Source organism: Zalophus californianus, chromosome 16 (assembly GCF_009762305.2).
Source record: "Zalophus californianus isolate mZalCal1 chromosome 16, mZalCal1.pri.v2, whole genome shotgun sequence".
NCBI classification, from domain to species: Eukaryota; Metazoa; Chordata; class Mammalia; order Carnivora; family Otariidae; genus Zalophus; species Zalophus californianus.
The window spans coordinates 11136468-11363714 of record NC_045610.1 but is presented as its reverse complement, the minus strand read 5'-3'; the positions used below and the strand labels follow the sequence as shown (position 1 = coordinate 11363714).

The window sequence follows — 227247 nt, the reverse complement described above, 5'->3', positions numbered from 1 at the left end:
GTGCTCTCTCTGTCAAATAAAGAAAATCTTTTCTTTTTTATAAAGCCATTTTATTTCTATACACTTGCAACAAACAATTTGAAAGTGAAATTAAGAAAACAATTCAATTTACAATAGCATGAATTAAATACTTAAGAATAAATTTACCAAATAAAGTGCAAAACTTCTACTCTAAAAACCATAAAACATTGCTAAAAAAATTAAAGCAGATCAAAATAATTAGAAAAACATCCTATGGAATCACAGACTGGAAGATTTAACACTGTTGAAGATGACAATAATGGCAGCTGACTTCTTGTTGAGACTGTCGAGCTTATTCTAAAATTCATATGGAAAATAAAATGAAAATCATATGGAATTGCAAGTGGCCTGGAAGAGTCAAAACAATCTAGAAAAATAAGAATAGAAGAGGGGCGCCTGGGTGGCTCAGTGGGTTAAGCGACCGCCTTCGGCTCAGGTCATGATCCTGGAGTCCCAGGATCGAGTCCCACATCGGGCTCCCTGCTCAGCTGGGAGTCTGCTTCTCCCTCTAACCCTCCCCCCTCTCATGTGCTCTCTCTCTCTCTCTCTCTCCCCCTCTCATTCTCACTCTCTCAAATAAATAAATAAAATCTTAGAAAAAAAAGAATAGTTTAGAAAAAATATAGGGGAAGATGGTGGAGGAGAACCCTAAGTTCACATCATCCTATGGATGCAACTAGATAACACTCACATCAGTGTAGCTAAACTAGAAAATGACCCAAAGACTGGCATAACAAACTTCACAACTAAAGGCAGAGAAGAGGCCACATCAAAGAGAGTAGGAAGGATGGAGACATGGTGGGGAGCTAAATGGACCGGTGGGACCATCTGCAGGAGGGAGGGAACTGTGGGGTAGGGTGGAGAGGAAAGAAACAGACTATCACACTGAGCAGCCCACACAGGGAAGATAAATCCACATAACACTTGACCTTGAAAAACAGAGGGGCTAAATTTCTTGAGTTCTTCTAACAAGCAGGATTAAAACCAGAATTTTATTTTTTATTTGTTTAGTTTTTAATTTTTGAGAGAGCACACACAGAGTGGGGGAAGGGCAGAAGGAGAGGGAGAATCTTAAGCAGGTTCCACGCCCAGTGTGGAGCCCAGTATGGGGCTTGATCTCACAACCCTGAGATGATGACCTGAGCCAAAATCAAGAGTTGGATGCTTAATTGACTGAGCCACCCAGCCCTGGCTTATTTATTTATTTATTTAGAAAGACGGGGGAAAAAACCCTGAAATTTTAAAATTCAGTGTGCTGGGGCACTTGAGTGGCTCAATCAGGTAAGCATCTACCTTCAGCACAGGTCATGATCCCAGGATCCTGGGATGAAGCCCCACATTGGGATCCCTGATCAGTAGAGAGTCTGCTTCTCCTTCTTCTCCCCCACCCCAAGTGCTTTCTCTCTCTCTCAAATAAAAAAATAAATAAAATCCTTGAAACAAAACAAAACAAAATTTCAGTGGGCTGAGCTGTGGGAGAGCCCAGAGCATGGAGAGTAAGAGAAAGCTGAGTCCCAGCCCTTAAAGAGACAGCACAACAAATAGGCCATGCAGATACAGCATGGAAGCAACAGTTTGAAAAACACCTGGGTGTACAGGAGGGAGAGTTGCTAATCTCAGCTGTTTGAAGGGACAGAGATCCTTGGGAGACTTCCAGGAATAAAAGAGCTGGCAGGAGTCATTTCCCTCCCCTGCACTCCAGCATAAACACACAGACACCTGTGGGAACCAGTGTGGTGCCAACATTACTACCTAACTTGCTAATGTCATGCCCTGCCTCCCTCTCAATGATTTTCCCCCCTCCAGCCAGGCCTGCCTCAGCTCCAGTGTTGCAGGTCCCCTCCAACGCAGGACTGGCACAAATCTTGCTGGCACTGCGTGTCCTGACCCAGACATTTCGTGGGTCCACGCCCCCTGGCCTGGCTGCCTTTGGTTCCAACAGTGGTGGGTCCCCTCTCTTGGAAAACCAGCATGCAAACCTTGCAAACACCACATCTTTGACCCAAGCACTTTGCAGATCTGCCCCCTCCAATACACTCTTGGCCAGAGCCCATCCAAAATGGTTTCAAAGATCTGCAGTGTGCAAGCAGCCCGGAAAGGGGCCAACACTGCAACAAAGTGACCCTTGCCCAGGAAAGAGGGGAAGATAAACACACACACCAGTCACACTGTGGCCCCAGCAGTGGGCTGAGGGCAGATAGCTGGTCTATTTGCAGGCCTCACGCATCAGTGAAAGCTTCTCAGGGGACAATGCAGGGAAAGCACCCTGCAAGTTTAGTGATACCACACCTCTGTAAAATGCTTGGTCTGACTCAACTCAAGCCTAAGGTGGCCCCAGACTGGAACACTAACACCACAGGGACCAAACAGTGCCCACAAGAGGCATAGAGCCATGGCAGATAAGTAGACAGGAGGAAAGAGAGGCTCAGTCACAACAGCAGTGTGTGCACAACACACATAGGAGACAACCCTGAAATGCTAGGTGGTGGTGAACACTGAATGCATGGGGACACTGAACAGCAGTGTGTCATAAGACCACTACTTTCAAGGGCAGGCGATATAGCTGACTTTCCTAACACAGAGAAACAGTCAGAGAGTTGGACAAAATGAGGGGACAAAACAATATGTCCCCAGTGAAAGATAAGGAAAAAACCACAGCAACAGACCTAAGTGAAATGGAGATGAGTAATATGCCTGATAGAGAATTTAAAGTAATGATCATAAAGATACTCCCTGGGCTTGAGAAAAGAGTGGAGGACATCAGTGAGACCCTTAACAAAGAGATAAAAAAAAGAACCAATAAGAGATGAAGAACAGATTCGGAGCAAGATGGCGGAGGAGTAGGAGACCTGGATTTCGTCTGGTCTCAGGAATTCAGCGGAATAGGGATCAAACCATTCTGAACACCTACGAACTCAACAGGAGACCGAAGAAGAGAGTAGCAACAACTCTCTGAACAGAGAAGCGACCACTTTCTGGAAGGTAGGACGTGCGGAGAAGTGACTCCAAGGCCATAGTCGGGAGGATAGACGGCGGGGGAGGGGGCCTCCGTCGGCCGCTTCTGGCAAGTGCTAGAGCCGCGGAGCACAAAATCGGACCTTTTAGAAGTCGGCTCTGCGGAGGGACGTCGCTCCAGTGGCTAAGCAGGGGGTGGAACCCTCGCGGGACAGTGTGGTCTCAGGACCCTCGGGGTCACAGAAAGACCCGGGGTGCCTGAGTGTGGCAGAGCTCCCAGGTATCGGAGCGGGGAAGCCGTCTGCAGAGACGGAGCCGAGGCGCGGGCTCTCAGCTCGGGGTTGCCATAAACTGTGATCCGTGGCCCAGTCGGGCCACTGCTCCTCCAGCAGGGACCCAACAAACGGCAGATCTGGGGAGACTCCCCTTCCTCCCCCGGGAGGAGTGGCGCGGGAACGCACCGCGGGCATCTGCTGGGTTTGGGGACTCCATACGGGGTCGGGTGCCAGAGATAGAAACGCTCGGTCACAGGCCGGGTGAGCACGGAGTGCGGCCGGAGACCAGGGACACGGGAGTGACTGCTTTTCTCTGGGGGCGCACTGAGGAGCAGGGCCCGAGTTCTCAGCTCCTCCGGGGCGGAGATTGGGAGGCCACCATTTTCACCCTGGTCCTTCAAAGCTGTACCGAGAGCTTGCAGGGAACAAAAGCTCCTGAGAGCAAACCCAAGCAGCTTGCTTAGCCTGGACCGACAAGGGCGGAGCAATTCCGCCTCCGGCAAAGACATTTGGGAACCACGACAACAGGCCCTTCCCCCAGAAGATCAGCACGAACAGCCAGCAAGCCAAGACCAAGTTGACTGATGAAGGAGAACGGGAGAACTCCAGCGCTAGGGGAGTACTGCACATAGAATTTATGGCTTTTTTACCATGATTCATTAGTTTTTCAAAGTTAATTTTTTTAACTGTTTTTTTTTTGAATTTTTCTTTTTCCCTTTTTCAACCATCTTATCAATCCCTTTAAAAAAAAAACTTTTTATTTTTCATTTTTAGAATCATATTTTATCCCTTCATAGTAGTTACCCTTATTTTTGGCAGATATATATATAAGTTGTTCTCTTTTTAAAATTTTGAGATACAGTCTCTTCTAACAGATCAAAATATACCCTAAATCACTAGTGTATGGCTTTGTTCTATTCTCCTGCCTGATCACATTCTCTCCCTTTTTTTTTCTCTCTTTTTTTAATCTTCTTTCTTTTTTCAAACAACTTCTTATCTTATCAATTCCTTTTATAAAATCTTTTATAATTTTCATCTCTACAGTTATCTGCCATCCCTTCACTTTATTAACCCTTATTTTGTACATATATAAGTCTTTCTTCCTATAAAATTTTAGCAGGCACTTTCTTCTAACAGACCAAAATATGCCCAAAAGCTAGTGTGTGGCACTGATCTATGCACTAGCCTGATCATATCTGATCATATTCTGTTTTTTTTGTTCTGTTTTTGTTTGTTTTTATCTTTTTCTATTTCCTTTTTTTTCCCCTCTTCTTTCTTTCCCTTTCTTGTCCCCTGGTTTCAGGTCTTTTCTTATTTGTATAGAGTATATTTGCTGGAGACGTTGTTAACCTGTTAGCATTCTGTTCTCTCATTCATCTGTTCTCCTCTGGACAAAATGACAAGACAAAAAATATCACCTCAGCAAAAAGAATAAGAGGTAGTACCGTCTGCCAGGGACCTACTCAATACTGACATTAGTACGATGTCGAACCTAGAGTTCAGAATCATGACTTTAAAGATACTAGCTGGGCTTGAAAAAAGTGTGGAAGTTATTAGAGAAACCTTTCTGGAGAAATAAAAGAACTAAAATCTAACCAAGTCGAAATCAAAAAGGGTATTCATGAGGTGCAATCAAAAATGGGGGCAGTAACTGGTAGGATAAATGAGGCAGAAGAAAGAATCAGGGATATAGAAGACCAAATGATGGAAAATAAAGAGGCTGAGAAAAAGAGAGATAAACAACTACAGGATCACAAGGGCAGAATTCGAGAGATAAGCAATATGATAAGACGAAACAACATTAGAATAATTGGGATCCCAGAAGAAGAAGAAAGAGAGAGAGGGGCAGAAGGTATATTGGAGCAAATAATAGCAGAGAACTTCCCTAATGTGGGGAAGGAAACAGGCATCAAAATCCAGGAGGCACAGAGAACCCCTCTCAAAATCAATAAAAATAGGTCAACACCCCGACATCTAATAGTAAAACTTACGAGTCTAGAGACAAAGAGAAAATCCTGAAAGCAGCTCGGGAGAAGAGATATGTAACCTATAAGGGTAGAAACATTAGATTGGCAACAGACCTATCCACAGAGACCTGGTAGGCCAGAAAGGACTGGCATGATATCTTCAGAGCACTAAATGAGAAAAATATGCAGCCAAGAATACTATATCCAGCTAAGCTATCATTGAAAATAGAAGGAGAGATAAAAAGCTTCCAGAACAAACAAAAACTAAAGGAATTTGCAAACACAAAATCAGCCCTCTGAGAAACACTGAAAGAGGTCCTCTAAGCAAAAGAGAGCCTAAAAGCAGCATAGATCAGAAAGGAACACAGACAATATACAGACAAAAAAGTAACAGTCACCTTACAGGCAATACAATGGCACTAAATTCATACCTTTCAATAGTTACCCTGAATGTAAATGGGCTAAATGCCCCAATCAAAAGACACAGGCTATCAGATTGGATTAAAAAACAAGATCCATCAATATGCTGTCTGCAGGAGACTCAGTTTAAACCCAAAGACACCCCCAGATTCAAAGTGAGGGGGTGGAAAACCATTTACCATGCTAATGGACACCAAAAGAAAGCTGGGGTGGCAATCCTTATATCAGACAAATTAGATTTTAAAACAAAGACTGTAATAAGAGATGAAGACGGACACTATATCCTACTTAAAGGGTCTATCCAACAAGAAGATCTAACAATTGTAAATATCTATGCCCCTAACGTGGGAGCAGCCAATTATATAAGGCAATTAATAACAAAAGCAAAGAAACACATTGACAACAATACAATAATAGTGGGGGACTTTAACACCCCCCTGACTGAAATGGACAGATCATCTAAGCAAAAGATCAACAAGGAAATAAAGACTTTAAATGAAACACTGGACCAAATGGACTTTATAGACATATTCAGAACATTCCATCCCAAAGCAACGGAATACACATTCTTCTCTAGTGCCCACGGAACATTCTCCAGAATTGATCACATCCTAGGTCACAAATCAGGTCTCAACCGGTACCAAAAGATTGGGATCATTCCCTGCATATTTTCAGACCACAATGCTTTGAAACTAGAACTCAATCACAAGAGGAAAGTCGGAAAGAACTCAAATACATGGAGGCTAAAGAGCATCCTACTAAAGAATGAATGGGTCAACCAGGAAATTAAAGAAGAATTTAAAAAGTTCATGGAAACCAATGAAAATGAAAACACAACTGTTCAAAATCTTTGGGATACAGCAAAGGCAGTCGTAAGAGGAAAGTATATAGCAATACAAGCCTTTCTCAAGAAACAAGAAGGGTCTCAAATACACAACCTAACCCTACACCTAAAGGAGCTGGAGAAAAAACAGCAAATAAAGCCTAAACCCAGCAGGAGAAGAGAAATAATAAAGATCAGAGCAGAAATCAATGAACTAGAAACCAAAAGAACAGTAGAACAGATCAACGAAACAGGAGCTGGTTCTTTGAAAGAATTAACAAGATTGATAAACCCCTGGCCAGACTAATCAAAAAGAAAAGAGAAATGACCCAAATCCACAAAATCATGAATGAAAGAGGAGAGATCACAACCAACACCAAAGAAATACAAACAATTATAAGAACATATTATGAGCAACTCTATGCCAGCAAATTAGATAACCTGGAAGAAATGGGTGCATTCCTAGAGATGTATCAACTACCAAAATTGAACCAGGAAGAAATAGAAAACCTGAACAGACCTATAACCACTAAGGAAATTGAAGCAGTCATCAAAAATCTCCCAAGAAACAAAAGCCCAGGGCCAGATGGCTTCCCAGGGGAATTCTATCAGACATTTAAAGAAGAATTAATTCCTATTCTCCTGAAACTGTTCCAAAAAATAGAAATGGAAGGAAAACTTCCAAACTTGTTTTATGAGGCCACCATTACCTTGATCCCAAAACCAGACAAAGACCCCATCAAAAAGGAGAATTACAGACCAATATCCTTGATGAACATGGATGCCAAAATTCTCACCAAAATACTAGCCAATAGGATCCAACAGTACATTAAAAGGATTATTCACCACGACCAAGTGGGATTTATCCCTGGGCTGCAAGGCTGGTTCAACATCCGCAAATCAATCAACGTGATACAATACATTAACAAAAGAAAGAACAAGAATCATATGATCCTCTCAATAGATGCAGAAAAAGCATTTGACAAAGTACAGCATCCTTTCTTGATCAAAACTCTTCAGAGTATAGGGATAGAGGGTACATACCTCAATATCATAAAAGCCATCTACGAAAAACCTACAGCGAATATCATTCTCAATGGGGAAAAGCTGAGAGCTTTTCCCCTAAGGTCAGGAACGTGGCAGGGATGTCCACTCTCACCACTGCTATTCAACATAGTATTAGAAGTCCTAGCCACAGCAATCAGACAACCAAAAGAAATCAAAGGCATCCAAATCGGCAAAGAGGAAGTCAAACTCTCACTCTTTGCAGATGATAGGATACTGTATGTGGAAAACCCAAAAGACTCTACCCCAAAACTGCTAGAACTCATACAGGAATTCAGTCAAGTAGCAGGATATAAAATCAATGCACAGAAATCAGTGGCATTCCTATACACCAACAACAAGACAGAAGAGAGACAAATCAAGGAGTCGATCCCATTTACAATTGCACCCAACCATAAGATACCTAGGAATAAATTTAACCAAAGAGGCAAAGGTTCTCTACTCAGAAAACTATAAAATACTCATGAAAGAAACTGAAGAAGACACAAAGAAATGGAAAAACGTTCCATGCTCATGGATTGGAAGAACAAACATTATGAAGATGTCAGTGCTACCTAGAGCAATCTACACATTCAATGCAATCCCCATCAAAATACCATCCACCTTTTTCAAAGAAATGGAACAAATAATCCTAAAATTTGTATGGAACCAGAAGAGACCCCGAATAGCCAGAAGAATATTGAAAAAGAAAAGCAAAGCTGGCGGCATCACAATTCCGGACTTCCAGCTCTATTACAAAGCTGTCATCATCAAGACAGTATGGTACTGGCACAAAAACAGACACATAGATCAATGGAACAGAATAGAGAGCCCAGAAATGGACCCTCAACTCTATGGTCACCTCATCTTTGACAAAGCAGGAAAGAATGTCCAATGGAAAAAAGACAGTCTCTTCAACAAATGGTGTTGGGAAAAGTGGACAGCCACATGCAGAAGAATGAAACTGGACCATTTCCTTACACCACACACAAAAATAGATTCCAAATGGTTGAAAGACCTAAACGTGAGACAGGAGTCCATCAAAATCCTAAAGGATAACACAGGCAAGAACCTCTTAGACCTCAGCCGCAGCAACTTCTTCCTAGAACATCACCAAAGGTGAGGGAAGCCAGGGCAAAAATGAACTATTGGGATTTCATCAAGATAAAAAGCTTTTGCACAGCAAAAGAAACAGTCGACAAAACCAAAAGACAACCGACAGAATGGGAGAAAATATTTGCAAATGACATATCAGATAAAGGGCTAGTATCCAAAATCTATAAAGAACTTATCAAACTCAACACCAAACACCAAACACTCAAACTCAATTTATCAAACTCAAGAACAAATAATCCAATCAAGAAATGGGCAGAAGACATGAACAGACATTTTTCCAAAGAAGACATCCAAATGGCCAACAGACACATGAAAAAGTGCTCCACATCGCTCAGCATCAGGAAAATCCAAATCAAAACCTCAATGAGATACCACCTCACACCCGTCAGAATGACTAAAATTAACAAGTCGGGAAACGACAGATGTTGGCGGGGATGTGGAGAAAGGGGAACCCTCCTACACTGTTGGTGGGAATGCAAGCTGGTGCAACCACTCTGGAAAACAGTATGGAGGTTCCTCAAACAGTTAAAATAGAGCTACCATCCGATCCAGCAATTGCACTACTGGGTATTTACCACAAAGATACAAATGTAGGGATCCGAAGGGGTACGTGCACCCCAATGTTTCTAGCAGCAATGTCCACAATAGCCAAACTGTGGAAAGAGCCAAGATGTCCATCGACAGACGAATGGATAAAGAAGCAGTGGTATATATACACAATGGAATATTATGCAGCCATCAAAAGGAATGAGATCTTGCCATTTGCAACGACGTGGATGGAACTGGAGGGTGTTATGCTGAGTGAAATAAGTCAATCAGAGAAAGACATGTATCATATGACCTCACTGATATGAGGAATTCTTAATCTCAGGAAACAAACTGAGGGTTGCTGGAGTGGTGGGGGGTGGGAGGGATGGGGTGGCTGGGTGATAGACATTGGGGAGGGTATGTGCTGTGGTGAGCGCTGTGAATTGTGCAAGACTGGTGAATCACAGATCTGTACCTCTGAAACAAATAATGCAATATATGTTAAGAAAAAAGAAAAAGAAGAAGATAGCAGGAGGGGAAGAATGAAGTGGGGGAAACCGGATGGGGAGATGAACCATGAGAGATGATGGACTCTGAGAAACAAAGTGAGGGTTCTAGAGGGGAGGGGGGCAGGCGGATGGGTTAGCCTGGTGATGGGTATTAAAGAGGGCACGTTCTGCGTGGAGCACTAGGTGTTATGCACAAACAATGAATCATGGAACACTAAAAACTAATGATGTAATTATGGTGATTAACATAACAATAAATTTTTAAAAAAAGAAGATGTGGTGTATATACACAATGAAATATTATTCAGCTATTAGAAAGAATGAAATCTTGCCATTTGCAATGACATGGATGGAACTAGAGGGTATTATGCTAAGCTAAATAAGTCAGTCAGAGAAAGACAAATACCATAGGATTTCAGTCATATGTGGAATTTCAGAAACAAAACAGATGAACATAAGGGAAGGGAAAGAGAGGGAGATAAACCATTAGAGACTCAATTATAGGAAACAAACAGGGTTGCTAGAGGGGACGTGGGGGGGGATGGGATAACTGGGTGGTGGGCATTAAGGAGGGCACGTGATGTAATGAGCACTGGGTGTTGTATGCAACTGATGAATTACTAAATTTTACCTCTGAAACTAATAATACACTATACATTAATTTAAAATAATTAAAATTTTAGGGGCACCTGGGTGGCTCAGTCATTAAGCATCTGCCTTTGGCTCGGGTCATGATTCCAGGGTCCTGGGATTGAGCCCCACATCGGGCTCCCTGCCCAGCGGGAAGCCTGCTTCTCCCTCTCCCACTCCCCCTGCTTGTGTTCCCTCTCTCGCTGTGTCTCTTTAAACATTTTTAAAAGATTTTATTTATTTATCTGACAGAGAGAGAGACAGTGAGAGAGGGAACACATGCAGGGGGAGTGGGAGAGGGAGAAGCAGGCTTCCTCCTGAGCAGGGAGCCTGATGCGGGACTTGATCTCAGGACCCTGGGATCATGACCCGAGCCAAAGGCAGATGCTTAATGACTGAGCCACCCAGGCACACCTAAAATAATTAAAATTTTTAAAAAGTAATTCTTTAGAGAAAAGAAAAATTATATAGGTCAGAAACTCGAAGGAATCAATGAAAGTAAAATAAAATATTTTCTTTTTATTATTCTTAATTAACAATAATAGCAATAATATATTTGGTGATTATAGTTTGTGGATAAGTGGAATGAATGACAGCAGTGTTATAAGGAACAGGAGGGAGGAATTGAGAATATTCTGTTATAAGGTACTTACACTTCCAATGAAGTGATATAGTGTTGCTTGAAAGAAGACTTGGATTTGTTGTAAATGTATATTGCAACGACTACAAAAAGCTTAAAAAGAGCACCTGGGTGGCTCAGTCAGTTGAGTGTCTGACTTGACTGTGGCTCAGGTCATGATCTCAGGGTCATGAGATCAAGCCCCACATCGTTCTCCACACTGAGCATGGAGTCTGCTTAAGATTCTCTCTCCCTCTGCCTCTGCCCCTCCCCCCTATAAAAAATAAAAGTAATTTAAACACCAAAAAAAAAAAAATAGAAAGCTTGAAAAAGAAGTATAATTGATATACTGAGGAAAAATAGAGTCATGTAAAATGCTTAATTGGAAGACAGAAAGGGAACAGAGAAAAGGGTAACAAATAGAAAAAATAGGGTACCTGGGTGGCCCAGTTGGTTAAGCATCTGCCTTCAGCTCAGGTCATGATCCCAGGGTCCTGGATCGGGTCCCACATCGGGCTCCCTGCTCCGAGGGGAGTCTCCTTCTCCCTCTCCCTCTGCCCCTCCCCCTATGCTCGTGCTCTCTCTGTCAAATAAATAAATAAAATCTTAAGAAATACAAAAAATAACAAATATGGTAGATATGAATCCAACTATACCAATAATCACTTAAGAGGTGCCTGGGGGGCTCAGTCGGTTGGGCCTTTGAGTGATGATCTTGGGGTTGTGGGATTGGGCCCAGAGTTGGGCTTGTCCCTCTCCCTCTGCTCCTCTCACCTCTTGCGTGCTCTCTCTCTAAAATAAATAAATAAAATCTTTTTAAAAAATCACTTAAAACATCAATGGTCTAAATACACTAATTAAAAGACAGAAGCTTTCAAAGTGAATAAAAAACAAGACCCAATTTTATGTTGTTTACCAGAAACTCACTTTATTTTTTTTAATTACCAAATTATTTTACTTCATTTTCTTTACATTCTCTTAAGAGACTCACTTTAAATATAAAGATACAGAGAGATTAAAAGTTAAGGGATAGAAAGATATACATGCATTATCAAAAGAAAGCTACCATAAATATATACATTATTTCATTTATATTTATTTATATATATTTATGTATTTATATTATATATATTTTTTAAAGCAATCTCTACAATGTGGGGCTCAAATTCACAACCCTGAGATCAAGAGTCACATGCTCTACCATCTGAGCCTGCCATGTACCTGAGGAGTAGCTATATTAATGTCAGACAGATCAGACTCCAGAGCAAGGAAAATGATTGGGTATAAAGAGGGACATTACATAATGATAAAGGGATCAATTATCCAAGAAGACATAACACTCCTTAATGTGTATGCATCTAGCAACAGAGCATTAAAATACATGGGGCAAAAACTGATAGAACTTCAAGGGGAAATAGTTACATCCACTCTTACATGGGAGACCTTGACACCCCACTATAAGCAATTCATGGATCCAACAGACAGAAAACCAGTAAGGACATGGTTGAACTGAATAACACTATCAATCAACTGGTCTACCAACATCTGTAAAATACTTCATCCAACAGCAGCAGAATACACACTCCTCTCAAGCTCACATGGAGCACTTACCAAGATAGACAACATTCTGGGACATACCTTGACAAATTTAAAAGAATAGAAATCACACAAAGTTTGCTCTTGGACCACAGTGGAATTAAACTAGAAATCAATAACAAGAAATGGTTGGGAAGTCCCCCCAGATACTTGGAAATTGAACAATACCTTTTAAATAGCACATGGGTCAAAGAAGTCTCAAGAGAAAATTTTAAATACTTTGAATTAAAGGAAAATGAGAATACAACTCATCAAAACTTGTGGGAGGCAGTGAAAGGGAAATTTATAACATCGAAAGCATATATTAGAAAAGAAGAAAGATCTAAAATCGATAATGTAAGGGCGCCTGGGTGGCTCAGTTGGTTAAACGACTGCCTTCAGCTCAGGTCATGATCCTGGAGTCCCGGGATCGAGTCCCACATCGGGCTTCCTGCTCAGCAGGGAGTCTGCTTCTCCCTCTGACCCTCTTCCCTCTCGTGCTTTCTATCTCTCATTCTCTCTCTCTCTCAAATAAATAAATAAAATCTTTAAAAAAAAATAAAATCGATAATGTAAGCAAAATGAGAAATCTTAGGAAATGAGAAAAAGAAGAGCAATTTAAGCAAGAAGAAAAGAAATAATAAAAATTTGAGTGGAAATCAATAAAGTTTAAAATGGAATCAATAGAGACAACTGATGAAACTAAACGCTGATTCTTTGAAAAATGGATAAAATTGATAAACCTTTATTCAGGTTAATTAAGAAAAAAGAGAGAAGACACAAATTGCTAATATTAGAAACAAAAGAGGGGCCATCACTACTGATCCTATGGACATTAAAAGGATAATAAAGGAATACTATGAACAACTCTATGTCCATAAATATGATAGCCTAGATGAAATGGACCAATTCTGTGAGAGACACAACCTGCCAAAACACACACAAGAAGATATGGACAATCTGAATAGGCTTATATCTACTAAAGAAATTGCATCAATACTTAATAATCTTCCAAAACAGAAAGCATCAGGCCAGGTGGGTTCACTGGTGAACTCTGCCAACATTTAAGGACGAAATTATACCAATTCTCTACAATATTTTCTCGAAGATAGAAGTTGTGGGGTGCCTGGGTGGCTCAGTTGTTAAATGTCTGCCTTCGGCTCAGGTCATGATCCCAGGGTCCTGGGTTCAAGTCCCGCATTGGGCTCCCTGCTCGGTGGGAAGCCTGCTTCTTCCTCTCCCATTCCCCCTGCTTGTGTTCCCTCTCTTGCTGTGTCTTTCTCTGTCAAATAAATAAAATCTTTAAAAAAAAAAAGAAGATAGAAGTTGAGGTAATACTTCCCATATAATTCTATGAGGTCAGCATTACCCTCATCCCAAAACCAGACAAAGGCATTACAAGAAAAGAAAACTTCAGACCAATATCTCTCATGAACATAGATGTAAATATCCTTGGCAAAATATTAACAAATCAAATTCAACAATGTATAAAAAGAGTTATACACCATGACCAAGTGGGATTTATCCCAGGTATGCAATGCTGGTTCAACATTTTAAAAATTAATGTAACTCATCACATCAAGAGGCTAAAGCAGAAAAATCATATGATCATATCAATAGATGTAGAAAAAGCATATGACAAAATCCAACACTTATTTATAATTAAAAAAAAATCTTAGCACACTAGGAATAGAGGAGAACTTCCTCAACTTGATAAAGAACAGTTGCAAAAAACATAGCTAATGTCATTCTTTTTTTTTTTAAGATTTTATTTATTTATTTGACTGAGAGAGATAGCTAGAGAGGGAACACAAGCAGGGGGAGTGGGAGAGGGAGAAGCAGGCTTCCCGCAGAGCAGGGAGCCTGATGTGGGCTCAATCCCAGGATCCTGAGATCATGACCTGAGCTGAAGGCAGCCACTTAACGACTGAGCCACCCAGGCGTCCCAGCTAATGTCATTCTTTTTTGTTTTTTTTAAGAGTTTATTTATTTATTTGACAGAGACACAGCGAGAGAGGGAACAAAAGCAGGGGGAGTGGGAGAGGGAGAAGCAGGCTTCCCGCGGAGCAGGGAGTCTGATGTGGGGCTCGATCCCTCAACCCTGGGATCAGGACCTGAGCTGAAGGCAGATGCCCAACAACTGAGCCACCTAGGCGCCCCCAGCTAATGTCATTCTTAAGGGTGAGAAACTAGATGCTTTCCTTCTAAGATCAAGAACAAAGCAAGGACATCCTCTTTGAGTACTCATATTTAGCATTGTATTGGAAGTTCTAGATAATGCAATAAGACAAGAAAAAGAAACAAAATATATACCAATTATGAAGGAGAAATAAAATTGTCATTGTTCACAGATGGCATGATTGTCTATATAGAAAATCCCAAGAAAGAGGCACCTGGATAGCTCAGTCGGTTGAGTGACCAACTCTGGATTTTGGCGCAGGTCATGATCTCAGGGTCATGGGATCCAGCCCCAAGTCAGGCTCCATGCTTAGCATGGAGTCTGCTCAAGATTCTCTCCTTCTCCCTCTGCCCCTCGCCCTGCTCAAACGCTCTCTTTCTCACTCTTTCAAAAATAAATAAATAAATAAATAAGTAAATAAATAAATAAATAAATAAATTCTTTTTTTAAAAAAGAGAAAAAACCCCAAGAAATTCCCAAAGAATCAACAACAAAAATTCCTGGATCTAGTAAGCAATTAAAGCAAAGATGAAAGATACAAGGTTAATCTACAAAAATCACTTTTTTATATACCAGCAATAATCAATTGAAATTTGAAATTAGAAACATAATACCTTTTACATTGGCACCAAAAAAGATAAATACTTAGGTATAAATCTATCAAAATATGTATAAAATTTATGAGGAAGGCTATAAGACTCTAATGCAAGAAATTGTAGAAGATCTAAATAAATGGAGAGCTATTCCCTGTTCATGAATAAGCCTCAATAACTTCAAAATGGGGACGGCTGGGTGGCTCAGTTGGTTAAGTGGCTGCCTTCGGCCCGAGTCATGATCCCAGGGTCCTGGGATCGAGTCCCACATCGGGCTCCTTGCTCAGCAGGGAGCCTGCTTCTCCCTCTCTCTCCTTCTGCTTGTGCTCTCTCTGTCAAATAAATAAAATCTTAAAAAAAAAATAACTTCAAAATGTCAGTTCTTACCAACTTGATCTATAGATTCAATGCAATCCCAGTCAAAATCTCAGCAAGTTCTTTTGTGGATACAAAAAACTGGTACTAAAATTTATATGCAGAGGCAAAAGATCCAAAATAGCCAACATAACACTGAAAGAGAATAACAAAGTCAGAAAACTGACATTACCCAACCCAAAGAGTTACTATAAAGCTGCAGAAATCAAGACAGTGAGGGGCACCTGGCTGGCTCAGTCAGTGGAGCAAAGGACCCCTGATCTCGGGGTCATGAGTTTTAGCCCCACGATGGGTGTAGAGATTACTTGAAAATAAAATCTTTTTAAAAAGACAGTGTGGTATTGGTGAAGAATAGACAAATCAATGGAACAGAATAGAGAGCCCAGAAATAGACCCACACAAATATAGCCTTTTGATCTTTGACAACGGAGTACAAGTAATTCAATGGAGAAAGGATAGTCTTTTCAACAAATGGTGCTGAGACAACTGAATATTAATATGCCCAAAAAAGTCTAGATAAAGACTTCAGAACTTTCTGGAAAATAACTCAAAATGGATCATAGATGTACATGTAAAACACAAAATTATAAAACTTTTCGAGGATAGCATAGAAGAAATGACTAGATGACCATGTGGTTCCAAATCTAGGACATTCTGGAAAATTCTAAACTATGGAGACAAAAAAAAATCAATGGTTGCCAAGGGTTCAGAGGGAAAGAGGGATAAATAGGTAGTACACAGGGGGTTTAGGGCAGTGAAACTATTCTGTATGATATTTTAATGGTACATACATGTCATTATACATTTTTCAAAATCAACAGGATGTATAACACAAAGAGTGAAACTTAATGTAAACTCTAGACTTTAATAATTATATATTGGGGTGCCTGGCTGGCTTGGTTAGTGGAGCATGTGACTCATGTGACCTCAGGATTGTGAGCTGGAGCCCCATGTTGGGTGTAGAGATTACTTAAAAATAAAATCTTTTAAAAAATGACATATCAAGGGGCACCTGGGTGGCTCAGTTGGTTAAGCATCTGCTCAGGTCATGATCTCAGGGTTCTGCGATCGAGCCCCACATCAGGCTCCCTGCTCAGCGGGGGATCTGCTTCTCCCTCTCCCTCTGCTCTTGCCCTCTCCTCATTCTCTTTTTCTCTCTCTCTCAAATAAATAATCTTTTAAAAAATTACATATCAATATTGTCTCATCAATTATAACAAATGTACCACATTATAATGCAAGATGTGAATAATAGGAAAATGGGGGTGTGCAGGTGTATGTGAGGTGGTATGTGAGAGTTCTCTGTACTTTCTGCTCAACTTTTTTGTAAAACTAAAACTGGCTTCCCAACATCTATCAATTAATTTTAAACACACACCCACACACAAATAAGCAAGTCACAGGCTGTCCATAGAAAACAATAGCATGGATTATGATCTCATAATCATATCTGTCCATCTATGCTTTCATCCTGTAGAGACATGATGAAGCTGTGTAGGGAGAATTCTGTAATGATATTCATAAAATAGAAAATCCCACTTATGGGGGCACCTGGGTGGCTCTCTGCTGGTTAAGTGTTGGACTCTTGGTTTGGGCTCAGGTCATGATCTCAGGGTCCTGAGATGAGCTTCACACTGAGCATGGAGCCTGCTTAAGATTCTCTCTCTCTCTCTCTCCCTCTGCTCCTCTCCCCGCCACCTCCCCCCTGCTTGCTCCTGGGGGCTTGCACTCTCTAAAAAAAAAAGAAAAAAAAGAAAATCCCACTTATGATGTTGATTTATTGCTTGTTTTCTTTGTAGTTTCTGAATTGTTTGGATTGTTTTCTGTTGAGCATATATTCTTTTAATAAAACCAACTATCACCATTTAGGAGGTGCCTGGTTGGCTCAGTCCCTAGAGCATACAACTCTTGATCTCAGGGTCCTTCGTAGGACTCCACCTTGGGTGTGGAGCCTACTTAAACAAACAAACAAACCCCCTTTAAAAAAACTATCACTATTGAAAGTAAAAAAAAAAAAAAAGAAATTAATGAAGTAATGTGACATTTCTTGTACCCCTGAGTTCGTGGGCAAGTATTCATATATTTATATTCGTATGTATGTACTTGCAGTGAAAAAAATGACTACAAAGCTTTATACCAAGATGATAGGATAATAGGCAGCTTTTTTTAAAGTGCATTTTTCTTTTTCTTTTTTCCCGCAATTTTTAATCACGCCCTTTCTCGGCTCACAAGCTTTCCATATCACGCACAGCTAAATAAAAATGCCTTCAGTTCTTCTAGTTTATTAAATGGCCCACAGCCCTTGTGGGAGGTCCACAGTCCCCATCTGAGAAGTTAGGGAAAGACAGGTTCTTAGACTCGGTACATTATTTAACCCTCACAGTGACCCATCTTACTGGGGGAGGGAAGAAGAGACAGCCCCGGAAGTGGAGGGACACGGGTTCGAACTCGGGTCGTTGGGGCTCCAGGGTAAATGAGGTTCTTCCCAGGGCCCCATGGTTCATCTACATTCCGAGGCCGACGCCCACAGACAGCGCCTCAGTCCGTGGCCACCTCTGCCCCCTTGCTGCACTTTTCGGAACGACAGGCCGCCTTCCTGTCTAGAAATGAGGGGCCAGCCGTCTGGGCTGAGCTAGAAGAAGGGACTCCTCAGTGCCCAGGCCACACAGACACAGAACCCAAGAGAAGGACTGACCCTACCCACTCTCTGCTTCCCACAGATGCAGAGACCGAGGCAGAGGGAAGAAGGGATGTCCCTGTGCGGTGGGTTGGGGGGTGGGGGGGCGCAGGCTGCAAGCAGAGCCAAGCCTGGAATCTGGTCTCTAGAATCCAGCCTCACCGCTGAGCACCAGACGGGGGCTCCCAGACAGGGGCCTGAGCCAGGCCAGGCCTGCAGCCTTTCCCTCCCTTCATTCTCCTGCCACTCCGTGGACTTTCACCTCGCCTCCCTGAACTATTACTATAATAAGACTTATCATTGTTCTACAAGGACATCTTTGAAAAAAGTCAATAAATGCGTATTTTTTTAATAAAGAACTTTATTTTTTTAAAGGTTTTATTTATTTGACAGAGAGAGAGACAGCGAGAGAGGGAACACAAGCAGGGGGAGTGGGAGAGGGAGAGCCAGGCCTCCTGCGGAGCAGGGAGCCCGACACGGGGCTCGATCCCAGGACCCCAGGATCATGACCTGAGCCGAAGGCAGACGCCCAATGACTGAGCCACCCAGGTGCCCCAATAAATGTATTTTTTTTAAAGATTTTATTTACTTACTTGAGAGTGAGAGAGAGAGCATGAGCAGGGAGAGAGACAGATTCCCCACTGAGCAGGGGGCCAGACATGGGGCTCGATCCCACGACCCTGGGACCATGACCCCAGCCAAAGACACACGCCTAACCAACTGAGCCACCCAGGTGCCCCGGTCAATAAATGTATTTAAAGGGAGAACTTGCATGTTGCTACTCTTAAGTGGAAATTAGTGTCACTTTATACATAATAACAAGAAAAGTATGATAAAACAAGACAATGTTATTAAATGCTACTGGATACTGTTTCTCACAAAAGCTGTGCTTGGCCTGTTCTTTGTTCAACAGGAAGATTAGTCAAGTATCAGAGAAGGGATTTTCAAACACATCTTACATTCCAACCCAGGAGACAAATATGAAGATGAAACAAAAATTTCACAAAATAATACCCTTATTTTTCTGATATTTTCTATTCTCTTTTATTCAATCTTTTTTTTTTTTTAAGGCTCAAAGGCAGGTAGATAACGAAATATAAAAAACATGGGTGGGATTGAAGCTGTTTGATGGTACATGGGGGCTCCCACTTTCTGTTTTGGGGTATGCTCGAAATTGCAAATTAGGGCGCCTGGGTGGCTCAGTGGGTTAAGCACCTGCCTTCGGCTCAGGTCACAATCCCGGGGTCCTGGGATCAAGCCCTGCATTGGGCTCCCTGCTCAGCGGGGAGTCTGCTTCTCCCTCTGTCCCTCCCCCCTGCTCATGCACTGGTATGCTCTCTCTCGCTCAGATAAATAAATAAAATATTTTTAAAAATTGCAAATTAAAAAGATCAAAAATTTAAGAACTTCTGGTTTGTATTCAGTACACTGATTTTACAACTCACTAAGGGGTCATAACCCATAACTGGAACTCCTTTGAGAATATTTAAAAGCCCCCTAACACCATCCAGAAATATCACCTGAATATAATCAACAGATTGAAAGAGAATTAAGAAGGAAATGCTGTGGGGCTGCTGGGTGTCTCAGTCAGTTAAGCATCAGACTAGGTTTTGGCTCAGATCATGATCTCAGCGTCATGAGATCGAGCTCTGCATTGGGCTCTCTGCTCAGTGCAGAGTCTGTTTGAGATTCTCTCCCTTTCCCCCCTCTAAAATAAATAAATAAAATCTTTAAAAAAAAAGGAAGGAAATGCCTTCCCACTATACTTTTTTTTTTTTTTTTAAGATTTTATTTATTGGGTGCCTGGTGGCTCAGTCGTTAAGTGTCTGCCTTCGGCTCGGGTCATGATCCCAGGGTCCTGGGATCGAGCCCCACATCGGGCTCCCTGCTCAGCGGGGAGCATGCTTCTCCCTCTCCCACTCCCCTGCTTGTGTTCCCTCTCTCGCTGTGTCTCTCCCTGTAAAATAAATAAATAAAATCTTTAAAAAAAAAGATTTTATTTATTTATTTGGCAGAGAGAGCACAAGCAGGGGGAGTGGCAGGCAGAGGGAGAAGCAGGCTCCCCGATGAGCAGAGAACCTGACGTGGGGCTGAATCCCAGAACACTGGGATTATGACCTAAGCCGAGGCAGATGCTTAACTGACTCAGCCACCCAGGGTTCCCCAACTATGCTTAATTATCTCCCAAGATGGCCACCACCAATTTCTCCTCCCCGTATACGTGTGCCATTCCCACATCAAGAAGTGAAGCCTATTTCCTCTCCCTTGAATCTGAGCGAGCCCAAACCAAGCCCCTTGGCCTGGTCCTCTAGGCCTTTCCTGAGCTGGTCCCTGCCTGGCCTCATCCCGGCTGCTTGCACACTCTTCTCCAGCCAACTTGAACCATCTGCAGGAACCTGTGCCTTTCACCTCTGTTCCTTCCACGCTGAACACCCTTTCTCCTCGTGGTTGCTCCTTTTGAGTCTCCCTTCTGTATGCACCACCTCCTCCAGAAAGCTCTATCTGCACCCACCCCACGCTTGTGCAGGCCCCTCTGGGCTCCATGAGCTCCCACTTGCCCCCATGTGATCACACGGGCTGCTGCGTCTGTCTGAGGGTGGGGTCCCCTCTGCTGAGTCCCAGCACTGCCCGGCCCGGGGCTGGCATGAGGATGGGGACATACCAGGGATACAGCAAACAATCGGACATGTGGGTGGAGGAGCAGATGGCTGAGGGAGAGGCACCATCCTGCCCAGGCCTGGGACTGGCCCATGGCCAGCTCAGACATCCATAAACCAGCAATCACTGGGCACTTCCTGTCTAAAGGGGACCGCTCTAATGAAGGACACAGACTCCCTGCACTCACAGGACCACCTTCTCATGGGGCAGGTGGACAAAAACATGGTAAGTCAGATGCAGAGCTTAGCAAGCTCCAGTAAGTGTTGTAGAGCCAAGTAAAGCAGGGAGAGGACATGAGGAGGGAAGGGTATAATCTTAAGTAGGGCAGGGAGGCAAGGCCTCACTGAGCCTTCCTCTCTTCTTCCCAGTCCGCGTCTGCCTTCTGTCTTCTATCTCGAGGTGAGGGAGCCACAGCAAGATCTGGGGGAAGAGCATTCCCAATAACTGAAACAGCAGGTGCAAAGGCCCTGAGGTGGGAGAGTACCTGGGGGTTTGAGGAGCCCTGAGGAGGTCAGTGTGGCTGGAGCGGGCTGAGGGAGAGAGGGTGGAAGGTGACAGGGAGGCAGGATAGGGGCATATTCACTGAGAAGCCAATAAAGCTGAAGCGGCAGTCCCTTTCATCTACCAGGCCACGCACCTCACTGGTGGGTGCCTTGCAATGGGCTCGTGCTTTTTTTTTTTTTCTAAGTTTTCTTTATTTAAGTAATCTCTACACCTGACGTGGGGCTCGAACTTGCGACCCCGAGATCAAGAGTCGCACACGCTCCTCTGAGCCAGCCAGGTGCCCCGGTCAAAGGGTTTTGTAAAATCTGCGAAAGTAAGTTAAATGCCTTTTCTCACACTCTGTGTTACAAAAGCCACCTTAAACATTTCCCAAGAAACCTAGGTCGGTTATTGCGATGTAATGCGTGTCACTCCACTTCCTAATGTTCAGTTAATTTACTGTTTTTAATTCGTTTTATCCTCTTGGGAAACGTTCCTGTTGAAATGTAATGTGCATACAGGAAAGGACACACATCATAAGCGTACAGCTCAATGAATTTTCATAGAGGCGCCGACACCAGACCGAAAACCGGGTGACCAGCTCCCTGACACCTCGCAGGGGTATGACCACTTACCCCACCTTCTCGCCGCACAGATTAATTTGTCTGGTCTTGAACTTCACATGAGTGGGTATCACTCATTCCTGTTGTTGCATCGTTGTCTGGGGTATGAAAAGGTTACCATTCACCTCCTGTCCTCTGCTGATGGGCATTTAGTCTGTTTCCAGTGTGGAGCTGTGATGGATAGTGCCACGAACATTCTAGAACATGTCTCTTGGTGCACACACTTGCACATTTCTGTTGGTGCTGACACAGTGGAACCGCTGGCTCTGAGAGTGGCCATGGGTTCTACCTCACTAGGCACTGCCAAGCTGTTTCCCAAAGTGCTCAGACCAGACAAGCAACCAGTATTGATCACAGTGGTCAAGACCACTCACCACTCTCCTCCATTCTGACTCTTCATCCCAGAGTCTCTCATTTTGTACTTGTAAGATTATATTCTTTTTCTTTTCTTTATTTTTTAAAGATTTTATTTGAGAGAGAGAGAGAGAACAGAGAGAGAGCACGCGCGTGCGGGGGGGGGGGGGGAGGCCAGACGGAGAAGGAGAAGCAGGCTCCCCGCTAAGCAGGGATGCAGGGCTCAATCCCAGGACTCTGGGATCATGCACAACCTGAGCTGAAGGCAAACGCTTAACCGTCTGAGCCACCCAGCCGCCCCTATATTCTTTTCCTTAAAGAGGGCTTCCTACATTATGAAAACTTCAGGCCCCACAAAATCTTGCTCTACCCCAAGGGAGGGCTTTGTAGAAGATGGGAAGGTTCTGAGTGAGCTGGGAGCCCAGAGAGGGTCCTGAGCACAGGAGGGATGAGGTCTGAGTTAGGCGCGTGGATCAGATTGGGGGCACAGGGGGGAGGGAAGGAGGCAGGTGAGCGGGGCTGAGGATGGTATTTTAGGAATCATCAGGGCTTGGTTGGTGTTCAGAGTCTCTGGATTGAGGCCACCCTGGGAGTTAGTGCAGCCAGAAAAAAAGACCCAGGATGTGCCCAGGGGTACCCCAACATTAACAAAGAAAGAAGGAGGAACCAGCCGAGGACCCCCACCCCACCCCCCAGGGAACTGGGAGGAGAGACCGATGTGAGGAGGGACGGCGTGTCGCACACCCATGCCATCCCACTACCGCCCTTTGGCTGGCCACTGATGTCTTCCGCTCCCTGTGAGGTCAGCTCCTCCATGTCCCCCCCAAAGTATCACCTTCACCATGCTGGGTCCCCCTCCCAGATTACTTCTGTAGAGCAGTGTAACTACAGTTATGCTCTGCGTTTGTTTATTGCCTGTCCCCTCCGTGTCTGCTTCCTGAGGCAGTGACTTTCCTCCTCCCCGTCGCTGCTGTATTCCCAGTGTCCAGTTCGGGATCTAGACTATCACAGGAGATAGGAGATAGTTAGGGAATATATTTAGCAGAGGGGGAAACAGGTGGAGATGGGAAGGCGATTTGCCAGAGGTTACGCGGAGAAGGCAGGGCAGGGACTTGGGTAAAGCCTGGGGCGCCAAGGCCGAGATCCCCCTGGCCCCCTTGCCCCGCTGCGGGCCTCATTTGCTCCCTCTGGACTCCCGGGTCCGAACCCGAGCCCAGGGCAGGGCTGGGCTCCAGGCGGGCGGAGACCGCGGCGCCATCTGGGAATCGCCGCTAGAGGGCGCTGCCGACGCGCGTCCGCGCCCCGGGAGGAAGCCGGGTGGGCTGAACCCGCGGAGGACGAGAGAGCAGAGGGTCCGCACTGGGGGTGCGGGCGGGGACGCGATGGGCACAAGGAGGCCAGACGGAGGCTATGGGCACCCCTAGGAAGACCTTCACCAGCCTGGGGAGGGAAGCAGCATGAGGAGAGGCTTCCCACGAGATGAGTTTTTAATTCTGTCCTGAAAAGTAAGTGGGAGGTGGAGGTTGAGAAGAAGGGCATGGGGGTCCCGGTGGGGAGGGGACAGTAAAGACCCCAGCTGGTGTCTAGGACCGGTTAAGTACAACTTGGTCAGCGGGTCTTGATCCGGATGGGTCTTCCGGCGGAGGTGTTAGAAATACAGAGTAAGGGCTGGGCAGGCTCCCCCAGCCCTGTCCAGACCCAGGCCCCCTGGCACTTCCTGGGAGCATCAGCATTTAGACTTTTGCGGGTGCTCCTGGTCTCTGCCCTGAGTGTGGGGACATTGGTGCCTCCCACAGGGCCTGGCAGGGGGCAGACACCCCGGACTGCTTCACTGAGTGGCCAGGACCCAGGGGCTGCCTCTCTCCAGGCCTCAGTCTCATCATCTGTAAAATGGGGCTCCAGGGGATGGTCTGAGGCCCCCTCCAGGGCCCTGGGTCCAAAGTCAGCAGGAAGGATTGGCTCCTACGGGCCCACTCCCAGCAAACTGTCCCTCCCGCCTCCTATTGCAAGAGTTTCTGGGGGGAAATGTCGAGAATAATAATAATTATATAATAATAATGGCTTTGCTTTCTATATTCCAGGAACTTTTCTAAGTGATGTCTATATTTCCTAGATCAGTTAATCCCCCAACAATACAACGAGTAAGGAACAATTACCGATTCCCTTTAATAAATGAAGAAACAGACTCAGAGAGGGACATAGTTTGTCCAAAGCCACACAACTGGGAACGAGCCTTCTGGCTCCAGAGCCTCTGGGTCCCTAAGGTCTTTTGAGTACCCCAGCCCCAAAGCAGGGATAAAGAGACCCCCAAACCTCAGCCCTGCTCTGAGCATAGAGACATATGTGGCTCTGGAGGTCTCCTCCCAGGCTGGGGCCCCCTTCATCCTGGGGACTGCCGAGCCCCAGAGCTCAGCTGGACACGGGCAGTAAGCCCTGGGTTGGGGGATGGTGCCTGTCTGGCTGGTACTGGCACTGGAGTGGCTGCATGGGCTAAAATCCCAACTGACCACTCTCCGCTGTGTGATTCCAGGCAAGTCACTAGGTAGCTCCGTGCCTCAGTTTCCCCTTCTGTAGAATGAAGATAATAAGAGCACCTCTTTTAGAAGATTGTTGTGACGGCCGGCACCTGAGTGGCTCACTTGAAGCCTGCGACTCCTGATTTTTGGGGTCATGGATTCAAGTCCTACACTAGAGTTTACTCAAAACAAAGGGGAGAATGGGAGGATAGAAAATAGAGAGAGATTTTCCTGTATGTGCATAACATAGCTCTAAAGTTTCTATCAAGGGACCGATGGCGTTATTTAACCCTAGGGAGGGGAACTGGGAGCTTCGGGTTCGAGGTCAAAAGGAAATTTTTTGCTGCATGCGTATAAAATATCTAAAAGGGATATTTTGTGTGTTAACTCCCTGAATGAGGGCAGGGAGAGGGAAATAGAGGCGTGAATTCAGGGTTTCGAACTTCTACACCATAAGGGGCGAGGCAAGAAATGTGAATGAGTGAAGTGGTCAACTTTAGGAAGTGGTAAGAGACTGAGGCAGAGTCCTGTCTATCTAACCTGCCATTCCTAATCCCCCTCTCTGCTGCCTTCCACTTCACAGGATGGAAAAGACAAATGACTCACTTCCCCACTCTCCTTTGGAGTGGTCCTGTAACACATCTCTGGTCAATTAGATCTAAGGAGTCTTGTTCTTCAGGATAAAAAGGGACAAATGCTTCCAATTAACCCTAAACTTAACCATCCCTCTTCCTTCCTGTCTTAAATGTGAATGCAGATGAAATGCCAGGAGCCTTGGCAGCTATCTTGTAAACAAGAGGGAAAAGCCAAGCGAATTGCAGAGACACCAGCCCTGACACCATTGGCCTGGTAAAACAAAGCCAGCCAGAGCTGATCTCCAAGCTCACCGTGATTGGGGGGAAATTAACTGCTATTTGTCTAAATCATTGTGATCTGTTTTGTATTTTTTGTAGCCAAACACATTCTTAATTTTACCGAGGATGGTTATTTGATAGAATTCAGAAGAGTAGGGAAAGTGAGAGGCTGGACAGAAGTCAGTGGAGGGCAAAGGTCAAGGCCAGAGACTTTTTGTTTGAAGGGAGGGGAGGTCTGAGCGTGTTTTTATTATAATAACCAATGTTTGTTGAGCGCACACGATGTGTGGGGCACAGGGATTTACACAGATCAACTTACTTCTCACCACAATCTTCTGAGCCAGGACTGGCTTTATCTCCCTTCATCCTCAGAGAACCTTGGCCCAGAGATGCAAAGCAACTTGTCCAAAGGTCCTCGAGCTACTAGGCAGTGGAGGCAGGATCCGAACTCAAGTAGATGGGAGTCCAGCCAAAAGTGGAATCTTGGACCCCTCAGTCAATGAAGCCAGTGAATAAGCAGGCACCCCATAGAGCCTCAGTCTCCCACTGTGTGAAACGGGGCTGACCGTCTCACCTCCAGTGTTGGGGCACCAGGAGCCTGCCTTTCTAAGGGTGGCCCTTGGGAGGGCCGAGCCAAGAGCGGATGGCACTGGGGCGTGGGGCGGGTGCTGAGATGGGCCAGCAGGGTGAACTGGCATCAGCTGGCCCAGCGGGCCAGGGGTGGAAGGTGGCGCTGTCTGGAGCTTCGGGTCAGCGAGGTCAGCACCTCCCCTTCCGGCTGGCTCCATCTCTGAGTCCCTCTGCCCTGCCAGGAACCCTGCCACGAGCGGCGGCCACCCACTGGGGTGGAAGGAGTTTGTGGATGATGGCTACTGGGGGCAGGGGACCCGGAGGGATCAGCCCGGTCCTGGCTCCAGGGTCAGCTGAAATGCTGGAGGCTCTGCAACCCCGCCGGTCTTCCCTGGGCCTCAGTTTCCTCCTCTATAAAATGGGGCTTGAACAGCACCTCCATGGCCTGTTGAGCCGGTTCACGGAGATGACCGCAAGGCTGCAGGGCGGTGCGTGCGGGGAGGCGCGGGGAGCCCCAAAGCGGCCCGTGGGGAGGAGTGTGCGGGCTGTGCAGCGTGTGGGTCCCTCCCAGGCCGATCTCACTCCTGGTCCGCCCCAGTTCCCGCCCCGAGCATTTCCGGGCCGGCCTCAGGAAATACCAGACCCCCGCCCCACGCGGTCCCCGCGGAGCCCCCGGCCAGCCTCGCCCGCCGCTCCTCCCCCTCCTTCCGGCCGCCGGGCCTTTGCTCACATCTCCGCCCCAGGGGAGTGCCAGCTCTAATGGGCCGGTCCTCGAGACTCGCCCGCTGCTGCCATTGGAGCCTTCTAGATGGTCTGCATCTCCTCCCTCGTCCTCCTCCAATTCTTTACTCCCGCGCTGGGAGAAGGCAGGTTGAGGGCAGGGCTGGGGCGGGGCTGGGGCCTCAGGAACTGGGATGCTACACCCTCGAGGCAAGGGTGCTGTGATGTAGGAAAAAGTTGGGGACATTCTGGAAACCCAGAAGAGGAATCAGGGAAGTAATCCGGGAAGGCTGCCTGGAGAAGGTGACATTTAAGTCTGGCGTTAACCAAGGACAAGTGTTTCAGACAATAATTCATTTATTCAACAAGCATTTATTGAGCACCTACTTCGTGCCAGTCCCAGTGCGAGGCCAGATAGGTTTGTGCTCTCGTGGGTTTTACACTGGGGGAGTCCGAGGAGGAAGCAAACTGACAAACTGGGCACAGAGCTACTGAGAAAGAAAACGTGGGGGCAGGGGGAGGGCCTTGGGCTAGTCTGAGGTTGGTGGTCAGAAGGGCTTCCCTTCCCTGAGGAAAAGGCATCAGAATGACTGGAAGCATGCGCAAACAATGAATCATGGAACACTACATCAAGAACTAATGATGTAATGTACGGTGATTAACATAACAATACAAAATTTAAAAAGAAAATATAAAAAAAAAAGAATGACTGGAAGCGTGAGCAAAGCTTAGCTAGGCAAAGAGGGAGGGAGGGGAGGCTCCAGATTGGGGCGGGGGGAGGGGCAGGAAGTGCAAGTTGGAGGTTGGGCGGACACAGGGGACCCTGCTTCTGGAGCTGAGACTGCCAGCTGGCGCCCAGACTAGTAGCTCCAATGGGTCAACAAGGCCAGTGGATCCAGGCAGTGAAGTGACTTACCCAGGGTCACACGTGTTAGAGCCAGGACTTGAGCCTGGAGTGCAGGGACGGGAACTGCTAACCACAGGGGGCTCCGTGGCCCCTTGAGGCCAACCCACCGCCGCCGCCACCGCACACCCCTCTGGGAGCTGAGGCCAGCCTCCCCTGCGTGCCACACAGGGCCCCCAGGGGCAGGTACTGACGGAGGGGACAGCCAGCTGTTGATAGGAGACGCTGCCCTGGGACAGGCAGGAGCGGAAATTGCCGTGGGATGGTGGAGGCTGTGGTGGCCATGATGTGGTTTCTCCAGGGCCCCTGTGGTCACAGCCTGGGCCCTGTGCCTGCCTCCTGTGGCTTCTTCAGTCACGGGATGTCAGAGGAGTCCTCGCCGGGGCCTGTTCTGTTTCCCAGACTTGGGCTGGGAGTCTTGATGGGACCCTCTTCAGTCCCTGGAGACCTCCCTTCCTTTTTCTCCTGGGAGGCTGGGGTTGGTCTCCCTGTTTTGTAGAAAAGGAAACTCAGCTTCAGAGAGCGACAGCGGCCGGGCTGGGGTCACACAGCGGAAGAGCTGCGCCAGGAGCCTCCAGCTCTTGGCATCTCCCCTTCCTTGTCTCATCTTCCCATGCTCCTGAAGGTGAGTCCCGGGAATCTCATCCAAACAAAAGACTTGAACTTGCATCCTTGTTCTGCATGCTTCTGGGGGTTCCAAATGAAGACATTCCATCGGTCTTCAAACATGATTGAGCTCCTACCCTGAGCCCGGGGCCCCGTGCAGATAGGATGAGCTCTACGAATGTTATCTCTGGGGCGCCTGGGTGGCTCAGATGGTTAAGCGTCTGCCTTCAGCTCAGGTCATGATCCCAGGGTCCTGGGATCGAGTCCCGCATTGGGCTCCCTGCTCAGTAGGGAGTCTGCTTCTCCCTCTGCCTCTCTCTCTCTCTCTCTCTCTCTCTGTCTCTTATGAATAAATAAAATCTTAAAAAAAAAGAGTGTTATCTCTGGTCTCCATTCATAGAGGGAGCGGGTAAGGGCACAGACTCGGGGTTCACATACTCTCTACCATCTGCTTGCCGTGCCTCTTTCAACCTCCTGTGCCTCAGTTCCCTCGTTGGTGAAATGGTGCATTCCCCGTTGGGTTGGTACAAAGGTTAAATGAGATGATATAGGGAAGTGCTTAGGAGAGGGGCTGCCATGGTGTCTCTTTGTGGACTTTGCTGTTATTGTTAGGCACCTACTGCATGCTGTGGCCCTGCACAGACCCGCCCCATCCTTACAGTCACCAATGAGGCAGAGACTTTCACATCTCCACTTCACAGATGGGAGATGGAGATTCGACGGCAGCTGCCGGTTGCCCAGAGTCTCACAGCTAGTGAGATGTGGTGTCAGGACAGAAACCCAGGCCAGGCTGACTCAGACATCCCCGGGGCCCTCTGCCAACAGGGTGACTGTGACTCAAGTTTGCAGGAAGAGAGGGAGAAGGGTGGGGTAAGTGGGTGCTGAGGGGAATCCAAGGCCTCTGTTTTCTCAGAAATAGAAGTGCGTTTAGTGACGTCTGCACATGCTATGGTTGAGGCTGGCAGAGCCAAGGAGCAGCCAGTGAGGGGCCCGGGAGTCCCCTTGACACAGCCAGCTTGTCAAGGCTGCGGGGAAAGCTGTGGTGTCTGCAGGGGCAGCTGGATTTCAACCTGGGCCTCTGAGGCCATGACCTGAGCTCAGTCTCCAGCACTGCGGGAGACGTCCAAGTTGGCCCGGGAGTCCCCAGCCCTCTCTGGCTCTGCCCTAACCTGCCGTATGACTTCAGGCCCAGGCAAGACCTCTTAGGCTCCTGCTCCTCGAGTAGGGAGGGGGAGATGTGGGGGCGGAGGGAGGAGGGCACCATCTTGGGGGTCCGGGAATACTGATGGAGCACTGGACTGGAGGGAATGGAGGACAGGGCGTGTGGGTGGACATCTGGGGGGAGGGCGTTCCGGGCAGAGGCAACAGCGAGGGACAGTGTGGAGGAGGCTCCGTGTGCAGGGGGAGGGGTGGGGTGGGGCAGGATGGGCAGGGCCTTCTAGCCATGGAGGAGCTGGGAATTTGATTCTAAGGGTCCTGCCAAGTCCTTGGAGGATTTGAAGGGGGTGATGCAATCTCATTTGGTCTTCCCGGCCACCCCCCTGCCAGCAAGGAACAGCGCCCCCAAATGGCAGTGAGGAAGCTGAGCTCTGAGAGCATCCCTGAGCAAGTCTGAGGCCTTTGTCCCAGGCTCCTGAATCTGCCATTTGTTGGGGGGGGGGGGAGGGTGCAAGCTACAAGCCCCTCCCCAGGGGACCATAGTCCATTAACCCAGGTCTTACAGACTGGCTTCCACCACTCAACAGACATATTTAGACATTACGCCTGTGGCCAGAACCTTGCAGGGGCCAGTACCAGCCCTCCCTCAAAAAGCTGCCAGACCATGGCGTGACAGAAACTAAGCTGTCTCACCATCTGGGGGGCAGGTGCTAGAAGGGTCTGCAGCCGGAGAAGGCCCGGAGCAGGGCCCGTGGCCATCACGGAAGGCTTCTGAGGCAGGAGGCCTACTGAATCCTAAAAGCCTATCAGCACTCAGCCAGGTCAACTGTTAGAAGGGGTCTGAGGGCTGGAGAGGGAGCTCCAGGCTGAGGGAACAGCACACAGGGACGCTCAGAGGCAAGCATGCTCAGGAGGTCGTCTAAGGTACCCCAGATGATGGGTGGGCCTGTAATGTGGGATGGTGGGGGAGCAGTGATCACAGATAAGCCCAGAGAGGGCAATCGCTTCCCCTCCTGATCTATTCAATGGGTGTTAGAAGAAAGCAGGAGACCAAGGATGGCAAGGGGCCTCGGGCTGGCTGGGCAGGTCCCGACTGGCCTGCTTGTCCCTCCTGCTTTTGCCTCCGTGTTGGGGAGGCTCCGATCCAACAAGCCAGACCAAGAGAATGGGGATACAGTTTTGTTCTCATCCTTCTGCTTGGAGCCTCTCAGCTATAAGCACATTTACGAAAATTAATAACAATATTGCTTTACGTCCTTAAGTGGCATTTCCTTTGGATTAAAGAAAGAAATGGAGAGAAGAGGAGGGAGGGAGGGAGGAAATAAGAAAGAGAAGGAGGCAAGGGAAAAAAAAGATCTGGAGATTTGGCGGTCCCTGGGACAAACCTGTTTAAGCCCCAGTCACCAGCATCACACAGTCGGGGCTCGGAAAGGGAAGGTTGCCCCGGTGAGTGGAGGTAAGGCAGGGAGATCCGGTCTGGAGATGTGGTCTGTGGTGTCAGGATAGACTGGTAGATCCTGATATTCCTCTTGGCCCAAGGCCCCTTCCCACACTGAGGTCTGCCCTCTTGGCATTCTTCCAACAACACAGTTATGAGTTTATGAGTGCCTACTCGGTGCTGGGCCTTAGACTGCATGCTTTCCAACTGTCATCTGAGCATGAAGAAGTAGGCTTTATTGGCCCCATTTTATAGGTAAGGAAGCTCCAGACTCAGAGAGGAGCAATGAGTTGTCCAAGATTGCCTAGCTGGCAAGTGACCGAGTCTGGATTCAAACCCAGGCCTCTCTGTCCCCAGGACCTATATTTTCAACCACTGATACGGCCCCTATAAGGGATCAGATTAGGGGCATGTCTCTGCAAAGAGAAGAGCATCCACATGGAAAAGTGGGAGACCTTAAGCGGTTTCCCCAACATATCTCAAAAGGTTATTCCTCTCTGCTTCTAAAAAGTTCTGGATTCTCTTAGGGCTTCACTATGTTCATCTGTGAAGTGGGCCAGTAACCTTGCCTGGCTCCTCCCCATCTAATGTGAGAAGCCTGCGGGTGGGGTCCAGCCTCAGGAGAATGATGGTTGCTCCTGATTCCCTGGGGATCGGCCAGGTTTGGGGGTTCTGGGACCAGCTCTGCACAGCTCTGTGTAACCCGACACATGCATACATGCTTCCTTGCAGCTCAGCACTTTCTTTTTTTTTTTTTTTAAGATTTATTTATTCATTTTGGAGAGAGAGAGAGAGAGAATCTCCAGCAGATGCCCCGCTGAGCGCAGAGCCTGACACAAGGCTCGATCCCACCACCCTGAGATCACAACCTGAGCCGAAATCAAGAGTCAAGACATTCAACCAATGAAAGCCCCCGACACAGCACTTTCATATCTTAGGCACTCTGACACAGACAAGGCAGGAGTTATCACTACCCTGTCCACTTTGTAGTGAAGAAAACTGCAGCTCAGAGAGGCAGAGTGAGGTGCCTGAGGTCACACAGCTGCCAAGTCCCTTGCACCCCGGTCTTAGGCATTCCAAATCTCCGTGGCTTCACACAGCACTATCACATGCTCTTCTGCAGGCTTGTCCGCCAGCTCAGGTCTCTCTGGCCCCTCCCGAATCCTCCAAGCTGCAGGCTCTCCACTCAAGCCCCTCCATTTTTCTTCTGGGGAACAAGGAAGGGGATCGGGACTCTGAAAATGGAGTGGAAAGCAAGGACCAGAGCGACAGGGCAGTCTGAGCACCTGCCCGCTTATCCTCATGTGGCTCTGGCAGAGGTCTCATGATGGATGCAGGGTTGGGGTGACCAAATTCGTAGGACAGAAAAACTTAGATCTGCAAAAAGGTGAAATGGCTTAATGAATGGAGGAGCTAGGACTTGAACCCAGGCTTTCTGAATCTCAATGTCATGCCCTTGGCATTGGAGGGGGCCATACCCAGAGATTTGACTGTCATCTCAGTCTGGATTTGGACTTTTTGCCCAAAATGATTAGCTGATGCTGACAGAAGGGTGTGATGCAGGCCAAGAGTGAGCAAGGGCAGGGCATGGTCCCCAGCACGATGATGTCGTACATTTCTGCCTCTCTGTATTGAAGACAGCAGCTTTTTAGGAATATAAGCAGCAAGTGATTTGCTATTACACATAAAATATGGTTGGGAGGGCCCTAGGTGAATAAAACTCAGCTTTAAGCATGATTTTAACAAATATCTATTCAGATCTGAATTGATATCAAGAACTAAAGGAGAGATGCTCTGATCGGGTAAGTAAGTGTTGTCAAAGCTCTAAGAGGTTTGCTACCTTCCCTTATTAATGACTTGAATGGAGGCACAGGGTGGGGACAGCTGTTTATTCATCTGGGCTAGACAAGGCGTCACACAGGAGGTCTTTGGTCATGAGCAAAAGAAATGGATTCTGGTTAACTAAAGAAAAAAGTGGAAGGAAATTTAGTGGAAGGAGCTAGAGTAGCTCAGAGAGTCAAAGGCTAAGCTTGGAAAGGCCACCACCCCATGCAGCTCCAGGATCTTAGAAGGGAGAACTGATGGGCATTACACTGCTGTGGGGTGGTCCATGAAGGAAGGACAGATGCTGGGCAGTTAATCCAATGGAGGACCCCGCCAGGTGGATAGGATGTTGGCTAATATCATCCAAATTCCCAAAGACAGCACCTGTAGCTGGCAGGTGGGACCGAACTGAACCATACATCATTTTGCAAAGGTTAACTTCAAATTCTTCCTTCGCTCTGAGAACCCAAGATAGATTGGGGGTACCTGGCATCCCAGTAACCTGGAGACAAGACTGGAATTGCTCTTTCATAGGCTCTATAAGGAACCTGCAAATAAATTTGCACAGGAGTGCAAAGACATAGATGATCAAAGACACACACTGGCATTGTTTCTAGAAACAGAATGCAGGGGATGATATCCACCATTCACTGGGGACTGGTTAAATGCACTAAGCCATTATGAATGAGGCAGTTCTTTTTATGTTTACATGGAAGAGTCACTAGGAGATACGCTGTTCAGTGAAAGGTGCACAACGCAGTGCATAGAGGAAGTTGCCATATGTGTAGAGGTTGGGGGGTGGTGCAGATACATATGAGCTTGTAAGTACGGAGAGAATCCATATTACACTGTTACAGTAGTGGCCTCAAAGGAGGGAGACTGCAGGTCTGGGTATACAGCAGGAAGAAGACTTGTTTTTCACTGTATATCCTGACGTACTGCTTGAAAATTTTCGGTGCCTGTTTATTTATTTATTTATTTATTTTATTTTATTTTTTTTTAAAGGTTGGGGTTTCTTTTTTTTTTTAAAGATTTTATTTATTCATTTGAGACACAGAGACACACAGAGAGAGAGAGAAAGCATGAGCAGGGAGAGAGGCAGAGGGAGAAGCAGGCTCCTCGCTGAGCCAGGAGCCCGATGCGGGGCTCGATCCCAGGACCCTGGGATCATGACCTGAGCCGAAGACAGACGCTTAACCATCTGAGCCACCCAGACTCCCCTATTTATTTTTTAAATGTTTCGTTTATTTGTTCATGAGAGTCAGAGAGAGAGAGAGAGGCAGAGGCAGAGGGATAAGCAGGCTCCCCGCCCAGCAGGGAGCCCGATGCGGGACTCGATCCCAGGACCCTGGGATCATGACCTGAGCTGAAGGCAGATGCTCAACCATCTGAGCCACCCAGGCGCCCCTCGGTGCATGTTTAAAAAAAAAACAAAACACCTTTTATGGGGCACCTGGCTGACTCAGTCAGAGGTGCATGCGACTCTTGGTCTCGGGGTCCTGAGTTTGAGCCCCACATTGGGTGTAGAGATCACTTAAATAAATAAAAATTAAAATAAATAAATAAATAAATAAACAAACAAACCCTTTTACTTGGATGGGTTTAATTAATTAATTTATTTATTTATTTAAAGACTTTAATCTATTCACTTGACACAGAGAGAGATTGCACAAGCAGGGGGAGCAGCAGAGGGAGGGGGAGAAGCAGAGGGAGAGGGAGAAGCAGGTTCTCCCCTGAGCAGGGAGCCCGATGCGGGGCTTGATCCCAGGACCCTGGGATCATGACCTGAGCTGATAGCAGACGCCCAACCAACTGAGCCACCCAGGCAGCCCACTTGGACTGGTTTTAGATTTACAGAAAAGTTGCAGATATAGCCGAGAGGGTTCCCCTATACCCATCACTCAATTTCCCCCTAGTTACCATACATTACCCTCATCCATTTGTCAAAACTTGGAAATTAACATTGGTACAATACCATTAACTAAGTCACAGAAATTACTTGGATTTCACCACTTTTCCACCCATCCCCCTTTTCTGTACTAGAATTCCATCTGCGGTACCATGTTGCATTTAGTTGTCTTGTCTTCATAGTCTCCCTTTAGTTGGTGAGAGTTTACTGGTCTCTCTCGTGTTTCATGATCTTGACAGTACTTTCGAAGAGTAATGGGTAGGTATTTGTAGGATTTGTGCACATATTTTTAGGATTTTTTTCATTAAAAATTTTATTTATTTATTGAGAGAATGGGGGGGCAGAGGTAAAGGGAGAGCGACAATCTCAGGCAGAGTCCTCACTGAGCATGGAGCCTGATGTGGGGCTCGATCTCTTGACCCTGAGATCACCATAACCTGAGCTGAAATCAAGAGCCAGATGCTCAACCAACTGAGCCATCCCAGCCCTAGGATTATTATTGTTATTTTTTTAAGATTTATTTATTTGAGAGAGAGAGAGCGAGCTGGGGGAGAGGGAGAGAAGGAGAGAGAAACGTAAGCAGACTCTGTGCTGAGCACAGAGCCGATGCAAGGCTCCATCTCATGATCCTAAGATCATGACCTGAGGCAAACCAAGAGTTGGATGCCTAACCAACCGCACCACCCAGGCTCTTGCCCCCAGGATTATTTTTAAAGATATTTATTAAAGGGCGCCTGGGTGGCTCAGTCGTTAAGCGTCTGCCTTCGGCTCGGGTCGTGATCCCGGGGTCCTGGGATCGAGTCCTGCATCGGGCTCTCTGCTCGGCAGGAAGCCTGCTTCTCCCTCTCCCACTCCCCCTGCTTGTGTTCCCTCTCTCGCTGTGTCTGTCTGTCAAATAAATAAATAAAATCTTAAAAAAAAAAAGAATTGTCTCTGCAATACTGCTTGTGATCATAGATGCAAAAATCCTCAAAAAAATATTAGTAAATCAGGAACGCCTAGGTGGCTCAGTTGGTTAAGCGTCTACCTTCGGCTCAGGTCATGATCCCAGATGGGATCATATCCTGAGTCAGGATCTTTGCTCAGTGGGGAGCCTGCTTCTCCCTCTGCCTGCCACTCCCCCTGCTTGTGCTTGCGCACTCTCTGACAAATAAATAAAATCTTTAAAAAATATATTAGTAAGTCGAATTCACCAATACATTAAAAGGATCATACATCATGACCAAGTGAGACCCATCATTTCAGGGATGCAAGGATGGTTTAACAGCCGCAAATCAATCACCATGATACACCACATTAACAAAACAAAGGATGAAAATTATGTGATCATCTCAATAGTTGCAGAAAAAGCATTTGACAAAATTCAACAGCCATTTATGATAAAAACTCTCAACAAGGTGAGTATAGAGGGAATATATTTCAACATAATAGTGGCCATTTTAGGTAAAAATCCTGGAGAAAGCGTTTATTGGCCGAGCTTGGGTCACATGCTCATCCCTGAACCAATCATTGTGGCCAGCGAGATGCCAGCACTCTCATTGGCCCGCCAGGGATAGGCCTGCCCCTGCACTGATGGTGAGGGGGATTGCTCTCCAAAAGCTGCACCAGAAAACAGTTTTAAAATGCACTTTTGTTGCTTTCTCATGCAGGGGCAAGAGTCCCACGCCACCGGAAGCCAAGTAGCCAGGCTCTAGCGTCCCTAGCGTGAGCACCTAAGGGCTACTACCTTCTACGTGGGATCGCAGGTGGCTACAGTTATGGGTCGGCTGACCTGTGTGCCCGCCCTCATCGGGATCAGGCTCATCACACTCCATCCACGGAAAATCCCAGCCTCCACTCACCCCTTGTGTCTCCATCTCTTCTTTGCATCACACCGGCCCCCCCAGGCACCAAAATAAAAATTAAAAAAAAAATTTTAAAAAAGCGTGTTTTGTTTGAATCTTCACCACTATAGAGGAAAAAGCCTGAAGATTAATAGTCAATAAGGAACAGAAATGTTGTGTCATAAGATCAGAAACTATATTTAAATGGATTCTATGTTTTTATTGTTGCACATAATGCTCTAGGGAGGAAAACTGATGAAGGCCATTGAAACTTGTTTATGAAATGTGATGAGAGCTTTGGAAAAAAGGCATTGTGTAATCCCAAGCAGAATGATCAGTCTACTGATCGATTTAGTAAATAGTGGAAGCATAAAAACACGGAATTGTGAAAAATTTAAATGTAAACTGGAAATGAGATTGATGACCATTATTGTCGGGAATCTGGGTACCGAGCGATGAGAACCCTAGTCAACCAGCTGAAAGAGGAAATGGAGTTTATTAGAGTGGTGGGCATTGCTACATACCTCCCCAGCATCTGTTCCTCTCCCATAAGTCCCCCCCCAACCCAGCTCCAGGGGTGAATTCCTCACCTCACGTTCCCCACAGTGGGCTTGGGGATGAGCAGGCAATCCAAGTTCTTCTGATTACAGCAAGCATTGAGTATTGGTTTGCTGGTTGGGAGAAAGAGATTGTTTGCTTCTGGGTGGTGTGACTACAGATGAGAGACATGGATCGGCTACAGCCAATTTAGAGCCAGTCAAGACACCACCCAAGGAAAATAATGACATGCCTAGGGGGCATATGCCATATGTGAAAGAAATGGAGCCAGAACCTTGATCATACTGCACCTGAAGCTCTGGCTCTGGAGATTTTAGTTAAATGAGCTAATTGATTTCAATTATTATTTAAGCCACTTTGAATTTGGTTTTCTATCAAAATAGCTCCAACTGATGCATTGGCTTGTGTGCTAAAAAGTCCAGAGTAAAAGCTTCAGGTATGGCTGGTTCAAGGTGCTCAAATAATGTCAGTAGAAATCTATCTTTTCTCTCATCTCTGTGTTACTTTCATTCTCAGGCTGAAATCTCCTAGTGTGGAGCCGCTCCAGCCTTACATCCCACTAGCTCAGCAACCTAATGGGAAGAGAACCTTCCTGTCTTTCAGTGGTTTCTCCAAAAATCCTGGGCTTGAGTCTTATTGGCCTGTTTTGAGTCATGTGCCCATTTCTAAACCAATCGCTATGGCCAAGGAGGGATGATCTGATTGGCTCAGCCTTTGTTATACACCCACCTCTGGAGCTGGATAGTAGGGCCAGTCTCTCCCCTCAGCCTATTCAAATTCCTCTCAAGAGGTTAGCTTTGGAACCAGGAGAGCCTTCTAGTAGTGTTGCCTTTTAGCATTGTGATCATGGACAAATTGAATCTCATCCATAAAATGGGGATAAAGATGGTCTCAAACTCAAGGTTGTTATTAAGAGGAAGTGAGATGATCTATACAAAACATTTGCATAGTGCTCACTGCTTTGTTGTTATTATTATTGCTGTTTCCTAACTCCAGTATCTCCACTTCCAGGAAGTCTGCCCTGATTACTCCCTCCCCAGGAGCTAAAGGAAATTTTCTCCCTGTGAGCTCTCACAGCCCTTTCTCTTGTGATTTTCTATGTGGTGTTTCAGTTTCTGCTCCTGTTCATGATTCCTCTCTGCCCTTTTAGACTTCCAGCCCCTAGAGGGGCAGTAACTTCATCTCCATATTTTAATAAGAACTACTGCTAACACCCATCTAGAGCTGGTTAAAAAACAAAATTCAACCGAGGACATTTTGAAGATCTAATGGACTTTATTAAATGATTCATGAATTGAGCAGCACCCCATCTAGAAAGTAGAGGGATGCTCCAGAGGAGGTGTACAAAATAGAAGGTTTTCCTAGGAAGGAGGGTGGGGCAAGAAAGTTACAAACAAAAGAAAGGATTGCTTCAGGCGAGACCACCTTTCCTTAGGGGGAAAGACTGGGGGGTCTTACTATGCAGATTACTCCATCTTCCTTTGGGGGGGCGGGGTGGAGGGACCATGTGACAGATGACCTCATTGGTGCAACTCAGAAAATTCCCGATTGATAGGTTAAGACTTACATTTCTGGGGTACCTGGCTGGCTCAGTCGGGGTTGAGTTTGAGCCCCACACGGGGCACAAAGATTACTTTAAATCGTATATATATGATTTATATATTCATAGATATATATGAATAAGACTTACATTTCTGGAGGATGAGACTGCAATTAGGTTTGATATTAACCCCTGGCTTGGTGACTTGGCCTTGCCCAAATAAATGCCATCTGGAGTCTGGGTTTTTCTTTTTGACAGGCTTTTTACAGTTTCCAAAGCATTTCCTCCTCTGCTTTTTCATTCTGCACCAAAGTGCAATCCCATTAGGTGGGAAAGATGATTCCCACTTCACAGATCAGGAAACTGACGCCTCGGGGGAACAGTGACATGGCCAAGCTCAAGCAGCGAATCAGTGCATAAGAAGTTAGGTGTTTCTGGATTCCCAAGGCAGGGCTCTTTCTGCTGGCCAAAGGGTTTTGAATCACCTTCAGTGAAGATCCCTGGGACCTCCTTCTGCACCTTCACTAGTGATTCTGTTACAGGATTTCTTTTCCTTTAGTGCCCGCGTTCTTGGTCATGCCACTTCAAAGAATGAAGAGGTAGTCCAGATGAAAGCAAAGTTTATTGATCCATAGTTACTGAGCAAAAGTACAAATCTCCCAAAGAGGGAGGGGACCTGAGAGGGTTGCCACCGAAGTTTTGGGCTTGTTGATGGCCTATTTTAATCTGATTAACCCTCCCTGCTCCTGTCGTCCAATCAGGTTTTTGTCATCTACCTATCACAGGGGAAAGGGTGGAGGGTTCCTTCCAGGGTGGTGTAAAATCCTTTCAAAGGTGGTTTCCTCTTAGGGTGGGCAGGACAGGGAAGGGCTCTTGTCGTGCCTGCCTTTTTCCTCCCTGCCCCCGACTATCCTGCATTAATTATTTTCACTCAACATGCCCTCCTTCCCTAACCCAAGATATCCCTTGGCCTGCACGGCCATCTCGATGCGACCATCTTGATGCTTCCTGAAACACTGCTCTGACCAGCCCCAGTCACTGCCCCACTATGCATCTGGAACCAACCTTCAAATCCTAGTGAAAGAGGGCTTTACATCCATTTTGACCTCAAATGTTCCAATTGATTAAGTTCTTTCCAGTTTATCTCTTCCCTCTGGTAAAAGACCCTGTGGGGAAATCATCTGGTGCTGGGAACCGAACTAACTACCCAGTTAAGCAATCAGCAACTGCCCTGAGCCAGCAGGACCCCACCCGCAGGCGATCCACTCCAAGACAATGAGGCAGGCGATCCACTCCAAGACAATGATGGACGGATCTTTACTGCCCACCTGCGGGGACTAAAGACCTTTGTCCCACATTTTCCCGCGTAAACCTGGAAGTATTTTCAGCACTTTGGAGATAGTCTCTGAGAAGCTAGTCAACCTTCTTCTGGGTTTGGCCTCACTGACGTCAATTCCTTTCTTGTTTTACCCCTCCACTTGTCTCTCTGCCTTTGGATTTTGTCTGCAGCGGGACCCCCGGAGACAGGTGCTTGTGCACCCCTGCGCCCCGGCTACACCGGGGAGGGCAGATGGAGGTGTCTGCTCCAGCCCTGTGCTTCCACGCTCTGGACCAGAACCTGGGTTTGGATCCCAGCACGGCTGTCGGCTGCCTCCGTTTCCTCATCTGTAAAAGAGGAATAAGACTGCTGACCTTAAGGGCTCATTGTGAGGGTGAATTCAGAGAGGTTCCATGAAAGGTGGTAAGATGTTTCACAGTTCCACGCAGCGCGGAAGGAGAAGGGACTTGGAGGAATGCAGGAATGTCCCCTCTGACCTTGCACTTGGGTGGTGGTCTTTTGGCGTCAGGGGGCCCTCCTCCACTCCCCAGCCTGGCTCAATCTCCTGCTCTCCAGTTTCCTACCTGAGCTGTACTTAAGCTCATCATCATCTCTCTCTCTCTCTTTTAATCTATTTATGTATGTATGTATGTATGTATGTAATCTCTACACCCAACGTGGGGCTCGAACTCACAGCCCCGAGATCAAGCGTTGCATTGCTCCTCTAACTGAGCCAGCCAGGCACCCCCTCACTGTCTCTTTATCTGTATCCAGGTCTCTTTCCAAAGTTTGCATTTTATCTCTGTGGCTACGCAGACTTGCTAGCTGGGTGGGGAAGACAATGGGCTCTATACGCAGAAAAACTGGCCTGCATGACCAAGCCCTGGCATCTCTCCAAACCTCAAATTCTCATCTGTAAGATGTGGACAATAAGACTGCTCACCTTGTGGGGCCGTGGTGAGGTTTAGGCCAGCCGCTGTTCGGTGTGGTAGCATCTAGCCCCGTGTGGCTATTTAAATTCATTAATTAAAGTTAAGTAAGGTCTTAAAAATTCAGCTCCTTGGGTCACACTAGCCACATCCCAAGGGCTCGCATGTGGATGGTACAGCTAGAGAATATTTCTATCATTGCAGGGAGAACTATTGGGCAGCACTACCTAGGTAAAGCACTCGAGCCTGCACCGGGCACCCATGGTGCGTGGGCATAACTCATCTGAAGTTGCAAACTCTGAGGACAGGGGTCATGATTTCATGCAAAGTTCTCCTCTTCTAGAAGGCCCAGCAAAGAGTGAGTTGCAGTTTACAGGGAATGTTAGACCGGTTGAGAGCCTTCTCCAGGAGAGGGGCCAGCCAAGTTCAAAACAGGGAGCTCAGGTTCCTGCCATAAGGCTAAGTCACTCTCCTGGTGGAGAAGGGACATTGAGCAGTGGGAGGGGGTTGCAAACCATGGGGAGGAGTTTCTAGCATCTGGAACTACCAGCTCTGGACTTTATAGAGGAAAAATGGCCGGGTGGCTTTACAAATGTGTTAGTCTCTCTCTCCTCCCCTCCCTCTCCTTCCCCTCCCTCTCCTTTCTTTCCTCCCCTTCCCTCTGTTTCTCTCTCTCTTCTCCCTTTTCCTTTCGCTCTTATATTTGTCCCTGAGAAGGGAAGTCTAGATCCCAGCTTGCAAGAACAGAAGGGAGATCTTCATCCACCAGGCTTCTTCTTCATAGGGAGGAGGAATATAAGGCTCAGAGAAGTGCAATGACTTGTCTAAGGTCTCTTAGTAAGTGAGGGCAGAATGGGACTCACAGACACATCTTCCCTGAAACCAGAGCTTGGCAGAGTGTTGATGTCACCTGGACCTCCTTGGAACACAGGCAACAGAGATGGTGCTGTCTGCCAACCCAGCGAGCCCTGAACCATACCCCAGACTCTGCTATGAGGGGTTTCTGCTGACCCGACCCTGTCTGGAGTAGGTTAGTCAGCTGTGAGGTCCCAGGAACCTCTCCAAGGTCTACCTCTTGTCCAGCTTTGTCTTCGACTCCTTTTGAGCCTTGCACAGAGCCTGGCACATAGCAGGTGCCTCTTGGGCACTGGATGAACCAGGCGGAAGGGGCAGTTGCTGTTGCTCTTGTGAGTTTCAGGCTGTGTGAAGTGGTGAGTCTGTAAATTCCTCATGTGAGGATGACGGGTGAGCCAAGGGCTCCACATTTTTAGTGTAAGGATCCCTCTGGCAATCTAGCAAAGCCGATGCATCCCTTCTCAGAATAATTTTTGAGTGTGTTTTATTGAAGTATTAACACACATACGGAAAAGTGCCTACATCTAAAGTGTACATCAGTGAATTTTCACAAAGTGAACACACTTGTGACAATGGCACTCAGCTCAAGAAACCGAAGGTGACCAGCGCCCCAGTAGCCGCTGGCCCCTTCCAGGCTCTACTTCCTGAGAGAAGCCCCTTTTGGAATAATGTTTTCAAGTGCATACTGCAAGGTTAAGAACGGGGTTTCAGCGCTGATGGAGGGCTCTGTGCGCGTGCCTGAGGGTGGCGAGATGCGCGTAGAGTATGGGGTGGGTTTTTTTGGGGGGGATCTGAGTGAAGGCTGCCGAGTGCGTGGGTTCGGGTATGAATTTGCCAGGGTTTGCGGGTGGTTGGGGGGTCGTCGAGATGCGTGTGTGTGGAGTTTGGGGGGATGCTTGAGGGATTCCGGAGTAGGTCGTGGGGCGCCGCTGGAGTGCGGAGCGCTGTGTTTGGGGTCGAGGGTATGTGGGGGGAGGTCGCGGGGGCGGGGCCTCGACGCGGGGGCGGGGCCTCGGCGGGGTGGAGGGGCGGGGCCGGCGGGCGCGCGCACGCAGCCGGCGCGCCCCCTCCCGGCCGCCATGTTGGCTGGTGTGTGGGTGTCAAACGGAGCTAGACGCTGTGGCTGCGGCGGCGGCGGCGGCGGCGGCGGCGGCGGCGGCGGCGGCGGCGGCGGCGGCGGCGGCGGCGGCGGCGGCGGCGGCTCCGCAGGCTCCGGTCGCTCCCGCCTCCCCAGCGCTACCCGTGGCCGCAGCCGCGCACCCGGACAGGCTCGGAGGAGCGGAGGTGAGCCGGGGCCCACGAGCATCGGGGGGCGGGAGCGGGATCCCGGGGCGCGGACCCTCCCTTCCCCAGGGCGCGGACGCCCTCACGGCGCCGCTCCCCTCCAGCCAGCCCCCCAGAGCATGCACCCCAGCTGCCCCAGCTGGGTCCCCACCTCAGGTGGGACCCCTTTCTTTCCAACCAGGCCCCGCCCCACGGGTTGGAGCATGGCCCCCTCCCCATCAGGATCCCTCTTTCCGCTGCAAGGACCCCCCCATTTCCCTATCGGGGAGCTCTTCCTTTTACATCCTCGGAGTCAGGGGCTCGTCTTACTCCCACCCCAGATCCAGGAGCCCCCTCCAGGCCCTCATCCTTTACCTTTCAGCTTGGAACAACCCCGCCCCACCTCCCAGAGCACTTTCCTCCCCTCCTCGGGCCAGGCGCCCCTTTCCTCCGGAGCCGAGCCCGATCTCCCTCCCGCCCCCGTGCACTGCCGAGCCCCTGTTTCCTCCAGGAATCGGGGGAGGGGTCCTCTCTGTCCAGGATCCCGTCCCGTGCCCCCTCTCCTTCGTGCTGGAGCGGGGCCCTTTTCCCTCCCCAGGGACCAGGTTCTCCCTCCCCACCCCCGACCCCCACAGCACAGCGGGGACGGGGGCGGCAGAGCCTGGCTCCAGATGCCTTTTGTTCCGCGTGGGATGGCAGAGACCCCGCCCGGCGGTCCCGTTCGGCTAATCCGGGTGGGTGAATGGGTGCGTGGGGGCCGGCCTCTTCAAGGAGACCCTTCCTCTCCCTGCCGGTGGGGCGGCTCCCCCGGAGCAGAGCGCGTTGGGAGAGGCTGGCCCTTCCTCGAGGAGTCCGTGCCAACAGGTTTTTGTTTGCGACCTGAAGTTGGCCCAGTGGCTTTGCGGGGGGGTTGGGGAGGGTGGGGGCAGCTTGCTCTCCCCAGAAGCCCCAGCAGGGGCCTGTGAAAGTCCCTTCCACCGTCCAGGGGCACGGCCTGGGGTCCCTTCACTGTTTTGTCCTGGGGACGCATCTGAACTCTGTGCTTTTAAGAGAGGATGGGGTTTGACCGTATTGGGCCTCATATGGGGGAAACTGAGGTTCCAGAGATGCAGTGATTTGCCCAAGGTCATGCAGTGATCCTCTGTCACTGACAGAGCTAGAAGCTTGGTCTCTGGGGTGTTCCACACATTTTAGAATTTTTTTTTTAGAGAGATCTTCAGGATAACACCCCCTCCCCCCTTTTATTTTTAACATTCACACAAGATAATGGGCAGGAAAAGATGTGAAGTGTTGAGTTCTTCCTTCCTACCTCAGAAAAATGCCCTGTGAAAGAAAAGGTTGGAACAGGAGGTGAAAATGATTGAAAAAGGTGAATTTTAATTACTCCCCCTCCTCCCAATTACGTAAGATAATGAAGATTTGGCAGAAAACATGTACATCTTGTAGCTCTAGATACCAGATGATAGGTGCTGGCAAAATCATATACTGAATCCTGCACAGCAGTGATTGAGTTTGCACTGATAATTAAGTTTTTTCATCTGTATTTAAATGAACATCAGAGGGGACTTAACAGTTTTTTTTCCCTGACTCGTTCTTGTTCCATTGATTGTATTTGAGATCAGTGATGGTGTTGGAAGCCACCAAGATCTGCTCTTTACTCTGTCTGTATTTTTATTTTTATATTTTTAAAGCTTACTAGTTTCTTTAGTTTAAATATGGGCTTGGTCTTGTTACCACTGGGCTTTTCTTCTGTAAGCGTTGAAGGAGATAGATACTGGCTAGTAAAGAGTTGGGTAAAGTGCAAATTATGGTAAGACACGATACAGGATTGTATTCCACAGGGCCCTGGACCAGGAGCAAGTTTGGATGGTCCTGTGGGATGTACTGATCTCTCCTGGTTTACACAAGCTTTCTACCTCCTTGAACCTTGAGTTTGACAGATGGGAAGTTCGGTGGAGAACTCGCTCGCAGCAAGGTGTGTTATGTCAAACACGGTGGCCAGTGTGTGCGGAAATGTAACTTGCAAGTGATGAGACCTATGTTTGCAGCCTTGAAAATGACCCATCCCTTGTAAAAAAGCCCTTGTAGAAATATAATTGATGCCTGTTAATGTAACTGTCTTCCATGGTAACGTGCGGATTTCCTAAGAGTTGGGATTCTGGTAAGAGCCCTACAAAAGTAGTTTATTAGTTTAAAAGGGTTTTTAGGACTTGTTTTAATGGCTTGGCTCTTCCAGAACTTAAAGAGTGGGCTTTTTTTTTTTTCCTTAAAGATTTCATTCGGAAGAGGGTAACTTCCAGTTCTTTGTGGACTAAAGTGCCAAGAAATTTTCATGCATGGAATTGTCCCTTTCATACTCTTGGGAAGCGCATTAAAGTTTTTAAGGCTTTTTGGCAGTTGTTCCTTCCGTCCCCCAGAATCTTCCTGTCGGATTGGTGGGGCATGGATGACTGTGGTGGTTGGCATTTCGTGGCATGAGTACCTGGTGATCCTGAGCCTTGCTGAAATGAAAGGGCTTGCATTTGGGGAACTTGAGGTTGGTGGGAATATGAGGAATTTTCTAGTTCAAACCCTGTCCCCCATTTGTCTGCTGAACTTGCTATTCATGTGTCCAGTTTAAATGAACGTCTTCTTTCAAGCCTTTGCCAGCCAACTCCACCAGTGTTTGGGTCCCTCAGACCCTTCTCTCCAAGCCTCACTGCCCCCAGTCTTTTGGAGCACTTAATCACAGGATCTCTGTATCTGGGGCTCTTGTGGCACTGAGACATCTTCGATGCCACCTCAGTCTCTGACGCATGGGAGATGCTCAGTAAAATTTTGGGATGTGAATGAGTCGTCCTGGGGGCTGAGGAACAAACTTTTATTGATCCCTTACCACAGGCTCTACTGTTCTGTCTTGCTCTTGCAAAAACCACTACTGTTTGCCCGGCAGTCATACGTCGTACGGGTATGTCATGTTACGTGACACACGGGTATCATCAGCCACAGGCATATTAGCCCCCTTCTGCAGTTGAGGAAACTGAGACCCAGAGGCTTAAGCCATGTGCTCAAGGTCACACAGCTAGTAAGTGATGGGGCTGGGATTCAAACGGGTTTGTTGGATTCGAAAATACTCTTACACCTGCTACTTCATTTGAGAAACAGTCTCACAGAGATGAGGAGACTGGCTTCAAGGCCTACTGCAGGTTGACAACGGACGAATGCTGTGGGGTGATGTAACTAAGATTGTCGAGGGTGGGAGAGAGCACATTTTGTTTTTGTCAGCTGCATTGTGAAATGACTGTTTATGTCCATCTGTTGAGTTGTTGAAAATTGACAAGCCTTCTGATAACTTTGTCAATGGAATTTTCTTTGGTCTGATTTAGCTTGTTCAGGGTGTCTAAAAATAGAAACTTAGAAAAACAAATAGAGTGAAATAAGTGTTGGGGCCCTTAAGTGAGTATATTCAGTGTAACCCATCTATGGGCTTTTTGACTAGATCTGTTTTCCTGTCATGTGGTTAAGTTTTTTATGTCTTGAAATGCAGCAAAGTTGTGTCAGCAGACTTTATTATTTTTTTTTAATGTCATTTCATTTTGTCTTCACATCAACGTATAACATAGGAAAACAAAAACGGGCTGTCTGTTCAAAGTGTCCTATTCTTGATCTCAGCTCAGGTCTTTAGTGTCTTGTTTTGTTTTGTTTTAATAAAGATTTTTTATTTATTTATTTGTCAGAGAGAGAGGGCACAAGCAGGGGGAGCAGCAGAGGGAGAGGGAGAAGCAGGCTCCCCACCAAGCAGGGAGCCTGATGCGGGACTCGATCCCGGGACCCTGGGATCATGACCTGAGCCGAAGGCAGATGCTTAACCATCTGAGCCACCCAGGCGTCCCGTTTAGTGTCCTGTTCTTGATCTCAGCTCAGGTCTTGATCTCAGGGTCGTGAGTTCGAACCCCACGTTGGCCTCCACACTGGGCGTGCCGCCTACTTAAAAAACAAAACAAGAAACAATCAACCGTACAAGATGGGATTACCCCACCCATCTGCCAGTGGAAAAACGCGGCGGGCCCGGAGAGGGTAAGTAACCTGTGAGGAGCTAGCACAGCCAGAAGTCAAACCAAGGTCTGTATAATTCCCAAACCTGGCTTCCTACCCCACCAGCTCCTGTATAAAGCCCCTCAGTGTTAGGTGTACTCATTTAAATTATAGGATAAACTTGCAATCTTGAAAATCACCACACAAGTCTATGTAGAAGGCTGGGAATGGTGAATGAGATTTCTTTTTCCTAACCTGGGATCTGTGAAAGCACTGCGGGTTGAATGTCAAGAGTTTAATGAACCACTTGAACTGATAGACGCCAGATTTAGGGTTAGATTAAAAAAAAAAAAAAAAAAAAAAGGCCTGCCTCCTTTGAACCAGACCCGCAACATTGTTAAAATGCTCCGTGTACACGTGATGGATTCTTTCTGGTGACTCATTCCCAGCATCCCCAGGTACTGGAACCTTTGTGCCTGGGCACCGAAAAGCCTTCCTGTAAGGTCAGGGCTGCACTTTCAAGTGCTCTGGAGACAGAATAGGTAACTTCTCTTTCTATTCAAAGGAGTGCTAGGCAGCGGGTGCATAGAGGGCTGTAAATGAAGGGACTCCCCCACCCCCCCTTCTCTTCATGGCAACCCTGCTGATAAATGGAACAGGGAAAAGCAGGCTCGTCCTGAGGGATGGCCGACCGTCTAGGGCTGATGCATGATGTGGATTTAAAGGCATCTATAATTAATCACTTCTGAGAGCAGGCTTCATCCTTCTTCTCACTCCCAACCTTCTGAAGCTCATGTCATCATCACATCCCGGTGGCTCAGTAGCTGAGGGCACCAAATGGTACAGACAATTTGGCTACAAAGGCCATGTGAGAAATAGCTTTGGAATCAGATGTGGGTACAAATTGGTCTCCAGGCTGGGTGGCTTTGAGCACTCTAATCACCGAGCTACATTTTCCTCATCTCTGAAGTGGGGCTAATAATAACCATCTTGCAGGAGAGACCGGTGTTTCTCACACTCCAAGCGTGCATTGGAATCACCCAGCAGCCCTGTCAGACACATTGCCGGGCCCTGCCCCCAGAGAGTCTGATTCAGTAGGTCTGGGGTGAAGCCTGAGAATGTGCATTTTCAGCCAGTTCCCAGGTGCCACTGATGTTCCTGGCCCAGGAACCAGATCTGGGGACCCTGGCGCAGAGGACCGAATACGAAGGGGGTGCCTGACTATGCTGGGACACTCGAACACAGCAGTACTTTTCTGCCTCTGAAATGTACCCAAATTGCTCAGAAGATGAAGACATGACCCTTGGGAAGGGAGTTTGTTTGTCAAAGAGATGTTTTCACTTTTGTTCTTACGTGATCAGAACCGGGACTGTGGTCCCAGGCATCATCACTATGTGAGTTAGTCGGGGTGTGTTCCTTCATGAAAAGGAACGTCAGTGCCCTTCAGAGGGGCAGTAAGTCCAGGATTCCGTTAGAAAAGCCAGTTCATCATTCCCACACATCAACAAGATGTTCACTGTCAAGGCTTTTTAGAAATGCAGCTGAGAAAGGGCAGGGCACCAGGCACACTCCCACGGGGCCATTAGGGATGGCCACTGGTGTTAATGGAAGTCACTCCTCCTCCCTCCAACGGTTCAGATTGTTTTAATATTCTTTGGTGTTTAGAGTTTGGGGGAGAAAATTGTTTTCCACCAATAGTAATTATCAGCTTGTCCATCAAAACCAAACCTGTGTGTGTGTGTGCGCGCGCGCTCGACCGCATGCCCTGACAGTTTTTGAATGTCTTCTGTGTGCCAGGCCCTATGCTACTCCTTTTAGGCACGGTATTTAATTTAATTTTCATTATGATCCTTCAAGGTCACTATTTCGCTTTTTGCATATATGCAAAAACTAAGGCTCAGAGGGATTCAGCCACCTGCCTCAGGCCACACAGCCAGTAAGTTACCCTAGCAGGGATTTGCTGCCACCTGTGTCAGATTCAAAACCACATTATTTCCACTACCTCACTCTGCAGCCCTGCCAGGTGCTCCCATTGCCTTGCTGTACCCCACAACCCTGGGAGGTAATGCATTTCACACACACATGAGCAGACTGAGGCTCAGAGGGGTCAGGCTTGTTCCCGCGCCCCCAGCCAGTCCCATACCTGTCGGTTTTGGAGCCTCATGAAGCCATTTCTATGACAACCCCTCCCCTCCCTGTCTGGGGCCATGGAAGGAAATTCAAAGACCTCAATCTGCCTGGTAGCGTACAGCGGGGACCTGGGAGGACCCGGGCTGGGTTGGCTGGGAGGAAGTCTGTGTGGGCTGGTAAGGGTTTTTGTGTTTGCAGAACTGTGTTAAAATAATTGGCCAAATTGCTCTGAGGAAAGGGCTCATTTCTTTTGTACTCTGTAATCCTGAAGCTCTGCACATTGGCTCTGTAAACATGACACATGGGAATTAAGGACTAAAAAAAATCTCCTGGTTAATGTTGTTTGGTAAAACGTGATCAAGTTCCTACAGAAGAACGTGATAGTCTTAAAAAGTTCTATAAATAAAAATATAAAGTGTCTCCTTCCTCAGCAGGCAGTTAACATATGACTTACAGCAACTGGGTGCTTTTTCTGGTCTTAACAGTGTATGTGGAGGTTGGGGTGTGATCACTTTCCCAAGGTTTGAAAATGGCCTGCAGCTCCCAAGCCAAGGAATGGTAAACAGTTATGTGTCAGTACCTGCCCTGTGCTCTCTGGAGCCCCTGGAGGTTTGGACTCAAATTTGTTGTTTTGTAAACTCTTTAAGGCTGAGGTGAATAAACCGTGAGAGCTAGAGGTTGGCTGTTCAGAGTCTGCCCCCTCCCCCCCACCTCCCTCCCCTCGAAAGTCTTGGCAGTGGAGGAATGGTGACAGCCTGAAAAGTCACATTTTTACTTGCAAGCAAGCTCTCCATGAGCGCCTCTTTGATATCCATTGCTGTCCTGGGGTATAATGACTGTACTTTGGGTCCAAAAATTTGGGAAACACATGACAAGGGGAAGAATTTTGATACCACTTTATGAGAAGCAGTCCAGTTGATGTAGACGTATGGGCATCAAATCAAGGACAGTTTCATGACATTGGAGCAGAACATTTGAGGTCGGCATCGGCCTGGAAAATACGCAGCATGTGGTCTCTAGTCAAAATGATGGGTGTAAATGAAATGCCATGTTTCCTGCCACCGATTGAGAAGACATTTGTGAGACAATTAGAAGCTGGTGGTTTGCTGAGCTGTGATTTTGATTCTTTGTCAGGGCATCGAGAATGGAGAAAAATCTGGAAGGGTCAGGGAAGACCTCAGGGAGAAAGGCAGGATTTGAGGTGGACCCCAAAGGACAGGGAACAGGGTCCAGGTCCAGAAGACAGATGGAAGGCATTTCAGGTGGAGGGAACAGCAGGGGGCAAAGCTTGGGGTGGGCTGGGGCACGCCACATTCACAGAAGCAGCTCTGCCCAGTGTATATGCCCGCTGGGAACAGTGAAGATTAAGGCGGCCGGATGGCCGTTGGCTCTGATGAGGCAGGGCCCTGGGATTTGGTGGTGGTGGCGGTAGGGAGCTCAAGTGTGTGGGCAGGGGCCCTGTGGCAGGGCCTGACCGGGTAGGCTGGTGAGACTGGGTAGGTCCCAGTTCCAGAGACAGCACAAGGTACGTGTCAGCATGAAGGGAGGTCCTGGAGCCCGGGTCTGTTCAGGGAGAGGCAGGGACCCTGGAGGCCTCGGTGCTGGCTGGGAAGTGTGGATGGGACAGCCTGCGAGCCTGCACTTTTTATCCTTGGCTGCACCTGCAGATCACATGGCCTGGAAAGCTTTTTAAAAATGCCTGTGAGGGGGCCCCACCCCAGACCTCGGAGGGAGAGCCAGTAGCTTTTTTAGAAGTGCCCCAGATGATTTTCGTGGTTTGTGTGGGCTGACGAGATGAACTGTATGCTCAGGGGAGCCTCAGGGAGCGTCAGGGATTAGAAGGTGGGAGAAAATTGGAGGCAGAAGAGAGCCAGAAGCCTGTGCAGTGGTGAGATATGGGGTGCTGGGCCCTGAGCTCCTGTGGAGTAGCTGAGGACCGGCTAGGGGAAAGGGGGAGGGGGCGGCAGAGAAGGTGAAATTGTGCCAGGGAGAGATGACCCCACCCCCCACCCCCCACCCCCCAGGCTGCTGAAGTTTGCCTTTGAGCTCCTTTGCCAAAGGGGGCTGGTGTAGCCAAGAGTGTAAACCCTGTGAGGGCAGGAGAGAAGATGGTGCCCCACCCATTTGCTGATCCTCCTTCCGCAGCCAGGCCCATGGAGCAGGCACAGCGGGTTCTTAAACCTGGTCCTTCAAGCCTGCGAGCGAGCCAGATTCCTTCCTCCACCTCTAATTGTAATGACTGCGGCAAACACTACTTGTAAACCTTAAAGCTACATTTCTTCAAAGTAATTCTATTAAAGATAGTTGGGATTTAGGGTACCTGAGTCACTTGATTAGTCGAAGATCAGAAGGGAGGTTTTACCTGGTGCATTTAATGCATATCACCATATCATAATTTATGATATTGTCAGAAAAAAATTAGAGTCCAATTCATTCCATCTGCAGTGTTTATTGAGCACATATGTAGTGTGCCCTCTAGGTTGGGAATGCATGGGTGATGAGATATAAGTTTCTGCCCTCAAGTAGCTCATGATCTGCAGAGAGTGGCTCCTGACGGAGGGAAAAGTAATGGCAGCCTGGGGAGGGAGAAGTTGAAAAAGTGGTATCAGATACCGAGAGTGAATCTGGGTGTCAGAGAAGGCTTCAGGGGAGGTGATGGGTAGGTAAAGTCTTGAAGGAAAAGTGGGAGCTCTGGGGGACACCGATGAGAGGCCTTGGGGCCAGAGAACAGCACTGTGCCAAGGCCCGAAGGAGCAGGGGCAGGCTCGGGCTCTGGGTGAGCAGGGCGGGTGTAGAGGAGGGAGGGCTGGATATGCAGCAGAACTGGCCAAGTGCTTAGCGCGCTGTGAGTCGGGACGTGGCTTTCACACAACCTTTGGATGGTTGAGTGGGCAGTGCTCTGGGTCTTCCACTTTGCTTCTGATCAGAGCAGCTCTGCTCCGCTCTGAACGTGGGAAACTAAAAAGAGCTCCTTTGAAAAGTGTTCCTCTGCTGTTAAAAAAAAAAAAAACACCCAAAGTGATCTCATTGCTGTCGGTGCTGGGGAGTCACTGAGCAAGAGAGTGCCCTGTGGGTGGCTGGCAGGGAGGGCCTGGAGGCTTCCCCAGGGAGCTGAACAGCCTTCACTTCTCTGTGTTTGCAGAAGGCAGAGTTGAGAAGGGTTCTCACCCCTTCCACCCTCTACTGTAGGCCAGTTTCTCAGGTCCTAGGGTGAGGTCCGGCCCCATCTGCGTCTTTCTGCGTCTGTGGTGCTGTGGCTAACAGGTCCGTTGGGAATGGGGATCCTTGCACTTACACTCAAGCAGCTTTTATTTTTTTATTTTTTTGGTGAGTAAGCTTTACGCCCAAATGGGGCTTGAACTCATGATCCCGAGAGCAAGAGTTGTGTGCTCTGCCCACCGAGCCAGCTAGGTGCCCCAAGCAGCTCTGTTTCTCCAGAAATCCCTGGAGAATTCTATGAGTGGGTTGTGAAGGTAAGGGACCTAGTAGTTAACCCTGGGATGCATGCATGTCAGAGAGCTCCTGGGCCAGGCTCTGTGCTGAGTACCCGGGAGATGCCCAGCCCTCAACTCTCCTTGGAGTAGACCAGACAAAAGTGGTGCACGGGCCCCATTTAGCCCACAGATGTGTTTTGTTTGGGCTCTACTGTCCTTTTTTCTTTTCTTTTTAAGATTTTTTAAAAATTTATTTGACAGGGAGACAGAGAGAGAGGGAACACAGGCAGGAGGAGTGGGAGAGGGAGAAGCAGGCTTCCCGCGGAGCAGGGAGCCCGATGTGGGGCTCGATCCCAGGACCCTGGGATCATGACCTGAGTCGAAGGCGGACGCTTAATGACTGAGCCACCCAGGCGCCCCTCCTTTTTTCTTAAAAATTAAAGTTGGTTGCTGTATTAGTTTCCTATGGCTACTGTAAGAAATGATCACAAATGCAGGGGCCTCAAACAGTCGTCCAGGTTAGACTTCCAACACCGGTCTCAGGGGACTACAGTCATGGTGTAGCCAGGACTGTGTTCCTTCTCGGAGGCCTCAGGAGAAGATCTGTTTCCTGGGCTCTTCCAGCTTGTAGAGGCTGTCCACGTTCCTTGATCCGTGCCCTTTTTGTCTCCAAAGCCAGCAGTAGCCTCAGACCGCATCGCTCTGACACTGATTCCTCGGCCCCCCGCTTCCACTTTTGAGGATCCTTGCCGGTACATTGGGCCCACTGGATAATCCAGGCTCCTGTCCCTATTTTGAGGTCAGCTGATTAGAAACCTTAATCCCATCTGCTACCTTCATTCCCCTTTGCCGTGTAACTGGGATTAGGATGTGGACATCTTTGGGAGGCCATAATTCTGGCTACCAGAGTCGCCAACCTGAAAATCAGGAGATCTTATAGAGCAATGCGGACTTGGAGCTTCATTGACAAATCGGAACGCTTGGCAGCTGGGGGCCTGCACTGTTGCCTGGCAACAGTGGGTCAGCGCCAATGTCGGCACTGTCTCTGGATGGGGTTTCGGGCGCCAGTTCTCCGCAGCCCCCACCCCTCCCATGATGCCTCCTCATTTCCCTTCGTTGCCTGGGCCCTGCTCTGGAGCCCAGGGCCTCACATAGCGTTAGGCACAGCAGCGCCTCGGGTGCAGGGTGGTAGAGCTCGCCAGCCTCCCTGTTCGATGCCCTCCTCCTTGCCTGAGCTTTAGATGCTCGTCTCACGCCCTCCTGTGCCTGGCGCATACCCACACCTCCCCTCCGTGCCCCCTTCTCTCTGACCCCGGGCTTCACGTTCCAGAGCATCTCTGATGCTATTTTAGGTGGTAGTGTTTGTACCATAACTCCTCGTCTCTCGTCTTCTCCTCGTACATTCTGGTGCCTTCCATTTGATGTCTTGCATTGGCATTTGTGAGAAGCAAGTCTTTATGATGCACCTTTAGAGCGGTATCCATCAAAAGTCGGGACCACACAACAAACATTTAGTCAAACACCTCCTACAGGCCATGCACTTTGCTAGCTACTGGGAATACAACAGGGAAGGATACCGGCCTTACTTCCCACCCCTCATCTAGTTCCCAAAGAGGAAGGAGGAGGAGGAGAAACACGTGGATAGGCAATTGCAATTTTAACCTATTGCATCTAGTGAGAGCCTGGCAGCATCCTCCCTTCCTTGGATCTGGGAGGCGGGCTCTGTCTGCAGTGGCGGGGGTCCCATAGCTCTGTTAAAGGCATGTCAGTGAACAATTTCCTGGTTTCCTGCCCCTAGCTGATAGCTGAATTCTGGGCTGGCATGTTGGAGGCCTAGATAATGTATTGGTTTGCAGTGTGAAGGACTAGGTCAGACGACTCCATGTGTTGCTGCCTGGCAGTGTGACCTGGGGCTCCGGTTCTTTTCTGAGCCCCTTTGTGTGGTCTCTTGTGGACAGGCCTGCCCCTGTGACCCTAAACTGTGGGGCGCAGGTGGAGAGCACCAGGTAGAGCCACCAGAATTTAGAATTTGACAGCCTAAGGGCATCTGGTCTTTACCTCTGCAGAGCATTATCCAGTATATTAGATTTGGGAATTGCTTGAAAACAAAGCAAGACTTTCCATTATGGAGAATTTTAATTATGTAAATACAGTTCAGTGAACTCCCATGTAGGAGCTCCATCAACAGATGAACAGATCTACAAATCGTGGTCTATCTACACCCTCCCCGCTCTTCGATTACTTTCAAAGCAAATCCCAGACTTCATGGATAAGTGCCTCGATACACATCACTGGCAGAGGCAGATACGGACTCTTTGGAAACTTGTTTTTAAGAGAAGACTGGCCACCAGCCATCCTAATTTTGATTTTTTTTTTTTAAGATTTTATTTATTTGACACAGAGACATAGCAAGAGAGGGAACACAAGCAGGGGGAGTGGGAGAGGGAGAAGCGGGCTCCCCGCAGAGCAGGGAGCCCGATGCGGGGCTCGATCCCAGGACCCTGGGATCATGACCTGAGCTGAAGGCAGATGCTTAACGACTGAGCCACCCAGGCGCCCCCTAATTTTGATTTTTGAGTGCTCTGGGGTTGAAGCTGACTTTCTGCACGTGTGGAATAATGATCCATCTTTATACAAAATCTTAATGTGGGTTGAATTTTGTTAGTACTTCTATTAGGGCAAAACAGTGAGATTTATTTTTTAAAGATTTTATTAACTAATTTATTTATTTGAGAGAGCAAGTGAATGGGCATGCTCAGCACAGGGATGGGGCAGAGGGAGAGGGAGAGAGAATCCCAAGCAGACTCCGTGCTGAGCATGGAGCCCAACATGGGGCTCGATCCCATGACCCTGAGAACATGACCTGAGCCCAAATCACCGACTGAGCCACCCAGGCACCCCAAAACAATAAGAATTTTGCTATTTTAATTTTTGTATTGTAAAATACATGGGACACAAAATTTACCATGGTAACCATTTCAAAGCCTTAAGAATTCAGTAGCATTATAAGTATATTTACACTGTTGGGCAGTCATCGCCACAGCATAGTTAACAGACTTTTTTCATCACCCCAGAAGGAAACCTATACCCATTAAGCAGTTGCTCCTATTTCTCCCATCCTCCGGCCCCTGAAAAGGACGAATCTGCTTTCTGTCCCTAGGATTTGCTTGTGCTGGGCATTTCACGTGCATGGTATCATACATACGTGACCCTCTGTGTCTGGCTTCTTTCACTTAGCATAGTGTTTTCCATTTTCAGCCATGGGGTCATGTGTGTCATTCGTTTTTATGGCTGAATAGTATTCCATTGTGTAGATAGACCACGATTTGTAGATCTGTTCATCTGTTGATAGGAGATTTGGGTTGTTTCCACCTTGGGCGATGGGGAGTAGTTACCACTTTAACTTGTCAGTGCTTACTTTGAAATGTGCTGCGATGCATGGATCAAAAAGAAAATGTCACGAATAAGGGGGTACGAAGGTGGTTACTTATTGATTCCATTGATTTTAACACATTGACAAAGAACTTCTTCCGAAGTACATCATACATAACAGAAAAGTATACTATGCGTAAGGGACTCAGAGGCCTCTTCTGCTATTTTTTGGTTTTGGCGGCCGTGAGGCCTGCTTCCCGGGCTGCCAACCTTGGGGTGGGGGGACCCTGCTCTTAGACCTGAGACACCACAGCTATGGGTCTGAGGGTGGACAGTGGCCTTTCTCTGCATTAGCATTGAGGGAAATGCTTGACTTTGCCCCCTCCTGCGTTATGGGGACAGACTCAGTGTTCTTGGTGTTTTCATGAGTCACTTCCTTTATTTCTGTACCTCAGTAAACAGAGTCAGTGTCCTTGTGTTGTCATGACCAGGTGCTGGAGTTCAGGGTGGCAGGTTAGGTAACGTCGTGATCAGGAAAACGAAGTGGATTTGGTAGCATATTGTATATATAGACATTGATCACGGTTAGGCTCTTATTTCTAGCAAGGAGTTAGAAAACAGCCCTGGGTAAGTCCGTTGCTGACTGGTGGGTACCCTTCACAAGGGCTGCCCTGTGGGGTGAGAAGTGGCATATGCTCTCGTTGCATCATGCTGTGTGTTCTCCTTTTGAGGGTGTCAGGGAGATGTTCATCTCAGGTCCCAGGACAAGGAGGAACTTCTGTGAATCTGCTTTATCTCTCTCTTGTGGACAGTGTGAATCCTCTTTGCTTTGGCCGTCAGGAAGCTCAGCTCAAAGTCAGTCGCTCGTGCTAGCTCTAGTGTGGCCTGTACTTTGGGTTCTAACCCAGCCCCCCCCCCCCCCCCCCCCGCCTTTTCTTTCCTTATTGCTGGGATTTCTTTGTTTACTTGCTTTTCATTGTGCTCTGGGTTTCTCTAAGCCAGTGGTTCTCTGCTTGGCTCCTGTACTTTGTCAGGATCACTTGGGGAGTTTCTTTTTTTTAAAATGCCAATGCTCATGCCCCACCACCTTCTGTTTTAATTGTTCTGGGAGGGGGCCTGAGCCTAAGTATGTTTCCAAAGCTCCCCAAAGATTGACATGTGTGGGTTGGGAACCCGCTGCTTTAGGCCATTTCACATTTGTTTAGCAAGCAAGGCAGGGATAAATAGAGAAAAGGTGTAGTCTGGGAGGACAGCCTACCCCAAAGTAGGGTGGTTTCAGCTCAGAGAAGCTGAGTAAAAAGGATTATGTGGCTTCCAGTGGTTTTCCTGCCGGTGGAACCAGTGGGAAAGCTCCAAGGGACTTCTCTCTGTGGCCAGAACCGCAGAAGCCTTCACTCCTGGACCAGGGTTGGGGAGGAGCCACTGGGATTTTAAGATCTCAGGCCTGCCTAGGAGGAGTACAGCTTTGTAAGCAGATCTTTTGGGCCATTCAGGACCCACGTCCCATGCTTGGGGCCCAGTTTGTGCCTAATTCTTACTGTGTTTCCGTCTGCTCTACCAAAATAGATTATCTGTAACATAGTATTTCCAGGCTGATTTTCTTTTTTATCCTAAGTCTCGGAGAATGTTTAGGGTGCTTTTTTAAATGGTCATCAAGGAAAATTTGGAAGTAGGAAGAACCAAACTCAAACTTGGCCTATGGCCTTGTCACTGTGGTCGCAGTTAGTAGTTTGCTTTGTTTTCTCTAAGTTGTCGGTTTGTTTAGTACTAACTAGGGGTCTTGATGGTCTGTGTGACCATCACCGGGGTGGTGCAGAGCTTTCCCTTGAACGGCCACGGCCACGGCCATGGCCACGGTGGGAAGAGGTCAGCACTTCCTGTGATTTGTCCCCTCCTCCCTTGCTGGGAGTGGCGGGGTCTGCAGCCCCCAGAGGCGCCGGGAGGCCACGAGGGAACTCTCTGCTTTGCCGGATGGAGAGGGCTGATTAACCAGTTGGCTGTGGGTGAGGGCGGGGGAGGCTGTTGGTGCTGGTGCTGAGATGGGGAAGCGGTCAGTGGGGGGATGACTTCAGAGCTGGGCAGGGGAACCAAGGACCAGTAGCACTGCATGCGCTTCAGAGGCTTCCGGAGAGGGCCACACTGGCGTCTCTGGGCCTCAGTTTCCCCATCTGTGATGGACATGAGAGAGTAGGACTATGCGATACCTGATCTGCCGCCCCAGTCTGTCTTCCATTCTGAGGTAGGAGTGGCGGTTGAGCCGGCGGCTGTTTTGGTTGCTGAATGTGTCTTTTCCCTTTGGTGACACTGAACCTATGATGAGATGTTGGGGATGTGGGTGGCAGCCTGTTCTTACCACACACTTGATTGCTTCTCTCCCCAGAAATCCCCAAAAGAAGGCACAGGCCAATTCCCTTAGGAAACGTGCTTGCCTGAGGTTCCCCAGCTCACTCCGATCCAACCCAGAGAGCGGGGTCTGGGTCGTGGGTCAGCTGGCTCACTTCAGGGAGACCCGTGACCTGTCAGCGGCTGGTCCTTTCCTTCTGGGGCCCTCGGCACTGGCGCCGCATGGGGACAGGCAAAGGGGTTAGGTGAGCGGGTCTCCCATGCCGGGGGAGGGTCCCTGATTCTCTGCCCACCGGTGTTATGCACGCCTGGCCGGTTTAGTGAGCCTACCCCCCCCCCCCCCCCCGTGAAGAGAGGTCACTTTCCTTCCTTCCCGGGAGGAGGGCAGGCCCTGCTCTGTGCTGCGTTCCCTACCTGCCCACCCCATCCCGGGGCCTGGTGGTGGCGGGTGGCTTCGGACACACTTGTCACTCTGAGGTTTGCATTTGTGTGCTGCATCACACTACCAGCCGGTGGATATTTAAGGAATCTTTTTGATAGAAATTTAAAAGCTATTCTGAAGGGTTTTGGTGGTGTTTTTTCAAATTGGAAGAAGAAAATCCATTTAAAATTTGGAAAGGGGAAATGTTCCTTTTTAAGAGAAAAAACTCATTCTGTAACCCGCTGGCTTCTGAGTCGAGCTCTCGGAAATGAGATTTCTAAAAAAACTGCCCTGTGAGTCTTATGGAAATATCATTTAAATCGGGCCGCCTGAGGTTGCTCTCCTTCCGGGAGGTCGTGTGGAAATACGGTTTTGCCTGTTTTTGTTGAAGACGAGAGTGCACTACCTTGTTGATTTGGCATCTTTTGAGCCCTGAGTCGCTTCAGAGGGAAATTTCCAGACAAATGAGTATCACCCCTTTGGGGGCCAAAGCCTGTCCTCACCTGCAGCTTTTGTTTTCCTCTTTCCCCGGCTGGGCTGCGGGTGGGGGGGGCGGGCTGCCTGCGCGTGGGCTTGCTCTCTGATGGGGCCTGAGGTCGGGACTCCCCTCGCCCTGGAGTGCCTGGAGGAAGAGTCCCTGTCCTCGGCCATGGGCCCCCGGGGCCTGTCCTGCGTGGCCTGCGTGCGCTCTTCTGGCCTCACCTGTCACCCCTCTTCTCTCTCCACTTGCCACGCTGGGGACCGAGCCATTCGTTTGGCTTGGAGTGCACTCTGCCTGCCGCTCGCCCACCTTGACCACCCCCTTGCCCGGTCCACACCTGGTCTGTACCCTTTGGGCTTCCATGGTAGGGCATCAGCTGTGTTTCCCTGCTCCCCATGGGCGGTGTCGTGAGCTCTTGGCAGACGGCCTGTGTCGGATCGATCTGCATCCCCCAGCACTCTTGCTGCTGCCTGGCTGGTAGCCCGTGCTGAGGACTCACTTTGCTGCACAGTTTGGGGGGGGGGGGGGCTCCTAGCTTCTTGTTCTTCCCTCCCTTCCCTTCGCCCCTGGTGATCGAAGAGAGACCTGCTCAGGGCCCTGCACGGGGTGGTGTGGGGCTGAGGGGGTGGGGGAGGAGGGAGGGAGGGATGGGAAGGTGGGGATGGGGGTGCACGGATCTCTGGGCAGTGCAGGGGAGAGTTACAGACAGCTGGGAAAGGCCACCACGGGCCACTTGCAGCCTTCCAGGTGTGAAACCTGCGGAGCCTGGCAGAGACGGCTGCAGGGCTTAGCTGCTGGAGCCTGCCCTTCAGCTTTCCAGCTGTGGTGGGGGCTCTAACAGATGGCCAGGCGGAAGGACAGAGGGCCTGGCTCACACTTAACTCCTGTCCTGCTCAGGCCACTGGCGTCTGGGACCTTTCGGCCAACAGCTTTGATTTTTCTTTCTTCTTTTTTTTTTTTTTTTAAATGAGGATAGGGCTTACATTTTTTTTTTTTAAATGTTCTTTGGAATAGGCAACACATTGATAGGTCTAAAATAAAAAGATACTAAAGTATACTTTGAGGGATCTTGCCCTTCACCTCTGATCTCATCGGCGTTGTTCCCCACCTCCCTTCTCCTTAATAGATAACCCCTTTTAGGAGTTTGCATATCCTTTTAGTGTTTCTTTATGCAAATAAAACAAACACAAACTTACAAACTCATATCCTTCTTTCTCCCTTTCTGTTCGAGGAAAGGGCACACTACACACTACACACTACACCCACCACCGTAGCCTGGAGACTTTTCTATGTCAGTACTTGGAGAGAGTTGTCATTATCTTTCAGCTAGGTGGTATTCCTTTTTTTGGCGGAACAAAAGCCGTTTTTCTCGTTTTATTTTGTTTTCAGTCCCATCCCCTATGCAGAGGCATTCAGGTTGTTTCTGGCATCATGCGCCTGCATCCTTACCTGTGCATCCTTTCCGGCTCGTGCAGGTGGACGTGAGGGTCGCGTCCCCTGGGGACATTGCTGGGGCAGAGGGTAAACACGTTTGTGGTTTTGATTGATTTTGCCAACTTGCCCTCTGCAGGGGTGGTTCCATTTTGTACTTCCATCAGCAAGTGTGAGTGTCCCATTTCCCCACAGCCTCGCCAAGAGAAGGTATAGTCAGATGTTTGGATTTTTGCCAATCTGACAGGTGTCAAAAGTATCTCCATGTAGTTTTGTTTTTGTTTTTGTTTTTTTGTTTTTTGTTTGTTTTAACTGGCTGCTTGGAGTTTATTTTCCACTTCGTGCAAGGCACACGGTCACAGGGTGTCAGGAAGGCTTGCGTGTGGCTTGGATAGTAAAGAGTGGGGTTCTCTCAGCTTCCTTTTTGGTGTTTTGCTATTTTGATATAAAAGAACCCAACTGCTTCTGCTCACTGTACTTTTAATTTGCATTTTTCTGAAGTGTGAGCCGACTATGTCATGTGTTTAAGGACCATTTATAGTTTTGTGTGGACAGTTCTTTTCCCATTTGGGGGGGGTTATTGGTTGTTTATTTTTCAATTTCTGTGAGCTCTGTATGTTTTTGGAAGATAGTTCTTGTGTTGTGTTGTGAGTTGTAAAAATTTCTCAGGCTGGGAATTATTTCGATCTCGCCAGATTCTTCAAGTACCTCCCTCCCAACCCCATCTCCTGTGTTTAAAGATTCAGACTGTGGCCTTGGGACAGAGTCTAGTCTCTATTGGGACAGAACCACAACCCTGGCTTCCTTCCAGGATTTTAAGTTAATTGACCACAGACATGTTTTCAACATGAACATACAATAGTGTGGAAGCATTTTGAGTCTGTATGGGGACGGGCCACGGGATGCTGTGAAAACAACCAGCCCCTCATGTGTCTGTGGCCTGACAGCAAAGGCTTATTTCTCCTCATGCTGTGTGTCCCGTGTGTGTGGTTATTGTAGTCATTCACAGGCCCAGGCTGAGGGAAGCACCCTGTCTGTTTGTTTTGCTGCTGTTGTTGTTGTTGTTAACGGCTTTATTGATACATACCACGCAGTAAAGTTCACTTGTTTGAAATACACAGTTCAGTAGTTTTGCGTATATTCGGAGTTGTGCAACCATCAGCACGATCGTATTTTACAACATTTCACCCATTACTCCTCAAAACCTCTCATACCCATTAAGCAGGCATCCCCTTCCCCCCCTCCCGTCGGGCTCTGGCAACTGTCAGCCTCCTTTCTGTCTGTGGATTTGCCTGTTCTGGACATTTCGTATCAATGGACTCACACAGTACGCAACCTTTTGCGGCTGGCTCCTTTCCTTCAGCGTATTTTCAGAGTCTGTCGCATTGTAGCATGTATCTGTACTGCATTCCTTTTTAAGGCTGAATAATATTCCATTTTATGGCTACACCACATTTTATTTGCCCATTCGCCTGTCGACGGACAAAGCTGTTTCCACTTTTTGGCCATCATAAGCAATGCTGCTGTGAACATTGGCACACAGGTCTGAGTGTGGACACGTTTTCCTTTCCCTCGGGTAGATAAGGAGGCGCCATCTTGAAGGTCTCCGCCATCACCACCACCTCGGAAGGCAGTTTGGAGAATCACACACTGGCTTAAATTTAAAGTGTTTGACAGAAAAACACCACATGTCACTTCCAGCACATTTTATTGGCCGGTGCCATGACTGACCTTAGAGGGGGTGGGGAAACGCAGAAGGACCTGACCTGGAAGTCCTTGGCGAGTAGACTCATTAATACAGAGAAGAGCAATGGGCATTCGTGGGACCTAGGGGAGCGAGGCCGTGTGGACAGGTGAGGCCGGGAAGGGTTCCTTAGTAAGGCGGGGGCTCCAGGGTAGAAATCACCTGGAACAAAATGTGCCGGCCTTGAAAGCTGGTCGGTGAGAAGACCTCAGGTCCCCCAAGGAGCAGCTTAGGAGTGAGCATGTGATGGTGCTCTGGGAGAGAAGGCAGCCTCACTGGAGTAACCTTAAATCGGCCCAGGTTAAGGACTGGGCACGTCCCAAGTTTTCACAGGGGGTGTTGTGGCTCAGGCCTCACCCCAGCTCGTGGCTCTGTGTCACTCACCCCCTTGCTTCTTACCTGTAAAATGCCTCCCCTGCAGAATTCTGGCACATAGTAGGCACAGAGTAAGTTAGAGCTGCAGCCGAGCCTGCGGGTCCCCAAGCCGTCCCCAAGCCGTCCCCAGGCTTCTGGTTCACGTTTTCCCTGCGAGGCATAAATGTGCTGAGGGACTGCCCTGTTCTCACGGCCTGTTATCCCCAGGGTGGCCGAAGGGAGGAGGTTGGTGGTATTGACGTGGCCGATGAATATTCCGAGGCAAGTAAACAGTTCTTCCTCAGCCTCTGGCGCAACAAATTTCTCAACTGGGGTGTTTTCTGGGCCCAGGAGAAACTGGGCAGATTTGTGTATGCACCCAGCCAGCCCTCCGTGCTCGAAGCACCCCCTTTTATTATTTTTCTAAACAAATCAGGACAATGGCAATGTAAACGTTGTTTGAACAAAAGCGTTTGGCTAATGGAGATAAAACCAAAAGGAAAATAACAGCTTTAATTTCTTTTTGGCTTTTGTGTTTTGACATTTGGCAGCATACTTTAATCTTTTAAGAATTAAAAAAAATGACATGGTTTGCAGACTGCTGCTTGTTTTTGCTTGTTCAATTTAGTGTGAAATTGACTCAGAAATCCCCGCCCCCCCCCACCCCCCCACCCTGTCCGCTCGGTCCTATTTTACTCTTCTGAGTTGGGGGTGGGTGGCGAGGGGCCATGGGCCTGCCAAGCATGGACACCGGTAGAAGCAAAAGCTTTCACCTCAGTTCTCACAGCCTGTTCCTGTCCACTGTCTTGTGGTGTCTCACGGGCTGCCATTCCATTTTCCAGAGAAAACTGAGATTCAGTGGGGACCGAGCAGTGGCGGGGAGACCTTTCCACTTTGCCGAGCCGTGTCGTGTTTTATATTCTGTCAGAGCATCTTGGAGGGTGGGGAGGGGGGCTCGGAGAGGAGCACAGAGACTGGCGGGGGGAAGTGTATGAGCAGGTGCCCTGTGGAGTCATTCATTCCTGTGGCAGATGTATGCCAGGCGCCGTGCCAGGCCCTGTGAGGCGGGCAGCAGTGTGGAGACAGTTGGGGCCTCTGTGCCCCGAGAGCTGCAGGCCAGAGGCCGTGGGAGGAGGGAGGGAGAAGTGGAGGGAAAGCCGGAAGCCCAGGCGGGCAGCAGGTGGCAGATCGTCCAGCAGAGGATCCCTGGGGGGAAGGGGGGTCGGGGGTGATGGGTTCAGTTTTGCCACAGAGGTGTGGGCCATGATGCGGTAGGTCTGGAAGTTCCGTGTGGCCTCCCTCGCGAGGGTGTCTGAGCCACTCCTCGGTGTCATTAGGAGATGGCCTGGCCCTCCCAGTCGCCCACTGCTGCTCACGGCACCCAAAAGCATGCTTCTTCCCACATCCCCTGGACGCTCCTCTGTCCCTGTTGATTAGCGTCACTCCCTGAAGCTCTCCCCTCTCCTGCACCGGGGGCTTCTCCTGTGTCTCCTGCACTCACCTCCCCGACCCCCGGCACTTACTGGACTTGGCCCATTGACTGCTAGCCTCTTTCTGAGTGACATCCCAGCCCGTGATCTACCCTGTTCTCCCCAGGTCCTCTCAGGTGCCCCTCCCAGAGGAACATGTGGACCCCAGTACCCCCTCCCCAGCCCTAGGTGCCGGCTGTCACTCGCCACTGTGAATATACCCAATTGTAAGTGTGAATTGTACACGTGAAGATGGTGACTCTTACGGTCTAAGAATTCTCTCTCAAATACAGAACAACCCCCCCCCCCCCCCGCCCCATGCCTGTTTACCGGCACCTCCAGCTACATTTGGTTGTTTGAAATAAAACTGCCGGTTCTGCCTCTTTCCTTCTCCTGAAACCTCTAAAAACCCTTCCCACCTTTATATTCTGTTAAGGGTGCCTCTGTCCTCCTGGCTACTCCCACCCCCGCCTGTCGCACTGCACACCGACACGTGGCCATCGGGTTGATTCTCCTGCTCCGTGTTTATGTCCGAGGTCTCCTGCCCTTTCGTTCCCCTGCGGCACCCACATTCAGGCCCCAGTTCCGCTCATCGCCTCCCCTGGGGGCTCTAAGTGGTCTTCCGTCTGTACCACCCTCCCTTGTCCCCACCCTCGCCCTCTCACCCTGCGCTGCCTGGTCAGGGTTCCAGAAATACTCTCCTGACAGCGTCATCCCTCTGCTCCCAGACAGAACAAAAGCCAGCTTCCTTAGCTTCGCTCCAGCAGTAGTTCCTAAAATAATTTTAAGTGGTACGCAGTTGAACTTTACTCATTTTAATAGTTATCTTAGAAATGCCGTAGTACTATGGCAGTTGAGAAAGTTCAACATGGAGTTACCATGTGAACCAGCAAGTCCACTCCTCAGTGTATGCCCGGGAGAGCTGAGGGCATACGTCCGTGCGAACACTTGGACACAGATGTTCATAGCAACACTATTCATAATAGCCAAAAAAGGGGGGAAAACAACCCAGACGTCCTCCAGTGAAGTAGATAAATATAATGTATATCCATACAGTGGAAAATTATTCATCCATAAAAAGGAATGAAGTACTGATAATGTAATGCAACACGGATGAGCCTTTAAAGTATGTTAGCCGAAAGAACAAGACACAAAAGGCCAGAGGTTGGATGATTTCCGTTCATATGAAACATCTGGAATGGGCAGATCCCTAGAGACAGAACGTCTTAGAGGCCAGGGGAAGGGGGGCATGGGTAGTGACTGCTAACAGGTACAGGGTTCCTTCCGGGGGTGATGACCATGTTCTGGAATCAGCGGTGATGGTAGTTCAGCACCGTGAATATACCCAATTGTAAGTGTGAACTGGATGCTTGAAGCTGGTGACTCTTAGGCTCCGTGAGTTCTCTCTCAAAAGTGAAACAAAAAGGCCCCCCCTTCCAAAATGCCAGAGCAGTGATCCCTGATTTCATTATATTAAAGTGGGTATTTGAGTTTAAAAGTAAATGGATTTAAAGAAAAATAGTAAACGTATAAGGGTAATTCAATGAGACAGTTCCTAAGACGGTGCCTGCCACACAGTAAGTGCTCTGTGTTAGCCACTGTTATTATTATTATTACTATTATTATGATTGGGGGGATATGGCAAAATCTTGAAAGTGAATAACCACATTTGGCAAGTCCAGACCGCCCCCAGCCAATTCTGCACCCACACAGCCCGCTCTCTCCGTGCTCTGCCTAAACAGCCTTCTCCCCCCATACACTTGCTCACGCCTCTCATTCTTTAGCAGCACTGCCTCAGATGCGCCTGACGTATCCTGTAGCCGGCCCTGATCTTCTTGTTGGAGCATCCAGTTTGTAATCTGCCTTTGCTCTACCCCGAGCTCAGACCAGAAGGCATGTCTTGTGCTTCTCTAACAACACCCCGCCCCCCGCCCCCAGGCCTGTGGACATTGTTCTTTACACACTGAGTGTGTGAAGAGTACTTGTTGAACCTGGTATCAACTCAACCATTAATATGTCTGCTCTGTAACAATAAAATGATGTTATGAGTTAGGGCAGCACAAATATTTTTTTTTTTTAAGATTTTATTTATTTATTCACGAGAGACAGAGAGAGACAGGGAGAGAGAGAATGGCAGAGGGAGAAGCAGGCTCCCAAGGAGCAGGGAGCCTGATGCGGGACTTGATCCCAGGACCCTGGGATCATGACCTGAGCCGAAGGCAGACGCTTAACCATCTGAGCCACCCAGGCGCCCAGCACAAATATTTTTTAAGATGTGCAGAGAACTTTTGCACACCCTGTAAATGAGCTGAGCTGTTCTACTCTCAGGAACATACCCTGGAACAGCTGGGTCCCAGGAGACACAGGCCCAGGCCAGACTCCAGACGTATTCATGATGGCAACAACTTGGAAATAGTTTGGATGTCCATTGACGGGAAAGTGAGTGGGTAAATTGTTAAATACGAACATGAAATGGGTAGACCGCAGCTCACCATTACGGAGCAATGTGGATGAGTCTTAGAAACGCAGTATTGAATGACAAAAGCAAGTTGTGGAAGACTGTATGTTACTTGATTTTATAGCACTTGTGGTAAAATGATCTACTTTTGTAAAAAGCAAGGAGGAACCCAGAACCCAAGCTGTGTGCCTGGGGCAGAGGAAGTAGGGAGGGGAAGGACCCCTCTGGGTGGGCATTGCGGTCATGTTCTAGGCCTTGAGGAGAATGTGGGGGTCACAGGGGCTCCTTTGGTTTGTGCCTCACATGTGGTTTGCACTTGATTCTTTTATGTGCATCCAATAGTACATAATAAAAATTGAAGCAAACAAAAGGAACAGCAAGAAGACATTAGGGCTGGCTCATGCCTTTTCTGGGGCAGTCTCTGACATTTAAGAGTTAGAAGGAACATTTCCTCCTAATATATCCAGTCAGTATTGCAGAGTAAATAAAACACTGGGAATGTCTCCAGCAGAGGAGAGGGGAGGGAAATAATATTTTTATTCTGTACCAAAAAAGGAAGTTTACCTTTCAGCATTGTGACCCTGTCTTTTCTGAGTGGTATTTCAGATAGCGACGGCAATTTCAAAGGAATAATGCAGACTTCTTAGGTTGTTCAAGTTGATGTGACTCATTTAGTAGGAGACATGATTATAGCCAAAGAGACATCATTTCTTAAGGATGTGAGTTCTAAAGAATACATTTTCAAATTTGAATTTTATTTATTTTTTATTATCTTTTAAGTAGGCTCCATGTCCAGCGGGGAGCCCAACTCGGGGCTTGAACTCACAACCCTGAGATCAAGATCAGAGCTGAGACCAAGAGTCAAACTCAGCTGACGGAGCCACCCAGGTGCCCGCCCCTAAAAACATAGTTTTGGAGTTTCTGCGGTATTTCCTGGCTGATTTCATTGTATCGCCGGCCTGTAGAACCTTAACACGTTTCCAGGGGAAGCTTTCTTTGAAGAGCATTAAAATCCCTATCCTGGGCTGGCCGTGCTGGTAGGAGCTGGGAAGGCCAGGGTCTGATCCTGGTACAGTGTTGAACTGCTCTGGGCCTCGCTGAGTCCCGAGGCCCTTCCAGCGCCGGCATCTTCACCTCAGCTTGCTTGGCCCGGTGAGCTGGCTAGGGAGAGGACCTCCAGCTGAACGGGGTGTGTGTGGGGGCAGATAGGAAAAGAGTGGCTTCTCCACCATCTTCTGGCTTCTTCCGCACGTAGGCAAGGGGTGTCTTGCTAGACTTGCGGCTTCAGCAGGGACAAATTCATCGCTGTCATGACTGGGCGCTGGATGGGTGTGAAGCCAGAAGGAATCCCAGAATGGGACCAGATGCCAGAGGTCTGGGCTCAAATCCTGGTCCTAACCCCTGCCAGCAGTGTAGCTTGGGCCAGTTCCCGAGCCTCTCTGTGCCTCAGCTTCCCCCTCTGTAGAATGAGGGTGATGATAATTGCTCCCTTTAGGACCGTTAGGAAGATTTCATGAGGACACGTTTGGTCTTAGAACATGCGCGGCATATGGTCAGGCCTCAGTATTTGCTGGCTTCTCTTAAAGAGCCTCTTCTCTTTTCTGTTACTATTTTTTTTTTTTAAGATTTTATTTATTTATTTGAGAGAGAGAGAATGAGAGAGAAAGCACATGGGGGCGGGGAGGGTCAGAGGGAGAAGCAGACTCCCTGCAGGGAGCCCGATGCGGGACTCGATCCCGGGACTCCAGGATCATGACCTGAGCCGAAGGCAGTCGCTCAACCGACTGAGCCACCCAGGCGCCCCTTCTGTTGCTATCCTAAGGCTGTTCTAGGGCAATTACTAGTATCAAAGAATGAGCCCATCTGAGACCTTTCTTGGAAATGCCAGCTGCAGAGGGAGACAGTTGGAATGGTGATCGTGTTTAACGGCGTGTCTGTGTGGTCAGGAAAGAGGTGCCTGGACCTGCCACCCTGGCCGACCAGAGCCAGCCAGCCCATTTTCAACCCCTGGAGGCTTCTGCGGGCTTTCCTCTCCTGCTTTGGAGGTTCTCTTTGAGTTGGCCTCAGGGACAGACCAGGTAACGTCCTCACAGACGTCCTCCCCTTGGTGGTACCGGGGAGAGGAAGCAGATATTTTGGACGCCGATGATTTGCCAGTGTCTCCTTAGGCAGCCGCTTGCTGCCGCCGATGGGTGTAGACGTAGAGGCTGAGGAGAGCTCATCGATCTGCCTCAGGTCTTGCAGCCGGGAAAGGAAGGATGCAGATCCATATGGTCGGAATTCAGAAATCCCTGTTTTAGCCCTCGCATACTGTCCGGGGCTGGCCGGCTTGGCTCCTGAGCCCAGGCTGTCGGGGGGCATCGAGTGGTGTCTGCTCTGCAGCTCGCATGCAGCCCTGTGGGGTCCGGGCTCAGGCGACTCTCCGCTCTCGTGAGGTGAGCACCCACGAAGCTCCAGGCACGGCAAGTCCCTGTCCTCGGGCAGTTTATCGGTGGGCAGTGAGTAAAGTGGAGGAGAGCAGCTGTTTTGAACTCCTGTGATAGCACAAAGGGAAATGGGAACTGGGAGAATGGCCCCTGGGGTGTTAACTCCGGTGGTCTTGGAATAGACGCGATCAGGGATAATTTTTAAAATGTTCTTATTGGTTGCCCCTGGGCTGAGCCAGCGCTCACTGTGTGCCAGGCTCTGTTCCAGGCACAGAGGAGAGCGAGGTGAAGATAGGCGGGACCCTGCTCTCAACAAGGGTCAGGGGGGCACCAGGGCATAAGCAGGTGCACAAGCAAGAAAATGCCCAGTAGAGAGCGGGGCTCTGCTGAGAATCGAGGCTGGTGACGAGACAGGGCGGCTGGCAGTTCCGGGCAGGCGATGTTGAAAGTGGGCTCTGAGTGAGAAAGAAGAGGGTCCGGCACGTGGTGGCACGAAAGAGTTAACATCTCGTCCTACCCCCAGAGGAGCCCGGGCCCAACTTTAGGATAATTTGGCTTCTCCCTTTTCTCCTTTTGCTGAGGTGAGCCTGTCCTCTGGTCTCGGAGGCTCTGGCCTGACCCCCTGGCTGCTTGGGGTGGGGATGGGGCCCTGCGCGCAGCCTTGAGGGTCCGCGCACATCCGATGTCTGCGGAAGTAAGCCCCCAGCTGTCCACAGAAATCTGCCGCGTTCCTTCACAGCCGTGGCCAGGAGAGTCCCATACGACCTCCCGACAGCCCGACAGCCATCCGTGGGAGGGCAGAGGTGAGCAAACCAGTCGTTTTCCTCCATGGGTTTGCTTTTGTACTTAAAAGGGTGGAAATACCCGTTCCGTCCCGCACGGCTCCTCTTCGCAAGCGTCTTGAGCTCCTCTTGAGAGAAGTGTTAGGTCACCGCTGTGCCTGAAACCAAGTCTGTGGGGTCCTGGCTGAGGGGACTCCTAGCTCACCCTCGCTTTGCTTCCACTCTCTCGCTGGCTCCTGAGGAGATGGCGACAGCCCAGGACTTACTGCCACCACAGTGACCGGCCAGGGCTAAATTAAGCCCCAAATCATGGGAATTCTAAATTTTCCCATGCAGCTCTGCATTTTTTTCAAATGTCTCAAGCTGGAAAATTGTACTGATCAAAGTGTGTGATCCATAGCTGGGCCTGCCCTATGGTGTGGATAGCCGTCAGAAGCCCCCTTTCTGCGGTTCCCAGTCCCTGGGTGGCATTGCTGTCTGTTATTAGTGGGTATTTCTAGTAGCAGAGTCACAGCGTGTTAGCAATAGGGACTCTCTAGCCCAGGGGTCACATACAAGCTGCCTTCCTGGAAGGAGGGAAGGGTTCTGAGGGCGGCGTTTCACACTTCCAAAGGCCCAAGGGAAGCCCTATTGTTTTGCCCACCATTGAGCCCCCCCTAGACCAAGAGAAACATCTGCCACTAGGCTTGTGGCCAGAATTCTAGCCCTGCAGTCGGTGACCTTTGGCTGGGGCTGGCCAGAAGCTTGGGCTCCCCGTGACACCACGGAGTTGGCAGGGGATTGAGCCATTTGTCAGAAAGAGGGTCTTGGGAATTGAAGGGTTTGGGGAGAGCATCTGGTCTGCCCCATCATTTTAGAAGCAGGGAACCTGGTCACTGGCTTGCTTGGTGCCTCAGAGTGGTCACAGCTCTGGACTTAGGTCCCTGGTTTCCTGTCTCCTGGTTCTGTGTGTCTACAACACCACATTGTTTGCTTTTTGGCTTGATTTTTTAAGAACGCTGTCCATGATTGGTCATTTGCAAAACTACTTTGAAGACTAGAAGAGAGGTGGGGAGCAATGAAGAATTCTTTTTTCCTTTATGGCATGTGTATGCATCACCATGGTCCAACTGTCAAGGTGTTTGATCCTTCACCCTGCAAGAGAGGCACAGCCCGACACACCCTGTCCCTAAATCAGAGAGTGAAACTTAAGTGGCTGTGTTCAGATGGAGAGTGCAGGCGGAATGAGCAGAACAGGTCTCCTGACCCTGGTTCACGTAATGTATATGTATGTTTGTGTATTTATACCTATATATTTATATTTTTATTTCTTTCTTTCTTTATTTTTAAGATTTTATTTATTTATTCATGAGACACACACAGAGAGAGAGAGAGAGAGGGAGGGAGGCAGAGGGAGAAGCAGGGTCCCAGGGAGCAGGGAGCCCGATATGGGGCTCGATCCCATGACCCCGAGATCATGACCTGAGCCAAAACCAAGAGTCAGATGCTCAACCGACTGAGCCATGCAGGCGCCCCCGCCTGGTTCACATGATCTTTAAAAATGACCACATTTCAACACCTGTGTAATCTGTACCCACAGGCTGCTCTTCTCCGAGAGTCCATGCTCGGGGCACATTGGTAAAGAAAGATGAAATTCCTCGTGTGTGTATTCAGTACTTCTGCTTTTGGAAAAATTAACACAAGAACACGTAAAGTCACAGGAGGCTGACTTGTTCCAGGGACTGTCGGATCCTGGCAGAGGGTGCCCAGGAGGCTCTTTGTGGGAGGCCCTCCTGCCTCATGGGTGGCTGGCAGTGCCCAGCATGGGGGCGGGAGTCCTTCACCTCCTCCTGGTGGTAGGTTAACTGACCGCCGGCCCCCCCCCCCCCCCCCGGGGCTCTTCCTCCCCTAGAAGGGAGCGAGGAAAAGTGCAAGGGGCAGTTTAATTTGACCTGCTTTGTCATCTGGAAGTCAAGTCTAAAATGTTTTCCCTCCCAAATCCTTTGAATGCAACAGGCTTTGTTTTTTTTAAGTCCCACTTTTTGGATGGTGATGTAAAATTTAATTTCTCCATTCAGTTAGTGAAGAGAACATTCCTTTTTTTTTTTTTTTTTTTTTGGCTGAATCTCACCATTTTTCTGGTGAAGGTAAAGGGTGTTTTTTTGTTTTGTTTTTTCCTTTTCACTTCTCCCCTCTGCATGAGTGGTGGTTATTAGGCTCTGGGTTACTGCTAGCTTGGCTGATGCAGACTCATAATAGTCCTTTCTCTTTAGTCTGAAATGATTACTGTGGAGAAGAATGTGGCACTGTCCATATTGTCCTAACTGGACCGTTGTCTTCTGGGAAGCCGGCTCAGTTTGGTCATGTGAGCTGTGGTCTCATCCACCCCGACTAAGCCTCCTTGTAATGGTCATGGTACCCTTTTCCCCAGTAGGAAGGTGGAGATGTTTCCTCACTCATGGATTGCACACAGAGGAGGATGAAAGCCAACTAATCAAGGCTTGCAAAGTGTTGCACAAACTTACTACTGTTTATGTGTGTCATACGGTGACACCTGGGCACTCGCTCCAGGATACTTGGAGGTCACTATAGGAGCTTGGTCAGAGTGTCACATCCCCTCAGCGCTGCCCCCCAGGTGCCGTGTTGTCGGGAGTTCTGAGCAGTCTCCCCAGGAGCTTCTGGTAGGTGACCAGCAGTGGGCCACGCTGGCACGACACTGCAGGAGAGGCGGCCGTACCTACCTGTTCGCGTGGCTCTCCCTGTCATCTGCCCAGAGAAAAATGAAGTGCATATGAAGTCATGGAAGGCCTCGAGGCACAGAGAGTGTGAGCTGTCATCTGGGGTGATGATTTTCTCATCAGTGCACTCAGTGATACTTACTGATCTTGACTGGATTGTCACAGGCAGTATTGGTTGACCTGTGACTGGTTTTGGGGAGTAGGGAGAGACGATTGTTGCTATGGCCTCATAGCTGGTCTTGACCCCTGATGAGGGTCCCCAATCCCTGAAAAGCCACTGCCAAAACCTCCTTAGGGATGTGGCGGAGACCACAGTGGACAGGGTGAGTATCCTGCCTCCGTGTCACCGAAGCGCAGCGGCTGAGGGACCTACGGGCTTTGAGCAGGGACCCACCTGGGCTGCCCTGAAGCTGGAGAGAGCCTCCTCTTCCTGTCATGATTGGGAACTCTAGATTCGGAAGGAATTTCCCCACCCAATTCCAGAAACCCCTGGAGCACATTTTGATAGAATTCTTCTTGCCTCCAAGGGCCCCACTCTGGCCTTGGAAGTTTTTGTTTGTTTAGTTTTGCTCTGTTGGCTGTTTCATTCAGCCTATTTCCAGTCTCCAGTGTCTTTTGAAATCTGCTTGGGTTTTCAAACTTGCCAGAAATTTTCTTCCCTGGCTTGCCCCTTGCAAATATGATGATCCAGCTCTCCCTCTGTGGTCACCGTCGTAAGCCTCACTGAAAAAGTGATGGCCGGACATTGGCCATCTGCATTGCCAATGCCGTCTGCATTTTGAGGAGTGACGAGCCTCCCTGGGAAGGACGCAGCTCCTCGGTCAGCCTGAGGTGACAGGCTGGGTGTGACCCAGGAGAGTCTGGTTGGTATCCCTGCCCTTCTACCTGAGGCCCACTTGGAGGCCCAGGGCAGGCACCCTTGCAGTACATCTGGTGTTGGGCTGCTCTCAGGCTCCTTGCACAGCCCACGGTGCTGTAGGGGACAGATGACCACGTTGGCACCTGCTGCTGAGATGTGCAGAAATGGCTTCCGGCGCAAGCGGACCCAGAGGTTCCAGCCATGTTGACTCACTCCTTCGCCTTCCCTTTGCTCTTTGCTTTCTATGGCGTTGCCTTTAGACTTAGGGAAACCCTGGCCCTGTGGTGGCTTTTGGCAGCCCAGGCTGGACTGTCCGCCCGCCCCTGATCTAGCCACCATGGCTGGGGGCCTGCGGTACTCTGGTGGAGCCTGGGCTGGGCCTGCACCTGGCCACCTTCCCCCCCGATGGAAGACCAAGGATCTTTCTGAGACAAGGGGATATGGATGTTGCAAAGGCAGAGACAGCAGATTCTGTTTCCAGGACAGAAACAAAATTTCTTTGGCTTAAAGAACCTTTTCTAGTACTGGGGCCTGACTGTAGAAAAATGAGTGTTTCCTTCTATACCGAAGAGACTGTGGCTTTTGATGCGGAGTCTCCAGAGCTTCCAAGGGCTTTTGGGAGGCCTGATAGAAATGTGCATTGCCCATGGTGAGACTTCCCCAGGCCAGCCGAAATGTTCAGTTTCTTTGCCGTTTCTTGGCTTTATCAACTCAGTGAGGTTACTGGTGGTTATCACGTGCATCAGAAGCCTTGATTCTTAATAAAATGAATGATTAATACAGTTCCAGAACACGCTCTTCAGGGCTGGGGCTGGAGTGGGAAGGTGAGGTGGGGGGCCCCTGGGCATCCCATTCCAGGGGAATCATGGATGTCCTATGGCTTCTGTGCAGAAGAATGTGTTTGCTTTGAATAGAATCCCAACTTATCTCTATTCAGAAAATATTTAAAGTTGTAACAGAATCGTACAAACTTAATCGCTTATAATGAAATGGTTCTAAGTAATTCCTGATGATAGAATTCAATTTTTAATTTTTTAATTTTTTAAATTTCTTACTAGAGCGAGCACAGGTCGGGGTGGTGGTGGAGAGAGAGAGAATCTTAAGCGGGCTCCACACCCAGTGCAGAGCCTGGTGTGGGGCTCAATCCCACGACCCTGAAATCATGACCTGAGCTAAAATCCAGAGTTGGACGCTTAACCGACTGAACCACCCAGGCGTCCCTAGAACTCCCATTTCTGAAGGCATTTCTAGTTAGTAATGTTCTGATGGCATTTGTCCCAAGTTGTTGGTATGTAATTTATGAAAATGAGCCCCCCCTTTCTTTTTTGCTGTCTTGGTCTTAAACCTTAAACGAAGTTTATTTTTCCCTCCCGTTTTGGCGTCCCCCGCCACTCCCCTTCCTTCCACCGTCCCCATATCTGAGTGGAAGCTCCTTAATAAAAGACTGGGTGTTTGGGAGCTGACCACAACTTCCCCGGCTTGAGTGAAGAGCGCAGGACGTAACACGGGATCCTGTGCTGGTTAGTTCAGGCTCCCCAAGCTGGAAAGGGAAGAAAACTGGCAGATTGAGAGGGAAAGTCCGGAAGGCGGAGTATGCACACCATTGAGAAAAGCAAGACCAAAACAAAACTTAGGTTCTGGAAATAGCACAGGGTGGCTACTTGAGGATGGAGTGTGTTCAGGCCTGGCTTTTGGGAGGGAGTGCCCGACAGATGTTTGCTGGGGGTGGAGATGTTTAGGTGTTGACAGCCCAATCCTGACGCTCAGGGGGAGAAGTTTTAAAACGGGAAGAGCAAGGTCTGAGGTCCACAGGGACAAGTGCGACGGAGCCACCCACATCCCTGTCTTCAGTTGGAGCCGCCTGGGGGAGCCTCGTGCGCACGCAGCCGGGGCTGTGGTCCTGTGGTCCTGCCGCCCACTCACGTGTCGCCAGCTTCTCTCATGGACGGAATTGGAGGTGTCCGTCTCCACGGTCTCCGGTGAGGTGCATCACCCGGTTGGCCTTGCACGTGGTTTCATGGAGGCGCCTTTGGTGTCCTTTCTCCTATTGGGAATTTCCTCTCCCACGATCTCCCCATTCTCCCTGTGTGCCCATTCTGAAAGCCACTCTCATCTATAGCTTTAAGAAAATGGCAGGTAGCCATTCAAATTATATAGGCTTTATATATTTTTCTGACTGTAAGGAGCGTTTGGTTACCTTTTTCCTTCTTCTTAAGGCCTAAATATTTCAGAGAGACTACTGACAGATGTCTTTGCAAGTTGAGCCTGTTAGAGAAATCTCCTGCCTAGGTCTCCAGCCCCGGTTTCTCAGTTGTTTGGAGTTTTCCCCAGCCTCTGTCTGGCAGGGCAGAGGGCACTCTGGCGCTTGATCAGATGAATTGGTGCCTTTTCTTTGCCACCAAAGGCCTAGGAGGCTTGGTGGATGCCCTGGCTGGGCCTCATGGCCTCTCCCTGACCTCTCCTGAGGAGCACACTGGGTTCCCAGGTGGCTGGACTAGAAGAAGGGCAACAGAGCCTGGAGCATTGTTTCTCCCTCAGGAAATTGTTCTGGTTTTTTGTTTTTGTTTTTGTTTTCATTATATTTCTCACCCTTTGAGGTCTTTGTACCAGGAGGACCATTTGCTGTCATGCTTAGTCAGAGCTGCTTCCTGACCTGGAGGAGGGTGGCTGAGGACCTCTTCAGCGGTGGACCCCAGCTCCTCCTGCTTCTCGGAGGGTGGGACGGTCGTATCTGCCGTGCACCAGATGGAGTGACAAATGGAAGTGCCCGGGGATCCCTAGCACATCGGAGGGCCCCTAGGCATTAAGTACACCTGAATTTGATGAGCACTTGCACTTTAAGCTGGGCGATGCTCATTAAAAATCAAAGTGTTCTTTTTTGCTTTTTGAGGCCCACCCCATCTCTGCCAGCAGTGAATGTTGCTGTGAATGAAAAACCGAACTAAATCAAATGTGCAGGTCACCGTGAAAATTTTTATCCCTGGTCCTTTGACAGGCTTTAGAGGATTTATGAGAGCTGGCCAGATCCGTGGAGAGGCAGAATGTGCCTGCCTTCTGCCGAAGCCCCGTTCTGTGGCTTCAGATGGAGACGGAATTCTTGGCATATTTGAGGCTGGAGTGAAGGCCTTCTTAGCCGTAGCAGATGTATCGATTGTCACCAGGATGAAATTTTATGGGCTCTTATTTGTATGGTCGTATGTGATAAGTGATCATTGCGTTTCCTGTGGCTCTTCCCCCCCACCCCCAGCCCCAACAACTTAGGTTTACTTATTTTTTGATGTTCCTGTTGCCTGTCCGAGGCTTTAGATGAGGAAGGAGGGGGTCATCCATTGTTTCTCTGGCAGAAGCAGCCCAGCAGCTTGGTGGAACGTGAGGGCCACTGCAGGAGGAGGGAGGAGGTGCCACCCCCCCAGCACCCCCCACAGGGCTGCTTTGGAGGAGGTGACCTTAGTCAGCTTGACCTCATGACTTGAAGTCCTCGGGCTCCTCGTCTCTACCTTCCCTGGAGGGTTTTCATGAGCATTAAGTGAGGTAGAGCCTGGCCCAAGGCTGCCTTGGCTCCTCCAACAGCCGGAAGAGCCCAGAATGAGCCCAGCAGGTGGGAGTGGGGGATGGGCAAGGGGAGGGCGCTTGCTTTGTGTCCAGACTCTGTCTTGGGCAATCTCTGAGTCTTCTGGACCTCCATTTCCTCATTTTATAGATGAGGAATAATCTACATTACCACTTCCTCCCACCCCTCAGGTCTTCTCAGTTTGGAAGACATACTGGGAGTGATTTCTGGCAGAAACTCCTTCCCATGCCTGCCTTTGCAGCCTCCAACAGCCAGCGGAGTTGGTTGTTCGGGCTTTGCGTCTTCAGATCCTCTGGGCTCCCCTCCGTCCCCTCCCAGCCTGTGGCCTTCCTGGGGCCAGGGACGCTGTTTTTAATCTGTTTCGTAAATTTAGTCAACAGCATTTATATCCACGCCAGGCATGGTGTTGGGTGCTGGGTGGTCATTGGTGAACAAGACCCAAACCTGTGGACCAAAGCCGATTGTCAGAGATGTGGACCTCACTCTAGCTCAGTAAATGTTTCTTCTCTGGAGAGAGGGGATGTGGGTTTGTGGTGGAGGGCTAGGTGGACCCGTTAATGGGTAACCCTGGACCTCAATTTTTCCCCTCTGTGAAATGAGGGGAGTGGGCTAGACCAGATTATTTCTAAGTTGTATTAGCTCAGGCCAGGTGCTGGCAAGTTTGAAAGCCCAGTGGAGGGCCTGGGCTGTGCTCTGCAAGAGTAGTTGGAAACTGGGTGCCTGGGTGGCTCAGTTGGTTGAGCAACTGCCTTCGGCTCAGGTCATGATCCTGGAGTCCCGGGATCGAGTCCCGCATTGGGCTCCCTGCTCAGCGGGGGGTCTGCTTCTCCCTCTGACCCTCTCTCCCTCTCACGCTCTCTGTCTTTCATTCTCTCTCTTGCAAATAAATAAAATCTTTAAAAAAAAAAAAAGAGTAGTTGGAAACCTATAAAAAATCAGGAGAAAAGTGCTCACAGAAAACGTCCTGGGCAAGTATAGAAGCACAGTGGACCAAAGCCAGATGTCAAATGATTTTTAAAGACATAGTTAGGCATTTTAGGGGTGCCCGGCTGGCTCAGTCTGAAGAGTATGTGACTCTTGATCTCAGGGTCATGAGTTCGAGCCCCACGTTGGGTGCAGAGATTACTTTAAGGGGGGGGGAGCATAGATAGGCATTTTTTTTGGGTAAGATATACCTGAAATGAGAGGCTTTCTTGCTCCCACAGAATTTAAAATTTGTCAGGACTGTCTGCCCCCAGTGTTACGATTCTTCTGTCGCTGGCTTTTGCCACGCGTGAAAATACAACCCACAGAAGAGCCGTGCCAGGAGAAGTGTTTTGAAAATTAGAGCAACAGTTTCAGTGTTTACTTCTTGTTTGCCAAAGGCTTAACCTCGAGTTTAGATTTTATTCACTATTACCTTGTGATACTGATCTTGTTGTAATTTTGGAAAAGACGATGGATCTCTTTCCTCCTAGGGAGGCTGGAGCGCGTCCACTCATCCCTGCCCCCCCGAACCCCCGCCAGACCTCGGTACCTGCCTTTTTACAGAAGGGGCTGAGCCGGAGCCTCCTGCGGTCTCGGAGGAGCTCATGGTACAGGGAGTGTGTTTCTTTCTCTCTCTAGGTCATGGCTTCTGGCTTCTCGGACCTGAGGCTCCAGCGGAGGAAATGACTGGCAGGGATCTTGCTCCACGCCTGTTACGGAGACTGAACCTTCGCAGGGCACGAACTTGCCCAGCACAGGAACATCTCTCTCTTTGAAGGGCTTTACAGTTGCCACAAAGACCGTAAAGATGGCGACTTCATCTATCAGACGGCAAATGAAAAATATTGTGAACAATTACTCGGAAGCTGAAATAAAAGTGCGGGAAGCCACCTCCAATGACCCGTGGGGCCCGTCCAGCTCCCTGATGACCGAGATCGCCGACCTGACCTACAACGTGGTGGCCTTCTCGGAGATCATGAGCATGGTTTGGAAACGCCTCAACGACCACGGCAAGAACTGGCGGCACGTGTACAAGGCGCTCACGCTGCTGGACTACCTCATCAAGACGGGCTCCGAGCGCGTGGCCCAGCAGTGCCGGGAGAACATCTTTGCCATCCAGACGCTGAAGGACTTCCAGTACATCGACCGAGACGGCAAGGACCAGGGCATCAACGTGCGTGAGAAGTCCAAGCAGCTGGTGGCCCTTCTCAAGGACGAGGAGCGGCTGAAGGCTGAGAGGGCCCAGGCTCTCAAAACCAAAGAGCGCATGGCCCAGGTCGCCACGGGCATGGGCAGCAACCAGATCACCTTTGGCCGCGGCTCCAGCCAGCCCAACCTCTCCACCAGCTACTCGGAGCAGGAGTACGGCAAGGCCGGGGGGTCGCCAGCTTCCTACCACGGCTGTGAGTAGTGGAAGCGCTCCCCACCCCTTGCCGGAGGGTGCTGGGTACAGACACGGCAGCGCTGGGTGGCGGGTAGGGTGGCACGTGCCCTTGGGCTAAGCGAGAGCTCGCATCTGCCCTCCATTCTCCGCTTTGGGCAGCCCGGATAACAGTGTCAGTGGTCTGCACCCATTTACGGTTAATGGTTGGAGGGGGGGCATTTGGTCCCTTGGCTGCTCTGGCTCAGGGGTCTCGACCTTCTGCTGCTCCAGGGTCCGATTCAGTACCCCTGGGCAGGGCTGGAGCCAAGTGATTGGCCTGCTGCGAAAAACAGTGGGGAGTTGACTGCGTTTGGTAGGTAGGAGGAAATGAACGCTCCTTCTTGATAACCTCGTGTCTTTAATTTCCTGTTAAATGTTGTTCCGATGACTGGGCTTCGGGTCTCCCCACCGGCTCAGGGTGTCCCTGTCCTTTCAGCATCACACGGGAGGGAGATGGGAGGTCTCTCTCTCTCAGTGAAAGAGGAAAAGGCCGAAACCTCTGCAGGTGCTAGTGTGAGTGAGGCCTCTTCTTTCAGCATGAGGACGAGAGCTCTTGGGGAGCTGCTTGCATGGCTGGGTCTGCGCTGGGTGGGGCCACTTGGTTTTCTCATTTTTTGCATGCGGGATTCCTGCGGTGTCCTTGCCCCTCATTCGCACGAGATTTCAGGGAAGAGAAGTGGAGTTCAGGGCCTGACGGAAGCTGGTCTTGGAGAGCCGTGTGGGCGTCCTGGGCATTCACTAAAAGTGGTCCGGGGAACGGGCGCCCCTCTGCTGTCCCAGTGTGGTGTCGAGACTGGTGGCCCTGGTCGCCTGGGGGGGGGGGTGGGGGACGCACACATTGTATCTTCTGGCTGAAAGAAACAGAAGTGCAGGCCCCCCACACCCCCTTTCTTTTTGGAATCTGTAACACCGTGTCAGCATAACAGCACATTTTTTTCTTTTTTAAGGAAGTTGTTTGTCACCCGACAGACTCCCCTTGGTCCTCGTTTAGTCAGTGGCTCTGTTACCAGGCTGCCTGCTAACGTTTCCTGCGTGCAGGCTTCAGTTAGACACCGTACCGCCACCAGCAGCATTTTGAGAAATGTGTCAACCGGGAGATTTGCGTACCCGAGTCAGACTTCCTGCCTCTAGGAATTCCAAATTCTTATCAAAGGCTTGAAGAGGTTAGCATTTTTCTCGTCCCGTTTCTAGTTACTGTTGTTCCCCTCTTCGTTTGAACTGCTCTGGTGAGGCGGAGGTTGTGACCTTTATGAAAACGCCCAGAATGGACTGTGACCTGCAGCTCTGCCTGGGCCAGGTTGCCCCCTCCCCTCCAAAATGAAGATTGCCCTGGAAAGAGTGCAGTTGTTTCTCCATCCCCCAAGAAGGGCCGCTGTGGGTGGAGTTGGTCTCAGGCCGCTTCTGTGGAAGTGGCTGGGTCTGTGCTGCCCAGCTATGGGCCCCTGCTCTGCTCTCCACACACCTCCTGCGGTCATTTTTGTCAAGAAGCCAGAGGATACAAAGCCAGAGCTGAAACAGCGTCCCATTCATCGAGAGCTCGTGGGACCGTCCGGGTGCCCGAGCCCAGGGGTCTGGATGGGGCCCCAGTCCCAGGTCCTGGCGGCTTTCTGCTGGGCTGACGGCTGCTGCCATGGTCCCAGCTTGCACAGCTTCCGGTTCTCTCAGCCCTTGAGCTTGAGCTGCATGTGCAGGGTCAGAACGTGGTCAGCAGGCTGTTGGCCCCTCTGCGTGCGTCGGGCTTCGGCCCCGGCCCGCACTCTGCCGCTCCCGGTCCCTCTAATGGCGTGTCTCTCTCTGTGTGTATGTGTGTGTGTGTCCCTGCCCGACAGCGCCCGAGGCCTCGCTGTGTCCCCAGCACCGCGCAGGGGCCCCGCTGGGTCAGAGCGAGGAGCTGCAGCCGCTGAGCCAGCGCCACCCCTTCCTGCCGCACCTGGGGCTGGCCTCCCGCCCAAATGGCGACTGGTCCCAGCCCTGCCTCACTTGTGACCGCGCAGCCCGAGGTGGGACGGCGGTTTGCTTTTCTCCTTCCTAGAAATGCGGGGCAGCTTGCTGGGGGTGTGCTTGTTGGGTCCAGTACAGCCAACTCTCTCTCTCCCTGTCTCCTCCTGGGCCTCTCGGTCCAGCCTCCCGCGGACCCAGGGCCCCTGTCTTGCTCTCTCCCTGGGCGCTCCCCTCTAACCATCCTGTGCCCCTTGCTAGAAGTTCTGCTGCCATCTGGGTAAGGCATGGGGTGACTGCCCATGCTTTCCCTGTGTCCCCACGCCCTGAAAAATTGGAGGGTGCTCTGCAGTCGGCCAGACCCAGGGGTGGTGGGGGCCAGACACCACTTGGCTTGTTGAGCCAGAAAGGTGCGGTTTAAATCTCACAACGCCAGGCAAAGCCGGGGGCCTCGGTGGACAGTCGCTGGAAGCCATCGTCCTTGATGCAGTGATCCATGCCTTGATGAGGACAACATGGGATTGTTCTTGCTTCTCAATTAACTTCTGTCCTTCCAGAAATCCCCATGACCGTGCTAAACAGAGGGTTAGCTGTACTGTCAGTTCTGGGTCAGTGTTTAAAGATAACCTAATTCAATGGGGAGCTAAAAGTGGGGCTTCTCTTTTCACTAATTAATCATGTATCCTGGTCAGAGTTTACAACTGTTGCAGGTTAAGCTGAAAACCGATTTTTGTCCTGTTGCCTACCGGAAAATGTTCTCAGGGTAGTCCAACCCCCAAGTGGGGCCCCGCTATAGAGAAGAAAGCCTTCTGTTCTCTTCTGCTCTTACGAGAAGGGGCACCAATGAGGAGCCTTTGTGTGACTTCCCCGATAAGGTAGCCGGCCTTTATTCAGCCCTGGAAACCGTTCCCTTTGATTCGTGCCTCATTAATATTACGGCTTGTTTGACTTGGGTGTGTGTGTGATCACTGTAGTTCGCTCTGGGATATTTGACTTCATGCTCCTATGTTCTCCTCCCCGTTTTATACGGGATTTTGTAAGGAGGACCAGCTTTGCACTTCAGAGAATGCAAACGGCCACAAGTGTGTTCTGAACGATCATCCAGAGGCCCTCGGGCTACACACCCTTTCTTCCACCAGATCTTTGGGGGCTGTTCTCGGCAGGTTCCCAGTGTTCCCCAGGACTCCGGGGTCCATTCAGTAACTAGGAAGGTCTGTTTTGAGTCTTGGGTTCACTGGCGTGCAGGTCGGCTTTCCTGGGCCCTCTGCATATTAACCTCAGGCCCATGGCCTGCGCCAGCTGCGCTGCCTGCCCCCTCCCTCCCACCGTGGCCAGGAAGGACCATGCCCTGTGCCCCCAGGCTGGTCTCAGCCCCTCTGGTTCTTTTCCACCTGGGTGCCTCCCCTGCACACACACATTTGGCAGGTGGCTCCAGGTGCATAGCTCTCGTGGCTGTCTCCTCCTTCGGCTCTGGTAGAAATGAAGGATCAAAATGAGTGGGTCTTTTTTGACAGTTTCTCATGTCCCAGAGGAGTTTTGGGCAGAGCCTTACATGGTGTCAACGTTCCATCCTTTGACTGTTTAGCGCATGCATCCCTCTCCATATCTCACACCCTGCCTGTCCTGGAGGCAGTTGGCGGAGGGGGGGCCAGGGCGGGGGAAGGGCCCTGGCCCGTGATGGCTTTCTGTTCTTCCTTAGCACTTAGAACCAAGTGTTCCGTGTAAGGTAAGTGCCAAACCGTACGCACGTCAGCAGATTTCCTTCGAACACGCTGGCTCAGAATGCGGCAGTGGGGCAGTCTGATGGACGCTGGCCGTTCCGGAAGTGGTCTCATGAGATGCAGGCCGAGATGCCGGGGAGACGTATCGGAGACGCACCCTTAGGACCCCAGACCCTGCAGGGAGGCCGGTGGGATATGCATACTCGGCGGGGCGGGGGAGGGGAGGCCGACCGTGGAGAAGGCCCCTTCCTGGGAGAGCAGGCACTGCGGGGAGGCTCCTCACGCCTTAGCTGCTGTTCTGACCCAGGGAAATCATGATGGTGTTTGAGGGGACCTTCCTGTCATGTACCGTTAGCCGTCTGATCTTCCCTGTGCCTCCTCCCCCGCCCTTACCTCTCACATACGTCTGTAGATCTGACCTTGGAAACCTCTCGAATTCTGTGCCTTCATCTCTAGTTCCGTGACCTCAGTTCAGTGTCCGCTTAGCCTCCCCCATTTGTGTCCACCTTCCACCCTGACGGATGATACACTGAGCCCGGGTCTTGGAGAGCTCCTCTGGATTCCAGGGATCTCCCAGGATCCAGTTCAGAGCCTTAGACACGGCCGACAACGCCCCTGATGGTCCTTGGCTGGCCTCCGTCAGCTTAGGTGTGCTGAGGTCCACCTGGAGGGCCGCTTCCAGGCTCTGTCCGTGAAGCCCGCCCCGGCTGCACTCTGGCTCCCGCGTTCCCTCGCGTTCCCTCGTTCACTCAACACGTGTGTGTTGAGACACACAGCACAGAGCCGTCTGCCCTACTCAGGAGAAGAGAGACAATAAACCTAAGACATGATCCAGCATGTTACAGGATGAGTGCTCTGGGAAACAGCAGACAAAAACCAAACAACCCAGTCGAGCCTGAGGAGTAGGGAGGGTGGTCTGCAATGTTAAGGAGGGTGTCAGGATAAGCCTCCTTGAGAAAGTGATGTTGGAGCCAAGGTCGAAGGGGAATGAGAAGTGCGCTGTGTGAAGGTTTGGAAGAGCATTCTAGGCAGAGGATGGGAGCAGCCGTGCAAGGGGCCTGAGGTGGAGTGTGTTCAGGGGTGCTTGCAGACCAGGAAGGCCGCCCAGGTGACTAGAGCTGCGTGAGGCAGAGTGGCAGGTGAGATCAAGGGCAGGGGTATGGCAAAGGGCGGGCCGGGCAGAGGTGGAGGGCGGCTTCTCAAACTGCCTCTGGCGGGGAGCAGCTCTTCAATTCCTGATGGGCTCAGACTGATACTTTTGTATCGGTGTTTGGATGTTGTAGCAGTGTCAGATTGCTCTCAAGGTTTCTAACTCCTTTCCCTCACTGCTTTCTCCTCCGGCTGTATATTGGGAGGGGAAACCTTACCCTCCTTACCCAGGTGGGCACTGGTGGGGCTGTGGAGGTCTGGGGAGGTCTTAAAGGAGAGCCAGCAGGCTTGCTGAGGACTGCTAGCTGAGCCGCTGGGAGATTGGTGGCTGTGAGTGGAGCAGGTTTAAGCAGAGGCGGGGTGATGTTCTGGACATGTCAGAGTGTCTACTGGACATGCAGGTGCATGGAGAAGGTCTGAGAAGTCTAGGACCTCGGGGAGAATTCTGGGCTGGAGAGGCCTTCACCTCTTTGGCCTCACCTGGTGTTCATGGTTCCTTCACATTCTTGTAATCCCTGGTGACCTGGCTGCCTACATGATTTTGGCAGGCATTTGGTGCTCAGGACCGCTGTGTGCAGGGGAATCTGTGGGGCCCAGGGAAGGCCTTTTGGGCTGAGAGGTTGGGGTTTGCCAGAGACCACACAGACAGGGCAGCTGGCTTGGGTGGAGTGGGGTATGAGCCACCTGCCCGTTACCCACCCCACCCCCCACCGCCCACTCCCGGCTCTGTCTGTGGGGCTGGTCATGACATTTCAGCAGGCTATGGAGAAATAGCAGAAGTTCTTGGGATGGTGGGAACCCACATGAAAGGCAGCATGGGGCGATTAGGAGAACCGTCCCTGTGAGTCCAGGCGGAGGCCTGAGTAGAAGGTTGCCACTGTCCTCTGACATGCGTGCTCCAGAGTGAGGGCTGGGCCTCCCCCTCCCCTCATCTCTCTCCTGGGCTGGCCTCTGTGGACGGAGGCTGGCAAGGGAAGGAAGGAGCGCCCAGTCCGTCAGCCCCCAGAGCCAGAGCCGTGCTTGCCCTGCTGCAGCATGAGCATGCCCTGTGTTGTTCGGCGCCTTGGATTGCTGGGTGGGAGGCCAGATGTCAGCATTCCCGGTCTTAGAAAAAGAAAAGAAAAAGGAACAAGGAAGACAGAGAATAGAAATGCTCGTTGCCCTCATTCCCTCACATGAATCGGAACCGAGCTGACGTCCCAGAACCAGAGTGGGCAGTGGTGTGCTTTGTCTCAGGTGGCTGATGCCACCTGCGACCCGGTGTTGGGCTGTCCTGATGGATCCGCTGTCTCGGTGACACCTTTGGCCCTTTGGCCAGTGCAGAGCAGCTACCTGCGGTGTGGCTCAGCCCTGCTCCCGGGAGTGTGTCTGTGCCTCCTACAGGCCAGCCCTTCTTTTGGCCTGGGCGCCCCTCACGCAAGGCTGCACCCCCTCACCCGCTGTGGACAGTGATTCACCGAGTGATTACTAGAGATTACGAGCGTTTCATGTGTTTGTGCTGCTTCACTCTAGAGAGGATTGCAGTTGGCATCCAAAACACATGCAATACCGGAGGATTAAGTAGATACAAGGAACTGGGGCAAAAGGAAAATAAAGGTGAGAAAGTAGAAGGCCAGAGTCACGCATTAGGGCCGGAGATGGATCCAAATCTGGCTTTGAATTTCTCAGCCAGCAGCACCAAAGAGAACAATTGCTCTTGAGCGGCTGGGCAAGAGTCTAGGATCCAGATGAGGTGCAGGGAGGCCAGGCGCTCCCGGTGCAGGGGGAGGAGCGGGCCCAAGAGCAGCCTGCGCGGGCCTTCACGGGGAGCCCTCGGTCCTGACGGCGTCCTGAGCCCCACTCTGATGGCCTGGCCTCAGTCCAGGGGAACCTCATGTTCTCTCGGAGCTGGGGGATGGCACAGCTTTCTCACTCGCTCCACAGCGCCCAGCCATTCCTAAGCCCATCAGGGAGAGTCTGAAAGCTGCCGTGTGCATTGTTCCACATGCATGTTTGGGGAAGAGCCCGGAGGTGCAGGCCTTCCCGGAACTCTCCAGGGAAGCTGGTTCTCCATTGCAGGGAACCTCAGGGGGAAACCGGAGTCACTGCAGCCCCAGCCCTGGCAGCCAGACAATGGGAGTGCAGCTGGAGCATGTAAACACCTGTACGCGCACAAGAGGACATTTTAACATGGATTAGGCAGCCGAGAAAGGGAGGCCTATGTAGGTCTTTTTTTGTTTGTTTGTTTGTTTATTTAATTATTTATTTGACAGAGAGATAGCGACAGCAGAAACACAAGCACGGGGGAGTGGGAGAGGGAGAAGCAGGCTTCCCTCTGAGCAGGGAGCCCGATGCGGGGCTCGGTCCCAGGACCCTGGGATCATGACCTGAGCCGAAGGCAGACGCTTAACGACTGAGCCACCCAGGGGCCCCTGTAGGTCTGTTTTTGAAAACTCGAGGATATGGGGATATATAATAACAATATATTATTGTTAAAAAAAAAAAAATCAAAGCCAGCCAGCCTGTCCTTCCCAGGGTGTGGACTCGGAAGGAGCCTGGGTCAGCTGAGGCCTCTCCTGAGTGTGGGAGCCCGACGTGCAGGGCTGAGTGACACTGCCCAGGAACGGGGTGGCGGGACACGCCCAGGGCTGAGAGGTGGTTGCTGGCTGACAGCCAGGTGATGATTGCCCAGTTCCAGGAAAGGCCAGGGACAGCCACCCGGTGAAGAATGTTCCCAGCCCTCAGGGGCCTCTCACCTCGTGGCAGATTGTTTTTCAGGTGGGATGGACTAGGAATCTGGTGGCAGATGGGATCCATTTGACTTCCCTTTTGCTGGGGTGAATGTGTTCTGGAAGTCATGGGACCCCTGCGTGGCAGGCAGGCAGGCAGGTAGGCAGGTAGGCAGGCCCAGGGCAGAGGCGGGGGCCTGGCTGTCAGCATTGGCTTACTCCGGAGTTAATCTCTTCAAGTGCAGATGGAATCACGGAGGAGGCTGCTCAGTAACGCCAGTAGTCCTCGGAGGCGGCCGTGTTACTGACACCCTGTCTGAGGGTCAGACACTAATGATGGGTATTCTTGTCACGAGGGCTGCGTCCTGAGTGGGGTCTGAATGTGCCAGGTGAAGCTGCTGCTCAATTCTGGCTGTCTCATCCCCCGTCCTCTGCTTTCCCCGATGACGGGTCCGTCTTGCTGCTCCCACTTGCCCGAGGGGGCGGGTGGGGCACCTTGTTGATAAGGACAGGGAGATGAACTTACCCAAATCCTCTCTGTCATAGTGGTAAAGCTGGAATGTGAACCCAGATTTCCCAGAAGAACTCTGGTACTCCTACTTTCCAACAAAAAAGTAAAGTTTAAGTTGTTCTACAGAATAGATGAATATACAGCATACACCTAGTGCAGCTTTAAAATTGTATGGCCCATCTCACATAATGCTTTCCTTTATGGTTTTTAAAAGCAGGGAGACCTCTTTAAACTGTTCAGTAATGGGGACCCAGGTTTTAAGGTGCTCCTGTGATTGTCAGAGAGCGGAACATTGAAACACAGCTCTCCAGATTGCTGATTGGCGATAATCAATGAAGGATCAGTGTTGACTTGTGCCATAGAAAGTTGAATTATAATACGATACTTGTATCTGGCCATTTGTCTTCAAAGCCACCTTTGTAGTAGAGGTAAGGAGTGTTGTGGAGAAGCTCTCAGTACGCGGAGCATGAAACAGGGAAAAGGGGATTTAAGTCAGGGTTGGTAACAGTCGCACAGATGTGACAGTGTGAGCCACGCCTGCCCAGTGGCTAGTTTCAGATAGTCAACCTCAAGGGGGCATTTAAAAATTACATAAGTAAAAATAAGAAGGAAGGTCTAAGATAGATTTCTCTTGGTGTGGGAAAATAGACCGTATAATGTACTTTAATCTCTGTAGGTCATGTTTCTCTCTTATTTTGTCTTCACAGTATTTTTTACTATCTGAAATTATTCACTTTATTTTCTGTGTCCCTGCACTAGAACACACTCCAAGAGCAGGAGCCTTGTCTGTGCTCAGTGCCCGGTGCCTGACCCAGGAAAGGTGTTCAGTAAACAGTGAACATATGCTAAATAAGATTTTATTTATTTGAGAGAGAGAGAGAGCACAAGCAGGGGGAGGTACAGAGGGAGAAGCAGGCTCCCCGCCGAGCAGGGCGCCCGATGCGGTGCTCGATCCCAGCACCCTGGGATCATGACCTGAGCCGAAGGCTCAGCCTAATGACTGAGCCACCCAGGCGTCCCTGAACAGATGCTAAATAAACCTTAACTTTTCTTTCTTTCTTCCTTTCTTCCTTTCTTCCTTCCTTCCTTTCTTTCTTTCTTTCTTTTTTTTTTTTTGTGGTATTTCTGTGTGTCGTGCTCCTCTCTCTTGGTGTCTGCCCAAGCATGAGCCTTAGTCTCTTGGAAGTACATTTTTGGGGCTTTTCCAGGAATAAAGAAACACTTTACATACTTGTACAGTTTCTTGATGCTTTAAGGTTGAGTTTAGCAACAGTATAATTTATAGACGCTAGTTTTTGTTCGGTAATAAAATGCTGTTCCTCATTTTGCCAGGTGCCTTTTCTCTTTTCCCTCAGCCACCTGCCCTCAAGCTGGCTGCCTCGGAGCTTTTAAATGTCCCCAGATGTCCCAAAGGCTGGGCCGCACGTCTGACTAGTGACGTCGGAACCCCTGGGATGGGCCCAGACTTCACAGTGGGCGGTAAAGTTTCTGGCGACCACAGTGTGTGCCTGGGGCTGGGCACTGCTCCTCCAGTGGTCTGTTCCGTGTTGGCTTTTGTTGAGCTGAAGCCTTCTGTTCCTCCCCTCTCTCCATCTGATGCCCAGTAGCAGTGCCCTTTGAGAAAGTTGCAGGCAGCAGGCGATACTTGGGCTTTGAGCAGCTCGAAATTGATGTTGCCAGTTGAATCAGCCTGCCAGTGGGGAGCTCAGTCCAGCCATGGGGAGTAACCAACACCCTTGAGACCAGCTCACTCGGCCCACCTCTCCAGCACTACCTGGTAAGCCCAGTGTGGATGTCAACTAAGAAACGGCTGGGTTTTTTCATTATAAAAGTACTATGTAGAAAGTAGACAAAGAAGACAAATACCCTGTAATCTTATTCCACAAAGACAGCTGTCCTTTCCGTGTTGGTGTATGTCCTTTTGGACTTTTTTCCAACCATCTTCTTTTCCAGGATTGCATACTCATTAATGCAACTTTGCATCCCTGCTTTTTTGTCTCATGACGCTGTAATAGGAGCGTTGTCTCCCTTCCTCCACCACCCTGTAAACATTTTAACAGCTGCACTCGACATTCCACTGGGTGGGGCTTCCTAGCTCATCCCAGCCTGATGCTGGACAAGCATTCCCTCCTCTTGCTCCCACCAAACAGTTCGGCCATTTTCGGTGCCAGGGTCCCACTCCCTGGGCCATGAGCACGGGAGGTTTCGAGCCCCTGGTTGTGCGGTTTCGTTGTGGTCACCTTTCTGTGGGCAAAGCACACAGGTTTATAATCTGGAAAAGAACCGAAGGCCAGATCAGGACCCACATCCCCAGAGGGCAGTCGCCCTGACAGATCTGGATCACACGTCTGAGTATTGTTACATGAAAACAGAACAAATCTCATGTTTCATATCGTGCAGACAATATGACAAGATACAAGTGACATTTTCAAAAACATTAAGTTGTTTTGTTTTTTTTTAAAGATTTTGTTTATTTGTCAGAGAGCACAAGCAGGGGGAGTGGCAGGCAGAGGAAGAAGCAGACTCCCTGCTGAGCCAGAAGCCCGATGTGGGACTCGATCCCAGAACCCTGAGATCATGACCTGAGCCGAAGGCAGATGCTTAACCTACTGAGCCACCCAGGCGTCCCCAAACATTAAGTTTTTTCACTTGCTCATTTTGTAAGTCCATGAGGGCTGGGGGCAGCGCTGAGTAGTGAGGGGCTCACAGTCAGCCACTGAGGCCCTGCCCTCGGTGGGCTTCCAGTGTAGGAGAGGCAGACATATCTAGGCTGCACCAGGTGTGGTGCCTGGGAGGGGGCTGGCAGGTGGTTCAGGGCGTCTGGCCATCCTGGTGGGACGGGGCGGGCTATTGGAGGGGTGGGCGGTCACCGCAAGGGTCCCTGTGCAGTGGTGGCGACAGGTTGCCCTTTAGCTGACTCCTTACTCGGGATTCCCATGAGAAATAATACGGTTAGGCTGTCTCATCTTTTCACCCAGCTTTCTATGTGCATTTTCCATGTCGCTACGTAGTTAGCCTTGGTTTTACAGGTTAACTCTTGGGCAGATTTCTTAACTTCAGCAAGTTTTAAGTCTTTTAATTGGTAACGTAGGGATAAGGGTAGTCTCTCCTGGATTATTGTGTAAATGACCTGTGTTGACATATGCTTGCACATAATTGCCTTGCACAAAGCAAATGCTCCATGATTGGATCACTTGATTGTTATGATCAGAGTTGTTGTTTTCAGGTTCTCACCAGTTTAAATAATGCTGCGGTAAACTTCAGGCAGAAAGCTTGCTTTTAAAAGGAGTCCTTAGATCAGTGTAGATTCGATGTCGTCTCCAATGTAGAGCGCCAGCAGTGGGATTAATAGAAAAGTGTGTGACCATCCTTCTGTCTCCTGAAACATTACTAATGCTTTCCTAACAGATTGCGCCCATTTGCAGTGCCCCCAGCTGTGGGTGACCGTTGACGGCCGCAGAACTTAACATGGGTACTGTAATTTTTTTTAAAGATTGTCACAAATTTATTTATTTTTTAAGATTTATTTATTTTAGAGACAGCGTGCGCACACAAGTGCGGGGGAGGGACAGAGGGAGAGAATCTCAAGCAGACTCCCCACTGAGTGCGGAGCCCGTTGTAGGGCTTGATCTCACAACCCCAAGATCATGACCTGATCCAAAATCAAGAGTCAGACACAACCGCCTGCACCACTCAGGCGCCCCAGATCATCACTGATTTAATAGATGGAAGGCACTACGAGAATACTCGTTTTAAAAAGAGAGAAATTCCAACTTTGTTGATGTTCACGCCTCACCCTGGGCTTGCTCACAAGTTTGGGTGCCAGTGTTCACTGACCTCTACTGGGACCAAGCAGGCTTCAGAGCCCCCGCCCCTCCCTCCCGAGCTCCTGCCTGGAGAGCTGTGGGCACCTGCAGCGCTCTACCCAGAGAGTGACTTTCACCTCGACAGCATGACAGAGCAGGAACGCTGGGGACCCCTGGGAAAACAGTAATGAGAAAGGATTGCTCCCAGCCCCACCTCTCAAGCTGGTGATCCAGGAATGGAGAGCGTTTAATCTGTAGCCCAAAGAGAACAGCACATACTTGCTCTTTTATTTCCAGACAGAGGATGGGCTTTGAATCATGCAGACAAATAAAAGGACTGCCTTTTGTCTCTGCTCCGCCCTCCCCCAGCTCAGTCCCCAGCCCGGCCTGGGGAGGAACGTGGCCATTGTTCTGGCTCTACCTCCTTCCGCCCTGGGTTTCAGCTTCCACCTCTGAACTGAGGTTGGCAGCACCACTGTCTCAGGGTGCTGGTAAGGAGCGAATGAAGTGTGCCCTTGGAGGTTATAGCCATTGCTGGTTTTCACTGGAGACTCAACTTGAAAATGACTCAGCTGGTGTTTGAACTCCTGCTCTGTGCCTGTAACGAAGCCGACGTGGCCCCTGCCTACGTGGAGCCTTGGGCCAGTCAGGTCAGGGAGATGGCCACACTGCAAACAGGTCCACAGTGTAGAATGCATAATACTGATTACAGAGAGGCGGACGAAGGCCACCTGCTCTAGGTGCCAGGGGTGGGGGAAATCGAGCCAGCCAGAGTCCTAACGGCGTGATCGGGGAAGATGTGCTTGAGAAGGCGGCGTCAGAGCTCACACTTTGGATGAGGAGTTTCTTCTTTCCAATTTAGGGAACAGCAGGAGGGGAACAGAGGCAGGAAGGAGCTGGAGGCTTCTAGGAACAGAGCGGAGACTGGCCGGCTGCGGTACCTGGGAAGAGGTTGGGCTCGTGAGCAGCCTCGGGGAGTAAAGTCAGTCCTGGAGCTGAGGGGCCGTGATTCCTTGCCCTGCGTGACAAGGATACCCACGTCAGTGTGTGCAGGCAGGTGGTGGGAAGACCCGGAGGTTGCACGGGGAAAGGCTTTGACCAGGCAGCGTAGAACAACAGAAACAGGTTGTCTCCCCCGTCTGGAGGCCAGAGGTCCAAGATCAAAGCGTCTCCAGGCCCACATTCCCTCTGAAACCTGTAGGGGAGAATTCTTACTTGCCTTTTCCTAGCTTCTGTTGGTGGCTGCAGTCCTTGGTGTCCCTTGGCCTAGCAGCTGCAGCACCCCAGCCCCAGCCCCCCGCCCCCCATCATACGCGGTGTCCCCTTGCGCGCATGCGTGTGGGGTGTGTGTGTGTGTGTGTGTGTGTGCGCGCGCGTGTGTGTGCGTGTGCGTGCACGTGTGCGCATGCATGTGCACCTGTGGCTCTTCCCCTTCTTCTAAGGATACCAGCCATATTGGATTTAGGGCCCATCCTGCTTCAAGATGATCTCATCTTAGCTCGTTACATCTGCAGTGACCCTGTTTCCAAAGAAGGTCATGTTCTGAGCTACGGGTAGTCAGGACCTCACCAGGACATCCTGAGGGACACAGCTCTGCCCTCAGCACCTACACTGAGTACTGAGTCTGCCCCTTGGCGGCAGCCGCATCACACACTAAGGCCTGCTTCGGTTGTGAGCTGTGGGCCGGGCTGGGCAGCGTCACACGTACTCTCCTGCGGCCTCAGGCTGGATGGTCCGGAGCATTTTCAAGTATAAGAGAATCTCAGTGAAATGTATCCTGAGTCCAGCCACTGCTCACCTCCTGCAAAGCTACCATCCCGGCTGGCCCATGGTCCCACCATTGCTCCCTGGGACCAGCCAGATCGCATCAGGGCTCTGCTTAGACCCACACCTGCCAAAGCCCCTCCAAGGGCCCCCAGAACCACCTTGGTTCTTCCATCGTGGCCCTTTGGGCACCCTCGGCCTTTACCAGCCTCAGAGCCTCTGCCCCCTCCGCCCCCCCACCGAGTAAAGCTCCCACCCATCTCAGCCTGGCCTCCTTCTCCGACCCAGGCATCTGCTCCAGTAGCTCAGAATGGCCTGCCCTGACCTCTGAAAAGAGAGACCCAGCTCTCCTCTGCCCTGGGGCCCCCCTCCCCCTGCTTTCTTTATTCCCACATCGTCTCTCCTCAGACCTTGGGCAGGTCACTTTACCTCTGAGCCTCAGCCCTGGTCTGTAAGTTGGACTGAGGGGTTCATTGAGATACTAGTGAGAGTTGTAGGAGTATCACGTGCCAGGCGCTGGCCTAAGTGCTTTTCACAGGTTAGCCCATTGGGTGCCTCACCAACCCTAGGAGGCAGGTACTCTGTCTCCATTTTGCAGATGAGAAAACCGAGTCTCAGAGGATTCCCTGCCTAGGCTGAGGTCGCGTGTTGAGAAGTGGCAGAGCCCAGATCTGAGCACAGCCATCTAGATCGGCTTTCCGTGCTGGGCTGCGTCTCCTGTGGAAAACGCTCAGCCCAGGTCAGGCCACAGGAACGAGACACAGCACGTACAGCAGGGGATAGACGTGCTTCCCCCGGGGGTAAGTGTCGGAAGCGCGCGCCCACGCATATCCACACGGAGTAGGCATTCAGCGGTTTTCTGGGTAGAATCACAAGAAAATGTCAACAGCTGTTTCCTCTGGGGAGAGGAATGGGGGCAGGATGAGAGGTGTGGCTCCTACTTCCTTTTATGCTGTAGTGTTTTAAAAATAAGTTATGGGCATCATCACATTCCCCCCCCCAGATACTCAGTGTGTCTCTCTTCCTGAAGGGGAGTGTCGGTGCCTCTTACCCCACCTCTCAAAACCCACAGCACCAACATCATCCAGTACCCAGTCCATATTCAAGTCTCATCAGTTGTCCCCAACACGTGTTGTAGCTGATCTGTCTAAACCGAGACCCCCCCTGCCCCGAGGACCACAGGTTGCATCTGATCATCGTGTCCCTTTGGTCTGTCTGTAGCAGATGCTCTTTTTCTTGTGACCTTAAAATCCTAAGAGACTGGGCCGGTTGTCCCATAGAGCGTCCCTCGGTCTGGGTTTGTCTACTACATTGTGCAGTGTTCGGCTCAGTCCCCGCCCTATCATTCTGTGAACCGGGAATCAATCTAGAGTCTAGATTGGAATCAAATCAGAGATTTTGCCCAAACTGAACTGTCCTGGGAGGTGGGTGATGTCATGTGACAGGCAGAGGGTGGCCACAGCATGAGGGGCTATGGTTTGTCCCTCTGTTGTGAAGTCACACACACACACACACACACACACACACACACACACACACACACACACAGCCTTTGGCCTGAAAGTGATCTGACTGGTGGTACTGGATGCACTTCTCATCTTGTACCTTTTTGGCTTTTCCAACCATGTATTTATATTTTTTCTCTTTTAATGTTACCTGGGCTGATCTGAACTTACTGTGTCATAATTTACCTCCTTTGACTGAAAGCAGTCTTTCCTGCCCCTCCCTGTGAGGAGGTAAGATGAAGATCCTGGAGGGTCTTCTGTGGGAACAGGCTTCGGAGCCTCAGCTCTGGCCAGGCTGCTGGGTGGGGGTGGCCGAGGTTTCATTGCTGGCTCAGGAAGTGGCCCATGGAACCACAGGAAGATGTCACCGCATTGAGAAAGATCCAGTAAGCACTTCGCTGCAGTTCAGTAATGAGGAAGGAACTTAGCTGGCCGGGGAACCGGTCACTGGAGGGCGGAAGCTGGCCCTGGGGTTCAGTGTCCACTCCCTAGCTCCTCCCTCAAAGGACCGTGGCCCCGGTCCCGTTCTCATGGCGGCCTGGGAAGGGCCAGGGTACGACAGGATATGTATTTACGGCTTCTGCTGTGTGAGGTGGAGACTGGGAGTGCCAGCCAGCTCCAGCCCCTAGGTCGTCTGGTGGTCATGGAATGGAACAGAGAGCAGTGACCTGGGGAAAGGCACATTTTCCGGGGAGAGCCAACTGTGTGTTGGGCACCCCTGACCCCTGCCACAGACCCCATTTGTCTCCGTTTCACAGATGTGGATACAAAAGCCCGGAGAAGTCAGGCTATTTGCGCGTGGTCTCCCTGCTAGTAAGTGGCAGGGATGGGATTTGAACCCTGGCATGCCTGTACACCAACAGGCCCAGGGTTGTAAATGGTGGCAGCAGTGTTTAGAACCAGATGGGGTCTTCTCGGGCCCCCGAGGTGTCCACTGTGCCTTGTGCGCCCGGCATCGATTTGCCGGGGACCCGTGGAGACCAGGTGCTCACCTTGTGTGGGGCTCACGGACCAGAGAGCTTTAATAGAAGTCACGCTCGTCACCATGTAGAGCCCTTTGCCCGTCACGTTGTGTCCCACAGTGTCTCTTGCCTTTATTTATTTATTTTTTAAAGATTTTATTTATTTATTTGAGAGAGAGAATGAGAGACAGAGAGCATGAGAGGGAGGAGGGTCAGAGGGAGAAGCAGACTCCCCGCTGAGCAGGGAGCCCGATGTGGGACTCGATCCCGGGACTCCAGGATCATGACCTGAGCCGAAGGCAGTCGCTTAACCAACTGAGCCACCCAGGCGCCCTGTCTCTTCCCTTTAATCGATGTGATTGCAGATGCTGCATAAGTGCTTTCTAGGAAAATAGCGAAACAGCCTGAGAAGTGATTTCCTATTTTCCTCTTACCTTGACTGCTTTGATTTCTTCTTCCACAATGGCCGGAGGTTGGCCAACTGAAGCATCTTTGTTAGAAAATCTTTCAGCCTTTGCTTTAGGAGCACATTTGGGGAACAGGTCCTTCCCGAAGCCCGGGGTGTGGGCATGCCCACTCGGCCCGGCACTCTCCCGGTGGGGGGTGTGTGTGTGTGGCGTGAATGCCAGACTCTCTCATTTCTCTGCAGGGGGAGGTGTTTCTTGGTCTTCCTCTTAGCCTGTATTTGGAGGGAAAAGTTGGTTTTTATAGGCCTCCTCTTCAACCTTTCCCCTGGGCTTTCTCAGCCAGGTTGACAGGCCAGAAGGGTTAAAATTGAGGCCTTAGCCAATGTTTCCAATTCTCGGCCACAGCAAGCCAGAACTTTGAGTTCCTCCAGGTGGGATCTGTATACAAAAAGACATCTTAGTGGTAGGAAAAGGGTGATGGAGCATTTGCTGCTTCGCTGGTGATGAGCCTACACTAACGGTTCCTAGTCTTCCATCCAGAAGGTGGCGGGTGGGAAAGCTCTCTCTCGGGCACGTGGCGTTTTCCAGGGGTCCCTGTGAAACCTGGGGACCTGCAGCCTCTCCAAGCTGGGCCAGGCTCAGGTGGTCCCAAGGGTGCATTCAGGCCCGTCTGTGTTCACTGTCATGTACGTGGGCACAGGGGGCCCTTTGTGGGGCTGAGCTGCTGTCACTAAGTCAAGAATGTCTCTGCTGGACTCATCCCTCGCAGTGGAGACCGCTGTGTGCAACTCAGCTGATAGTCGGGGCCGGTGGCTGTGAATTCTGCCATCTGCGGAACTGACAGCTGTACATCCGTTGACAAAAACCACAGCATTTAGGGGAATACCCTTTGTCTTTAATTTCCACATTGATGTGGTAAGCTCTTTCTGTATGTGGTGGCTATGCATGATGCGACCAATGTCAGTATGGCAGACAGGGACATGTACATTTGCATCCGAAGCCAGTGTGGCCTTGCAGATGTGCCGAAAGGCTCACAGGACAAGGGAGGCTCCTTTCTCTAGAAGGTCCCTGTTCAGAGCCCTGTCACATTCATCCCCGGCCAGACTGAATCAGGCCTTGTGGCGGAGCCGCCAAGTGGCAGCTTCCCCTGCCAGGAGGAGCCAAGATGGGGCTCCTTTTTCAGAGCCCTTTCTCGGGGTGTGGGATGGGATATAGGTCTTCTTTATGTGCCCCCCAATTCCGTGTGGTAGTGAATGAAGGGTGCCGAGTGTGCTGTGTTCGTTATAAACAGAGGGTTCTGTGAAGCGAGCTTCCGAGATTATCGGGAAGGCGGCTGGGAACAGGCAGCCCGAGTGGCCAGGGATCTGTGTGGGAACCACAGTCAGCTGAGAAGAGGCCTCCAGAACCGTTCCCCGAATCTGTGCGGCTTCTTTAGTCTCCAGCAAATCTGGGTGGTGACACCTTTGCTTCTGGAGTACAAGAAAGCTCAGGCAGAGATCTAAGCACTGTCACTGGCGTAGGGGAGGCTTCGCACAAAACCAGCAATAACAAAAAATGTACTTTTGTCTTGGTATGTTGTTAATGAATCCCATTATTAAGGCAGACTTGACATTTTCTTACCTTCTAGCTGTATTTTTAAAACAAATACTCTGGGAAAGATAAATGTGATATAACTAGGCTGGGATTCAACTTGACCAACTGACCGACCTTCCTTCCTTCCTTTCTCTTTCCTTCTTTCTTTTCTATTTTTTATTTTATTTTATTTTATTTTATTTTATTTATTATTTTATTTTATTTTATTTTATTTCTTCCTTTCTTTTTTCTCTTTTTCTTCCTTTTTCTTTTTCTTTCTTCTCCTTCCTTCCTTCCTCCCTTCGATCTTTGTCTTGTTCGAGTAGATGTGAGGCAGTTGGTTGCTGGCTTTTTTTTCCCCTAGTCTTTTGAGATGACAGTAAATCACAGCATGACACAGGACTGTTCCAAATGAACTCTTAACAGCTGTGTGTTTTGTGTGTTTGTCAAAAAAATTGTGTGACAGAGCATTGCCTTTTAGTCTCTCCTGCCCTGCCCCGCCCTCGGCCTCTTGCAGCTTTGCCTGGTTCTTCTGTTACCCTAACTATATCTAGTCCTCTTACCATGTTTTGTTCACGGTAGCCAGAGCCTAGCCAACTAGAAATCTCATCTTTCAGGAATCATTCCTGACCTTATTTACTTTCTCCCAAAGAGGCAATCCTAAGAAGCAAGTTCAGATTGGAGTTTTAGGCGGGAACAGCATTTGCGTTGGTGAGGCTTGATGGTTGTTGGGTTTGCTGAAGTGGACATAATGAGAGAAGGAAGAAAACTGATACACAATTAGAGCATTTTCGAGCAACTGCCCATCCACCATGAAACTGAATTCTCCATCTGTCTGTCTGTCCATCCATCTGTGCATGCTTCCATGCATCTGTCTATCCAGTGGGTATTTGCCATCCACTCTGCCAAACTTTGAGGATTGATGTGATGGTGAGAAGACGGGCGTGGACCCTCCTCAAGGAGCGTACCTTCTGGCACGTTCTACCAAAGTGCAGGAAAGGGGGGAGTGCTGTGGCGGGGTGGGGTTGCTGACCCAGCCCCCCGCGAGGAGGGCAGTCAAGCAGGACCAGGGCAGGGGAGCTGAGCTCTGAGAACCGAGGAGGTTGGCTGGGTGAGCTGAGGGAATGGCTTTCCCGGGAGGCCCAGAGGGAGGATGGAGTGGGGAACCCCATCGAAGGCAGTGGGGCCTGGCTTTGAGAATCTCAGAAAGCTGGGCACCCTCTTCCGGGGTGGAGGCAGAGGTGGCCCCATGCTCCCAAAGTTTTATGTCCGGTGTCTGGAGACACCCACACTCTCTGATACGCAGAACATCCCGATGGCCTTTGTAAGTGCCCGCATTTTCCGTCTGGGGAGGCCCAGCCCTGCGTGTGAATGCGTAGAGGCCTTTCCTGGAGTTTTGTTTTATCAGCCAGGAGTCCACGTCTCATGCCATCGGTAAAACTGTCTTTCCAGGAGCTGCTTACAAGTGCTGGTACTAGCTAACTGCTTACAGCAAAAAAAAAAAAAAAAAAGTTTTTCCCAAGTCAATGCACAGTTTTACGTAGAAAACGAAAATTTTGGGGGTTGCTGCAGAACCATTTGGGCTTCGTTTTCTGTGATCTTTACCACCATGAGATACAAAGTGAGACTCTTAAATGCTGGCGGGTGTCCCTAGTGAAGTTTTTGGTCCATAGATGCCCTGTGCTTGTGTGAGTGACGCTCTTTGATCCAGCTGTTCAGGGAGCAATACTTTTGATTTTGTAAAAAAAATACATACATATATTAGTTTCTCTCTTTGAAGCAGTGCCGCTCTGAAGCGAAGACAGAGGTTCTAATCCTCGCGAGGCTGGGCCTGTGGCCTTGCCCCCGAAGGCCTCTTGCCTTGATTGTGGCCGGCCACATGGCTTATGTCCCTGAGGATCCACGTTTGGCGTTACTGATTTTAACCTGGACATGTTCGCAGGCCTCTCCTGTACGGCGCCCACGTTGTCAGGCTTTGTGGGTGTGAGATGGGGACGAGGTGTGGTCTGACCGGGTAACCGTGAGCGTGAGCCTGTCCTGTGCATGCGGTGACTCTGCCTCCCCCCCCCCCCCCCCCCCCGCAGCCACTTCCCCGAGGGTGTCCTCCGAGCTGGAGCAGGCCCGGCCGCAGACGAGCGGAGAGGAAGAGCTACAGCTTCAGTTGGCACTTGCCATGAGCCGAGAAGTAGCTGAGCAGGTTGGTGCCAGGCAGGTGTGATTGCTCGCTGGGGGCTGGGGACGGGGGGGGGGGGGGGGGGGGGCGTGGGTCACAGGGGGGACGGTGACACTGGCCTCAGTGTTTCCGATGTGTTTCTCGAGATGGGACTTGGCGTTGCCACAGCAGTGTTCTCGCCCCCCACTGCCCCCCCCACCCTGGTCAGGGAGGGGGTCCTACACAGTTCCATTTAGGGAAGCTTTTGGTGGGCCAGTGGGTGAACTGGTCAGAGTGCCCCCCAGAAACACTTCTGTTGACACAGCTGCGTGTCATGGTCCCTTCGAACGAGCCTGGGTGTCCACAGCCCCCTCCGTGCAAGGCGTGTTGGGCTCAGCCCCGGGGGAAGGCAGTTTGTTAACACGGCTCAGGAGTATCTGAATGCTGAAAAACAAGGCTAGGAGGAAAAGCTGCAGGTAATGAGAGCCTTTATTATGTTTCAGTGACGGAAGTGTAGTTTTAATTTGTTTTCAGTTCCTGTTTTTCTCTACTTATCACGCATTACTTTAACATGGACCAGGAGGGAAAGGCGTGTTGGAAATGACCTTTCAAAGCTGTGTCCCTTTGGTCCTGGCGATCAGGTCTGTTCCCGCTGACCTTGGGTTAGGGAGTGTAGATGGAGTCCGCGAGCACAAGGCGCTCTGTCTCCTAGAAGTGATGTGCAGAGACAGAGATTAGGGGTATAGTGCAACAGAAGTGCAAAGGCGATTTACAGTCACTGTAACTGGAGACCTCCTAAAGCTTGACCGCGGTGGACAGCTTCAGTTTCAGCTCCCCTGTTCACAGTGGGAGAAGCACAGCGATTAGATCCGTCCCTGTGGGTGCCTGGCTCTGTCACGGACAGCCTGGGGAGAAGGGGCAAGGATGCAGGGGCAGAGGGCAGTTGGAGCCCGTGTCCGCTCATAACTCATCTCTGTGATTTATCATATTTATAATAAATAAAATACAAGGAACTTATTTCTATTTTGTGATGCTGTAAACGCTAGGACAGCCCAGTCTCCTGCATGTGGTGACTGTGCCTTAAAATAAATAAAAATTAGATACAGGTGACCCTTGAACAACCTGAGTTTTGGGCTGTGCGGCTCCACTTAAGTGTGGATTCTTGTCAATAAAAACGGTGCTGTAAATCCATTGCCCTTTTCTTAATTTATTTTTTTTTAAGATTTTTTTATTTATCTATTTGAGAGAGAGAGAGAATGAGAGATAGCACGAGAGGGAAGAGGGTCAGAGGGAGAAGCAGACTCCCTGCTGAGCAGGGAGCCCGATGTGGCACTCGATCCCGGGACTCCAGGATCATGACCTGAGCCGAAGGCAGTCGCTTAACCAACTGAGCCACCCAGGCGCCCGCCCTTTTCTTAATTTATTAATAACATTTTCTTCTCTCTAGCTTACTCTATTGTAAGAACACAGCATAATACACAGAATATGCCTTAAGCGATTTACTTAGGGTCCAGTCAGCAGTTGGCTTTTAGTCGTTAAATTTTTGAGGAGTCAAATTTATATGTGGATTGTGGGGGGGCTTGGTGCCCTTAACGCGCGTGTTGTTGGAGGGTCAACTGTATAGTGAATCGTTTCTGTTTGAAATCCTAGACACAAACACACAGTGATCGGTGATTTTCACCCTCTCCCTGATTCCTTTCTGGGCTCTCAGGCTTTTGTATTTTAGAAGGAGACGTATTGCTTCTATAGTTAGAATTATAAAGCCATTTTCATTTTAAGGTAAAAGCATTTTAGATTAAGTGTTCCCTTTCCCCAGCTTGGCAGTGCCTGTGCCTCCCCCCCATCTCCCCGGTGGGACCCCAAAACCAGGGAACCCACACAAGGTAGCGGGGTGGGGCAGACGTGAGCCCTCTGGGCTACACTCGCAGGACAGAAGAATAACTGTTTTACAGGTTGTTTTCCCATCTTCCTTTGCAATAATGCGTACTCTGATTTGCGCGTCCTGTTCCTGGCGCGTTGCTTTGTTCTGCACAGTGATGTCATTACAGTCCCATTGTCCTTCAGGAAGAACGCCTCAGGCGGGGTGACGACCTCAGATTACAGATGGCCCTAGAAGAAAGCCGAAGAGACACGGTTAAGGTTCCAAAAAAGAAGGAGGTAAGCGCCTCACCGGGGAAGGTTAGCCTTAGGACCGCTCCCACACCATGGTTGCCGAGTGTCCAAGCCTGACCCGCAGAGCAGGGCGCCTTCTCCGCCTTCTCGTATACTCCTTTGTGATGAGCACGAGTGAGGGGAGGACCTGATTGAAAACACCCCCACCTGTGCCCTTACTCCCGAGGCTCTCCCGAGACCAGCCTGAGAAAAGATGGGCACGGGTGAGGGGCCTCTGGACCAGGGCCTCAGTTTCCTCCCCTGTAAACGAGCACGGTGGTAGCCATGCGGTCAGGTGACTGTTCCATGAGCCAAGTGTCCCGTGCTTTGGGACAGATGCCTGGCACGGGGTAAGGCTCAGTAGTGCTGGGTTTCACTGCTGTCATCAGCCTTACCCTGCGCCAGGCTCCCAGCCTGGGGCCCGAGGTGACCAGGACATGGTTCTGCTCCCAGCAAGCTCTTCCGGTCACAAGATAGGCCCCCCCCCTCCCCTCACAGGGCCCGGGGTTCTGGTGGTCTCCCATGTCACGGTGCCACAGGATCCCTGACTGCAGCTCTGGTGGCTGTGGGAGCAGGAGGGCCGGGCAGGGCAGGCCCCGGGAGAGGGGGCCCTGGATGATGGCTGCCAGCTGGGTGGGTGGGGACAGCATTCTGGAGGGACGCTGCAGCCCCGGGCAAAGCCTGTGTTACCCTAGAAAGCCCTGGGGGCTGTTTGCAAGTGGGTGGGGCATTGGGCCCGAAGCAAACAGCTCCATGTGGGTGGAGCCTGGGCTGGAGTGGGAAGTGGTTAGTGGGGTAGTGGGCCGGGTGGGGTCGGAGGTGGGACGACATGGGGCCGCTCAGTTTCCCTTGGCCCCGTCCAGAGGGCTTCTCGTCCCAAGAGGCGCGGACAGTATTTATGGCTAACAGCTAACTCGTGGATATTTGCTCTAACTGTAGCAAAGTAAAACGTGTCCCCTTCTCTTTGTCTCAAAAGCATGGCTCCCACCCACAGCAGACCACTCTGTTGGATTTAATGGACGCCCTCCCCAGCTCAGGCCCTGCTGCCCAGAAAGCAGAGCCCTGGGGCCGGTCAGCCTCAGCTAACCAGACAAACCCTTGGGGCGGGCCGGCGGCCCCAGCCAGCACTTCAGACCCCTGGCCACCGTTCGGTAAATACCCGCCTCATTTGTCTCCCGTGCCTGCCTGCTGGATAGGGCCGAGCTTCCTGCTCTCTCACCTGGTGGAGGTGGGAGCGGGGCAGGTCTTTGGTGGTGGGTGCCCAGGATTACCCAGTCCCCGGATGTAACGTCCAGTCGGGTCCTCCTGAGGACTATGGTACGGTGCTTTCCTGTTTTGAATGGTTTTCTGCTTTGGTAGAGGGAAAGCTGACTTCCTCTCTGCTTCCCACACGCATCAGAAATGCCTTGTCCCTCCTCTGGGACATGTGTCCAGTCTCTTGGCCTCAGAATTGTACCCAGCACCCCAGGTTAAGAAACCGTAATACACAGCATGAAACCTCTCAATCAAGTTGCTGTAATTAGGCGTACCTGGAAATTAGGATGTGCGTACTATGATTGCTGATGAAAGGGTACATTTGCTGTAATTCTTATTTGTTATTGAAAGCAACAGTAAGTCCGTTTACTAGGTTAAGTGGATATTTTAAAGTTTAATGCCAAACGTAAGAGAATCTGTGGGAGGAGGCTTGCAACATGAGTGTGGGTAGAAATCTTGGGCATAGGGGTTTCCTGATTGCTGGACACGGGGCTTGGCCTGCGGGCTTGGTGATGGCTTCCAACCCAGCCTGCTGCTCTGGGAGGCTCCCTCTGGGTGCTCTGAGCCCTGCCAGCCACGGCTGATCTGTCTGGGAACTTGTAGTTGTATATTTTTTGGCAGCTTGCCTGTATCTCTTTGGGGTCTCTGTTTCCCCAAACTGGAACCATCTTTTGTATTCAGCTCGGTTCCCTGGATGTTTGCCGAAGTGTACCAAATGCCAGGCTCTGTCCTGCTATCCAGGGACTCCGACACAAACAGGTAATGGTCCTGCCTTCAAGGTCCTGGGCAGATGTGGGCAAGATGGGGATACCGGCGTCCTGGACGGGGCTTAGTTCAGGAGCCTGGTAGGCATGAGGCAGGCGTCTCGGAGCAATCTGCAAAGAAGAGCAGGAGGTGACCAGGCCAAGAAGAGGCAAGGGTGTTCCCAGCAGAAGGCTGGCCTTGTGAGAGCCTTGGGGGCAGGCAGTGGTTTGGTGGGTGCGGAGACAGGCCGTGGGGAGCAGGGACGCGTGGGGTCAGGGCCCTGCCCACTCAGGGCTTGGCAGCTGTGTCCAGAAGGTCATGTCAGCCCCAGATGTCCTTTGGTGATGTGGTTGGCGTTGGGGACATGGGCAGATCCCCAGACTCCCTTTGGCAGGAGCCCTCTGGGCCTTGGGGCAAACTGCAGGCCAAATGGCGTACAGGTCTCCCTCACTGAAAGCCAGAGTCCCATGGCAGCCAGGAGCTTGGCGGTTCACGTGGTCCGTGGCCTCAGGGAGCTTGTGGGCTAAAGTCTTGCTGAGCGTACATGGGGATAGCGAAGGCAGTTCTGGAAATGCCCACCTGGGCCCCTTCCAGACAGTGGCTTTTGAGTTTTGTGTTAAGTCTGAAAAATAGTTGCTCTATAATATGATGACCACATCACATTGAGTTGTGGGTAGGATATTCTTCAGGAAAGACTCTCAAGCCCTTTCAAAGTTGTCATCATGGGTCATGATGCAGACGGGACGTTTTTCTAGTGGCCAGAAAAGAAAGCAGTCACCCTAGAGCCAGGTGAGTTTAAGATTATGCTGAGCCAGTGACTGATGGGAGGTGGTTGGGGCGGGGCCTGGGGGGAGGTGGGAGGGTGACTGACTTTCACTGTCTACCTTTTTTAACTGTTCGACTTAACTTTACTAGGGGTGTGCGTTACCTGGTCAGGAGAGACCAGATTTATGAGTTTTCAGTGAACCAGGTTGCTCCTCCCTTCCTTTGGCTGGTGGGCAGTGCTGTGCCCCGGAGCCGGTCTTGATGGAGCCAAACTTTAACCTCAAGGGGTGCTGGGGAGTCTCCTGGTGGGTGAAGCGGGGCCACCTCCAGCTGTTGGGGTTTTCACACACCTGCACGCAGCGGAAACCAGGAGCCAGCCGGAGACAGGACAGAGCCAAGGAGAGGTAGCCGGAGCCCAGTGACAGCTAACCATCACACCCCACGCGACGGCAGACATGTTCAGTAGTTCGTAGCCACTCACGGTGTCGTGCACCCCTCACTATTAATCCCAGGACGTTTCCGTCACCCCGGGGAGAAACCCCGTTCCCACTGAGCAGTCACTCCTTGTTACCGCTCCCTCCAGCCCCTGGCACTCAACGGTCTACGACGCTCTGTCTCTGGATCTGCCTGTATCTGGCTGTTTCAGATATGTAATGAAGTCAGACATGATGGTCTTTGTTCCTTTCACTTAGCTTAACGTTTTCAAAGTTCATCCATGTCCCTACCTTCCCTTTTTTGGCTGAAGAATATTCCATTTTATAGACAGGCGACATTGTGTTTAACCATTTAGCAGTTGATGGACATTTGGGTTGTTTCCACTTTTTGGCTACTATGAATCCAATTTTTTTTTTTTAAGATTTTATTTATTTATTTGACAGAGACACAACGAGAGAGGGAACACAAACAGGGGGAGCAGGAGAGGGAGAAGCAGGCTCCCCGCCGAGCAGGGAGCCCGATGCGGGGCTCGATCCCAGGACCCTGGGATCATGACTGAGCCGAAGGGGGACGCTTAACAACTGAGCCACCCAGGTGCCCCTGAATCCAGTTTTTTAAAGAGGAGATTGAAACTTAAATTTCTGAAATCTATTTTTAAATGTTGACCGTGATTTTTAAAAAATTGGGAACATTGTTGGGGCTGATGGAATCTATCTACAGGTCACCAGCGTGGTTCGTGGACCGCTAGTTTGCCATCTCTTACCTCTTGCCCAACCCAGGGCCCTCTTCTTGGTTCTGACACACTTGGCATTTTAACCAGCGACTTGGGGAGAAAACGGGGCACCAAAGCCCAGAGAGGCTGCCCATTCCTCTGGGGCCACACAGCAAGTTAGGGGCAGGTTCAGTGCTTATGGCACCTAATCCTGGAATCGTCATGCTATCTTGGACTGCTGCAGAAACCTTCTGTGGCCGTGCATGTCCTGGAAAAGTCACCTCAGAGTCTAGCATCGAGAGGTAACCAGTGCTAACATGTTAGCTTCTTTGCTTCCTGTATTTTCTGGGCAGTTGTTTGTACATGGTTGAGGTCATGCTGTGTATACAGTTTTGTAAGTAGATAGAGGTACTTCCGTTTGCACTACGTGATGAGCATTAGGGGCCCCAGTGGGACAGTGCTGGGCTGGAGCACCGTCACCCAGCCGCCCATGGCCGTCCCCAGAGGTGGTGGTGCAGGTCTGGCGCGCCGGCTCTCCACAGCTCTGCAGGAGATGGCCTCGCAGCAGCTCCTGGGTGCACGGGAGCCTGGTCCCAGTGCCTTCCCTTCCATCTTCGGAGCCCGCCCTGGAGCAAGACTTACCAACTAGTCTCTAGGAAAACCTGCTCGGTCGTGTTTTCTGGGCCACCCCAGTGCCCGGAAACACATTCATCGGTCTGAAAGATGAGAGTGCCTCCGCCCAGGCCCTGGTAGCTGCGCCCTCTGGATGAAAGGAACACTGTTTTTTGAAGGCTGCTGTTTGTAGCCAGCCCTGCCATTTCCAGTTCTTTCCAAGCGGCACTGGGGGCCTTGGGAGGAAGTGCCGAGGGCTGAGAGGGGGGCAGTCGGAGCCCCCCAGGTCAGCGGGGCACTTCCTCCTCTGTTCCAGATGCACAAAGCGGCCACCTGGTAAGAGAGGGGCCCACAGCCTGGGGGTTCAGAAGGCCTTGGCTGGCACGCGCCCGCTCACTGCCCGGGCTGGGACAGGGGCCGGCTTCCGCCCCAGTGGCAGCAGGTGGTGCTGCTGGTTTTTTGGTGACCCCCGCCACTCAGTTCTCTGACCCCACCGTGTGACGGCCCCCCTGTGCCCATGAATATTCATATGTGAGGCTTCGGGGGAGCCAGGCTGGCGGGTGAGGGGCTCCGGGACACGTGCTCCCTATGAATGGGCCCACAGAGGAGGAGGCCGGAAGCTGCTTGATCTTTCGGCCCTGGGTTCCATCCTCCTTTGCTCTCATTCACTCCTGCTTTCAACAAGCATTTATTTATTGGGTCTGTGGCGTGGCCCCGGGCCCTGTGGAGGCCGTGGAGGACAGAGCACAGAGAGGCCTTGCAGCAAAGCTACTGTCCATTCATGGGGGAGGAAAGCGGAGCGCTGGGCCCCACGGCCTGGCTGTCAGCAGGCATTCGCTGGGGGGGGAGGGGGGGGGATCTGCCGGGTCCGCCCCCATTGCAGCCCGCTTTCCCTCAGGCCGGCTTAGGTGGGCGGTCAGCACCCGTGGGAGAGTCCACGTAAGCCCACGTTACCTGTCTCCCCCGGGTAGGTTTGAGGAGAGCGGGGTGCCATGGTGTGTAGCCTCCCCTGACTCATGGCCCCCCCCATGGAGCAAAATGTCAACACGGTGGCCTGAACGCACGTAGGTCCCCAAGCACCACCCGTGGCCTGGAAGGCTCACCGAGGCTGAGCTGCTTATCCACGGCCGTCTGGAAGACTGGCCAGGGTTTGAACCAAGGGCATCTTTCATCCCACATCCAGAGCCCTCTGAGCCGGGACTGTGCTTTGTCCGTAAGCGTGGCGCCGCACGGGGGCGGGGGTGCTTTCTGGGCCCTTTCAGGCTTTAGGGTTCTTGGCCGGCCTGTGGGTTTTGTTGTTCTGGCGTATTCCAGAAGGGAAGCGGGGCCTGTGGGAAGTAACGGGAAGGGTCAGTAGAGGCTCCCGGACAATGTTGGGGCGCTGTCGCTCAGCAGCCGGGTGCCCTGGGTTGAAGCCCGGGACGATGGTGGCTCAGTGTGGCGCCGGCCCCCGGAGACGGCATGACAGTGCATGCCATATTTACAGCCTTGCGTGCCACAGCGTTCGTGCAAGAAGAGCGCTTCTAGAACGATGGCAGGATTTTGTGTTGACTCTTACTCTTCCATGTGTATCAGTTTGAGGGAAACCTAGTGTGTTTAGACCCCCATCGTCTGAGAGAGGGTCTGGATGCAGGAGCAAGCCCTGCTTTTGCACACGGCACGGCAGGTGTGTGGTTGCTGAGGGGCTGGCTGGGTTCCCGGGAGGGCCTGATCCTTACTTTGTACCTTGTGTCCTGTGGGCCACCTATAAACTCCTGTGTGCTCTTGAACACGTGGTTCAGATGTGCTTGGGAAGACACAGTCCCCCTGTCCACAGGATTGTCTCACCCGATCCCGTGGTCACCGGCTGCCCGGGACCCCCGTGCTGATTGCAGTAGATATATTCTTTTTTTTTTTTAAGATTTTATTTATTTGACAGAGAGAGACACAGCGAGAAAGGGATCACAAGCAGGGGGAGTGGGAGAGAGAGAAGCGGGCTTCTTGCCGAGCAGGGAGCCCGATGCGGGCGGGGCTCGATCCCAGGACGCCGGGATCCTGACCTGAGCCGAAGGCAGACGCTTAACGACCGAGCCACCCAGGTGCCCCTGCTGTAGATACATTCTTGTTTCTCTCTCAGAGGCAGGACTTTTGGGTCTGCTGAAGGCTGGCCAGGTGTCGCTCAGATAGAGCACGGTGACTCCAAGGACCACCTGTCTGTGTGAGGCAGGGCTGGTCCCTGCCAGGTGCCCGTGTGTCTGAGCTGGCCCTCCGATGGTGCCCCCCACTTCTGAGAAGACTTGGCCAGGCACGTGAGTGCTGCAGGAGCTCAGTCGCTCTCACACATCCCGGCTGCCCATTCTAGTCACTTGGGGAGCTTCTAAGAACCCAGATGCCCAGGCTCTCCCAGAGTCTGTGTGTGTGAAGGGAGGAGACGGTGTATTTTCCTAATATTCCTGCAGCAATTCCCAGGACAACCACAGCTGAAAACCACTTCTCTGGTGGCCTCTGAATGGCATGGTGAGTGAAGCACTGCCAAATCTAAGGTGTTGGAAAACTCTGTGCAGCGTCAGAGATTAGGGGCGGCTCTTATTTGTGTAGGTTTCTAACGCTTGAATTGGATGTTTACCCAGAATCGTCCAGAAGTGGTCACTGAACTCCACTGTTCAGAGATGCCTCACTGGAAGGAGTTGAGCGTAGAAAGTGCAAAGTCCCTTCCAGCCCTGGGGTTCAGGGCTTCCCCTCAGCCCCCACTTAGCGGTTGAGCATCTTTTGTGTGTGAGGCTCAGTTCTGAGCTCAGGGAGCAGGAGCAGTTGTGGGCCAAGCAGACCCGCCCCTGTTCTGTGAATGTTCGCTCTGGCTGGGGAGACAGATTCTCACGTGAGCGAGAGCAGGGGGAGAGTGCCTTGTGAGGGGCTTGGGGCTGGTGGGTGGCGGTGGGATGAGGTAACGTGGAGGCTGCAGGGTGGGGATCGTGCCCTCTCAACAAACACACCCTTCCCCACCCCTCCACACCCACAGCCACCTGGGGAGGCAGGTCTGTTCAGGAAACTACCCTGCAGACAGCTTTAGTAGAGATGGGGAGCACTGTCTTCAGGTCAGCTTCACCCATGGCTCAGAGATTATCACCAGGACCCCACCCGCTGGGCCCTTTTGCCCTCTCCCCTCTGGCCTCAGTAGCCCTTCTACCATCCAGGGATTTGGGTGTGGGGTTCGGTAGTGGCGGACTTGGCAGGTTGACAGTAGCTGGTGGAAACCCACCCTTGTTGCCAGAGCAAAGTCAGTTCCACTCGGCCTGGAACTGGGAGTAAGCGAGGGGGTAATTCTCCCAAGGAGAGTCAGGGTGTCTTTCAGGAGAAGCGGGGAGGGGTGCTGGAAGGTGACCCGGCTGTCCCCTGACAGTCGCTCTCCCACGGTGCCCAGGTGGTCAGGGCTGCACGGGAATGCGCTGAGATCCCCAGCCCATGTCCTCCGGGTGCAGGTGTGAGCGAGGGGGATGTCAACCAGGGAGTAGGCATCGCCTGACATGAGTTCCTTCAGTTCCCATGGTTGCTGGCGAGCAAGGGGAGGCTGTGGAATGTGTGTGAACACCCCTGTGCTCACAGGGAGCCAGAAGCAGCCTGGCCCAGGTCTTCCCGTGGACCCAATCCCGGGCAGCTCTGAGCGCACGACCCGTCTCTTCTCCTTACAGTCCTGCTCTCTCCCGGACATGGTTTCCACCACGTTGTTCGCTCTAGGCTTGATGCAGAACGGAGGCCCCGTGAGGCATTTCATGTTGGGGCAGAGCAAGGGCCTGTCCCCACTGTGTGATTCCAAGCCGGGACCAGCGTCCTGCTAGGCTCCTTGTCATGTCCGGCAGAGGTGGGCCTGGGGAGAGCGGTTGCCGTCACGGGGAGGTGGCTTTGTGTGCGATACTGAGAAGACCAGGAGGGAAAGGTCAGAGCAGCTTCTGGAGGGAGGCGGGTGTTTCTGGAGGCCCCTGGAGGGTTGTGGGTTTGAGGCGGCTGCAGCAGAAGTCCCCAGTCCACACAGCAGTTGACAGGCTTACGTGTCGCGGGGGTGGTGGGAGTGCACGCTGCATGGCAGAATCGGCCTTGGCCCGTGCCCAGCTCCCAGCGTTACTGCGGGTGCGGTGACAGGTCTGGGAAGTAGCAGAGGCAGCCCTGTCCTCCCCTTCCCTGTGCCCCTCCCACTCGCTGTCAGCCAGACGCGAAAAGACAGTCAGGGTGGCGGCTGATACGGGCTCGACAGGCCCGCTGCAAGGCCACTCAGCATCGCAGGGACCGGAAGAGATAAAGCCAGCACAGTGGTAGAACGCCTCGCAGAGGTTCTTGTTTCTGAAAGTCAAGGGCCGTCCTACCCGCGTGTCCGTCCCTGCGCACGGCTACTCGGGCTGCCGAGAGGGGCAGGCCTGGCAATGGTGCCCAGGGCTGTGGGTCCTCCTGGGGACCTGGGAGCATCCCCTGGTCTTCTCTGAGACGGGCAGTCACCTCCCTTCCTGCGGCCCTCTCTGAGCCGTGGAGCTCAGCCCGATTGTCCCAGGTGCTGCCCTTCCGCCCCCTGCCTACGCTCCCCTGCGCCCCGCTGCCAGGTCACAGCCCTGGGAGACACTGAGGCAAATGAGTGCTCTGAAAGAAGGCTGAGCGGCTCCAGGAGTCAGTGAAGGCAAGAAAAGCGGGAAAATGGAGGGACGTGGAGGCCCAGAGGCCTCAGGCGGTGGACGTGCCCTTTGGTACGTCTGGGGAGCTTTGGGGAGGTCAGTGTGGCTGGGGAGGCGCAGAGGCACAACGAGGACATCTAACACACATTCTCTTTGGAGTTTCAGAAGAGTTTAGATTTGAAAAGCGTGGTTGAGGGTTTTTAGGTTCACAGCAAGGAGCTACTTCTCAGATCCAGAAAGCCTAGTGAATTGTAAGCGGGATATGATAAAAGAACTTCCCACCTCGGTACATTGGCAGGAGACTGCAGAGCCCCACAGGAGAACATACTAGACCCACGGCGGGGGGGGGGGGGGGGGGGCGGACGGTCCATGGAAAAGGGGCGGCAGGCACGTTGGTAACTGACGTCTCAGCATGGATGGAAGGTGCCAGAGGCCCATGGGGTAAGGTCTTCAGGGGGCTGGAAGAAAAACCGTCTGCCTTGAATTCCCTTCCTAGTGAAATCCTCTTCCAAGAACGATGGTAAAATGCATTTTACATCTTGAAACACCAACAAAACAACCTGGATCCTCCAGAATTCTATATTCATTGAAGGTATTCCTTAAGAAGGAAGGTAAAACGCGACATTTCCAGGTAACAGAACGATCCCAGCTTCTAATCGAGGCTTGGGGGTTCTGGGTATTCTGGCTCCAGCCAGGAGCCGGCCAGGAACCCACGCAGGGTCACCTCAGTAAGCAGGAGATGCTCGTAGTGCCTGGTCACTTAAGAAATGAGAGGGGTTTCGGGCATTCTGTCCCAGGAACGGGGGTGTGGAGAACCAATATTTATATTTCTTATTTCACCAACAGTAGTGAGAACGTAACAACATTTGAGCAGCACGGTTCATGAGGTCGTGGATTTGTTGTTCTCAGTGACCTGAGCACACACGTTCCAAATACTGACAAAAACTTGATCGTGTGCTGGACATAATAAAGTCTAGCAGCCTCAACGCGTTTCTGGAAATTGGGAGCACCCCAGAACACATTTTGTGACCACAGTATCCTCAACAACAAAAAGAAAACTAGAAAAACTCCGTACACTGGACACTTGGAAAACACTCCTGAAATCTTGAGTCAAAGAAGAAATTATAAGGCGAACCAGAAACGTTGAGAACCAAAAATAATAAGGTAAATAGCCTTATTTCAGAATTCTTGGGGCACCTGAAACAGCAGTGTGAGGGGAAGTGACAGCTTCGTAGCATTGCCACCCAAATAAAGTGGAAGAAATGAAATACGGATAGGAACAAAAATTCACGCATTAGAACACAGACGTGTGGTAATATCCACAAAGACAGATGTTGGTAATTAAAAAGAGTAATAAATAAAACAGACAAATTCCCCGGCAAGATTAATTTTAAAAAATAAGGGGGGGAGCTAGCTGGGTGGCTCAGTCGGTTAAGCATCCGACTCTTGATCTCAGCTCAGGTCTCCATCTAAGGGTAATGAGTTCAAGCCCCACGTTGGGCATGGAGCCTGCTTAAAATAGAATAAAAGAGGTGCCGGCCGCCGCTGCTGTCGCGCCACAACCCAGCCACCGTCGCCGTCGCTCGTCGTCTCGCGCAGGGCAGCCCGGGTTCTGGTGTCTGGCGGCGAATTAAATAGCCACCATGTCAAGCAAAAAGGCAAAGACCAAGACCACCAAGAAGCGCCCCCAGCGCGCAACATCCAATGTATTCGCCATGTTTGACCAGTCGCAGATTCAGGAGTTCAAAGAGGCCTTCAACGTGATTGATCAGAACAGAGATGGTTTCATTGACAAGGGGGATTTGCATGATATGCTTGCTTCTCTAGGGAAGAATCCAACCGATGCATACCTTGAGGTCATGATGAATGAGGCTCCGGGGCCCATAAATTTCACCATGTTCCTCACAATGTTTGGTGAGAAGTTAAATGGCACAGATCCAGAAGATGTCATCAGAAACGCTTTTGCTTGCTTTGATGAAGAAGCACCTGGCACCATCCAGGAAGATTACTTGAGAGAGCTGCTGACAACCTTGGGAGATCGGTTTACAGACGAGGAAGTGGATGAGCTGAACAGAGAAGCGCCTGTCGACAAAAAGGGAAATTTCAATTATATTGAGTTCACGCGCATCCTTAAACATGGAGCAAAAGACAAAGATGATTGAAAGAACTTTAGCTAAAACCTTCCAATTGCTTTGCCTTACTCCGTTTTATTTCCCAGACACTTTCCCCCACCCTCATAGACCTGTTGCATGCAACTTAGTTTCACAGCTTGGCCTCTTTTTTTGATGTATTTATTCTAGACCTTTCTGCCACTTAGCACTTGTATAATCAAACTGCAAATGGGGTTGAGGTGGTAAATTGTGCTGAAAAAGAGATTGGGAATAAAAATCAACAAATGTGAAAGCCCAGGAAAATACATCCGGTATTTCTGGTTTTGCTGGATTTTTACACTTTTATATAATAAAAACACTATTTTGAAATAAAAAAATAGAATAAAATAAAACATAAAGAGGAAAGGCACAGACACTGTGAGAAATGAAACACAGTAACATAACTGCCAAGATTGCTGGTGGAGTAAGAGGCTGTGTTTGATCAACTCTGTGCTTACAAACCTGAAAACTTAAAGTAGATAAATTCAGAAAGAAAACTTAGCAGAGCCAACCAGAGAACAATAGAAAACCCCCAAATAGGGATAGTGCTATAATCATTAAAGGCATTGAGTCAGGACTTAAAAATCCTCCCCACCCCACAATCCACCCAGAGGGCTTTGCCGGCAAATTCTAACACCACTCAGGAAAACAATTCCACCTTTATACAGACTCCTTCAGAGGGCAGGAAAATGGGGAGTGTCCCTCCTGGTTTTATGAGACGGGCACAACCTTAACACCAAAACCAGACAGGATGTACAGTGTGAGAACAGACCTGCCAGGCCACCCCCACTTACAAGTACAAATGCAAAAAGCAAAGAAAGAATTGCAAATCCAAAATGAAGATTATACAAATGATATGGCACATCATGAGGAACTTGGTTCACAGGGAGCAGGTCCTTAGAAGACCTATTCGTGTACCATATTACAGACCGAAAGAGAAAAGTCATGCTGTCGTCTTAATAGAGACAGAAACTGTCTGTTTCTGGTTACAGCCATTCATTGCAAAAGTCTTAGCAAACTTGGAGTGCTGAGGAGCTTCCATGACCTGATAAAGGGCTTCTCGAAGGAAGAAAGCCTGAAAGTGGTAAATGCTAATGTTTTAATGTAAAATGTTGAAAACGGATCCTGAAGACAGAGACACTGACTATGCACACTCGTTCTTTACGTTGGGACTGGTGGTCCCACCCAGCACAGTGAGACAGGAAAAGGTATAAGGACTGGGACAAATTAGGCCATCATCATTTGCAAGTGTTATGATCACGTACAGAGACTATCCAAAAACTTACCCGAGTAACTCTCTTATAATTAAGAGGTATTAGAATTCTAAGAATAAATAATTTGCGTGAATTTTAATTATTAGACTTGAGAGTTTAATAAGATTGTGGGCTGCCAGAATCAGCGCATAAAATTAAATGTTTTCTGCATACAATAAACGAATAACAATGAAATTTTAGAAATATACCAGTCCCGGGGCCTGGGTGGCTCATTTGGTTAAGCGTCTGCCTTCGGCTCAGGTCATGATCCCAGGGTCCTGGGATCGAGCGCTGCGTCGGGCTCCCTGCTCAGCGGGGAGTCTGCTTCTCCCTCTGCTGCTCCCCCTGCTTGTGCTTTCTCTCTCTGTCAAAGAAATAAAATCTTAAAACACACCCACACACACATACACGTCAGTCCCTAGAAATAGATTTTACAGTTGTATGAATGAATCCCTTATGGAAATAAAGGATAAAATAAAAAAGATTTTCACTGAAACCTTTCGCTTAAATCTTCACTTAAATTTCCTCTCATTTCTTTTTCTTGCACTTAAATTTTCACTGAAATCTTTCACTTGAAATCACTCACTTAAAGAAGGACTTAAGTGAATGGAGAGATGTCCTGTGATTTTGGTTTTTTGGAAGACTGGCTGTTAACAGTGGTGTTAACTTCAAATTGATCTGAGATTTGGTGCAATTCTGATCAAAATACCAACCAAGTTTTTTTTTATTATTATTGGTTTTAAAGATTTTACTTATTTACCTGACAGCACAAGCAGGGGGAGCGGCCGGCAGAGGGAGAGGGAGAAGCAGGCTCCCCACTGTGCATGGACCCTGATGCAGAGCTCCATCCCAGGACCCTGAGATCATGACCTGAGCCAAAGGCAGATGCTTAACCGACCAAGCCACCCAGGCGCCCCCCAGCAAAGTTGTAAAATTTTTTTTTTAACTTGGCAAGATGATTTTAAAATGATTATGGAAGAGCAAGGGGCTGGAAATAGCCACAATACTCCCGAGGAACAAGACCAAGGTATCAGGTACCAGATAGTTCTTCTTAGTTCTAGTATCTGTGAGGATAATCCAGAAAGCACAGGGATGGAAACAAAGGGGTCAGTGGATCAGAACGGAGAGCCCAGGAATGAATCTGTGAAGCCGTGGCTTCTGGTGGAGGCGCCAGTGTGACTTGTTCGGGTAGGAAAGCCTGAGATCGAATCTGTATTTTATGCCATATGCAAAAATCAATTGCTAATGGAGCAAATATGTGACCACGCAGGGCAAACTGTAAACCTGTTAGATTTGCTAAAGAGGAAGACGGTTGAGGTGTCGGGAAGGCTTTCCTGAATGTCAGGAAAAGCACAAATTAGAAGGGAAAACACTGACAGGTTGCACCCCGTTCAGTTTAAGAACGTCTCTGCTCGTCCAAAGCTACTTTAAGGAGAGTGAAAAGAAAAGCCGCAAATTGGGAGGTAAATTCTTCTCTTTTGTAAGCTAAGTAAAACAGTATTCACAGCGGGGGTAAGAAACTCTCAAAGCAGGAAGAGAAAGATAAACACCCAAAGGAAGGCAGAGAAAGATTGGGACACGCACACGATAGGGGAGGAATCACGGGAGGGATCACGGAAGACCCACAAGCAAATGACAAGAGGCACAGCCTCATTAAGGAGCAACGAGATGCAAATCAAAACAGCCAGTGGGGGGCGCCTGGGTGGCTCAGTCGTTAGGCGTCTGCCTTCGGCTCAGGTCCTGATCCCAGGGTCCTGGGATGGAGCCCCGCATCGAGCTCCCTGCTCAGCACTCCCCCTGCTTGTGTTCCCTCTCTGTCAAATAAATAATAATCTTAAAAAAAAAAAAAAAAGCGGGTGACCTTGCACGCCCACCAGATTGGCACGCGCGGAAAAGTGAGCAGGAAGCATTAGTGAGGTGAGGGGGCAGTTGCTGGAGCCGGACTTGCGTGCTCGCAGCATACATAAGGCAAGACTGCGCCGAGACCACCCTGGGGTCACTCGGCGGAGGGGAGGGAGCCCCGAGCTGAGGTCCTCACGGGTACAAGTGCGCCCGGGCAGGAGAAGAAAGAGCAGCACCACAAAACGCCAAGCCAGTGCCTTCGGCAGACTGATCAGCTGTGGTTCCTCCCCAGCTAGAGTGGAAGGTTCTAGGGCGGTTAAAGGGAACAGGTTTCAGCTGCGCATCAACGCGGGTGAACTCTTCCCAAAGGTGGAGTGAACAAAGCCGGCCGCCCAGAACGTGTACGGTGTTTCCGTTTGTGTAACGTGATGAAAGTAGGCACAGCTGATGGATAGGGTGTCTCAAGGTACCTCTACAGGGTAAAACCCGAGGAAAGATAAAGGGAAGGGCGAACACAAAAGTCATGAAGATCGGGGTGACTGGTGCCATGGAGGGGGGAGGCACTTTTGCTCCCTGAAAGGCAGCAGTGGCTTTTAAACATCGGCTGTGACCGTCCTCAAAGAAAGGCGAGGCATGGCTCACTTGTGTACGCACTTAGCGGCAGTAACGCCCGCATCCACACGTGACAGATGAAAGGTCCACACAACGGGAGCGACACCTTCCGTTAGGTGCGCTCAGCTGTTTCTGTTTCACCCTTTTAAAAAAGGCCAGTTGTGACCCCCTAAACAATGATCATTTGTCACTCACTGTTTGAAAACGGCATTTGTCGATGGGTCCTCTTCACGTTGTCCTCTGTTCTGTTCGCCTTCTGTCAAAAGCAGAAACCACTCAAAGCAGGTGGGGCCAGGGCGCGGCCGGGGCAGCGGGTGCCTGCGCAGGGCTCGCTCTGCGGACGAGGCCAGTGGACTCTGGGGAGGCGGGCTTGAACGTAGCTCAGGGAGCTCCGTGCAAGACCATGTGTGGCAGGCACCTGGGAAAGTTCGCGGCTGCGTGCCGTCTGGTACCCTCCCAGCAGGCCGGGCCCTGTGCAGCCCCAGGGTGGGAATCCCAAAGGCCCCGGCCTTCAGCTCGGCCCAGCTTTGCTGGCCTGGGACAGCACCCTTAGGGTGGCCGCCTGTCCTGACGTGGGGCCGACCCGGGTGTGGCTCACGTGGCCCAGTGCCCTTTCCTTTCTCACCCCAGCTTTCCGGAACTTTCTGAGGACGTAGCTGAGCCTACCCTGCCTTCCTATAGGTGCCAAGCCAGCTGCCTCCGTGGACCCGTGGGGCGTGCCCACTGGCAGCAGCACACACTCCGGGCCCAAGGGCTCAGACCCCTGGGCGGCCCCGCAACAGGCTGCCCCCAGTGCCGGGAAAACAGCGGATGCCTGGGCCGCAGCCTCGGCCGCCAAGCCCGTCTCGTCCTCTGGTGAGACCTCGCTCTGCCCAGGCTCTGAGAGCCCCTTTGGCTGCACTGCTCTTCCTTCCCCTGGCTCCTCTGCATGGGACCTGTGGGTTTGTCTGCACTTGCCACCCTTGTCACCTGCAGCCTTTGTCCCCAGTCGTCCAGTGCCCCTCTCTGTGCCACAAGCCCACTGTGAATGCTGAGATCACAGGCCTTCTGGGCCCCTGCACCTCCGCCCAGAGGGAGCTTCCCAAGGGGGCCTGGGCAGGCTACGCTCTAGGCACTCCTTCCAGAAGCTTCCTACAGGCACTATCCAGGTCTCTAAACCCGGCTCAGAAGTCCGCCCCTCCCCCACCCCGCGTGAGCCCCTCCTTCAGTTTGGGGTGGGGCTGGTGGGAGCAGTGGCAGGCTCATGCCTCCACGCCAGGTTCGGGGAGGCCAGGATCCTTGACCCGGCCCCCTGCTAGACCACCAGGTGACCCCGAGCTGCCATCTGGCTCTCAGCTCTCCCCCAGGAGCAGGGGTAGAGATCCCTTCCCTGCCTTCGGCCAGCACCCCCCAAGGTTGTCGACCGGGAAGCAGAATCGAAGGCGTGATGCACCCGCAGTCACCAGCCTCTTGTGTTCCCCCAGGGGCCTTTGATCTCTTCAGTAATTTGAATGGTACAATTAAAGATGACTTTTCTGAATTTGACAACCTCCGGACTTCAAAAAAAACAGGTATGTGAATGTGGTCGTGGTTTCCATAACGTTCTGTGCATTTGACCAGTCCAGTTATGGCAGAAATAATCGGCTTTCAAAACCTCTCAACTTCATGCATTTTCTTTGTGTTTTGATCTTGGGAGCTTGTAAGTGGCTAGCTGCAGGAATTCACACATCAGCAGTGAAAAGTCATGGGGTTGAGATTTTCTTTCACCCTCTCCCGGTGTTGGGCGCATGCTTCCTGTCTCATTCACCTCTGTGTCTTGGCCCTGCCCCCAGGCCCCTCGTGGTTGCCGGCACAAGCCCCCCGCCCTGGCCTCCCCAGCCCAGCCTGGGCCCCCGCTGCACCATCTGAACCACTGTCTCCATATGCCTTCCTCCCCCACTCCCCACGGTGCCCCTTTTCCAGACAGTCCCAGCTGTGGGCCTGGACAGGGTGTCTCTGCCCCCACTTGATCACCCCAGGCTGTGGCTCCCACCCAGCTCCTGTCAGAGCCCTGGCCCAGTGCCCCCAAGATGGCAGGGCTTCAGGGTGGGGTATAGAGAGACTGGGCTGGGGGAGGGGGTGGAGGCCAGAGGCTGGGGACGGAGCCAGGGCCCCACACCCCCCACCACATAGAGCAGCTTCTCTCCTTTCTTGTTCCTCTGCTTCTCCCTGTGCCCGCCCCCCCATCTGCATCTGCCCCCCCACCCCCTCCCCCTCCCCTCCTCCCACCGCTTCCCCCAGCGGCAGCCACAGGCCCGGCTGGCACCCCTGTCTAAGGTACGAGCAGCCTGGCACACCTGACCACCCCTTGGCCCCCTCTCAGCTCAGGGGACCAGAGGCAACTTAGAACGCACCGCTGCTTGGGGTCTTTCCTTTGCTGCGTTAAAGAAACAAAATTCCATGCATCTCCCCTCCAGGGCAGAGTGCAAGCTAACAGTCCTTGCTCACGCGTGTGTGCCTCAGCGAGAAGGCAGTGTGGCCTTGTTACGTGGACAATCCTTCTGTACACTTACAAATGATTTACCTCCAATTCTAGAGCTGTTTCCATTGTAGAATATTTGGAAAAGTTTATGGAAGAAAACGGAACTCCTCTGTAATCCTCCCTACTTCAGCCGCTGTTTCCTTCCAGCATTTTTTCTGAGCTCTGTTTACACGGTCTTTTTGTTGTTGTTCAGCTCATACTGTCAGAAAGCACTGAATCCTGCAACCCACCCCCCCACCCCCCGTAGAATAACGGATTGAAAGCATTTTCTCGTGATGTTAAAAATTCTTTAGAAAATAGTCCATAGCTATGGAATACCTTGTATTGCTCAGCAGTCACGGATTTGAACTTTACTCTAGGGGAGTGCGCTTTTGGTTGACTGCAGGTTTTGCCGAAGTAAATAACGCTGTGGTGAACATTCTTGTGCTTGAGTCCCCGTTGCCATCTCGCATTATTTCCTGAGACTAGATCCCTAGAAATGGGAATCCCGAGTGGAGAGTATGACCATTTTTAAAAACCTTTAACCCCCCTGCCACGCTGGCTGAATTTTTAAAAAAATAATTTTTCTTCTCTGTCAAGAAATTCATGTCCCTTGTAGAAAATTGACAGGGAAAACACACGAGAAACAGCCACTGCCCATGGCTAGCCCACAGCCCCAAATATCATCTTAATGTTTCTGGAGGATCCTGCCGTACGCTCTGTTTTCCAGCTTCTGCTTCTCCGTGACGTGACACGGCCCTCTTGTCGGGAGCTCTCCTTTCCCTGCACTCTGGCTTTGGTTACACGACCGGGGGTTCTGTAAGCCGCCCCGTGGCTGACTGTCCCTGGCCGGGTCTGTTGCAAGCACCGCTGCAGCGAACATCCCCGTCTTCTGCGTGGCCCTGCAGGTGTCCCCCGGAACGTCTGTGTCTCGCGCGGGTTGGCCCCCCCCCCGCCCCCCCGTCCTCACCGGGCCCCTGTGTGTCCTTGTCTTGTAGCTGAGGCCGTGACCTCGCCACCGTCCCAAAACAACGAAACTACAAGCCCCGACCCCTTTGAGTGCCAGCCCCTGACTGCCGCCTCAAGCAAGCCCAGCAGTGCCCGGAAAACACCCGAGTCCTTCCTGGGCCCCAACGCGGCCCTGGTCAACCTGGACTCGCTGGTGACCAGGCCAGCCCCGCCGGCCCAGTCCCTCAACCCTTTCTTGGCACCAGGTATGCTCCCTGTCCTTGACTGCCCTTGCTGACTGGCTTTGGGGCCGGCCTCTGGCCCTGACCTCTCCTCGGGCCTCTTGGGGTTCCTCCTGCCTTACGCGGGAGGCATGCCCGGCATTCCTGGGCCTCTCCAGGGCCTTGGGGGGGCGGGGCGCGGAAGCCGATGTGTGCTTGGGGGGATGGGTGGGAACCAGCTCCTCTCAGCTCTCACTGGAGACCGCTGAGCAGAAGCTGCCCCGGACCTGGTGCCCTTGGCCAGGGAGACCCTCCAGCGGGCTCCACTTCTCGGTCAGCTGGGGAAGGGCAGTGGCCGGGTGAGGAAGAGCCTGGGTTTGCTGCCCAACATTTCCCTTTCCGGGGGGGCCATCTTCCAGGGGCCCACAGACCCTCCGTGTAGTCATTCGAGGTGCCAGATCCTGTCTTTCCGGGGCTGGGAACTCTGCCTGGGAACTCCCGTCCCCTGTATGCATTCTCCCTGATGCCAGGCTCTGTCTAAAGGCCTGTTCTGCACCTTGAAAGGCTCTGTGTGGGCTGCAGGACAAGCCCCCAGGCCTTGCTTTAGAGTCCGGGGCCGCTGGGGCCGTGCGCTCAGACCCTCCGGGGTGCCGAGCTCCTCACGCCTGCACCCTGTGCTCCCCCTGCCCGGAGCGCCCTCTCTCCTCTTTTCCAGTGGGAGATCGGTCACCCTCAGCATCCAGCCCAGACAACCCTCTCCTCCTGGGGAGTGTCCCCCACCCCGATTGTCCAGCAAGGCCGTGGGCTCCCCAAGGGCCGGGATGTGTCACATTCAGGGCGTTCAGACTGAGACCCTCCCTAAGACAGCGGAATCTGCAGCCCAGGGCCATAGCCTCTCAGAGGCCCCTGCCAGAGAAGGACCCCAGGACTTAGAAGAGCTGAGGGTGGGGTCCTTAGGGCAGAAGTGGGATATGGAGTGCCTGGGTCCTACCCACCCCCATGGTCCTGAGATGGGCAAGGACGGGGTTGCTCCTCGCTCCCTGGGTGGAGCTGGATCCGAACCCAGTGTCTCAGCCAGGCTGCCTTTCCTGCCCAGTGCCCCGCCATCTGGCCTTCGGGGTGGGGTGGGGTGGGGCTCCTGGTACCTCTGAGTTGGCTCAGCTCTGGCGGGGCTGATCTGCAGGGGTACGAGAGGGGCAGGTGCGGGGCCGCCCGGCTGTGCCCTCAGCAGGGCCTGCCTCCGCCCCGGGTGGGATGGAGTGCGGGCAGCGTCTCCTGGTGGTGACTGGGGGCGCCCCGCAGCGGGCAGCCCTTGTGCTCAAGGGCTGGGCTGCTTTGGAGCCTCCGTGCTGCCAGCTCGCGGGTGTTTTGGCAGAGTATCAGCACAGGTTTTTGCTAAAAGCTCGGGGAAAAGGCTTGATGATGTGTGATAAATTCGGGAAACGCTGGATAAGACAGAGCTGCATCCGCTTCTTGACTGCAGGGCTTCTCAGAGCCTTTATTACACCAGCCCTTGGGTCCCAGGGTCCAGGGTGGAGACAGGCAGTCAAGCCGCACGCTGAGGTTCCCAGCTCCCCCTTTGCGCCCCGGACACCTGTGGTCCTGAGCTCGGCAAACCGAATAGGGGAGCGGCCCCAGGTGTTTGCTGCTGAGGGAGTCCTGGGGTGCCGGCTGCGAGTAGGCACGGTCCCGGCACTGCCCGAGTCAGGCTTTGTGACTCCAGACGAGTCGCTTGGCTCCGAGTGGCCTTCGTGTCCCCAACCAGAGGCCAGAGCTGCAGCCAGTGGACGCGCGGGCCGTGCGGGGCGTGCGTTGGCTGGCGCCCGGGCCCTGCAGAGCAGCCGGCCCTGGGAAGCACCCCGGCCCGTGCCCAAAGGGGCAGACGCCGGAGCACATGTGCTGCCGGTCACCACCACCTCCCGCCCTTGGGCTTGGGGACAGCCGTTGTTCTGACTCTACCACTGCCTCTCTCCCCCAGGTGCAGCCGCCGCCTCTGCCCCGGTCAACCCCTTCCAGGTGAACCAGCCCCAGCCGCTGACGCTGAACCAGCTGCGGGGGAGCCCAGTCCTGGGGACCAGCACGTCCTTTGGGTCTAGCCCAGGTGTGGAGCCCATGGCTGTGGCCTCCATGACCTCCACGGCCCCACACCTGGCCCTGGGGGCCAGTGGTTCCTCCCTGACGCCACTGGGCCCCGCCTCGATGAACATGGTGGGCAGCGTGGGCATTCCCCCCTCGGCAGCTCAGGCCGCCGGCACAACCAACCCTTTCCTTCTCTAGTGCCCGGGCCTGGGACCCACCACAGAGCGAATGCCCAGAGCCTCTGTGCCTGAGGACGCCGAGCAGGGACTCTCGATTGTGGACTGGTGTCCAAGAGTGGGGGTGGGGGGTGGGGGGGTGTTAGGGCTTCCCGGTCCCGGCTTCCTGATAAAAGGGTTGTCTTCCCAGCCCCGACCCTCAGACTCGAGCGGCGGCAGGCCTGCTAGACGTCAGACACAGCACGTGGGTCTCCGCGCCTTCCGAGGCCGCCCGCCCGCTGCCCGTGGGAGGGGCCCGACCCGGGCCTGGTCGCCTCTCCGCTTCCTCCCGAGCGCAGAGGTCCTGGTTCTGTAGATTGGCTCGCTCTCTGGGGCCTGGGATGAGGCGGGAGGCCTCAGCCTGAGGGCCTCTGGGACGCTGCCTGGCCCAGGGCCTTGGGATGGCCGCAGCGTCTTTGCCCCCTCCCCCCCCCCCGCCCCCCAGCCCCAGCGACACCCCCAGGCGGTCCCAGGTGTGGACAGAATGAAGCACTGACTTCATGAGACGCTGATCTTTTCGGGGAAGTGGTTGTGCATATTTTGTTTTTCTTTGACTCGTGTGTGAGTTCAAAGTAAACACACCACCGTGGAACAACTCTTGAATTAAATCCACTAGAGCAAGCTTTAAACTAATCTGAGCATAACCCTGCCACTTGGCTGTATGCTTGTATACGTTTGCACATAATTTGTTTAGTACAGTTTCATATTTGAGTTTGCAGAATTATCTGATAGTCTTTTTTTGGCTAATATTTTTATAACGTGGTTCTTATTTAACTGTCTAGTTTTGATAGAATTTACCAGGTCTGGCTGAATTAAGATATTGGCACGTGTCATGTGAGTGGTTTAAACCCTCTTATTTATGGTTTAACTCAAAGAAAATTTAAATAGGAAGAGACAAAAAAAATGCCTTATAAAAAAAAACTAAAGCGAATTCTTTATAGGGAAAAACATGGGAATTTGATTACATAGGAAAGATGATGTTTATTTAAAAAAAAAAAAACCTGCAACAACAACAAAAACCCAGCCTCCAGTTGCCTTTTCCTTTCTTTTACTCCCTTTTTTGGTGACTTACCAAACGGGTTGACCTGCAGCCTTTTGGGCTAGATTCAGAGAGAGGCTATTTTTCTTACTGCTCCACCAACATCAAGTTAAAGAAAAAAAAAAGAAAATCTTAACGGATGAATGTGACCCACCGGTTTTTATCAGCCAATTCCCTTTTGTAACTGAAGGCATGCACGGATCAACGAGGACTTCCGCTTCCAGTGGAAATCTGAAACGGAAGAGGCATCTTGAAACTTGTGTGTCTGTGATCTCCTCTGTCTTAATCCGCACTCAGGGTAAGGATGGGGATGGCGTGGAGACGGCATCTGGGGGCTCCCCAGGGACGGCCTCCAGGCCGAGACGGGTGAGCGGCCAGGGCTGGCCCCGACCCACCCGCCTGCTGACTCCAGACACACACTGCAGACTTCAAAATAATCACCTCTTGTTTTGGAGAGGCAGGGAAAAAAAAAAAAAAAAAAAGTCATTCTCACATGGATTTTTAACAAACAGGCCCTAATATTACCTCTCTCTCCCAACTTTCTCCTCTCCTCTCGCCCCACCCACCACTAGAAGAAAAGTATGAATTCACGAAAGACCAGAAAAGACGCGAATCTCCCCAGGGAAGGGAACCCCACCCCCCCATCCTGCGTCCGGTCAGGTCACCTTGCCTGGTGGGCGCCCCAGTCTTGCTTTCCACTGTGGACTTCTCCCCCCTCCCCAGCCCCCCTCCCCCAGACTCCCAAAGGCAGCCGACCCCCTGCTGCTGTTCCTCCGCCCCCTCCCCTCGCCCAGCTCCCGGAGGAAACCTGCCCTGCCCTGGAGGGGAGCAGGCAGCGTTGAGAACAGCCTTCTCCCGCCTCTCCTGTTGCCTGATTTTCAAAGCTCACCCGTGCTGCTCCCCAAGGCTGTCCCCCTGGAGGAGCCACCGCCGGAGCTCCTCACCGGCCATGCCTCCGCCAGAGCCGGAGACCTGGGGCTGGACCGCGGGCTCCCGCCCGGTCTGGCCGCCTCCGACCTGGGGGAGGGTGGAGACAGGCTGGGCCCCGGCAGGTCGCTCCCCCGGGGAGGTGCTTTCACTCATATGGTGCGAGCCTGGACCCCCGCACAGGCCAGTAGACCAAACCTGACTACTGGGTCAGTGATTCTTTTATAACAGTCAAGAGCCCTTCCTGACTTGACTTTGAGGCCCCAACGTTCTAGGCACGGGGCCGCCCAGGCCCCAGAAGACCCCCCCCCCCCCCGCCCCGCCGCCCCAGCCCAGGCCCGTCCCAGGCGCCTTGTCCCTGTCGCCTGCTGCACTGATCATGAAGCCACCGGCCACTGCCACCCCTGTAACGCTCCCTCCCGATGGGCACTGTGGTAGGGGGGTCGCCCAGCCGTTTCCTCAGCCCCAGGGGCCGGTGGCTGGTTTTGAACTTGTGTTGACTATTGATACTTATTTACTGTACAAATATAATTTATCATTTGTATCATGATGCGGTTTCTGGCTGTGTTCTTCCCTCACTCCCATCCGCACCCGTCTCCCACCGGAGACAGGCGGGCAGGAGCGGGTCCTCATGCCTGCCTGCGTGAGCCTCGGCGGGTCCGGGGAGGAGACTGGCCGGGAGGCAGCCGGCGAGGCACCGTGACGGGGGCGGGGGGCGGGGGGGTTCCCTTCCCACGGCAGGGTGCCGTCCGTGGAAGGGGATGAGCGAGCAGAGGGAGATGGGTGTGAGGTCTCGGAGGGCTGGGGGCCGGCGGGGCCCGGGGGGGGGGGGCGGGAGTGGGTTCGGGTCACACGCGGCTGGTCTCTGGCACAGCTGGCCTTCCGGTCACCAAATACAGATTTCGTTCTTCTGCACGTAGAGCGTATCCCTTCCCCCAAGGGAGGCGTCCTAGGGTCCCTTACAGAATCACAGGAGATCACGTGTGGGGTGGTTTTAGGCGACCGTGTTTGGGGGCAGTTTGTTACACAGCCGTAGATGAAAGGCACACATGCACAGTTCTTCCTTGCCGCCTTACCCCCATGCTTCCTGGTAGCTACTGTTGGGGCCATTTGGGGTAACGTAGGAGCGTGACCCCGTAAATCTTGATAACCAGGCGGCTGAGTTCCTTGTCCCCGCGAGACGTTTCTACTAGGACTTGAGTGCTCGAGGCATTTTTCCTTCTTAGCTCTTCCCATTTGACTTCTGGACACAAGTTTCCTTTTCCAACCTTTCGATGCCCCCGTTGTGGGTTCTCTGTCACGTCGGCTTGCAGACAGGCCTTTTCTCTCCTGAGCCCACGGCTCTCCACACGCAGTAGCCGCCCTGCCCCACGCGTCCTATCAGCACCCTGGCCTGGCCCTGGAGTTGGCCCACCAGGCGCAGAAGCTGCCTCCCGCGTTAGCTCAAGTGCCTTAACCTAGTTGTGGGCTCGCGTAATAGAGCCCTCCTGCCGCCCAGCCGTTTTTCTGTGTTCGTCCTGCTTGTCACCCAACTGCCAAGCCAATACCACATACACTTGGTTCTGGTTTGGGTGATAGTGCAAGCCCACTCGTGATTTCCAATTTCCGTATCAGACTAGAATGCTCTGCAGAAACCTGCCCCAGAACACGATAAAAGTTGCTCAGAAACTGCCCAGTGGGGATGTTCCTTGGCTCCTCCCTTACCATGTTCTGTCCTCAAAATGTGGCCTCCAGGGTGCCATGGGGAAGCATGGAAGGGTCGACCAAGGGAGCTTTTAAGTGGGTCAGACCTATGAGTGCCGAAGAGCCTTTCGGCCCACCTTTCTTTGGCCAGAACTATCGGCAGGGACCCACCTGTATACAAGAGGCCTGGGGAGTGGAGCCTTCCGGTGAGGCCGCGGTGCTGTCACCGTGGAGGACAGAGCGGACAGTGAGGGGAGAGCTCGGGGCCGTCCCCCTTGACCGTTCTTCATGTGGATGGTCCCAGATCCCCACCCTGCTGCCCGCTTCCCAGGCAGGGTGCCCTCAGCCTCCCAAGATTCTAGCCTTCTCCTGCCTTGACTGGGAGAGGCGCGGGGCAGCTTCCTGAGGCGACGGTCGCATTTTAGACCCTGACCAGGCGTCGGGCACGCGCTGGTCAAAACTCAGCGCGTCCGTAGCACGCTTGACATTTATGCATTTCAGTCCGCACCCACGTTCCCTCGAGAGACACAAACGACACCCACAAACAAATCCGGAACTCCGGGCCCGGAGAGGCATATGCTGAAACGTACTGCTGTCTGCGATTTAGTTTGGAAATGTACCCAAACCAGGCCGATGGAAGGAGGGATGAGAACTGCCAAGTATGGGAAGCTGGCAGGGGTGACATCGGGGCGGCTGGTGGCCGGCTGTTCACGGTGGCCCTCTTTCCACTTCATAAGAAAGTGTCGATAAAACTGCACAATGGAACGAACGAGAAGGGGGCGGGACCACGGTCAGAGGTGCGGGCAGACGGGGCCTGACGTGGTGGTGGAACAGCGGAAGCTCCTGGATCTCTTTATTTATTTTAAAGATTTTATTTCTTTTAAAGTAATCTCTACCCCTGCCCCCCAGCGTGGGGCTCGAACTCACAACCCCGAGATGAAGAATCGCATGCTCCACCGACTGAGCCAGCCAGGCGCCCGTCTGGGATCATTGCCATTTCCCCATGAGCCCTTCAGCTGAGGGTGAGCGCTACTGGAGGTGCCAAGAGGGAAGACGAGGTGAGGGGACACGGACCACCGGGAGGGAGGGACGGGCACGCCTGGGTGCATAGCTTGGAGGCAGTGCAGTCACTGGTAACAAGAAACAGGCGGTGGGCTGGGTGATGGGTGGCTGCTGAGGGGTAAGGCCAAGGTCATCGAAGGGGAGGAGGCGAGAAGAGGCGCGGATGCTGGTGGTGTCCGGAATGGCCCGAGGGCAAGGCGGTCGGGTCCTCGGTGGGCGCCGGCCCAGCACGGGGCCGTGGGAATGCTGGAAACGTGAGCGGGTCCGGACGCAAACGTCGTCTCTGGGCCCACGGTCCGCGGGGGGGGGGGGGGGGGGGGGGGGGCAGGCGGGGCCCGGGGGGGGGGCAGCAGAACAGGGCTGCAGAGGGCCAGCGTGGGCTTCAGCACAGGACCGAAGTGGAGGGAACTTTCCACCGGGAACAGAGGGTCAGAATCACAGGAATGTTGCTGACGCCAGACCACGAGTTGCGGAGCACACGGGGGGCCGGGGGGGGGGCCCCTGAGCAGCACAGACTTCCGGGGCGCAGACAGCTAAATAAGAGGAGGGGCAGAGTGGGGCCAGCGCAGGGGTGTCGTGGGGCAGGCTCCACGGACAGCCAGGGCGGCGGGGGCGGGGGCGGGGGGGAGGGGGCGGTGGCGAAGCCGGTGGTCTGGGGGCCGGGTGCCCGGGGCTCTGTGGCTCCCCTTGAATCGGGCTGAGGGCAGTGCCGGGTGGAGAGCAGCCCCGGCGGGCTGTGTGTCCCATCCCCAGGTGGGGGGGCAGGCCGCGAGGGGGACTGCCCCAGCCGTGCCGTGGGGACCTGTGTTGAGGGTGCTGGGCTGCCGTGAGACCGGAGAGCTGGGGGCCTCTCCCTGCGGCTCCCGCCGATCCCATTCTCTCCTCCTAGCACTGAGCCCCGAAAGCCTCTTGGTCTCCCTCCCGTGTTAGGGAGCGCAGTGTGGAGGCGAAGGCAAGGCCACACAGCCAAGAGCGGGGTTGCACCAGACCTCACATGCCAGGTGGCCGTCGGGGTGCCTCTCCCCTAAGCAGTGCGGGGAGGGTGGCAGGCGGGCCCCAGTGACCTGCTCCCAGGGAGTGGGGGGCAGTGCCAAGGGGAGAGGAAGTAGCTCCAGGCCTGGGTTCGGTGAAAAGGTGATGCTTTATTATATAAAAATCTCCCCCCCCCCCCCCCCCACGGCTGCACAAGCAGGTGGATCTGTGGCCAACTCTCCGGAAGGACAGCCCTGCGTTCTCTGAGGGCCGCCTGGCCTGCGCGGCGGCGTGGCCGGAGTCCGTGGCCGTGGCAGGGGCCGGGCGGGGGCCCTCACTGGGGGAGGCCCTGCGGCGGGGTGGGCCCTGAGGCGCCCTGCATGTCGGGAGGCCCAGTGTCGTAGCCCAGCTTCCTCATGTCCTTGGTCACCACGTTGAAGAGGAGAGTGACAAAGCCCTGCGAGCGGACTCGGGTCACTGGGAAGAGAAGGGCAGCGTCAGGCAGGCTGCTCTGGGAATAATGTCTCCGCCCCGGCAGTCTCTCCTGTAAAGTGGGAACGACCGGGAGGTCCGGGGGCGGCACCAGGGACGGGCGGCACCAGGGACAGACGGCCATGGCAGATCCTCCCACCAGGCCCGGGTGGGAGCGGCGCTCGGGGGAGAGGCCTGGGGCTGCCCCCGCCGTCCGTCTGTGTGCCTGGCAGGTGCCTGGCTTCCACCGTGTTTGCTGGGGGTCCGCCTAGTCCCTCCCGGGCTCCGGCTTGCCTGTGGGGGGTGGGGTTGGGGGGATCAGGCTTTACCTTCCCGGCCTTCACCCTGAGCCACCACCTTGGGGTCTGTGTACTCGGGCCGCCGTCCCATGAACCAGCTGGGAAGACAGGAGAACACTGGGTGAGAGGATCCTCGGCCCGGCTATGCCTCAGAGCCGAGACGTGGGCGCTCTCCTGCCCGCAGAAACCAGCAGCCCTCCTCCAAGCCCTGCCCTGGGGACCAGGTCCTGGGCAGAATCTTCCCACGCCCCCTCCCTCTGCCGGGGAAAGGTGCAGCTGGGTGCCACGGGTGGCATCCACGGAGGCCTGGCAGGCTGCCCCCAGGCCCGGGGCGCTCTGTGCCCCACCCCTCCTCAGCGGCACGCCGAGCTTTCCCATCACGGTCACCCGTGGCTTTGAGGGAGATGTGGGGCTGGGGGCACAGTGGGAGCCCAAGTGGAAATCCCAGAAAGGGCAGTGTGACCCGCTCCATCCTTCCGGAGTTCGGCATTGGCCTCCTTGGGGTGGGCAGAGGGGCCAGGTCTGGGCTCTCCACTTTCCTCTCAATAGTGTGGGATCCAGGACAAGTCACTTCCCGTCTCTGAAGCCCTGAACCCCAGTTCCTCTCAGCTGTACCTAATGGTAGCTAGCTCACAGGGCTCGAGGTGAAGGCACTCTGTCCTACCAGGTGAGACATTCGTCCGATTATGGTTCTGGTTTCGAGGTTCACGTGCCCCTAGGACGGGCTTGCTCCGGGGTGCCCGACACGATCCTCTCACCCCACCATCGCAGGTGTGCACCTGCCCCTCCCAGCAGCCCCGCTCTGTACCCACCCCCCCAGGCTGAGAGCAGCACGGTGGCGTGCCCCAGGCCCCAGCAGGGCGGTGCAGGACAGTGCGGGCTGCGTGCAGGGGTGCTGTCCCAGGCCTCCGCTCCAGGCCCCGCGGCCTGAGCCAGGGCAGCTCCTTCCCCAGCAGCAGCCGTGCCTCCGGCAATCTGGGTGCACGTTCCCCGCCGGGTGGGCAGACGCAGGCGTCGAGCCGTCCAGGAGCGCCTCCAGCCTGCGCTTTGGGGGTCCTGCTGGGGGAGGCCAGTGATGCAGCTGTGGGCAGCGGGCGCCCCACGGGAAGGAGGCCCCTCGGTCTGTCCGCCGAGGTTCCCGCATCCCCAGGGCAGGCTCCGCCCTGCCTTCCACCCAAGTGGCTGGCCTGGGAGGGCCAGCGGGCCTGCGCTCTGCCCCAGCGCCCCAGCGCCCCCACCCTCCCCCCACCAGCAGGCCCTCCAGCTCCACGCCGGAGTCCCCTGTTGGCTCAGTCCACCCCGACTCGGCCAGCCCCCCGGCCCCCGGGTGCACTCTCTGGCGAGGGCACGGGTGCCACTGGGTGCCGCCCGGGGGCGGGGCTCCGTCCGGGCTTCCGCTGGACAAAGCAGTGGCTGCCCCCTGCTGTCTGCAGGCCGTGGGGACAGCCAGTGGAGGAGGGGGCTCACGGGCTCCCAGCCTCGGGAGGGGGGGTGTGGAGGATTGGGAAGCTGGGGTTCCAGCCAGGGCTGGATGGCAGGCCACTGCCGCTCTGTGCCTCAGTTTCTCGATACGAGGAGGGGGGCGCTCTCCACCTCGTAGGCAGGGGAAGCAGCCACAGAGCCTGGCACAGCCCCACCTCCTCGTACTCAGAGCTCCTGCAGCCACTGCACTGCTCTCTCCTGAGGTCCACAAGCACGGGCCGTTCGGGGTAGGGGCGAGCGTCCAGGCAAGGGCTGAGGCCGGGAAGGACCCAGCGGGCTGGAGGAAGCGAGTCCGGGGGCACGCAGGCAGCGGGGAGGGCCCGAAGTCAGAGGGCAGGAGAACGCAGGGTCTCGCCGCACCCTAGCTGAAGTTAATGCTTGATGTGTTTCTAAGGTTGCACGTTTAGGAAAAGCATTTTTGTCGCTCTGTGAAGGCGGGGGGCGCTGTTGAGAGCTGGGCAACGGCCCCAGATATCAGGTCCTAGTCCCTTGAACTTGCAAATGTGACTGTATTTGGGAAAAGGATCTTTGCATATGTGACTAAAATAAGGATCTTAAACATGGGGGGGGGTTGTCCTGGATTATCTGGTTGGGCCCTAAATGCCCCAAGTGTCCCTCTAAGAGAGGTGGAGGGAGAGGTGACACAGACAGGGGAGGGGTGACACGTGAGGTCACACACGTGCCCACAGAGGCAGAGACTGGAGTGATGGGCCCCAAGCCAAGGAAGGCCGCAGGCACCAGAAGCTGGAAGAGGCCAGGGGCAGATTCTCCCCAAGAGCCTGGGAGGAGGGGTCGGGGGGGGCAGCCCTGCCGGCGCCTCGATCTCAGCCCACTGACGCTGACTCTGGCCTGGCAGACAATAAATTTCTGTCGTTGACGCCGTCGAGTTTGCGGTCACTGCTTACAGCGGCCCCGGGAACTAACACAGGGCTGAGTGGAGGAGGGCAGGCCGGGTGGGCTGGGCGAGGGCTGGCCTCCACCGACGGGCTCTGGGAAGATTGGGATCCAGCTGCCTTCGCTCATCAGACCTTTCCCCAGCGTCCCAACGGCAAGCACACGCCTCGCCCGGGGGAGACCGCCCCGGCCCCGGGCTGCTAGCCCCAGGCACCGGCAGAAGCACCCAGAAACTTCTCCAGCACTGAGACCCTTTCCTCAGAGGGCTGTGGCCCCGAGACCCGAGCTTCCCTGGGAGCCGCGGGGCTTAGAGCGGCGTGGACGCCCCGGCAGGACATCGGCGTGGGCTCAAAGCCCTTAACCTCCCTCTACCCGCTGACGGGCACAGCCCCCATTTTCCCCACAGTCCTCGGCTGGGTGTGGTCCCCTCTAGCTGACGCTGGCCCAGGGCACCTTCCCACCGCGGCGGCCTCCCAGGGGGCCTTCGAGGGGCGGCGGGCTGCCAGATTCTCCCCTCCAGGCCTCAGAACTCAGTGAGGCTTCCTCGGCGCAGGCCCAACGCTGGCCCTCTGCCCCACAGGGCTCCGGCCAAGGCCCACCCCAAAACTGGCCAGGCCTGCAAGGGGCTGCTCGTCAGCTGCCACCTGGGCACCCAGGTGGTCCTCCATTCCCCCCCCCACCCCCGCCCCCATCCCGGCTGTGAACAGAGGGCCCATTCCCGGCTGACCCAGCGGGGAGCAGTGGTGGCTTGCAGCCGAGCTAAGCGGACAGAAGCTTCTATCCCCAGCCTCGAGGCAGTCAGCCGGCCCTCTAAGCTTAGATGCGGATGTGGTAAGGGGCAAGAGGCTCCCTGCCTGGTGTCTCCCCCACACTCCCCTTGCTCACCACCCACCAGCGACAGCCCGTCCTTGTTGGCTCCGCACCCAGGAAGCCCGTGGACCTTGCACTGTTTCCTACGCCTGGAATGTTCCCTCCCCAGATCGCCCACACTGGCCCTTACCTCCACTCTCGTTTCTGCTCAGACATCACCTCCTCCAAGAGGCCCCCACATGTGAGGCATTTCCAAACTGATAGAAATTGCCCGGCAGGATTCCGTTCGGCTCCTACTGCTGTATCCTCCCGTGTCCTACCTTTTTAATGCCCTATTATGTCATGAGCATTTCCCCATCCGACGAGAGCTTTTGCTCTGCTCTGACACAAAGACCACAAGAGCATAAAGGTGCACGGCCTCATGCAGTTGGAACAGCGGCTGAAGGGAGCCCAGCGACCCTTGGACATCCCACAGTCCCCCGCTTCCATGGGCCCCAGAGACAGAGCAGTCGGGAGACCCGACGAGGGAGGGCCAGGGACACCCCTCCCTCCCTCCACTCTGACCACGTAGGTCAGAAGCAGGCGCTGGGGGAGACATGTAGAAAACTCACCTTGTAAACTTCTGCAGTTTAGACGTGGATTCGGGGACAAACATGGGGATGGTCCTTTTGTGCCTGAAACAAACGTTTTTCCGGACAGATGTGCTGACTAACAGAAAAGTGGGACTTTCTGAGCCTCCGGCGAGCCGGAGCGGTGGATCAGGCAATGCCAAGTCCAAGCCAAGGCCAGGCGGGCCGGCTGCCCGCACCCGCTGTGCGGCGCTGGGAGCGAGGTGCAGAAAACGGCCCAGAGTCCCTGCGAGTCTTGTTTCTTGTAAAGGCTCAGGAGGGTGCTGGGGTACAACCATCACAGCTGGGGTCCCGGCTCCCACTGGGGCCCTCAGAAGCCCTGTCCCCCACGTGTCCGAATCCTCCACCATCTCCAAGGCCCCGTTCGGGTGCCCTTCCTCCAGCAAGCCCCTGGCGATGCCCGGAACCTTACCCCCGCTGCGGCCCCCTGCCCCAGTCCTGCCCTCCGAGCCTGGGGTCCTGCCCCTCACCGCCCCAGCCCCTGCCTCCTCCCCACATCTTGCACTCTCTGTCTCAGCAACAATGCGCACAGCATTTGGCTGTTCCTCCATCTTCCTCCACCTTCTCCAGGCAAACTCGTGTCCTCGGCGCCCCAGAATACCCTGTCTATACCTGCCACTGTGCTTAACAAAAGACAGTTGCGTCTCTCCATCTGTGTCTACTCCTCTGGGGGCTCCTGAGGAAGGCCCCACGTGGTCACATACAACACCAGCGGGAGCTGGGCACATGGGGGCATCAGTGAGCGCTCGTGGGGCAGAGCGGGGGCAGAAACAGGAGGGGACTGAGCGTCTGAATTGTAACCCCAAACTGCCTGCGAACTATCTGTCGCTGGACCCAGCCCCTCGCGGGGCCTCCAACACTCCCTGCACCCACCTGCTGTTCGGGTGGCAGTCTTGGCCTCACCCACGTGGGCCTCTTCCCAGATATGGGCTCCAGCCCCCCTCGCCCCCCGCCCCCAAGCCCTGCTGCCCAGGCCCGTGGGGACCCCAGCACACTGCTAGCCTAGGGGTGAAGTCTGTCCCAGGAAAAGCCCTGCGCGGGGGCGGGGGGTGCCCTGGTCCTAAGCCAGCATGGCCCAGCAAGGGATGGACTGTGGCCCAGGGAGCCGGGCACAGCCAGAACCCACCTGCCGGGCGAGAAAGGCACGTGCACGGCCCCGTAGCCTCGGACCACATCGTTCCCGAACACGTCTGGTCCGTACACACTGAGCACGATCTGTGGCCCTTGGGAAGAACAAGACAAGGTGTCAGCGGGCGGGGTAACTCAGGGGAAGGTGCAGGGCAGAGAACGGAAGCCGACATGGGACCCCCCCTTCTCCGCTAAGGGCTTCTGCCGACACAGAATCTGGGGAAGAGGGCGGAGACAGCAGTGGGGAGCATGGTCTGCCACCTGCCGGCAAGGCCCCCTGCTCAGCCCGGAGTCACAGGGCCGGGATGCCCCGCAGATCCTGTACCTTGACGACACAGGGAGGGCCCCTGAAGGCACTTTTCTCCTCTGCGTGAGGCACAGGGACCCAGCTGGGAAGTGAGTAAAGGGGCCGCTTCTCGGGAGCTTCCTTTCTGATACAGGTGGTCAGATTCAAGCGCATACCGCACGGGCTCACGGGCCACAGGGGCTGGCTTTGGGGTGCTGCGGGGGAGGTCAGAGGGAAAGACCTTCCGTGCACTTTCGTTTAAATGACCACCGATCCCACCGGGGAGGCGCTGATAGGCGGCAGGCGAGCTTCCAGGCTGACCTGTGGCCTGTGGGACGGGCCTCAGGCCATCAATCACCTCACCTCCCAGCCTCTCGGGTCCCTCACCTCTGACGGAGAGTAGCGCCTGATGCAGGGCAAGTGCTCCGTGAGTGTTAGGGACGGTTTGGGCCCTTCCCATCACTCCCCCTCCCCCAGAGGTAGCCCCTATTCTGACTTGATGAAAGCATGTCTTCTAAAGCTTCCCCACCAAAGAATGCATCCCAAACATGGTACTTTGGTTTTAACCATTTTTTTTTAATTTTTTTTTTAAAAGACGTACTTATTTGACAGAGACACAGCAAGAGAGGGAACACAAGCAGGGGGAGCGGGAGAGGGAGAAGCAGGCTTCCCGCCGAGCCGGGAGCCCGATGCAGGGGCTCGATCCCAGGACCCTGGGATCATGACCTGAGCTGAAGGCAGACGCTTAACGACTGAGCCACCCAGGCATCCCTACTCATCTTTTTTTTTAAAGATTTTATTTATTTACTTAATTTTGAGAGAGAGCAAGAGCAAGAGTGAGCGAGCGAGCGAGCAAGGGGAGGGGCAGAGGGAGAAGGAGAGAATCCCAAGCGGACTCCATGCTGAGCCGAAACTAAGAGTCAGACACTTAACCGCCTGAGCCACCCCAATGCCCTGGTTTTACCTAATTTTTTTTTTAATTTATACGAATGGAATCATATAGTGTATTGGCATCCAGCTTCTTTATTGCAACATCATGTTTGTGAGATTTGTTCGAACTGTGTCATGTAGGGGATTGTCGCTCGTTCTCAATGCTAGAGAACCTTTTTTTTTTCTTTTTTTTTTTGGTCAGAGAGCGAGCGAGGGCACAAGCAGTGGGAGCGGCAGGCAGAGGGAGAGGCACGCTCCCCGCTGAGCAGGGAGCCCAATATGGGACTCGATCCCATGACTGGGATCATGACCCGAGCCGAAGGCAGACGCTTAACCTACTGAGCCACCCAGGCGTTCCCCTCCCCGCCCCCTTTTTTAAATTTATTAACACTGGAGTAAACATTCTAGCTCTGGACCAACCGCAAGGACTTGGTTCGCTCCAGTGCCGACGGACATGTGGGTAGTCTCTCCTTGGGGGGCCCCCCGGGTGCTGAGGCTATGAGCTCGCTGCCACTCTCATTCAAGCTCTTGCCCACACGTGCACACGTCCCAGGAGGAGCCGCACAGGGTATGCGGACGCTCGGTCTGCAAAGGTAACGCGGAGCGGTCTTCCAAAGGGGTCGGATCACCCCCCTCACGCCACATCCTCACAGTGCTGGGGGTCCTCGGTCTCCCTGACTGGAGCTATTCCAGTGGCAGCTTCCCGTAGCCTGCCTTCGCGTCTGCCTTCACTGCAATCTTTCTCACTAAAATAAAGACCTTGCTCTGTTTCTCCATCACTCGGACGTCCTCCTTCGTGAAGTACCTGCTCAGTCTCTCGCCCGTATTTCTACGAGTTGAGTCTTTTCCTCATTGACGTGCAGTGTGTATGTGTGTGAATTCCGTGGCCTGTCTTTTGAGCTGTGTTATATTTTGATATGATTGTAAAGAATTTCTTTTTAAAATATTTTTGAATCACTTTTTGTGCACAAGAGAATACATATTCTATTTATTTTTATATGAAAAGCCACTGGGTTTTGTCTATCTCCTATCTGGCATTCATGCCAATTTATTATTTCTCGTAACTTATCTGTAGGTTATTTTGCAAATTCTACATACATAATGTCACCTGTGAAACAAGTTTTCGGGCGCCTGGGTGGCTCAGGTGGTTAAGCGTCTGCCTTCAGCTCAGGTCACGGTCCCGGGGTCCTGGGACCGATCCCCACATGGGCTGCCTACTCCCTGCTTGGCAGGGAGCCTGCTTCTCCCTCTCCCCTGCTCGTGCTCTCTCTCTCGAATAAATAAAATCTTTTTTTTTTTTTTTAAAGGACATATTCTCGGGCGCCTGGGTGGCTCAGATGGTTAAGCGTCTGCCTTCGGCTCAGGTCATGATCCCAGGGTCCTGGGATCGAGTCCCACATCGGGCTCCCTGCTCCTTGGGAGCCTGCTTCTCCCTCTGCTTCTCTCTCTCTCTCTCTCTCTCCCTCTCTCTCTCTCCTCCTCTGTCTCTCATGAATAAATAAATAAAATCTTTAAAAAAAAAAAAAAGGACATATTCTTCCTAATTCTTATGCCTTTCGTTTGTGGTGGTGGCCACAAGGAAATCTTTCACCATTTCACTTAGAAAAGGTGATGTCTGCTCTAAATTTTTTGTAGATAGCCCTTATCAAATTAAGAAAGTTTCCTTCTAGGAGCGCCTGGGTGGCTCAGTCAGTTGGGGGTCCAACTCTTGATCTCAGCCCAGGTCTTGATCTCAGCTCAGGGGTCGTGAGTTCTGGCCCCGCATCAGGCTCCACACAGGGCATGGAGCCTAGTTTAAAAAAAAAAAAAAAAAAAGGAAAGTTTCCTTTTATTCCTAGTTTGCTAAGTGTTTATCATGAATGGATGTTGACTTTTATCACGGTTTCTACATTTATGGGGATGATCGTGACTCCTTTTTAAAGCACTGAATCACGTTGGTTGATTTCAGATATTATATAAGCTTTGTATTTCTGGAATAAACCATACTTGTTCATGAAGTATTATCCCTTTTACATCCTACTAGACTTGGCTTATGAATATTTTATTTGGGAGTTTTTGCAACGGTGTTCAAGGTCTGGAACAATCCAGAGCTGGGCTGCTCCCAGTTCCCCCTTCCTCCCAGGGTGCAGCAAGCACTTCAAGCTCTCCGTCCAGGTTGCAGGGATTTTCCTGATTCTTGCACCCCGAGCCCAGGGCAGCTGTCAAAACCCTCGATCAGCCTCTCGATCACGTCTGGTGGAGTGAGCAAATACTCCCAGGGGCGATGTGAGTGGGATCACATCTCTAGAGGTCTGTTTTCTCCTGGATCTTGGCCTGGCAAATCTCCAATACTTTGCTAGCTCTCTGATGCCTGTGAATAGTTGTGTTTTGTTTTCGCTTTTTAATACTGTATTTGCCCCTGCTAGCCCTCCTCAGCAGCAGGAGACTGGTCCATAATCTAGTGCCCTGGTCCAGGAAGCCTACGGAAGCATTCTTACTCATGGATAATGACAAGGAGGACCACCAGGCAGCCCCTGCTCCAGAACCCCCGCACCCGGCAAGCCGAGGCCCCAAGCCACATGCAGCAGAAAGGCCCAGACTATGAAATCAGATGGACCTGAAATCCAATCCACGCTCAGCTGCTAGATATAAAGCTGAAGGCAAATGATGTTACTTCTTGGCATCAGTTTCCTAATGTGAGGAAAGAAACGCAGTGCAATCTCTCCACCACATGGGATTAGGAAGCTAGTCCAAGCCCACCCGGGGCGAGTATTCATGGAGCCAGCCAGGGCCGCAGGCTGGGGCTCCACCTGATACACTCGGAGCTTCCTCAAGGTCAACTCTACCGCCTGTCCACGAACTGGGAGGATGGGTAGGGTGGCGGGGGAAAGTAGAGGGAAACGGCCAGGTGGGAAGAGAGCACAGGACGGGGCTGGCACAAGGGCCCAGGGGACGGGCAGAGAGGACCTGGGAGCGGAGGGCGCCACCCCCCCACCCCCCCCACCCCCCCACCCCCCGTGTCCCTGGGGGCCCCTGCAGACTCACAGCCATAGGGGTTGGTGCTCTTAAAGGTGACGTCGATGGGGAAGTTCCACACCAGTGCTCGCCGCACATCCTGGCTCTTGGATGTGATCTGTGAGATGCCCTCCTCCAGACCCTGTGAGGACAGGGACCGAGACAGCTGGTGCCCATGCTCCGAATGCACGGCCCTCCCCTGATCTGGGCGCGCAGGTTGGGGGGCTGTTTTCCTCACTACCTTCTGCCAACACACCAGCTTCGCACAACTGGAACCCTGAGGGGCCGGAGCAGCTCCTAGGTCTCTCCAGGCCTCGTCTCATTAGAGCTGGCCGGCCTCGAGAGGCGGCCCGGGCATGGGTTCTCATCCCGTCGCCCGAGGAAGCGGCTCCGCAGGGCGTTTCCCACTGGTCACTGATTCCCCCGGACGTGCCGCAGCCGTGCACGCGTGCACGCCACCTTCTGTACCAGGGAGCAGCGCCGACTCTCTGTCGTACTCCGCCCCCCAACCCATTCGTAGCTCCCCTGCCGAACAAAACCCCGGGAACAAGCTGTCCATACTCACTGGCTCCCATTCCTTCTCTGCTTTCCTTTCGAGAACCCACTTCAGTCTGACTACAGGCTCCCGCTCTACTGGAGTGTTTTTGGCGAGGAGCACCAGTGACCGCAGCGTTGCTGGACCTGCGGACATTTCTCTGTCCTCAGTTTACCTGACTCAGCAGCAGCACTGGACACACCCCCCCTGCCTGGTTTCTGGGACACCACGTCTTTGGGTCTTTCCTCCTCACAGGGGGCTCCCAGTGTCGCTCTCCCCTCTGTGCGGGAGCATCTCGGGGCTGCCCACGTGGTCTGCGTGTGGCTGATTCCCAAACCCGTGTCCCCCGTCCCCAGCCTGGTCCTCACCTCTGACCTCCAGAGGACAGGGGCCCCGCCTCCGCTGGCGACCCTGCACCTCCGCCCGGGTATCGAGCCGGAACCTCAACCTCAACCCACGCCAGGCGGAGCTCTGGAAAGTTCTCCCAGATCTGCTCTACCCAGTCTTCTCATCGAATGGCAGCCCTGCTCCCAAGTGCCCGGGCTCAGAAGCCTGGTGTTATTCTTAACTCCTCTCTCTCATGCTCCGCATCTGTCCAAGAGGAAACCGTGTTGCCTCCGCCTTCAAAATGTATTGGAAAGTGCAGCGCCCCAGTGCCGCGCCTTGTCTCCGTGCTGTCTCTGCTCCTCTGTTTCTGGTAACAGTCCGCGGTCTCCCTATCTGGCCCCTGCTCCCCCATCTACTCTGGACACAGCAGCCAGAGGGAGCGATGGAAAATACAAGGTGGGTCACCGTCTCTGTTCCAGACCCTCGGAGGGGTCCCGCGTCACCCTGTGTGAGGCTGGGGTCCTTACTGTGCCTGTGTCGTCCGCGGCCTGCCTCATCTTCACCACACTGCCCCCCCGCCCCCCGACTTCAGCCGCAGCCACGCTCCTCCCTGCTCACGCTCTTCACGGGCCACACCAGCCCCCTCCCTGCTCCTCAAGCGCGCCAGGCACACTCCCGCCTCAGGGCCCGTGCACCTCTCCTCCTTCTGCCTGCAGAGCCCTTTGCACGGACTTCCACTCGGCTCTTTCCCTCACTTCCTTCAGCTCTGGACCCAAAGTTACCTTCTCAGGGAGGCCTTCCCTGGCCCCCTTACCTAGATTCCAGTTTCTCTCTATCCTCCGCACCTCCCTTCCTGACTCTACTTTCTCCTCGGCACGTTTTACTAGAACACACTGGAACATTAGTACTTATTGTCCGTCTCGCCCCACAGGGATGTGCACTCCACGAAGGCTGGGACTCCCGTCTGGCTGTCTGGGGGAGTCAGAGCGCTCTGAGGCAAGCCTGGCAAGGAGAGCTTCTGTTCTGCCTTCTGACTCCCCAGAGCCCTCCCCACGGGCTGGGGGAGGGACAGAGGGCCCGGCTACTTCCGGGCTGCCCACGCACCCCCCTTTGCCGCCATGTGCAAGTTCCCAGGACAGGGAACGTGAGCGAGCACGGCTTTGATCGGGGCTGCATTCCCCGCTCCAGCTTTACCAGGAACAAAGTCATGCTTGGAACCCCCTGAACTCAGTGTCTACCTCTCCACGGGTTCTGAACTGGGAGGGGAAGGGGCACGGTGGACACCTTCGGAACCCCCATCAGTCATGGAGGCTGTGAGTAAGGGAGGCCCGAGAGCCCAGCTTACCGCCGTGGGGGCCCAGTCCTGGCCATACACAAAGCAGTACTTGCAGTAGAGATCATCATACTCTGGAAACTGTGGGAAGAAGCACACACAGCTTCTGTTCACGGAGACCCATGGTGAGGCCGACGCGTTGGCTAGGTAAGGGCAACCGACAGAAATTCTGAACACCAGGCACCTGGGGTGGGGTCTAAGAAACAGCCAGGAATGAGGACATGGGGTGCAGCAGAGGGGCTGGGGCCCGAGATGTGGGAGTCCAAGGGAGAGTCCCAGGCTGCTACCACCCTTGAGCCTTTGCCCGGGCTCTGGCTTCTGTCTGGCATGCCCTTCCCATTCCTCCATCTGCCAAACTCCTATTTGTCCTTCAAAACTTACCTTCCAGGGAGCCCGCCCTAACTTCCAGGATGCTTTAAGCACCCCCCGCCGCCGGCAACCCCCATCCTGGCTCTGTCAGCCGCTGGTCCTTCCCTCCATCAAAGCTTTGATGGCTTGTTCATTTCTGTCGACCCCATTTGACTGTGTGCAGGGAACAAGTGTGATGACACTTTGGGGTCCCCAGTGCCTGGCACAAGGGTGGGCACAGAGGAGGTCCAAGGGAATGGTGCCAAAGTGAAAGGATGCTGTCGGGACATAAAGCCTACACAGGGCTGGAGCTCAAGGCCTGGAGAGAGGGAGGTTCTGGTTTCAGAACCCAGTGGGAGGCACAGCGGGGCTGGCATGGGTGCTGACAATGCAGAGAGACGTGATCCAGCCCAGCCAAGGGCCCTAAATGGCCCAGGAGAGGGGAAGGCAGTCGACACTAGGCCAAGGGGCAGGTGGACAAGGTGGGAGTATGGGGATGTAATCCCGATGAAACAGGAAGGCAAGAGAGACCCAGAGCTTTACCCAAACCATCTCACTGAATCCTCACAATAATATAAAAAACACCATCTTCCAACAGCCTGGAAGGGTAATGCAGCAGAGTTTTGGCGGCAGGCAGACCCGGGTTCCGATCTCAGCTTTGCCAACTCCCTTTGGGCAAGTGTTCCCATCTGTAAAATGGGGATGCTAGTAATGCCCACTTCACAGGGCTGCTGGGAGGGTTGAATGATCAGTCCTGGGCGCCAAGTCTGGCACAGAGCGAATTCATGGTGAACATATCTATGTATATATCTAAATATGACAAACGGTTCTTATAAAGTGTAGGAGATGGAGAGTAGCGTCCGCTTCTGTCAGACTGGACAGACCCTCCCTGGATCTTTCCACCACCACCACCACCATCGTTGGATCCGATTCACCAGCTCACCTCCGTTCTAGCCCAAATTCAGGAATCGGAGGGTTCAGAGGGCGGAGCACTTGAGGACCGAGGCCCCCAGTCCCGGTCGAGCCTCGGCTCCTCCCCTTACACCCGCGTTAGGCTCCTGCCCGTGACTCAACCCACTGGACACAATCCGAACCCGGGCTCACAGGCTTGGCCGAGCGTGTCCTCGGCACGAGCTCAACCTCTCGAGGCCTGTTTCCACCCGCGCATACGGGGGCTGAGGATTCGCAGGCAAGCCTCTCAACTGCTGGTTCCCCTCCCCCCGCCTAACCGAGGGAGACAAGAGGCTCGGAGGAACCACGCGCCTCTCCGGGGCCACGCAGCGGCCCCGGAGGTCGCGGGATGGGTCCCCGGGGAGACTGAGGGCAGGGCGGGCGAGGTCCACGGCCGCTCACCTGGGCGCTCTCCACCTGCCCGTTGACCATGAGTAGGAAGACGCTGGGACTCGCGGCCGCCATGGCTAGGCTGGGGGCGCCAGGAAACGACCCAGGCTCCGCGCGGGGTTGCTAAGAGGCGCCGGGTTTCCCTGGAAACCGACGGCGTGGCGCGTGGGACATGTTTCTTGGGACGGGACCTTCGCTAAGGCAAGTGCGTGTGTGCGGCAGTGCGCAGGCGCAGCCGGCGGCGGCGGCGGCGGCGGCTGGGGGCGGGGCTTTGGAGGGCGGGGCTCCGCAGCCCTGACCCTCTCCGGAGAACTCGGACGCCGGAGCGTGGGCCTGTTGTGTGGAATCTAGCCGCGCCGCCCGGTCCGGTCACACCCGCGGGGACTGTGTGTGTCCACTCGGCCTCGGCCCCGCCCGCCCCGAAGCGCGGAGGCGCTCCCTGACTCAGGCCGGCCGGAAGCCAAGTGATGCGGGCGCCCTCCGCCACGAGATGGCGCTGTGGCGCTACCCGGAGGACGGCGGCGGGGGCGCGCGGAGGGGGGGCCCGCGGGGCGCAGGTGGATCCACCACCGCCCTTCGGGGGTTCGCGCGCGAAGGCCTCGAGTCAGGCCGCCCGGGTTCTGGAGAGTCCCCAGCTGGGGCCCAGCAGCTGCCTGCGTCGGGTCAGGGGGATGCCCCCCCCCCAAAGTTTATTAAACAAATTTGGGAGGGACCTCAAAAAACCTTTAGTCCAAGCCACGGCTCTTTAATGTGAAGGGGGGGCAACAGGCCCACAAGCCGTCGGAAGAAGAGTGAGCCAGAATCCACAGCTCTGCCGGGATAATGTTCAAAGAAGTTACTCCCGGCCGCCCCGAGTAGGTCGAGTAGGTCGTAGCTTCTGTTAACACGGCGATCCTGTTCCTCTTAGCACTCACCATGGGTTGCCTTTGCACATTTATTACTGTCATGTCTCGGGCTGATGCTTGCCTCCCCTCCCCTAGACAGCCGGCCTGTTCCATGAGCCCAGGGGCCCCACGCTGACCTTGTGTTCGGGTTGCCTGGCACACTGGAAGCCCTGGTAACAGTGTTGGATGAATGAATAATTGAATACCTCGCCATTACTCAAAGAAGAAGCCGGTTCAGAGAGGGGAGGTGGGTGGGCTACGGTCACAGCAGCGGGTAAGTAGCTGAATCAGGGTTCACACCCAGGACCTCACAGGCTAAAGAGCCCCAGCGCCTCCTCTCTCTGGTCCCGGGCCAGGCCCAAGGGCGCTTCTTGGCAGGGCCTCCGAAAGTGGCATTAGAGACCTTCTCTCGGATCCAGGAAATGAAGGGATGCACAGGTGTGTAGACTTCCCAGAGGCCAGGCCCCCAACGGGGACCCCAGGTCATGACGCCCTGCAGCAGCTAGCTGCTAGCTTGGAAGCCGACGAGGGGGCTCCCTTCAGACACCTGTGCAGGAGAGGGAAGGAGGAGTCAAAGGCAGCCCGGACCCACTGACCACTCCCGGAAAGGTGAGCAGAGACAACTGGATAGGGGAGGGGGGGCTGTGGGCAGCCAGGGCTCAGACCTCTGGTTCACACATCTGCAGGCCAGATGGGGGGGGGGCCCCAGTTCGACAACACACAGAGCTCAGAGCTCGGGTGGGAGTTGTCTGCCCCTGCAGGGACTTGGTCATACTCCCTGCCTCCACCCCTCACACCCTCTTACCAGTTAAAATGCTTTCTCCCACAAATTTTACCATACTCTTTCCTCCTTGTGGCTTTTGAGACTCAGTAGTACCCAAAAGTCAGTTGTCAACAAAATGCTTGCGATTATCAAATAACCAGGGGCTTCCAGTAGTTTAAAACCTGGCTATGTCAGGGGCGCCTGGGTGGCTCAGTCGGGTAAGCATCTGCCTTCCGCTCAGGTCATGATCTTGGGGTCCTGGGATCGAGCCCCGCATCGGGCTCCCTGCTCAGAGGGGAGTCTGCTTCTCCCTCTCCCTCTGCACCCCGCCCGACCCACTAACCAAGTGTGCACATTAGATGTCTGGCTGGGTGATATGGAATAGGAGGCCCCGGGTAGGGTGGGAGGACGCCGTCCCCGACACCCCCCCTCCCCACCCCCTCCCCACACCCCTCTACTAGGGCTCCATCCTGCCCTGCATCCTCACAGCCCTCCCAGGGAAGCTTTAAGCCTGGGGAGGAGACCAGGAGAGTGCCAGGGGAGGGGACCAGAGCCAGGCTGTTCCCTGGGGCTCAGGGTCTGTGGGGATTACTGCTTCCGCAGGTGCCCGCCTCGCCTGGGCCAGCGCCCCCTGCTGCCCACACCCGTCCCGGGCCTCTGCTCCCATCCTACTGAAATCAGCGTCAAACCCTTGGGCTCAGCAGAGCTGCCGCGGGAGGAAGCGTTGGGGCCGGGAGCGGCTCCGCCACACGGGACGTGCTCTCGCAAGTGTCCGGCACCAGTCGGTCTGAGCCCAGGGTCACTCTGAAGTGACGGCGGCCAGTTATAGAGGGCAGCGGACGGTGAGTCTGGGGGCCTCCCTGCTGGAGCCCCTCTCCGCCACCCTCCCGGGCCCCCGCACCCACCTGCCAAAGCAGCTGGTGCCCGTGAACACCCACTCTCGGGAGATGAGGACCCCCTCGCACTAGTGCCAGGTATCTAGGAAGACGCTTGCCTGCCAAGGCCACGGGGCTGGGCCCTTCTTGCTGGGTCCCACACCTCAGGAGAACAAGCCTCACAGCTCCGCTCTGGGGTCCCCGACGTGTAGTCTTCCTCTCTTTCCTATGAACAGTGGCGCCCCACTGTTCATCCAGGACCCTGCTAAGCTCTGCAGCCCCAGCTCCTACCTCTCACCCCCACAGCTTGAAGTCAGACTGCCTGCGATGTAATCCTGTGTGACTTGGAGAAAGCTACTCAACCTCTCAGAGCCTGTTTCCCGGTTACACCCAGGGTGTCGTCATCGGGATTAGATGTGATAATGTAGGTCAGATACTTAGTCTGCAGCTTGATACATTTTTAAGTCTTCTTATTAAAAGCAGTTCTTGGAATACTCATGCCTTTTCATGCTCTTCCCTCTGTCCAGCACATCCGCTCCTCCCTGCCCACCCAGAGAACTCCTATTCAGCCTTCAAAGCCCACCTCTGTGGAGTCTTCTCTGAACTCCTCTCCCCAGCCCCTCCCCATCTTCCTCCCGGGAAGATTGCCTCACCTGGTTGTCGGTGGGGTATCCAGCTCTGCTTGCTTTTCTCTCAACACGGGGAGCTCACTCATGACGAAGGCAGCTGGATCTGATTTAGGTGCCCCACCCCATCCATCTGGTCCCACCCTCAGGATCTTCAGAGGTCAGGCCCCATCCACATGGAGCTCCTCCCTGCAGGCTAGACGCTCCCCCCCCCCCACACACACACTACCTGTCACCCATCTCTGTCATGCACCCAAGCTCCCACTACTCAACCCCAAGTCTGGGTTTTTTTTTGTTTTGTTTTGTTTTTTAAGATTTTATTTATTTATTTGTCAGACAGCACGAGAGAGAACAGCACAAGCAGGGGGAGCGGGAGAGGGAGAAGCAGGCTCCCCACCGAGCAGGGAGCCCGACGCGGGGCTCCATCCCAGGACCCTGGGATCACGACCTGAGCCGAAGGCAGACGCTCAGCTGACTGAGCCACCCAGGCGCCCCTAAAGTAACTATTTTTAAGTTACAATTCAGCGCACCCTGGTGTCTTTCCACATGCTGTTCCTTCATGCCTGGAATATCCCTTCCATCTTTGCTGCCTGAAAGCTTCTTACTGAACAACCTCAAGGTCCAGATAAATGTCCCCTCTTTCAGCCTGCCTTTTTTCTGTGCCCCACCCCATGTTGGTCCCGGGGCTTTCTCTGGACCCCTCGGCCCCTCAGCCCCAGCCCCACCACAAAGAGGCTGTGCTTTGACTTGGTCCGGACCCCACCGACAACTCCGCGAGCGCCCATGGAGGGAGGGCACACTGGAGCCCTTGTCGAATGAGCGAGTGAATGAGTGGAGGTCTTTGGGGGACACTTTAGGGGGCAGGGCTGGAGCCTTAAGGGCCAGGACTGAGCCCTCAGATCCCAGCCAGAGAGAGGGTGTAGATTCAAGTTGGCGGGGGCGGGGGTGTGGGGAAGACTCAGGGATCCCAGCCTCCAGCAGCACGGCAGAATAATCAAGTCTGGGTCTCGGGCAGAGCCCAGCATAGAGCGTAGGGCCCTCAGTTTCCATCTCCAGCCTGTCTCCCATTTTCAGTGTGACCATGGGTAAGTCATTGCCCTACTCTGGGCCTCAGTATCTGCATTGGTAAGAGAAGGGCAATGCCTGGACTATCTCATTCTCCTGTTGAGGCCGTTGAAAGGCTGGAGGAATCCCTGGCGTCTCCAAGCCTGGCCTAGGGACGGGGCATGCATGCTCTCTTAACCCCTGAAGTTGAAGGGAGGAAGCGGCTCGAGTGGCTTCTTCAGGAGTTAGCCAGTAGGGGGAGCTGTAGAGAAGTGAGTCAGACAGCACCGGGTTCTAACCCAGGCTCGGGCCCCTCAGTAGCTGTGCGCTTGGACTGCTTCGCCTCAGGCAATTGTTGGGGTTGGGGGTGGTGTGTAGAACACTGAATAACTCTTGTAGGAGGGCGCGAACCCATGCCATCAGATGCCCAATTGATCAAAACACGCCCAACCAACCTGCCTGGACACCTGCTGATGGGCCGGACAGCTTCGTGCCCCCAGGATAGCAGCCCCGGTTATAGGCGTTTGGATCCACAGTTGCCTGAAATCCTGCTGCTTTAAAAGACAGCCGAAGGGGCGCCTGGGTGGCTCAGTCAGTTAAGCATCTGCCTTCGGCTCAGGTCATGATCCTGGGGTCCTGGGATGGAGCCCCGCGTCGGGCTCCCTGTTCAGCAAGGAGTCTGCTTCTCCCTCTCTCTCAGATAAATAGATAAATCTTGGAAAAGAAAAAAAGACACCTGGAAAATTTTGTCATGTCCGGTGAATTTTCAGGTGACACTATGTTGGTCAAAGAAAGCCCGTTGGAGGCTGGTGACGTTTAATGCCTCGTCTTTGGGCATTGCTGTGGCATACGTGTGCCCTGACTAGCTTGTGGGAGGGTCGCAGGTGCCGGTTGCCCTTCGTGGGCCTGGGCACCACTCCTTCCCTGCATCCCCACCCCGCCCCGGAGCTCCAGCCCAGAGGGAGCAGGGCGGGGAAGGGAAGGGAAAGGAGAGAAGAGCCAGGAGATGGTGGGAGAGGCTCCCTGGCAAGAGAAACTGCTGAGAACGAAGAGAATCTAGGATGGCGTCACTCTTAAATGGACCAAAGTCACCAAGGCTGGGAAAAGGGACAACAGAAGGATGATTTTTTTTTTTAAATGTCCCAGATGACAAAGTCACGCAAGTGTCTCCATGCCATGCTGGAAAGGAATCTAAGCAGAGACTTCCTCTACTTGATGAAAATTTGTGATTTAAAAAAAACGCTGTTAGGGGCGTCTGGGTGGCTGAGTCAGTGAAGTGTCTGCTCAGGTCATGTTCCCAGGGACTTGGGATCTAGTTCCGCGTCAGGCTCCCTGCTTGGCGGGGGAGTCTGCTTCTCCCTCTCCCACTCCCCCTGCTTGTGTTCCCTCTCTCGCTGTGTCTCTCTCTGTCAAATAAATGAATAAAATCTTTAAAATAAAATAAAATCTTTTTTTAAAATGCGGTTACAGAATAAACCCAACAAAATGTAATTTGATATTGTTTGTTGGCTCTTTTTAACAGACTATTGAAATTACATGCATTGAAAGGGGCAAAAAAACCCACCCCAAACCCAAGGTTTTTACTTGATAACATGTAAAATCACATCATAACCTGTAAAAAAAAAAAAAAAAACGGGAGTTATGTTTTTACATCCTGTGAGGCTGATAATAAGTACTTCTGACCGTTCTAGGATATTCCTTGCTCATAGCTACACAATGTTTTCCTCTTTGAGAAATGGTGGGGTGCATGGGGTTCCCAGTGCCGCGTTTTAGGGGCTGTAGATACTGCCAAGTGCTTTCCCATCCGTTCAGCCGCCTGGCCCCCCACAATAGCCCGGCAGGCTGAAGTTAGTAGCTCTCTCACAGGGGACAAAGCCACGAGGCTCAGAGATGGATAGGGCCTCACCAGATCACACAGCCAGGTGGGAGGGGGCTGGGCTAGAATCCGGGTCCGCCTCTGGCTGGCTCGGGGCAATGACCCCCTCCGACCCGAGGCTTGAGGCTCCTACGTAGGCTGTTGGAATTGCTCCCACCCAGCATAAAAACTCAACACCAAGGTCATGACAGCCGAGAGTTACGTCTCAATCAGTAGGTATTTACTGAGCAGCTCCTGTGTGCCCAGGCACTGTGCTGGGTGCTTACAATGAAGTTGAAAACAAGACAGACGCACCCCTTGCCCTCGTGGATTGACTTTCTGGTCGGTGGGGGAGGGGAGGGGAGGGGAGACAGACAACTCAACAGGTGTTCCCAATGGTGTGAGACAGGGATAAGTGCTAGGAGGGAAAAATAAAGCAGGGTAAAGGGCTGGGGGTGGGCACTTCCAGGCAAAGCAGAGTCAGTGCAAAGGCCCTGAGGTGGAATACGCTTTGGAACAGAAAGGCAGGCTGGAGCCTGCTCACGCCGACTTGCTGCGACTCACAAGAGACAATTGTACACAACTCTGCCTTCAGGGATGTGATGTTGGTAGCGTGAAATCAGCCACAGAGGGTGTATTTATACCACGGAAATCGGCAAATGCTAAAATCAGGGCTTTTGATTACAAAAAAAAAAAAAAAAAAAATTTTTTTTAAAGTAGGCTCCACACCCAGCGTGGAGCCCAACATGGAGCTTGAAGTCACGACCCTAAGATCAAGACCTGAACTGAGATCAAGAGTTGGACACCTAACTGACTGAGCCACCCAGGCGCCCCGGGGCTTTCGATGTTTTATATTTTATTTTCGTTCTATTTTTTTCCGAGAGCCACCTCACCAGCATAGCACTGGGGGCAGGAGATGGGTTTAGAGAGCTCACCACGGCCTCAGAAGTGGTGCAAAAAAATAAAAGAAGAATGATGTGAAGTGGCCTGGGTTTTACTAGAGTCTCCAGCCACCATGTGGGGAAGAGACCATGGGTGTGGGGGTTGGGCGGGGGTGGAGGGGGAAGCTGGGAGGCCAGGGAGGAGGCAGATGTGGCCATCCAGGTAGGGCTGCCAGATTTAGCAAAGGCAAGTACGGGATGTATGCAGTATTTTGGACACCCATAACCAAGCAGCGAATTGTTGCTTACGTGAAAGTGCGAGGTAACTGGGTGTCCCGTGTTTTAGCTGCAGCCCTACGTAGAGGTACCAGGCAGGCGAAGGCAGTCCACACCCACTTCTGGAAGGCTCGCTGCCCAGTCCCTGGGAGAGAACCTCGCCTGTGGCCATTCGCCCCTCCTGGATCCCCACCAACCTCCCCCTGACCCAGCCCACACGCCAGCCGACCCTGGAACCCTGGCCTTGCACACACCCGCAGCCGTTTCCTCCAGCTTTCCCCAGCAGATCTGATGGAGGACACTGGGCCGGGAGCAGATCCCAGATGGGTGATGGGGGTGAGCTGACAGGAAGCCAGATGAGCTGTCGTCCAACCCCTGGACTCAGCCTCAGGCCTCGGGGAAGCTGGTCCCTCCACCTCCCTTCCCTTCTCCATGAGTGGGGCATGCAGGGCTGGGTGATGGGCTTGTCCTCTGGGAGGAGGAAGCTCCTCTAGGGACATGATCTGATCTGTGTTTTCCCAGAGATCTCTCGGGCTGCTGTGGAGGGACTAGGGTACAGGAGCAGGAGAGGAAGGCGAGAGGACAATGGGAGACAATGATAGTAGGACTGGGCTGTGAGCAGGAAAGATGGCGCTTCTCCTACTCCATCTCCCCGACTCACTTAGCTCCGGCTCCCTCCCTGTTTCTCAACCACACCAGCGACACTCCTGCCTCAGGGCCTTTGCACCTGCCAGTTCCTCTGCCCCGAACTGTTCTTCCATCCAGTCTCCACAGGGCTCATTTCCTCTCCTCCTTCAAATCCTTGCTCCAACATCACCATCTCTGTCCGGCCTTCCCTGACCGTTCTATTGAAAATTAAACCCCCGCCCCGCCCCCATCAGTACTTCCTACCTCCCCTGCTTCATCCTTCCACATGGTGCTTATGACCTTCTAAGACATTGTATAATTGAGTCGATTTATCCTGCTGCTCTCTTCCACCCACAATCTGAGTTCCTCAAGGGCGGAGATTTATGTCTGTCTCACATCCTGAATCCCCAGATTCGGGAATGGTGTCTGGCACGTGGTAGGTGCTCCATATCATGGAGTCAGTGACTGGAGTTTCAGATTTGGGCCTGTAGGAGGTGGTAGATTGGAGGGGTAGATCGGGGGCAGGTGAGGGAGAGGGAGGGGTCACAGGTGACTTCCAGGTGCCTGCCCTGGATAGAGGAGCCATGTACTGAGATGAGGAGCCTTGGGATGGGGAGCTGGGGAGTGTGGTATTCGTCACAGGAATTGGAGGGTTTGTGGGATGTCTGTGGGGAGATATCTGGGGAGCACTGGCTTTGGATCTGGAGCTCGGGGAGAGGGCCAGGCTGGAGCAGGGTTGAAAGTGGTCAGTGCAGAGATCTCAGGGAGGAACAGAGTGAGGAGGGGACAGTGGCCCAGGCCAAGGCCCGAGATACGAACTTTCTGGAGAAGGGCAGAAGACCAGGGGGAGAGGAAATGAGGAGAGGCGAGTTGCCATGAGGTTGATGTCCCTGATGACATTCATCCTTGCTCAGGCTCCCTGGCAGACCTGGGATCTTTCCGAGGATGGAGCAGGTACACTTCTCCATCCCACACCCAGGGCAATCACAGGCAGGCCTCAGGAATGTTCTGGGCTGGGCAAGGTCAGCCTCAGCGAGTTGGCCCAGCCACTGGCTTCCCCGGGGACCACAAAGGATGGCGGCCCTGATGGTGGAACTCCAGATACTGTGACAACTGTGACGATATCCCCCCACCCCAACCCCAGCATCCCCACCCAGGTCCCTGGTCAGCCTGGGTGAGCCCAGTGGTGGAAACAGGGGTGGAGAGGGGTGCCCAGAAACCACAAATGGCCTCAGGCTGGAGCCATCTGGCCATGAGGTCAGCCCACCTGCCCAGGCCTTTGGAAGCCAGGGATGGCAACTTCCTGGCAGGCTTCCTGCCCTCTCCTCAACGAGCTCGCAGGCCGGCCCTGGGGGGAGTCCCTCTCCTGTGGGGGTGCAGGCATGCAAATACAGTCAGCCACACTGAGATCCAGCTCTGTCACATCCTGTGTCCCAGGGCTGGGCCCCTGGCGGCCACCCCCTTGCCCCGCTCCGGGTCCGCCGAGTCTGGGAGTTGACAAGCCTGCCCCGCATTGCAGGTCTTTGCCTCTCTGGATTCAGCATCAGCCGCCCCAGTCTCCCACATGTAATGCACTTCCAGGCAGAAATCGTCCCTTCCGGAGGGAAAAATAAAACAAGATGAAATCAGAGCGTGAGACAAACCGTAAGAGACTCTTAATCATAGGAAACAAACTGAGAGTTGCTGGAGGGGAGGCGGGTGTGGGGGATGGGGTAACTGGGTGACGGGCCTTAAGGAGGGCATGTGATGTCAGGAGCCCTGGGTGTTATATGCAACTGATTATTCACTAAACTCTACGTCTGAAACCAATAATACACTATATGTTAATTCACTGAGTTAAAAAAAAAAAAAGAAAAGAAACATCCCTTCCTATTTTCCCCATGACCTATGGGGTGGAGGCAGTTTGTCCTGGCCGCTGGGTACTGAGGCAAAATAGACCAAGTACAAGCAGTGGGGGAAGGAAGGTGTGTGTGTGTGTGTGTGTGTGTGTGTGTGCGCGCGCGCACGTGTGCACGTGTGCGTGTGCAAGCCCCCATGTGTGTCCCACACCTTGCATATCCATGCAGACGTGTCCCTGCGTGTGTATTGCTCCTGTGTGGACGCGTGTGTCTCTGCGGACCCCTGTGCGTGTGAATGCAAGTGTGCGTGCAAGAGCATGTCCCCGTACCCCGTGCGTGTGTGTACGTAGCAGTGTCTCGGTGTTTTGTGAGTCCCTCTGTGTGTGGGTACAAGCATGTCTGTGAACCTAAATGGACGGGGCGCACATGCGGGCACCGGGACTGACTGCTAGTGTGCACGTGTGTCACGCCGTGACCGTGCGTGACCTGCGGGGCTTGGCAATGCTGGGTGGTGATCGGAGGGGCAGGCCTGGGCTGCCAGGCAGCACCTGCCTCATACCCAGCCCTGCTTGTCCCCAGGGAGACACTAGGCTCTGGGCTGTGCGTGGCCTTGGCACCTGCTACCTTTCAGAAAGAGCATGGGAGTCCCAAAGGCTTGGAGAGATGAGGAGGGTGGTTGCACTGGGGAGACTATGGAACCCGAATGGGGGGGTCTAGGCCCCCGCCTGGGCTGCCAGCCCTCAGGGGCCCCTAGAAGAGGCCTATCTTGGTCTTGGGCACCAGACTTCCCACCTGCCCTTGTGACCAGTAGATCTGGCTCTTCCCTTCGTACCTACGAGCTACCTACTCAGTATCTGTTCTCCACTTCTTCCTTTCCAACAAACCCCGATTTGTGGGGCAGCAATGTGCCTATGGACGCACTGGATTTCTGAGCCTCCCTTGCAGCTGGGGACTACCAGGAAGGCGTTTGCTCTTGTGATGACGGGGGACGGATGTAGCACCATGTCCTTCTGCCTCCTTTATTCTGTCTGGAACATGAATGTGATGGCTGGATTGCAGCAGCTGTCTTGCAGTCATGAGTTAGGAGAGGGGAAATGTCATGAGGATGATGGCAAAGTGAATAGAGCCTTAGTTCCTGACAAGCTAAACCAAGGTCGACAACGTACTTTGGATTTCGGGGTGCCTGGGTGGCTCAGTCGGTGGAGCGTCCAACTCGGTTTCGGCTCAGGTCGTGATCTCATGGTCGTGGGATTGAGCCCCGTGTCAGGCTTTGTGTTCAGCGGGGAGTCTGCTGGAAGATTCTCTCCCTCTGTCCCTCCCCCAACTCGTGCTCCTGCACATACGCGTGCACATGCTATCTCTCAAATAAATAAACCTTAACAAAAGTAATGCAAAGTACTTTGGATTTCTCATGATGAAAAAAAAAATACATCGTCATGGGTTATGCCAGGGTTGGTGGTTTTCTGTTACTTGCGGTGTGGTGCAATTGTAACTGATCATTTTAGGTTGAGGGCTGGGAGAATGGGCCACCTTGTCCTCCCCATTCCCCAGCTGTGGGCGCCTCCCTCCCTGCTCAGAGTCCTTCCCACCTCCAGCCACTGCTGTCATTAACACCAGGACCCATGTTCCAATCAGGCCTGGACTCAGGTCTAATTTAGACCAACTCCCCATTTTTCAGTCTTGGAAAGACTCCTGCCTGAGTGTTGGGAGAACAGATTGCTACCCTCATGACAAAGAAGGGGAGACTGAGCTTCAGAGAGGCTTGCCTCAAGCCACCTGAGGGGATTACAACTCAGTCCTTACCTCTGGTGAGTTCCATGGGCTCATAGATGGAGTTCTTTTTTGTTGGTTTGTTTTAAGATTTTATTTATTTATTTATTTGTGAGAGAGAGCACGAGCAAGGGGAGGGAGAGCATGGGCAAGGAGACCCATGAAGGACTTGATTCCAGGACCCCGGGATTATGACCTAAGTGGAAGGCAGGCGCCTAATCCACTGAGCCACCCGGGGGTCCCATAAAGGGAGTTCTTGCTCCCAGCTCCTCTCGCCCACCTATTTTGCAGGTGCCTGATATACCCCCGTTGAGAATGGGCAGCATCCTTTGCAGGTTCATCCACTAAACTGGCCCCCTTCTTGGGAGGGAGCATCCTGTCAGGGATACCTTCAGGCCACCCTGTCCCACAGGTGGCATGAGGAGCAGGGGGGCTCGCCAAGGAAAGCAGGGAAGGAGAAAGTGGAGGGGACCCAGCAGACTGCTCATTGCCTCCACTCAGAAGAGTGGGGCCTTGGGAGGAGCTTCCGTTGGCCCTTGTCAACATGGGTGTGAGCTGAGGTCTGGCCACATGGGCTCTCCCCACTGGATGCCCCAGTCGCTCACTGGGTGGCTGAACCAGATTACTCACAGCTGCCTCGTTAGTCAGTGAGGTGTGTCTGTGAAGACCGGGAACTGGGTACAGGGTGTCCCGGATGCAGAGGCAGCTTACTCCACCCCCTCAGCCCCGTGCTTGGTGGCCTTGGGTCACTTTCTCTCCCCGGCCGAGCCCATTTTCTCAGCAGTAAATTGTGACAGTGACTGTCTGGAAGGGGAAGTTGAGGGCAGAAATGCTTACACACCGCAAATGCTGCTCACAAGGCCCCGGGCTTAGGGGAGGGTGCGTGTGTGTAACGACAGCTGGTCTAGCACCTCTGAGGATGCCGGGAGCTTTCCCGGCTGTCATTTCTCAAATCCATAAACCAACCCAACCAGAGAGGTCTGAACATCCCCACTTTACAGATGAGGACCTTGAGGTCAGGGCTGTCCAGGCCCCGCTCCCTCCATGGCCTCTGAGTCCTGCAGAGTTCAGCCTCTGCCTACCTCTCCTCCATTCTCCTGGCCGATTTGGCTGGCCAACACGTGCTTGGCCTTCGGGTCCCCACTGACACGCCCACACGTCCATCCGTGACTTGCCCAGCTGGGCGAGAGGCCTCTCTGAGCTCCCTGGTGTCTGAGCATCCCCCACCTTGGCACTTCTCACCGGGGACACTGGTTGGCTGGGTGACACGTGGTCTCTCCTGTGAGGGGGTTGGGAATGTATGCTCATGGCATTGACCCCAGGACACCGCATGGACAATAAAGAATACCATGGCCGTGATGTGGCAGAGCAGGGGTCAAACGCGGGTGTTTCTGATCCCAAAGCACATCTGCAAACTGTGGGATTGGAGGGGAGGCAGTAATACAGTATCTCAGTTTCTTCGGATGGAGACCCAGCCTTGTTCCTCTAACTTCAGCTACACTTCCTCTGCTGGTAGAGGGGTGCAGATGGGCAGGGCACATCTGCCATTTCTACTGGCCCAGGGCCCATCCCATCTTCCTGAAAGCACAGGTTTCCTTTGGGGGAAAATGGCTCTCTGCTGCGTTTGGCTGGGGCTGGAGTCCCCTCCCCCTTCCAGAGAGGGACGGGGGACAACGGTCTGGCCACTAGCACACAGGCCCAACTTGGAGATATTGTGGGTTCCGCATCAGATCACTGCAATAGAGCAAATATCATGACAAAAGCAGTTAAATGGGGGCGCCTGGGTGGCTCAGTCCATTAAGCATCTGCCTTCGGCTCAGGTCATGATCCCAGGGTCCCGGAATCGAGCCCCACGTCGGGCTCCCTGCTCAGCAGGGAACCTGCTTCTCCCTCTCCCTCTGCCCCTCCCCACTGCTTGTGCGTGCTCTCTCTCAAATAAATAAATAAAATCTTTTTTTAAAAAAAAGGAGTCGGGCGCCTGGGTGGCTCAGTTGGTTAAGTGATTGCCTTCGGCTCAGGTCATGATCCTGGAGTCCCGGGATCGAGTCCCGCATCAGGCTCCCGGCTCAGCAGTGAGTCGGCTTCTCCCTCGGAACCCTCCCCCCTCTCATGCTCTCTCTCTCTATCTCATTCTGTCTCTCAAATAAATAAATAAAATCTTAAAAAAAAGTTTTTTAAAAAAAGGAGTCAAATGAATTTTGGGGTTTCGCCAGGCACATAAAAGTTACACTCGCACTGTAGTCTAATAAGTGTGCAATAGCATTATGTCCCCGAAATGTACGTACCTTAATAAAATATACTTTATTGCTGATAACTGCTAACCATCCTCTGAGCTTTCAGCAAGTCCTAATCTTTTTGCTGGGGGAGGGTCTTGCCTCAGCGTTGATGGGTGCTGACTGGTCAGGGTTCAGGGTGGTGGTTGCAAAAGGCTGGGGCGGCCATGACAGTTTCTTAAAATAAGACAGCAATGAGATTTGCTGCATTGCTTGACTCTTCCTTTCACGAATGAGTCCTCTGTAGTATGAGATGCTGTGTGATAGCAACAGAGCCACAGAACTTCTCTCAAAATTAGAGTGGACCCTCTCAAACCCTGCCGCCACCACCTTCTCAGCTAAGTTTGCAGAATCTTCTAAATCCTTTGTTGTCATCTCAACAATCTTCCCCAGGAGTAGACTGCATCCAAGAAACCATTTCTCTGCGTGTCCCTAGGAAGCAACTCCTCATCTGTTCACGCTTTATCATGAGATTGCAGCCATTCAGGCCCATGTTCAGGCTCCATTTCTAGTTCTTGGTTGCCTTGCTGTTTCCACCATTTCTGCAGTTACCTCCCCCGGGGAAGTCTTGAACCTCCAATTTGTAAACAAAACAAAACAAAACAAAACAAAAACCCGCACTATCCACAAGGCACAATAAAGCGAGGGATGCCTATACTCCATCCCCGGGCTTCACCTGCCCAATGAGAGGCCACCCCAAACCTTGGCTGGAACTACTGACTACCCCCACTGCCACAATGGGGGGCCCCTGGAGGTTATTTGAACAACCTTTTTTTTGACCCACATCCTCTCAGCCTCTTTTCTTTTCCTGCTTTTAATATATGCAGGAAACAGTGGTGCCAGTAAAATGATAAATAGCATCTGACACTCGGACTGTGCTGGGGCAGGCATTACGGAATGGTGGGGACTGTGGTGAACTGGAAAGCCCGTGCCCTTCCAGTGGTGTGGGGTACTGCTCAGTTACAACCCATTACTGCTATGCGCCAGTGCAAGTCTGAGGCTGACAGATCTTCTGGTTTTCCGGAAGAAACCAGAAATCAAGATTTTTATGAGGTATCTCCCTATTTTTTTTTTTAATATTTTATTTATTTGACAGACAGAGACAGCGAGAGAGGGAACACAACCAGGGGGAGTGGGAGAGGGAGAAGCAGGCTTCCCACTGACAGGGAGGCCGATGTCGGCTCGATCCCAGGACCCTGGGATCATGACCTGAGCTGAAGGCAGATGCTTAAAGGCTGAGCCACCCAGGCACCCCGGTATCTCTATTTTTAACATAGGCAAATAATTCCAAGCTCTAGAAAAGCTCTCTGTGAGTCATTCCCCCATACTGCTGGTAAGTCTAAATTGGTACAATCTCCAAGGACAGAGTTTTGACATTAACGATTAAAATTATAAGTGCAATATCCTGTAACTTGGCACTTGGACTTCTGGATATTCACCCAGCAGATATACTTGCAACATGATAATTTATTTCAGGATTGTTTGTGATGGCAAAAGATCAGAATGGATTTACCTATAGCGTGCTAGTTAAAGAGATTACATTTGTAGGGCGCCTGGGTGGCTCAGCTGGTTAAGTGACTGCCTTCAGCTCAGGTCATGATCCCAGAGTCCTGGGATCGAGTCCCGCATCGGGCTCCTGGCTCAGCGGGGAGCCTGCTTCTCCCTCTGACCCTCTCCCCTCTCATGCTGTTTCTCTCTCAAATAAATAAATAACATCTTTAAAAAGAGAGAGAGAGATTACATTTGTAAAGGGATACTATGTAGCTGTAAAAAAAATGACATCAATAGCCCAAGTGACAAAAGACCAAAATAGGTAAATTGGAATTCATCGCCATTAAAAACTTTCAAATTTTAAAAACATTTGTGCTTCAAATGATACCATCAAGAAAGTGAAAAGACAACCCACAGAATGAGAATATTTGTAAATTATATATCTGATAAGGGACTTAGGTCCAGAATATATAAAGAACTCTTGTAACTCAACAATAAAAAGGGAAATAACATAATTAAAAACAGAGGATTTGAACAGACCCCCCAAAGACAAACGGCCAATAAGCACATGAAAAGCTGCTCAACATCATTTGTCATTAGGGAAATGCAAATCAAAACCACGATAACATACCACTTCATGCCCACTAGGATAGCTCTAAAAAAAAAAAAAAAAAAAAAGTGCCTGGGTGGCTCAGTTGGTTGGACGTCTGCCTTTGGCTCAGGTCATGATCTCGGGGTCCTGGGATCGGGCCCACGTCGGGCTCCCTGCTTGGTGGGGGGTCTGCTTCTCCCTCTGCCCCTCCCCCTGCTCCTGTGCTCTAAGTAATAAAATCTTTTAAAAAAAGAAAAAAGGAAAGTAACAAATGTTGGTGAGGGTGAAGATGTGGAGAAATTGATTGGAACCTCAAATGTTGCTGGTCAGACTGTTCAATGAATGCAGCCGCTGGGGAGAAGTTTGGCAGTTCTCCCAAAAATTAAACATAAAAGTATGACCCAGCAAGCTCGCTCTAAAGTATGGACCCGAGAGAAATGAAAACATGTCCACCCAAAAACTTGTACACGAACATTCACAGCATCATTGCTGACGATCACCAAAAAGCGGAAACAACCCAAATGTCCATCCACTGAAGAATGAACCAAATGTGGTCTATCCATACAATGGAATGGTTTTGGTCTTAGAAAGGAATGAAGTTCTGATATGGGCAAAAGGATGAACCTTGAAAACATGCTAAGTAAAAGAAATCAGACACAAAAGGTCACATACTGTAATATTCCATTTGCAAGGAATGTCCAAAATGGGCAAATCCAGAGAGACAGAAAGTAGATTAGTGGTTGCCAGGGACTGGGGGAGGGGAAATGAGGAGTGACTACTAATGAGGCTCTCTTTGGGGTGAGGAAAATGTTCCAAAACTAGGCTGTGCTTGCACAACTCATATGGACATACTAAAAACCACTAAATTGTAGACTTTGAAGTTTTATGGTCCATGGATTTTATCTCAGATCAGCTTTTACAAAAGAAAAAGATTGAGGGATCTCTCTGGTTATTGAGACTTACTGGTCTTCAGGAAAAGTGTATATAACTTGCTACCTTGTATATATTAAGGAGGCTTTGGACAAGAATGTGTATTTGGATTTGCTCACGTTGACTGTGTAGAGACAATAAAAGTAACCACCCGGAGTTAGGACCAAGATTTTTCACTTAAACCTTCTTATAATGAGTTTTGAGCCAAACGAAATGATTTTTTTTTCTAAGATTCTATTTATTTGAGAGAGAGGGAGCAAGTTAGCACAAGAGGGAGGGGAGGGGCAAAGGGAGAGGGAGAAAACGAAAGACTCCCTGCTTGGCAGGGAGCCTGCCTCAGGGTCAGATCCCGGGACCCTGGGATCCTGACCTGAACTGAAGGCAGCTGCTTAACTGACCGAGCCACCCAGGCGCCCCTGAAATGATTTTCTCTTAAAGAAATGGTCCGTCGTGTTGGCTGTCACAGAGCACAGTAAGGCAAGGACTGAAGAATGTCTGCTGGACTTGACTATAGTTAGATAATTGATGACTTTTCCAGGACAGAGTCAGGGCTGAGTGGGGGTAGAAGCCAAGCAGCTCATAGTGGATTGAAAAGTAGATGAGAATCAGTTTTTGTCAGAGAATGTTGAATAGCCTATAACCTGTATACCAGCCTAGCTGAACTATTTATAGAGAATTAAAGTAAACGTAGTTGAAGAGTCTCTTGTGAGATTTTGTTTCCTGGATCATAGAGGACCATCACGCAGCTGCGCACTCGGTCCCTGAAAAGATGTGTTTGTGTCTTGCTTTTGTAGGCCCTCTACTTGCGCCGAGGGTCACCCTGGGCCTTATACTGCATGTACGTCAATTAGGGAAGATTGTCTACTGTATCCCATAAAGAAAGGCCATCAAAGAAATATTTTCAGACCTCAGTGACAAGAAAATGTCCACTTTCCCCAAATATGGTTTAATATTCAATACAAATCATGTAACAGATTATTTGGCTTTTTGCTCGGCTGTGGGAAAAAATCAGAAACGAATTTATAGTTCAGCCTTAACTGAGGAGACCCATATGATTTTTGTATGTCTAAATATTAGACAGCCTTTTTTCCAGAGGCTGACCTAATAAATGTTTCTCCTTGAGTGTTTAAAAATGCAGTATCTACGTTTCCATTTTAACGTATGATCCCAATAAACCTCTAAAAACTCAGTGCCCGCCCCAAAAAGTATGGGAAAGGGTTACCAAAAAGAAACTGTCACCATTAGAACAGAGAAGGAGCTTCTGGGCAGCTGATAATTTATCCGAATTCAGTACAACTGGTGTTGAATTTGCGAAAACTGATGAACTATATATACACTTAGGTCTAACTTTCTGCATGTGAAAAGTAAACAAAAACACAACAAAATACACAAAACAAAACATACACAAAATTTTTTAAAAAGTGTGTGGGCTTGCCAAAATTCATTTCTGGTCTGGATCCGCTTTTCAGCCCCTAGCTTGTGATGTAAGGAATAGACGGACCCTCGAGCTGGCGCTCAGAGTCTACTGGGTTCCATCCACCGGTCATTATTCCAGGGCAAAGGAAGAACTTGCAGAGCCTGCGTCTCCGTACCTTTGCCTACTCGTTTCCCCTGCTCCAGAGCCCTTCCTTCTCTTGTCACTTGGTGAAAACTGCCACCTTTGGAGTCCCAACTGCAAACGCTCTTCCTTACCGGCACGACCTCGAGCTCCCTGCTGAAAACCTTTCCTCCCCACCAGGTTCTTACTGCCTCCCCGTGTCACCGCTGCCTCCTCAGCACTGGGCTTTTTAAGGGATGGTGCTCGATAAATATTTGCTCTATGAATGGACTACAGGGCTCTGGACTGGGACACAGCCACCAAGTGGAGGGAACACGCCGGAGGCCTGGAAAACCCGAGCAGAGGCCCAGGGCCGCCGGAAGCTGTGCGGAGGACCAGCCACCGGAAGTCAGTGGCGGCTTCAGGCCGGACGCTCTAGAATCGCGGAGGTTCAGGGTCTCTGTGGTTGGACGCCTCGGATCCGTCTACTTGGGGTGGCGTATTACCAGAGCCGGGCTCCCGGGACCGATCGGGAAAATAAGGGGGTGGTGCATTAATTCCTCGGGCGATGGGGACTGACAGGAGAACAGGGGCCTGAAGGAGGGGGATTTCATGAGCCAGCCGACAAGGTAACAGATCCACGCACCTGAGCCCTTCCAAACTCCCGGGACCAGCTGCAGTCAAACCCGTGGATGGCGGTGCGCAAGCACGCACGGGGGCGTTGCCTTCCATTCGCGCGGCGCCTGGGACAGCTAGCGCGCATGCGTCAGAAGACTGCGCGGGGCGGAGAGCCTGCAGAGCTCGGAGCGCCCTTTGGGCGGCTCCCGCGGGCGAGCTGGAAAGCGGCGCGCGCGCGGAAGCGCGCGCGCGCGGAGGCGCGGCTTCCTCTGCAGGTGGTCTCGGATTGGACGCAGCAAGTCGAAGGGGTGGGAACCTCCGCAGAGACCGCCCAGCGATTGGCCAGAGGCTGGAAGGAGCGTGGTCTTGGGAGGCGGGGCGGGGGAACCGGCGGGGTAGAGCGCGACGCTGAGGTGGTGGCGGCGGCCTTGAACAAGTGAGCGAGCGACGCTTGGAGTGCCCCTCCCCTGGGGACGGGAGCCCGGGGAGGCGGGGAGCGCCGGCGACCTCCGAAGGCCCGGAGGAGGCGTCGGAGTGAGGCGCCATTCGGTGAGTGTTGACCGAGAAAAGCGAAGTGCCCCGCCCCTCCCTTTCTTCCTGGACCGCGCCTGGCGGCGCCTCCCCACACCTCCCACCCTGCGTTCCACCCTGGACCTGAGCTCTGGGTTCCAGGTCCGGGTGCGGGAAGACTGCTACGTACCAGCCGCTCTCTTTCGCCCCCTATCCGGCCCCCATCGGCTTAGGGAACTTGGAAATTCCCTGGTCCTGTTCCCCAGCCTCACAGAGGGGAAACTGAGGCTTGGCGGGGGAGGCGGGCCCCTTCTCACCAGCGTCTCCACACAGACGCCATGGCTGAACCCCTGAAGGAGGAAGAAGGCGAGGACGGCTCTGCGGAGCCCCCCGGGTCGGTGAAGGCGGAACCCACCAACACCGCTGCCTGTGTAGCGGCCAAGAACCTGGCCCTGCTCAAAGCCCGCTCCTTCGACGTGACCTTTGACGTGGGGGACGAGTACGAGATCATCGAGACCATAGGCAACGGGGCCTATGGCGTGGTGTCCTCTGCGCGCCGCCGTCTCACTGGTGAGCCTCCCTGTCGTGCACCGCTTGCAGTTGTGGAGGCCGGTCCCAGAGAGTAAGAAACCTGCCCCCTCTCAAGCAGCCAGGAAGGAAAGCTGGGATCTAAAATCTGGTTCAAGGCAACAAATACTGGTTAGGTGCCGTCTGGGTGCCAGGCTCTGCGTTGGGCACAGTTCTCTGAAATTGCCATGGTGGTGTTGCTTATTTCTTTAGAAAAATGACAGTCCCAGTTAGACCAGAATGGAGATCCTATCTTTGGTTTCTAAAGGAGAAGTGTGTTCTGGAGCCAGAGACTGGTGCAAGGAATTGGTGGTGGGATGGGCGAGGTCTGAGATAGAGAGAGAGTGTAGGGAGGTAGAATGAGCACAGGCTTTAGGGTCAACACTCTACCACTAACTAGCTGTGCAGCCTCCAGCAAGTTGCTGAGCCCGGGTTTTGTCATCTCCCAACTTTGAATGGTTGGTATCTGCCTCAGGGTAGGCGTGAAGGGAAAATCTGAAACATGTCCGTAAAGTGCTTAGTACGGGGCTTGGCACGTAGTAGGTCCTTGCCATGTGGTCGTGGTTATTCAGTGTATGGTAACTGCATTCTGGAAGAGAGATGTCGAAAGGGGCTTTTTGCCAATCTGCAGCTCTGAGGTGCCTCATGGTATCTGCCTTTTCCCTGCTCCCCAGGCCAGCAGGTGGCCATTAAGAAGATCCCTAACGCTTTTGATGTGGTCACCAACGCCAAGCGGACCCTCAGGGAGCTGAAGATCCTCAAACACTTCAAGCATGACAACATCATTGCCATCAAGGACATCTTGAGGCCCACTGTGCCCTATGGCGAGTTCAAATCTGTGTAAGGAGCAGGGATGGGAAAGGAAGGCAGAGGTGGGACCTGAAGTTTCTGAAGGGCAGCTGAAACCTAATGTAAGGCAGGCTGGGAAAATTCCTGTGATTCCAGACCCTTGTCCCTTAGGGCTTTGCCGGGGACAACTGGTTGCTTGAGAAGAGGCAGATGCTGCTGCTTTATAGAATCTTCGTATGTAGGATGGCCCATGGAGGACGTTCATACAATAACCGCACTCTTCTGCTCTCATAGCAGATATCCCTGGTCAATCATAGAACACTTTCTTACAAAAAACAGGCAAGCTTTCACAGTTTTCCGAGTCTTTCAGGCAGCCATGCCAAACAGTGGAGAGGGCCCTAAAACTAAATGTTGGCCAGCCCTGGTTTAGTCCAGCCCCATCTTTTCTTTGATGGGGAAACTAGATCTAGAGAGAAAAGTGACTTCACTTAAGTTCATGGAAACGGAGAAAATCTAGAATCTTCATACCCTGCCATTGGCCTGTGTGGAATGCAAAGACGAGGCCATTACCTGTTGAGCTGGGAGCGTGCACTGAGGCTGGCGTGTGGGCGAGGTAGCCATGCCTGTCTTTCTTGTCCCCTCTAGCTATGTGGTCCTGGACCTGATGGAGAGCGACCTGCACCAGATCATCCACTCCTCCCAGCCACTCACTCTGGAGCACGTGCGCTACTTCCTGTACCAGCTGCTCCGGGGCCTCAAGTACATGCACTCGGCTCAGGTCATTCACCGCGACCTCAAGCCCTCCAACCTGTTGGTGAATGAGAATTGTGAGCTCAAGATTGGTGACTTTGGCATGGCCCGTGGCCTGTGCACCTCGCCTGCTGAGCACCAGTACTTCATGACTGAGTACGTGGCCACACGCTGGTACCGTGCTCCTGAGCTCATGCTCTCGCTGCATGAGTACACGCAGGCCATCGACCTGTGGTCTGTGGGCTGCATCTTCGGTGAGATGCTGGCCCGGCGCCAACTCTTCCCAGGCAAAAATTATGTACACCAACTGCAGCTGATCATGATGGTGCTGGGCACCCCATCGCCGGCTGTGATCCAGGCTGTGGGGGCAGAGAGGGTGCGGGCCTACATCCAGAGCCTGCCACCCCGTCAGCCTGTGCCCTGGGAGACAGTGTACCCAGGTGCTGACCGCCAGGCCCTGTCCCTGCTGGGGCGCATGTTGCGTTTCGAGCCCAGCGCCCGCATCTCCGCAGCTGCTGCCCTTCGCCACCCCTTCCTGGCCAAGTACCACGACCCTGACGATGAGCCTGACTGTGCCCCGCCTTTTGATTTTGCCTTTGACCGTGAAGCGCTCACTCGGGAGCGCATTAAAGAGGCCATAGTGGCTGAGATTGAAGACTTCCACGCACGGCGTGAGGGCATCCGCCAGCAGATCCGCTTCCAGCCTTCCCTGCAGCCCGTGGCCAGTGAGCCTGGCTGCCCTGACGTTGAGATGCCCAGTCCCTGGGCTCCCAGTGGGGACTGTGCCATGGAGTCACCTCCGCCAGCTCCACCACCGTGTCCCGGCCCTGCACCCGACACCATTGACCTGACCCTGCAGCCGCCCCTGCCAGCCAGTGAACCAGCCCCTCCAAAGAAGGAGGGTGCCATCTCAGACAACACCAAGGCGGCCCTCAAAGCTGCCCTGCTCAAGTCCTTGCGGAGCCGGCTCAGAGGTCCCTTGCGGAGGCAGTGGCTGGCCAGGGAGTGGGGTTGCAGAGGGGTACTCCCAGCTTGGACAGACCACAGACTCTTACCTTCCTCCTGCCAACTTCTCTGCAGATGGCCCCAGCGCTCCTCTGGAAGCTCCTGAGCCTCGGAAGCCAGTGACCGCCCAGGAGCGCCAGCGGGAGCGGGAGGAGAAGCGGCGGAGGCGGCAGGAGCGAGCCAAGGAGCGGGAGAAGCGGCGGCAGGAGCGAGAGCGCAAGGAGCGGGGGGCCGGGACCTCTGGGGGCCCTTCCACCGATCCCCTGGCTGGGCTGGTGCTCAGTGACAATGATCGCAGCCTGCTGGAGCGCTGGACTCGCATGGCCCGGCCCCCAGCTCCCACGCCAGCCCCAGCGCCAGCCCCAACCCCAGCCCCAGCACCAGCCCATGCCCCGGTCCCAACGCCCAGCCCAGCCCAGCCCAGCAGTCCTCCTGCTGGCCCCCCAGCACAACCTGTAGGCTCCACCCCTGGTCCTGCACCGCAGCCTGCCTGCCCACCCCCTGGCCCCACTCCCCACCCAGCCAGCCCTCCTGGGCCCGTCCCTGGCCCTCCTCCACTCCAGACTGCCACCTCTAGCCTCCTGGCCCCCCAGTCGCTTGTGCCACTCCCCGGGGTGCCTGGCCCCAGTGCTGTCGGTGTTCTGCCTTACTTCCCCTCTGGCCCACCCCCTCCGGACCCCGGAGGGGCCCCTCAACCCTCCACCTCAGAATCACCCGACGTGAACCTGGTGACTCAGCAGCTGTCCAAGTCACAGGTGAGAGGCTGTGAGGACACCTGGATCGGGGCCCTGGGAAAATGGGGTTTGGGAAGTCCGTGCTGTTTGGCACGGATGGGGGATGGGAGAGGCTGTGGTGTCTCTCTGTTCCATGAGAACTGAGTGGCAGGTGGGCCTTTATCTCTGAGCTTGTTCTCTTGCTCTTAGAAGGAGCACAGTGCCAACGAACAGGTCGGTGGGAGACAAATAAGATGCTTCCTAGGAAGTGCGTGGGCTGGAGACAGGCCCTCGACCAGCGCCCAGTGATTGGCCGGGCTGGTGCTGTCACTCACGCTCTTCAGCAGAGTCACTGGTAGCATCGGGGTAGACTTGTAGAGCTCTGTCCGCTCTTGGTAGTGCCTGGCTTGTAACCTGCCATCATCCGTTGCAGGTGGAGGACCCCCTGCCCCCGGTCTTCTCGGGCACTCCAAAGGGCAGTGGGGCCGGCTATGGTGTTGGCTTCGACCTGGAGGAGTTCCTAAACCAGTCTTTTGACATGGGCGTGGCTGACGGGCCACAGGATGGGTAAGCTGCTGGACCAAGCTTCTGGAATGGGCCTGTGGGTAGGGTTTCCAGGTGCGGCAGGAGCTTGCCTGTGGGATGGGCAAGGAGCCAGCCTAGGCTAACAGTGCCTCTCCCCCTCCACTCTCCCTGCAGCCAGGCCGACTCAGCCTCCCTCTCGGCTTCCCTGCTTGCTGACTGGCTGGAGGGCCACGGCATGAACCCTGCCGACATTGAGTCCCTGCAGCGTGAGATCCAGATGGACTCCCCGATGCTGCTGGCTGACCTGCCGGACCTCCAGGAGCCCTGAGGCCCACAGCCTGTGCCTTGCTGCCAGGGGCAGACCCAGCTACAAGACTCACAGGAACATTTGCAAGGGCTGGAGCCCTGGGCCCAGGAGGGGAAAGCTCAGCTTCGATGATTCTGCAGGTTCATCTCAGACACACTCTGCAGCCTTAAGCAGCCACCTGAGCCACCGCCAAGTCATGGCAGGATCAGGAGATCTCTACTCCCTGAGCGATCCTTTTCAGTATTGTATTTTTTTTATTATTATTATTGTTATTATATTAATATTGTGACACGATCTTTTTGCCATCCAGATGAGGCCTGTGAAATACAAGGTTTCCTTTAGTGCCTAACACTAGTTGTCTTTTTGGAGTTGAGGGCAGGGTGTTGTCATAAGGGGAGCAAGGAGGAGCCGGGTCCTCACATTCGGGGGTCAAGCAAACACACTTGCACACACAATAGCCAAAGCCAGTTCGTTCAGATCCTGAGGTTTTATTGAGCTCTTCGCTCCCCACCTCCTTCCAGCCCCACAGAGGTTGTCCTCTGCACCCCCCACACGGTCAGACCTCAGCCCTGGGGCGGGTGGGGGCACCGCATAGCTATGCCTACCTCGGTTGGGGCTGTTTTAGAGTAGCATGCAGCTGTGCGAAATACGGCTTGGGCATTGAGCTTTGGGGGCCTGGGGCAGGTGGGAGGGGGCCGCGGAGGAGGACCGTGAGCTGGGGCTGGGGGTCCGTTGTGCTCACCACCGGGGGATGAGTTGGTGGGAGGGAGGCCGAGGGCGTGGCGGCAGCGGGGGCGGGGGGTGGTTACTGGCCTGTGGCCTGGCACACGCCGTGGGTATTGGTCAGACTATGCCAGCCCAGTTGAGCACGCTAGGGGCGGGGGGGCTCCAGACGGAGGAGTCCACAGCAAGGAAGCTGGCTGAGGGGGAACACAAGCCCAGCGTCTCGGAGAGCGGCTCCCGGCTCTCCGCCTTGCGGGGAGGGCGGAGGCAAGGAGAGTCCCGTGGAGCCCGGTCAGGGCCGGGCCGGACAGCTGCGCCTTTCAGGGGAGGCTGGGAAAGCTGCAGGCCGCGTAGCCGCGGGTGAGGGCAACAGAGGCCTGGCTTTGAGGTGGACACCCTGGGTGTGACGGGACCTGCTGAGGCTAGAGCCACGAGGCCCCCTGCGGGAAGCAGGTGCTTAGAGAGCAACGGGCAGGGGCGGGTGGGGCCGGGGTGCAGAGGGAGCACTCATGGAGACCCGGAGCGGCCAGGGCCGGCTGGGGGCCTGATGGGGGCCAGCCCCTCAGGCCCGGCGGATTTTCATCTCGGTGCGCTTGAGGGAGTAGTAGAAGCCCTTCCACTGGGCCCAGTTGATGCCATTCGCGTAGGAGAGGTGGGAGCCACCCAGGTAGAAGCCGTTGAGGTTGGCGAAGTGGCAGCTGCGGAACCAGAAGGCCCCCGACGAGAGGGCCGCGCAGTTCTGCACAAAGAGGTCCTGGTCCCGGTCGAAGGTGGAGAACTTCTGGCCGCTGTGGTAGGACAGGGAGTCGCCTGGCAAGAGGGGAGCAGGGATGGGGCTGCTGAGGCGGGGAGCCGCGCCCCCGAGCTGGCAGGGACCGGGGGGTGGGGGGGGGGTGACAGGCAGGGGTGGCGCCGTCACGTGACAGCCTGGTGGGATGGGGCGCCCTCCCTGAGCTGGCCGCCGGGTAGCTGAGCTTGTGCATGAGGAGCAGCAGCCGCTCCTCGCAGGGCTGCCCGGAGTGAGCGGACACAGCTTCTCTGGGGGCCCAGGCCCGGGCTGGGTGGGAGGCAGCACGGCCCCTCCAGGCCGCGAGGGGGAGGCAGGGGCCCGGAGGGGGTCGGCGGGGGAGGGGGGGGGGGGCCCGGCGGGCAGTGCCAGCCCTGCCTTCCCCCCCGACGGCCCCTCGTGGGGCCCGCAGCCGGGGGTACCTGCCCCGCCGTCCTCGAAGCCTGCCACGTAGAGGGTGTAGCCGTCTTCCTCTGCACTGACCGCGTTGGGCGAGATGGAGAATTCCGCGTACTTGGCGGAGGCCGTGTTGTTCTCAAAGTCCTCCAGGTCCACTCGCAGCTCGTACTTCTGTTTCAGCGTCAGGAGGTGCAGGTTCTGCAGCCCTGGGGGGCGGGGGCGGGGCAGCTGGTCAGCAGGGCCCGGGGCCTGGGGCAGCCCCCGGGCCTCGGGCCGCCCGCGGCCCCGCCTTACCCAGCCAGTACTCCCCGTCGGCGCGGCCGAAGCCCAGCTTGTAGTCGTTCCAGCCCCGGAAGAAACTCACTGAGCCATTGAACCTCTTCTGGAAAACCTGGGGCAGAGAGAATAGGCCTGGGTGCTCAAGAGTCCAGGGGGCGGGAGCCTCGCCCCGGCGTGGACCCTGTGGTGCTGAGGGGGTTTTGTTGAAAGACTGAGCTGGCGCCTAGAACAAGGCCCACGCCGGCCCCGGGCCCCTCGGTGAGCCGCTCCTGGGCGCCAGGGAAAGGTGGAGGGACAGCGGTGCTAGGGTACTGGGGCGGGCTGCGTGACCTTGGGCGAATTACTTCCCCCTCCCCGGCTTCCGGGTCCGCTGGAAAGCGTACCTGTCCCCCAGGGTTACTGTGAGGGTGCAGGCACTAACCCGCCTCGGGCACCTAGAGCGCAGCCGTGGCGGCAGCTCCCAAACTCTGCTGTGGGTGTCGCGGGCCCCGGTTTAGAGATGGAGAAACTGAAGTGCCCGGAGGTGGAGCTCGGTCCCACAGCGGGGACCAGAACCGGGCCTCCGTTGCGTCCGCCCACTCACCGTCCACTTGCCGCCCTCGGTGCTCATGTCACAGAACACGGGCACGGGCACACTGGGGCCCGAGGGGTAGATGAGGTACACGCCGTCCGCCTGGTAGCCCTGGGCATAGATGTCATCGCAGTCCAGGGGCTGCTGAAGGCAAGACTTCTCCAGAGCTGGGGGCGGGGGCGGGGGCGGGGGCGGTGAGGGGGCGGCACCAAGGCGCGACCGGCCCCCTCAGCGCCCTGCCGTCTGCCTCCCTCCCTGGGGTCCCAAGAACTCAGGAGATTTCCTCCAGGGGGGCTGCTCCAGCGTCGTTGCCACCTGCCTGCCCCGTGGTAGAGAGGAGGCAGGGATGGCATCCTGCGGGGGCTCAGCCCTGAAGCCTGCCTCCCAGAACCGGGGGCTCAGAGGAACCTCTCCTCCCCCAGCCTGTCGGCCAGGCTTACCATCTCCCCGGATCCCGGAGACCTGGGGGGCGCAGGGGGGCGTGGAGAGAAGCAGCAGCAGCGGCAGGGCCAGGAGGGCCTGGGACAGGACAACAGGGTCACCTCACTGCACCCCACCCCGCCCCCCGGCCAGCCCCAGAGCCCCAGAGCCCCTTGCGTTCCGCTGCACATCGCTGCACTTGTCCCTCGTGCAAACCACCCCTGCCGGGCACCCCTTCTCTGCCCTCTGGCCCCTCTTTCCGCGTCTGAGAAACCCCACTGTCCGGGACAGGCTCGGGGCCCTCACAGCTTGGGAGTTCACAGCACCCCCCGCCCCCCCACCACCGTCTCCGGTAAGGGTCCCCTTTGTGGAGTTGGGCTCAGGGCCCCGGTGCCGCGAGTCCCCCAGCCCCAGGCCCAGTACCTTCATGCTGCCAGTTGAGCTCACAGCGGCAGGGTGTCTGCTACCCCAGACGGCGCCCCAGACTGCACCCGCCCAGAGTTATGTGCTGGGCCCTGGCCAGCCGCCCTGGCCCCGCCCCCTGTCGCTGCAGAGCCCCCCTCTCCCCTCCCCCCCCGGCACTGAACCGGCATCTGCTTCCACAAGTCAGGGGGGCCAGGGGGAGGTGGGGCCCGGGCCAGGGGACCACCTGCGTCTCATTAGGCCTGTCAGGGGCAGAGCACTGGGGACGTTCACTCCCTGCTGAGTCACACGGCTCCCTAGAGCCCCTCTACCACCCGCCCCCTGGACCTGTGGACCCCCTGGCACCCCCAGCCCAGCCTCTGCTTCCTCACGCCCTCCTCCCTCCCGCCCCCCCCCCCCCCACGATGTCTTTATTTTCTCCTCCCCTGGCCTGTGTTTCATCAGCCTTTGGGGGAAGGCTCAGGAGCGGTGGGGAGGGTGTGCGTATGCCTGGGTTCTGGGGAGGGGGAGGCCCATTCTGGGGGAGCAGAAGGCTGGGGAGGCCGCCTCCGAGCTCCTGATGTGGGAGCCTGTCTGGGGCTGGAGGGGGATAGGGGCAGCGGGGGCCAGGCAGGCTCCTGGCAGAGCTGGGACATTTCTGAGCCGTGAGCACAGCCTGCAGGCGTCCAACTGCTGTCTGCCCCAGCTCAAGCCAGGGCCCCTCTCCAGCCCCCTTCCAGCCCCCCTTGCTCTGGCCCCTCGGGCCCCCTCCTTTCCCCTCCTGCAGAGTTCCCCCGGTGATGTGTCTGGCTCGCATACCAGGAGCTGGGGGGGGGGGGGCCTCTCTCCCTTCTCTTCACCTCACCCCACCCCCCCCTTCCTTCTCTCAACCTCTCCCTCAGACTCCCCACTAGACCCCTCTTAAGTAGTGTCCCATTTTCTCAGCCCTGAAAGCCCACCTCTTTCCTCCTGCCCCCACCGAGCCAGGGTGCCCTCCTGTCCGCCTCCCAACCTGCCCTGAGGCCCGTCTGCTTCTCTCCTCACTTAGTTTCCAGGCCTCCTTAGAACCTTCTCAGGGTGCTCATTGTCCCCAACCCCTTCGTGGATGTCCCTGCTTCTCTTCTCTCCCCCTCCATCCATCCTCTGCACAGGCTGCCGGGACAATCTTTCTAGACGGCTGCCCTGTCATCACCTGCTTAAAGTCTCGGGTGGCTCTCCGCGGCCTCGGGGCTGAGGCTCAGCTTCTCACCTTGGACTTGAGAGGAATTTTAAGCCTGGCTTAGGCCCGCCCTAGGGACCTTATCCCAGACTGCTTGTGACTCATAAAGTACAATCTAGCCACACCAGATTTCTCACCATGGAGCGCCCCCCCCCCCCGCAACCCCCCGCCCCGCCTTTGCCTGCTCAGTTGTTCCCTGGGGGGCCCACCTACTGGTCATCTCTGCTTGGCTGTGAGTGCAAATGGGCAGGGTCAGCGTCATTCCTGCACACTTCGCGCACGTCCTGGAGCCTGGCACGCGCACTGATTCACAGATCAAATGTCTTTTGAGCGCCTACTTTGTCCTGGCTGCTGGGGATCCAGTTTCTGCCCCTGAGGAGTCGCAAACACAGGCATTAGACACTTGGTTGCAAATGTAACATTGAGCCAGCCCCTCTGTGGAATGGATGAGCAAACGAAGTATCCAGAGGCACAAAGTAAGAAAGAAAGTGGCTCTGGCTGACGTCACCCCTAAGTCAATAAGCCCCTCGCGTGAGCCCAGGCAGCTTTCGTGACTTGGTTCTCTAATGGACGGTAACAGTTGTCTGTCTCCATAGTTTTGGCGCGTCCTGGGGATTCTGGAGCCAGGTTGCCAGAGCTCAAATCCAGGCTGTGCCACCCGCTAGGTGGGGGGCCTCGGACAAGTTCTCGCGCCTCTCCGTGCCTCAGTTTCCCCCTCTGCAAAACGCGGATAGTCACAGTATCTCCTCCAAAGGGCTGGGGTGAGGATGAAGGACTACATAACCTACAGCACACAACTATGCCTACGATCGGTCACTGAAAAATATGAGCCGTCTCATCCTCAGAAACCTCGCGATTGTTCCTTACACGAATGGATTGTCTTCCGTGTGATTTTTATCCTTGTCTGTGGAAGAGGTAGTTGCCGGCATTGCGGTATCCGATTTCCCTCAGTCCTAAGTGGTGCGGCTGTGATGGTCCAGCCTCCGTTGGTGGGGCCACATGTCTGAATTTTGGCCAAGAAGCTGCAAACGAGAAGTTTTGTAAAGGTGGGGAGCTAGTCTGTCTTCTTCCTGCTGGGTTGTCCGGTTGCTGGGCATGATGGCTGGAGCTCCAGCCGCCACCTTGTAGAGTGAGGAAGAGGCCCCCCTCAAGAGATGGTAGAAGGTGGGTGCGCCTGGCTGGCTCAGTTGGTAGAGCATCTGACTCTTGATCTCGGGATCGTGAGTTTGAGCTCCACGTTCGGGGTAGAGATTACTCAAAGAAAAAGAGATGGCGGAGGGTGCTCAGGGAGGAGCTGGGTCCCTCAGGACCTCGTGGAGTGCGTCCAAGGCCAAGCTCTGGACTGCCCTTCCCTAGGCCTCACTTACGTGGAAGAGAAAGAAACTTTTATCTAGCTTAAGCCTCTGTTGGTTGTCCCCTGTTCCACACAGCTGAATCTAATCCTAATACATCTCTCCTTTCAGCAAATGCCTGCTAATTTTAGCACCGACTACGAATAGGAAAATGACAAAAAAAAAATCCGTCATCAGAACAAATAATAAAACGTGTAGAATACAACGAATAAACAAATGTAGGAACACAAGAGAGAATAAAGCAACGAGGGATCAATCAGATTCTTCCTATCAGTTGCTTTTCTTTTTTTTTTTTTCCTCTAACGACACAGGAATGTATGTAGGTGTGGCAAAACAAACAGTCTGTTCGCTGGGTGTTCTTGAGATTTGGTTTAACTCTTCAGGGAAAGAAAGAGGTTTGGTGACACAGCCCAAGAGTCAGGAACACCTCTTTGAAGATGCTGTCTGAAGGAAATACTGTGACATACTGAAAAACTACATGGATTGGTCAGTGGACATATTTGTTGGCTGCCCGTGGTGGGAACCTTCCCGTGTTTGGGGGTTCCCCCCGCCCAACTGGAAGGCAGGTGCTTGCTCTCCCAGGCTTGCTTGCCGGTCTGTTGAAGACACGTGACCTTGGAGTAGCCAATCCAACGCATTACCCTGGGCTTCATTTTGGGAGATAACTGATATAAGAGGCAGGAGAATGCAGAACTCACTCTTGGGGTGGTGGTGACCCCAGAGGCGTCTGGCTTCTAGGTTCTCTGGCTGGTTGGTGGTGACTTTGCAAGCACAGTGCTGTCATATTGGCTCAGGCTCGGGCTGTAAAGCCCTCAGCTTGGATCTGGGCAATTGCTTTTCTCCGCCCATGATCTGATTGAAAAAGATCCCCCCTCTCAGGGGTGAAGATGTTTATATTAGGGCCTTTTCACTGCCAGCAGACGCCAACTCTGACCAACTCTGTTGGGAGGCTTGCAGGGCCTGGGAGTTGTGGAGAACTAGCTTGACTGGGGGGCGGGTGGGAGCGGAGGCTGCCCCGAGCCTCTGGGAGGCAGGTCCTCCGTGGTGGTCTCGTAGTGGGGACAGTCTGTCAGGGTGATGCTGCTCACTGGACAGGCCATGTCTTTGCTTGAGAGCCAGGTTCCCGGAGGTGGGGAGCACCCGTCCCACTGGCCTCGGCTTGGGTCACTTGCCTGCCCACTTGGCATTTGCCTCTCTACCCCATCTTTCTCTGTCTTGCTCTTGTGGCGATGCGCATTCCCATGGCCCCTGGCTTCTGGCTGGATTTGGCCGATGCGAGGCACCAGCCTGAAGAGAGAGGGTGGGATGTTTCTCCCTGGCTCCTATCATTCCCAGGACTGCAGTTTCAGCAATGGCTGTGTCCGCCTCCAATTACAGCTGCTGCCCTAACCCCCTTCGCTGGCCCCTATACCTCCATTTCCTCCCCTTACCCTGCAGCCTGGGATGGTAAGCCCCCCTCCCCCATTGCTAGTCCCAGGGTGCTCCAGCATCCCATGCTGGCTTCCTTAATGCCCACACCCAAGTAAGTAGTCCCTTCATTAAATTCCTTACAAACGAGACAAAACAGCCGAGTCTGCCTTTGTTTCTTGCCAGGACCCTGATTGCCCCAAGCTCTTACTTTGGTTTCATCCTAAAAGCCCAGCAGCCCGTGGAATGTCTTAGACAACAGCTGAAGACAAGACCTCCCCGCTGTCTCTGCAGGTGCTGGCCCAGCATCATCCCCCCACAGAGAGAGAGAGAGCGCGCGCGCGCGAGCAGGGGGAGAGGCAGAGGGAAACAGGCTCCCTGCTGAGCCAGGAGCCAGACGTGGGGCTCAATCCCAGGACCCTGGGATCATGACCCGAACCGAAGGCAGATGCTTGACCATCTGAGCCCCCCAGGCGCCCCCCATTGACCTTTCCTAACTGCCCCTCTGCTCCTCACCCCGCCTTCAGCTGAGCCAGAAACCGCTGAGGAGGAGAGTTTTCAAAGGGAACTCAAGGAGGGGAGAACGGGTGGCCCCCAACCCAAGTGAGGGGGCTCCCAGAAGGATGAAGCTGTTTGCTAGGAGAGATGCTGGCTGAAACAGGCTGCTGCTGCAGCAGGGGGCAGGTGGGGGGCTGTTGGGAAGAGGGCGGGGCCCTCGGGGCTACCAGCCAGACCAGGATGTGTCCCTTGAGCACCTACTAGGACACATCGGGCACCCTTTAGCCCCCATTATAGGCAGCAGGGAGCAGACACATCCTCAGCTCTTCTGGAGCTAGAGAGGGGAAAATAGTGACAAATAAGTGAAATGATGACAAGTAGTGACAAAGAAAGGGGGGAGGGGGCCGAGAAGAAGGTCATGGTGAGAAGGGGTGGTGGCTGGCTCGGGGTCCACGGTCCAGCATGAGCTTTCGTGGTGGGGGACACGTCCCTCACTCCCCATATTTCCCTTCCTTGTAAAGGGTGAAATGAGGAGGGATTTGGTGTCTGTCCCCACTTTTTTGGGTAGTTTGGGGCAAGTTCAGTGGATGGAGCTCAGCAGGCTGGAGAAGGGGAGGGTATTGAAGTTTGAAGCTGACCCTGAGGCCTTTGGCGTTAGGGTATGTTGAGACTCGATCTTCCGTCTCCTGTTTACCACCTGGGATTTATGTAACTTGGGTACTTGGTTTTATTTTAATGTGTGAGCGATGTGCATGCCGCATCCCAGGCAAACAGGCAAAGCATACAGATAAAAGGTTGTTTTTGTTTTTTTGTTTTTTTTTAAATAAATGAATGCATGCACAGAGTTGGAAAAAAAGAGCGCTGAAAAGTCCTTTATTGCAAAACAGCAGTCCCCACCCTGGTGTTTCTGGGGGTGGGTCTTTTCCGGTTCACTGTGTGGCCGCTTGGGGGCCCTTCCACACTGAAGGCTGTGTCCTCATTCTGAGAATGTGCAGCCCTATTACCCCTTCTTTAACTGCTTTCTTCTCCATTTTCTCTGTTCTCTCTCTCTCTCTCTCTTTTTTTTAACCTTTAAAGATTTTATTTTTAACCAGTCTCTACACGCAACATTATACATATACTTATGACACCGAGATCAAAAGTCTCATGCTCCACAGACTGAGTCAGCCAGGCACCCCTCTGTTCTCTTTCTGATAATTTTATTAGTTGGATGCTGGATCTCCCAAGTCAATCCTTATTTGTTCTTATTTTTTGCCCGACATTTTCCATCTCTGTGTTTTTAATTCTGATTTCTGGAACACACCCTTCAGGTCCAACATTCCCATTGACTAAAAAATTAGCTTTCACATTATTTTTATTTTCCAGTTCCTTCTTGTTTTAAGGGTTTATTGGGAGGTATAATTTACATATCATAAAATCTGCCCATTGTAAGTGTACAGTTCAACAATTGTGCCTTTAAAAAAATAGCCTTTATTTTTTATTATTTTTTAATTTTTATTTTTTCAAAGATTTTATTTATTTGACAGAGAGAGAGAGAGAGCACAAGCAAGGAGAGGGGCAGAGGGAGAGGGAGAAGCAGCCTCCCTGCTCCATCCCAGGGGTCCTGATCATGACGTGGGGCTTGATGCCAGGACCCTGATGCTTAACTGACTGAGCCACCCAGATGGCCCTAGTCTTTGTTTTTTTGGAGGACTTTTAAGCTCACAGCAAACTGAGAGGAAGGTACAGAGGTTTCCCGTATACCCCCTCCCCTGCAATCAACATCCCCTAGCAGAGTGGGACATTTATGACAATGGATGGACCTACATTGACACATCATCATCACCAAAAGTCCATAGTTTATATTAGGATTCCCTCTCGGTGTTGTACATTCTTTTTTTTTTTTTTTTTTTTGGATTATTTATTTGAGAGAGAGAGACTGCATATCAGTGGAGGGAGGGGCACAGGAAGAGGGAGAGAGAGAATCCTCAAGCAGACTCTCTGCCAAGCATGGAGCCCGACCGACACCAGGCTTGATCCCAGGGCCCCGAGATCATGACTCCAGCCGAAACCAAGAGTCGGCTGCCCAACCGACTGAGCCACCCAGGCGCTCCATTCGGTGTTGTACATTCTATGGGTTTGGATGGATGTATAACGGCATCCCCCCATTAAAGTATCATGTAGAATAGTTTACTGCCCTAAGAATCCTCTGTGCTCTACTGATTCGTAGCCCTGACCCCCGCCCCGGCAACCACAGATCTTTCTTTTGTCTCCATAGTTTTCCCTTTTCCATAATATCATATAATTGGAATCATATAGTATGTAGCCTTCCCAGAGAAGCTTCTTTCACTTAGTGATATGCATTTAAGGTTTCTCCATGTCTTTTATGGCTTGATAGCTCATTCCTTTTTAGCACTGAATAATAGCCCGTGATCCGGAGGTACCCCAGTTTATCCATTTACCTGCTGAAGGACATCTTGGTTGCATCCAGGTTTTGGCAACTGTGAATAAAGCTGCTATATTTGGGCAAATACCAAGGAGTGTGATTGCTGGATCATATGATAAGAGTATGCTTAGTTATGTAAGAAACTGATGAACTGTCTTCCCAAGTGGTTGCACCACCTTGCACTCTCACCAGCCATGAATGAGAGTTCCTGTTGCTCCACATCCTTGCCAGCATTTGGTGGTGTCAGTGTTTTGGACTTTTGCCCTCTAATAGGTGTGTAGTGTTGTTGTTTTAATTTGCAATTCCCCGATGACATATGACGTGGAGCATCTTCTCATATGCTTATTTGCCACCTACATGTCTTCTTTGGTGAGGCGTCTGTTCAGATCTTTTGCCTGTTTTTAAATCAAGTTGTTTGTTTTCTTATTGTCCAGTCAATAGCCTTTTTAATAGCCTGAAATGGTTTTGTTTTCACTTCGTTTTGTTTTATGAATGCATATCTTCTCTTACTTCTGAGGCTACAAATTATAACTGTGAAGTTTTCTTCTGTTTCCTGCACTGTCTCTATTTTCTCTATGTGTTTGTTTGATTTGGTCACTGTCTCATGAGTTTGTGGCTTTCTTCAAACACCTGCTGCTGGTTTATTCCAATTTATTCCAATTTGGGAGAAGGCTCTGGAACCTGTTAAGGAGCTCTGTGGACCCAGGCGGGGCTGGGTCTTGCTGTGGTCAATGGGTCAGAAGTGTGTCCTGCTCCACAGAACAGAGAACCCAACTAGCACAACCTGTTGGAGATCAATTTTTTTTTAAATTTTTAAAAGAGTTTATTTATTTATTTGTCAGAGAGAGAGAGCTCACAAGCAGGGGGAGCAAGAGAGGGAGAAGCAGACTCCCTGCTGAGCAGGGAGCCTGATGTGGGGCTCAATCCCAGGACCCTGGGATTATGACCCGAGCCGGAGGCCGACGCTTAACCAACTGAGCCACCCAGGTGCCCCAGTTGGAGATAATTTGTTTTTGTTTTTATACAACAAACAAACAAAATACAGAAATGGGCAGAGCAGGGCTACTTGAGTATTATAACTCTTTTCATTTCCTTACTGTATTTTCAGTGGGTTTTGAAAGAAGAGGAAATACATGTGAGACATAAACCCACCCGGTTGAAACTCCTGGATTATTGACACACTTCATCTTTTATTTTTTTTAAATGTTTTTTTAAATTTATTTATTCATGAGAGTCAGATTGAGAGAGAGAGAGAGGCAGAGGCAGAGGGAGAAGCAAGCTCCCCGCCTAGCAGGGAGCCCGATGCGGGACTTGATCCCAGGACCCTGGGATCACGACCTGAGCCGAAGGCAGACGCTTAACCATCTGAGCCACCCAGGCGCCCCGACACACTTCATCTTTTAAATAATTTCTTACTATAGGCACAATTTTCTCCCTTTTATAAATGAAAAAACCGAGGCTCAGAGAGATAGCAGGACCAGGGTTAGAACCTGAAGCTCGTTATTTTCCCATGTTCCTGGGAGCTCCAAGGGACCTGTGACCCCATGGGACAGAACATCAGGTTCTTAGGACACATGCGGGAGCAGAGTGGCCCACACGCGACAGAGGGAGATCCAGGTAGGAAGGAGGACAAGGACTCATAGCCCATGGAGGGTGAGGGAGGCTTCTTAGGGGACCAGGTGGCTGGCACGACACACGGCATTTTCTGTGGTCCCTGCCCCGTGGTGTCCCTCCCTGATAGCTGGTCAGCCAGGTCCTGGCTTCTGTGGCCTTGCTTCCTGTGCCTGCCAGCCCATCAGCTACCCCAGGACAGGAGCTGGCCCTGCTGGCCCCTGGCACTTGGCACCTGGCAAACACCAGGGAGCCACCTTGAGGTGCTGATGGTGGGGGTGGGGGCAGCGCTCTGTCCAGATGCCAGCACCTTTCGGAGGAAAGAAGCCTGGGTTCTGGGATCTCCAGGAGAAAGAAGAAGCAGAGCCCTGGAGGGGGTGTCAGGGAAGGGACGGGGAGTCCAGGGGCCTTGCAGAGGGGAGTGGGAAAGAAGGCGAGCTGATGCCGGGTGTCAGCTCGTAGCCATAGGAGGGCTGCAGGGCTGGGACCAAAGTGATGTTGCTTCGTAAACTGGGAAGTGCCCTATACACATTCGAGAGCCTCTTCCTGGAGATCTTTTGTGCATTTATCCCTTCATTCCTCCCGTGCTCGGGTCTTTACAGAGCATGTGTTGCATGGCAGTCACTGTGCTGGACCGCAGGTTACAGCCCCGAAAGGTACAGGCCTCACCCTGGTGCTTACAATGCTGAGAGTTTCGGGAGACCGAAACGAAACGAACAGTCCTGCACATCCACATCCTCCTTTGTTCCCACTACGGAGCCCTGACAAAATGCCACTCTTGTAGCAATGGGGGTATACCAAGGGACAAGACCTCCGCTGGGGGTACAGCCCCAGGGCCCCAGAGCCCCTTGCTTGTATAGCTGGCTGGGTGGTGAGGAGTATAAGGGAAGGAAGACTCTAGGTCCCAAGAGACTCACCAGGATGAGAAAAAACCAAATGCCTTCCCCCACCTTCCAGACACAGCAGGCACCCCTGCCCAGGGCCAGGCTGAGAGTGGGGGGGAAGGGGTGTGTGTCTTCCAGGCCACCTGTGTGCCCCCCAGGGACTGGGGCTCCATGATGCAGTGATGGCATTGACAGCTGGGTGTCTTGAGACCTCCCAGGTCTGCCCTGGCTGGACAAGGGTGATCTTGGCTCTTACAAGCTGAAGGGCAGTCACATCCAGGCATTTCTTTCTCTCTTTCTTCTCTTTCCTTTCTTTCTTTCTCTCTCTCTCTCTCTCTTTCTTTCTTTCTTTCTTTCGTTCGTTCTTTCTCTCTCTCTCTCTTTCTCTCTTTCTTTCTTTCTTTCTTGATTTTATTTATTTATTTGACAGAGACACACAGTGAGAGAGGGAACACAAGCAGGGGGAGTGGGAGAGGGAGAAGCAGGCTTCCCGCGGAGCGGGGAGCCCGATGTGGGGCTCGATCCCAGGACCCTGGGATCATGACCTGAGCTGAAGGCAGACGTTTAACAACTGAGCCACCCAGGCGCCCCACATCCTGGCATTTCTAATACAGCTGAAGCCAAGTGCAAGGTGTATTGGCCTGATGTCATTTTTCTTTTCTACTGACGTATAACAATTTACAGGGAAGGGGGCAGGAAGCACCAATTTAAGCGTGCAGCTTGATGAATCCTTACATAGGTAAACAGCTGTGTCACCACCCCTAGGTCAAGAGAGAGAATATTTCCAGCCCCCAGAAGGCTCCCCCCTGCCCCTCCAAGTCTGCATGCCCACCCCAACCTGAGAATAGAGGTAGCCTCTATTCTACCTCCTCTCAACTTACCTTAGTTTTGCTCCTTCTTGAATTTACTGTAGATGGAATAATTCAGTATATATTCTTCGGTGTCTGGTTTCTTTTGCTCAACACAGGAGATTTTTTTAAAAAAAGTATTTATTTATTTGAAAGAGAGAGAGAGAGCACAAGTGGTGGTCGGGGGGGAAGAAAAGGGAGAGGGAGAAGCAGACTCCCCGCTGAGCAGGGAGCCCAATGCGGGACTCAATCCCAGGACCCTGGGATCATGACTTGAGCTGAAGGCAGGCGCCCAACCAACTGAGCCACCCAGACACCTCAACACAGGGGAGTCCTGTTGTTGTTGTGGGTATATGTAGTGGTTCTCAAAGTTTCATCTGGGGCCCCCCTGGGGGTCTCCGAGACCCGTTCAGGGCATCAGAGATCAAAATGATTTTCACAATAATACTAAAATGTCATTTGCAGGACGCCCGGGTGGCATTGGTTAAGCGTCTGACTCTTGGTTTCTGTTCAGGTCATGATCTCAGGGTCATGAGATCAAGCCCCATGTTGGGCTCCATGCTCAGTGCGGAGTCTGCTTGGGATTCTCTCTCCCCACCTACCCTCCTGCCCGGCTCTCGCACTCTGTCCCTCTCTCTCGCAAATAAATAAATAAATCTAAAATGTCATTTGCTCTTTCACTCTGGTTTTCTCAGGAGCGTACGGCAGAGTTTTCCAGAGGCTGCACAATGGTATCTGTATGGTATCTCAGTGAACTGAATGAAGAAGTGCTTTTGATTAAGCAGATAAGAGATTTGCAGATATGCAAATTAAGCAGATCTATCTGCAGATTAAGCAGCCACGGAGTTCTTATCACTAATTATTGTGTGTGTGTGTGTGTGTGTGTGTGTGTGTGTGTGTGTATGTGTCGGGAAATACGGTTATTTTTTATAAAAATATGTTATTGATGTAAATACATGACAGATATGTTATTATTTTTCAACTAGTTGAAAAATGTATTTTTTTAAAGTTAGTTTTAATTTCTTTTTTTTAAGATTTTATTTATTTTTTGACAGAGAGAGAGACTGCGAGAGAGGGAACACAAGCAGGGGGAGTGGGAGAGGGAGAAGCAGGCTTCCCGCGGAGCAGGGAGACCGATGTGGGGCTCAATCCCAGGACCCTGAGATCAGGACCTGAGCCGAAGGCAGATGCTTAACGACTGAGCCACCCAGGCGCCCCTGTCAGTTTTAATTTCTAACGTGGTCAATGTCAGTGGCTGTAACGCCCAGAAATGAAAGCTCTTTGTGGTCCTTGATAATTACTACACGTGCAAAGGGGTCCTGAGACCAACATGTTGGAGAACCTGATGCTTTATACTCTTTCACTGCATGAATATGTCCTAATTTATTGACCCGCTCTCCTGTTGGTGGGCGTTTGGCTTGTTTCCAGTTTGGGTTATCACGAATAACACTGCTGTGAATTTCCGTGTCTTGGTCTCCTGTGGACACAAGCCCTCGCCCTCCTTGGATATTTGCCCTGGTGCGGAGGCTGGACCACAGGTAGCGGGTGTTTAGCTTTGGGAACCACACTCTCCACAGTGGTTGTACCAGCTCGCACCCCCAGTGGTGCTGCGGGACAGTCAGCCTGGGGTTAATCTGGCTTACTGACTAATTCAGCGCATGGTCTGGTGCCCCAGATGAAGGCGCCCCAACATACAGTGGCTCTTTCTGGGACATTGTCCTGGTGTCCCACCAACACAGGCACTGTGACCAGCCATACATGCAGGCTCTGAATCATCACCAAGTGGTGTGAGAACATAGAGTCTAGCGTGTGGTCCCCAAGGGGCTGCGTGCTGGGAGAGAAATGGACCCGATCCGTCTGGAGGTTGAGGAAGGTGAGGGAAATCTAAGCAGGGACTTGAAGGATGAGAAAGAGTGGCCAAGACAGAGGAGGGGAGTGGCATTCCAGACTGAGGGAGCCGCTCGGAGGCCTGGACTGAGCTTGCTGTGGTTGAGGGGCATGGAGGAGGCATGGATGCCTGGAGTGGAGTGAGCGAGGGGAGTGGAGGAGGGGATGGCAGGGAGCAAACTGTGGTTTGGGCAGGCCACGTAGGGCTGTGGCAGCCGTGGACAGCAAGACGTTCAGACCATCCTGAGGGCAACATAAAGCTGTTGGGGAAGTTTTAAGCAGGACACCTTTTTTTAAACTTTGTATTTTATTTTATTTATTTATTTTTAAGTTAGATTTTTTATTTTGAGATAATTGTAGATTCACAGGCAGTTGTATGAAATAATACAGAGAGCTCTCATGTATTTTTGTACCTGGTTTCCCCCAATGATAACATCTTGTCAGATCATAGTTCAGTGTCACAAACAGGATATTGACATGGATGCAGTCAAGATGCAGGGCATTTCCACCACTGCGGGATCCCTCCTGTTGCCTCTTGTAGTGACACCCACTTCCTTCCTCCCCGACTGCCTCCTTAAGCCCCTGGCAACCACCAAGTGTTCTTTGTTTCTATAATTTTGTCACTTCAAGAATGTCATATAAATGGAATCATACAACACATCACCTGTTGGAGTTGGCTTTTTTCATTCAACATGTAACATCCATCTAAGTCGTTTCATGTATCAATATTTCATTCCCTTTTAGGGATAAGTAGTATTCTGTGGCCTGGGTCTACCACTTCATGTAATCATTTGGCTGTTGAAGGCCATCTGAGTTGTTTCCAGTTTGGGGTTATTATGAGTAGAGCTGCTATAAACATCTGTGTACAGGTCTTTGTGTGAACATGATTTTTTTTTTTTTAAGATTTACTTATTTATTTTAGAGAGAGAGAGAGAGAGAGAGAGCACAAGCGGGGGGAGGGGCAGAGGAAGAGGGAGAGAGAGAATCTCCCTGGTGGAGCTCAGAGCCCTACGCAGGACTCAAGCTCATGACCTGAGCTGAAATCAAGAGTCAGATGCTTAACCGTCAGATGCTTAACCGACTGAGCTACCCAGGCACCCAGAACATAATTCTTTATTTCTCTGGGATAAAACCCCAGGAACACAGTTGCTGGGGTCATATGGTAGTTGCATGTTTAGTTTTTTAAGAAGCTCAAACTGGTTTCCAGAACGGCTGTATCATTTTACATTCCTACCAGCAAAGCAAACATGTGGGTGATCCAGGTTCTCCACATCCTTGCCAGCATTTGATATCACCATTACCTTTTATTTTAACCATTCTCATAGATATATAACCATATCTTATTGGGATTTTAATTTGCATTTCCCTGGTGGTTAATAATGTTGATCTTTTCATGTGCTTCTTTGCCATCTGTCTGTCCTTTCCAGTGAAATGTTTGTTCATGTCTTTTGCCCATGTTGTGATTGGGTGGTTCGCTTTTTCACTGCCAAGTTTTGAGAAATCCTCATCTATTCTAGATGATAGTCCTTTGTCAGATATGTGACTTGCAAATAACTTCTCCCAACTCAGTCACTGGTATTTTCATCCTCTTAACAGAGTCAGTCTTTCATAGAATGAACACTTTACACTTTGATTAAATTGAATTTATCAAATTTTACCTTTATGGGTAATGCTTTTGGTGTCATGTCTCACAACCTTTTGCCTAGTTCTGGGTCCCAAAGATTTTTCTCCTATTTTTTTCCTAGAAGTATTATAATTTTACATTTAGGCTGATGATACATTTTGAGTTAATTTTTGTATCAGGTGTGATGTTTAACTTAAAGTTCTTTTTTCTTTCTTTTTTTTTTTTTGCCTATAGATATCCAGTCGCACCAGCATCATTTATTGAAAAGACTATCTTTCCTCCATTGTATTATTTTTATCCCTTTATGAAAAATCAGTTGGGTTTGTGTGATTCTATTTCTGGCCTTTCTAGTTTGTTCTGTTGATGTCTATGTCTGTTCCTCTGCCCATACAACACAGTCTTGATTACTGTGGCTATACAGTAAGTCTTAAAATTGGGTAAACTAATTTATCTTACTTTATTTTTTCCTTTTCAAAAATTGTTTTCACTATTGCAATCCCTCTGCCTTTCCATATGAATTTTAGAATAATCTTATCTGTATGTACAAAAATGTCTTCCTGGGATTTTTATAGGAATTGCATTAAACCTGGATATCAATCTGGGGAGAACTGATCAACATCTTTACTATGTTGAGTCTTCCAATCCACGAACATGGTGTGTCTCTCCATTTATTTAGATCTTTGATTTCTTTTGTTGGAGTTATTTAGTTTTCAGCATACAAATCCTGCATGTGGTTTGTTAGATTTACACTTAAGTACTTTTTTAAGTGATTGTAAATATTCAAATACTGTAAAACTATTGTATTTTTAATTTTCATGTGTTCATTGCTAATTCTATAGAAATAGAATTGATTTTTGTATGTTTTTCTTATATCCTTTGACCTTGCTGAACTCGCTTATTCCTTCTAGGAGGTTTTGGCTTTTTTTTTTTTTTTTTTGTGGATCCCTTGGGATTTTCTACATATACAATCATATCATCTGCAAATAGGGACAGGTTTATTTTGTCTTTTCCTAACTATATGCCTTTAAGTTTCCTTTTCTTGCCTCGTTGCACTGGCTAGAACTTCCAGTACTATGTTGAGTGAGAGTAGTGAGAGCAGACATTCTTGCCTAGTTTTTGATCTTAGGGGGGAAGCATTCAGTCTTTCACCACTATGTATCGTTTTAGCTGCAGGATTTTTTTGTAGATACTCTTTGTCAAGTGGAGGGATTGTCCCTGCATGCCTATTTTTCTGAGAGCTTTTTTTTTTTTTAACCCAAACTTTCACTGGGTGTTGAATTTTGTCAAATGCTTTTTTCTGCACCAATTAATATGATTATATGACTGTTCATATGATGGATTATATTGATTGGTTTTCCAATACTGAACTGATCTTTCATCCCTAGAATAAATTCCACTTTGTTATGGTGATTAATTCTTTTTATATATTGCTGAATTGTATTTGCTAATATTTTGTTAATGGATTTTGCATCTGTTCATGAGGCATATTGGTCTGGATACTTATTTTTTTTAGAACTGTTTTTGGTTTTGGTATAGAACATTACTAGCTTTATTTTATTTTATTTTTAAGATTTTATTTATTTTTCAGAGAGAGAGAGAGCACAAGCAGAGGGAGTGGCGGGCAGAGGGAGAAACAGGCTCCCTGAGCAGGGAGCCTGATGTGGGACTCGATCCCAGAACGCTGGGATCATGACCTGAGCTGAAGGCAGACACTTACCCGACTGAGCCACCCAGGCATTCCAGGCATGACTAGCTTTATAAATGAACTGGGAAATGGTTCCTCCTCCTTCCATTTTTCTGGGAGATGTATAAAATTCATGTTAATTCTTTTTTAAAAGTGTGTGGTAGAATTCTTTCTCTTTCTCTCTATCTCTCTCTTTTTTTTTTTTTTTTTTGTGGTAGAATTCTCTAGGGAAACCACATGGGCCTTGAGATCTTTTCCTTCCTGAAAAATACTATGCTGCTTCCTTCTTGCCTGCATGGCTTTTGAAGAGAAATTTGCTGCCATTTGAATTGTTTTTCCCTATAGATGTGTGTTGTTTTTCTCTGACTGCTTTAAACATTTTTCTTTTTCCTTAGTTTTCAGAAGTTTAATGATGAAGTGTCTTGCCTTGAATTTTGGGGGGAGGTTTACCTTGTTTGGGGTTTGCTCATCTTCTTTAATCTGTAGGTTTCTGTCTCTTGTCCAGTTTGGGAAGTTTTCAGCCATTATTTCTTTGAGTACCTTTACTGCCCTTCCTTCCTTCTCCTCTCCTAGGACTCCTGTGACACAAACATTAGACCTTTTGTTATAGTTACACAGGTCCCTGATTCTGTTAGTTTTTTTCCCCATCTTTTTGTTTCCTTTGGGTTGTCAGATTGGGTAATTTCTCTTGTTTTATCTTCCAGTTCACTGGTTCTCTCTGTCCGCTCCATTCTGCTGTGGAGCCCGTTCACTGAGCTTTATATTTCAGTTATTGTATTTTTCAGTTCTAAGATTTCCATCTGATTCTTCTTTATAGCTTTTATTTATTTATTTACTTATTTTGGTGAAGCTCTCTATGTTTTCATCTGTTTCAAGTGTGTTCGTAATTGCTTGTTGAAGCATTTTGTCATGGCTGCTTTAAAATCTTTGTTGGGGGCACCTGGGCGGCTCAGATGGTTAAGCGTCTGCCTTCGGCTCAGGTCGTGATCCCAGGGTCCTGGGATCGAGTCCCACATCGGGCTCCCTGCTCCTTGGGAGCCTGCTTCTCCCTCTGCCTCTCTCTCTCTCTCTCTCTCTCTCTCTCTGTCTCTCATGAATAAATAAATAAAATCTTTAAAAAAAAATCTTTGTTGGGTCGTTCTAATATCTCTGTAATTTTGCTGTTGGTCTCTATTGATTGGTCTTTTCATTCACCGTGAAATCTTCCTGGCTCTTGGTATTGAGACAGAGAAACTGAAGGGACCCCATAAAAAAAAAAAAAGCTGTTTTTAATTTAGCTCCTTTTCCTGCTCCTATTCTCGCTAGGACCTGCACCCCCACCTTATAGAGGCCTTACAGAACAGATAATGTATGTCCTTGTTGTAAAGGTCAAGGAATTAATGATTTCTTTGGAGACTTACAGCACAATAGATAACATCAAAGGGATTCCCCGGCAAAGTTGTCATGAAGGTTTTCCAAGACAACTGACTCATCAAGAGGTGGCTTATAGAGAACACCTAAAAACTTATCTTTGTTCCTGGATTACTGACTGAGAGGACACGCGCCCCAGACGACCATCCTCAATAGAAAGACTCACTCTTCTTTTCTTTCTGAGTCTCCCAGACTCTCTGTCTGTATCTACACTCTCTCTACAACTTTAATAGATTCTGTTCTCATTTTCTCTTGGCTTATGTTCGCTTTCTAGCCTGTGCAAAGCTAAGGACCCTCTTGGCTGGTCCTGCAGACCCCCTCTGGGTCCTCAGACCCAGCCGGTCTGCATCAGTATGATGAGTGATTTTCAAATGAAACCTGGAAATTTTCTGATTATGTTATGAGACACTGGGTCCTATTTAAACCTATCTTAGCTAGCTTTCTCTGACACCCCTCTGGCAGGGAAAGAGGGGCACTGCCTCAGTATGCCAGGTGAAGGTGGAAGTCCAGGTTTCTCTTTCTGCCTGGTTGACACCCCAGCAGGGGTTCCCTGTGACTGCTTGGTCGGTCAGAGTTTTGGCTCCCCACGTGGCCTATACTAACACTTCGTGGTCAGGGGGAGCGCTTGTTCCTCGCTGGGAGGAAAATCAAGCCTTCCTACTTGGCCTTCTCTGACACCAACCAGGTGAGGTGGGATGTCTGGGGTCCCCGCCCAGACACTGCTGGTCTGGGGGCGGCATCTTTTCTGTGTTGTCTGGCTGTAGTATTTATTGTCTAAAAGTTTCCTGTCTTGAGGTGCCTGGGGGGCTCAGTTGGTTAAGTGTCTGCCTTTGGCTCAGGTCATGATCTCAGAATCCCGGGATTGAGTCCCGTGGTGGGCTCCCTGCTGAGCAGGGAGTCTGCTTCTCCCTCTGCCCCTCCCCCATGTTGTGCTCTCTTTCACTCTCTCTCTCTTAAATAAATACATAAAATCTTAAAAAAAAAAAAGAATTTAGAAGTTTCCTGTCTTGCCAGGCTGTCCCTTTCCTGGGGCTTTGGCTAGAGAAACAGGGTTTTGGGGGGGCCTTTCTTTTTTTTTTTTACTTGCACCCACTGCCATTTCTAGATCACCCGCTCCTCCAGCCCCCTAGTCTGTGACAATGAGACAAAAAGAAAACCCAGGGCATGCACGTCTGTGTCATTCCTTGGTTTCCGAGTTTCCCAGCCTGTCTGTTTTCTTTTCTCTACCTTTCAGAGTCTCTTTTGTATATTGTTAAAAAGAAACCACAGAGCCAAAATGGCGTCACTGTGTTAAGCCCCACCAAGAATACCTAACCTAATTGCAGTTTCCGCCTCTCCCAGGAGTAGAATTTTAAACCAATCCGCCTGGAATTTTCTGGTCAGCACTAGTGAGGTAATCTGCTTGAGAAGACCCCCTGCCTGGGGCGCCTGGGGCTCCTGGGTGGCTCAGTCGTTAAGCGTCTGCCTTCGGCTCAGGTCAAGATCCCCAGGGTCGTGGGATCGAGCCCCGCATGGGGCTCCCTGCTCAGCGGGAAGCCTGCTTCTCCCTCTCCCACTCCCCCTGCTTGTGTTCCCTCTCTCGCTGTGTCTCTCTCTGTCAAATAAATAAATAAATAAAATTAAAAAAAAAAAAAGACCCCCTGCCTTCCTCTAAGAGAAGGTGATCTTGCCTGAAACAATCTTTTGCTAATAACATCCTGTCCCAGCCATTACCACCTATAAAAAGCCTTCCAGTTTGTGCAACTCCTTGGACTACCCTTCTATGTGTTATGAGGGAATTGTTGAATAAAGTTAATTAGATATTTCAATCTACTTAGTTGAATTTTTGTTCTTTAACAGTTTCTTGTATTTTGCGCAGGAATAGGAAGAAGCATATCTACTGATCTTCCTGCACATTTCTAGCAGCCCAGCAGGCTCCCTGGTCCTGGGAAGGACTAAATTTTTATGTCCATTCTTTATATACCGTGGGCTGGCTGGGGTGGAGGGGGGATTGGTGAGAGGCAGGGAGGGAGGGGGCTTCTCAGCCGGTCATCTGTTCCCAGTGGCCACTGTGGGTGGCCTGTGGCCTGGGCTCTGTGGATCACTCCCAGATCTGCTCAGGCCTCTCAGCTGACCGCATCCCTCCTCTCTAGCACGGGGACATCAGTTGGGATGGCGCGGCCTGGGTTGTCTGATCAGGGCGGAGGACTCCTGCCCTTTTGCCCGCAGACTCATTGTCCAAAAGCAGGGGAGGATGGCACCTGGGGAGATGTGGACGCAGCGCGGTGAGCCCCCAGGCTTGCTTCCAAGGCCGATTAACAGCTAGCATTTATTGAGCACCAATAGCATGTTTGGCTCTCTGCAATAACCCTGCACAGGAATGGTCAGTATCTTCAGTTTTACTGCCGGGAAACTGAGCTTGAGTGAGGGGAGTGACTTGGCCTAGGGAGCTGGGTGGAACCCACATTTGAACTGAGGCCTGTTTGATGCCAAAGCCTGGGTGCTACCCAGCGTCCCCTACAACCTTGCTGGGGTGGTCCAGCTGAAGGAAGGTTTAGGCCACCTGGCCAGGGAGGTCTATACGCAGAGGTCTGGACCGCAGCCAGCCCCTGGGCTCTGCTCGGTCTGGCTGTCTGCCTCCTCCAGCTGCAAGGCCCTGGGGGACGTGGGTCCAGCTGGGCAGAGTCTATGATGGGAAGTTTGCTTCTCAGGGGCCAGCTGGCTACAACTCTCAGCTCCTTGGCTGAGTGCCTGGATGCTCAAGACTTGGGTAGGCGGCATGGGAGTCGGAAAGGGGGTGCTGCAGGGGAGCGGGGCGTGGGGTCTGGAGCCATGTCTAGGATCTGATTTGGGGGGTATGATGATGCATGAGGGTGGGTCTGCTGCCAGAAGCCCAGGACTCCTTGCCCAGCCAGCGTGAACCCCCGGAAAGATGCTCGTGGGGCTCCCAGAAGCCCCAGTGATCACTACTATCACCAGTAAGCCTCCTTCTTCCTCTCCTTCTGCCCCGCCCCACATCAATCGGTGCTCCCCAGCCCGTACATCCTGCTTGACCCTGCCTTTGCAGCACACCTTCCTATCTCTTAATATTTGAATTTTGGCTTCTCTACTCTTTCATTAACACGCAGGAGATGTCTGTTGGGCCACGCCAGGCCGGACTGTTTCAGCGGCTGAAGCTTCAGTGAAGGAACGGATTTGAAGGCTGAGGAACTCATTTAACCCCTCCAAGCCTCAGTTCCCTCATCTATACAACGGGGGAAGGGTTGATTCTCACGTCAGGGCGTTGTGAGAGTTAGCAAGTCTCCGGGTGCCTCCTGCCCGTCCTCCTAACCCCCACACACTGGCCCCCAGCTTCTCTCTCCTTCTGATCTTCCACGCCAACTGCCAAATGCTCTACTGAAAACCACTCTCTGGTTGCCAGTTTTATTTTTAGGGGACAGAGGCTAGTTTTCTTAGCCTGATAGCCCGGGACTTTCTAGCTCCTGCCAGCCCGTGCAAGCTACTTTCCTCACCTTCTTCACCTTCACATGCTAGTTATCCATGTGGGGCTTCTTATGAGCTGAATCGTGTTCCCTCAAAATTCATATGTTGAAGTCTTAACCCCCAGGGTCTCAGAATGTGACTCTATTTGGAGATGGAACCTTTTTTATTTTTATGGTTTTTTAAAATAATTTTCAATTTTTTTTTTAATTTTTTTTAATTTATTTTTGACAGAGAGAGAGCACAAGCAAAGGAAGCAGCAGGCAGAGGCAGAGGGAGAAGCAGGCTCCCCGCTGAGCAGGGAGCCCGATGTGGGGCTCGATCCCAGGACTCTGAGATCATGACCTGAGCCGAAGGCAGACGCTTAACTGTCTGAGCCACCCAGGCGCCCCGAATCTTTTTTTTTTGAACTCTAATAGACCTTTTTACTTATTTTTTTTTTTTAAGTTTATTCACTTAAGTAATCTCTACACCCAAGGTGGGGCTCGAACTCACGACCCCAAGACCAAGAGTTGCATGCTCTTCCGACTGAGCCAGCCAGGTGCCCCAGAGACAGAGCCTTTAAATAGGTAATTAAGGTAAAATGGAGTCACTGGGGTGAGCCCTAATCCAATGACTGGTGTCTTTACGGGAAGAGGAGACTGGGACACAGACCCTCGTGGGGGCAGCCACGTGAGGACCCGGGGGGAAGGCGGCCATCTACAGGTCAAGGAGAGAGGCCTCAGAGGAAAGCAACCCCGCTGATACCTTGATCTTGGACTTCTAGCCTGCAGAGTTGTCAGAAAATTAAGTTCCGTTGTTTAATCCCCACCCCCTTTCTGTGGTCCTTTGTCATGGCAGCCCCATCTGATTCGTACAGGACCTATCACAGGCCCGTTACCGGCGGCCTCCCATTTAGACCGAATGACTTCTTTGTTGTTCAAGGCATCCCTTGTAAATTTTTAAAATATGCCTCAGCTTCCATAACCCTGTATTGGCATGAGGTCATTCATTCATATGCCAGAAACCTCTCCAACCAGAAAGTGGCAGGGGTCTCCCGATCTTCGTGGGTTTCCTCCTTCCGCCTGCGGCGCCCCTGTCCCTTCTCAGCTGGTCTTCTCTTCTCCTGAGGTCCACGAGAAGTGCTGCTCCTTGCAGGTCCTTCCCTGCCCACCGCCCACACAGCAGGGGTATCAGGAGTTGCTCCCAGCTGTGCTGATGGGGGGCCAGGGGGAGGCCCTGGGGCCGGGCTCCGTCTGCTGCAGGCGAGGGCCTGTGGCTGGCCTCTGGCAGGTGCCACATTCCCCTCCTATCTCTCATATGAGAAAATCAGCTTGGATTCTTTTTTTTTTTTTAAGATTTTTATTTATTTATTTGAGAGAGAGAGAGAAATCACAAGTCGGGTTGAGGGGCAGAGGGAAAGGGACAAGCAGACTCCTCGCTGAGCAAGGAGCCCGACGTGGGGCTCCATCCCAGGACCCTGAGGTCGTGACCTGAGCCAAAGACAGACACTTAACCAACTGAGCCACCCAGGCGCCGCCGCTTGGATTCTTTTTATTTTTTCTTTTCTTTTCTTTTTTGAGAGAGAAAGAAATTCCAAATGTGGGGTGTGTGTGTGTGTGTGTGTGTGTGTGTGTGTATGAGGGGCTGAGCGGGAGAGAGAGAATCTCAAGTAGGCTCCATGCCCAGTGCAGAGCCGGGACGTGGGGCTCAATCTCACGACCCTGAGATCGTGACCTGAGCCAAAATCAAGAGTCGGATGTTTCACCAACTGAGCCACCCCGGCGCCCCAGTAAGAGCTTGGATCCTAATCAGTAATGGACTCAGTCCAAGGGACAGGCCTCTGGGTGCCCAGCAATCAACAGCAGCTTCGCCTAAGTAACCCTGGGTTATGTTTAGTTATATAATCATCAACTATCTATTTATAACTGGATATTTAGGAGGCTTTAAATCTTCCCCCTTAAAAGGAAAACAAAACAAAACAAAACAAAACAACCCTGTGTGTGTCAACAAGGCAGATGAATAACCTCAAAACCCTGGAGTGAACTCGAAATGCCGTGTAGACCACAAGAAGCGTCTTTCAACATATGTAGCTGCAGCTGGCAAAGATCAAAATGTGTGATGAGCCGCTGTGTTGGTCAGGACATCCTGAGGCCAGATGATCCAGGTGGGAAGTGGTGTCAGAACAGGAACGTTCGGGGCGCCTGGGTGGCTCAGTCGTTAAGCGTCTGCCTTTGGCTCAGGTCATGATCCCAGGGTCCTGGGATCGAACCCCCGCATCAGGCTCCCTGCTCGGCGAGAAGCCTGCTTCTCCCTCTCCCACTCCCCTGCTTGTGTTCCCTCTCTCGCTGTGTCTCTGTCAAATAAAAAAAAAAAAAGATTAAAAAAAAAGAACAGGAACATTCATCACAGCACTGCAGGTGACAGTGAAACGTTTGCGATATGCTCTTGAGCTCTGTCACTAGGGGATGGGGTGGAGGACTAGTTAAATCCCCAAAGGTGCTCAAGAGACGTGGCTATCCAGAACCGTAAGCGGTCTCCTCCAGGAGACAAAGTAGGCCAAGTAACAGTTTGGGGACACAGATCTGATCGCATGCCACCCACTGCAAATCATTTATGGTTCCCATTGTCATGCAGGTAGGGTGTCTCCATGGCCCTCTACAATCTGTGCTCTGTGACCCACAGTTCCCTGGGCTTCTGTCCCAGCCCTGGCCCCGCAGAGGGGCAGCTCTCTGTCTCCTGGTTTGAGCTCCTTGGGGGCAGGGACCCCATTTGTTACATGTAGCCCCTGCATCCAATCCCATGCTTGTTTGGTACACAGGAGGCCTTTTCTAACTTTGAGAAGCAAGGGGGAAGACAGGGAAGGATGGGGAAAGCCAACCTGGACCTGGGTGAGAATGGCGAGGGTGTCCCAGGTAGGGGAATGGAGAGACCCTCTGGACACCCTAAAGCGCACAGAACCTTGCGGGGGCGGGTTGAAGGGGTGACACAGGGTCCAGTTCCTCCTGCCAGGCCTGGCACTGGAAGGTCCCCTCAGCTTTCTGAACCTCAGTTTCCCCGTTCAGAAAGTGGGGCTGACAATCACTGTGTTGCGCTGTGAATCAACGGAGACAGTTCGCGTGGCGGCGTGCTGTGGATCCTAAACTGCTAAGCCAATGTTGGATCTTTTTTTTAATTATTATTATTATGAAAAGCATTTCAGGAAGCCTGGGATCAAATTGATGATGGGGGCTTTGCGAAGGAGGCTGGGGAGCTCAGACTTTCCTCTAGCTGCTGACAGAAGGTTCCAGAAGCTGGCAAGCAGAAGAGGGGTGCGGCCAGGACATCTGGACTGTCTCCTGCCCAGCTGTAGAGTTCAGGGACCGGCCTTGGTGTCCTACCCTGCTGACTGTCCCCCCTCCCAGCTCTGAACACAGAGGTCGAAGCTAGATACCACTTGTAACCACAGCCATCTGTAGGAAGGGGGAACTTGTGGCCTCCTGACGGACCTGGCAGCACCCTCCCCCCACGTCCTCAGGGTTTTGGGCATCTGGACTGCGGCCTGGAACGGGCCTTGCAATCCAAGGGGAGGTGTCCGGGCAGGGCTGGGGCCACCTGTGCTGAAAGGGGGCTGATGGACCCTGGCAGGGACGGTCCATTTCGTGGATACCTTGTTTTCTCTCCACAAAAGCAGGAATCCTGCACTGTGCTTGGCCTTATCTTGATCTTTATTCAAAACGAAAAGATGCCGGCCATGTGCGGGAGCTGCTGGGGGGGCCTGCACCTCCTTCCAGCTCTGCTGTCTCTGGTCTGGCCCTGGTGCCACTGCTGTCCTTCAGCTGAAGGAGGCCCATCCCCTGGGCCCAGCTGCGTGGGATGCAGCTCACACAAGGGGGCCTGGCATGGAGGCAGCAGTGTCGGCTTGGGCGCCAAGGCAGCTGGGCCTTCCGCGGCACCTGCCCTGCCCAGCTCACCCCCCCGCAACAGCACCCAGGGGCTGTTGGCTTGACAGGATAGTGGGATCCTGAGCCCCGCAAGAGAGCCATGTGGGGCCAGGCGTGAGGGATGATGCCGGAAGCTGAGAGGGCTATGTGTCCCTGGGTGCCTTGGCCCCTGTTCCCCTTGCCTCTCCTTGCTTCCCAAGCTACACAAGCGAGGCTCTTTATCTTGTACCTCAGGGTCTTTGCACCTGCTGGTGTCCCTGCCAGAAATGTTGTCATCCCACGCCCACAACCTTGCTGGCCAGCTTGCGTTCATCCTTCGGGCTTATATTGGGCATTGCCTTGTAGAAGATGCCTTCCCAGATGTCCAGATCTGCGTGAGCTGCCTTTGCGTGGTCCTCCTGCCTCAGCCCTCACTCACACTCATCAGAGAGTTTATCAGCCAGGACTTGTCTAATGATTTTTCTGCCTCACCCAACCAGACTGGAAGCACCATGAAGGTTCATCAGTATACTCCCAGGGCCAGCATGAGGCCTGGCGTATAGTGCTCGATATATTTTTGCAATATGGATGGATAGGTGTAAGAATAGATGATTGGATGGACAGACAAAAGGTTGAGTGATGGCTGAAAGGATGGATGCCTGTGCGGGTGGGTGGATGGGGGCAGGTGGATGGGTGGATGGGTGGGGGCAGGTGGGCGGATGGATGGGGGGCAGGTGGGTGGATGGGTGGATGGATTGGTGGATGGGTGGGTGGATGGATGCATGGGTGGGTGGGTGGGTGGACGGATGGGGGTAGTGGGTGGGGGAAAGGATGGAGGAAGGGGCAGGTGGGTGCAGGAGTAGATGGGTGAATGGGAAAGTGGATGGAAGAAGTCATGGACATGTGCGTGCAGGGGAGGATGTATCAGTGAGTATCTGGGGAATGGATGGATAAGAGAATATAGGAAATGAATTGTGCATACATGGAAGAATTAGTGATGGGTAACGCATGAGTGCGTGGCTGACTGAGTAGGTGGGTAAATAAGTGGATAACAATTGGGTAGATAATCAGTGCACGCAGAGTGGATGTTTGGAGGAATGGATGGATGGACGGGTGGGTGGGTGGCTGGATGGACGGGTGGGTGGGTGGCTGGATGGACGGGTGGATGAAGGATACATGGATGGGTGGGTGAGTGGACTCCTCACTCACCTGACAGGCCTCGGGGACACATTGGGTGGGGTCCGTACACACAGTCCACTGTGCTCAATGATCAGGGTCTCTGGGCTCTCCCTGCAGTAGAGACCTTCACAGACTTCCTGGTCCAGGAGTGGCACATGAGTCTGCTGGAGCGACTGCAGAGGAGGAAGCAGCTGTGGGAGAAATGGAAGGCAAGGAGTGACAGAGTCTTGCCTTGGCCACAACGAGAGAGCTGTTTCCATTCAGGGAGAGGTACCATGGACAGGGGTGCAGGGCTGGTGAGGGAAGCTGAGGCTCAGGCTGGGGGGGGGGGGGCGGAGAGGGCAGGGGGCTGGGAAGGGCTTGGGGAGGAGGGGGGAAGACTGTACCTGGGTTCAGGGTGGAGATGGGTGGAGGGATGGCCCCTCAGCCCCAGATGTGGGCTCGTTTCCTTCAATCTCTCCCAGCCAGTCCCCCAGCGGGGAGTGCCGTTGGGCAGCTGGGTGGAGGCCAGGGGATGGAAAGGGCTGGCTCTTCCCAGAGAAGGCACATCCGCGACATCTGCCCCAGTAGCACAGCGACAGTGAGGGAGGGTGTGATGATCCCCCCCCACCGATGGCCTGCACGTGCTGGGGGCATCCAGGTGATTCCTACAAGGGAAAGTTGTCCAGGACGTGAGGCTGGACAAGGAGGGAGCCAGGGCTCGCCAGTGTTTGCTATGCCAGGCTTCCTGGGGAGTGCCGGCCTGCCCCGTGCCCTCGGGAAGCTCCAGGCCAGGGAGGCAGGAGAGGAGCCCTCTGGTCTCATTGAGCCCCCTTCCACTTACACATCAGGAAACTGAGGCCCAGAGAAGATCAGTGACTTGCCCAAGGTCACACAGCAAGCTGGGGTCAGAACGATCCACAACGAAGTTGCCTGATTCCTAATTCCAGTCTCCACCTGGACCAGGCCTTGTCCAATTTTTCTTTCCTTCTCGGAAGTGAGTGACTGCATAGGGAGACACAGCAAGACCACAAATTGCTTTACAGGCTGCTGATAGCGGACATAATTTCTGCCACCCAGAAAACCATAGAATGTAGTAGTCAAGAGTTTGGGCGCAGGAGCCTGACTGACTGGGTTTGGATTCCAGCTCTGCCATGAATGGCTGTGTGACCTTGGACAAGTGACTTAACCTCTCTGGTCTGTTTCTTCCTCTGTAAAATGGGAGTAATGTAGTACCTCCCTCATAGGTTGTGTTACGCAGGGTAAGTTCATGCACGTAGGGTGAGGGACAAAGCCTGAGGGTAGGAGTATGGGGCTTGTGCGCGTGCACGTGGGAGTGTGAACTCATGTGTGAGTGTGCACAAGTAGGAGGGCCTTGGCATGCATGCGAGTGTGTTTGTGTGTGAGTGTGTCAGGGAGCGAGCGTATGAATGTGTGGATGTGCATGTGCAGTTGTGAGTCTAAGTATACACCCGTGAGTGCTGGGGGGTCTATACAGACAAGGGACAGTGTGCACGGTGTGGGTAAGCGGGACTATGTTGACCGTGTATGTGTGTGAATTTGCATGGAAGGGCATGAGAGGGGGTGATTAGGTGAATGAGTGTGTGTGTGTGTGTGTGTGTGTGTGTGTGTGTGTGTGTGTGTGTGTGTGTGTATCAGCTCCTGCCTGCATCAGGGGACCCAGAAGACTTCCCAAACAGGGGCCCAGTCTAGGAGACTGTATTTTTGGCTCCTGGTTTTTCTGTAAGCGACTCTCTGCCCTCCCCTCTCCCCAGGCCAGAAGCTGGAGCCAGAAGTCAGGAGGTCGGAGCTGGGCCCACTGGGAGCTGGGCCCAAAGAGAGGGAGGAGCCACCATGTTTGCTGGGTGAATGAATGAACAAACTCACTCCCTCTCCACAGCTCAAGCTCCTGAAACCCAGGACCACCCTCTTGCTCCAGCCCCTCGTGGTGGGCTCTGCTCTCTCTGAAGTCACCACTCAGCTCCGAGGAGCACCCTGGAGGCCTGTCTACCTTGTAGGGCCAGGCCTGGCTCGGTGTGACCTTTCCTGAACCTAGGAGTCCCTGGGGTGGGCTGGGGGCACTGTGGGGGGCCCACATGGGATCCTCACCCGCTAGAAACCAAGGGGCGAGGCAGAGCAGAGTTTCTTCCTTTCCTTTTTGGACACTGTGGTCCCTGCACAGGGGCACCGGGCCACCTGCTGGTGTCCCCTCCCCCTCCTGGGCGGCGCTTACCTGCAATGCTCAGGAACTTGGACCTTGGGGAACTCTCCCTCCACATCAGAGCAGACACACCCAAACAAGTGTTGCCCATAGCCCACGTGGAACAGACATTTTTTTTGCCCTGAATTTTTTATTTTATTTTATTTATTTTAAAGATTTTATTTATTTATTTGAGAGAGAGCGCAGGGGGGAGGGGCAGAGAGAGAGGGCAGACGCTGAACCGACTGAGCCACCCAGGCGCCCCTGCCCTGAATTTTTGAAAGAGGATTTGTATAATCTTTACAGTGTTGAATTTGGTAAGAACAAATTACTTGTTAGTGTGTAGGACCATGTGACGACTATCCCAGAATCCAGCTCGGTGCTCAGCACTTAGCAGGTGCTCAGGAAACATTTCTTGACTCAGTGGCCCTCGTGATTTGATTCTGACTTCACAGAGGAGAAGCCGAGTTGATTTTCCCAGTTGACATCATGTAGAGGGTAGCAGGTGCCAAACTCAGCAGGTATTACGTCTGATTTGACATTTTCTTCTTGTAGTTTGGAGATTCTCATGCTCCCATCAGGTTTCAATCCCTCTCAGAGACGGTAGAAACATGCACAGGCCTACAGAGCCTCGTGGATAGAATGGGGCCGTCCAAACCTAACCCCCACAGTCGGTCTCCCTGGGCGAGGGGTGCCCCTCAGAGCCCCAGATACCAGCAGGGGCCTCTAAGAGCAAGGGGACAGAGGCCTGGACTTTCTCCAGGAGCAGGAGGTTCTCGGCCCCAGCATGCAGTACGTTTCCCCGGGCCTGTCGCTCTGCGGGGCCGGTTCCCACAGTAGTAGCTCACAGCAAGCAGCTGTCTCTCCCCGTCCTTCTGATCTGTCATCCACACAGCAAGCCAGAGTGACCAGGGCCAGTTTCTTGGGTGTGTGATCGGTGCCATCCCATTTCCAAGTGTGAAAGACCAGAGTGAGGCGTGAGCAATATCCAGCCCCGCCTGCTAGGGAAGGTCTCTCCTGGACTTCTCCGGGTGAATCCATCCCCCTGCCCCTCTGCATCCTAGCACCTAGGGCTTAAGAATAACTTCGCCTGGGCAAGTGGCTTTCTGTACGTACTTGTGACCCCCTCAGAGCTCAGAGGAGTGAAAGCAAACACCCAGGGCCCCTGGCTCATATGGGTCAGCTGGGAAGCAAGCCCGGAGCAGTCTGGCTCCAGAGCCTTGGCCGCTTGTAACCTATCACAACCAGGTACCTGATCACGAGCCACCTGATGGCCAGATCACGTCCAGTCAGGAAAGGGGAGGCAGGCAGGCCCCCGGGGGGGCGGGGGGGAATGGCATCTGAGCTGGGCCTGCGAGCGTCTCTCCGGGGGGAGGAGGGGGAGCAACCTCCTGCAGGCAGGGGGAACACGGAGCCAAGGTGCAGAAGCAGGGAAGGGGGAGAGAGGGCAAAGCCCGGAGAGGAAGTTTCAGGCCCGCAGGTACAGGCCAGGTGGTTTGGATTTTGATCTGATGGTTGTAGGGAGCTACGGCCAGTGTTGGAGCAGCATGGAGCCGCATGGAGCAGCTGTGCTGGGCGGGGAGCTCTGGCTGTGCGCTGCGCAGCAGATGGGAGGAGCCCAGTCTAGAGGCAGTTAGAAGGCCCAGAGGGGATGGTCACAAGCTCGAAGCTGCGCGAAAACCATGGGAAGGGGAAGACACCAGGAGTCACACAGTCAATGTCAGAGACGCCAGGGGGGCTGGGGACTCGGCTCCAGGAGGGAAGGCGCAGGACCACATGCAATAGGCCAGCATCCTGGGGCCCCGCATAGAGCGGGTGCTCAGTAAAATGTTCCTCCGGTGACGGAAGGGAGGCTCCCCGTCCCTCTCCAGGTCAGCTGGGGCGGTGCCGTCCCCGTTTCCCACACCCCTCCTTTTGCACACCGTGCTCGCTGGCCCCCGAAGAACCCTGGCTGGACCAGTAGGGGCAGTGCCTGCCCACAGCTCCATCTCTGCCACGCACCCATATGGCTTCTCTCTCTCCATCCCTCCTCCCCCCTCCCTGTCCTTATCTCTCCCTTCCGTCTCCATGGCGACTCACCACCTCAGCTCTCGCCTGCATCCCAGCCTCAGCCAGGGATTCTGGGCCCGGCTCCGTCCCTCCCTCCTCCGGAGCCCTGGTTCCCGCAGTCCTGTCTCCTCCCCCTGGGGTGAGTCCAGAGGCAGCCTCCTCTTTTCCCGACTGTCACATCTATTTTCCAGCTCTGACGAGTCCGGGTCGGCTCCTCTGGGGAGACCATCCCCCACCCACCCACCCTCCACCCGCCACAGCTCGGCCCTTCCAGGAGGAAAGCCATCCTTTGCGGCAGCCGATCTCGGGTCTCTGTCTTGGGCCTCCGCTCTCTGCGTGCAGACCTCTCCCCACTCCCAGCGCCCCCCATGCCGAGGTCCGCCTTGTCAATCATCTCCTTTTGTCACTGGCTGGGCAAACAGGCAAGTCCTGGGTCCTGACATCTGGGGGAGGGGCGGGGGGGGCAGAATGGGTGGGGGTGGGAAAGGGCCACCTGGGGACAAGGGATGGGTCTGCAGAAGGGGGATGGAGGCCACTGAGACCCAGGAGGAAGACAGAAACCCGGATTCTTTTCTAGATAGCGTTTTATTCCCACCCCCCGCCCCCCATTTTTGTCTCCAAGGAGAGAAAACGGAGCTTTGTGGGAAGCAGTCGCAACAGTTGGTAAGTGGTAGGGCCTGCCGGCAGGACTGCTTCAAAGCCTGCTCGCTCTCCGTGGGTCCAGGAACCCGGGCCCCGTGGCCCCCGGCGTCCCGTGGGCTCTCCCAGGGGAGGGCCCGAAACTGGATCTGCTGTGGAGGGAGGGACAGGGAAAATCTGGTGGGTACTGCTTGGAGACCAAATCCAGCTCCAAGAGGGAGGGCAGAAGGCATCATCTAAGAACCAGAGCCATCTGCCCCACCACCGGGGGCTCCCACCCTCTCCTTGTGGCCCCACGGTGTATGCAGGTGTCACTCCTGGGGAGGGGGAGGGTCAGGCTGAAGCCAGTAACTCCCGGTAGGAGCCCTTGCAGTGGAAGGCTGTGGGAGAGGGGTTTCGGGAAGGTTTGTGCCAGGCACCGGGCAGGATGCCCTAATGGCCCCATGAGCCCAGGGCTGCTAACCTCTCCTCTTGGCCAGTTAGGAAACGGGGGGCCCAGATCAGTCCGTGCAGGAGCCTGCCCGTGGCCGCCCGGGGTAGCGGTGGCGGCTGCAGTGGGGCAGGGTTAGGACCCCATGCGGGTGCCCCCCTGCCAGGAGCACTGTCCCCACGGCTCTGCCGTCCCCGGCACTGGGGTGCAAGTCAGTGAGCTGGCCTTTCTGGGAGCACCCTGCCCCCAAACTCGCAGCCCGACGTACTCCCTGCATGCCCCCCCTAAGCTGCTCCCAACACCCTGCTCTGCCGCCCCCCACCCCCTCCACCCCAGGTCCCACACGCCATTCCCCAAGTTAGAGCTGGGCCTGGGGTCCCGGCCTGCGGTGCCCCGGGAGCTTCCTGCCTGCTCCATCTGCCTGGAGAGGCTGCGAGAACCCATCTCGCTGGACTGCGGCCATGACTTCTGCACGCGGTGCTTCAGCACACACCGTGTCCCCGGCTGCCAGCCAGCCTGCTGCCCCGAGTGCCGGAAGATCTGCAAGCAGAAGAAGGGCCTCCGGAGTCTGGGGGAGAAGATGAAGCTCCTGCCACAGAGGCCTCTGCCCTCCGTGCTGCAGGTCCGGGGCCCAGGCCTCGGTGCTGGGGCTGGTGGGGTGGTGGGGGGAGCTGGAGGGACCGGGGTCCGATCCCCGAGGAGCGCAGCGGCTCTGGCTCTATTCTGGGATGTCAGGGTGGGGAACAGAGTCTGGGGTCGGATGCACGCCGCACTTGGGGTCCCACTGGCAGCGCCTGGTGGCGCAGGGAACCGTCCTTCTCCTGACGCAGGAGACCTGTGCTGTGAGGGCAGAGCCGTTGCTGCTCGTGCGAATCAATACCTCTGGAGGCCTCATCCTGAGGATGGGGGCCATCAACCGCTGTCTGAAGCACCCCCTGGCCCGGGACACCCCTGTCTGCCTCCTGGCTGTCCTGGGGGAGCAGCACTCAGGGAAGACCTTCCTCCTCAACCACCTGCTCCGGAGCCTGCCACGCCTGGTGAGGGCAGGGCTGGGGCAGAAGGGCCGTTTCGGGGTCCCAGCCTGGCATTGGGAGGGGAATGGGGGCTGGAAGGACCAGCGGATGCTCTCTTTTCTGCCTTGCAGGAGTCAGGGGAGGGCGGCTGGCCGAGAGGAGGAGGGTCCCTGCAGGGGTTCAGGTGGGGTGCCAACAGCCTTACCAGGGGCATATGGATGTGGAGCCACCCTTTCCTGCTGGGGAAGGAGGGGAGGAAGGTGAGGGGCATGAAGGGCACAGGAGGTGAAGATTGCGGGGCGGGGGAGGAGCGGGTGAAGAGGTTTGGGGGGATGGGGAAATCATAGACAAAGGGGAGGGGAATGGAGAAAGCAAGCTTTGGGGGCAGGTACAGGAAGATGCAGTGGACAGAGGGAGGGTTGGAGGGGAGCACATGGCGGAGTGAGGCAGGCCTGACCCCTCGGTTCATCTCCCCGCCTCCCCCACCCCCTGTACAGGTGGCCGTGTTCCTGGTGGACACAGGGGACGCCATGAGCCCCGAGCTGAGCAGAGAAACCAGGACCAAGCTCTGCGCCCTCACCACGATGCTGAGCTCCTACCAGGTGAGGGCGCTGTGATCAGGTGCCCCGCCCCATCGGCCCAGCTCCCGCTCAGCTTTCTCCAGGACAGGGACATCTCAGCTGGGGAGGGGGGCGGGGGCTGGCCCTGGGAGTGCTCGGGATGCTTACCCTGATCTCACAGATGCCTGTGTCTGGGGTCCCCCCACAGGTTCTGGGGATGCCCCTGCAAGGGAGGGATGCCCGCAGTCGGTGAAGGTGGGAACATGGTTTGTTCAAAAGGGAAGTCAAAGGTCCCCGGGAGCCGCTGAAGGTCCGCAGGACCATTCCCGGGCCTGCCTTCGGTCCCTCATGGCCAGCCCCGGACCTGCAGGCTGCGGAGGCCCCCAGGCAGGTGTCTCCCGGGTCCCGGCCCCACTGTCAGCCTGCGAGCTCCTTCCTCACCGGGGTCTTCCCAGTATCTCTTTGCCTTTGCAGACCCTCTTCCATCTTGTTCTCCTTGGTTCCAGATCCTCAACACCTCCCCGGAGCTGAAGGACACAGACCTGGAATATCTGGAGGTGAGGAGAAAATTTGGTCCTGGGGTGCCACCCTATCCCTGCCCTGGCCATAAGGCTAGGGGACTGGACCAGCCGTAATGGGGTGCCTTCCAGTTCTGGCCTAGCAGTTCGTGACCTGGAGCTGGGCTGGTGGGTTTGAGGGCAGAGGGTGGAGCACAAGATGCCCGGTTGGGAGAGGCAGGAGAGTCCCAGAGCTGGGAGGGTGGGGGATGGGGAGGGTGGGGGGGTGAGGGTGGGGGAGGGGGAGGGTGTGGGGGTGAGGGTGGGGGATCCCCCAGTGGGCCCAGAGGGGAGGAAGCCACAGTCCTTGGGGTGACCCAGCCATGACCCCTGGTGCCTCACCCCCAGATGTTTGTCCACGTGGCCGAGGTGATGGGCAGGCATTATGGGATGGTGCCAATCCAGGTGAGACATCCATTTCTGGACCCGTCACCCGAGACCCTAACACCCCCAGGCTGCTGGTGTCAGGACGCCTTCTCTTCCAGCACCTAGATCTCTTAGTTCGTGACTCATCCCACTCCAACAAGGCGGGGCTGGGCCGCGTGGGTGACATCATTCAGGTGAGGGGTGCGAAGGAGGGGAAGCAAGGGGGTTGGGGGGAGCTGGGCCGAAGGGGAGGGGAGGCCTGAGGGGGCCTGCGCTGGAGCCAAGAACAGGAGCCTGGTCCCTAGCTCAGAGGTCTCCCCATCCGTCTCTCAGAAATCCTCCGGCAAATACCCCAAGGTTCAGGAGCTGCTCCAAGGGAGGCGAGCCCGCTGTTACCTCCTGCCTGCCCCGGGGCGTCGGTGGGCAAGCAAAGGCCACGGAAGCCCCTGCGGTGAGTGTCCCCGGGGACAAGGCCTCCCCAGCTTGCCCGCCTCCGGGCGACCCCCTGGCCCCAGCGAGCTTCTCGCTGCCTCTGACACCCTTTCTCCTCCCAAAGCCCGGCCCTGCTCAGCCCCCGGTCTCCTCAGCATGAGGAATCTCTTCCTCAGACACAGATGACGATTTCGGCCACCTCTGTGCCTACGTGGCGGACGTGCTGAGCGCAGCCCCCCAGCACGCCAAGAGCCGCTGCCCGGGGTACTGGAGCGAGGGCCGCCCCGTGGCCAGGGGGGACAGACGCCTGCTCACGGGGCAGCAGTTAGCTCAGGAAATCAAGGTGCGCGCACCCCCACGCCCGCCCGCCCCCAGGCCCCGGAGAGCCCGCCGCCCCCCTGCCCGCCCTCACCCCTCCCCTGATGTCCCCGCAGAACCTCTCCGGCTGGATGGGGAGGACCGGGCCCGGGTTCGCCTCCGCGGACGAGGTACGTCCCCCCTCCAACCCTCCGGAGGGTCTGGGGGGGCCGGATGCGTGGGCCCTGGGATGCAGCCGAGGGCGGGAGCGGGAGGAGGGAGGCAGCCTGGCTTTGCCGTGGACAGATGGCCGCCCAGCTGCACGACCTGAGGACGGTGGAAGCTGCCAAGAAGGAGTTCGAGGAGTACGTGCGGCAGCAGGTGAGCCGCGCGGCCCCGCGCGGGAGCCCCAGGCCTCGGGCTCCCGGGCGGGCGGTCAGCGCGCCTCCCTTTCTCCCCGCCGCAGGACGCGGCCACCAAGCGCATATTCTCCGCGCTGCGGGTGCTGCCCGACACCATGCGCAACCTCCTGTGCACCCAGAAGGACGCCGTCCTGGCCCGCCACGGGGCGGCCCTGCTGTGCAAGGGCAGAGAGCAGACCCTGGAGGCTTTGGAGGCCGAGCTGCAGGCCGAGGCCAAGGTCTTCATGGACTCGTACACCATGCGCTTCTGTGGCCACCTGGCGGCCGTGGGGGGCGCCGTCGGGGCCGGGCTCATGGGCCTGGCCGGCGGCGTGGTGGGCGCGGGCATGGCGGCGGCCGCGCTGGCTGCCGAGGCTGGGATGGTGGCGGCTGGCGCCGCGGTGGGGGCCACGGGGGCTGCGGTGGTCGGCGGCGGCGTGGGCGCTGGCCTGGCCGCCACCGTGGGCTGCATGGAGAAGGAGGAGGACGACAGGGTGCAGGAAGGGGACCGAGAGCCCCTGCTGCAGGAAGAGTGACCAAAGGGGGCGAGGGATGCCAGGTGGGAGGGAAGGAGGCGCGGGAGGGGAGGGGTTGGGGGTGGTGCCGAGGGCCCCCCTACCCCCCCACCCCCACCCCCTTGGGCCGCGCTGCCGCGGTGGAATTGCCCAGTGTCTGGGTGGCTGAGTGAGCTGGACAATCGAGGTGGCCCCAGGATCCTAGAGAGAGGCCGTCGGGGGCCAGGAGGCTGTGTCCGGAGACAGCGAATAGAGTATAGGGCCTGTTTCTGGTGGCAGACCGTTGCTGACCTGCCATGGTTCCCAGGTCCACTTGGCCCCAGTGTCTCCCGTCAAGAGTGAGGCTCCACCCTCCCCACCCTGGCTTCTTTCCCCTGATGATCCGGGATTGTAGGAAGGCTGAGCAGGCACCATTCTGGAAGCGTCCCTTGGGGTAGAGAGGATCCGTCCCTTCACAGATGGGAGGAGAAGTCCCAGGTTGAGTGACCTTGGTGCTCAGGGGCAGGGAGCACAAAGGAGGGGCTGGGGTGGGGGGAGAGAAGGAGGGGCCACCCGGCAAAACCAAAGAGTCCAGGTACGGTGGACAGTGGCCTGAACCCCGGAGTGGAGCCATTTGCTCTGACCACTCTTCCCCAAGCTGCCCCAGGAGGATAATGGTGGCCTCCCCCACCCTCTGCAACCCCAGGGAGGCCGCATGGGCCCTTTGAATGGGGGTCCCTGCAGCTGTTCCCTCATGGTGGTGCCCTTTGTCGAGCCTGCTCAGACAGCAGAGGGCCCAAGTTCTTTCTGGAATGCTGTCCCCGCAATGGGTTAGATGCCAAAGAAAAACACCAGTAATTGCATTCGGCGCTAAACCAGGCAGCGCTCCTAAGTCTATGGAAGCCCTGCAAGGGACAGCAAAGGGAACACTTTCCACACCGGACACGAGCACGCCCTCTTTCCCGAACCCGTGTCTGCAGGAGACCTGGGTGCAGCCCTCCACGGGAACCCAGAGGGCCCAGCGCCCTGCCACAGGACAAGGAAGTCCTGCTGGAAGACTTCTAGGCTATTTACCCTGTAAAGTACTCATGGGCTCATTATATTAAAAAAATAAAATATGTGTGCTTGAGCCTCAGCTTCCCAGTAAATTATTGAAACAGGACTTGAATTCAGCCCCCAGAGGGCTTTGGGGCAGAGGGGTTGGCGGGGGGAGGTGAAGGAAGGCACTCCATTGTCGGGACCTGTGGACAGGGAGAGGGAGGCTGAAATTCAAGAGATCTGGGAGCTGAGTGTCCGAGGCCCCACACAGGGGTTGCAGGAGGGCTCAGGCCAAAGGCCAAGGGCACAGCCACCTTCCACTAGGACTTGGGGTCCTGCTCCCCTAGTCTCTCCTGCCTCAGATGACCCTGCGAGCAGACTGTCATCTGGCGTCTGTCCTGGCAGAAGGAGAGAGTGGAGGCGGAGCTGGGGAGTCCTTGCGAAAGCGTCGGAGGAAGGAGGACCCAGGCCCACCTCCGTGGGGGTCAGCCAGCCGGCGTTCACCTGCTGCTTCTCCTCTCCTCCTCAGCTCCCCATTGCAGAGTTAGAGCAGGGGCCACTGTGTCCCAAAGTCTGCCTTTTACGGAGAGGGGAAGTCTCAGCTAACGCTCCCCAGCTGGGGTTCCCCCGCAGATGTCAGCAGAGAGATATTTTAAGGGCAGATGTGCTGAAGTCAAGATGCTCCTCTTTGGTGATTTCTTCCCTCTTCCCATTCAGCTCTAGGAAACAGTGCTGGGGGTATGAGGCAGAAGGACGTGGTCTGGGACACATGGCCCAACAGTAGAAGCTTCAGTTAGCAAGCCGGGGACAAAATAATGACCCCAAAATAATCCCAAAGACCGGGTTGGGGACAGGTGGGTTTAAGACAGAGGGCTGAGGGTGACTAATGTTTGGAGACTGGGCCAGAGGTGGGGGTAGAGTCCAGACTTTGTCCGGTGTTTGCCGAGAATGGCTTCCTGGAAGCATCTTTTGGGCTCTTCCATCATCATGTGGTGGGCCCATGAGCTACAAAACCTCCCAGACTTTGGGGCTGTTAGCCTTAGAACTTTGGGAGGGAGCTCCATAGAGTCCCCCGAAGGAGGGTTTTGTCTAGCTAGAATCCCATCTAACAGGTCTGGAAGGAGCTGCCGTGGGCTATTTCACCCTGATCTTTGAATGGAAGTGAGCTGTCGGCCACGCGGGCGAAGGGCTCCACGAAAGCCAGATGAGTCATATTAAGTAGTTATTTGTCTTGTGCCTTTTAGTTTCAAAGCATCTTCCCAAACATCACCTTCCTTAAGTCTTGAAACCATCTCAGGCAGCCCGTAGGGTACCCATTTCTACAGAAGCTCAGAGACATGGCTAGTCAGACATAAGCCAAGACTTGAACCCAAGGTTTTTGATGTCAGGTTCCTGGCTTAGGTGAGCCCTCACCCCACAAGTCTCTCCAGACTCCATGACCAGGCTGCTGGGTCCCAAACCCAATTAGGGGGCTTCCTGGGTTTCCAGCGTCAGTTCTGGAATTCACAAGAGCCCACATGACTCTGTGCTCAAGGTCCCAGCGGGGTGCTGAAGCCTGACTGATTTCTATGACCTGTTGAAGGTCACAGCCTGCAAGATTCTCAGGTGACAAGTTTCTGGGCTAGAGATCTGGGGATTTGGCTTGCGGTTCCTGCTTCTGAGGCCAGTCCGCATGTTGGAGATGGCAGAACCACCACACAAAAGAACCTGCCTCCTTAAGTCCTGCTGTGGACTGAACCCCACCCCCAACCCTATTCATATGTTGAAATCTGAATCCACCAAGTGATGGTGTCAGGAGGAGGGACATTTGGGAGGTGATCGGGTCATGAGGGTGGCGCCCTCATAAATGGGATTAGTGCCCTTAGAGAAGAATCCCAGAGAGATCTCTAGTCCCTTGGCACCAAGTGAGTGCACAGCCATCTATGAACCAGGAAGTAGGCTCTCACCAGCCGCCACACCAAATCTGTTGGCATCATGATGTTGAACTTCTGAACCTCCAGAACTGTGAGAAATAAGTATTTGTTGTTTGCAAGCTACCCAGTCTGTGGTATTTTGTTGTAGCAGCCTCTTGACTGCAATGGAACAGGAGCCCCCTAGCTCCCCTTAAACCATTCATGCACTAAACCATGCCCTGAGCAAGGAGGAAACCTTCCGCTTGCATTAAGTGGATGAGATATATAGGTTTATTTATTACTGCATCATAGCCTATCCTAACCCTAACTAACGTGAAAATGTGCTCCTTGAAATGGGGCGAAAACCTGGCTGGGTGGTGGGCAGTGAGGAAACACAGTGCTGGATCCATTTTATGTCATGATAAAACATTTGGTAAAACTGTCCCCTACAGTAACATGGAAGGCAGATTCTTGCCCTGTTGAGGAAAACATTTTTTTTTAAGATTTTATTTATTTATTTGATTATTTTTTTAAGATTTGATTTATTTATTTATTTATTTATTTGAGAGCACAGAGGGAGAGTGAGAGGGAGAAGCCGACCCCCGCCCCCGCCCTGCGCCCCGCCGAGCAGACTCGTTGCAGGACTCGATCCCAGGACTCTGGGATCATGACCTGAGCCGAAGGCAGCTGCCTAACCGACTGAGCCACCCAGGTGTCCCAAGGAAAATTTCATCTTGAAAAATAAAATCTGCCCACCCAGAAAACCCTCCCTACTAATAATGTCAAAAAGGAATAGTTCTATTACTGAGTAAGCATTAACTCAGACCAGGCTGTGTCACAGGTCATCTGCTAGTTAAGACATAAAATGTTTTTTTAATTTTTTTAATGTTTTATTTATTTATTCATGAGAGTCAGAAAGAGAGAGAGAGAGAGAGGCAGGGGCAGAGGCAGAGGGAGAAGCAGGCTTCCCGTCTAGCAGGGAGCCCGATGCGGGACTCGATCCCAGGACCCTGGGATCATGACCTGAGCCGAAGGCAGACGCTTAACCATCTGAGCCACCCAGGCGCCCCTAAGGCATAAAATTATTAAGACAGAAGAGAAATCCCACCACTTCCATGTAGACAAGCAGATACGACCCTATGTGCATGTTCTCGGGTATGAGCACTTGTCGGGCAAGAGGACTCAACAGTCCCACTTGCTATACGTGCTTTCAAATTCACTCTGCATTCATTGGGTTGAATGATCACTCTGTGGTCATTGGGGTGGCCGTCTGTGCTAGTTAATGACATCTTTCTGAAGGAAAAATGAAAATTCTTGTACCTCTATGATGAGCAGGTAGTTGAGATGCCTCAGCTGGATTCCCACGATGACAGGGAGATGGGGCGCTGTCTTCCTTGATGCTGACATTGAAAAGATATGGGCTCCCAGGCCCTGCTGAAAAATCTTCCTGGGTTTTAATTCTGGTAAGAGGCTTATTTAACCTTTAATAAGATTTGCATGCATACCAAAGGGACAGAGGAATTCTTTACAGATACAAGTTTTCTCATGGAAAAGTTCTAAGAAAAGGTGGGGGAGAAAAGATCTCTTTCCTTTTGGAAAGGAAATTCAATCTTATTTTAATTTACCCTTGCAATTTTCCCCTTTTGTCACTATTTTAATGTAACACTATAACTTCTAATGATCTCCATTGCTGTTTCTACCTTTCTCTTGGCATTTTGCAGTCATTGAAATATTCAGCGATCCTGTGGTAAAATGCAAAGCCAAGTAATTATCAGAATCACACTAGGATGAATTAGAAAATTTAGTATGATATGGACTTGTGGAAAAGTCTTCAGATGTGTATACCAACAATAGACATATTTATTATTTAAAGCAAATTCTTGATTATGTAAGGGAGGAAAAAATATCTTTTCCTTTTTACTCCTTAAAAACAAGACAACAGGGCGCCTGGGTGGCTCAGTTGGTTAAGCGACTGCCTTCAGCTAGGGTCATGATCCTGGAGTCCCGGGATCGAGTCCCACATCGGGCTCCCTGCTCGGCAGGGAGTCTGCTTCTCCCTCTGACCCTCTTCCCTCTCATGCTCTCTATCTCTCATTCTCTCTCTCTCAAATAAATAAATAAAATCTTAAAAAAAAAACCCAACAAAAAAAAACCCAAGACAACAGGGGCACCTGGGTGGCTCAGTTGGTTAAGCGTCTGACTCTTGATTTTGGCTTAGGTCATGATCTCAGGGTCGTGAGATCGAGCCCCACATTGGGCTCCACTATAAGCGTGGAGTCTGCTTAAGATTCTCTCTCTCTCCCTCTGCCTGCCCTTCCCCCCACCCCGCTCGCACATGCTCCCTCTCCCTCTCTCTAAAAACAAAAACAGTAACAACAACAACAACAACAACAAAACATTAAAAACAAGACAACGGGTGCAAAATGGAGTTGCTTATGCTAAGCCCATGTTACCAAACTGAGACTTAATTAGAATTTCAGCTCTTCTAGAAATTGAACCTTAAACCATTCAGGAATTACTTGATCAGTAACTAGTTAGTTACTGATCAAGTAATTGATCAGTATCTATCAGGTGTATCTGCCTGAAAGACCCTTAGCAATCCCCTAAAGGAAAATGACCTTGCAATAAGCAACCTGCTTTTCTGCCTAGTATAACTTCCTCATTCTTCTTCCCTTCTGCCTATAAAAGTCTTGCGTCTCATATGGCTCCTTGGAGCTCCTTTCTGTCTGCTAGATTGGATGCTGCTCAATTTATGAGTCATTGAATGAAGCCAATAAGATCTGAAACATTTACTCAGTTGACTTTTTTTTCTTTAAATACTCTTCTAAATTCTTACCTAGGGCCCCTATAGCGAAAGACAGATTAATAAGAGAAAAGCATACAAATTTATTTAATGTAAGTTTCATGCTGCGTGAGAGTCTTCACAAGGAAATGAAGACCGGAGGAAGTGGTTATGCCTGAGTGCTTTTATGCTAGGTTTGATGAAGAGTGGAAAGTTGTGGAGAAGTATGATGGAAGGAGAAACTAAGCAAGACCTGTTCATTCCAATTCCTCTTCCCCTCCCTTCATCTTCAGAGATAAGGGTGCTCCTTTCCTCTGGGTACAAGGAGGGTGCCTCTCACATGAGAGTTTCATGACCTGTTTTAGGGGAAGGTCAGAAAGCCTTTCCTGAGCCTGCCATTTCTCCAATTCCTTGAGCTTCAAATCCTCTATATGCCAAGCTGCCATTTTGCAGGGTATGGGGTGGGGTGGGGGAGAAGTGTGTCTCAAGTCCCGTTGATAAGCAATGTGCAAAAATTCTCCTTCAGCATACATTAATTTTACAAACTGTGTGTTGATTTTATTTTTTGCCCTCTCATGGGATTAACTATTTGAGTATTATTTTGTAGTTGCTCATAAAGTCTTACCCCATCTTAGTGGAAGGAATAGCATAACTCCAGAGCCTAACAATCTAGCACTTTAAGAGTTTTTCTCGTAAGGCCAATACCTTTGTCCCGAGTTCCCATCAATTGCATGAGTAAACTCACACTTACATGATAATTTAGGTCCTTCAGTAATTTTTCTATCATCCTAAAGAATATTTCTTGATGCAAGACATCAAGATGCCCATGGCCATGATCTAGTAGCAAAGGCTTCTTGTTTTTTTTTTTAAAGATTTTATTTATTTATTCGAGAGAGAGAGAATGAGGGATAGAGAGCACGAGAGGGAAGAGGGTCAGAGGGAGAAGCAGACTCCCTGCCGAGCAGGGAGCCCGATGTGGGACTCGATCCCGGGACTCCGGGATCATGACCCGAGCCGAAGGCAGTCGCTTAACCAACTGAGCCACCCAGGCGCCCAGCAAAGCCTTCTTGGGAGCGACCCTTGGAATAGTACAGACTCAGTTTGCAGGGTGTACTGTCTGTGGCTCCAGGTGTTCTAAGTCTCGAGGACAAATACCAGTAGGCTATTGTTCACATCAGTCCAAGTCCATAATATATTATGATAGCAGGTCTGTCATGCTGAGCTAGCGGTGATGTCTCAGAGCTGCTTGGTAGCTACCATTAAGCTGCTTTGTCACTGAGCACCTCTGAGAACTTTGTGGTGAGTTTTTCTTCCAGCATTAAATTAGTCCCAACAGTCCAAGTGTCCTCCATTTTCCACTGCAACCATACTACATGTTTTCATAATTGTCCTGAAGCACTGAGTTTATTGGTCAAAGTATTAATATCAAAAAGCATTAGCTAGACCTTGCCTGTTTTATTCCTCCAAGGATTGTATCTAATAGGTCTCTTTTTGTCCTTGGATGGCCGCCTTAATAAGCAAATTCCATAAAGAGGGGGCCCCAGGGAGTACAATTCTAGTTGTAAAGACAGCCTCAGACACTTGGTGTCAAATTTGGGGTCTGAGTAATGACAAAAATTCTCTCCTTGACCAAACTCTATGCCAGATCTTCTGGACTTGCTTCTTACCTAGGCCCTGACTTTTGGGCTTCCATGTTTATCCCTGTGTTCGCTTTTAGCAAGCATCCTGCTAAGTCAGTTTAGCCAGAATTACCCACCCTTGATATCTGGTCAGCTTGGATATCTGATGGGATTCCTCACACCAGGTGATGTCTGATCACCTTGGCTTGCCTTCAGCAAGATTCTTATTAGGTCAGTTTAGTCAGAATCCCCCCTGAACCCTGATGTTTCCTCTTGGTGATTTTCCATCCACCGACCTCCCCGCCCCCACCCTACTCCTTGGCTATAAATTTCCACTGTTCCTTGTTGTGTTTGGAGTTGAGCCCAATCTCTTTCCCCACTACAAGACCCCCTTTGCAGAGGTCCCTACACCTATCCCGTGGTCCTGAATAAAGTCTGCTTTATGGTTCTCTGAGTGTCATGAACAATTTTTTCTTGAGTGGTATCAAGATGCATGTTAGTTCCTTTTACTTTAGCATTATCAAGAATTACTCATGAGGATGGTCCCAACCTCACCTTGCCAATAATAGGTAGTTGGACTTGTACGTCCAGACCGTGTCTCTCCTGGGAGTATAATGTGGTGCTGATCAGAAACATATAATTGTGGAGGCGCTTGGTTGGCTCAGTCAGTCATGACCCCAGAGTCCCAGGATTGAGCCCCGCATCGGGCTCCCTGCTCAGCGGGGAGTCTGCTTCTCCCTCTGCCCCTCTTCCCTCTCGTGCTCTCTCTCTCTCATGCACTCTCTATCTCTCAAATAAATAAATAAAATCTTTTTAAAAAACCCAGAAAAATTTAATTGTGGGAACCATTTCAAAGGAAATAGCAAAGGTCCAAATAACATGTTTGTTTCTAATAAATTGTGAGTCTTAAAGTAATTGAGATAATCACTACTGTGAATAAGCCAGCAGGGCTGTTTATGATAATAATAATTTCACTAGAAAAGCTCTTTCCTAAAAAAAAGAAAGAAAGAAAGAGCTCCTTTTTATCGAGCTCAGTACCAATATCAGTGATTCTAGGAAACTTGTTTCAAGTCCTTGTGGGAACCTTAGTCCCTTCCTTCTGAGATGCTGACCTCACATTAGAAGCATGAATCCAACCGGATTTTTCTTTCACTTTGATAGCTGTATCAGAACACTTGGAAGTGTCCCTCCCAGTGTGGTGACAGGCATCTGTCCACTGGAACACCTTTATGTACATGAAATCCCCCAGCAGAGAGGGGTGGTAGCCCTCTTCCAATCGGTCCTTCCAGCTCCTTATGATGTTACGTCTCACAATTTCTAGGGAGAGAAGCCCTTTTAAGTATTGAACATGTTTATGAGAGGATTCAGCTAACCTGGGCACAGAATATGGTCTCAGACCAAATTCATAGGCCTGTCAAACGTAAGTTCTTAAGTTCAAAGCGAGAGACACGGGTCACTCTCATTTTTAACAAGGCTGGTAGTAAAGCCCTAGGCCATTTTCACTTGGTAGACTCCTGAATGAAGCTTTCAGAGTTGGATTCATCCATTCTACTTGTCCAAAGGGCCGAGAGGACAGGAAGCATCCCAGCATGATTTGCGTGACTACTGAGTGGCAGTGGATGTCAGGTCACCTACACATCCCGCAAACTATAACGACGCAAAAATCTCTTACCTTCCACAGATGTCGATTCTATGGAATTGAGCTGCCCCCAGGTGTCTCCTATGCCTGCCTTGGCAGTGGCCCGGAAGGAATTCTACTGACAGATAGCACAGTGCATCTCGGATACATTTTGGATAATGTCAGCTGTTTGGTAGTCATGGTAAGAGTCTAGTGCCTTTAAAATCCCTCTCAGATGATTGACTCAGATGATTTTGTTGATGGCACGTTACTAACCAAGCAGATGGGAAGTATGGTACAGGGATGATTTTGTTAGCGGATTCCCAGAGTCCAATCGAATTACTTTTGGCCCCTTTCTCAACACATTTGTCCATTTCCTTTTGCGAAGCATGTTTTTGAAAACGAGCAGAAATTACTTGCATTAAAAATGGAACATCTAAGGTTGGGGTCCATGTTTTAACAAGGGCCCCAGCAGCTCTGGAGCAAAATCATCTCCTTTAGAAGCCGACATTTTGCCCAAAGTGAGTCTATAACTGACTGCTGATACATGAGCTGCAAAGCCTCTAACAACTCATCTCTTAATTTTCCATGAGATATTTTAGTTCCCATCTTAGTCAAGAATCTCCTATTTTTCCAAGTTTGCCCTGTTGCTTGAAAGACCCTGAACAGATATTTACTATCAGTATGTAGATTTGCTCTAAGTCCTCTACTGAGAATCGTGGTCCTAGTAACGGCTAGCAGTTAACTCCACTCGTGCTGATTTAATTGCAGGCAAAACCTAAGCTCCCGAGGTTTGATGAGCAGCCACCATAGTGCAGGAAGTCTTGTCTTGGCCATTTTTGTCCCTGAGCATGACCCAGCAGGAAACATGATCAAATCTGAATTTTGAAATGGAATGACAGATAAATCCAATCAGGGCCTAGTGTCTAACTCTGTTGCCATCATACAGTCCCGGCTGTCTGTTTGATCAGGTAACAGAGTTGCATGGTTTAGGAGGTCATGTGTCCCAAGCACAGCATGGGGGTTGGGTTATACCACTTGGTCGGAACTGGTCTGATGGCGCACCTGCAATGCTGGGTCTTCCGCACTTGAAAGATGGCCCATGACCATGGGCCAACAAGTCAAATGACCCCAAGAAAGGCTTGGCCCTTTCAATAAGGGTGACTACTGCCACCACAGCTTGGAGGCATCCAGAAGAGCTAAGAAATAATGCTATTGGTCTAGAGTCAGATGCCACCTCTTGAGTTAAATTCTTCTAGCAGTCAGTGCCTGTGTTCCCATGGCAAATCATATGAAAAGATTTCTCAAAATTTGGAAGCCTCACTGCCTGGGGAGAGACCACAGCCAATTTCAGTTGTTGAAAACTTCCTCCAGATTCTAGGGAATCCTCCAGATTCTAGATCAAAGGGTCTAGAGTATTATCAACCAGTTGATCTATCAGAGGATTTTCCTGCTCTGCCAAAGCTGGAAAATATCCTACTAATCCCCCAAACTGTCTAAGTAGCTTCGTTGTTGGTGGTGGTGTAGGCTATTTCATCTGCAAAATTGGCCAACTCCTACATCCTAACACTCTGTGGCCTTCCACGACAAATGCCTGAAATATTTGACCCCAGTTTGGCAATGCTGCAGTTTGTCTAGGGAGGTCTTAACATCCCTGCGTGGTGAGGAATTGTCAGAAGCCAAAGTATCAGTTTTGCATTACTCTTTAGTTTCTGAACCTACCAGCAAATCATCCACATACCAAATAATTATAGATCACTCAGTGAGACAGGTTTCCCGAAGACAGCTAGACAAACAGTAGGGGTCCCCAAACTCCTGAGGAATCCTTTGCTAAAAACACATTGGACTCCTTCAAAGGTAAAAGCAAATGGGAATTTGAGCTCATTAGCGAGAGGGACAAAAAGAAAAGAAAAGAAAAGAAAACAGCATAATGTAGAGAAAAACTTTGCAAGCAACAGAATCAAAGTCAGAAAAGTTGCCGGTGTAGAGACCACAGGGCTAAATGAAAGGACAAACTCATTCGCCTCCCTAAGATCTGGTACAAATCCCCACAGGGGTCAACGCTTTATCTCAAATTCTCCCTCCTTGCTTGCTGGAGGTATGGGAATATAAAAGGGTGAGTGTCCCTTTTAAAAAAATGATGGTTGGTTGTCTAATTTTTTTTAAAGATTTTATTTATTTACTTATTCAACAGAGAGAGACACAGCGAGAGCAGGAACACAAGCAGGGGGAGCGAGAGAGGGAGAAGCGGGCCTCCCGCCGAGCAGGGAGCCCGATGCGGGGCTCGATCCCAGGACCCCGGGACCATGACCTGAGCCGAAGGCAGACGCTTAACGACTGAGCCACCCAGTTGGCCCTGTTGTCTAATTTTTAAAATAACTGATTTGATTTCCTCTAACAGAGTCCTTGAGAAACGATATTGTTTTACACATGGCCATGGCTTATCCTTTTGGTAAGCTATTTTTATCGGTTCTATATCTCCAAAGAAACCAGTATCCTAATTCCCAAGGCCCCAGAGTGGTGCCTGGATCTGTTTCAGCCCGGGTGCTTTTCCAGCATGGTGTAAGGCTGGCAGTCCGTCATTCCCTCTCTCTTTCAGGAGGCACAGGGTCACCAAGGCAGCCTTTTGTCCAGGGAGCTCCATAAACACTCCATCGGAGCACAGAATATGGTAGGTCTCCACCTGCACAGTCGGCATCTCCCCTGTGGATTTACAGGGGAATCAGGAGAAAGTAAGAACTCCTGTTCCTCAATCAGGGAGGGAACCACAGAGAGAGAGGAACAGTTGAAAAGAACTCTTTTGTTATTGGGTGGAGTCTTTTTAAAAAATGATAATTAGGTCAACATGGTTTCCAGCATTGCTAAGCCTTCTACGTCTGAACTGATTTTATCTACTTGGTTATCAACTACTGAGAGAGGAATGTTGAAATCTTTAACGGTAATGGTGGACTATTTATAAATATAGATATGATATATATAAGTGGTGGTCTATTTCTCCCAGAAGTTCTATCAGTTTTTGTTTCATGCATTTTGAAGTCCTGTTATTTAGGTGTAGGCACATTCAGGAATGTCATGTCTTCCCTTGAATGCAGTGTTATGAAATGTTTCTCTATCACCCTGGTAAAAGTCCTTTTGCAGTCTGCTTTGTCTGATACTGATACAGCTACTCCAGGTGTGTTTTATTTAGTGCTTGCCTAGTATATCTTTTTCATTCTTTCACTTTTAACCAGCTGTGTCTTTATATTTAAATTGTGTTTCTTATAGAGAGCATATTTTGGGTCTTGCTTTTCTACCCAATCTGATAATATCTGTCTTTTGTTTGCATTATTTAGGCCGTTTACATTTAAAGTAATTATTAATATGAGGTGCCTGGGTGGCTCAGTCCGTTGGGCATCCGATTCTTGGTTTCGGCTCAGGTCATGATCTCAGGGTCATGAGATGGAGCCCCACAGAGGGCTCCACACTCAGCACAGAATCTGCTTGAGTTTCTTTCCCTCTGCCCCTCCCCCTGCTAGCATGTGTATGGGCTCTCTCTCTGAAATAAATAAATAAAATCTTAAAAAAATAAAGTAATTATTAATAAGATGTGCCTTGGTGTGGTTTTCTTTATGTTTCTTGCGCTTAGGGTTTATTGAGCCTGCATCTGTTGGTTTCCATCAAATTTGGAAAATTTCAGGACATTATTCTTTAAAGTTTTTTCTGCCTCTTCTCATTCTAGAACCTCAATGACATGTACAGTGGACTATTTGATATTGTCCCACAAGTCCCTTATGTTCTATTCTCCCTCCTCTTTTCATTCTTTCTCTGTATTTTCCTCTCTTAGCTTTACTCTCTAATATTTACTCTGCTGTAAATTCCATCTGGTCTTTCTTTTTAAAATACCTTCTATTTCGCTCTTGATCCTCTGCATTCCTGAGCACACAGAGCATATTTATGATAACTGTTTCTATGTCTTTGTCTATTAATTCCATCATCTCTGTCACTTAGAGATCTGATTCTACTGATAGATTTTTCCCTTGATTATGGGTAATATCTTCCTGCTTCTTTCCATGTCTTTTGATTTTTTCTGGAAAAAAAATTACTGGGAAAATATATATAACACAAAATTTGCCACTGTAACCATTTTCTAAGTGTGCAGTTCAGTGGCATTGAATACATTCACATTATTGTGTAACCATCACCACCATTCAAACTCCATACTTGCAAAGCTGAAACTCTGTCCCCCTTAAAAAACAACTCCCCTCCCAGCCCTGGAAACCACCACTCTACTTTCTGTCTCTATGAATTTGACTACTCTGGGGACCTCATATGAGCGGAATCAGACAATATTTGTCCTCTTGTAGCATGCTTATTTCATTTAGCATAACATCTCTAAGGTTTATCTACATTGTAGCCTGTGACAGGATTTTTCCCCTTTTTGAGTCAAGCCTACTGATTTTTTTAAAAGATTTTTATTTATTTATTTGAGAGAGAGTGAGCACAAGCAGGGTGTGGGCTAAGGGGAGAGGGACAAGCAGACTCCCTGCTGAGCATGGAGCCTGACACCAGGCTCGATCCCAGGACCCTGAGATCACAACCCAAGCAGAAGTCAGGCACTTAATCAACTGAGCCACCCAGGCACCCATGGCCTAGTGATTTTTAATTGAATGCTAGACATTGTGACTTTTACATTGTCAGGTCCAAAATGTTGTTGAAGTCCTTTAAAGAGTGTGGGATTTTCTGCTGACAAACAGCTTGAAAGGATCAAATGGATCCCTAGTAGCTTAGCCATGCTCCAGAACAAAGTAGAACAGCCTTTCAAGGAAGACAATATCTAGTCCCATGTATTACAAGCCCTTTTCATGCTGGACCTCTTTCCAGCCCTACATGAGTGCCAGTAATTGTTCAGTCTACAAATTCCAAATCAGATTTTTGGGTTAAAAAACCCCCACAAAACCTCCTTAGGTGCACTAAGCAAAAGGCCAACTTGAAATACTGTATTGGTATCAGTGAAGACTCAAGAAACACAGTCTAGGTGTGCCTGGGTGGCTCAGTCATTAAGCATCTGCCTTTGGCTCAGGTCATGATCCCAGCATCCTGGGATTGAGCCCCGCATTGGGCTCCCTCCTCATCAGGGAGCCTGCTTCTCCCTCTCCAGCTCCCCACTGCTTGTGTTCTCTCTCTCGCTGTCTCTCTCTCTCAAATAAATAAATAAAATCTTAAAAAAAAGAAACACAATATAACTGACTCATTCTTATTATAATAAATGATATTTTTGCTCCCAATATAATGTAGACTTCACTAAGATACTACTCCTCATATAGACATCAGGTTTGTACTTGTCTACTGTATTCTAACTTATCCTGTGTAACCTGAATAATGGTTAGAGTTATACAGATATTTAAAACTACCACCACTCCAGTCAATCATGTATCCTAAAAAGGACATCCAGGGGTGCCTGGGAGGCTCAACCAGTTAAGTGTCCAACTCTTGGTTTCAGCTCAGGTCATGATCTCAGGGTCATGAGATCAAGCCACATGTGGGGCTCTGCACTCAGTGCTTGAAATTCTTTCCTCTCCCTCTCCCTGCCCCTCTGCTCCTCCCCCTGCTCACACACTCTCTAAATAAAATCTTTTTTTTTTTTTTAAAAAGGACATCCAGAAGCTCGTAAAACAAACGAAACACAGATTACTCTTAAAAACTTCCAGAAGGGATAATTGGTTCCCTTTTCATGCATACTCCACAAAATACATCTCCCACAAAGGGAATCAAACAACTAGAAAAGGTGTTCAAACTTTTCCCTAACCTTCAAAAATGTCATCAAAGATGATACTTCTATACTGAAGACCCAACAAACTAATCTAAATGCATTAGCTAAAGTAGTCATAGCAATCATATAGCCTTTGACTTGCTCTTAGCCAGCCAAGGGGGGGGGGGGTCCTAATGCTATAGCACATCCTGTTACCATACATAAGTGCTACAGGGCATACAGAACAGTCTACGTCTAAGCTAAAGAAGAAGGACCTGACTCTCCAAAACAGATCCACTAGATCATGGGACCTATTAGTTTGGAGACCTATCACAAGCATCGATAGTCATTTTGCTTGTGTTACTTGCCTATTTTACAGTTGATTTATATATCTTGTCCAGAGTTTTAAATGCTACTGCAGTCATTGTCACATCAGGTGATCCCACCACTCAAATTACAACAGAAAGAAAAACAGAGATTAACTTGGGTCAGCTACAGAGTATGTGTAAAGCACGTGCTTCTGTTCTTAATCAACAAAATCTTAACAAGAGTAAAAATCTAGACATCATGAATTAATGTCCCGCAGCCTGACGTCATCTGTCCTTGGCCAAAAGAGAAACTGAGAGGGAAAAAAAGCAGCCCCTGACATCTGGAATTGATCTAATATTCATAGCTAGATCTCAGTGTGATCATGAGCCTGTCTGAGGCTCACAGCCAGGCCATTTTGTTCTGTTGGACATACAAACCTTCATAGACTATCAACCTCAGAGGTTACTCTGAGACCAGGGTAAAATGAAACAAAGCTGCTTCATAATTTCATCTAAGAACAGATTCAAATAAGGTCACTGTGCCATCCACAAAGTGCCCAATTTTAGGACTGTTCCCTGCTTTCTAATAACATTGGATGTGGAGCAAATCCCTGGCTTCCTTGGATTGGACCCTTCATCAAATCACCCACCTAGTGCCCAAATCCCCTAATAGGTTCCCATGATGTGCATTCTCCTTCCCTCTATCCAGTAAAAAAAACCCAACTTGGTCAATTACACATATTACACATATGTTCCTCGTAAGCTGGCTGAAGGGCACTGAGAAATTGAATGTAGCCATGAGCACAGGGGCTGTGGAGTGGACTTGGCCAGGGTTCTGGCTGTGCCACTTACCTGCTGTGCACCGTTGTTCTGTACACTGTTGCTCCCCATGTCTAAGTTTCCCCATACGCAAAACAGAAGCATTCTATTTCAAAGGGGGCTGGTATGAGGAGTGATGAAAAGAGGCCAAAAAGTAACCAGATAACACACAGTGACTGTTACCATTCTTAATCCTTACTATCATAAATCATCCCAACCACAACTCAAGATTTGGGCTCCAGAATTTCAAATCTTCCCAGGGGACCAAATTAATTCAAGCCCTGTAAGAGGACTGTGGCTGGTCAGGAGCACCACTGTCAGCACTCAGCCCTGCCCACTGCCTCTGGTCCTTACTACTTCTTCACTGGCATGCGTTGGGTACAGTGGCTCAGTTGGCAGCTCGGTCCAGACAGCGGACATAGGGCAGGCTGTGCTGGCCACAGCCCTTAAGGGTGTAGGCACAGCTCCTTGCCAGGCAGGGCCCCATGTTCCACAGCCACAACTGGGGCTCCTTAGGCCACCTAAGTGGGCCAGATTATCTCAGGCACCTGCCAGGTGTAGGAGAGGGGCTCACAGACCCATTCCCTCTCCATCTCCTATGGAACTCAGCCAGCCTCCCTATCTTGCCCCTCACACCTACCATGGATGAAAGTATTGCCATTAGCTTTAATGTCTATATGATCAACTCCTTCTGGGATCTACAGATTATCCTCTAATTATACAAGGGGGCAACCTTGTTTAAAGGAACAGGTGGGCAGACCCCACCTTCTACCAGGGGCTGAACCCTGTCTGTAACCCATCTTCCCTCGGCAGAAGAGAGGGGAGCGCACCAGATGTCTCCTTCCAACCCAGCCCCGTATCCTTTACCCGCGACCCAGTGATGGATGGCAAGAAGAACACTCTTTAGTATGTCTTTAAGGTGGGCCTGTTAGTAATGATCCTTAATTTTTTTAAAGTTTTCTGGGAGTATCTTTACTTTGTCTTCCTTCTTGAAAGATAGTTTTTAGGGGCACCTGGGCGGCTCAGTCATTTGGATGTCCAACTCATGATTTCAGCTCAGCTCATGATCTCAGGGTCATAAGATTGAGCCCCAAGTAGGCTGCACGCTGGGTTTAAGATTCTCTCCCTCTCCCTCTGCCCCTCCCCCCACTAGTGTGCACTCTTACTCTGAAATAAATAAACCTTTAAAAAAAAAGAAAGATAGTTTTTAATTTTTCTGGTTATAAGAATCTTGGTTGACAATTCTTTTTTTCTTTCAGCATTTTGAATATGTCATCTCACTGGCTTCTGGCCTCCATTATTTCTGATGAGAAATTATATAGGGTTCCCTTGTATGTGATGAGTCATTCTCTGACTGTTTTTCAGCTTTTCTCATGGTTGCTCAGCATTTTTACTGGTGTGTCTGGGTGTGGAGCTCTTTGTATTTATCTTGTATGGAGTTCATTGAGCTTCTTGGACATGTAGATTAATGCTTTCCTGAAAATTAGGGACATTTTTTTAGTCATTATTTTTTCTGTTCCTTTCTCTTTCTCCTCTCCTCTGGCACTCCCATTATATGTATGTTGGTATACTTAAAAATAGCTCATACTTCTTGGAGGCTCTGTTGATTTCAATCCATTCTGTTTTTTCTCCATTCTTCAGTTGCATAATCTCTATTGCTCTATCTTCAAGCTTGCTGGTTCTTTCTTCTGCTAGTTCATATCAGCTGTTGAGGCCCTCTAATCAAATTTTCATCTTGTTCATCGTACTTCTTTTTTTAAGATTTATTTATTTATTTTAGAGAGAGAGAGTGCACGAGCTTGTGGAGGAGAGGCAGAGGGAGAGAAAGAATCCTGAAACAGACTCCACGCTGAGCATGGAGCTGGATGCGGGGCTCAATTCCAGGACCCTGAGATCATGACCCGAGCCAAAACCAAGAGTCAGCTGCTCAACTGACTGTGCCACCCAGGCACCCCTCTCATTGTGCTTTTTAACTCCAGAATTTCCCATTTGATTGCTATATATAATTTCTGTCTCTTTACTATTATTTTCTATTCGATGAGCCATTTCTCCATATCTTTCTTTACTTCTTTGAGCTTCCTGGAAGTCAGTTCATTGTTTTTTTCAAAACTTTTGCAAGTTTTCAGCCACTATTTTTTCAAATACTTTTTTGCTCCTTTCTCAACTCTGCATTTCATGTTGTTCCAAAGTTCTTTGAGGTTTTGTTCATCTTTTTTCATTCTTTTTTTCTCTCTTTTCTTCAGCTTCCAAATTCCTCTCAATCTATCCTCAAGATCATTAACTCTTTCTTATACGAGTTCAAATATACTGTTGAGTCCATCTAAGAGAATTTTTTTTTCTTTAGAGAGAGCACAAGCAGTGGGGAGGGGCAGAGGAAGAGGAAGAGACACTCTTAAGCAGGCTCCATGCCCAGTGTGGAGACCAGCATGGGGCTCAATCTCACAACCCTGAGATCATGATCTGAGCCAAAATCAAGAGTTGGACGCTTAACTGACTGAGGCACTCGCACCCTTTAATTTCACTTATTGTATTTTCAACTCTAGAATCTCTATTTGGTTCTTTGAAAATAATTTCTATCTTAATCATTTCACAATATATGGCAGTCAGGCCATTCTGCCGTACACCTTAAACTTATCAATTATATCTCAATAAAACTTGAAAAAGTCACTAAAAAAAGAAATTATTGAGAGCAAGAATATTTTTGAAATTTCTCTCTTCATTGATATTTTTTATTTGATGCAACATTGTCATCATTCCTTCCTTTGCTTCTTTAACCATTAATTTTTTAGTTCTATGAACACTTTTTTTTTTTTTTTTTACTGAACTAAGTGGCTTTATTTTGGAAAGCCAAGATTAAAATGGACTTAAGAGTTGGCATTGGGGCCCTTCTTCTTGCCAAAGGTGGGCACAACATTGACAAAGCACCGGTTGTACTGCATTCCCACATGTCTCAGCCTGTCTCCATTTTCTCCTGTTTGGCTTCCTTGGGAGTCTGCCCTCTTACTTTCCCAGCATAGGCCAGGGAACCATGGACTTTACCTCCAAGCATGCAGTTGGCTACTTCCAGGGTGGTCAGAGCCTCCACTCCACACTGACCTAGGGTAGCCTTGTCCACTAGTGGCACGCCTGCCAGGAGCATGATTTGATCTTCTGGAGCAATGCCCTTGAGTGAGGCTACATCAGCCTTGATCTGGGTGACCATCTCCTGGCTGGTCACCTTGAGGGTGTGTAGCTCCTGGGTACAGACAAAGAACTGCCTGTCGGGGACTGAACAGTGGCCACCACGGCCCCATGAACATATTTATAACGATTACTTTGAAGTTTTTTTCTGTTAAATCCAGCACCTTGTCACTCTCACCAGCAGTTTTTCTTGCTTTCTTTTTCTGCTCCTTGGGTCATACTTTGTTTCCTTGGCTCATAATTTTTTTGTCGGAAGCTAGAAATTTTAGATAATATATTGGAACAATTCCAGGTATGACTCTCCCCTCCCCTAAGGCTTGTTCTTATCATTTGCTTGTTTATTTTTTAGTTACTAGCTGGATTATTTTACAAAAGTGTATTTTGTCCTCCTTACCACACACAGTGTTAAGCCTCTTCTCTTGCTCCTCAGAAAGATGGAGTTTTGTATGAGCTCACAATCATCCTGGGATGACAGTGGTATAGGTAGGGCTCTCTTCCCCTCTTTTCCCAATCACATCCAGCTGTTAAATTTACTAATTTTTGGCTGTTTGCTCTATTGTTTTCAACAATATCTTGGAGCATACATTGTTCTACAAACTAATCCAATCAAATCTGGGGTCCACTGAAAGAATAGGTTCCTATGTCAGTGTTTGATATTTGTTCTGACCTTGGGAGGGATTCTCCTACAGGTACTATTCCCCAGTTCTTGCTTACAAACTAGCCAGCCTACAGTTTAGCCTGAATCTTCATTAAATTCATGAACCTCCACCCAATTGTCTTCCCCCACAACTTCCACTGTTCTTGAGAGCATGCTTAGGCTTGAACTTCTCTATGCTTTGCTGCAAATGAAGTCAGACTGATGTAAGCTGGCTGGGCTCAAGGACCCAAAGGGGGTCCCACAGGAGTAATCAAGAGGATCCTTGGCTTCACACAGGATAAAAATCAAATTTGAGCTGAGAAGTGAGAGCAGAGTTTATTGAAGACAGAGAGAGAGTGCAGATACAGACAGAATGTCTGGGAGACTTGGAAAGGAAGAAGGATGAGTCTTGCCTTTGCATGGAGTCTGGTTTTTTGTTCTGTTTTGTTTTGTTATTTTTGAGGATTTTGGTCCAGTACATGTGTATTCTCAGGCATTTAGGAACAAAGATGAGTGTTTAGGTATCCTCCATAAGTCACTTATATCCTGGAACCAGGGGTTTTGTTGAATCAGTGGTCTTAGAAAACATTCATGATGAACCCATTCATCACTACTTAGATGTTATCTATTGTGCTGGAAGACCCCAAAGAAATCATTAACTCCTTGAATTTTACAAGGAGGACATACATTATCTGTTCTAGAAGACATGTGTAAGGCAGGGGTGTGGGTGTATCCTAGCAAGAATAGAAGCAAAGGAAAAGGAGCAAAAAAAAAAAAAAGTAGTCTTTCATGGGGTCCCTTTAGTTTCCCTGTCTCAAGTTCATTTGAGAGTAGAATAGGAGCTATCAGTTTTATGATCTGCCCTCCCAAATCTGTTGACTAGGGCTCTGGAAGTAAGGGTAGGCACAATGGTACTTTTCTCTCTGAGAGACACTCCCACTCGAGGAGCTGTTTGGGAGGGCAAGAGACTTAAATCCTTTTAGCTTCCCTCTCCTGAAATGAAACCACTGCTTCATGAGCTGAGAATAAGGTGTTTAGGGCTCCATTATTTTCAGCAAACTATGCCCAAGGTAGAGCCTTCATTCTATGGGCAGAATCTGGGCAGAAGAAGGGAGCCTCCAACTCCTGACTACATTCACATGAGACTTAGCATCAGGAACAGGTAGCTGGGGGCAGGATGAGAAAAACTGAAGTCTTGCACCTCTTGGAAAGAGGGCCCTCTAGCTGGGAGTTAGGGGTAGAGGGACCCTGTGTTCTTGGTCCAAGGGGAAAGAGCCCTGTATTCTTGGCTGCATCTATCTGTAATAGAGTGAGCTGGGAGGGAAAGAAAGGGTGTGGTCTTGGTTCAAACACCAGAGTATCACATTTCTTACCATATGTTCATAGATTTTCTTGAATATGTATTTCTTCATTTGCCGTTTGCCCTTAGGATTATTTTCATATGCTTTGAATTGTTGGTTTTTTGTTGTTAAATAATTTTCACCAATTTCACTGGGGAGTGGGTCATTCCGTCATGCCAGAAGTTGATCTTCCCTATACTTCTTCTTTTTTTTTTTAAGATTTTATTTATTTATTTGACAGAGAGAGTGAGAGGGCAGAAGCTGAAGGCAGACGCTTAACCAACTGAGCCACCCAGGGACCCCTTCCCTTTACTTCTTTAAGCATGGTTTCTATTAAAAATATTTGTAATGGCTACTTTTAAGTCTTGTTTGCTTAATATGATATCTGGTCCCTTTCACAGACCATTTCTGTTGCCTGCCTTTTTTTCTATGTCACTTTCTTATTTGCATATCATGTTAATAAAACAAATTTAATGAAAATTAAACATTTAAGGGATGCCTGGGTGGCTCAGTCTGTTGGGTGTCTGCCTTTGGTTCAGATTGTGATCCCAGGGTGCTGGGATGGAGCCCCACGTAGGGCTCCCTGCTCAGCGGGGAGCGTGCTTCTCCCTCTCCCTCTGCCTGCCAGTCCCCAGCTTGTCCTCTCTCTGTCAAATAAATAAATAAAATCTTTAAAAAAAAAAAGCAAAAGAAAGAAAATTGGACATTTAAGGTAATACATTGTATTAATTCTGCACGCTGATTACCCTCCATCTTCTCCAGGGTTTCCTTTTATTTTTTGCTTATTTGTTTTGTGACTTGGCTAGTCTATTTTAATGAAGTCTATTCCCTCCCTCCTGCCCCTGCAGTGCATTGCCTTTTGTGTCCCTCATCAGAGGGCTCAGTATTGAGGGTGTATGTAGTCACCCTGGAATGGCTGTGCTCTTGGTCATTATCTATGCCCTTGATCTTTCTGTTTAGCTATGTGACTCATTTTGTATTATACCCAGCCTTAGGCTGCACTAATTATCAGGTGATTGCTCTATTGTTTTTGACAATGTCGTGGAGCACAAATTGCTCAGCAGCCCAATCCAATAAAATTCTGTTGGGGTAGTTTCTGAGGTTGGTCTCTAAGGCTTGTTCTGACCCCAGGAGGGCTCTTCATAGTTGTTTCTTTACATAGTTCTCTCTGGTTAACCAGCTGGTCTATGGGTTTAGATTATTGCCCTAAATTAAGAGGAGCTATTGTTTTGGTTTTTTGTTTGCTTGTTTGTTTTTGAAGGCTTTATTTATTTACTTATTTGTCAGAGAGAGACACAGCAAGAGAGGGAACACAAGCGGGGGGAGTGGGAGAGGGAGAAGCAGACTCCCCGCTGAGCAGGGAGCCCGATACAGGGCTCGATTCCAGGACCCTGGGATCATGACCTGAGCGGAAGGCAGATGCTTAACGACTGACCCACCCAGGCGCCCTGGAACTATTGTTTTTGAGAGTGTTTT

The 227247-nt window shown here is 52.0% G+C and overlaps 6 protein-coding genes, 1 long non-coding RNA gene and 1 pseudogene across 13 annotated transcripts; 5 read left to right on the top strand and 3 right to left on the bottom strand.

Annotated features, from left to right (window-relative positions):
• Window positions 1–45052: 45052 nt before the first annotated feature.
• Window positions 45053–125417, top strand: EPN2 (epsin 2). 5 transcript variants are annotated; one of them, XM_035724535.1, is made up of 10 exons: window positions 45053–45184; window positions 78821–79584; window positions 99732–99844; window positions 101864–101956; window positions 102927–103101; window positions 103886–103963; window positions 117648–117821; window positions 118430–118516; window positions 120444–120659; window positions 122593–125417. In XM_035724535.1, exons 2-10 carry the CDS (start codon window positions 78990–78992, stop codon window positions 122889–122891), a joined length of 1830 nt encoding a protein of 609 aa, XP_035580428.1. In that variant the 5' UTR covers window positions 45053–45184; window positions 78821–78989; the 3' UTR covers window positions 122892–125417. The 5 variants fall into 5 exon arrangements, with proteins under 5 accessions (XP_035580428.1, XP_035580427.1, XP_035580426.1 ...); XM_035724534.1 differs by having other exon boundaries at window positions 99732–99859; XM_035724533.1 differs by lacking the exon at window positions 103886–103963 and adding an exon at window positions 81434–81604.
• On the top strand, window positions 111534–113597 carry LOC113939338 (myosin regulatory light chain 12B-like). Its single transcript, XM_035724537.1, has one exon. The coding sequence runs from the start codon at window positions 112753–112755 to the stop codon at window positions 113269–113271; it is 519 nt and encodes a 172-aa protein (XP_035580430.1). The 5' UTR covers window positions 111534–112752; the 3' UTR covers window positions 113272–113597.
• Window positions 125418–128745: 3328 nt separating the features above from the next.
• B9D1 (B9 domain containing 1) lies at window positions 128746–142599 on the bottom strand. 2 transcript variants are annotated; one of them, XM_027568259.2, is made up of 7 exons: window positions 142411–142596; window positions 140722–140790; window positions 138545–138656; window positions 134303–134399; window positions 133159–133221; window positions 129392–129459; window positions 128746–129068 (listed from the first exon to the last, which is right to left on the bottom strand). In XM_027568259.2, the coding sequence occupies exons 1-7, from the start codon at window positions 142471–142473 to the stop codon at window positions 128926–128928; spliced, it is 615 nt and encodes a 204-aa protein (XP_027424060.1). In that variant the 5' UTR covers window positions 142474–142596; the 3' UTR covers window positions 128746–128925. The 2 variants fall into 2 exon arrangements, with proteins under 2 accessions (XP_027424060.1, XP_027424062.1); XM_027568261.2 differs by having other exon boundaries at window positions 128994–129135; window positions 142411–142599.
• Window positions 142600–143480: 881 nt separating this feature from the next.
• Window positions 143481–145368, top strand: LOC113908148. The gene is made up of 3 exons (XR_003515365.1): window positions 143481–143891; window positions 144649–144887; window positions 145227–145368. It is a non-coding gene; the product is annotated as an uncharacterized LOC113908148 (long non-coding RNA).
• Window positions 145369–160270: 14902 nt separating this feature from the next.
• MAPK7 (mitogen-activated protein kinase 7) lies at window positions 160271–166787 on the top strand. The gene is made up of 7 exons (XM_027568621.2): window positions 160271–161827; window positions 162122–162358; window positions 163030–163195; window positions 163790–164868; window positions 164975–165654; window positions 166046–166179; window positions 166312–166787. The coding sequence occupies exons 2-7, from the start codon at window positions 162127–162129 to the stop codon at window positions 166463–166465; spliced, it is 2445 nt and encodes an 814-aa protein (XP_027424422.1). The 5' UTR covers window positions 160271–161827; window positions 162122–162126; the 3' UTR covers window positions 166466–166787.
• A 133-nt stretch (window positions 166788–166920) lies between these two features.
• Window positions 166921–170118, bottom strand: MFAP4 (microfibril associated protein 4). The gene is made up of 6 exons (XM_027626465.1): window positions 170047–170118; window positions 169644–169722; window positions 169216–169370; window positions 168648–168744; window positions 168377–168559; window positions 166921–167977 (listed from the first exon to the last, which is right to left on the bottom strand). Exons 1-6 carry the CDS (start codon window positions 170050–170052, stop codon window positions 167730–167732), a joined length of 768 nt encoding a protein of 255 aa, XP_027482266.1. The 5' UTR covers window positions 170053–170118; the 3' UTR covers window positions 166921–167729.
• Window positions 170119–199849: 29731 nt separating this feature from the next.
• On the top strand, window positions 199850–205932 carry RNF112 (ring finger protein 112). Of its 2 annotated transcripts, none has more exons than XM_027624598.1 (14): window positions 199850–200043; window positions 200244–200284; window positions 201027–201312; window positions 201521–201727; window positions 201835–201963; window positions 202201–202305; window positions 202770–202820; window positions 203169–203225; window positions 203306–203380; window positions 203520–203637; window positions 203795–203961; window positions 204053–204106; window positions 204222–204296; window positions 204382–205932. In XM_027624598.1, exons 1-14 carry the CDS (start codon window positions 199990–199992, stop codon window positions 204850–204852), a joined length of 1890 nt encoding a protein of 629 aa, XP_027480399.1. In that variant the 5' UTR covers window positions 199850–199989; the 3' UTR covers window positions 204853–205932. The 2 variants fall into 2 exon arrangements, with proteins under 2 accessions (XP_027480399.1, XP_027480400.1); XM_027624599.1 differs by having other exon boundaries at window positions 199916–200043; window positions 203801–203961.
• A 17546-nt stretch (window positions 205933–223478) lies between these two features.
• Window positions 223479–226524, bottom strand: LOC113939123 (annotated as a pseudogene).
• Window positions 226525–227247: the final 723 nt, after the last annotated feature.

Coding starts and splice junctions, on each gene's coding strand:
- EPN2 (XM_035724532.1), top strand. CDS start 78,990: ATGGCGACTTCATCTATCAGACGGCAAATGAAAAATATTGTGAACAAT. Junction 101,957..102,926: donor AGGTTCCAAAAAAGAAGGAG/GTAAGCGCCTCA, acceptor TTGTCTCAAAAG/CATGGCTCCCACCCACAGCA. Junction 120,660..122,592: donor CAACCCTTTCTTGGCACCAG/GTATGCTCCCTG, acceptor TCTCTCCCCCAG/GTGCAGCCGCCGCCTCTGCC.
- LOC113939338 (XM_035724537.1), top strand. CDS start 112,753: ATGTCAAGCAAAAAGGCAAAGACCAAGACCACCAAGAAGCGCCCCCAG.
- B9D1 (XM_027568259.2), bottom strand. CDS start 142,473: ATGGCGGCCGCGAGTCCCAGCGTCTTCCTACTCATGGTCAACGGGCAG. Junction 133,222..134,302: donor GTGCCTTTCTCGCCCGGCAG/GTGGGTTCTGGC, acceptor CGTTTGTTTCAG/GCACAAAAGGACCATCCCCA. Junction 129,069..129,391: donor TCAGGGTGAAGGCCGGGAAG/GTAAAGCCTGAT, acceptor TTCTCTTCCCAG/TGACCCGAGTCCGCTCGCAG.
- MAPK7 (XM_027568621.2), top strand. CDS start 162,127: ATGGCTGAACCCCTGAAGGAGGAAGAAGGCGAGGACGGCTCTGCGGAG. Junction 162,359..163,029: donor TGCGCGCCGCCGTCTCACTG/GTGAGCCTCCCT, acceptor CCTGCTCCCCAG/GCCAGCAGGTGGCCATTAAG. Junction 165,655..166,045: donor AGCAGCTGTCCAAGTCACAG/GTGAGAGGCTGT, acceptor CATCCGTTGCAG/GTGGAGGACCCCCTGCCCCC.
- MFAP4 (XM_027626465.1), bottom strand. Junction 168,745..169,215: donor CCGAGGGCGGCAAGTGGACG/GTGAGTGGGCGG, acceptor TCTCTGCCCCAG/GTTTTCCAGAAGAGGTTCAA. Junction 167,978..168,376: donor CTTCGAGGACGGCGGGGCAG/GTACCCCCGGCT, acceptor CCCTCTTGCCAG/GCGACTCCCTGTCCTACCAC.
- RNF112 (XM_027624598.1), top strand. CDS start 199,990: ATGCCGAGGTCCGCCTTGTCAATCATCTCCTTTTGTCACTGGCTGGGC. Junction 201,313..201,520: donor CTCTGCCCTCCGTGCTGCAG/GTCCGGGGCCCA, acceptor CTCCTGACGCAG/GAGACCTGTGCTGTGAGGGC. Junction 203,638..203,794: donor AGGCCACGGAAGCCCCTGCG/GTGAGTGTCCCC, acceptor TCTCTTCCTCAG/ACACAGATGACGATTTCGGC.